The sequence below is a fragment of the Diabrotica undecimpunctata genome, chromosome 2 (genome assembly GCF_040954645.1).
Source record: "Diabrotica undecimpunctata isolate CICGRU chromosome 2, icDiaUnde3, whole genome shotgun sequence".
Taxonomy (NCBI): Eukaryota; Metazoa; Arthropoda; class Insecta; order Coleoptera; family Chrysomelidae; genus Diabrotica; species Diabrotica undecimpunctata.
The window spans coordinates 67,558,516-67,764,714 of record NC_092804.1 but is presented as its reverse complement, the minus strand read 5'-3'; the positions used below and the strand labels follow the sequence as shown (position 1 = coordinate 67,764,714).

General features: G+C 33.7%; 2 protein-coding genes across 2 annotated transcripts; one reads left to right on the top strand and one right to left on the bottom strand.

Moving 5' to 3' along the window:
- Positions 1-5,610: 5,610 nt before the first annotated feature.
- Positions 5,611-36,187, top strand: Brf (Brf RNA polymerase III subunit). The gene is made up of 4 exons (XM_072523062.1): positions 5,611-6,668; positions 20,498-21,090; positions 25,660-26,166; positions 28,156-36,187. Exons 1-4 carry the CDS (start codon positions 6,100-6,102, stop codon positions 28,410-28,412), a joined length of 1,926 nt encoding a protein of 641 aa, XP_072379163.1. The 5' UTR covers positions 5,611-6,099; the 3' UTR covers positions 28,413-36,187.
- Positions 36,188-41,243: 5,056 nt separating this feature from the next.
- On the bottom strand, positions 41,244-188,676 carry LOC140434647 (uncharacterized). Its single transcript, XM_072523060.1, has 4 exons — positions 188,507-188,676; positions 96,968-97,309; positions 74,076-74,202; positions 41,244-47,486 (listed from the first exon to the last, which is right to left on the bottom strand). The coding sequence occupies exons 1-4, from the start codon at positions 188,568-188,570 to the stop codon at positions 47,294-47,296; spliced, it is 726 nt and encodes a 241-aa protein (XP_072379161.1). The 5' UTR covers positions 188,571-188,676; the 3' UTR covers positions 41,244-47,293.
- Between the last annotated feature and the right edge of the window lie 17,523 nt (positions 188,677-206,199).

The window sequence follows — 206,199 nt, the reverse complement described above, 5'->3', positions numbered from 1 at the left end:
TCTCGTTTCCTACCCATTAGTCGCCTCTTACGACAGGCAGGGCCTTCTTGCCTCAGCCGTATTCTTATCTACGCGAACCGAACGAAGACCGTGACGTGACAGACGGAAGGATCGTTTAATTAAAGTTGGTAGTATTTCCTATACTGTTGTTATTATTTACAACCCGGTCCGAGACTTTTTATTTGGCGACGAGGATGGGATCCGTGTGTGTACCAGTTTAATTGCATTATTCGTCCCGGTGATAAATAAAGCAAATTGTGTACAAGATGGCGGCACTCGGAAACATCGAACAGTTTAACGTGGGTGACTCCAAAGGTTGGGAAACATTCATCGAGCGTATGGATTTTTTCTTCACGGCAATTAACATTATGGGTCCTGATAAGAAAAAGCTACATTTTTAAGTTTGTGCGATCCAAATACATACGAGATTATTAGATCTTTGGTCGCGTCGTCCAAAGTATCTGATAAAATTTATGACCAAATCACAGTTGAGTTAAAAAAGCATTTTTCTCCAAAAACATCGGAAATTGTGTGCAGGTTGAAGTTCTATCGTCGAAATCAACAGACTGGTGAAACAATATCTGTGTATCTGAAAGAATTACGAAAATTGGCAGAACCCTGTGGTTTTGGAACTAGCCTTGACATAATGCTACGAGACCGACTCGTTTGTGGTATTACTGACGAATCGCTACAGCAAAAATTGCTAGCCACAGATAAGTTAAAACTTAAGAACGCGCAAGACATGTGCCTTGTACACGAGTTGGCCGTGGAAAGTTTGGCGGTGCTACGAGAAAGGGAGTCGAGCGCAGATGTAAACGCGGTAAGTTTTCGTAAAAATCAACTAACTGGGCCAGTTCAAACAACAATTAGCTAATCGCGAAAGGAAGAAATGTTTTCGGTGCGAAAGGGGACATTCTCCTGAAACTTGTGAACACATTAAATCAACCTGTATATATTGCAGGAAAGTTGGACACATCGAAATAGCTTGATTTGCTAAAAAGAAGAACCAAAATCACAAACGCAAAGTACATCAGACTACCGTGGAATCTACGTCCAATACCGAGACGGTTTCGGGGAACACTCATAGTGTTTTTTTATCAAAGTAGTGACTATGAATTTTCGTTAAATAACGTGACGTCTGATAACATTACCGGTAAATATTTAGTAGATGTGCTACTTAATTACCAAAAAGTGAAAATGGAGGTTGACTCGGGCGCGAGTTATTCGGTGATAAGCAAATCAACCCACCATAAAATATTTAGTGAAAATCTACCTAAAATAAATAAATCCAGTGTTATTTTACGGGACTATCAAAACACACTGATACCCACACTGAGTAAGTGTCAAGTGGAGGTGAAGAGAAGTCAAAGATCAGCGACACTTCCTCTCATAGTCACGGAAGGCAATCGCGCCAGTCTACTCGGCAGAAACTGGTTTGATAGTTTAGGTTTAACCATAGCTGGGGTAAGTCAAATTTTATCAATGATCAATAATTATTCAGAAGAATACCCAGATGTATTTAATACAGATTTGGGATCTTACCGGGGTCCCCCAGTTAGTTTTTCGTTGGACAAAAATGTAAAGCCGGTTATGCGTAAAGCTCGTAAAGTTCCATTTGCGCTAAAAGACAAAATCGAAGTTGAACTGGATATGCTTATTGCGCAAGGGGTTTTAGAGCAGATTACGCACCCAAAATGGTGCACCCCAATTGTGACTGTTTGCAAAGAAAACGGGGACGTTAAGATTTGTGGTGACTATAAATCCACATTGAATTTAGCTTTAAATCCGGAACCTTATTCAGTGCCATCGGTACAGGGTATCTTATCCACAATTGTGGGCGGTAAAGTTTTTGTGAAACTGGACATGGCGCAAGCTTATCTGCAGTTAAATGTCAAAAGCGAGGTGCTGAAGCACAAACAATAATTACGCATAAAGGAGCTTTTAAATGTAATCGTTTACAGTTCGGTATATCAGTGGCTCCAGAATTTTTTCAAAAAATTCATAGACACTAGATTAACTGGTATTTCTGGTGTACTACCTTATTACGATGACATTTTAATAGTCGGTAGCTCAGAAATAGACTTGGATTCAAAAGTGCGCGCGGTATTATCGCGTTTCCAGAAGCATTTGCACAAAGAAAAGTGCGTTTTTCGAACAAAAACTATAGAGTTTCTTGGTTTTCAAATTAAAGAAGACGGTTTACGCCCCACTAAAGACAAAATCGCGGCTATAACTGATGCGCCTGCGCCAACCAATAAAAACGAGTTGCAAGCTTTTCTTGGACTTTTAAATTTTTATTATGTTTTTCTAAAGGACAAGGCAACAATTGCGAATCCGTTACATGCACTGCTCCGAAAGGATGTTCCCTGGAGTGGTGTTTCATAGAACAAAAAGCTTTCGATTTATTAAAAGAAATTTTAGCGAAAGAACCTGTGTACAAGTACAGTGTATAAGTACTGTGTACAGTGAACAAAAAGATTTATTTTTGACGTGTGATGCCAGCCCTTACGGGGTAGGTTGTGTACTTAGTCAACGTGATGATGAGGGACGTGAATATCCAGTGGCGTACCATAGCCATACTCTATCATCGACTGAACGAAATTTCTCCCAAATCGACAAAGAAGCACTGGCCATAATATCGGGCATTAAAAAATTCCATGAATTTGTATATGGCAGGAAAATAGGCAGAAGAACGGACCATAAACCATTGTTGGGTATTTTTAATCCGAAAAAAGGTGTTCCAGAGATACTGTCACCCAGAATGCTTAGATGGGCTTTTATGTTATCTGCTTATGATTACGAATTATGTCACGTACCAGGTTCAAAAATTCAGAATGCAGATGCTCTTAGCAGATTGCCACAAAAGGTACATGCGCCAGAACCACCAAGCTCAGATGACGTTTTGATGCTTGAGAATATCCCAGAAAAACTAATCTGTGCCAAAGACATTGCCAATGAGACTAAGGAAGACCCAGTGTTATCTAAAGTTTTGCAGTAGGCTTGGAAAGGTTGGCCCGATAAGAAAATTAAATTTTCAGACGAATATACTCCTTATCTACTACGTAATAACGAAATTAGCTATTATCAAGACTGCCTGTTATGGGGTGAAAGGGTAATAGTTCCACTTGGAGGGAGGAAAACAATACTGAATTTGCTACACTCAGCACACCCCGGAATCGTAAAAATGAAGTCACTGGCACGCTCATATGTTTGGTGGCCAAATCTCGACAAACAAATCGAATACCTATAAAAATACATGCAGCGAGTGCCAAGAGTCTAGAAACATGCTAAAAACGCTCCAATCCATCCGTGGGAGTAGGCCAGAGCTCCATGGACAAGAATACACCTCGATTTTGCCGGTCCATTTAAAGGAAAAATGTTTTTGATTATCATAGACTCGTACTCGAAGTGATTGGAGGTTAAAATCGTTCCAAATACCTCTAGTGTTGTGACTATAGATGTATTACGGGGTATATTTGCCACTCATGGAATCCCAGATATCGTCGTATCAGATAACGGAACTTGTTTTACATCAGCTGAGTTCCAAGATTTTTTAAAGAAAAACCTTATTAGACAAGCATTGGTTGCACCGTACCATCCAAGTAGTAATATGCAAGCGGAACGCATTACACCCACATTAAACCCCATTGTACAACAGGGAGATGCCCATCAGAAATATTAATGGGGCGAAAATTGGGTTCATGTTTTGATTGTTTACGTGACTTTAGAAAATAGATGTTATCTAAGCAAGATATGAAATCTTCTTACAAAACAGTACCCAGATATTTTCAAAAAAAAACCAGACTGTGTTTGCAAGGTCATTTGCTCCAGATGGTCAAAAGTGGCTTCCCTCCAAAATAATTAAAACCACTGGACTGTTAAGCTACAAAGTTCAAACCCCTGATGATAAAATTTTACGTAGTCATTCTGACCAAATCAGAACCCGTGTGTGTGACCAAGAAACAACAGACGAAGTGACACCGTCAACCTCGATGGAAACTAAATTACTCGTAACTCCGCAACCGCTGTTTCTGTATCCAAGCGAATTTGTAGACCCAGAACCAGAAATTGTAGAGCAGGCCGCTGAAGTTAAAAAGCCACCTGCTCGAATAAGAAAACCTCCAAGGTATTTGGAGGACTATGATGAGTAGATTTATCCAGGAGAGAGGAGTGTGATATATTGGCAACCATGCAGGGCGGTTACGTCACAATCAGCTAGGAAGAATACACGGGACGTGACGGACGGGAGGATCGTTTAATTAAAGTCGGTAGTATCTCCTATACTGTTGTTAGCTATTATTTACAACCCGGTCCGAGACTTATTACTTTTAAATGATCTATTGTAAAACGGTTTAGAATTAATCTTAAGCAATTTATGATTCTTCAAAGGGTTCTACTTTTGACGATTTCTGCTAAGTTGTACTAAATTTCTCTTCTTGTAAAAAATGCTTTTTGTGTAGAATAAACCAGTCTCTGAGAAACAACGCTTGAAGCGACCAGCGATTTTGAATGCCAATTCAATTCGGCGCGCGTGAAATCAATTTTTTAATAATAAAACTTGTATCAACTCAACGGTAAAAATTCGATAGTTTTTAAATAGCGTGTCTTATCGACAAAAAATGAAATGTGTTTTAAAGTGCAGAGTTTCGTAGGCAATTTTTACATTTTGTCGTAAATAGCAAAAATCGTTAAAAAGTAGAAAATTTTGAAAAACCATATCTTGCTTAAAATTAGTCCTAGAGCCTTCTATTGTAGATCATTTTAAAGGTAATTAAGTATTTTTTCTATCTTGGTAATGTCCACTTGCATATTCTTACGTAAAAGTGCGTAGAAAAAACTTATAGAAGAATGTTGGCGAAAAATAGAAAAAATGACACAAAAATGCTGTGAGTGACAAATTTTGAAAAATCGTATCTCGGATAGTGTGAATCCTAAAGACTTCTACCAAACTTCATTTTGAAGAAGAAGGATAGAAGGACAAAAAACAATGTTTTCGTGTTTTTTTGCTTCGTTTTTTGAAAATATGTATTTGTCAAAAAAAATTATTTTGACAAAACAATAAAACCCCTTTAACGTTGTAGTTCCTGTTTAAAGTACATAATTAATAGCCTATATGTATATCAATTATTCTTCGGCAATCTGAAAAGCATTAAAATTACTTTAGCTCAAAAGAAGTGTTCCTAAAACATCAATGCAGCTTATAAATTTATAAATAATCACTTCTTTAGGTGTGATATTTTGTGAGATATTTTAAACTTAAACAGTTAATTCCTAAAAAATCGCTACCTATGATTACACCTAATGTGTCTATATTCTTTGGTTTTACTAAAAAACTCTCCTCAATTGAAATATATTCCTCGGGGCAATACGGCAATCCGTTGCCATACATAGGTACTGTTTTTTGCCTATGCCCTATGTAACTTTATATTATATATCACAATCACAATAAACTTCGTCGTTTGTCGTTTAGCAGTTCCATTTTTAAACGATATTAGCAATTTATAGTATATATTTTACAAAATTTGCTTAAAATAAAAATAATAGTCGAAATATAATCAAAGAATATAGACGCTATAGAAGCGTCTATATTCTTTGATATAATATTCAATATGTCAAAACAATTTGAATTTTAGGTTAGATTTCTACCATTTCGTGTGATTAGCACGTTTAAGACTTTAAAACTGTGAATTAAAATTATGTATTCACTCTGGATATGGACCACGAGTTTAAAGTTTGAAGATGTATTCTAAATATGATTTTATCTGAGTAAGATTTAAATGTTCAGCAGCCAATTAATTACTTTATTAAATTAAAGTTAACCAAGATTACACCAAATTACACATTGCCAATTAGTAAAAGAAAATAATTTAGATACTCTGTACAATGTTAAGCAATTAACTCAGAATACCGATATAAAATAGCAATCTTAATCCTTATCGAATATGATTTCTTTAAATCGCTGACACCAATTATTATTATGTAAAAGGTCAAAAAGGTATTAACATGTTTTATTCTGCAAATACATTTCAAAGTGTAATAATTGTCTGATCTCTACTGCTCCTAAAGTAACTAATTAAACGATAATTCAACACAGTTAAAATGTCATCTGGACGAAAATGTAAAAATTGTGGGGGCTCTGATATAGAAGTAGACCCAGCAAGAGGGGATGCTGTGTGTACAACATGTGGATCAGTCCTTGAAGATAGTATTATAGTTGCAGAAATCCAATTTGAAGAAGGTGCACATGGTTCTACAAGTGCTATTGGACAATTTGTTGCTGCTGATTCTAAGGGAGGTGCTACAAAATTTGGAGCTTCTTTTCATGTTGGAGACAGTGTTGAATCTAGGGAAATTACCCTAAAGAAAGCAAGAAATGGCATCACACATTTATGTAACCAATTAAGACTGAATCAACATTGTATAGATACTGCTTGCAGTTTTTTTAAAATGGCTCTATCTAGAAATTTAACAAGAGGTAGAAGAAATACACATGTACATGCTGCTTGTGTTTACTTGACTTGCAGAACTGAAGGAACAGCACATTTACTCATAGATATCAGTGATGTTCTACAAATTTGTTGTTATGAGCTTGGAAGAACATACCTTAGACTTTCTCAAGCATTGTGTATTAATATACCATCTGTAGACCCTTGCCTGTATATTTTAAGGTAAATATTTTTTTATATTGCTTCAGGCATTTAGTAATGTATTAGATATGTTTTGTCTAAAAAGTGTAACATTTTTGGTATATATGGTACCTATAGTATAGTTTTACCCAAGAATATAGACGCTAAGCGTCTATATTCTTTGGTTTTACCCTATAGTTGACAAATTTATCTAAAAAATTTCTTTGGATAAATATGATTATTTACTCTTATCACCCTTTTTTACGTTTTCTGCTTAGCCTGATAATTTGAAATCATTGATCTTTAAATATGATTATTGGCTCCTTAGCTTTGCAGTCTTTTATACACTATATACCCACTTATTTTAAATATCTGAGTTTCTAATTATGTCATTTTATGCAATATTAAATCAAGTACATTATAAAAATAATATGCATTATCTCTAGTTTTTCTGAATATTTTGAATAGCAAACCAAACAAATGCATATGTAAAAGTGAATAAGTACACACATTGAATTTGCTTGATCTTTCACAGTTCCATTATTATATAGAAAATAATTTATGTCATTGATATATTATTTATTTATATTCTTCAATTGGCCAATAATCATGCATTTCAATTTTTGTAAATCCAGCAGCAGACCAGATCAGCCTCTTTCCATCACAGTTTGCACAACTATTAAAATCATAGTTTTTTTTGTTACTATAAAAAATTATATGTACTAGATGCTTTTGTTGGTTCTCAAGTTAATTAACATGAAACTTTTAATAATATTCAATAGAAAAAGCAATTTAATTGGTTATTTTTGTAAAATTTGGTAATAATATCAAAAACTCAACAAAACTACGTTTCCTCTCATAGATTAAGCTAATGTAATTTTGTTATTGGGATTGTGCTAGTACAGCAGATGGTTTTGAAAAATCAGATCAAAACAATTGTCAATTACTGTCAGATACATTTAGAGAACATAGGTACAGAGCAAAGATTTTAGATTTTTTTTGTCCATTTGACTTAGGAAGGTATTCTACAGGAAGATATGGCAAAACACAAGGCAGCAGCAAGATAAAATAAACTACAATAGAGTCACAAGGTATCTAAAAAATACAATAGTATTGCACAAAAACTCCTCCGTTGAAAATTATCTGCTAAATTTAACACCAACAGCAGATACCAATTATTCAGTTTGAAATTTACTTGAATTTATCTAAATCACAACATATCTTTTTACAAAATGTCGCAAAATATCGCCTAGTATAGAAATAAATAACAAAGCAATTCCACAAGCTGAAAGCGTTAAATACCTTGGAATGTACCTGGACAAAACTTTGACATGAAGTACCCATGTATAGAAAAAGTGCCAGCAATGAAACGTAAAATTTCAGTAACATTATTGGATATTGGCAGAACATTGAAGATATCCATTTGTAACAAACTGTTGGTATACAATACACTACTCAAACCGGTCTGGACCTATGGGTTCCAGCTGTGGGGTAAAGCAGCAAAATCCAACTTATCCATAATGGAAAGACTTCAATCCAAAGTGTTATGCTCTATAGCACACTCCCCATGGTTCTTGTTTAAATCGTTAAACTTCCCAGTTTGGTTTTCGCGAGAATTAATTGAGCTTGTCGTACAGAAAAAAATAGCTCACAGGGCATCAGGCAACTCATATGAGGAATTTTCGGTGTTAAAGGAAAGATGTAAATCATTACAAGCAGTGTGTTATAAGAACTATTTAGAGAATATTCAAGCAAATTGTTCAAGTAATCCCCGCTCTTTTTGGAGGCATGTTAGTGCTACACGTGGGTCTAGTGCTTATCCTAATGTAATGTCTAATAAAGGTAGTTACGTAATAGCTCAGAATGGCGATGCAATAGTCAATCTATTTGCTAGTTATTTTTCAGGTACATATAATGATAGTGAGTATAATGTACCTAATTTTGAATTGGACTATAATGTGGATTTCCAGATTCTGAAATTTAGTCTGACTGATGTTTTCGAGGGGATTATGAATTTAAAACTACATATTCTTCAGGGCCTGATGGTATACCTGCAGCACTTGATAAGAACTGTATTTTTTCCCTTTGTAAACCTTTACAACAAATTTTCAATTTATCATTGTCATCATCTGTATTTCCACAATATTGGAAAAATAGTTTTCTTACACCTATCTATAAATCTGGCAATCGTGAGTGTGTTTACTGGCAAACAATTATAGAGGTATAACTATTCAATTAGCAATCCCACAACTTCTTGATAAATTGGTATTGATAAATCTCACTTGGGCTTGCAGAAACATAATTATTGATGAACAACATGGATTTTCTAACGGGAAGTCAACAGTAACAAACCTTGTCAATTACAAACAATACTTGTTGCATGATACAAGGATACATTGTATTTGTATCATGTACTTGTTGGGTGCATTTGAGAATAAAATTCAAAACCTTTTGGTCCACAAACTTCATGCATCTGGCTTTGGTGACCCCATTGTTAATTGGATTAAAAGTTTTCTGATGGGATGTACACAGCAAGTTCGTATTAACAATTATATTTCAAAAGAATTCCATTGTTGTTACGGTGTCCCACAAGGGTCTCATTGTGGTTCCTTGTTTTTAACTTGTTCATTAACGATATTGGTAAGGCTATCAAAAACTCACACTGTCTGCTATTTGCTGATGATCTTAAGTTATTTCGTTGTATACATAATAAATTGGATAGAGATCTCTTGCAAGATGATGTAAATAATATATGTTTATGGTCAAACCAAAATGGTTTAAGCTTAAATCCAACTAAATGTTCTTGTATTTCATTTGGTCGTATAAATAATCTTATAGCTAATAGATATGTTTTTAATGATGTATTCTTGGATTCAGTTACTGAAATTAGAGATTTGGGTGTATTATTGGATTGTGCATTGATATTTAGAAGCCATTTTCTTAAAATTAAAGAAACAGGATTTCGTAATCTTGGTTTTATTTATCGTAACAGTCATGATCTCTCACCTATTGTATTCAAATTATTGTATTGCTCTCTGGTACGCTCAAGTGTTGAATACTGCTCTGTTGTTTGGTTCTCATTTATTTAAGGTTACATTGATGGAGTGGAGAGCGTTCAGCGGAAGGTTCTAAGATCTTTAGCTTTTAAAGCACATACTAATGTCATTTATGATGTTATAACAAAGATAAATGAGGGTTATGAAAACAAAAATATATCCATGGGCATATTTTTAGATTTATCAAAGGCATTTGATACTTTAAATCACAAAATACTAATGGAAAAGCTTTACAGATATGACATTAGAGGGCCAGGTTATAATTGGATAAAATCTTACCTATCAAACAGAAAACAGAAAGTAAAATTTGAGTATGAGGGAAGAAATTGCTTCTCTGATGAAGGACTCATTTTGGTGGGAATTCCTCAGGGAAGTATTATGGGTCCTCTGCTCTTTGTTTTTTATGTAAATGATTTAGGTTTCGACATTACAGACAACAATCAGAATACTCTTATTGTGAAATTTGCAGATGACACTAACATTTTAACTATAGGGTCATCCTTGAATAATTTATTGAATATCGCTAATAATAGATTAGATAAAGCACAGAGATGGCTCAATATGAATAAACTCATACTGAACAGAGAAAAAACAAATTATATCTGTTTCGTAACTAAAACAAATAATAGTACCTTACCAGAAACTGTCTCAATTCAATTGTAAATGGTTACTCTAAACCAAAGCACAAAATTTCTGGGGGTACATATTGACCAAAATTTAGATTTTGGAGTGCATATAAATGATATGTAACAGGTTAGCATCTATCTGCTACTCTTTCAGAATAACTGCAAATTATTTGGACAAAAAATGTAAACGAGTTGTATATTTTTCAAATTTTCATTCTGTAATGCGATTTGGAATAGTTTTCTGGGGGGGAAGTGGTAACGCTGAACAGGTTTTTATATTACAAAAAAGAGCAATCAGAACTCTACTTAACTTGAAATACAGGGATTCATGTAGAGGTAATTTCAAAAAACTAAACATACTAACAATGGCTGGAACATACATATATGAATGCTTATTTTTCATTTTTTAAAATAGACATAAATTCTTGAAACACATAACAAACCATAATACTAATACACGAAACAATCTCATAAATTATAATATACCAATACACAGACTAACAGCATCTGAGAAAACCACAGAATATGCCTGTATTAAATTCTTTAATAAACTGCCTGATAGCATCAAAATAGAAACTGACATAAATAAATATAGAAAGTCTGTTCAACAGTTGCTCATACACCTTGAACCATACAAAGTGGAAGAATACCTTCAAGCTGACCTGCAGGGAGTCTGAGGGCTCTTATCTGAATCTAAATGTCACTGTTATTATCCTTATATTTTAATATTACTTTTATGTTAAGTGTAGGTTGTTACAGCAACCATTACAAATTATAATTGACACCATTCTCTCTATTGACAATTTATATTTGTGTGTAACTTGCGAATCCTGAGAATAAAGCTTTTTTCTATTCTATTCTATTCTAATGTAAGAAATACTAAAAATTATTTCATAGATTATTCTGTAATATTTGTCTCAATTTAACATTGCTACACTGAAGAACCGCAGGTTGAGAACTGATATGTTATTTTTGTTTAAAATTCTAAACAATGTTATTAATTGTCCCCCGTTATTAGCCAATTTGTACTTAAACACAATACATAGAATCGACACACTGCACTCTTTTATATTCCTTTTCATTTATTGTGCTCGTCATTTTCCCTTGTCGAGAATACTCAGCTCTTGCAATGACCTCCTATTGAATCCATTCTGTCCAAAAATTAATGTTTGTGATTTGATATACTGTTTTAATGTACAAATTTTTACTGTTTAATTGTTTCTTTGTTATTGTTTTGATGTTTATTGTACATGATCTTTACTTTTTACTATTCGTTGTATTTTATTGTAAATAGTTCTACCGTTGAAATAAATAAATAAATAATAGATTGCTGAATATATGTTAAAAAAATCTTAAAATCTTCGACCATATAATTTAAGTATGTTTCTGTTTCTTTAGCTATATAATAGTTTAGAAAAGGACCAAACCTATTTGATATTTTTTTATGAATCCTTTACCAACTAGGATCCTCAAGTTTTGCTTGTCTCGCAGAGAAAAGATAAAGTGACATCCTTTTTAGTTATTTCAATTTTTTAAAATCTACTTCACTTTCATGTAGTATAATTCTCTTTTTTTTTACTTTCTTTGTGACTTGGTTTTAAATAAACTGTTTCAGTATCCTCAATCTAGATATGTTGACCCACTTTTCAATTCTCCCCCTTGTGTTGTTCAAAACACCTGAGAGCCAGTAGCATTGTGGACGTTTTTAAGCCTGGGTTTCTGCCTTTAATTTAAATTCAAAGACGGAACATCATTCAAAAACAATTTTAGTCAATTATAGGGTATCAGCACCATTTTTGGCCATCTTAAGGAATTTCTTGGCCTTAATAAATCATTAAAAATCAAAAATTAGAGCTGCGGACTTGTAATTGAGCAAACGTATGACGTTAACTTTGTTTGATTTAATAGCCACTTACGTTTGAAGTTAAATTATAAGGACATTTTGTTAGGTATTTTTAATTCAGAAAGCATATAAAAACTAACTTTGTACCATTTGTGACCACTTTGCTCCTAATGTGGTTTATTCAGAAACCATTTGTGGCCATTTGTTTAATTCTACATAGATAAGGATGATAGTTTCTAGTATTTTTAGTTACCTAACACATTTTTTTACTAAAGGTAGAAAAATTATATTTAATTACTAGAAATGTTAATAAAATTACATGAAAAGGATAGTAGTTTTAATAAAAAAAAATTGTTATTACAACAGTTTTAATCAACACGAATTACTAAAATTTATAATATTTATTGATCTCTTCAACAAAAAAGTAACCTCTTGAATTTTTTTTAAAGGTGGTTGAATTTCTTCCATTACCTCATCCTTTTCATACCAAATTTCATCCTTTTTTTGTGGCCACTTCCAATCATTCCCATAGTTTTTCATTGTGCTGATTAAAACCTTGCCATTTTTTTCGTCAGTAATTATTCCTGGGAAAAACTTACTTTCGTACTGTACAATTACGTATGTAGATACTTTGTCCGCAGTACATATTATGTCAAGAGGGTTCTCTTCAACTACATTCTGTATATTTTTGGCCTCCTCACAGACAGGTTCCTCCCCTGATTCTTGTGTGAGATTGGTCTTTTCTAACCCGTTTCCAATTACTTGTTTTACATCTTCAGGGGCCTTTACATTACTCACGGAAACTGTTTTGTTTATTAGTTCGGTTTTTTTTAGTCTCTTTAGATTTTATCTTAGTTCCATTTTTCCTAGAAGTTTTTTTTAGATTCTCTTCTTTACAGGCTCTTTTCGCCTCTTTGTCTTGCTTCTTTTTTTCTTTTTTTTCCATTTCAAGTTCTTTTTCTTTTTCTTTAGCCACCGCCAGCCATGTATTACATGTTAGCACAGAAGGTAAGATTTCACGCTTTCTGGTTTTCTTGGAAATGTTTTCGTCACTGGGATAAATTAGAATGTTACTTAATAGGTCTACAGGCCTTCTTTTAGGAGTATAGACAATGGTAGTACCAACAGATGAAGTCATTAAGTCAACATTTGAAGGTATATGCGAGTTCGTCAATTTATTAATAACACTGCTATTTTCCAATAGATCCATCGATTCATTGTCCATCTATTGGTAGTACCAACAGATGAAGTCATTAAGTCAACATTTGAAGGTATATGCGAGTTCGTCAATTTATTAATAACACTGCTATTTTCCAATAGATCCATCGATTCATTGTCCATCTATTGGTAGTACCAACAGATGAAGTCATTAAGTCAACATTTGAAGGTATATGCGAGTTCGTCAATTTATTAATAACACTGCTATTTTCCAATAGATCCATCGATTCATTGTCCATCTATTGGTAGTACCAACAGATGAAGTCATTAAGTCAACATTTGAAGGTATATGCGAGTCCGTCAATTTATTAATAACACTGCTATTTTCCAATAGATCCATCGATTCATTGTCCATCTATTGGTAGTACCAACAGATGAAGTCATTAAGTCAACATTTGAAGGTATATGCGAGTTCGTCAATTTATTAATAACACTGCTATTTTCCAATAGATCCATCGATTCATTGTCCATCTATTGGTAGTACCAACAGATGAAGTCATTAAGTCAACATTTGAAGGTATAGGCGAGTTCGTCAATTTATTAATAACACTGCTATTTTCCAATAGATCCATCGATTCATTGTCCATAACCACATCAGAATTTTTTGCTAACTCTTTATCTATTAACATTTCTGTAGCATTGTCTATGAAACTGCTTTCTTTAAAGGAAGGATTATTATACTCTGGAAAGTCAAATTCTACAATATTAGAGACTGTTGGAGTTGATGTTAGTACATTATTATCTTCCACTTCAATTACAATGGAATTGTCTACCATATAATGGTTAGGAATTTCCTCAGCCTACAAATTTGCTGACACTCTCAATAGGGTCATGTAATAAATCCTCTTCGTTTTTAAACTGTACCCATATATTGTACAATGATTCATCAAAAGCATCGTATTTGGACTGTTTGAATTGTTTTAAAACGTCGGGATGAATTTTAGACTCCAAATATTTTAAATGTGTCAGACAAGTTTTCGTTTTGCTAGAGACTACTATGGGTTCTTTCTTTAATGTGATTTTAGAATAATCTACTTTATTAGCAGAAAACGGAAAAAGTCCACATGTTTTAAACCCATTTTGTAGAGATTTAGTAAAATCAGTTTCATCCATAATTTTTTGAAGGAGTTGTGGAATGTCATGTTTTTTGACATCTCTGCCGTTGTGAAATCTGTACATTTTTACTTCAGTTTTCCACTTACTTTTTAACGGAAAAAAGAAACTGACATCCAACGGCTGAAGGATGTGTCGTATTTGGATGTAAACACACAACTATAATTTTATTCTCAATGCACAATCGACTTAAAGGCAAACTTAAATGCGAGGAATGTCCGTCCAAAAAAACTATAATCGGCAACGCAATATTACTTTCGTGAATAAAAGGAATAAACACATTTGAAAAGTATTCGTAAAAACACTTTGATGTCATCCATCCTTTGGGTGATTTTCCAACTCCCCAGTCTCTTGGAATATTTTTGCAGATCTCAGGAAGCCGATCATATTTAAAAAGTGTAAGGGGTGGTGCCATTTTCCCTAAAGCATTTGCTGTTATTAATTAAAGTGGTTATATTTTCTTTGTTCGAGGAGGATGAAGTATTGTAAACTGGAAGACCTTTCTCCGCTAAAATTAAACCGCCTTTTGGACATAAATAGAAATACGTCTCATCCATATTCCAGATTCTTGCCGGATCATCCAAAACATGCTTATCATCTCCAAGTAAATCCAAAGTTTCTTTGAACCAGTTTCGGATTTTTTCTTCAGTAATTAATGATCTGGCTCTATTTATGTATTCAGACTGCTTTAATGAGAGTTCTGGAAATCTACGCATAAATAGATGAAACCACTTCCTCCCAGGAGTATTTGCTTTAAAAGGGGTTTTTAGTTGACTGTCTTCTACCAATTTTTTTATTGAAAAATAAAGGCCTTCTCGACAAATAGGAAAACCCATTTTAGCTGTAGTTTTGATCCAGTGTACCAGTCGATCTTCTATGATCTTCCCTAAAACTGGACTTCTTCCGACTTTGCCTGATGTTTCTGGAGCTCTTCCACTTAACTTATTGCGTATTGTGGAACGGGGTACTTCATACAAATTACATGCTGTACTTACTTTCATTCCACCTCGAATAGCTTCCAATGCATTCTTTACTTGCTGAGGTTCGTATTGAAAAAATGTTCGTTTTGGTCGTTGTCGTACATTATTATTTTTTTTCTTGATTTCAATTTTCTTTTTACTCTGTGTCATTATCTGTAATAGTAACAAACATTTATAAATAAATTATTAGTTATATTTTTATGTACATGATGTTTTACCGGTAACGGTATGGTTTCTTATTTGTTTTAAATAAATGTCAATGTATAGTAAATGCATACTCCAGGGTTCTCCATAAAAAAATTATATTTTTGTTTTACAACCCCATTTTGGGATACCTTGATTATTACAAAATATTCTTAAATCATTTTGTTAACGAACGGTCCGTTGCTAGTAAAACACCCTGTAGAGTATAACTGGCTACTATGGGAACACGCGTGTTTTTAAAGTAGTCAGTAAATTATGTCATATGACCAAAATTGGATTTAACTGTTCCATTAGTAGCCACTATTAAACAGTTGCTGTGGCCACAAATAGGTCAGAAGTGTTCTAATAGTAGCCAGCAAATGGCCATTAATGGTGTGAATACAAAAATAAGTGTTCCATTTGTGGCCACCCAATTTAATAATGTATCGAGATAAAATAAGGAGTTTAAAAACAGATGAAATCGTAAAGAAATCATACCCAAAACTTAAAATCATACGTTGATCACAAAATTTTAATATTTGGCTTAAATACAGCTTAAATAAACTTACCTGTTTTCTTACGTATATCGTTAACAGAAGGTCTAATACACAGTGTCACCTACTTCAAGAATAAGTAGAAACTAACCTGTAAATCAGAATAAGTCGCAAATTGTAGAGCCATCGTGTTAGAACGAATGTAGTCGAAATTCTTCCGATTTCCGTAGAGGCGGTAAACTCGGACCTTATTATATTAGATTATTGGTTTAGGTGGCCACTAACGGTGAAGTGGCCAAAAATGGTGCTGCTACCCTACACATTAAAGATATAAACAAACTTATACACATAAGAGATATAAAACTACAAGTTCAATTGCCACAGAGCCTCGCAATGTCAGAAAAAAGGAAAATTACTGATACCAATAGAAGAGTATAAATTATTTTGAGTTAAGTGTTCTGCAGAGTGATGCTGTTGGAAGACGAATTGCCAGCTCCACGTGTCACAGAGAGGCTCACAAGTTGGGATATAGTAAATAATTGTAGTACATATATTAAGAGGAATCAAATACTTGCATGTACTTACACCAGAATTTTGCAATGTCTTAGTGTAAAAACTATGCCTCAAATAATTTTGAGATCATAAAGAATAGAGTTACCAAATGGTAAACTATATTTTTTTGCATTTTTCCTGTTTGACTTTTGTAGTTGTTGTAGTTGTTAGTTTTACTGACTTAAGAGGTATCATTTTCGGCTCATACTTAGTCAACTCTTGGCCTTTTTATTATATAATTGTCTTATTATGTGATTCATCTTAGGTGAGATCATTTTAATAGTATCATCATTAAATTTCAAGTTTGTATTTTTGCTTTTTCTTACCGCTTTTCATTCATTTAAAGAAATAGCAATACAATGAAAAAAGTGTATAAAAAGAAAAGTGAAGGTATGTGTGTGAAAGGGAAGAATCACTTGTTGAATAGATTACCTTCACACAGTCTTCATGTTATGATTCATAATCGCCATAAAATAATAAATAAAAGCATTAATATGGAAGTTCCTGAAATATTAACAAGACACAAAGACAGAAAACTATTTGAAAGAAAGTTTCCTGGGACAAACTAAAGTTTAAATCTTTCTATATCCAGAATGTGTGAATTGGGGCAAATGCAAAAAATTTAGATAGTGATTTCTTGAATACTATAAGTTAAGAGAAGACTTGTGGTTGGGTGAAATTTATAAAATTTACATTATTCATATTTTCATCAATTTTAATATAATAATTTTACATTAGTGTTAATTAGTAAATTGGATTATTTATAAACTCAATTTTGTAAATGTAAATTGAGAAGTCCATTAATAAAGGATTATTATTATATTACAAAAACTAAAGTGATTTATTAGTCATATATAATTGTTGCTACATCCAAGTACTTATGCTGTTTTGGTGAAACAAAACAAAGCAGAAAGACACAATAATAGCATTAATCATTGCATAAAGTTCATTAACTCTTTCGCAATGCAAGTGCAATGACATCATACATCACAGCCCCAAGGATAATGCTAGACCTTTCTCGACTACATATATACAGGTAAGGGGATCACCCTGGAAAGTCGTAACATAGACTAAACAACACAATCTATGGAGATGCCCATAGACCTTATGGCTGCAAAATATGCTATTAACTCTCACAAAATAAATGGTTGTGAGTGAACACAAAACGAAATAACTCAAATCACAAGTGTTGCTCGTACTTATTATACTGATAAATCAAAAACACATGGGGGAGTAGTAATAGGAGTTAATGATCCCAACACCAGATATAGGTATAGATATATGGAAATAGGGCAGCAATGGCCTAACACACTGACACCTTTGCATATCTCTTATACTTCCCATTATCATTAAAGTTCCTCACCTAGTTTAGCATTCTTGATGGGATTCTACGGCCTGCAGTATAAAACCTGCTAATAGCCTGATGCTACTGTTTTTTGGAACTGAGAACATATAGCCTTATTAAACCTGACTTCTGAACTGGTTGAGCGGTCTTCTATTTGTGCTATTGTAATTTGAAAAGGTTGGCTAAAGTTATATTACAGGACCATTAGGCTCACTGGACTTCCTAAAATGGAATCTGTCTTTATTGCTTCGACATTGTTTTAGCAAAACATCCTTTGACCGTGAATATCGGATTGTCTGCATATCCAAGCCAGTAGAAACCTTTCCTCAACAGTCTTGTTAATTGATCAGCCATCGGTATAGCTCACAGCAGAATATATAATACTCTCCCTGTGAGCCACCACCTCCTGCCGTCGCTCTAATGGTTGCTTCAGCTAACGGGGATACAATAATCCTATTCGTTAGATCCAATTTCGTCGATTGACAGATGAAGTAAGCGACCCCACTGCTTCTAATCGCTTCAGTTATGGAGTCTAAGAAGATGTTTTTAAAGTCGGTCTAGGTGTTTAATCTGTTTGTTTTCCAAACGACTTTGATAGCAGTCTGTTAAAATCATCCAACAATAAGTCGATTTTCTTGACTGGTATGCATCCTGACGATCCCTTTTGTACCTATCCAATTATCTTTCCAGCATTTTTGTTAGAATGGAAGAATGGCAAGTTAGCCTTTATAACTTTGGTGTTTAATCTGTTATCAAACCGACCTTTAGTATTTAAGTAATCCTCATCTTTTGTCATACCATAGGATTATATCTCTACGCCATACTTGCTTTGAAGATTTTACTTAAATGCAGTATAAGCACATCCTGTCCCTACTGTAGGAGTGCTAGGAAATTTTCATTGATCCTAGGGTACTTATATGACTGAAATTTGTTAATAGCCATGTAACCTTCTGAGGCCTCGTGATTTCCTCAGTCAGTTGCCAGTCTGCCAGAGAAAACCTTCTGAACAGAACAAGCTGTACATAATATTTGCCAATATTGATTGATTTGCCTGGGAAATGCGTCAAGTCCTTGTGGATCTTAGAACATACGGTTCGGCTTTTTTTTTCTTTGCCGATTTTTTTTATTGTATTGTGTCAGTTTTCTCCGTAAATATTCGACTCTTCGTTAGATTTGGCCTTATGGAATAGCTTTTTTACAATTGCCTTAAGATTTTGTAGGTATTCATTCTACCAATGTTTATTTCTTTTTTGTTTTCTTGATCTATATGGGCAGTTTTCTTGATGAGCGGACTTGGCAGTGCACCTGTTTTGGGTATATGAACATTGTTGTCATCAGAGGTCGAACCGAATTTGTATATGATCAGAGCACTAAGATTCTTTTGACACATGCCAGTTTTGTATGATGTCAGATGTTTTTCCACTGCAAAATCTAAAATTCCATATTTCTTTGTAAGTGACTGACAAAAATAGGTTTATTTTCTATATTAGTAATTTGTAGACCCATACTTAAAATGAATTGTATTAAAGACTTACTTCTCTGCTATTAATGTTGATTTACTATTTTAATGGGAATAGGCCACAATTAAAGGTTAAAGTACGTTTATTGACGTTTCAATTTCCACTTCGGAAATCGTTCTCAAAATACAAACATTAGTAAATTAAACAAATTTTGTTTTTCTTCAAGAAAATAGCTTCAGAACAATATTGATGTTGACGCTTCCCAATATCAGATTGTGGACATTGACAACACATTCCCATATTAGACTAAGGTTTTCGCTACCACAAGGTTACAATGAGGCATCCTGTATTGAACATAGTTTTTGACAATTTTATTTGTGGGATTTCTTGGCCTTCTTTGCCAATATTATTTAGTGCCCTATTTTTATATTTTAAAATCACCTTCTTCTTAGAGTCATCCGACAATTTGGCCTGTACGAGATCTTCGTCAGTCATTCAGTCTACCTCTTCATCGGAGGAAACTCTGACGGTAACATCAATTCACGGGACGGTAACAGCCGTGCCCTTAAAGCCTTCTGTAGATGTGTATCAGTCCTGGTGTTATTTTTTTATTTTTTTTAAGAGGCTCACTCATTTAACTCCCATGGACAGCAAGCGAAATAACTGGTCTACTTGAGCAGAGCCCTGCATGCTCGCGTAGGGCTGAACCACAACAGGATGTTGCCTAATTTTTGGAAGTTTCTGTTTATTTTTACCTGTTACATGTACAAATATTGTATTCATAGCTACTTCATTGGTTTGTTTACTACTTTTTACAAGTTCGTCGTTCTTGTGCTTTGTTTTTCAATCTGTTATTTTTAATGTATTTAAATCTTCTTTTACACTCTAGATCCATTTTCGCGAGGAAATATTCTACTATTATACCCATTAAGTATTTATTAATGTAATATAAAAGAAAATTATCTAAAATTTAACTTATATATTTGATATTATGATTGCAGGTTTGCATCAAAAATGCAATTTGGATCCAAAACCCAACAAGTAGCCAATACAGCCCTAAGGTTAGTCCAAAGGATGAAAAGAGATTCAATCCATTCCGGTAGACGACCTTCAGGTTTGTGTGGAGCAGCTTTGTTAATGGCAGGTAGACTTCATGAATTTAACAGATCTCCTGGTGATATAGTTAAAATAGTAAAGGTACATGAATCTACACTTAGAAAAAGGTTGATGGAGTTTCGAGAAACACCAAGTAGTGCACTAACGTTGGAAGAATTTATGACCGTAGACCTAGAGGAAGAACAAGATCCACCATCGTTTAAAACAGCTAGAAGAAAAGATAAAGAGCGACTGCTGAAACTTTCAGAGGAGGATGTAGAACACTTTACTGATCTACAGAAAGAAATAGAGTTACAATTGGAAAATAAAAGGAAAAGTTTGTTGCTTCCAACAAAGCCCAGGCCCAAAGTAGATGAAGAACTAGAAACAAATATGTTTATTAACGAGTCAACATTGGGTACTATAGAGAACATAATACATCAAGTTTCAGATACAACTGAACCAGAGAAGGGATTAGGTCCAGATATCTCTAGCATAGGTAAATAAATTTTTATTGTTATTTTGGATTATTTTGTATTAAATCTTGGTACGGTTGATCTTCTTAAGATGTCTATTAAAATAATTTACTTCAGTCTTTGTGACGTTTATCTTGTATTTGTTTTTATTTATTATTAAAGTAGTGGATGTTTTATGTTAGCTTTAATACGCCACTTTTTTTCTTGTTACTTTTAATGTGATAGTTCGTCTAATTTGTATTCTTTTTTTCAAAATTTATTCCGGAATGTAGAGGTGTATCTAAGTTCACGTTAGTTACTGAGTTTACTAGCTAAGGTAGGTGGTCTACTATTTTCCAGTATTTCGAAACTAAATTCCTGGAGTAATTGCTCTAGTAAGGCTAAATTTCAATATATTGGACACTTTATTTTTGACAGTAGACTAGTAAGTGGGTTTTCCTGTTGAACAATACTTTATAATATATTACCCATTATTGCCCTTTATAATAATTTTGGTATAATCAGACGTGATCCCCAGTGAGTGTTTCTAAAAATGTCTCAATCTTCTTTTTTGATTATTTTGGTGTTGATTATACGACCGAGATTGTCAGCGATCCTTGGCAGTCTTAAACAGTGATACTAGTTGCGTATATTTTTTTATTTTGATAACCATTTAGTTCATAATGTTTCAAATTTTATTTGTTATTATGATCGCTTTTTCGCCGTGGCGATATATTAGGATTGTTAGTATAATGCATGGTATATCTTGATATCCGAAAATAATTCTTTCTCGAAAGGAGGTATCTTCGGATTCGGAGTTACCTTCCAGTTCCACAGACCCTTAATTTCAAATGGGAATATACCATGTGTGGCACATCATTAGACAGGCGTTTCGCTGGAGAATTCAGGCATCCATGATTTTTCTTTTCATATTAACTCTGTTCTTGTAATAAAGTATCAATTAATCTTAAAAACAAAACGTAACGCCCATGTTTTGCTAGTGGTAAAGACAAATTTTTTCCATCACGTCAAAACCTAGGTAACGTTCATTCGCTCAACTCGGGCATATTTTGACAGATTCATAGCTGGAAACCTATAACACAAAAGTTCCTAACGCACAGTATTAACAGCTTAAATAAACTTGTATTACAGACTTCTTTCATTGAAAAAAGAAGAATTATTATAAATAGTGGAAGTTTATACTAAACCCATAAAATTTTGGGTAGGTACCATCCTGAGGTCTGGTACAGCAAAATTAAATGATGCCAATACAAGGAGTATTCTTAAATGTATGTAGAACCATACTTAAAGCTCCGTTATGGCTAGCTGGAACCTGGTAATCATCGGCTTTACTGCACGATTGACAAATATTGGGACAGTTCTTAAGGAGAAGAGTAATGTTAACAACCAAGATTAGAAATGGAAAGTATTGATGTAATTGTTTGCCGAAAAATACTTGTGATGTTATATTATTAAGAGTTATTTATATTTATTGAAGAGATATATTTTTAAATGTGTGTTATTTATTTAAATTATTAATCGTATTTAGAGCAGACAGCACTGTAGTAAGGTAGAATAAGTGGAAAGTTTTGATTTTAAGAGCTAACGCGCACTAGTGTTAGCTCTTATAATCAAAACTTTCGTCCGGCGACGACCACTGGTCCAACCTTGGCCGCATCGAGTCTGACCTATCATGTGACCAGCAACATGCTGCTTCTACGTTGGCCGCGTCTCCGGCCAGGCTTTCTAGATTCATTATTCTTCTCTTCAATTACGAGGTAGATGTGACGGAGGTAGTCGTTGCTCAGCGTTGCCACATTTTATTCAGGAAATCAACTGCATGTTTAGCAAAAATCTACTTAATCAAAAACTAAAATCTACTAAATAAAAAACTAAAATATACTAAAACTTTATTAACATATTTGTATATAATTTAGGTTTTTTATAACAGCTAATTCAACTTAGAAATTAATATAATGTGATGACAGTAATCGATTATTTATTTGGGTGAACTTAAAATTTATTTAGGTACTTTAAGAGCGTAGGCGCAAAATTTTGGGCCAATGCTTTTTAAATGCATTCATTTTTTTCGAATCCTAAAAAAACTAATAAGTATTTTTGAAAAATTTAAACGCAGAATGAAAGAATACAATATTACTGAGGGCCGAAAGTCCCTGAAAACTTCTATAATGTTTATTTTAATAAGTTACAGGGGTGAAAAAAAAAGAGAAAATTTAGTGTGATTTTTAATTTAAAATATCTCATTCAAAAAAACTTTTTGTTTATTCTTTCTCTAGGGGACTTTCGGCCCTCGGTAATAATGTAATCTTTCATTCTGCGTTTAATTTTTCAAAAATATTTGTTAGTTTTCTCAGGATTCGAAAAAAATGATTACATTTAAAAAGCATTGGCCCAAAATTTTGCGCCTACGCTCTTAATTATTAAAAATATTGTACAAAATTTACGTTGTTGTTAATTAAATTTATGTAAAATGTGAAATTCTGTAGTATAATAGTGGTCGGTCAGTCGTGATATGAAAATTATATCTAATCTACATTGGAATCACACTGCCAAGGTAAGAGTTGACAACCAGAACACCCGAGATATCAAAATACAGAGAGGAGTTCGCCAGAATTGCGTGCTGTCACCACTACTCTTCAATGTCTACAGTGAAGCGGTATTTAAAGAAACGCTCTCAGATTCAATAGAAGGTATATCTATCAATGGAGAAGATGACCATATCGTTCGATGGTTTGTAGAGTAACTGGATGAGTAGGAAATAATAACCGACCAGAGCTCGAATGTGGCGCACACTACCAATCGGATACACCCTGTACAATTAGCAATCACTATTCGTCGAATCACAGTACTTGCTCTAAAAAGTGCTAGTATTTCTGATCCAACGAATATGGATTCCCAGCTCTACCAACGAGGAGGTTTATACTAGGATGATTTTATCTGGTAAGGATGAAACACGACGTTCTACCAAACGCAAATAAAACTGAAGGCCGCTTACGAGAGGTTTGGATAACTCCGGTTGCACACACTTCAATCAATTACGTCTGGCAAACGACGTGCCAAGCAAAACCACAATTGCAGAGTGATATGAAAATTATATCTAATTTACATTGAAATCAAACTGCCAAGGTAAGAGTTGACAACCAGAACACCCGAGATATCAAAATACAGAGAGGAGTCCGCTAGGATTGCGTGCTGTCACCACTACTCTTCAATGTCTACAGTGAAGCGGTATTTAAAGAAGCGCTCTCAGATTCTATAAAAGATATATCTATCAATGGAGAAGTTTTGAATAACTTGCGTTTTGCAGACGATACAGTAATAATGATGGATAACAACAATGATTTATAGAACGTAATGCAACGACTTAATGAATGCCGTCATGAATACGGACTAAGGATGAATGTGAAAAAAACTAAATGCATGATCATGACTAAATCAGCAGATGCAAACATCCAATTGATTGTTGAGGATACTGTAATTGAGAGTGTGGATACTTACAAATACTTAGGAACATGAATAACATCAAATGTAGCCAAACCAAAGAAATTAAGACACGTATTGAAATAGCACGTGGATCATTCGTTAGAACTTAAAAAGTTTCTTTGTTGTCGGGATGTAAGGTTAGGACGACGCCTAAGAATGATTCGGTGTTACGTATTCACTACTCTCATTTTGGCTCGGAAGCATGGACATTAAAACAAGTGCATCTAAATAAATTTGAATGGCCGCCTTTGAATTTTGGTGTTACAGAAGAATCCTACGAATATCAGGGACTCAAAGAATGTCAAACGCAGAAGTTACTAGAAGACTAGGAAATTAAGCTGAAATAATATTGACTATCAAAAGAAGAAAACTTAGGCCATGTTATGAGAGGGCAAAGATATTGTTTATGCAAGGCAAAATTCGAGGAACGCGAAATGTGGGAAGACGAAGAATATCGTGGCTTTAGAACTTGAGGGAATGGTTTGAATTCAGTAGTGCAGAACTATTTAGAGCGGCAGTCAACAGGGTCCCCATAGCCATGATGATTTCCAACCTTCGATAGAAGATGAGACTTAAAGAAGAAGATTGAGTGATAATATAACAAAAGTATTTTTATTCAATGAGTAACTAACAAAAAATATAAGCCATAACAATACGCAATGAATGTACCAATAAATGTGATGTTATGGAAATATCATATTCCCTTAATGAAATACAAGATTCCTAAAACTCCTACAAGATAATATGTTTTGTATAATAATATAACAAGATTATTTGTATTCAATAAATAAAACAGAAAGCAAAACAATATATAATTGATGTAACAATTTTTAGATTGTTATATCAACAGTATTCTAAGCCAGGAATTTTTAATAAAACATTCTTAACTGCCGATTGTGACGCGCAGTTATTAATAAGTAAAACGCCATTTGTTCTTATTAAACCGTAAACGGTAGGCTTTGAAAATGACAGTTTTCATATTATTACCTTTTTAATCGGTCTGTGTGGCTTATCTTTATTGTTAAAAATGATTTTTTCTGTAGAGTTAACAAATATGATCTGGGTATTAGGAGAAAGTTGTCGATATAATTCTTCTTTTTTTGTTACAGGTTTACCAAATTCTTTAGAGGATACATCTAATGCTTACCAGCCTCCAGAACAATTACAATTAGATATGAATTTTGACGATTTAGATGACGACGAGCTAGACACATATATAATGACTGACAATGAAGTACACAATAAGAAAACAATGTGGTATAGGCGGAATGCTACTTACTTAGAAGAACAAAAAATAAAAGCAGAAAAGATCCAAAAGGAACGGGAAGAGGGCAAACCCGAAAAAAAGAGAAAACGAGCTACCAGAAAAAAGACTGTAGGGCCAGCAAATTCAGCGGGGGAAGCCATAGAAAAGATTCTACAAGAAAAGAAAGTATCAACGAAGATCAATTATGATGTTCTTAAAAGTCTAAATGTTGCAACTATTCAGAATGAAGCTGTTATTGTAGATGAAGAAGATTCGGCTGCTACGTCAGAGTCTATAAAGCGTAGAAGATTATCTTCAGTTTCTAATTATATTGAGCAAGCTCCGGAGAAGACATCTAAGCGGAAGACAGGTACGTATTTTTATGAAAAATTGCATGCCTGATAGGTACATTAGTTTGTAGCCGATATAACACATCAGGAGAACTATAAAAAATATATTTAAAAAATGTCAGGTAAAAGATTGTTCATAGTTATGTATACAAGTAAAATGATAAATGAAAAGATATGGGAGCTTGTCATTGTTTCATTTTAAAAGAATTATTTCTAATAATCAAAAACTTATGTCTTCTAGTGTACATAATATTCTCTATGAGTATTTAATATATAGGTATAATGCATTTAAAAAAGATGGGAAGATATCAAGTAGTCCACGTCCACTTAACGTTACTACTACAAAGAATTTTTCTCTCCATAAGTTCTTACCGTATTTTTTCTCTCAACTATATATCTTTATGCTTTTAAAACCCTTGATAATTTTCACGTGATTCATTGCATAGCTCGATTATACTATATCTTCTCCATAGATATCTACTGGTTCTTTCATTGTGTTTTCTTCCGCTTGTTCCTTTTATTTAATTGGACTGTCTTTTATTTTACTGTATACGAACAGTAAAAGGATGTGTCATCTGTATATTTATAAATGAAATTTGCCAATTTTCAATATTTTTTCCAATTATTTCTTTTTAAATGTAATTCCGACTCCAACTTTACCCTTTCTTATCTACACCACTGCAGCAGTGAATAACTTTCGCTTTTATCTTGGTGCCGTATCCTTTCTTTTTCGTCTCGGTTTGTTACTATTATGTTCTCCTGTCTTATACGTTCTATGTACTGATTAAAAGTTTTCCTTGGCTTTTATTTCTTGTTTTACGGTTGACCTTCAGAGCTAGGCTTTTCAAGTCTAAGCAGAACTGTTCCATATATCTGACAGAAATCCCACTGATTATTTCTCTTAGCCTCTTATTCATTTTTTTTCATTCTACTCTTTGTTTTTTCGGCCTCTAGGTTTTACTTGTTCAGCTGATAACGGCTAGTTCAGACGCTATTAGTAGCCGTCCACTCTGGATCTTTATCCAAGCAACTCAAAATCAATATGTGACTGTCACCTGTACTTATCTGAATCACAACTGGAATATGTTTCAATAATTTTGGATCAGTAATGACAGCAGTGAAACTAAAATGGAATTGAGCAGGCCATGTAGTGAGAATGGATGACTCACGATGGACGAGCAACATTACACATTGGAGGTCAAGAGCAGACAAACGTAGTAGAGGAAGACCACCTACACCTTGGGCTGACGACATCAGGCGTATCACCAAAAATTGGCAACAAAGAGCACAAAATCGCAAAGAATGGAGGAGTTTAAGGGAGGCCTATGTCCAGCAGTGGACGTGATAAATGAAGGCTGGATGATGATGATAATGAATGACAGCAGCTGCCCTCTGTTCTCAGTTAAGAATATAACGATGAAGTTGTACCCTTGAATTGATATCAAATTCTGATCTTTTTGTGCTTGTTGTAGTTAATTATAAATAATGTGTCCCTGAGCTGCTATTAATTTGTTAGTGTTGGTATATTCTTATTGCTTTCGTCCTCTTTCAGTATTGGTACCCACACCGTGGCCCTTATGATTTGTCATCTATGTAAGATAATTACATGGTGTAATAAATGTACATTTTACATTATGTAAAAAAATTTAAATCGGTATGATATATCATCCAAGTATAACGGGTTGCCGACTTTGATGTTGTTGTTGTTTTTTTTAATGATAACAGCGCTTTTTATATGAAAAACATATAGTTAAGTTTCAGCCTTCTATGTGTTTGTTTTAATAAGATTTGTTACTAGTTCTTTTCTTTTATTCAATCAATGATTAATGTTCTTATTTTAATAAATAATTATTGTATTTCATTAGTCCAAGATACCAATTTGTTTGGATCTACATTTAATACTCAGTATTCAGGTTTTTTACCTAATTTTCTCAAATATGGATCAGATGTGACAAACTGTAGTTAATTTTTATTTATTTTTAATCTAAAATACAAATTTACTTTTTTAGGTACTACTGTTGGTCTTCCAGTATTCGAAGAGACGAATACAAAAACAGTAAACTCTGCCAAAAATGTAGTTCCAGCAGAATCGGCCAAAAAGGAAGATATGTCTGAAGAAGAGGAAGAATATTACGATGAAGAGCAAGTCGAAGGAGGTGAAGAAGCTAACAATGAAATGGGAGTTCTTCAAATGCTTCGGCAACATAGAGAAGATGAAGACGAAGCCGATTACGGATATAATTATTTTGAAGAAGCTGACTATTAGTATTATTCCAGGCAAAATGCAGTGCATTTAGAATGATACTCAAAACTGAAGTATGGTGTAAAAAATCGTACCTATATTTATTTATAAATATTTTGGAACTAGTAAAGTAAAACAAAAATCTGCCAGAAATTGAACGCTTTAAATTACTCTGAAACTGATTTCTTATTACGGATATTAGTTCCGTAGTCATTCACGTAAAAACTCTCGAACTTTTTTTGAATATATTTTGATTATTTGGTATTTGCAAAAAGGATTTACCAGATTTCATTCATATTTTTCGAAACATGCTTATTTTATGGAGTATCAGATAACCATAATATTTAAGTAATAATACAATTTGTTTTGATCTCTGATACCTTACAGTCTATTTAGTGAATACTGATTAATTCATATTAATTTTTCTGGCCTTTTTTTCCATTTATTTATGGATCTTAAAATGTTTATTTGAAATTTTTACTATACTGTTAAAAAAAGGGGAGAATGTTGAGTAGAAAATACATTACTTTTATTAGCGTTATTGATATTTTATTGCAGTCATTAGAAATTTGCTTTATGTATTGTATGTATGTACTGAAAATTGTACAATTTTATGGACAAAGCTTACAAAAAGTCAGCAAATAGCAATTACAATTTACTGAAATTACATAAATCGTCAATATCACAAAATAAAAGATAATAAAATCAACAATCAATTGCAAAATTTACGAAATTTTTACGAACTAATAGGTTGAAGTTGCTGCATATGATACCCAAATATAGATAAAAATACTTCAGTTACTTGAACATAAAGGTACTGTAATTTCTTAGTTATTCGTTAAGAAACTCTTTTACTGAATAATATGGTCGTTCACATAGATAGGCTTTTGTCATTTTCTGGAACTTGGGAAAAGATGTTGCAGATTTAAGTTGTAAAGGAAGATGGTTGTATAGTTTTTTTGCAGAATGTAATATAAATTTCTGTACTGAGTGGACGGGATCGGTAAATAGAATTGAATTTCCGGTGGAATAGTCATAGGTCTTGCTGGAAAAATCCCGTGATTTTTGAAGTAGCTTTTGCAATGTGTTGATCTTCTGAGGCCAAACAGATACCGTATTACTCTTTTTTGAAATTTAAAAATAACATAAGATAAACAGATCTTATTGGATAGCAGTTTCTTAGTTAACAAATCAATATGAAGAGGCCATTTAAAGTTTCTTCTTCTTCAGCCTTAAGTAATTCAACTTTGGACATAGGCCTCCCCCAAATCAATCCAGTGTTTTCTATTTTGCGCCACTTGCTTCCAGTTGTGTCCTCCGATCTTCTTAATGTCATCAGCCCATCTCATTTGTGGTCTTCCTCTGCTTCTCTTTCCTAACCATGGTCTCCATTGTTGTATTTCGTGGTTCCATATTTTATCCTTCAGTCGGACATTTTGTCCTGCAAAGCTCCATTTTAATTTGGCAGCATGTTATCCTGCGTCTTTTACTTTGGTTTTGCTTCTAATCCATTGTTTGTTTTTCTTGTCTATAAGTCTCACCCCGAGCATTGATCTTTCCTTCGCTCTTTGTGCCTTTACTATTTTATCCATATTAGACTTGGTGAGTGTCCACGTCTGTGAACCATACGTGAGTATAGAGAGGATACACTGATCGTAAATTCTGGTTTTCAAATATTGTTCCATTTTAGTGCTTTTCAAGACCTAACTCAGTTTTCCAAATCCTGCCCACGCTAACCTTATTCTTCTGGTAATTTCGGCAGTTTTATTTTCTTTGTTAACTTTCATTATCTGTCCCAGGTAGATGTATTAGCTTACTGTTTCTAAATTTATGTCGTTAAACTTTATTTCTCTAATGTTCGGTGTATTTGTCATTATTTTTGTTTTTCCAAGTTCATCTTAAGAACTATTTTTCCGAAGTTTGAAATAGTTGTCTCATCATGGTCTAGTTCTTCGAAACTTGTAGCGAATATTACAATGTCATCAGTGTATCTCAAATGACTCAGTTTTCTTCCATTAACATTTATTCCTGTATCTGCCCAGTTAATGTCTTTGAACACGTCTTCCAGTCCAAGCGTGAATAGCTTTGGTGAGATAACATCTCAATCCCGAACTCCTCTGTTCATTTGTATAGCTTTGGTTTTCGCATCTATTTGCATTTTCATTGTAGCATTCTTATAAATATTATGTATGAACATTCTGTATCGGGAGTCTATCCTGCAGTTGTTCATATGCTATCCAATGTATAAGTTCAAGTGATATTCATTGGCTTTCTCTATTAGCATTCTGACTGTAAGAAGATGATCCGCTGTACTGTAACCCTTTCGGAATCCTGCCTTCTCTACCGGTTGATAGCTATCGAGCTTCGACGTTAACCTGGTAACTCTCATGAACAGTTTGTACATTTGGGACAGCAGGGAGATTGGCCTATAGTTCTTTAGATCTCCCCTGTCTCCTTTTTTGAAGAGAAGTATTGTCAAACTTTCATTCCAATCATCTGGGACTTTTTTCCCAAAAAATTTTCAATTTGAGAATAATTTCACTCCCCTCCTACAACATTTCTACAAGTGGGCCCGGAGCCTTATTGTTCTTTAGTTGTGCCATAGGTTGTTTTATTTCGAAGGATTCTAGGTTAAGGAGGATTTCTTAGTTGACATTCGTTATCTTTCTCTTAAGATCTTCCTTTGCAGTGTTATCTGATTTCTTGTTTGAGGAATATAAATCACGGTAAAATGTTTGAGTAACTTTTAGGATTTCGTTATTTCCTCTTATTTCTTTTCCATCTTTATCCTTCAAAGAGATTATTATCTGTCTATAAAAATACCCAGAAATTTTTACAGAATCAACGACACTGATCTGATTTTATTGGCTGTTATTAAGAAGCAAGGGTTGAAGAGCTTTATAGGATAATGTTACTGTCTTATCCATGTTAAAAGAGAGTAAATTAGAGTTGGATTAGGTTTTTATTGCAAGTAGATCAGAAGTTATAGTTGCATGAAGAGTTGCAATATTAGAGTTCCTCCAGGTGATACTGGTATCATCAGCAAAAAGAAATTTTTCCATCGATTTTTAAGTTGGTGATGTCATTTCTAAAGACAAGGAAAAGTAGAGGACCCAATATTGAACCTTGTGGTACTCCTCTTTCAATGATTTTGTGACTAGAGTCAGTATTATTTGGTCTAACCGGTTATTTCGTATTCCCAAAGTAAAATTGGCACCGATTTAAATAAATACCTCGAATTCAGTAAAAATTGAGGTTTTTTATCAAAATATGGTTTTCACAATCAAAAGCTTTAACACAGTCATAAAAAGCAGTGGCAGTGTAAAGATTATTGTTGAGTGCTTGGTAAACCTCATGTAGTACAGAAAACATAGCATCACTGGTACATTTATTAGATAAAAAACTGAACTGATTTTATGATCAGATTCAAGCAATATTAGAAGAGGATTCTCATTTAGAGGAAACAGATGAAATATATGCGGTGTATATACCTCCTTCAGTTGATACGCTAACTGATGAAGAAAACCTGGACGATAATCTTATGCATGCGGAAGGAATTGCGACCAACTTTACCGGAACGTTTGAGATTCACATAAAGTCCGGAGATCAAACTGAAAGCTCAACGGAAGTAGTCGCCGAATCATCTACTAGTCGCGGTAAGAGAAGAAAAGTATCATCATCAAAATTTAACACTTCCTGGTCGAAAGTTTCACATAAATATTCCTCTTCGCCAACGGAAAATACATTTTCTAAAAAGGAGCAACTTCAACTAAATGTTAGTGGGAAACACCTTTTGAAGTGTTTTCTTTATTTTTTGATAACCTATAATGCATAAAATAGTAAAGTATAGCCTGAAATATGCTCAAGATAAAAATCAACTAAATTTCAAATTTTCTGTTTCTCAACTGCAAAAGTTTATAGGAATTTTAATACTTAGTGAGTATCATACACTTCCAGCTTGCGATATGTATTGGTCTGAGGACCTAGATGTAAAACTGGTGAGAAATGATATGAATCGCTTTATATTCCGGAATATAAAAAAATGTCATGTCTCAGACAATATTGAACTGGACAAAAATAATAATTCCAAGTTATGTCCATTATTTTCACATATGAATGAACGAAATTTACAATTTGGAATTTTTGCTGACGATTTATCAGTAGACGAACAAATTTTTCCTGATTTTGGACGACACTACAAAGATGTTCATGAAGAAAAAACCAGTGCGGTTTGGTTTTAAAATATGGTGTTTGCATACTTTTGAGGGATATCTTTTTCAATTCATACCATATGGTGGCGCCAAACCTGAGGGACAGAAAAATGAATTTACCCTAGGTACACAAGTAATTATATATCGACTCTCTGTAGTGCCTAGACTTTCAGAATATCGGGTGTTTTTTGATAATTTCTTCTCCACTTTTGCTCTGTTTCACATTCTTAAAGAAAAAGGCGTTTTCTTTACTTGCACTGTACGTGCAATCGTATATCAGAATGCCCATTAGAGAGCAGTAAGGTAATTGAGAAGAAAAATAAGGGTGAGTTCGATCATGCGTTTGACAATGAGACGGAGAAAACAATAGTAAGATGGAATGACAATTCCGTGGTTACTGTAGCAAGTAATCATGCCAGAATCCAACCAGTAGTAAATGTGAAAAGATACAATCGAAAACATCGCAAGGAAGATTCAATACCTGAACCCAATATGATAAATGATTATAACCGACATATGGGAGGCGTCGATGTACTTGATAATTCAGTAGCGAACTACAGAATACGAGTAAGAGGTAAGAAGTATTGGTGGCCCCTTTTTATCAATCTAATTGACTGTACTATTGTAAATTCATGACGAATTTACAATATCGCTAATGAAAGCTGAATGTCTCACATACAATTCCGTTCCTCACTGCAGAATGAAAACAGATTGGCAGTACAAAATTCTAAAGTAGAAGAAATCATATTCAACACCATCAACTGCTGCATTGGGTCGTCCTTCTAAAGGAAATTTACCATCTAATTTAAGATAAGACCAGATTGGCCATAATATTGAACGAGAACATGGTGGTTGAAGACGTAGATGCAGAGTATGTAAAACCAACTCGGTTTATCAGTGCGTCAAATGTAAAGTACTCTTGAATGCTGGCTGTTTTGGTGAATTTCATAAAAAATAATTTAGGTGTACCATAATTAGGTGTCAGTTTTTATAAATCAACGTTTTCTTTATTACTATATATATATAATAACGGATTTATTACGGCTGTCGCCGCTTCTCCGCCCCCAATTTCCATCTTTTTCTGTCATATGCAGTTGCCTCTTCTAAGTCTCTTGCCGCCATTGCTTCATCAATATCGTTGCGCCAACTTCTCCGTGGTCGTCCTCTCTTTCTTCTTTCAGGAGGGATCCATTCCAGTACTCTCCTAGGCCATCTGTACTCTGGCATTCTTTTAACATGTCCGAACCAGATTAATTGTTTTCTTTCTATGTCATCATTGATATTTCTCTCCATTTTATTTCGTTTCTTATTTGTTCGTTTCTAACTCTCTCCAGTTTCGATCTACCGCAGCTTCGTCTCAGATAATCCATTTCTGTCGTCAAAAGTTTGTTTCTATTAGCTTTGGTGACGTCCCATACTTCCGAACCGTAAAGTGTAATACTTTGGACTATACTACCGTAAATGTGTTTTTTGGTTTCTCGTCGAATTGTTTTTTGCCAGAGAAGAGAGTTTAAGGCACGGGTCGCTGCTCTGCCCTTGTTTATTCTTTCCCTGATTTCATCTGCGCTATTTCCCTTCTTGTTGAAAATGACCCCCAAATATTTGCAGGATTGCACGCCTTTGATTTTGTCGTCTTCCAAGACTAGGTCACATATTTCATCTGTTCCCACTGAGAGATATTCACATTTTGTCATATTCATGTTTAGACCTGCCACCTCATATTCTTCTTGCAGTTTTCTTACCATATAGCTAAGATCGTAGCTGTCTTCGGCAATTACTACCTGGTCATCCGCAAAGAAAAGTGTATATAGCTTGTTTTCTTCCACCGTTATTCCCATGTTTCTACATTTTTTTACCCATTTCACTAAGGATCTGTCCAAATAGATTTTAAATAAGGTGGGTGACAGACAGCAGCCTTGTCTTAGTCCTTTTGTTGTTTGAAAAGGAGAGGTGATTTCTTGTCCCATTTTAATTCTTGCAAAGTTTTGTTCGTAATATTTTTGAGTGGCGTTAATAAGAATTGGGTTTATTTTCAAGTTACCCATTTCTATCCATAGTTGGGAGATCGGTACACTGTCATATGCTTTTTCCAAATCTATTAAAGCTATATGAGTTTCTTTATTACTAACTACAACAAAATAATATTTATTTTATTTAAAATAAACTAAACAGGTTAGACAGCAAAAATTTTAAACTTTACTGATAAGTACTCATGACCGCTAAAGTTTTGTTAACGACACATTAATTTTAGGTATGTTGGTATTATTATAATAATTATTTTTGTGTAAGATAATATTCTTAGACCTATTTTTAATAAATATCTGAACTTTATTTGCATAATTTCCAATTATTTCAATGGTTGGCAATTAATGTGTTAACTTGCCTTAAAATTCGATTAAACGATGATGAATGCCTTTTCGTATAAGTTTTATTACATTACTGACAAAGAAATTACCCGAATATGTTACAAAAATAATCAAAAGGACTTAAGCATATTTTAGGCTCTTATTCTTTTTTTTTTTAATTTGTGTTTTAAAGAAAGCAGAAAATTGTAACTAAGTTATTCTTTTTTGGGATAAATTTATTTATAAAATGTTATACATTTCGATATTTATAACATCACGTGTAAGAAAATGTTCTAATTTGAATGCAAAACATCTCTAATAAAGAACTGCTTCCCAACTAAAACGCTTATCTTACCAAAACGGTAGGTTGTATATATATGTTACCGCGACTATACCTTCTGTTGTTAGTTTTCGAATTTCTCCTAAATATCACCTGTGTTAACTTGCCTTAAAATTCGATTAAACGGTGGTGAATGCCTTTTCGTATGAGTTTTATTACATTACTGACAAAGAAATCACCAGAATCAGTTACAAAAATAATCAAAATAACTTGAGCATATTTTAGGCTCTTATTCTTTTTTTTTAATTTGCCTTTTAAAGAAAGCAGAAAATTGTAACTAAGTTATTCTTGTTTGGGATAAATTTATTTATAAAATGTTATACATTTCGATATTTATAACATCATGTTTAACAAAATGTTCTAATCTGAATGCGAAACAACTCTAATAATTTAATTTATTAATTAAATTATTAATTAATTAAACTTTTTAATTTATTTTGAAAATAAAATGAATGCACTTTTTTTTTAATTGTTTGTTTTACAATATTATCATTTTCTTCGGTTTTCTTCCTTTTGGCGATTTGTTCCGAACAGTACTAGTTGGGTATTCATGTACAAGAACGGCAAGTGTTTAATTTAAATTGCTTTTAAATATTTATTTGGCAAATCAGGTAGTTTGTAATTAACTTGAAGTATTTTATAACTCTTACCTTTCATTGTTATATCACTTTTTATCATTCATTACTTTATTTATATATATTTGTTGCTAATTATAATAAACTTAAGTTACTCCAGAAAGTCTCTCGATCGGTTTTGGGTATTTTAGTAAAAATAAACATATAAGATGTTTAGTGTATAAATGAATATATTTTTCAGATATAGTAACTTATTAATCTATTATTATTATTGTTTTCTTTGATTTGTTTCTCTGTAAATTGTTATCAAATAAATTATTAATGATTTTTTCTGTTATTTGCTTATTTTACACTCGAAAGGCCTTTATTGGTGAAAGTTTCTTAAATACACTGAGATTTTCTATTTGATCATGTACATAAACAAGTTCAAGTATATTCTATATACCTCCATTGTCTATATATAGTAAGTGTAGTTTTACTAGTTGACGTAATACGTTAAAACGTGAGAAGCGTTACAAGAAAGAATCGAAGGAACCGACAGAATTCTTAATGTAAAGGTGGTAAAGGCTACTAGCTACGCTGTCCTTGACAAGAATTTGCCAAATATCAGTAGTGTATACGCAGATGACATGCTACTTATAGTTGCCGCCCGCAGTCGGTATACTAGAGCTTGTGGAATATCTAAACAGCTATGAAGTTGAAAATATCTGCGCGTTCGTTCGTCCAAAAATTACTAAAAAAAAAACGAAAACGTCTTAACTTATTCTTTTATTGAACTCCAATAGTCCAGTCAAAGTTTACACTGGTCAGGTTAACTATTTTTCTAGTAAAAACTATTAAATAAGCATGTATATTAAATACTATCCTATTTAGTCAGTAATAACATTGGTTTGTTTCTTTTCAATAAAAACCTTGATTTTTCGCAACAATAACAAGTTTTTTCAAAAAAAAAATAAATATTTTTTTGAAATACATGGTGATTCCATATACGTTTGGTTGTGTGTATTATATATATATATATATATATATATATATATATATATATATATATATATATATATATATATATATATATATATATATATGTATGTATGTATATAATCTTTGCAGATAAGTTAATTAGTAAACTCTTAAATATTGGGGAAATCTGCAAGAAAGACTCTAATGAGTATCAATAATTGTTTCGCCGAACGTTTTCGCCAAAGATGGCTTCTTCGGGGCTGCAAGAGAAGAAATTTTTTTTGTTACTATGTGAAAAAAGTTATCGTTGGAAATGTATGGTAGCTATGAACTTGAAACGCAAAGGTGTACCCAAGGCTGACCGAAAAAACTAATGCAACAACATTTAAAAGAAAAGACTTAATTCTTTGAGTTGTCGGCAATAAATAAATTTCTGATTGTTGAAAAGTTCACATGTGAAATTCTGTTTTACTAGAATGCATGCGCTGACATGTAAAAGTAGTTCTTATGATTCCTTATAATGTCATTAAGGTTCATTGGTGTAACAAAATGAAGTTAAATCCCAGTTTGGGATACTATTATTATTTATTAAGAAAATAATAAATAATTAAGAAAAATCTTAAATGGGTGACCTTGCGTTATTAGCATTAACACAACGTAAGGCTGTTACATTATGCTCGCCCAGAACGGTTTCAATATAGCTTTCAGTATTAAGAATACTCTGGATCACTGCAAAATCTGATCTACTATCTAACCGGTCCAGACACAGACCGTCATAGTTTCACTAGCAACTCAGCCGAGTATCTGATGGTAATAGGTAGATCTCATTCATCTTAGCATGTATAGACCATACATGCAGAGACGACCATTACAATGGTTTAGACGAAACCTAGAGTCATTCGTAAAGAGTACAGGTTGGTTCTTTTGTGATCTTTACACGAAACTTTCAAGTCTCTGAAAGTCTTCTTCGTATCGTTTAATCGCCTCCCATCATTTGCATTAGTATCATTCAACAGAACTCTAGCGGTAAATGTGCGTTCTGTTGCTATATTTACTTGCTCCCCGTGTGTATCACCAGCCTGCATAAAGCTTGTTCACAACCTGTGTCGTACTACAGTAGAGCTGGAAGATCTACACCATAAAAAGCTACATGTGCTTTTTCAAATCACAAAATGGATTTTGAAAATTTAAAAACTATCACCTTCATACTACTATTAATGATTTCCATAGTTTTTACTATATTCTGTCCGCCAACCGTTCTATCCTCACAATGTCCATGTTGTGAGTCTCTTTGCTTTTTCCCAATGATTAATGGTTTTCTTATAGTTTTTTCTGTTTTCGATTGCATTTTCTACCAGTCTGTCATAGTACTTCCCTATGTCTTCCTTAATACTTTTCTTCATTGTCTTACAAAGTTATATGTATTGTATTCTCTGTATGTTGTTACACACAACCAAACTTATGTGGAATCATCTGATATTTCTTATTATTTTAATCGAATTAAAAAAACAATCCTACGAACGTCAAAGAATATTTATTTTAAAGCAATTTAATCACTAATACATAAAAATTAAAGAAACCCATAAATTCTTAAATAATAAAATTGAAATTATTTGTTTTAAAGTCAACAGCATACAAAATTTCAATGTGCAAGGAATGATATTTAAATTGTTTTTATTTATTTATGTTTTTTTAGTAGTCGGTTACTAACCCTAGGCCCTATGCAAGCACCAATTCGCGTGGGCATGCTGCTAAACAAATTTTTCAAGATTTTATTGTGGTAGGTTGTTTCCTTTCTTGTTAGATCTTACTGATCCCAAGGATCTACTTCAACATTGGAGAACCTACACACAGCAACGATACTCAAACAACACTAGAAGAAACTCTGAAAGTGAATATAAAAGTGAACCCTCCCCCAAAATATTGAAGTCAGAAGTTGTAAGGCCAACCAAACAGAACAAATGGGGAAAAGCACCAGGCCTAGACGACATAATTCGAGGTTCTAACAATGTTGAGTGAAGACAATATAGACGCCTTGGTAGATCTTTTTAATGACTTTTATGGGTCCGGTCAAATACCACAGGATTGGCTTCAATCAACCTTTATACCAATCCCAAAAAAGCCAAACGCTAATAGTTGCGACCAATTCCGAATGATCAGCTTATTGAGCCAGGTCCTAAAACTCTTCTTAAAGATAATTCACACAAGAATATACAACAGATGTGAGACATTAGCCCCACACAGTTCGGTTTCAGACAAGGATTTGGCACAAGAGAAGCACTTTATAGCTTAACTGTCCTACTTCAGAAATGCAGAGATCGGCAAAAAGATGTCTTCCTATGCTTTATAGATTACCAGAAAGCGTTCGATTGTGTTAATCATTCAGAATTAGTAAGATTGCTCCAGAAACGTTCGATAGATGAGAATGACCTCAGACCTTAAAATCATAAAGAACCTTTATATGAATCAAATGGCATCTGTGTTCTGTCACCCCTCCTTTTTAATCTTTACTCTGAAACGATTTTCGCTAGAGCCTTAAGTGTCGTAATAATTAATACAGTCATAATAGCCGATAGCCAAGAAGCGCTACAACGACTAATAGATAGAATAAACACTGAAGGAGAACGACTGGGCTTGAAGATTAATATACACAAGACGAAGGTAATGGTGGTTAGCAGAACACGAAATATGCAATTAAATATAAGAGTAAACAATAAGAACATCCAAAAGGTCCCCAAGTTCAGATATCTCGGTAGTTGGATAACTGAAGATCTAGATCCAGACGTAGAGATACGTAGCAGGATTGAGCAAGCCCTAACAGCATTTACTAATATGACAACCTTGCTAAGCAACAGCAGCCTTAACTTAACGCTTCGATATCGCTTTGTAAAATGTTACATTTACTCCATACTACTATATGGTGTAGAAACCTGGACCATAAAGGCCAATGTGATGAACCGATTGGAGGCGTTTGAAATGTGGGTATTTAGAAGACTACTTAAAATTCCCTGGACAGATCACACAACAAATGTCGAAGTATTAAATCGAATGGGCAGAGAACAAGAATTGCTGCCAATAATAAAAAGCCAGAGTTGTCGCCAACATCCACCGTAAGAAGAAGAGCAAGCAGGCCACTACAGAATAGGAAATCTTCTGCTTCAAGGAAGTCTGTAGTGGTTCTGCTGGTATCTGGAGGTGCATTATCATGCATGAAAATTAAATTTTTTTCCACTGCACTTTTTCAGAGTCTAACTACAGGTTCTAGAACCATATCAACATACCTGCGAGCTACTAAAGTTAGTTGAATGGAAATTAAAGGAGTTTTTCACCGACCATATTACTTCCCCAGAACATAATTTCCAATGTTTCAGTTCTGTTGCTGCAATACTGCTGTATAGTCTTTGGGCATTAAGTCTTCTTCTTATCGTTTCAACTGAAATACTTATACCTGTACCTTCCAAAAGCTGCTTTTGGAGTTGCAGGTGAGAAAGTGTTAAGTCTGATCTAGCTGCTTGGACAATTAAATGATCGTGGCAAGCAGTTGTTACTTTTTGGGGACTTTATCTTTGTATATTCTTTAGCGTTCCTAACTCCTGATACCTAGCATAGGTTTTTAACACAACGACCTATGTTACGCCTACCACTGCAGTTATTGTCCCTTTGAGATATTCCTTGCTCCACAAGTCCAATATTCTTTCCCCTTTCCACACCCGTTAACCCCACATAAATCATGTTTTCGGTTTTGAAAGCGAAAGTTTTTCATTCAATTTACAACTAAAACAAATAATCTATATCCTACCGGGCTGTGTTATCTGATTGGTTTTATTGGTTTGTTTCTTTTCAATAAAAACCTTTATTTTTCGCAACAATAAGTTTAAAAAAAAAGAAAAAAATTAATATTGGTTTGAAATACATGGTGATTCCATATAAGTTTGGTTGTGTGTATTATATATTATAATTACGAATTTGTACTGGAACCAAGTAAGCTCGGGTCGAAGGCAACTTGAGCGACCAGGTGAAGATCGTGTGAGGAATGAGGCAGGACTGTGTGCTTTCGCTGACTCTTTTCAATATATACTCTGAAGCCCTCATGAACCTAGAGATGATAATCCGAATTAATTGAGAATATATCAGCAATCTCCTCTACGCCGGCGAAACTGTGCTACTAGCAACCAAGCTAAATGATTTACTGACCGTACTAGAACGCGACCAAATTTATGTTTATCAGCCATGCAAATTTAGATCCCAGGAATATCAATCCCCTTTAACGACATGTCCTGCCTAAGTGTCTCCTCCAGGTCTTCCTCTCATACTCCTTTCAATAACGTGCATCAGCAATTCTTCGTATTGGGTGATTAACGTCTCGACGTTGAACAAGCCATATTTACAAAATATCTAGTTTAAAAAATTACACACAATATTAATACGGGCATAAATACTTTATTAAATATCCGTATACATACATAGACACAAATGTAATATGTGAAATAACAAAAATATATACAATTCAGTACCCTTATATAAAAATACATAATGAATTCAAAATTTTGCTCTGTTATAAAGTAAGATACCACTAAAACCAATTTTTTTAGCTCATAAAAGGCAGCAGAAGTAGCACTACTACGTTATTGTTGATCTTTTTTATACCTGTTGATCTTGATATGAAAATTTTAAATAATTGTAATACCCGTAGCTAAATAAAAAAAATTACGTGCATTTTAAACGGGTAGGTAACATTAAGATACTTATACATACTATCTTAAGTTATGCTGGCTAACAAGTTTAAATTAATTTAGTAAGTACATTAAAATTCTGCATAAAAAAACCAAACATATTGAAGAACATATAACAAATTAAATTTATACATTTCTTGAGACATATTTCAGGATATGGAGTCTTCATAAAAATAGTTTATATTTTTTGTAAAAATAAAAGTTAAAATTCATTCTATTTAATATTAAGATTGGGGTAACTTATTAAACTAATCCTTCAGTATTCACATATCCCAAACTATGTATGTTTATGTGAACTACATACCTGCTTATATAGTAAAAAATCCCTGAGATCGTAATTGTTACTAAAAACAGGAATATGTTTCAATTTAGGTGAAATACTAAAATCTACATAAAATTTGGCAATAACTGGAAGGGGATTAATGCGAGAAAAATATTTAAATATAATGTGCAGAGTAGAAAAATTGGACTCAATTTCGAACTTGGTTAGAGCTTTGATGCTTTACATTAATATTAAATGATTGCTAATAATATATAGAGATAATTTAAACTTTTCCCAATAAAAACTTTAAATACATAATCTACATTTTATTTTTGACTTTTATTTTCACTCGCATACAACGCCAGTGCTCTAAAGTTCATTCGTTTACCAAATTCCCATCAGTAAACATGAGCACGTGTTGATATTCGCTGTCTCATTCGTCAAGAGGCTATTAAATATAATTTATTACCATAAGCGAGACAGATTCTCATGTTACAGATCCCGACTTGTCAACATTTTAAATTCAAATATATATTGTGTTATATTTATGTTATAGTTATTGTTAAGTTATTTACTGGTCGTGTTATTTTTTAGAGTTTAGTTTAATTGTGATATAATGATTAAATTTCAAGAAATTCTTACACTAACAATTTCAAAAGTAAATATTTTTAAAAATCATATGATACATAGGTCGTACATCAGTACGACCCTGTTTGGCTTACACGTGGTTCTATTGACAATTGGGAATTTGTAAAATGAATAGGGTTTACTATAAGAACTGGACATTATGAATCCTAGACTGTGCGGTGCGTGATGTTCCGAAAAACAGAACATTTTTATCAATAACTAAAAAACTTGTTTTGATACATCTGAAATCTTGCATGAATACAGTGTTATGTATAATATACAATTTAAATAGTCACTTATACAACAAATCCTATACATAATGGGACATTTGTTATATAAATATCTTTATAATTATTCAATATAAAATTAAAATAAAACATAATCCTAAACACTAAGGTAATCGTGACTAGATCGAGACATCAAGAAATATTGTGATAATTGAAGTGTAATTTACAAGATTACGGTAATCGCCCTAGGATAGTCCTATGGCTATAAAGATTATAATAGACATTGGTATTAAGTAAAAATTGTGTTTCTAAACGCTAATATATCCGCGAACGTAAGTATAGTATAACCTAGGGTCTTCTTAATGTAAGGCATAATTTTTAAAATACCTTCACTCTTTAAATATTACATAATAAAATATTATATTTAGCACTTTCTAACCCTTTTAGAAATTATGGAAGAACTTCTGGAGATCCAAATTAAAGAAGTAAGTAGGGATTGGGAGAAATTCTATTAATGGTGATTGAAGTAAGCGCTTGCAAGATTCTGAACCAGATCCTATTTTCCCAGAAAAGGTTTTTAAAAAGAAATGGTCTTCCAAAAATCAAAGAAGTATTATTTGTGGATTATGATCCTTAATACTAACTTTGAACTGCAGAATATCTACAAGCATACGTTTGGTGGTAAAGATATTACCACTATAATTAAGCGAAACCGCCTGCAGTGGGCAGGACATGTAGCCCGGGCCCCTGAGTCAAACATGATAAAAAAGATTCTAACAGCGCAACCCGTAGGAATGAGAAGACGGGGTAGACCAAAGCTAAGGTGGATGGACGGGGTAACACAAGATGCCGAGAAGATCGGAGTCGGCAACTGGAAAATGCAAGCGAGGGACAGAATAGAATGGCGTAGAAAGCTTGAGAAGGTCGAGGCCCTCTAAGGGCTGTAGCACCAAGATGATGATGATGATGATCCTTAATACACTAAAGATCTTCGTGTGGACAAAATTATGTGTTATTTCTGGTCGCAAGAATTGTTTAGTTGGATCCGATCAAAGTCACGACAATCAGGTTCCGACTAACGAAACGCACTTTATCTAGTGCGCGAGGATCTAGTATATGTAATATATAAAAAATTGCTCATCTTTTATCATACTACTTACGCTATAACATTCCAACAAATCAAGAGAATCATAATTTATACAAATTATTTGTAAGTGTTTAGAAGTGAAGATTAATGTTTACACGACACAGAACATTTTAACTATCATTACAATAATTACTATGCAGTAAAATATATTTTTATCACAGTTTATGCAATGAGAGGCACATTATTTGACAAATTGTTGATTATTGGCACATTAGACATGTCTTCCAGTTGTAATGACTAAATGTTATTAATATTGTCAGAAAAAGTTATTCAGGCTTAGTATTTTAAAAGTCAATGTTTCTCCTACGATTGTATCACATAATTTCGACTTATATCTGGCCAATTTTCTACTGGATTGTTTGTTTCTTCTTAATTACATTATTACTCATATAAATTATTTCTTTTATCTCGCGTATATACTTAATTTCCTTATATTCTGCTTTATCTCAGAATTTCATTTATTTATTTCTCATTATCTTCTTTCGGAGATGTTCAGTTGGTACTTTATATTAGTAATTTTTTGCATTTGCAGGAATTACTTATATGTACCGGTTTCAAATGTTTTTACAACTTCCGATAAGCATCAATTAATGAGTTTCATCGAGACGTGAAGCCGTATCTCCCACCGAGTTAGCGGTGTTGCTAATGCGAGTTAATGGTAAAATAAATGTAAAGGGTATCGGCATAGCTCGCAACAAAGGATACAGTATAATACATATGTGTATAAGATGGAAGGAAACCGTATATACGTATTTCTGATTATTAGTCGTCTTCAGTACTGTGCAGCCAAGTTAGAAAAGGAACATGTTAACTTGGGAAAGGATCACTACAGGAGCAATGCTACCAATTTTTGGTAACAGTGTTGAAGACTTCCGAGGTTTCCAGAGCAATTGTTGCTATGGAAACCTCGTGTAGTTAGAAGTGTTTGACACTACGTTTACTTCACCACGTCTACCCAAAGCCTTCCTCCGATATGCCTTTCTTAATAGTTTCCTGTGTGCGAGTGATATAGGCAGAGGACAGTTTAGCATATACTTCTTTCTTCTTGTATGGTTGTTACATCATTTATCCAATAAGCTCATTGCGCGTGAGTTGAAATCTGATCGAAATATTTTGCGAAATTTTTTGTTATTTTTTTTCAATATTAGTTACAAAATATGTTACTCTGTAGACTGTTTTTACAACAAGTTTCTCACGAACTTGTGCTTCATCAACGAACAACTATAAAGAAAACTCAAAATATTTCATCAACAGTTAAAAACAAAAGATGAGCCCAAATGGTACCAAAAAAAGCAATAAGTGAAACATGCACTTTTGACACTAGTATAAGGAGACTATCCAACTATGTACACAAAAATTATTATAATGTTATCTGTCTCTCACTAACTGTTTTCATGTGTGTTGTGTGTAACAGTGTAGAAGAAGGTCACATATCTAATGAATGAATTATAGAAAACATGTTGCTAGCAAATTTAACTTCTAAATGTTAAAGTAATAATTTTTATAATCTATAATCTTTTCTATTAAAAAATATGCTGCCGATATCACGAAAAATTAATAAAAGCGAATTAAGAGTGGCTCCTTCTTTCGATCATTGCGTCCGAACGTGTTTTGAACCAATATTACACCCGAGTGCTAAATCACATGGTATCCATGTACATTTTTTTATTCGGTATGTTCTGTGTTGTATTAACAATAATTTACATATGCGTTAAATTTTTTTTACTATTAATAATAAAACCATTGTAATTAAAAATAAATGCTCACAAATCAATTAAAAATATCTGCAGATAAATTGGTAAATAATCCAAATATACTTTATTTACAACACAATAGAATTATGCGTCAGCACACATTGCAAAATATAGTACATGTTATTTGATATTTACAATATCTAACACCCATGCAAAATTTAGCCTTGTAGCTAGAGTGGGATTAATCAAATATACTTTTACCTAATAAATAAATGTGTATGCAGTAATTAAAATGGATTAAGCTTGATGTAATATATACATTTAAATTTAATACCAATTAATATATTACAAGAAAATTATATCATTTTTTATTGATTTACACCATTTAACAATTAAATGATCAGATGTGTCAGATATGACACAAGATTTTAAGGCAAAGATCTTTTTATAATGTCCTTATTGTGACCACCCTCAAAATGTGTAGTAGCCACTATGGGCTGTTGGCCTACAAGATCTAGGCCAAGCATATCAACTTTGAAATGTCATAACCAATAACAAAATCTTTGATTATACACATTTTAACATAATTTGTACAAAAAATCCTTTTTTGAGAACGATTTCCGGAGTGGAAATCGAGATGTCAAATATTAGTTAGTTAAAAATGTGATTTTCATTACAATCGCAACCAATAATTGTGGCTTAATCCCATAAAAACATAATATTTAATTCCTTAAAAACATAATATTTAATTTGAGTTTTTGTTTCCAACTTTATTTCGTCGATTTAGTAGAGTTTTCGAGCCCTAATTTTATATTATTTAAGTTAAACGTATAAGTACCTATTAATATTTGAAGTATATGATTATATGAAAGATAAAATATTATGAGAGAAACTTTTTTAACCACACACACCGGTATATTTAAAGGAACAGAGTTAAATTTTATGAAATGATTGGAATCCCTTTTATTACCTGACTCTGTTGGGTAAATCAAGACTGCCATGAAATTCTACTATTATTGTTTAATTTACGTTTTAATTTGTTTTTCTTATTGTTACATAAAATAGTCAATAATGGGCGATTATTAGCATTAAATGAGATTGGTCTAGCCTACAGTGATGTTGCCTTGTTTGTTAAATCAAAACCGACGATCCATCGCAATGTTATAAGTTGTAGAGGAACTGTAGAATATGTCAGAGTAAGATAAAAAAAGGCAGAAAATGGGCCAAAAAATATAAAATATATATAAATATCTGTGTTCCTTTAAATTTGCATGTATGTTTATTATGTAAAGCATAACAATGCTTCATATTTTGTATTAGAGATTCAATATTTTTGTTTATTTTCAGCATACTCCATTTTTTTTAGCATTATTTAATATCTCAGTATTACCAGAAAAACTATAGAATTACTCAGCCTTTGTTTGCACTGTCTATTGAGAGTGAATCGTTAAAAAACCGGCCAATGAATTTGTTACGAAGACTGATACTTTTGGCACTTATAAACATGTTCGACATATTATATTAAATAAAGGTCATTGGAATGTGCTAAGATAAATGAAATTGGGGATATCTTTTGCAATTGATTTGGTAGCAAATATTTGCCACGGAAACATTTGTGAACATTATTCAGTTTACAATAACCATAGCAAATTATCAAACGTCACAATTACTAAAATTCGTTAAAATAGACCGTTACAAATTATTATATAATGTTTATGTAGTTTTCGTACCATAGATCAACAAAAAAAATTTTGATAGCAGAGTTTCTAATTAAAAAACTTAAGTTATTTACGACTAAATATGTACGATACGAGTATTGAAACAGTCAGTAACAATGAGTTGAGGTAGAAAGCACAGCCTGAGCAGGGTTTACTAGCGTAGCTAAAGAAGTCTTCGTTGAGTTTTTTGTAGCCACCATCTGCTGGGCAGTTCAGTGCCAAGGCTTCGGCGAAACATTTTTTGACTACTCCATAATCACTAAAACAAAAAAATAAATTGTAGAATTAAAACAACATATTTCACTTGTGTTACAAAACTAAAATACAACAATATAGATGCTTTAGAAATATATCCAATTTTGGAATAATTTCACTATATTTGGTTAGTGACAAAAACTTCCGCACTTCTGCACTCCCTAGAAACATTATGTACAAACAATAATTATTGTATTTGATATTTTATATTCACAAATTTCTGACTTCTGCCCTCTCTAGAAAAATGATGTGCAACCAATTATTGCATTTGATATTTTATATTCACACCTTTGTGTTAAAACTTCTATTAAAATATATTTACCTAACCGAAATAAATTTTAAAATAATTAAATTTTTTTAAGCGTCCGCACTCTATTCTGAGCTGATTTCATAATGCCTGATAGAGGCATATGGTTACCATGTACCGACATGTGGTAACAAAAAACAGTTTGGGCCTATAGGGCCTTCAAAAAGTTTACCATTTGATTGTTTGAGTATTATACGTAGATAATTTCTTCTTCTTCTTCCTTCTTGTGTGTATGCTTTAAGCCTGTTTTTTCTTCAATATTAGCCTCCTAAATTGTTTAAATTATCGCACCATCTTTTTCTTGGTCTGCCAATACTTCTTCGTTCATTTGGTGACTTATCTCGTGCTATTCGTACTATCCTATCCTCTGCCATTCTACTAATGTGTTCGTTCCACTCCTGTTTCCGTTTTGTCACCCATTCGTTTATGTCTTCTATATTGCTTGCTCTTCTTATGTTTTCGCTTCTCTCCCTATCCAACAGACTTTTCCCTGATATTCGTCGAAGTATTTTCATCTCTGTTGTTTCTAGTAGTCGTCTCGTTTTAGATGTGTCAGGTCTTGTGTCCGTCGTGTATGTTAATATAGGTCTAATTGCTGCTTTCTAGATTATTATTTTTGTGTCTTGTCTTAGGTGTTTGTTATTCCATTAAGAGATCCCGCCGCTTTACCTGCTTTTAAGCTTTGTTGTCGTACTTCTTCTTCAACATCTCCGTAACTAGTTATATCTGTTCCCAGATATCTAAACCCTGCTTCCTGCTTTATTATTCGATAGTAGATATTTAGATATTGTCATACATTTGTTTTCCTGTTGATACTATCATATTGTATTATTGGCTTGTTCTTGGCTGTTGTATTGAAGATGTGTGTTAATATTTGGAGATCGTCTTGTGTCTCGGCGATTAATGCGATTAATTATACTGCTTGTATTATTTCGTCCATTATTATATTAAAGAGAAGTGGGCTTAACGAGTCACCCTGTCTGACTCAGCTTTGTACTGGTATACACTGTGTTAGTTTTCCATGTATCTTTGCCTGTATTCGATTAATGAAGTAGATTTTTTCGATGGTTTGTATAATATTGATTGGTATGTTTCTTTTATACAGTAGATGTAAGACGTCTTCGACTTGGATGTGATCGAAAGCCTTTGTCAGGTCTATAAAACATAGATATGCTGGTTTATTGTACTCGATGGCCTTTTCTGTGATTTGTCTTAGTACAAATACGGCGTCTACGTAGTATCTTCCGGATCTGAATCCTTGTCTGATAAAGTTGTTAGTTTATTGATTTTGTTGGTTAGGACTTTTGTGGTAAGCTTAAGCGCGGTGTTCAGAAGATTTATACCTCTATAATTGTTGGTGTCTTCTTTATCTCCTTTCTTGAACATTGGTATCATTATGCTGTTTCTACATGCGTCTGGTATCTTGCAGTGCAATATTAGTTTTTGTATAAGTTTTGTCATCGCTAGGGTTATACGTTCTCCTCCATGTTTTAGAAGCTCGTTGGTTATTCCGTCTGGTCCTGGCGACTTTCTATTTTTGAGTGAATTTATGGCTATCTCTACTTCCTGAAAACTGATTTCTATTTCGTGTCTTAATTCAGGTACGTTATTGTGTTGATTATTATTTTCCTTTATTTTAAACAGTTCCGTCAGGTATCTTTCTCATTCGTTTGGTAGTATGTTATTGTATTCCTTCAATTCTGCCATTTCTTTCTGTTGGTTTCTTATGAATCTCCATATTTGTTTTTGTGTATCGTAGAAGTCGCTTTCCATCCTTCTTGTAAACTGTTCCCAGTGTTCATTTTTTGTTCTTCTTATCAACTGCTTTGTTTTATTTCGTATTCTTCTATAGGTGTCTCGGGATTCTGGAGTATTTGATGTTTTGTACTTCATGTAGACCTCTCGTTTATCTTTACATTTCTCTTTTATTTCTTTTCTGAACCATGGTGTATTGTTGTCTTTTTTTTCAGTATGACTTTGCGTCTTTCTAGAGCTTCTGTTGCTGCTTCTTCAATGTTGTTTTTAATTTTCTCCCTGCTCGCGTTTATATCTTCGATGTCGTCTATTTGATTCAGCTGTATCTTCTGTGCTAGCCTCCTTTGGCACATTTCTCTTGTAGAGTCGTTCCACAGTGATTCTACATTGAATTTTTCCTAGGTGATTTCCTGTAGAAAATGTTTTGGTGTTATTTTCATTATTATTTTTGCTAGTACTAGTTTGTGTTCACTCCCTGCGTCTGTTGAGTTTAAAGTTCGGATATCTAGAATCTGCTTTGGATGGATTTTTCTATTAGTGACTATAAAATCAATCATCGATTTGTGCCCCCTGGAGTATTCAAATGTATATTTATACTAGAGCTTGAAGGTGGAAAAATGTATTATTGGTTCTAAGTTCGTTAAAAGCACAGAGATTAGTCATGAGTTCTCCATTTGTGTTGACATGGTTTTCATTACTGGAACTCTTTGTTTTACTCCTGGAACTATTTTTCATTTCCGATTCGTGCATTAAAGACATCGATAAGAATTAAGGGTTCTTCATAAGGTATTTCCTTCAGGATGGTTCATAGAAAATATTGGTTATAATCTCTTCGGCCTTTACCTTTCTTCTTGGTTTCTTGGATTGCACAAATGTGTATGTTTTTATTTATCAGTTTTTCTATTATCTTTTGGTCTTTGTTGTTGAAAGAAGTAATGTTACATGTTGCTAATCTGATTGTGGGCTTAGACACGTAGATATGTACTATATAATTGTTTTTTTTGTAGAAAAAGTTAAGGTTAAGAAAAATTGCCACTTCAAGGAAAAGGTAATGAAAAGTTCATTTCCAATAAAAACTTGATTTGATTGAGTTTCATTTTAAGAAATAGGCTTTTGGTAATTATCTATTTATCTATCTATTTATTTTTTTTATTCTCGAATCAGCGCCGCCTAAACAAAATTATCACCTGCTGCCACGGCTGATATATGATTGAACAGTAAAAACTATTAATAACTTGCACATTTGTAAAAAAAACTACACACGTATAGAACGATCTGAAACCTGTAAAAAACGTTAAATGCGGTTATATTTGTTATATTTGTCTTTTTTCATCAAGTTTTCATGATGTTTTTCTACTTTCTATAGTTTTTGCGACAATTATTTCTTAAATAATATTCTGCAGAAGTTGATATTTTATCCTCCATCATGATATCTGCAAGATATTGCAGATGATGGATGACATCTGATGGGTAATAATAGTCCTCTCTATTTTTCATTCTACGATTCTCTTAGTATCATTCTGTAAATCAACATAAAAGCAGAAAGTAGAGTCGAATATCTTATCATAAACACTGACGGTAGCAGAAACGCAAAAGTTTTTTGAAGCAAAGCTTCTATACTAGAGTTGTATTTTACTTTTGTATCTATTGTGAAATACTGAGGCAAGCGTCACGGAACTAGCGCCACAAGACGCAGTCGTTACGAGTAGCGTCATAGAATAGCAAAATATATAAAGTTTGTTTATATATGTGTCACATATGGGTATTTCCTCGGTATTCTTTGAACGAAGCCGCTTTAGGATATTTTGCGTTCCCGTTTAAGTGTTTTGTTTATACCAAGTTGGGCGAATGAATTTTAAAGATAATTACATCACTTTCGCTGAGGCCTTTGAAAGTTCATGTGAAGTTTAAGTGGGAATTGTAATATTTAAAATTGTAGATCTTAGGGTGTGGCTTAGCTGTCATTTTAATTGTTCTCCGTTTTAAGATTTAATATTGACATGTGACAGCTTTTGACATTTGGTAAATATCTAATCATATTTGAGATTTTGTTTTGTTTTTAAAAAAAGCCTCTATGCATAGTTTCACTTAACAATATAATTTTTTATTTGTAATAATTTATTTCTACTACAAATTATCGCCCAGTAACAATTGTAAGTTTTATAGTATCTCCAACTTCTAGAGTTTGTAAACTGATAGGACTTGGTAAGCCTGTTTTTGATATTTTGTATTTTATTGTTATTATCTATATTTGTAACTGTCTGTGGTGAAACAACAATAAATGTGTAATTTTTTTTCCTAAACCATTTTGTTTATTTATTTTAAAAAAGTTTCTAACCTCTTTTATTTCATCTTTGTAGTTGCCCCAATCCAATCCCCTTGCCATTCACTTATCCACTACCCAGCTCTCCAAATGAACCCTGAGTGCCGTTCGCAACAGTTTCGTTTATTTGACTTGCCCTATCTCTACCCCAATAATTTCTGTCCCTAATTATTTTCAACCCCCCATAATAATACCCTATGTGGTAGGCAAAATATTCGTTACAATTTTAGGTCTGTATTAACAGATCAACAGTGTGTTAATAATGGAAGCTGTAGGTACAATCTCAACAATCCATAAAAAGGCAGCAGAAATTATTGCAATAACTATCATGGAATTTCGGTTACCAGCATCATTAGAAGATTGTATATAAAGATGCTTAAAAATCGAATTGAAGAGTAGCATAAAAATATGGAAGTATAGACAAGATAGCCTTTTATCAAAAAGTTGATTAGCTCTCTGTGGACTTAAAAAGGTATAAGAAAGACAGTGTGACACACTAAAAGCAGTGAAAAGCATTGGAAGAAATAAGTATCAACATCAAAACAATTAAAGCAATCAAAAACTTACATCCCCCTTTTTTTCAAGATATGCCCTTAGTAAGGCAGTATCTACGGGATTCGGTATAATCATGGCCAACCTTTAGTAATCTGACTCTTAATTTTAATCCTTTTCCTTTACACATTGTTCTGTCAATTCCGAAAGTTGACATAATTATCTCGAAATATAAATTTTTCAGTTGTGTATATCCTATTGCAACAATAATTTCCAAAAAATGCATTAATGATGAAACGATCTACTCGTATATTTACACCTTACGATATAATTATAGATTAGAAACTTCGATTGGAATGAGAACATATTTTACACACTTTTAAAAATAAACTAGAAACCGGGCGTAGTGTATTCTCAAAAAGTTGAGAGGAACATTCGATGAATCGTCGTTCCTTATCGTGAAATATGACAATTAAAAAATTCTATATAAACGTTTTAAAGTCAATTATATTAGATTATTATATCATATGTTAATAGGTGGTAACAATGACAAAAGACATTTACCAAATCAAATATTTCGAAACACTGATTCTTGAAAAAACAAAAAAAAATCAAAATGACTAGTATTAAAGATAAGCAAAAACTTGCTGTGAACGGTACTGTTTTTATATTACGTACATTAGTATTAATTAATAGAATTGAAATCTCACTAATCACTAACGGACTAAAGACTAAACTAATGTTTGTAGACTTACAGAAAGCTTACCAGAATGAGCCAATAAACAAAATGTTTGACGTGCTCCAAAATTCTGGTTTGAATTACTTAAAACATAAACATAAAAGTTCTTGATAATATATGTATATAAAATCGATAGGCACTATGAAGATGGCAGACAAACTATCACGATATTTTTAAACATCTGAAAGTTAAAAAAAAAAAAAAAGGTTTTGTTGTCTTTCTCCTATCCTATTTAAATTTTAGACCCCAAAAACTTTAAGGTGCTCCTACCCTATCCTCATTTCCAGCTCTTAAAATCATACCTGGAAAATAGACAACTCCTGGTGAAACAAAGAACCGATTATATTGAGATATATCCTATCTGCTCAGGTGTCCCGCAAAGCAGCTTCCTTTGCCCAATATTACACACAACCAAAGTTATATGGAATCATCTGGTATTTCCTACTATTTCAAGCGAATTTAAAAAAAAAAACAATATACAAAGTCAAAGAATATTTATTTTAAAGCAATTTAATCCCCAATAAATAAAAAGGTAAAATCTTGAAATAATAAATTGAAACTACTTGTTTTAAGGTTTAATAACATAAAATTTTTTAATTAGAAACGACTAATCTCTAAATTGTTTTTATTTATTTGTGTTTTTTTTTTAGTAGTCAGTGTAACCACTCCTAACCCTTATGTAAGCTGCAATTTGCGTCGGCATGCTCCTAGCAGATTGTCAATATTTTGTTGTGGCAGGTTGTTCCATTCTTCATGAGCAGCTTGTACTAGCTGTGCAGTGTTTTGTGAATTTTCCCGGTCAGCTCTAATTCTTCTTTTAATCATATTCGACAATTGCTCTATATGGTTAAGGTCGGGTGAGCAAGCAGGTTACTCTAGAACAGTGATAGCTTCTACTCCAAGAAAGTCTATAACCACTCTGCTGGTAGGTGAAGGTGCAATACCATGCACGAACACTAAATTTTCTCCCATTGCCCCTCTCCAGAGCCTACCTACAGGTTCTAGAACTAAATCAACACACATGAGAGCTGTTAAAGTTGGTAGGATAAAAATTAAAGAAGTTTTTTTTACTAATCATAATGCCTCCTCAGAACATGACACTTCCTCCTTTATATCTGTGAACAGATCTGTTAATTTCCGTGTTTGCTTGTTTTCTTCGCTCTCTAAGTACACGAATTCGTCGATCATCTAATTTTCACAAATCATGGTTTCGACTGAAAATAGCACATTTTGCCAATTTCTAACATTCCAGTTTTGGTGTTAAAGATACCAATTTAAGCGATCAATATTGAGCTGACTGGATAACTCGAGAACCCGTAACTGTCTACTACTGCATAGTTCTTGGCTACGAAGTCTTTTTCTTATCATTTCAACTGAAACACTTACACCTCTAACTTCCAAAAGTTGCCTTTGGAGCTATGAGTGAGAAATTTTTGGTCTCTTCTAGCTAAATGGCTAATGAAACGATCGTGGCGAGCCATTGTTACTTTTTGCCCACTTTGTCTTAGTTCTTTGTTAAGCGTTACTAATTCCTGAAGATACATTTTTAATACAACGCCCTGTGTTACGCCAACCTCTGCCGGTATGTCTCTCTGAGACATTCCTTTTTCCACGAGACCAATAATCTTTCCCTTTGCACCTGCGTTAAATCCACATAAGACATATTTTCGGTTTTGGTCGCAAAAATAAGTATATTTATTTTCGTTTAATGTACAACTAAAGCATCTATTTATAACGTACAGAGCTGTGTTATCTGATTGATTTATTGTTTTGTTAATTTTCTATAAAAACCTTTATTCTTCGCAACAATAACAAGTTTTTTCAAAACAAATAAATATTGGTTTGAAATACATGGTGATTCCATATAAGTTTGGTTGTGTGTATATTTCAAAGTACAAGAAACAACTACAGTAAACTCGGTTCGCTATTCCCAGTCCGAACTGTCTAGTGAATTTAGTAATTATTTTTTTGCGAAGTTAGTTACTTTTTGACAGACTAAAAGTGGCTGGAAATTACTATACAACCAAGCACACGTACTCATAGCCAATATTAATAGTAAACAAACTAAATAGTAAATAAAATAGAACTTTGCGAATTACCGTTATTTTTATTAATATCGTTTAATTATGTTAAATTATAACAACTAAAATATATTTTTTAAATATATACTACCCAAAATTTGATGGGTTTAGTATACACTTCCACTATTTAGAATAATTCTTCTTTTTTTAAAGAAAGAAGTCTGCAATAGTAGGATACTTGAGCTATTAATACTGAAAAGTAGGAATTGTTGTGTTGTAGGTTTCCGACAATGAATCTGTCAAAATATGCCCGAGCTAAGCGAATGGAGTTTAGCAACGTATGCAAACAATACTGCTATTTAAGCATCCCACACAGATCCAACATCAGCCTCAAGAAATCTCCAATCAAACCTAAATATACAGGGTTACGCAATTAAACTGTTACCTATTCAAACGACCATAATTTTTTTTGTGAAATTATTTTTTATTGATTCCAATGACAAAAATGTGTGAAAATAATCAAAATTTCAGAATCCACTCACTTTAGCTCGATGTGGCCACCTTTTACCTTGACTATGGCCTTCAAACGATCAAAAAACGAGTTGCATGCTGCACGAATGTGATCTTCCGGTATTTTGGCCCATTCACGTTTAATTGCTTTCTTCAGCGCATCCATACCGGCATATTTTTTAGTCCTCACCTTGCTCTCCAAAATGGACCAGATGGAATAGTCCATCGGATTTGCGTCTGGCGAATAATTCGAAAGCCATTGTGTGGATCAAATGAAGTGTGGAACATAGTTTTTTAACCATTCTTGGTTCACACTAGCTTTATGAGACGGTGCCGAGTGTTGTTGTAACGTCCATGGTCTACAAGAAAAATGTTTGCGTGCCCATGGCTCTAAAGCAGCTTCTAAAACATTTTCCCGATAATAAATTGCATTAACTTTGACACCAGATTCAATAAAAACGATTGGAGAGTCCATCGGCGGTTACAGCTGCCCATACCATTACTTGAGATGGGAAATTACTTCGGGTGGCCGTTCGTAAGCTCAAACTTTCGTAGATGCGTTTGGTCAAGTAAACACGATCATTTTGAGAGTTTATGAACTGCTCAATAGTGAAATTTTTTTCATCAGAGAAATTACTTCAAATTAATTAAAAACTTATAAGGCTTGACCTTGAGCTCCTTTTTCAATATTTGTTGTATGCTTCGCTGGGATATTTTCAGTTCTTTGGCCATTAAATTAAACGCAAACAGATTGGACTTAAATTAAGTAATATGTATTAACTCATTGGCCGCAAATGATATGAATGAATATGAATAAATTGTCCTTGGATAACAAGGTTTTAACAAGACAATTAAACATGCTCGACGTTTCCGAAGTGCGTGGACTGAAACGATTACTGCTGTCCCACCTACCTTCAGGCCCCAATCAAACTTTGTGAAGTGCATTCAGACTAATAAAATTTTAATTTTAAGATATTTTTAAGGAGGTTACTCCTGGAGTAACCCTATAGTGTCATTATGTCAGTATATTTAACAAAATAAGACGAAGATAAGATAACAAATAAGTGCAGATTGCTGTAATCATGGAGTTAAATAAAAAAAATCTTATAGAACATTGATAAATCCAGCCAGGTCATAGAGGCCTTCACAGGCTCCTACATCCTAGACTCTGAAGTTGATGGCTGTTTTGTAGTACAAATTGTGTTTTATTTTGTTTTATTTTTAATGCAAGAATAGAAAGTCTTTCTCATTACTATCTATATTTAGACGCTGCTACGTAGTTTACAAAGGCTTTAAAAATAGGTATTCATGCCGCCTTTTCAGCGGGCTCTACGCAGTTCAAGGACACATAATATGCCTAGATATATTTTTGAAAATATTCAGATGTTTTTTCGGGCACAATGTATCGAACACAGATAACCCAATAACTAAGAGAATAGCTACTGTAAAAATTAGTTAAATGTCTCTCCTTGGCCACAAACGTCATTGAGAAATATCATTTATTTTTTCTTGTTTAATTCAAACAGAAACACATGTTAACACAACACTTGTAGGGTTATGTTCAACTTCATATTTAATTTTATATTTATGACATTCTGGGATTGTTGGATAGCCCAAAATTGACGAATTGCCTCTGAAGATGCTCTAGTGAGCGAAAGTACTTGGGCAAGATTTAATTAATAAAACTGTGCTCGATATCTGCCTTTATTTTATCAAAGTTCATTTATTCGAGCATTCAACCTTATATTAATACTATATAATTATTTATATGGTAGTTTAATCATTATGATTACGCAATATTCATAAAGATATAAAATAATTTAATCAATCTAACAACCACTTCTTTTTCCTTCTTTTTACCACCATTGATATTGAGATGGGTTTTTTTCAATAATTAGTTTTTCCTTTTAGTGTCAAAATAATGTTTGTTTATCACCTAAGAAGACCACAGATAATGCAACTAATTATGGAAATTACATTTTGGTCAAGATTCAAATTAACAAGTACACTATAAAATATGAACAAAAAAATACGTAAATGGTATTTATATATTTTTTTATTTAATTATTCTTGGAAAAAGAAAAAGTTTTCTTTTTAAACACAAAAAATAATACATTTTTTTTTGTTATCCAGACGAACCACCGATTCTGATCCAAGTTAGATGAATAGGTGAACTAGATCTAACAAAAACCCACGAAAGAGATACTTGGCCGTATTATTTTATAATTAAATATAAGTACTTGGAAATTGCAATATATTGGGAGGAACCGAAAGAGGCGAAATACTCTTAAATTTCCTATTGGAAAATAATTTATATATAATGAATAGCTTATTCTATAAGAAGATCAATAGAAGATGGACTTGGAGGAGCCCCGATGGTAAGACTAAAAACGAGATCGACTTTATCATCACGGAAAAACTTTAAAAAGACATAGAATGGCCCGAGCAAATGTAGAAATCAATATTAAGCAAGAAAAGGTAAAAAAAATAAACCTTGTATACGCCCAAGAAATAAATCACCGCATGCCTTTGCACGATGTTTCTTTGGTATTGTGACAAATGTCGACTTATTGCCGTTTGTATGCCCATGTAATCTCACTTTCTGTTATAGCAATCGGTACATAGACTTCTACCCTTTCATCTTAAAATAATTCAGAAATGTAGTTTTTCCATTCTTTTAACTGTTCATTGATATCTAATATTCTGTGTCCGTTTTTGTCTTCTAAACTTTGGGATAGTTGTTTCCGTTTGATTCCGGCGATCTCTTTTAATTTCTTGTGCAGATAAAATGTATCGTGTTTCTTTTCCTATTCTTCAATTTCATTACATTCTTTTAATAAATTGTGTTTTCGCATGTCTTATCTAATGCCTGATTATTGCGTGGATCCTCTTGTATTCGTTTTTATCTTTATTTTTGATTTCTTTTCTTTGGCCCATGAGTCTCAGCATTTTTTTTGTTATCCACCCTTGTTTTCTTCTTGTTTTTACTGCACTTAATTTTGTTCCTTGAACTGTCTTTAATATATCTTTAATTCTCGTCCAGTTTTTCTCAGCACTTTCATCTTTGCTTAATGTCAACTTTATTTTTTGTTCTAATACACTGGTAATTTCTTGTTTTACTCACTCATTCACTCACCTCAATCACTCATTTTCTCACTCACCTCATTCACTCACGTAACTCGCTCATCTCACTCACTCACTCCTAAATGCCTACAACTCCATCAATTTTGTTCTGATAACTCCGACAACAAAAAAATACCCTACCTCCCCTCTTAACTTTGAAAAATATATCAGCAGTACTTTACTCAGGAACACAAGGGTTGTAAACAACCTAAACGAAGTAGATACAATAACACAAGCACAAGAAAAGTTCGACCCACACATGAAAAAGCAAAAAAATTAGTAAAGAAACGAAAGTGGGGGAAATGTTGACACACAAGAAATACTCACCGTAAATAAAGTAATATCTAAAGCTAATAGACGAAACGTTAGGAAATATAAGAACTAGAAAATTATAAAAACTAGAAGAAAACAAAAGTATGGAGGTATTGAGAAAAATCTAAAATAGCAAAAAGGAAATCTTCCAACTTAAAGATAAAAATGGAAATATAGTCTCAGATATGCCAGGCATAATTACTGTTATGACAGTTTCTTGAGATTTATTCCATATAGAAAAAGTCCCTTCACGAGATGTCATCGAAAAATCCCGAAATATCTCGTAATGTCTGGAATGTCAGAAAATCTATATAAACACAAGAAGTTGACAGTTTAAGGTATTTAGTTTTCGAAGTTTATAGTTGTCACTGTGTTAAACTAATTTATAGATTTGAAAGAAGTGTAATATTACATGACTAGACGAACTAGAAAAAGAAAAACGGTATTTGAAAACAAAAGACGAATAGCTGATAAACTGTGTAGAAAAAAAACGAGAAAATACATGAACAAAAAATAAACACATTATCAAACAAATAAAATAATCTGTGCAGGAATATAAACTACCAAATAACCAGCAATACTACAGAAATTAAAGAAACTTGGAAAACATATTTTGAAAAACTACTGACAGAAAACTCTCACAATGATAATGTAGAATACATAGAACACGAACTATTGGAAGAGACAGAAAATGAAGAAAATGAAATAATAAAACAGTCAACGATAGAAGAGGTTGAAAGGGCAATCAAACTCCAGAAAAATAACAAGGCCTCTGGACGTGATCGGCCCCATAGATATCTATAATATTTTCGTCGACTTTAAACAGGCATATGACTCAATAAACAGAGCACCGTTATACAAAATATTAAGTGAATTTGAAATATCGTCTAAATTAGTTAGGCATATCCGAATGAGGATGTCGGATACAGTGGCTCAGGTACAGATAAAACATGAGATGACAGACCCATTTCAAATAACACAAGGATTAAAACAGTATGATGGGCTGGCACCAACATTGTTTAATTTAGCACTAAAATACGTAGTAAGAAAAACATCAGAAGGTAAAAACAACACAGTTATCAATCAATCAGTCCAACTGGCAGCATATGCAGATGACATAAACATCATGAGCAGAACCAAAGCAACAGGTGAGAATACGTATCATCATCATCATCCAGCCTTCATTTATCTCGTCCACTGCTGGATATGGGCCTCCCTCAAACTCCTTAATTCTTTGCGATTTTGTGCTCTTTGTTGCCAATTTTTGATGATACGTCTAATGTCGTCAGCCCAAGGTGTAGGTGGTCTTCCTCTACTACGTTTGTCTGATCTTGGCCTCCAATGTGTAATTTTGCTCGTCCATCGTGAGTCATGCATTCTCGCTACATGGCTTGCCCAATTCCATTTTAGTTCCGCTATGCGTTCCACAACATCAGCAATACTCGTCCTTCTTCGCAGATCTTCGTTTCTTATTCGGTCCCGCAACGTCACTTCCAGCATAGACTGTTCTATTCGTCTCTGTGCCACTTTCAATTTCGAAGCTATAGTCTGGGTTAAAGTTATAGTTTCCGCCCCATAGGTCATGACCGGTAATACGTATTGGTCAAATACTTTTCTTTTGAGTCTAATTGGTATGTTGGCCCTAAGTGTGTGTCGCAGTTTTCCAAAGGTTGCCCACGCTAAAGTAATTCGTCTTTGAATTTTTTTCGTCATAGTGGCATTTTTGTAAATATTGTAAATAAGTTCACTATACCTATGGTCAATCCTGCTGTCATTCATTGCTTCTATAAGGCTGTCTATTTCGATCGTGTCGAACGCTTTATGAAAATTTATGAACGTGAGGACAAGTGGTTTGTTGTATTCTATAGATTTTTCAATGAGCGTCTTTACTGTATGGAGGTGATTATTGGTACCATAATTTGATCGGAATCCTTCCTGCTCTCTCGGTTGATAGAAATCTAATTTTTTCTCCAATCTTGATGTCACAAACCTAGTGAAGAGCTTGTATATGTGGTTCAACAGGCTAATAATTTTCTAGGTCGGTTCTGTCTCCTTTTTTATGCAAAATGATGGTTATAGCATTGTTCCATTCTTTGGACACCTCTCTTTGCTGCAAACATGGATTAAACAGTTTCCTTAATTGATTTAATAGCATATCTCCTCCATTTACGATAGCTTCTATTACAATTCCATCCTCTCCTGGGGCTTTGTTATTTTTCATTTTTCTTAACGCTTGTCGAATCTCATGTACCTTTATTTCTGGCATTAGTTCAGAACCTTGATTCATGACTTTCTTTGAAATACGTATACGGAAGTTAAATCACCTACAAAACAAATAGGTCTGTCAATAAAGGAAAAAAAAAGACTAAAATCCTAGGACAAAGTCGATCGGAGAGGGCAACACGACCCTACCTGACAGTTGACAACTTAGAAACACTAGATAGCTTTATCTATTTAGGAGTCAACATCACAAATGACAACATTGACGATGCAGAGCTTAGTAGAAGAATCATCCTAACCAATTAGGCAATATGGTATACTTTGCTATGAGCCAGATATTCAAATAACGAGACGTACATAAAAAAACTAAGAATACGAATCTACAAGACCTTAATCCGACCGATAGTGAGCTATGGATGTGAAACTCGGGTGTTGACGCAAAAATCTGTAAATCGCACAGACATCTTTGAAAGAAAGGTACTGAGACGAATACTAGGCCCTATAAATGAGAACAACATATGGCGAATGAGATAAATTATGAAATATATAAAGAACCGCCTTTTTCTCAGTATGTCCGGCTACAGCGTCTTAAATGGACAGGCCATGTATTTAGGATGGAAGAAAACAGGCTTCCAAAAAAACTGTTGAATGATAGAACGCAGAGGAAGAGACCTATTGGAAGACCGAGAAAGCGATGGGAGGATGATGTGGATGAGGGCGCCAGAAATCTCCTTGGCAGTCGATCGTGGAGAGGATGGAGAGGTTTGATGAGGGAGGCCAGGGTTCGAATTGGGCTGTAGAGCTATAGGATGGATTCCTGGATATTCCAGAGCACATCGAACAGCCAATGCGAAAGGTAAATAATGTAGGATCCGACAATAGATATATCACGGAAGGAAATTCAACATGCTCTCAAAAATATGAAAAATAATACGATCTCCGGAAAAAATTGTGTAGTAATTTAGGCAATTACACTAGGGTTTAAGGATATACTATTGGAAAACAAAAATGATGAAAAATCTCGTCCCTAATGAGCTAAGAGAAATATGTGTATTTGGTCTTCGAAATAAGATTACTACTCAGAAGAGTAAGTTAAAGTTGGGCTGAATTCGGAGAGAAAAATGGGATACGTGTTTAAAACAAATTTCCCAATCAATTTGGGAAATAAAAAGGAAAGCTTTTAAGCAGTGTGTTCTACCAGTCCTCACATACGTACAGAAACCTTAAATCTCACAAAAACATCAGCGGAAAATTGAGAAGGACACAACGTACAATGTCAATGCTTTGACAAATAGACTAATAGACTTTAGACTCCAAATTTGACATCATTTATTTACTTTTTAATGGAACTATATCATCTCTTGCTTTGGTTTATCTGTAGCTTTGGTGACCTGTAACCTATTGAATCCAACTTCAACAGGATTTTCCCGGTAACACTCCCGTGAAAAATACGTGCATATATGTGTGTCTTGAGACTCTGTGACTTTTACTTCATACAAACAAATTAACGGACTGACAACGACTAGATTTCAAAACGGATTTACCAGGTGCTTACCAGTTTACAGTTAGGAAGTATTAGCTTAAGACACTTCTTTTAAAAAATCACTACCTTATTGTAGGATCAATTTTTGCGTGACAGTTTATATGTAAAAAAAAACAATTGGTATATATTTTCCCCAGTTTTCACTTTATCTTCCACACGTTTTGACCTAGTTAGATAGAAAAATCGACTTTTCTATTTTGGAATTCTACAAAACAAAACGCATAAAAAAATAACGAAACTACTAGTGCCACTCCCGTTTTAATCACATTATGTAGTGAATTTGTCATTCTAAATTTGTCGCTGTCAAGGACTGATCAAATAATAAAGCTGCGTTTCACTGAATTAAATACCATACCAGGGGATTGCAAAAAATGGTTTTATAAACCAATAAACATACTCCCGATGATTACACCAACCTATTCAAGAAGCCATATGCTAAGAGGCTTAATAATAGTAGATTATTTTAAGCTTCTTAAATATTAATATTAAGAACAAAAAGTAATTATTTTTTCCTAACATTAATAATAAAAAAAATTTCATATGGATCCAACTGATAATAGTAATTTATTAGGTTACGAGCCTTGTTCAATGCTATTTAAAATTTGGACTTGGATGGCTTCGTATCTTGAATAAAAACGCATATACAGATAATTTTGTTTTTGTACAACACAACAACCCATAAATTAAATTATTAACATTTCAAGAATCAAGAGTTACGTTGGCGCACATCGATGTAAAAAACTAAATAACTGCATTTTCAAAGTAAATAATTTATAATATATATGTGTATATATATATGTATATGTATATATATATATATATATATATATATATATATATATATATCACATAATGACGGTATTAGATTTTTATTTTGATACAGGGCAGCGACAACCGCTTATACGTATTTCGACCTCTTTAGGTCTCGTCAGAACGGTATAGCCACTGTTCTGAACCAAAACAAAAATCTCTCCCGTCCTAGATAATAGTTATCAAAATAACTATATACGGACGTAACTATGCCATCTAAAAACAAAAAGAGAAATCAAACGATTTCTACCTAGCGAAACCGAATTCAAATTTTTACCACTGTGTTTCCTAAAACTCGCGAAACAAACAGCTGGATAAATTACTCGGCAAGGGAATCTAAAATTGCATTCCACATGCCGTTCATCCTGGTCAAAATTCGTAGTGAATTCAGTTTCTGGTACTCCAAGCGAAATTCGGTTTCGCTAGGTAGAAATCGTTTGATTTCTCTTTTTGTTTTTAGATGGCGTAGTTACGTCCGTATATAGTTATTTTGATAACTATTGTCTAGGACGGGAGAGATTTTTGTTTTGGTTCAGAACAGTGGCTATACAGTTCTGACGAGACCTAAAGAGGTCGAAATACGCATAAGCGGTTGTCGCTGCCCTGTATCAAAACAAAAATTTAATACCGTCATTATGTTTTATTACTTACTTCGTTTGGAGTACCAGAAACTGAATTCACTACGAATTTTGACCAGGATTAACGGCATGTGGAATGCAATTTTAGATTCCCTTGCCGAGTAATTTATCCAGCTGTTTGTTTCGCAAGTTTTAGGAAACACAGTGGTAAAAATTTGAATTCGGTTTCGCTAGGTAGAAATCGTTTGATTTCTCTTTATATATATATATATATATATATATATATATATATATATATATATATATATATATATATATATATACACAGTATATCTCAGTAAATTGGAACCATATAAAAAACTTTTTATAATGGTATATCTTTTAATCTTGATAAATAGTTTTGTCTGGTCTAAGATCTAAGTTTATCAAAAAAGGCTCGGGTCATGTCGTGTGGCCCAAATTTTGTAAACACATATTTTCGCAAAAAAAAATATAATTATTTTGAAATTATTCAATTAAACATCCTGCAGTCATTATGTAGTCATCACTGTAGCAAAGTAATATAGCACCGTGGAGATTTTATTTGAAGATTGTATTCCTAAAGAGGAAGTCTTCATTACCTTATGATAAATTTTTTAGGTGCTTTACTACTCTACTGCAGTAGTTTAATCGAATTTAACAATAAATTGTATCTTTTACTTCAGTCACGTAAATCAATAAGGTCCTATTTTATACAGATTAAATGAAGCCTATTTGAATCGACCGTGGCTACATATAGGTACTAATGACACTAACAACTTTTTGCATTTCATATTAATCATATTTGTTCTTTAATGTCGTTTTCATTTTTGGCATGTCAAATCATTGTAGATTTTTATTTCTTTAAATATTCCTAATATGAAGTAGGTATTTACAGTTGGGTCCATGGTCTTTACTCATGCGTCATTAATACCTGGCGAGATACATTCTTATCTATCTTACACGCATGAAACTAAAGACAAACCAGCTTACCGCCTGCTGGAGGCGTTTTCAGATAATTGTGACGTTTCTGGTTTGTTTACTTGTGACTGTCACTTTGTTGAATTTTTGCTATTTTTTGTCCTATTTTTGCATTTAGAGGTTATTTATATTACACAAACAGTTATTTTCACAACTAATTTTATATTGGAGTTTGAAATTTTATGGTAAGTGTTTTTTATTTTGCCATTAATTTACATACAAAGTTAACCTCATTCACACAGATACGGAATAGTTTTCATTAAGTGTTCGCAAAAGTGAAAGAAATGACAAAAAGAAAATATTTTATTAAATTTTTTTAGATTATGCCTGGAAAAACTCTTCCCTCACAAGCACAAGAACTCGTTTGAAATTTAATCGAGTACTTTGAATTAGAAAAAAAAAGGAATGGGGGACCGTTGGAACCGTTGTCATCTGTTCAAGAGGTACAAAAAAAAACAATTTTCACATGTGTACTATTATAAACCTTTAATGATGACAAGCGTATATATTATTAATATTATTTATTTGCCAACTTTATTACATAACAAAATATTTATAATTAGGAACTTTTTATTTTTGTTTTTTTTTCTATTATTTAATATATTTTTAAAAAAATTAATACTATTTTAACTTTGTTTTAAAGGGGAGAAGCTGCACTTAAATTGGCGAGAAAAACAGTATACAATATACGAAAAAGAAAAGAAAAAAATTCTGTTTTATCTTCTCCTTAAAAAAAGCCGACCTCGTTTAAAACCGAAAACTACTGATTTACCATAGGGCAATAAAATGGCAATTCGAAATACAATCTATAATATGTACCAGGATAGTTAGTAACTTTTTAGAGAAACATGTAACCCGTGAAACGTTGATCAATGGGCTGCAGACTAAAGAAATCGTTTCTACAAGTAAAACATCCTTGAGTAGAATATTAAAATATTTGAGCTTTATATTTAAAAAAGATGATCATCGAAGAGCTTTAATTGAAAGAACTCATATCGCAGCACAACGAGCGTGTTTCTTACGTAAATACATGGAAAACAGAAATAGTACATATCCACGAGAAGTTGTATTTTTAGACGAAACGCGGATATTTTATTATGGGAAATAAAATGATGTAGTAAGTATGACAACAGCAGAAGTGTGCGTAAACCAGGTGGTTATGATGGAAAAATATTTATTGTGTTTCATGCCGGTTCAGCAAAATGTTTTATTTCAGACGCCAGTTTGTTATTTTGTTCCAAATCAATGACTGCAGATTATCACGGTGAAATGAATAGTACAATATTTACTAAATAAATAAGTACACAATTACTTCCTAATTTAGAACCCCCATATTTGATTGTCATAGACAACGCACATATATTGTAGATGAATTGAAACGTATACATGGAAACGAAGTGCTTAGATTGCCACCGTATCGCCCAGATTTTAATGCTATCGAATTAGTATCGGCAGATTGCAAGACTTACTATAATACATATATTGGAAGAGATGGATATAGAGATAGAACATGTTTTAAGTATGTGGAAGGAAGCAATTTAAAAGTGTAACGATGTCGCCTGGTCAAAGTGTGTAGAACATACTAAAAAATTAATTGAACAGCGGTTTATTCGAGAAGAAAAATGTGTAATACTTAACCTGCATTAATTAACATTGGAGATAACAGTTCAGATTTTAAAAGGTGATGAAAATGAAATATGAGAAACAATAAACATAAAAGACATACATTTAAAATTTTGCAACAATATTATTTGAGCTAAATAATCTTTAAATAAATTTACTGTTAGCTATAACATCAACACATTGTAAATATTATTGTATATTTAATTACATATTTTTTTATAAATTTTTTAATTATTTATTGATAACTAATGCTATTAAAAGAGTTTTTTAAGCTACTTCAAAGGTAGCTGTAATTCTATACCAAAATTTTAAAGCAAAACCAACATTTAACATTCTAGTTATTTGATAACGTCAAATTTTCTAATATAATTCGTGATTGGAGCAGTAGACACTTTTTGTCACTTGCTGTTGCGTGGAGTAAATTTCCGAATTATTTCGTATGCTTTAAATGATGACGCACTGGTAAAGAATTATGGACTCAACTGTATATTATTACTATTCCAGCTAATATATACAGTCTGTCCCAAACGTGATCTGTGTCCCAAACCCTTCTTTCAGTGCGTCACTAATTTTGACGTCATATAGGATTTTCTTCTTCTTCTTCTTCTTCTTTTTTTGGGCTATGTTCTAGACAATTTACCCAGTTTACTTCGAGGGTAGACACTTTTTGTCTTGCTTCAGCAATCAGTGTCTACCTACACTTATATTCTTCCTTTGTTTGTTTAAGGTTATTCTACATGTATACTTGTGCTGGTTTTTTTTTTCTTCACAGGCTAAAATATTAGTAATATAACACAACAAAGGTATAAACTTTTCTCGCTCGGGGGTAGCGTCCAAGCTTTGAACACACCAGAAATGCTACTTTATAATTTAATATTAAAGGTAGAAATAAAGTTGCATAAGGTGTTGATTGTATTTTCATTAATATTTGTGAGAATTGTATAAATATTTATGGGGGTGGGAAGTTTAGTTTTAGCTAATTCGGCATACAAGTCAAAGTGTGGGTTTTGATTTAAGTGACATTCTAATAAAATATGGTTTAAGCCTCCCACTTGGCCACATTCGCAATAAGGATCATCTTTGACTCCAATTCTGAATAGATGAAGAGGGGATGAGCAATGGCCCGTTCTCATACGGATGATTGTAGTTAAATGTCTCCTACTGATATATGCGAATTTATTGAACCATGGTAGTGTGTGGATTCGTTTATTAATTTTGGCATAGAATGAATTGCTTGTGCCATATCCTTCGTACCATTCAGCTGCCCAATTAAACCAAATCTCTCTTTTCAAGTAGGGTGTGAAATTTGAAAACTCTAGCTTGATATTCATGGGAATATTCAGGGAACGACCTATATTGGCAAGTTGGTCGGCCTTGTAGTTTCCAGTGATACCAGTGTGTCCTGGGATCCATGCTAGTAAGATTTTGATATTATTGTTCCTTGCTAGGATAATTCCTCTTTTCGTTAAATACGATATATGTTCTGTATCTTTAGAAAACCCTGTTTTTTTAATTTTTTGTAGTGCACTTTTGGAGTCAGAAAAGATAATGGCTTCTGTGATATTTTGTTCCCGTATAATTTGGACTGCATGATTGATCGCAGTAACCTCTGCTGTACATATTTGGGTATGATTGGGTAGTTTAGATGAAAATGAATAGTTTATATCTGGGGAAAAAACACCAAATCCCGCATTTCCCATTGTGTCCGTTGAGCCATCTGTAAAGATTTTTTTGTATGAATGGAATTTTTTAACTAAGTTCACAAAATTCATAAGATTGAATTCATTTTTTGTAATATTTTCATTCAGAATTCCTAATGGTTGAAGTTGTAGTTCCAAGTCATATTCATGGCAAGGAAGAAGTTTACTGGAATATAGGTTCTGCAAATAAGGTTGGATTTTTCTGATAGTTGCTATCAATATGGGTTTTTCCTTATTTCTCCAGTATTTATTGTCCATATTACAAAGTGCTTCTAATTCAATGATTGATTGAATGACAGGGTTGTTTTTAATGCTTAGGTTTTTTAGCAAAAATTTTGTGGTGAGCCATTCTCTTCTGTATTTTAATGGCAGTTCTCCAGACTCTGATAACAAGGCTTGGATTGGAGTTGACTTCATGCATCCTGTGATAATCCGAATACTTTGGTAGTGCATCTGATCTAGTTTCTTCAATATATATTTAGGGCACGTAGATAGGAATTGACCCCCATAGTTTAAATGACTTAGGATAAGTGCTTCATGGATCAGTTTTAATATTTTTGGGTCACTGCCCCACCATGTTCCACACAAGGCACGCATTACATTCAGTGCTTTACCTATTTTGACTTCCAGCTGGTTAATGTGTGCTTTCCATTTAAGGTTCTTCTGTAAAACCATTCCTAGGTATTTAATTTTATCTACCCACTCTATATGCTGACTCTTATAACTGATATTTCCAGGCATTATTTTGGTATTACCCCTTGTAAACAAGATAGCTTTAGATTTGCCCACAGAGATGTTCAAATTATGATTGTCCAGCCAGGCTTCAAGATTGACTAAATATTTGTTTAATTTTGATATCATATTCTTAACATTCACTCCCTTGATTAGAATTACAAAATCGTCAGCATACTGTATGACTTTAGCATTTTTGGGGAACACTTCGTGTATTGAGTAGGTATATATGTTAAATAGCATTGGACTTAATGGTGATCCTTGTGTGAGTCCAGTGCTAGTGGTATTTGGGCCATGTACTAACCCAGAGTTATCTTTGACAAACAGTTCTCTGCATTTTAAAAAGTCATATATGAGGTTAGCTAAATCATGTGGTATATCCAAATGTATTAATGTAGAGTACAGTTTGTCAATATTAACATTATCATATGCTGAATGGATATCCAAGAATATTCCTATTGTACATTCATTATTACTAAATGATTTTTGGATTTCAGATGTCAAAAAGGATAGACATTCTAAACATCCTTTACCCCTTCTAAAACCTAGCTGCAATGGTCTGAGGATTCCCTTATTTTCTATACGCCATTCCAACCTATTTTTGATCATTGATTCTAAAACTTTACCTACACAAGAGGTGAGGGCAATAGGCCTATAGTTAGTTGCAATGAGTTTATCTTTCATAGGTTTTAGGATTGGAATTATTAATGACTGTTTCCATTCAATCGGAATGGTCCCTGTACTTAAGCATTTGTTAAAAATTTGTAATAATAGTAATGATCCTGAATGAGGTAGATTTCTAATCATAGAGTATGAAATTAAGTCAAGTCCCGTAGCAGATTCCTTTTTAGAATTGATTATGAATTTGTATTCATTAAAGGTAAAAGGGGAACTTGTATTGCTAGTTTGTATACTTTGTTGATGTAAATGTATACTGGGAGGAGCCAAGGAATTCAGTATCTCTTGTGCCATATTAGGATCAGGAAGGGAGTTAATTGGGCTATTACCATATCCAGCTATTTTCCTAACTTTATCCCATATTGTCTTGATTGGCGAGTTTCTATTAAGACCTTCTGCAAATTTCCTAAAATTATTCTTTCTTTTTTCTTTAAGGAATCTTCTAGCTATAGCACATTTGTTTTTTACTATTAAATAATTTTGTAAGTTGGGTGTTGATTGGAATTGCTTTGTTGCCTTAATTCTGTCTTTAATGACTTCAGCGCAAGATTCGTCCCACCATGGGATATGATACTGTTTATTAACATTTGATTTGTACAATGGGATGGACAACTGTGCAGCTTCATTTATTAGATCTGCAAATGATCGGTAGTTCTCCCCTGGAAATGATGTAAATGATGACTCTAATACTGAGGTATATTGGTTCCAATTAGCTTTTTTGAAGTTTCTGTTATTCCTTGGTGGCATGTGGATGGTAATGTTTTGGACACCAATTTTGCACATTGTGGGTAGGTGATCACTAAATCCTAGGTCAGGAATTATTTGCCATGATGATCTGGTAGCAATATTCTTAGATGTTATTGTTAGATCCACAGCTGATGATCTTTTTGGAGGTGGTGCTATTCTGGTATATGAACCATCATTTAAAAAAACTAGTTCCAGCTCATCTAATGTTTGGAAGATGTTTCTCCCATTGGAATTATTACAAGGGCTACCCCAAGCCTCATGCTTGGCGTTCAGGTCTCCCATTATTATTACTGGTTTGTTGATTTCCTGGATCAGTTTTATCCATTTTTGTTTAGATATGGTATTTGCATTAGGGAAATAGGCATTAAGTAGGTTAATTTGGAATTTAGGTAGGAAGATTGCTTGCAGTTGAGAGTTGTTATTAAATTTATTACATACAGATATTTCATAAAATTCTACTTCATTCCTAATAAGGATGGCTATACCACCATATGAATCATCTCTATCATCTCTAATTACTTGATAGCCCTTGCATCTGATTATATGGTTATTATTTAACCATGTTTCATTTAGCAATAATATGTCAGGATTGTATTCTTTGATAATTATTTTTAAGTTATCCACATTAGCATTATATGATCTCATATTCCATTGTATTATAGTCAAAGGAGTGAAAGCTTTATTTTTTATTTTTATTTTGGGCTTAGTATTCTGAAGCATCAGATACTGTCCCATCTTCCATTAACTCATAGGTTATGTTATTTGTTGAGCTGCTTTTAATTGTTTTATATTGTGATACATTAGATGAGTTAGGGTATAAGTTTCTTAGCAAGTTGTTTACAAAAGATAGTACCATCTCTTTATGTTGTGGTGGTAGTAATGACATTGCATGGGAGATTCCATGTTCAGTTTCCTTATTTGCACTGTATCCTTTTGATGTTGATGGCATTGATTGAGAATTTGTTGCCCAGTTCAATCTTCCCTCCGGATTAATTAATTGAGCACTATGTTGTTTTTTGTCATATCCTGTCATGTTTGGTTTCCTTCTTTTGGTGGGTTGAGATTTGACGATTTGGTTATATTTTGGTATACTTGTGTCATTCTTTATGGCTTCTATTCTTCTTTCTGTGATATCTATTATATTATTAGGCTTGGATTCTGTATGCAAGACAGGAAAATTCTCTTTGTTCAAAGAGTATTCCCTGTTTTCATTTTTCGGTATTTGCATGTTTGCTTCATAATATGAGATGTTAGAGAAAGACATTAGGGCTTTTATTTCTTTTTGCCTTTGGAATTCTTTACATTTTTTATCTTTAGAGATATGATCATGATTTTTACAGTGTATGCAGTATGTTTCACAATTCGAGGCTTCCCCGTGTTGGTTTTTCCCACAGTTCTGGCACTTTGGGTTCCCTCTACATTGATTATTACTGTGACCATATAACAGGCAGTTTCCACACATTAGGACTGGGCTGACATATGGAATAACCCTCATGGGTAATCCATACACAAGCACCTCCCTGGGCAGTGCTTTTCCTGTAAATGTTACGCATATGGTGGTTGTTGGTACATAGTTTTGTTCTTTTCCCTCTTCGATAATTCTCCTATTTAGTCTTTTTATGTCAATTACTTTACAGGATACTAATTTTGTTTCGATTGCATTTTTAATTTCTACTTCAGATATTTCTTTACATATGTTCCTTATTATACCCTTACATGTGACATTGTGATTTGGGATAAAGACATCATATTGTAAACTTTCCCATCTCTTATCATTCACAAATAGATTTGCCGATTTAAAATCTTTAAAAACAACACCTAACCGGTTTTTCCCTTTACGGTTAAATTTAATAATTTGCTGTAGGTTTAGGTTAAATATTGTTTTAGCAATACTTAAGATGTGAAAATTCCCTATATTTTTGTCTTTTCCCTGTACATATACTTCGAAAGGACCGGAATCATATATATTATATTGGTTATTAATTTTTTTTCCACTTAAATCAGGCGGGGGGTCAGGAGGTTTATCAGGATCGAGGTTAGTGTTAGTGGTCTCCATTTTCGGCTGGAGGAACCGTGTCGTGTATTTTATTACTATTAAGTATGTATGCTGTATGCGGTAGGATCGGGTTACAAACAAAGGATTATTAGTAATAGCCTTATTATCTATATATATCAAAGGAGAAACTTTGAAATGCGTCTATACACTTTGACAGTTGTTTGACGTTTTCATATAGGATTTTAAGAATGTCGAGAATTATTGCATGACATTTTAGTCAAATCTGACAGTTGCAGGATCGTAATCGGTTAAATGTGAAAAGGTTATTTTGTTTAAATATAAAATAAAAACTAACAATTCAAAATTGTTTTTTAATATTAAAGGTAAAATTTTTAATTTACATATTAAAAATTTCGTCCTGTATAAATTTTTATTGCGCATTATATCGGAACGGCAGTTTGTCATAATTCCTATTCTATAAATTTTAATATTAGTCTTTGTTCCTTCTCGGTATATCTCGGCATATTTAAAATATTTTCATGACAATAAATGCAAAATTAAATTTTTACTGTAAAATGTCTGAAAATACTAACCTGGAATGACAGTTATCATTTTATCAGTTGACATTATGAAAGTACTGTCAAGATCGAGACCTTCTGCATCAAATTATATTTATGCGCATCATTGATTGGATATCTATTTAGCGGATTATAAACTCCAACCAATTATACATCCGCAAGTCGAATTCGCATTAATACACAAATACCCGTAAACGATACATAATTTTCTAAGTTCTATGTAGAATAATCACAGACTCACGTTTTTTTCTGTCACTTTTAGCTTAATGCGTTAGAGAGAATTCGATCAACTATGACCATCGAGCAAAAAAACAAAAGAGGGAATGTAAAGGTAGTGGGGGCAAAAATATTGTTAGACAGGAAGTGCCATCTTGAGAGGCCAAATTAAACAAGGAAAGAGAGTCTTTCCTTGTTTAAGACATCAAATTTAGTTGGGTTATGTTATTATTTGTCCCAACTGTCACATGAAATCTTATTTATATTGAAGTTTTTTAACAATTGTTTCACATTTTAGATTGTTATCGTTAATATTTAATTAAAATTTTCTCGTCTAAGACACATTCTGAAAACTATTTTATAGCTACTGTTAATAAGTGTCGGAAAATTTAAATTTGGCGCATTCGCATTTCCGGATATGTCCGCCATCAGAGGCCACTTTTTTGGTCGCCTTTTCATAACGATTAGATTCCCTCTTTTGCCTTTTTGCTCGATGACTATGACGCACTGAAAGAAGGGACGAACTATATGACCATATCATGTATAATATATTATAAAAAACGTATAAAAAATTATTTTAAATAAACTTACGCGCATAAATCTTTCTTAGTAAGGCCTGATGCAGGTCTGAATATTCCAGAGAAACAATTTCCTAAATTTGGATTTTCTGTGTTGAACAGTCTGTTTCGACATTCACTGGATCTGGCCGAAAAGAAAGCTGAAACAAGTAACTGGTTAATATACATTTTTAAATAATGAACTACAAAGACTATATTTTCAATTGGATAGTGTTTGCCATTTTGAATTATATTTGACAATGATATACATTCTAATGTATGCATATTAACTTTTACAACAGTTTATGGATCGAAATAAAGACCTCGCTGAATAAAGAGCTACACAATAAGCATTCTTATTGTGCAGCTTTATGCTGATATCTTATTATATTTAATAACTAAACAATATTACTAATCATTTAGACGCATGTTTTGACGAGATACATCCTGAGTACCTACTGCAATGCGGCTAAAGGGCAAGAATATTGTTGGCTGCTTTTTACTCATGCATATTTCTTCTTCTTCTTAGCCTTTTGTCGTCCATGTTTGGACATAGGCCTCTCCCAACTCCTTCCATCGGTCTCTATCCTGAGAAACATATTTCCAATTTGTTCCGGCTATTCTTTTAATATATCATCAACCCATCTCATCTGTGGTCTTCCTCTTGGTCGTTTACTTTCGTAAGGTCTCCAATGTTGTATTGTAGTATTCCAACGTTGGTCTTTTTGTCTAGCAGTGTGGCCCGCGAAGCTCCATTTAAGTTTGGCAATTTTTGTTGCTATGTCCTCGACTTTTGTTTTGGATCTTACCCAGTCGTTCCTCTTTTTATCTGACAGTCGTATACCTAACATTGCTCTTTCATATTAACTCATGCATATAAACAACTGGAAACCTTCCCAAATAATCTCAACAAATCATATGAATATTTCACAGAATAGCGTCTGATACAAAACTAAATCTCTCCCTTTCAAAATTTCTTTAAATAAAACTGAGATAAGTTGTTTGCATCTTAATATCCAAAAGGCTAACGAAGAATTGGAGGTCAAAATGAACAACGTAGCAAAAACAATACCAACGCTACCCGAAATATCTAGGGGTTACCATAGACAGGACTCTGTTGTTTAAAATCATTTAGAAATAACTGCACAAAACATAAGTAAGAACTAGAAACAACCTTATCCAGAATGTCTGTGGTACTAGATAGGGATCCTCTGCGGACACTGCTAAGATCTGTGCTAAGTTTGGTCTACTCTGCGGCAGAGTACTGTGAATTGGTCTGGCCAAATAGCATCCATCTGATGATAGTAGATGCGCATCTCAAAATATTAACGAGAATGATTACTGGCTGCATCAAGACTACTCCACTACATTGGGTACCCACCCTCCTGTAATGTTTTTTATTTTGAGTACGATTTCCGAAGTGGGAATCGAAATAAACTAATAAACTTTTAAAGTAAAATTGTGGATTATTTCCAATAAAAACATTAAATTGTATGTTATTTGTGCATTGCTTATATCTAAGATTTATTTAAATCCGCCTATATATTGCTAATAATTTAATTTCTTTTTGACATTTATATCGATCTTTTATTAAGTCTTTCCTTTGTATCATGGGCATCCCATTTCTATTTTTTGGGATTAAGATATCTAAAAAAAGTGATGTCTATTTTTTGTCAATTATTGGTCTTGTCTTTCCTTTTTTTGTGTATATATTTAGCGTATTTCTCACCCCTATAAACGATCACGCCCATAGTCTACCAGTACCGAGCAACGGTACCTTCGAGTCAAGGGTATCCAGTGTTCTAAGCCTACTACTTCTTAGTAGTTTAGTTGAAACAATGATATAGTTAGACGATTAAAAGATAAAGCAAGTCCAAAAACTTAAGCCAAACTTAAGACCGAGGCTGGGGCTCTGTGCCTAGTGTATGGGCGACCAGTCTGCAAAGTCATTTTGTTCAGATAAGTCCAACGTTGAATGTAAAAGAAAAATAAAGTAAAATGAATGAAATATGAAATTACTATTTTACCAAAAACCAAACTATGTATTGTTGTCGATCAAGTTTTTCATTGGTAAAAAATGTGTTCAAATTTATTTACACAAGGGGATCGTTATGTAGATAAAATTATTTTGTAGGCAGAGTAGTTCATTTTACAATGTATGTTGTTATTACGTCACTTGATCGTTCCGCGATATAATTTTTTATTGCGAATATGATTTAATATTAATTTTTAATACCGCAAAAACAATAGGAGTGGTGTAGATCTTTCTAATATCCTAATGTCAATATAAAAATCCCATTCTTATCGAGAAGAGTGTATCTTTTTATTTTTAGGAATCTCATAGATCTCTCGAAGAAAATTGTTTTGATGTGTATTTTTAATTAAATATTCGTTAAACGTACGTTGTAATTTATTTAAAGGATTGCATTACATTCCTTGTCCATTAACAGAGCAACAAATTTGTTTAAAACCTTTATTGTCTAAAATGCTCTGTATATTTACTTAAAACTTTTAGAAACTAATTTTCTCTCTTTTTAAACACAAAGTATGTAAATAAGAAACATGTTTTGTTTAACACTCATTCTGTATACTACAAAAAAAATTAATGTCACTTTTGTATTAAGACCTGTTCAAACAATCCGATCCATTAACTACAGCCTTGGTATTTTGGGGAAATAGGTCAGAATTCCAGTGTCCTATTTTTCAGGCGCCACGTGTCTGGAATTTCAGGGCTGTTAACAAATCCTTGACTAAGGCAGGGCGGAACTTTTAGGCACTAAAAACTTAATTGACGTGTCGAGATAAATAACAGCAGAAAATAGTAAAAGGTCACGAAATACTGTCTTGTAATTATTGAAAATTGAAATAAACCCACACGAATCTTGAATACGAGGGGTGTCAGTTAATATCTCTATTTGTAATACAACTATGTGGTATTGAGAATTCATTACTGCTTATAAAGGACCCGTCAGGACCTTCTTGAAATAGTGTGCCGTTATATGTCTGCCTGTGCGATAATTCTTGGAAAAAAAATCCTATAAATTGTTTCATAATTTTGAAGCTTGTTACATAGGTTCCTGTTGTCCAAGGAAAGCACTTTGTTGGGTCCTTTGCTAATACAAAGTATCTTAAGGTATCAAAATATATCAAAAATTCATGTCAATTGCGGCCGATAAGGTTAAATAAAATAGCAAAGTAGACAAATCAAAAGGAAATACCATTTAAGGACCAAAACATTTTTATATGAACGGTATTAATAAAATGCTAAAAAGAAATATAATTGTCATCACAATTAATAAAAAAAACCATCGGGAACTAGTAAGACAATAAAAAGATATGTCGGTAGAGTAACTATATTACAAACTACAAACGCTTAAAAAAAGAAGCTAAATACCAAGTTATATAAACTGGATTACGAGTTATCCTTCGATATTTTTGGTATACTTTTTCAATCACTTTTCTTGTTGGTTACCATTAGGCAACACTAAATCTAGGATATATCTATAAGCCATATATCCACTATCAAATATTCAAATATCATCTTAACTAAAGGACAGAAGGAATAAAATGAAAAGAACTACGTATAAAAAACAAAGAATTATGGATAATTCCCGTTCTCTATGAGGACAATATCCAAAAATTTGCTGTTGCACTGACTGGGGAGTTATTAGTGCGCATTTTTTCAAAAACCTGGACTATATTTTGTAATTGTTTATTACGAATATGTTTTAAAACGATACAAGATAATTTGAAAATATTTTTGATCCCATAAAAACAATAAATTGAAATATTGTTTTTTATTTATTATAATATATGATTAATCATGTCTTAATTAAGCGAAACAAATTTGTTTTGAACAATATCGGAAATTGGAAGTTGTTAACATTTCAACGTATATACATATATATATATATATATATATATATATATATATATATATATTATATATATATATATATATATATATATATATATATATATATATATATATATATATATATATATTGTTGTGAATTTATTAATTGTTATGTCTTTAATTTATAATGTCTTTACTAATTTATTATCTTGTTCCTACTTTAATTTATTAAAAGGCACGATAATTAATATAAGTTTATTTATCACTACATACACAATAATTTATTAGTAGGCGAGCGTAACAATAATATCACGAGCGCGAATCTTCTTTATTAACTGTCCCTTCCAAATAAAGTTCCGTTATTATATACCAGTGCCGTTATCTCGAATAGTCTAAAACCTTCGATGGCGAAACGGTAAAGGCAACTGGATTTCCCTCGCATCGGTTCTGGAAGGTCGCTCAGGTAAATCGAGGCCTCTCGTAAACTCTACAACATATTAGATTAAAAACATGTTTTAAAGGTTAAAACTATGACTCATATTTTTACGTAACATTGCCCCCCTCTCAAAAGATGGTTCCTCCTGGAACCTTGTTGGGACTAGAACTGGAACGGTATGCTGGTATCGGCAACTGGACCCTCTTTTACAACTTCCAGTTGTATAAAAATGACAAGGGACGGTTTTCTCTCCGCACCAGTAACTATGCGGATTGCAACAGACTAACACCTGGACTTCGGTGTCTTTAAAGATCTCCTCCACCATATTTCGGATAACCCTCCAATCTAATTGGCGGCACTCCAACTTTGGCATGGCTAACTTTTGCACGTCGGACTCTAGTACGTGCCCTCTCAATTGAAGTAAGGCTTCCCATACATCTCGGTAGGTAGGTTGGTCACGGGCAGTGTCTTTTGTTACCAGGTAGAAAAGGTAACGTGATGCATCTTGGAGTTTCAAGGTTTTACCGGGAGCTGGCACTTGGCATTGAAGTTCTGCAACTCGACCAAACTTCCTTCGAAAGACGGATGCCAACCCTGGTGCGTCTTTGATACTGGCCGGGATGGTAAGGGCCAGCGAGTAGTCATCGGGGAGCTCGAGTAGATCTTGCTTTTCTTCAGTGGTAACACCATGTCTCGCTTTACCGGTACCTCCATAGGCACCCATGAATTCCTCAAACGTGAGGTCAAACACATCTTGGACTTGGTTTACTTCCACTTCTTCATCTACGTCGTGGTCACCTTCGAAAGATGCCAACCGGTTATGGTGTACTATCATCGGCTTTCCCCTCGGAATCTTGCTTATTCGGTAGATGACATCGTTGATCTTCTCCATGATGAGGTATGGACCTTCCCAAAACTGCTGCAATTTGGGAGAACAACCTTTTCGCTTCTTGGGATTATACAGCCATACTTTGTCGTTCTTCTTAAAGCAACCCTTTTCGGCTTGTGTATCGTACCGTTTCTTCATTCGGTCGCTAGCGATCTGAAGGTGGGAACGGACCAACTCATGTACATCGTCCATTCTTCTTCGTAATTCGATCACATAATCTTCACCTGCTACATCTTCTCCAGGTCGACACCCAAATTCTAGATCACAAGGTAGTCGCATTTCGCGTCCGAATAGGACTCTGGCTGGTGTCTGGCCCGTGGATTCGTTAACAGCAGATCTGTAGGCCATTGTGAAGAACGGAAGGTATTGGTCCCAGTCTCGCTGATGATCGGACACCATCTTTGTCAAATACTTGCCAACTGTCCTATTCATTCGTTCTACCATACCATCCGATTGCGGATGATACGCGGTAGTTCTTGTTTTCTTCATGCCTAGTCTATCACATATTCCTTGGAATAGATCACTTTCGAAGTTCCTGCCTTGGTCACTATGGATCTCCAAAGGCACTCCAAATCGGCTGATATATTCTTGGATCAACTTATCTGCAACGGTGGCGGCCTTCTGGTCTGGAAGTGCGTAAATCTCGACCCACTTAGTGAAGTAATCCATTACTACCAACATGTACTTGCCCCCATTTTCACTTTCTGGAAATGGCCCTGCAATGTCCAAAGCTATTCTTTCAAACGGGCTTCCAACATTATATTGTCTCATAGGAGCTCTCCTTTTCCGGTGAGGCCCGTTACTCGTAGCACAAATAGTACATTTCTTACACCAGTCTTTTACGTCGTCGGAACTGTTCATCCAATAAAACCGTTCCCGAATTCGCTGAAGGGTTTTCCTTACACCAAAATGCCCTCCCGATGGACTGTCGTGTAACTGACGAAGTACTTCGGCTATTCTGCTCTTTGGGATCACCAACTGTCTTCTCTTCTCTGAACCGTCATCATTTTCCAGGACTCGTTTAAGCAAGCCATCTTCGATGATAAATGAGTCCCACTGGGCCCAATACGTCTTAACTACTGAGCATAGGTTTGATATTTCCTGCCAAGGTGGTCGACGGTTTTCCTCTTTCCATTTTCGGATTTTCTGTATAACTGGATCTCTCTCTTGTTCTTCCCTTATCTTAGTAGGCGTCCAGTCGTCGTTGACAATCGTCGTTCTTAGCACTGCTGCTTCCTTGGATTCCGTTTTGTTGCAGTGGGGACACTCTGCTGGGCATGGCCGTCTGGAAAGAGAATCAGCGTTTCTGTGGCTAACTCCGGCTCGGTGCTCAATCTTAAAATCGTATTCTTGGAGTCGTTCGATCCACCTGGCTATCTGACCCTCTGGATTCTTAAACTGCATCAACCACTTAAGGGCGGCATGGTCGGTTCGGATTAAAAACTTCCTTCCATAGAGGTATTGATAGAAGTGCTCTACTGATTTCACTACTGCCAGAAGTTCTCTTCTCGTGACGCAATAATTCCGCTCAGGTTTTGAAAGAACTTTACTAAAATATCCGAGGACTCGTTCCTGTCCTCCTTGAATCTGAGACAGCACTCCTCCAATTCCCACATTACTTGCATCTGTATCTAAGATGAACTCTCCTTCTGGCAGTGGATACCCTAAAATTGGTGCTGTTATTAAATGCTTTTTCAAGGTCTCAAAGGCATTTTGGCAGTCTGTATCCCAGCGGTAATCTCTTGCTTCCTCCGTAAGTCGCGTTAATGGCTTAGCGATATCTGCAAACTTCTTAATAAACCTCCGGTAGTAAGTACATAGTCCAAGAAAACTTCTCACTTGATGTTTGTCAGTTGGTTTTGGCCATTCCTTAATGGAATCGATTTTTCCCTTATCCACGGCCACTCCTTCTTTACTGACTATATGACCCAGATAATTGACTTTACCTTGAAATAGCTGGCACTTCTTGGGGTTTAACATCAATTGGGCAGCTTTAAGTCGATTAAAAACGTTTTCTAAATTCCTCAAATGGTCTTCGAATGTCTCCCCCAAGACGATTATGTCATCTAAATAAACCAGGCATGTTTTCCAAGATAACCCTCTCAACACATTTTCCATAAGCCTCTCAAATGTCGCAGGAGCATTACAAAGTCCAAATGGCATAACGTTGAATTGCCACAATCCAGATCCTGTGGTGAAGGCTGTCTTTTCTTTATCGACTGGGTCCATTTCTACCTGCCAGTATCCAGACTTCAAATCCAAAGTAGAAAACAATTTACTTCCAGCCAATGTGTCCAATGTGTCATCGATCCGAGGCAGAGGATAACTATCTTTCTTGGTAACGTTGTTCAGCAAACGGTAATCCACACAGAACCTCGTCGTTCCGTCTTTCTTCTTAACCAGGACCACCGGAGAGACCCATGGGCTCGTAGAAGGTTCTATCACCCCGTCTTTCTTCATTTCCTGAACAATCGTTTCAGCTTCCTCTCTTTTCGCCTGTGGTAATCGTCGAGCTGTTTGACGAATTGGCTTAGCATTACCAGTATCAATTTTATGCTTAACAACGGTAGTTCTTCCCGTCTTCCCTCCTTTCGGTACGAAAATATCACGATACTGCCGAAGAAATTCCCTTAATTTCCTTTTCTCCATCTGATTTAGAGACTGTCCTGCAACTGCAACCATTTGGTCGAATTTGTCGTTGGAATTATCAGATGTTGTCGCCTGACGGATTATGGATGTCACAGGTACACAAGTTCCTACTTTTGTCTCTTTCTTTATGGTCACTGGGTAGTCGTTGACATTGATAAGTCTCACAGGAATTTCTTTAGCCGAAGTCACCAATTCCTTTCCAATTATGATTCCACGGCCAACCTCATCGTCGTGGTTCCAAGGCTCCATCATAACAGGTCTCCCTTCGTCTACAATTCCCTGTAGTCGCGCTACTATGATCGTTTCGCTTCTCGCAGGCACGACTGTATCTTCTGTAATGGCTGCTTGCACAGTGTTGTCATTATGTGGATGGAGAAATACCTCCTCGTTGCCAACTTTGATTACCTTATTCTTAAAATCCAATTGGAATCCATGCATATTCATTACGTCCATTCCTAATATAACATCCTCTTCGATGTCAGCAACTATAACAGTATGGACAAACTTTTCTGCCCCAATTCCCAATTGTACCTGGATTTCTCCATGAATGTTGGCATTTTCACCTGTAGCGGTCCGAAGTCGTAACCTCGTTGGTAACAGTTTCTTTCGGCTGTTTATAACTGTCGGGCGTATAATGGTTCTGGTCGCTCCGGTATCCACCAACAACGTATGCTTTTTACCATTTATGTCTCCATCTACATATACACTATCTTCACGACATTTCAAAGAAGCTATTAGTATGAGAGGGTCTTTGGAAAAGTTCTGGGTCGAAGCTGCCCCCCTAAGGCTGACCCGTTCTAGTTTTCCTGATGGTGAGTTTCTTGATTTGCGTCGTACCTAGGGTGCTTACAGGAGCTTCGTACGTGTCCTATTTCGCCACAATTCCAGCATCTGATGGTCTTCGTTTTCTTGTATGTCATGCTTTTTATCATATTAACGAGCTGGTCAAGTTTATCTTCATCTTCTTCCTCTTTTACAGTCCTAACTTTACTGTACCCGCCAGAGGCCTGCGTAGCTGACTCGTATTCGAGGGCGGCGGATAGGACATCAACCAGCGTCTTGTGACGAGCTAATCGCAGTGTTCTCTGCATTTCATGATCACGAAGACCATCAATAAATGTTTGCACGGCCAATTTTTCCATCATGTCTTCGGGAGCTGTTGGATAAGCATATCGTACTAATCTGGCAATATCTACCTCATATTCTTGAAGAGCCTCATCTTTCTTCTGTCTACGATTTTTAAGCTGTGACTGATATACATGCTCCAAATGTTCGTGGCCATATCGCATATTTAACCTCTTCTTCAGTTGTTCGAAATCATCGGTCTCCTCTACGGCTATGGTCTGAAGCACATCTAAGGCATCTCCTCGAAGAGCGATAGTCAGGTTTACCGCCTTTTCTTTTTCAGACCATCCATTTGCTCTTGCGGCTGATTCGAACTGTTTCATGTAGTTGTTCCATGATGATTTTCCGTCGAAAGTTGGGACTTTAACATGAATAGAACCTCCACTTCCTTCAAAATTCGGCCGTGTCTCCAACTTACATTCCGTCTCGTCTTCTTTTATCTCCACTGTAATCGGATTGTTACCTCTCTCTGCTGTCCCTGTTTCCTCCATCTTCCTTTCCATTTCTTTCATCTTTTCTTCGAAGGCCAACATATCGGCAGCAACTTGATTTTTTAACGAAGATATTCTATCGTCGAGGGCAGACATCTCAGAAGTGACTTTAGAGATTTCCGAAGAGATGTTAGCAGAGACTTTGCTTTCCAGCGAAGAAATCTCGTTAGAAACTTTGTCTTCCAACGAAGCGATATCGCCGGAAACTTTGGCTACATCACCAGAAACTTTGGCTACATCAGAAGAAACTTTCGAAATCGACGAGAGGACAGCATCTTCAAATATATAAGTCTCTGGATCTAGTCCTTCTTCTAGCAAAGCGTTCTTTAGTCGTTGGACTAACTCAGCCTTTTTTCCGGTAGAAGCTAATTCTCTGTCTTCAAGATGTCTTCTTAAATTAGTCACTGTCAGCTCATAAATCGTAGCCATTTTCACAATTTATTTTATATTCACTTGTATTATTATTATAAGTCTAATTTATGTTCGATCTCACTCTGACACCATTTGTTGTGAATTTATTAATTGTTATGTCTTTAATTTATAATGTCTTTACTAATTTATTATCTTGTTCCTACTTTAATTTATTAAAAGGCACGATAATTAATATAAGTTTATTTATCACTACATACACAATAATTTATTAGTAGGCGAGCGTAACAATAATATCACGAGCGCGAATCTTCTTTATTAACTGTCCCTTCCAAATAAAGTTCCGTTATTATATACCAGTGCCGTTATCTCGAATAGTCTAAAACCTTCGATGGCGAAACGGTAAAGGCAACTGGATTTCCCTCGCATCGGTTCTGGAAGGTCGCTCAGGTAAATCGAGGCCTCTCGTAAACTCTACAACATATTAGATTAAAAACATGTTTTAAAGGTTAAAACTATGACTCATATTTTTACGTAACAATATATATATATATATATATATATATATATATATATATATATATATATATATATATATATATATATATTAAAGTGTAGAATCTACTGTTTCTTTTTATACATTTACTTAAGGACCACCCTGTATATATATATATATATATATATATATATATATATATATATATATATATATATATATATATATTTTAAAGTGTAGAATCTTCTGTTTGTTTTTGTACATTTACTTAAGTAGAAGTACAGAAGTATTTGCTGACAACGTAAGGAAGTAAACGTTAAATAGTGGGTTTGCAGCAATTGCAATTGCTGTGCAAATATATATATATATATATATATATATATATATATATATATATATATATATATATATATATATATATATATATATATGGTGGTCCTTAAGTAAATGTACAAAAAGAAACAGTAGATTCTACACTTTAAAATATTACGATTTAAGCCAAATTGCTTTAATAAAATATTGATATTAGGAAAGATAGAAGGTGTTAAAGTGCAAATTTAAAATTTTATTTTTCGATATAACTTTCATGTTTGTAAACATTTATGCATAAAAATTTACAACTGGGTACTTTTAAGTATGAGAAATTATAATTTGATGCATACTATATTGTAGCTATCCCCATCTTGTACCGCAGAGATTCTGGATAAGGTTGTTTCAAGTACTTACTTATGTTTTATGCAGTTATTTCTAAATGTTTTTTAAACACCAGAGTCCTGAATAAGGTAACCTTAGATATTTTGGGTAGCATTGGTACTGTTTTTGCTATGTTGTTCATTTTCTATTCGGCATTCTATCAATTGCTTTTAACATTATCTACTGGCTTATGGTATCGAATTCTTTCTCGGAGTCCACGTATATCAGTGCCAATGGTTTGTTATATTCTGCGACTTCTCTATCAGATTCTTTATGACTAGTAAGTGGTCGTTAGTGCTGTATCTCGATCTAAATCCAGCTTGTTCTCTAGAGTGATAGAAGTTTAACATAGTGTCCAGTCTTTTTTGATAATTTTTGTGAAATATTTATATATGTGAGAGCAAACTGATAGGACGTAGTAGTGTAGTTAGTAGGTAGTTTTTTAGATCTGTTATGTCTCCTTGCTTGGGTAATAAAACAATGACTGCATTGTTCCATTGAGAAGGGGTTTTCCTTGGTAGAAGCTGTTATAATTGTGTACCAGACTGTGTGGATTTGACGCCACAATAAGTAATAGACTGTTAGTACTGTGATATTGGATGGATGGTTTTGTAATTTAAAATGACAATGAAATTCTTACCTATGTTAAGTGCAATGAAACAAGAAAACGGAGCTGACAATGACGAATGTTTAACAAAGGCAACAAGTGGCGTGTTTTGTGTAATTTCTGGAACAACATTTAATTTGTATCAGACCAGTTTTGCCGTGACACTCAAATATAGCAGCAGTATTGAAATATTTTTATAATTTTAACACCCTATATGTCAATAAGATGCTTTTCCAGAAAATAGTACCGATTCTTTAGGTTTATGATATACCGAATTTCGCTAATATAATATATCCACAATTTCAATTAAGTCTTATTATTTGTAATGAAACGTGTGTAGTATTATGGCTAATCTTGTGGGACTAAATGTAAAATATAATCTTTGAAATGTCCTTGTTCCCTCACCACACGACTAATTTTATCTGAGCAATTAATTTCTAAATTACATATTCTGTTTACTGTACTCCGGTGTATTCAAGCTTCAACATAAACAACCTCCTGATTATAACCCATTATAATATAAAAACAAAATTAATACTTTTGTAACATGTTAATGTTAGACAAAGCGAAAAGCTCGAGTTCGTTCGGGAAAATACTCCTATGAGATTTTTCCATGCTTTGAAACACTTTCATGAGATACCCCAAAACAAGGTTCAAGCGGTCGCCCAGCCGAAAAGTTGTTCAACGTTTTTTGTACAATTTTTTTTAAAACACATTGTAACCTATTTTATTTTAAAGAATAGCTTTTTAATCGTTAATGAAGCGCTTATGACACAACGGGCACTCCGACTACGGCGTGTATAAAAGGGAAAACCAAGATCTAGGGCACACATTTTTGCTAGTTTAGATTCTCAATCTCAAAATAGATCTCGAAAAAGCAAAAACCATCGCACCCATCCGCTCCTTAAATTCGGGAATCATTCGTGAAGCCATCGAAAATCAAAATTGAAAAACGGCCTAACATGGCGACCGCTGCTGCAGCGACACCCCGTCCCAACCCATCCCTCCTTGACCTTTTCGGCACCTACCGTACCTGCGCCTACTAGTATAAAGTTGCGCTCTAGTATAAAAGCAGCTACATAGAACATAGAGTAAGGCCCCTATCGCGCATCAGAGTGCTATAGGGGGGAAAGGGATGGTCTAGAGCATTGGAGCGCGGTGGGGTGACTCCTGTATTCACACGAGTTAACACACCTCGCTCCAATGAATTGTTACACCCGAACGTAATTCTTAGGGGTGAACATTTCTCATAGGCTGGGTTTAATCAAATTGCTTGCTTGCTAATAGAGTAAGGCCGGTTGTCACTCGACACTCAGGAGTAGGCAGATTGAGATCTCAGTGCCGTTTGACGGTTCTTGTATTTCTACAGAACAAAATATTGGTACGTCACAAGTGAGGGGAGGAGATTGAGGGCGATTCTTCTCGAGAACTTAGTAATTTTCATATATATATATATATATATATATATATATATATATATATATATATATATATATACTGTCACTATTTTTCCGGGTTTGACTCCGCGTTGTAAAATGCTGGTTTTCTTGAAAACCATTGTTTTGGCGACGTTTCCTCAAACCTCCCAAAACCTTAAAACAAACAAACATATATATATATATATATATATATATATATATATATATATATATATATATATAGTGAAATTCGGTATATTATAAACCTAAAGAATCGGTACTATTTTCTGGGAAATCATTGCTTTAAAACTGGGAGGTCTAACAAAAGCATCTTATTGACATATAGGGTGTTAAAATTATAAAAGTATTTCAATACTGCTGCTATTAATACTTTCTTCTTTCATTGCTATTGTGCAGACATATTTAAATCGGACTTACCCATACGCCTCAAAAGGAAAATCTTTGACCAATGTGGGTTATCTGTACCTATTTATGGAGCGGAAACATTAACACTTACAAAAAAGGTAGTAAATAAGATTCGCGTGACTCAGAGGGCTAGCCAGATGTTGGGTGTCTGTCTGAGAGACCGACTCCTAAACGAAGAAATACGTCGTTGAACAAAAACACCAGGCGCTATCGAAAAAATCACGTTGCTAAAGTAAAATTGGGCAGGACACGTCGCCAGATTATCAGACAACCGATGGACAAAACGTCGAGTAGAGACCAAGACAAGAAACACTACGGAGCAGAGGACGACTACAAACCATATGGACTGACGACCTGAAGCGTGTTAGTGGTAACTGGATGCAAGTCGCACAAGACAGAGACAAATGAAAAGATCTGAGGGAGACCGATGTCAAGCAGTGGACGCATATAGGTTGATGATTATGATAATGATGATGATATCAATCCAAACGAATAAGCTAGGATTACTTATCACAGTGTCTGTATTGATTAATGATTTTAGAGTAAAAAATATAAAATAAAGATTTGATTTGGGAGTCACACGATACAGTTCTTGATTTTATATTTTTACATTTTTATCATTTTAAATTTTCCTTTATTTACATTATTTATGGTATGATTAGGCATAGTTAAATGACCATGTTTGGATAAAATTAAAGAACTGATCAATGAAGTTGATAATACAAGCTTATGTTAAATATACGATTATAATCACATAATACTACGATAATAAAATATGAGTGCTAATAAAGCGACAATATCGTTGTTGCTGATTGCATTTCATTTCCGTGACAACAAATACAAATGATTGTTTTGTAAATATTCAGTTTGATCAACGATTTATATTCGTTGGTTTGATGTAATAGTTGTATAATATAAATATAAGACGAAATACTGACTCACTCAACACGATTAAAGTATTGCTATACATTGCTAATATTGATATGCTTAGGTATTCTTCTTAAGGTGCTTTCTCTATTACTGAAGGTTGTCTATAACTACAAAATTGCTCTCTATCTTGAGCTGTTCTTAGTATCCAATTTGTGTCCATGCCTGTCCAGTCTCTTACGTTCTTCAACCAGGAGCATTTTCTTCTTTCTGGACCTCTTCTTCCTTCCATTTTTCCTTCCATTATAAGTCGAAGGAAGTTGTATTTTTCTCCTCTGTAAATATGTCCTAGATAACTCGTTTTTCTGTTTTTTACAATATTTAGGAGTTCTCCCTCAGTACCCATTCTTCTTAGCACCTCGTTGTTGGTCACGTGCTCTGTCCAAGAGATCTTTAGCATCCTTCGAAAAACCCACATCTCAAAGTCTTCTATACGCCTCATACTTGTATTTCCAAGAGTCCATGTTTCCACTTCGTATAGCAATATGGAATAAATAAACATTTTTATAAATTGGTATAGGATATCCAACGATAACGTAGAGTTTACTAGGAATTTTTTTATTCGTTGAAATGCTAACCTAGCATATTCTATACGAGCACGTATTTCGACCTCGTGGTCAAGATCGTTTGTTATCCAGCAACCAAGATACTGGAATCTTTGTACTGGTTCTATATGTTTGTTATAGATACAAATATTAATGTCGACATTTGGTGCACGTGTAACAGCCATTACTTTTGTTTTATTTGTCTTTATATTTAGTCCCAAGCTATCTCCCTCTCTGAATACAAAAAAAAAACATAATTCTGACTCAATGTGGATTAATATTATCAGAAGCACAACAACATTACGATACAACACAACAAGAATTAAAAAATATTTTTATTTGCAATTTCAATTTACGCCTTACGAATACCTGAAATGCGTACGACTATGATTACTCGACAGGTTACCTTTCATGGGAGAAATGTGCGGACCTAAAATGAATGCCTAGAGAGAAAGGAATTTTAAACTATAGTATGGACATTAGAAAGTATGTACTGATAAAATTTGCTTTCGTTCAAAAGTTCTACAAAAGTGGTGTAATATTCTACTTCTGTTCTGAAGCTATTTTCTTGTGGCATCTTAAAGTAATTACTATTTTAATGGGAATAAGCTCCAATTGAAAGTTTAAAATCAGTTTATTGACGTTTCAATTTCCACTTCGGAAATCGTTCTCAAAATACATTCCGAAGTGGAAATTGAAACGTCAATACACTTATTTTAAAGTTTAATTGTGGCTTATTTCCATTAAAATAATAATCTACTTCTATTTTTCGTTTCCTCAACATGTCTTCTTCTTTTGTGCCTCCAGTAAGTTGTCGTTCCATCGTTCTCGTGGTCTTCCTACTGATCGTCGTCCTATTAGAGAACCGTCTGTTGCCGTCTTTACTACACTATTTGTTATCATTCGGCTTATATGATCGTTTCATTCTACTCTTCTATTTCTTACCCAGTTCTTGATGTTCTCCACCTTGCATCTACTTCGAATATATATACTTCTAGCTCTGTCCCATAGTGTCTTGCCATCAATTTCTAAATGTTTTCATCTCTGCTGCTTCTAACATCTTTTTTGTCCTCTCTGTGTCAGGTCACGTTTCTGCCTCGTATGTCATTATTGGTATGATGAATGTTTTGTAAATTTTGCCTTTAATTTCTTTTCCGATATTTTTATTTCTCCATATTGTTTCATTCAGGCAGCCTGTGGCTCTGTTTACTCTATTCACTTGATCTTCCACTTAAGTTTCGAGCTTTCCGTAGCTAGATAATGTGATGCCTAGATATTTAAACTCCATCACTTGTTCTATTATCTGACCTTCCAGCTCCAATTTACATCTTAGTAAATTTGCTATTGTAACCATGGATTCTGTCTTTTTTGGGGAAATTAACATGTTAAATTTTCGGCAGTTTTATTAAATTGGTGCAGCATACGTTGTAAATCGTCTTCACTTTGAAAGAGCAGTGTTGCATCGTCTGCATAGCAGATTAATTAAGTTGTTTTTCTCCCATTTGCGATCCTTGTCTAGTTCTTACTTTTTTTATTATTTCATCCACAATCAGGTTGAACAATAGAGGACTCAGGGAATCTCCTTGTCTTATCCCATTGCCAGCTTCAATAGGGTCGGTTAGTTCTTCTTCCACTTTTACTGTTATTGTGTTGTTTTGATAAATATTTTAGATCGTTTTGATTATTTCTAGAACAGCAGTAAGGCCGCGGAAATGAAATGAGACTATGCTGAAACGTTTGGAAGCCTTTGAGGTGTGCGTATACAGGCGACTATTAAAATTATCCTGGATATACAGAGTCAGAAATGAGGTGCTTAGACGGATGTACCAAATAAAATAACTGATTAAGTACCGAAAAATATGAGTATTGATCATACAGGGAAAGAAGCAATGTAAACGTGGTGTTATCAGAAGAAGAACATCATGGAAAACTAGAGACAATGGTACGAAAAATCGACTCATTATTCAGTATAACGAATATGTTGGACTGCATGACATCTAAATATCGATAACAGTCATAAAACTAGAAAGTTGCAAGGGCATAAAATTGATTGTTGATCAATCCCGTTCAATAAAATATGTTCGGAAGACTTAACAGTGCAGAAAGTATAAGACCATAAGCCTTTTATCTACTAAATAAAAATATGGGAGAAGATATGTGGATAACCAGAAATGTTCCATAACCATTTTGGATTAATGAAAAGCATAATAAAGCTAATGAGAAAATGCGAGAGACGAATTGTTATTTAGCTATTTTTTCATTTTGAGAAAGCATTATATCATACATCAAAATATCCAATAAAATAGTAGAATCGATAACTAAAAACGCTATATAGATTTTAAATTATTTTCTAACCGTTTCCTGATAAATAGTTTGTATATTTTATGTTTCTTGTTTCCTAATACTTATACATCATCCATCATCTTTAGTATACATTTATATATTTAATTTCCAAATAACTTATTGTGTTTGATGTTGTGCTGGTTAACTAAAATACTTGATTGTTTTCTACAATAAGAATCACTTCTAGTTGTCGACCTTGAATAAATATAAATGTTTTATAAAAAACAAACATTCGTAGCCATGCAATTCTTTGAACGATTCTAACATTGTAATAATATCAATTATGTGGGATTCTGTATAGTTAAGACTACACACGACTATCAGAAACCAGAATTTTCCAAAACGTAGGACTTCATAACATCAGAATTAAATTTTTTCAATTAACATACCACTGTTCTTAAAAGGGTTCAACATATTTTAAACAGAAAAGTCTTGAACAGAGTAGGTCAAGGTGAAGGCGACTTAATAAAGATGATAAAAAAGAGAAAACTCGAATATCTGGAGCATAAATGAGAGGAAGCAGATACAGGATAATGCAGTTGATACTCAACGGAAAGATCGACGGAAAAAGAGGAATTGGTAGGAAGATATACCAATGGCTCCGAAACCTTCGTCAATGGACTGGCTTATCAGCAGATGAATTATTACATGCCGCGCAAGATTGAGAACGATATCGACAAATCGTCATGGAAGCTACCCACGCCTAAAACTTGGGCATGGTACTCAAAGAAGTTTTTAAAAAACAGACAAATAAAGTGATAGGCAATAATATCCATTTGGTCACTTGGGCTATAGCATATTATAGATACCGTTACTTACGTGAGAGTTCACATATCAGCAGGGTAGATAAGATATATCACCATTATAGGAGTAAGATTATTAACCACGAATATTTTAGTACTATTTTCCATAATATAGGTTAAAAGAGCAAGCAACAAACTAAGTAGAATCTGTTGGAGGACACATTTTACAGTTTTTATTTTATTTTGAAATTATTGTTTATTATTTCAGCTAATTCGTGTTAGCAGAGATTAATGGCTAGAGTAAGGTACTAATTTATTTCCTCTATTCAAAATATACACACTTTTAAAATTTTGGTGCTCCTAGATATGTTCAAAAATAATCAAATTAATATTTAAACTGTGGTGGATATTATTACGAGGCTTGTTCAATTGAAATCAATCTTTGGTTCATAAAAAATATTGCCAAGTATATCTACAAATTTATAACCAAAGAATAGATGGAGTGAGAAGGAGAGGCAGACCCAGAGCACGATTTAGGGATCAGGTGGAGGAAGACTTGAGAATGTTGGGAGTACGAAACTGGAAAGCCAAAGCGAAGAATAGGAGAAGATGGAGACTTATCCTTGAGCAGGCCAAGACCCACCATGGGTTGTGGAGCCAATGATGATGATGATATCTACAAATAATTACCACTATAATTAAGGCACACCCATTGTTTTACCAACGGATGTTTCCCCTGCTTAAATAATGCTTGTGGCTGTTGTTCGTAGAATTCTTCTACGGCATTTTCTACCTCTTCTTCCGAATGAGAACGATTACCTTTTAACGCTTTTTTCAGTGGCCCAAATATGAGAAAATCGCAAGGCTATTGGGACTATAGGGTTAATGCTCAATTATCCTCCATTTTTTTCATTGTAGATTTTCTTTCACTACTTTGGCAACATGAGGCCGAGCATTGTTGTGCAAAAGGATGATATCACGTGAGAGCTTCCCTGATCGTTCGTCTTACTGCTTGATTGAGCTTCTTCAAAGTTTCATTATACTCGTACAGGTTTGCGATGGCATGTACTCTAGTTCTGTAAACTCTATGAGCAATGGTCCTTCATGGCCGAAAAAAAATGGTAACGTGACCTTATCTGCAGAATTTTGAACTTTGAACTTCTTTGGTGGCGAAGAATTTGCGTGTTTCAATAGCATCGATGACAGCTTACTTAATGGGTCAAAATAATGACTCCGAGATTCGTCGCCTGCTATTATTGGCGAAAGAAAATCATTACAGTTTTGCCTGATTCCGTGAGATGCTGCAAAGATAAACCCATTCGCAAGCTTTTTTGGTCCTCTGACAAAAGATGAAGAACCCATTGTGCACAAACTTTGCAGTAACGCAGTTTGTTTACGATACTATGGACAGACCCTAAATTCACGCTTTCTAAAATTGCTCTGATTGAAATTCGATATTCTCTAATCAAGCCTTTCACACACGCCACATTCCTGTCTGTTGATGCAGTACATAATGCACCTGGCCGCAGCTTATCACTTGCCTCCTCACTTCCACTCTCAAATTTTCCACACAATTCCTTGACAGTTGGATACAAAAAACGTCCTCCCTGAATGAATCTGGTCAATTGTTGATTTTTCTGGAGTAAATCTGGTCTGGTATTTTCCAACTATGCCCACTGTATAAAGTTGTAGCCTTTAGTAGAGAATATTTGCTAGTATTTTGTAAGCAGTTGTTATCATTTAATCAGCCTATGACTTCATCAATGAATAAAAAAATCTAAGAAATTGTTTTGTATCCTTATTTTCTCTGTTAAATTTTCACAAAATTCTAATTGTTGATAAAATTCATCTTCAGATATTTCTTGATTAGTTTCAATTTTGTAAGGATGAAAAATATCTCTATGTAAAATGCATTGTACCTACTGCCTTTCTGTAAATACCATAATGCCTTGCCAGTTCCAGTTGTAATAGTTTAGAATTTTCCTGAAGGTTTAATAGGACCTTTAATGATTTGTCATCAATAGTTGCAGTTTTCGGCCTACCAGATTTTGAACGATACTGCAAATCAACTGGTTTCATTAATTTTTTTAATATTCTCGACAGTGTGGATCTACTTATAGGAGGGAGCTGGGGATTTAATTCGTTGAAAAGAATGACAGTTAATATTGATACTTGTATTCGTTCTTTTTCTGGTAAGTTTGCTTACTAGATTATACTTAACTACTTTTTAAAGCACGTGCATCATTCATTAAACTTAAAAAGTTTCTTTGTTGTCGGTATATAAGGTTAGAACTATGCCTGAGAATGCTTCGATGTTACGTGTTCTCTACTCTTCTTTATGGCTTGGAAGCGTGGACACTAAAACAAGTCCATCTGAATAAGTTGGCCGCCTTTAAATTTTGGTGATACAGAAGAATCCTACGAATATGATGGATTCAAAGAAAGTCAAACGTGGAAGTAACTAGAAGGATAGAAAATGAGGCGGAAATAATATTAACTATCAAAAGACGAAAACTTGAGTACTTAGGACATGTGATAAGAGAGCAACAATACGCATTATTACAACTTATTATGCAAGGCAAAATCCGAGGAAAGCGAAATGTGGGAAGACGAAGAATATCCTGGCTTAAGAACTTAAGGGAATGGTTTGAATGCAGTAGTGCAGAACTTTTTAGAGCGGCAGTCAACAGAGCCCGCATAGCCATGATGATTTCCAACCTTCAATAGAAGATGGAACTTAAAGAAGAAGAAGAAGACTTTTTAAAGTATGTAGGAATCTAATTTCAAATATGTATGACTTTTGACAGTTTGTACCTATGGTGCTATTTCCTATTTTAACCCTAAAAGGACCAAGTGTGGGTTAAAAAGTATTCACAGCATTGCATTACATCCGATTGTATAATTCCTTTTTTCATAAAAATCCCAAATTTACTCCGGAAATACTGAAAAATATTGTGCGGCATACCAATAAAGAAGCTAAGCGTACCAACGTGTCATAAACAGATGATAACGAGATTTTAGCTATACTTGGTATTTTCATTTTGATTGGAGCTAATGAGTACACCAAATTAGATTATCACGATTTGTGGTCTCAAAAATTCAGCAGATCATCTTATATTGCCCCGATTGGTCGAAACAGATTCCGAGAAGTGACAAAAATTTTAAGATATAACCACAAAAGCTGAGAGGAAACAGGTAGACAAATTTGCACCCTTGCACGTAAAATGTTTAATTTGCTGAACGGTACATTTTTGAGATATTTTACACCAGGTATGAACGTCGTAACAGACGAAATGTTATCTTTATTTCGAGGCAGATGCCCGTTCAAAGTTTTCATGAAAAAAAAAGCCTGGTAAATATGGCGTTCTCATACAAATACTTGCAGATTGTTTAACTCGTTACTGTTTTGTGTATGGAGCTTTATGCAGAAAATATGAAGGCAGCACACTAGCATCTATGGGTCCACGGGAAATAGTAAAAAGATGGCTGTCTCCGGTTCGAAACTCTGGACGTAACACACTACACTTCTGTGGAGGTTGCAGATCTCCACAAAGACTTTGGTTTGACTTTATTTGGCAATCTCCAACAAAATCGCAGACGTATACCAGAAAACGAAAGGAAAGTAGTTGTATATAATTATGTTTGCATTTTCAGATCCAAGTCTGGAAACCCACCAGTTACTCTTCGTACTTATGCAACACGTCAGAAGCCTACAAAGATGCTTCTCTTTCTATCAACCCAGCATTCTGATGATGTAAGCGGTGAATACAAAAATAAATCAGATATCAATATTTTTTATAATGAGACTAAAGGAGGTGTTTATACTCTAGACCAGATGGCGAGAAAATATACGTCGAAGCGATCGACGCGAAGATGGCCACTCTCATTTTTTTTTCACTCGGATATATCAATGCGTACTCCCTATTTATTCTCAATTTTTCAATAGTAATTTCAATAGTAATACAATTTGTAATAGTAAAAGTAATCGTCGTCATTTGTTTCAGTCAGAATTAGGACTTGTCATGGAAAATATACTCGAATGCAAATAAGTTGACAAAAACAACCATAGTTTTCTAACAAAAGGTTGGTACCGTAAGGGTTAATGCCTACTACTAAAATGCATTTGTTTAACATTGCACTTTGAATAAATTCTCTTCAATTATTTAATGAATTATTCATTATTCTATATCATGACTATGTCACGTATATAGCATTTTTTAAAAGTAGAAGAAAAAATCTTTTCGGTGTTATATCAGTCAACTTACTTTGCCATTAAAAAACGGGATGGCGACGATACAATATTATTATGTTTATTGAAATATGTATAGTTTTTTTTTTAATTTGGCTGCTCCATTTAATCTAATAATCTAGTATTATTTTTTAATACATTATGTTTATTGTGAGAGAGAGAAAACTGACGCAAAGCAGTCCCTGCATCTCTTTGAAATTTGCCAGGCTTATCGACCACGTGACCTAAATGACTAATGAAAAGGTCACGTATTCAATAAGCCCGGTAAATTAGATGGATATGCAGGGACTGCTTTGCGTCAGTTTTGTCTGTCGCACTGGGGAAACGCGACTGTTTTGCAGCAGTCACTCTATCTTGATTATATGTCAAGATTTTTGGTAACGCCACTGATTCGTTAGGTTAGGCATTACTCTTCGAAGAAATTCGCGCTACTGCATTTGAAACCTGCAATAAGTCCAATAATGTCCGATCTATATAAAACACACTGTATATGGCAAACACTATTTTATCGACTGAATATATTTAAGCCCATAGCATTAACACGGGAGCTTAACTACAAAAAGGTGTGCAAAAAAATTCATGTAAAGTGACCGCACTTCTTTTATTTGCTTCTTAATCGATAATAATTGACTAGTTTAACCTACCATAAAATGTCTTTACTTACCATCGATGTGTTCTCCGTTATTATGACACAAAAAGTGCAAGATTTCATTGAAGCTGTCATATATAAATTGTTCAAAAAACTTTTCCTTTTGAGGCAGACAAGGTCTCATGTCTTTCGCTAGTTCCTTCATCCTGGTTTTTAGAATGTCACGTTCTCTATCACAAAATATTTTCTTCTCTCCTGGGATAAACTTGAAGGTGTATTTCAAGTACCTCTTGAATTCGACGCTATTCGAATAAAGTTTGTCGAAGGCCAGAGTTTGTTTTGTTTCGTTGTTACATTTATTGAACCAATGATCAGCTAATTTGTTGTAAGGGTCCGTTACTTGGGCAGTACTTAAGGCTGTAACAAAAATGAAGTATTAAAAATTAATACCATAAAATATAATTTATAAATAATTAAGATTAAACATTTTTTGTATATATCTATTGGACATAGATTTTTCTATAAAAAGTTGCTCTCATTCTAAACAATTAAATATACTGTTCCCATGTCTACTTTTCATTAAGTCTTAAATTCAATGTAAACAACTACATACGAGGATTGTATATTTATTTGATAACTATGTGGTCTAACACGGTGTAACAGAGGACGCAATTTTTCCAACGAAGCAAGATATTGGTGAGACACAAAGTCATGGTTTTGTTTATTCAAAAACCAGAAATATATTAGTTTTAAGATTAAGAACTGAACTGAACAACTTGAGTCAAAACTACTGACCAGATATGATTAAAAAAAGCTCACATCGTAGTGGATGATAGATAGCAGACGTAATCGGTATATCAATTAACAATGTGCACATAGGTACTTTTGATTAAAGAGCGATGGGTGCCGAGACTGGAAACACCGGGATAAACACCGCTTTGACAGAGCGCAGAGCAAAGAAAGATCAAGAAAAAATATAATAAGGTGTACAAGTAGTGTCGTAAACCATACTGGTTATCATAGAAATTCTGCGAGCTTGACTGGCTCATTACACATTACCTATGTTTCTCACCCAGGCTATCTTTCTTGTTTCATTATTAGAAAGCTAATAAACGGATGTAGAATTCGTTGCGAGAGCTACGGACCGGAGTCGAAATTGTAAATAGAACCGATGCTTTCCATATGAGGTAATAGACGAGCGGCTCATTACGAGTCTGACACTTGTTTAGTACCTCATATTGTAACGATCCAAAGTACCTATTTTTTTAAATTCTATTTAATTCAGAACGCAATACTTTTTATGCGTCCCTATATAACTGAATTGCGTTTTACATCAGGTAAACATTAATTTTTTTTGCTAAATCGTCTATTCTTGAGAGATGACGCAATCGACGATTGTCGACATAGATAAGCTTGCTTCGTAAAAAACAACGCGCCATTCCATTTCTTACCACACAGTGAATTACGTGTTGTTCTTCCCGAAAATGTCCGTGAGGTAAGCGTTATAATTTTTGTATAAGCTATTGTTACAAACATGCTCTCGGCATGGCCCAGGTAACGGTTGCATTGCATCTCTAATACCCTTCCAGAAGCTTCTCCGTGTATCGTGTGCGAGAGAGAATAACCGGTCACGTAGGCGAACTAGAGGTGGGACAACGCCAGAATATTCTCGAACGTAGTAACTATAGTATATATATAGGTAACAATGTTAGAAGTAAGTTAGTTGTTAAGATACTACCGAACTGTAAAGTTATAAATAAATATGTTTATATAAATTCGAACCGCTCGTTTTATTTAATCTCGCTACAGTTGGTGTCCGGTGTGAGATTTGCAAATAAATTCAGCAGTGATTTTTGAAAAAGACTTTTGAACTTTTGAAAAGTATTGTTCGTCGGGAAAATTCGCGTAGTTCGGTAGTGACCTTTGTACGAAAGAACATTTAAAAAAGTACGTGTGTGCCTGACCAAAGATGCTGCTAGTAGAACTTTCGGTAAAACAGTTGCGTGAGCAACTGGAAGAACGCGATGAAGACTGCAGCGGGTCCAAGAAGATACTCCAAGAACGACTGAAGACTGTTCTCAACAAGAATGGAGAAGACCCAGAGACATTCCAGTTCCAGTCAGCAGACGAAGCCGTTTTAACTAAAATAATTGATGGAAAATTCGAGAATGTTTCCAAAAGATTCGATGAAACGTCGCAAATGATAGAAGAAACTTCTAAAAAAACTGATGATAAATTCGAGACTGTTTCCAAAAGATTCGATGAAACGTCTCAAATGATAGAAGAAACTTCTAAAAAAATTGAAGAAACTTCTAAAAAAAATGATGATAAATTAGAGAACGTTTCCAAAAGATTCGATGAGAAATTCGAAAATGTATCTCGAAGATTCGACGAGAAATTTGAAAATGTTTCTCAAATGATGGAAGAAACTTCTAAAAAGAACAATGAAAAATTTGAAGAAGTTTCTAAAACATTTGATAAAATACAGAAAAATGTAAACGACAAGATAGAAGACGTAGAAGAGAAGATCAAGCAATTAGAGACCATGATAACTAACACAAAAGTACTACCACCAGTTAATACAATAGCCTTAGATCCGGTAGTGAAAGAAGGATTATCCAGAGACGAAACGACACATAATATGAGATTCAAATTGCCACCATTTGATGGAAAGTCTTCTTGGTCCATATACCTTAGACAATTTGAAGCTATTGCGACAGCCAATCATTGGACAGAACAAGAAAAAGCTGTTTCCTTGACTGCTGCTTTACGAGGTGATGCTGCAGATATCCTAAGATCGATTCCTAAGGGTCAAGAAAAATGTTACCAGACCTTGTTCACTCGACTAGACAAACGTTACGGAGATGCCCATCTACAACAAGTCTACAAGGCGCAACTAAGAAGTAGAATTCAACGAGCAAGTGAAAATTTGCAAGAGTTTGAAGCAGATGTTGCTCGTATAGTGCGGTTGGCTTATCCGGAGGTACCAGACAACATTTTAGAAGAAATTGCTGTAGATACCTTCGTCAATGGGTTAAAAGAAAGTGAATTACAGAAAGCTTTACGACTAGCAAGACCAAAAGTTCTAGATGAAGCGCTCGCTATTGCCTTGGAACATGAAACAGCCAGTCAAACTTCACGGAGTCATCGAGTAAGAACCATTGAAGAAGGCGACGAACCAAACGATGAACGTCTGGAAGAAATGGTACGAAAAGTAGTTCGTAACACGATGCCGAAGAGACGCGAGCCCAGATGTTGGAATTGCGGTGACGTAGGTCATATTCGCCGTAATTGCAAGAAAATGATACAACAGTCGGAAAACTAGAACGGGTCGACAACAAGGGGCAACTGCCGACCTCGAGAAACACAGCCCCCATAGTAACTGTGAACATTACGTCCTCAGGTGGAATTCATAGCTTGTACATAGAGGGTCGTATCAATAATAAATGTAGATCGTTTTTGGTAGATACAGGTGCAACGAGAACTATTGCACGGCCAGAAGTAGTACGAGGCCATCTTAAATTATTGCCTGCAACAGTAAAGCTTAGAACAGCAACTGGTGAGATAATTAATACATATGGCGAGGCTAATATGTCAGTATCCATTGGCCAGACCACAGTGAAACATACAGTATTAATTGCAGAGATCTCCGATGAGTTCATATTGGGGATGGATTTACTAAGGAAAGTTGGGGCTGTATTGAATGTCAAAGATGGAGTTCTCGAGATCAGTGGTGAAGAGTTGCCGTTTCATGAAGACAAAGAAGACGTTATCAGCTTAATAACTACTTGTGACGTAACAATACCCGGTAATAGTGAGAAAATTTTGATGACCAGACCTGATGGTAACTGCCGAGAGGGAAGTTTAAGGATGGTCGAAGATGTGAATAATGCCGAGTTCCTAACGGCAAAAGCTTTGGTGAGAATTCGAGATGTCGTCCCTGTAAGAGTTATGAATTTAAAGGGAAATGCTATTAAGTTAAGTAAAAGAACTTTGATCGGACAGTGTGTTCCCGTGGCTTCGATTTGTTCCATGAATACTAATGAGAAACCGTCGAAATCTAAGTATCCAAAGGAGCTTGTTGAGACGATGATTAAAACGTGCCAAGACCTTGATGATGAACGAACAAAAAAAGTGAAGTCTATGCTGATAGAATTTCAAGATGTTTTTGCCATGGATAAGAAGGATAATGGCAAAACAAGCATAGTAAAGCATAAAATTAATACCGGAGACGCTCAGCCAATCAGACAACAACCTAGACGACTTCCATTTGCGAAAAGAGATGAAGCCGAAGACATCATCAAAGATATGAACAAACAAGGGGTAATTGAACCATCAAATAGTCCATGGACATCACCAGTAGTGCTAGTAAAGAAGAAAGATGGTTCAACACGTTTTTGTATTGACTACCGACAGCTCAATGCAGTAACTAAAAAAGATAGTTATCCTTTGCCCCGAATAGACGATACTTTGGATACACTTTCTGGTTCTCGTTGGTTCTCCACACTCGATCTGAAAAGTGGATATTGGCAAGTAGACATGGAGCCAGCTGATCGTGAAAAAACCGCATTCTCGATAGGATCAGGGCTTTGGCAGTTTACAGTTATGCCCTTTGGTTTATGTAATGCCCCGGCCACATTTGAAAGATTAATGGAGGCAGTTTTAAGAGGTCTAACATGGAAAACATGCCTGGTTTATTTGGATGATGTAATTGTGGTTGGAAGATCCTTCGATGAACATGCCAATAATCTGACAGAAGTCTTTCAACGATTGAGGGCAGCGAATTTAAAGTTAAGTCCAAAGAAATGTCACTTGTTTCGACGAGAAGTGAAGTACTTGGGACATATTGTAGCAAGTAATGGTGTAACAGCTGATCCTGAAAAACTTTCAGCAATTAAGGATTGGCCTGTACCAAGAGATAAACACGAAATTAGAAGTTTTCTTGGCCTATGTACATATTACCGACGTTTTGTTAAAGGATTTGCCAACATCTCCAAGCCATTAACAAAGTTGACAGAAGAAGGCAAAGAATATACATGGAGCGAAGAGTGTCAAAGAGCTTTCGAAAACTTACAAATGGCTCTAACCAGCGCACCGATTTTAAGCTACCCTAGACAGGCAGGAAAATTTGTGTTGGACACCGATGCAAGCAACAGTGCAATAGGAGCTGTTCTCTCACAAATCCAAGATGGACAGGAGAAAGTCATCGCTTACTTTAGCAAAGTCTTGTCAAAACCAGAAAGAAACTATTGCGTTACTAGGAGAGAATTGCTAGGCGTAGTAAAGGCTTGCGAGCATTTCCATAAATACTTGTATGGCAGAAAGTTTCTTCTTCGCACGGATCACGCTGCTCTAAAATGGCTTCTACAATTCCGTAATCCAGAGGGCCAGATGGCAAGATGGTTAGAACGATTGCAAGAATATGATTACGAGATCGAACACAGGGCTGGCAGAGTTCATTCAAATGCTGATGCCCTTTCGAGACGGCCGTGCAGTGCAAACTGTAATCACTGTCTTAAATTAGAAGAACGACTTTGCCCCGTGAGACGAACCACCGTCATTAATGATCAATGGCAGCCTCAACAGCTACAAGACGCTCAAGCAGATGATCCATGTATAAAAAGAGTATTGGATTGGATGCGTCGAAGTGAAAGACCTTCTTGGCAAGACATTAGTGCATGTAGTCCAGAAGTCAAGTGTTACTGGAGCCAATGGAATTGTCTAGTGCTGAAAGATGATCTTCTGTATAGAACCTTTGAGAACGATGATGGTACAGAAACTAAGCTTCAGTTGATTGTACCTAAAAGTAAAGTGTCAGAAGTATTGCGTCAGTTGCATGACGGTGCATCAGGTGGACACTTTGGTATCACGAAGACTCTGCAAAAGGTTCGAGAACGGTTCTATTGGGTGAACTGTAAAGATGATGTAAGAAGATGGTGCCGGAAATGTGAACTGTGTGCAACCAGTAATGGGCCAGCTGGTAAAAAGAGGGCACCCATGAGACAGTACAATGTTGGTAGTCCTATGGAAAGAGTAGCAATCGACATTGCAGGTCCACTTCCAGAGACAAATGATGGAAATAAATATATCCTGGTAGCCATGGATTATTTTACGAAATGGACTGAGGCCTATGCGATACCAAATCAAGAAGCTGCTACCGTTGCAGAGGTACTTGTTAAAGAATTCTTTAGCCGATTTGGTGTTCCTTTGGAGATCCACTCCGACCAAGGGCGAAACTTTGAGTCAACCCTATTCCAAAACGTTTGTAAATTGATTGGTGTCAATAAGACCAGAACGACACCCCTGCATCCTCAATCAGATGGAATGGTCGAGAGAATGAACCGAACAATGGGTAAACACCTGTCCAAAGTTGTATCAGAACATCAAAGAGATTGGGACCAGCACATTCATTTATTCCTAATGGCCTACCGCTCGGCCGTGAATGAAACTACAGGCCAGACTCCAACCTGTCTGATGTTAGGTCGTGAAGTTCGTTTACCCTGCGACCTAGAGTTTGGCTGCAGACCTTCCGAAGAACATGTTGCAAGCGAAGATTATGTCGACCGCCTGAAGTTAAGAATGAACAACATTCATGAACTTGCCCGACAACACATCCAGATAGCCAGTGACAGAATGAAAGATCAATATGATTCTCGATGCAAGAGTAAAAGCTATGAAGTAGGTGATCTTGTTTGGCTTTATAATCCACAACGTCGTCGAGGCTTGTCTCCCAAACTGCAAAGACAATGGGAAGGTCCATATGAAATTAAAAAGAAAATAAATGACGTAATATACCGAATTAAGAAGTTGCCGAAAGGTAAACCAAAAGTAGTTCACATAAATCGTCTTGCACCATATGCTGGCTCAAATGAAACAGAAGAAGCACGAACCCTTCAACATGAGAGCAAAGATGACCGGCGACCAAGCTTTAATGAATTTATGTCAAATTACGCAGAGAGAAAGAGTGCTAGATTCGGCGTGACCACAGAAGTTCAGCAGGATCTTTTTAGTGTTCCGCATAACGTCTCTCTAGCCCACTGTGTTGCCCAAGATCTTGAGATGACTAAAGGAATCTCATCCGTATTTTATAAGAAATTCGGTCGTTTGGACGAGTTAAAAAACCAGCAGCCTAAAGTTGGAAGAGTACTGAGATTAGAAGATGGTTCTCGATCTTTGTTGTATATGGTGACTAGGAGGTCGTATACAGACAGGGCAAGCTACGAGGATATATGGCGTGCTCTAACTAATTTGAAGAAAATTGTGTGCAATTACGACATCAAGAATTTGGCCTTACCCAAGATAGGCCATGCACTAGATAATCTGGATTGGAAGATTGTCAGAAGCATGCTTGAAGTAATCTTCCGAGAAACCGGCGTACGAATTACTGTGTGTTGCATTAACCCGATGAGATCGTATCCTTCAAAGTCAGTAGACTGTTATTTCTTTCTAAAGGGTTCATGCAGAGCTGGAGAGTCCTGTAGATTCCGCCATCCTGTGCCTACATATAGAGTTGCTGATCGGGACGATCAGATTTAAGAGGGGAGCAGTGTTACAAACATGCTCTCGGCATGGCCCAGGTAACGGTTGCATTGCATCTCTAATACCCTTCCAGAAGCTTCTCCGTGTATCGAGTGCGAGAGAGAATAACCGGTCACGTAGGCGAACTAGAGGTGGGACAACGCCAGAATATTCTCGAACGTAGTAACTGTAGTATATATATAGGTAACAATGTTAGAAGTAAGTTAGTTGTTAAGATACTACCGAACTGTAAAGTTATAAATAAATATGTTTATATAAATTCGAACCGCTCGTTTTATTTAATCTCGCTACACTATGTTCTACCGGTGTTACTATTAACAGCTTCTTCTCTTACTTTTTTATAGAAGAAAAAAGAATAGTAATTTTTTTTCTGTCTTGGAATAAAAATAAGCAGTTGCTACTACCAGTTGCTACCTAAAGGCCCTTATAGAGGCCACGCCCAGGACCAGCAGGGCCAGTTTGGAAGTTTTACGTTTCCATGAAGTGAATTCTGTTTTTAATTATAAAAACAGTATGTAAAGGGTCTTTACCCATGTATTTACTGGTTTCACACATGTATATCTAGTAAGGGAACTGATGAATATCCATTCTGAAAACGTTCTGCGATGTAGCTTAAAAGGGTTATTTTAAATAAATATACCTTTTATAGAGAATTTACAATTAAAATTTTTGTGATTTATGGTAATCCACCAACTACAGGGTGGAAGGGGGGGGGGGTAATTTTATTGGAATCTATTAACGCTAAAGCAACAGCAACAGATATACCAACTTCCATCATCAAATTGATTCAATCCATGCTCAGTACTGGGAATATAATTACCCACCTTTTCTACCTAACTTTCAGAAATTAACAATTCAACCTGCGACTATGAATGAAACAACACTAGCAGTCTCGGAAGAGGCTAAGTATTTTAAGTTATCGTTGATAGAAAAATTACATAAAATGAGCACCTCGACAATATTCTCACTAAAGCAACAAGGGATCTATGGCTGTGTCGTAGGCTTTGTGGTGAACATGTGGACTGAAACCTAAAATGATCTAATTGTCATATATATCCGTCGTTAGACCTATAATTACTTTTATTGCGCTGGTTTAACATCAAAACACTGCAACAAAAGGCAATATCATAGTTGCAAAAAGTGCACGGATTCGCATGTTTAAAGTGCAATGAGATCGTGTCCCACTATAGCTTTAAAGCAAATGCTTGAGCTTAACCCACTACAGACATGTATGCGGATAGCTCTAATACGGACTTGGCATCTAAAAACTGGCAATCTGACCATATACCTAGAGATTTAAAGAACAGCACAATACAAGAATATTATCTTATATGGCATTAAACCAACATTGATTGTAACGAAAATTACATTTTATATTTATTTTGTCCAATAATAATGACAACAATGTCAAGAAGAAAAGTGCTTGCCAATAAGTGCTATTATGGCTTGAGGAAACAGATGGCCCCAAAACTACCCAGAAAAATTAAAGTTACCATATATAAAACACTAATAAGACCAGTGTTAACATACGGGTCAGAAACGTGGTCACTTACACAGAACGACCAAGAATTGCTTAAACGTTTCGAGAGAAAAATTCTAAGGAAAATATATGGAGGGAGGAGTCCAAGATCAGGGTTTGTGGCGTAGGCGCTACAACTTTGAGTTATACAGAAGTTTTGGGGAACCTGACGTTGTAAAATGTATTAAATTAATACGCCTTCCATGGATCTTCTTCTTCTTAAAGTGCCTATCCGTTCCGGATGTTGGCGATCATCACGGCTATCTTTACTTTATTTATTGCAGCGCAGAACAGTTCAGTGGTAGTCGTGTTATACCACTTTCGTAAATTTTGAAGCCAGGAAATGCGTCTTCTTCCCGGTCCTCTCCATGGATATGACATGTAATTAGGCGAGATGAAGATGCAACGATCAGAAAAATTTTCGACCGAAGAAGACCAGTGGGAAAACCAGCCAGAGGAAGACCAAAACTTAGGTATCAAGATAACATATAGGATGATCTAAAATCCATCGGAGTTAAAGCTTTGGCTCATAACGAGCTGTAATGCCACTGATGATGATGATATTATTATCATAATAAACATTTATGTGAGTGTTAGTTAACATAAAACCAACTCGCACAAATTATAAAAGGTGTCCTCAAGTATTATACTGATGTCATAAACACAGGAGGGAGCAGGAATATGGGTTACTTACTAGCCCTAATATGAAACTGCCAATAGCTCTCAGAAATACTGCTATATTTCAAACAAAACTCAAGATTGCTTGGAAAAACGCATTAAAAGCCAAAATATTGATTGCCTCAGATAGCCAAACTGCACTAAAGACACTAAAGTGTCTTTAGTGCTCTTATGAGCTCGTCCGCACAGTCCATTAAGCAACTGACGAAGCACAAGAAAATAACTTTGTTATGGGTGCCACAGCATAAAGGAATTATTGGTAATGTAATTTCTGGTAGTCTTGTTAAAGAAGGATTTAATCCTCGTTTAAACGAACTAGAGCCATTCTGCGATATACCAAAAAGTCGTATGGTGAAGTCGTTTACTAGTGGTAATGGTCGTTATAAACTTCTTCTCACTACGCAAAAATACTCAGAACCTTAAACAACAACTCCAGAGCAATCACAGGTGATTTAATTTAACTCTGTTATCATCTCTATAAAATGCAGACTCTTCGACAATGTAGTCGAAACGGCCGAACATATTGTCTGTGAGAGTAAGGAAATTGTTCCCAACGACTTGGATCTTGGAAATTTACAAATGTTCGTTTGAACATCCTGATTTTTAAAAGTTTAAAATCATATATTGAAACTTTCTTTCGACCAATCCATCCCTGTCCCTTAACTTTTCCTTGCATTATAAGGCGAAGTAAATGCTATTTGGGTCCTCTAATTATATGGCCGAAGTATTTGGTTTTTCCCCTTTTTACGATGTTTATGAACAGACGTTCTGAATTCATCATTTTAAGAACATCTTCATTGGAAGTGTGCGAAACCCATGATATTTTTAGGATCCGTCAATAGCACCGCAATTTAAATGCTTCTAATTTGTTAAGCATTGTGGTTTTCTAATTTGTTAAGCATTGAGAGAGATGTTCGATAATAATGATTCAACGGATCAGTTTGATTTGCTCATTATTGACATATTTAATGCGTGTATAATTCATCTACATATCATGAGTTTTAATTATTTGATAAAATTTAATTTAATATGTCTATTTTTTGTAATAAATATTAATCGTTGTATATAGGATAAATAATGTATTTGCGGTTACACGTAATTTAATAAAACAATGATCAAGTATAATAGTTGTGTATTCATTGAAGTCTCAATACTAAATTCTGCAACATATAAATTGCAACATAAAGTGGTCGGGAATCCGGTGAATCGTGAACACCGACGAGACAATTTAGTGACGTCACTGACGTCAGACGAAATCTATTCCTTCTCTCTCTCTCTCTCTTGTTGCGAATTTCGAAATGATTCACAAAGCCCCAAAAAGTAACAAACAACTCAAGAACCTAATCGATTTTCGTATTTTGGATGATTCACAAGCTTTGAAGGAAAATAGACAACATCATTCGCGTTATCTAACCTTTTATAAACATAGATAAGGACAATACTAACAAACATGTATAAATGTTGTTTTTTTGTCCTTGAAAATAAGTTTTATTAATTGATTGTTAAGCGCTATATAAGTTGACCTTAACCTTACATTGATTCTATGTATGTATGTTTGCACAAATTACACAAATTTGAACTAAATTCTTACACAATATAACAGTTAAGATGACTTTTTCCTCTGGTTTTTCTAGATATTTTGGACGAATTTATGCATAACATAATTTATAGTTAATAGTAATTTATAGTAATATTATAGTTCGTCAAGTAATATCAAACTTTTTCTATCATTAATTAACTGCCCAAACCAAATTTATTATGTTGGTTTTGTTTTTTAGAGTAGTTTCTAGTACTTAGTTCACCCTGAATAGATCAATTGATATTGGGACGCAAAATATTGTAAAATATAAAGTTTGTTACTTAGTAACAAAACAAAATTTATTTTTGAATTATCGACGACATAATCTTCATTTAAACTTTTCCCAAATTCTGACTAGGATTTTTGTTTAGCATCTTTTACTGCCTTTGGCAATTTTGTATTATTGTTATCCAGTTCGTTGACTCTTGGATCCTTTGTTTGTATCGTTTCGATGTTTCTTTTTTTATCAGTGATAGCCACTTTTACTGGGTCTGTCCACCATTTGTTTCGTTTTTGGTTTTTCTTTATGCTCGTTTTTAATTCCACGGGAATCTTTTGCTGATTCGTATATTACTTCGTTTAATGTTTTCCATTTTTCATCTAGTGAGCCCTCTTATTAATCTTTTCGTATTTCTGTAATGTCTTATTTATTTTATTTTGGTAGATTCTTATTTTGTTTATATTTAGTTTCCTTGTGTTTATTCTGTTATGCTGTATAGCTTTTAACTCGATATCTGGTATTTATTTTATTTCTACTAGTCTATATTGTATGTTTAGTTTGGACGTGCTAACTCCGGGATTAAAATTACCAATTTGGTTAATCTTCTACCTGAAGAATACATCAATTCGTGAACGTGTACGAACTCATCACTATATAGCCCCCCATAAAATTATTAGACCCTCGGAGATATAGTAAACTGATAACCGGCATCCTTTGGAGATTGGTAAACTCATCACCGCAGATAGGTAAACTCACCACCGGGATTTTTGCCTGGTTTCTAATGCGAAAGATTGCCTCTTACACTTTTCGTTTATGTGGTAATTTAATAAATTCAGAAATTATTTTAAGCAAGTTGCTTTAAAATTTAACTGAGATATTGATATGTCTCACAGTGTGGCCTATTAGGCATATCTGCCAATCTAAATGCTTTTGAGAAAATTTAGTTGCATAGGATTTCGATAGTGAACTTTAAAATGCAAATATTTGTCAACATGTGCTATTTTTGTTTATATCGGAAGTAGTCCCCAACTTCGTTATTTGATTTTCATTGCATTTCTATATTCCTCATCGAATTCTCGAGATAATTTGTTGAGCATACATTCGGTCTAAGTCTTACCGTTTTGGTGTTATTTGACTTTCTTGAAAATAATAGGCGATTTTGGACAGTTAGTAAATATAAAATATTTAAAAAATAGGAAAAGCTAAAACCTTGAGTGTGCTATTAGTGCATAGAAGTCGAAGGAAACTTAATTTTCTACACTTAATTACGCTGATTTTTTTCTGTTTGATCAGGATGATGCGCGAAAACCAGTGCGAAACAACTAAACAAAAACGGTATAAAATTTCTACTCACCAGTTTTATGACATTTAGCCTTACACCCTTTCGTCGCACAAGTCCACAAAAGCAATTCGATTTTTTTAGAATCTTTCGCAATTGAAATTTGAAATTATTGATAATCATCATTGTTTGTCCGCGTTGGCTCAGAACGTAATCAATTAGCAGTTCACTATTCATGTTGAAGGAACAAGGGCAAATGAAGAGAAATTTTTCTTTTCGCGTGATTTTAGGTGGCTATCAATAGAATTTTGTGGATTTCCCAAATAAAAACCAATAAATTGCAGTTGCATTTGAAACATCTGAATTTGGATTATTCTGTGAAATTACAAAAAACTAGCCATTTGCAAGGATTTTATGGTCTATACCTGATCCGGGGTACAGGTAGGCCAGTGAGCAGTTTACCAATCTCTTAGGGTCTATTTTGAAAACCCTACTTTTATGGCGGTGATGAGTTTGTACTATGTACGAGGGTATTTATGGTAATTGGTGATGAGTTTACAATTCGTTCTCTAGAATAGCAGGTAAATAAAAATAGATTCATGAACTCGCCCTCGTAAAATTAGGAATAAGTATTAAAGTATCATGTCACCATTATGATTTTAATATAAAAATAAAATTAAAATATTGTTTCTCGTATGTGGTATTGCCACGAGTTCTATTTTACGAATTCATCAATATTTTACAAAACCAAGTACACTCATCAATTCTATGTTGAAAAGTATACAGAAAATAATCAACAGTATACAAAAAATATTAACTATATTATTAATAATATACCTATATACACAACGGGTATTTTAACCTTTTTAAAAATATGCTATACATTTTACAAAATCAAATCTTGAAATAGATATATTTTTATATTCGTCTATTTTTTTAACTATAATATACTGCTTACGTCTTTGCTTTGTTGGTTAACTAGTATTATTGAATTTTTATACAAAAACATTTGCATTTTGATATAGTGTCTGTTTGAAATTGTCTTGAAACTTCAAGAAAATGAAAAATTCACGGATGTGCCGAACAGCAATTGGCATTAAATTTAGCATTCTAAAGAAAGACAAGATCCACATGCATTTATGCTTCTTTCTATACTATTGCTGAGTTCAGCCCATAAACAAGGCGGAAATACGGCATCTTCAGAAATAAATGTCCACCAAATAGTCAGCAAACAATAATTGTAGACGTTCGTTTTCGGGTTGTATTTCCGAAAAATCGAAAGCAAAACAGTCACCTACTTCCGATGCATTCAAGAATGGGAAACCAAATATATATAGTAGCCATTTTCCAATTTCACTGTTTTCGTGCCTGTAATCAGGAACGAGGACCAGATTTTGAATTCTGCGGAACCATATTTGTGCCAAATAAAATCTACAGCCACCTATTTACTGCAATCGTCAGAGACGAAAATGCCACTGCTGAACCTCTAAAAATCGTACGAACATGATGATTGTGATGCCTCTTATGTAGGTAGAACCATTAGAAAATTATCTACTAAAACTTTTAGAATTTCACAACATTTACGTCCACTTCAGTTGCTTTCAAACTAACACCCCAATTATTATAGACAGGTTTAAGTGTGAGATCTGGATTATGCAATCTAGTTAAAATACTCTATATGTCATATTTCATCAGTTGATTTCCTAGAGTAGTGTCAGTGGGACCTTTGGTCAATGCTTAGTTACATATAATTTTGAAATGTGCAGATCACACCTACATGATTGTGACTGCCCATCCAGCTGTCATATGTCACATGTCACCTAAACATTTCCGTTAATACTGGGAGCCATTCTTCTCCTGATGCTGATCAGAATGTAGATTCGACTTTTTAAATAATTTTAAACTGTTTGTCCTTGTTTAGTGTAGTGTTATGTTTAACTTTATGTTATGTGTATGACATTCTGCAATTGTTGGATAGCCCAAAATTGACGAAGTAAGTCTAAAACGTTAGTCACAAAAATTTTTTTATCATCCATTAACATCGAATTTTTATCGAGGTTAATCAATTTCTTCATTAAAAAAAAAACGTTTTTTGGCTTATTTCAGATGCCCCTGAAGATGCTCTAGGGAGCGAAAGTTGGCAAGATTTAATTAATAAAACTGTGCTCGATATCTGCGTTTATTTATCAAAGTTCATTTATTCGATCAGTCAACCTTATATCAATACAATATATCCCTTTCATTGACTGGACACTATGAAGTTTCAATTACTATAACCTTATTTTAGAACCTAACCTTCCAAATCAATAGCATAAAATTCTAGTTTTGAGTTTTGGCAACAAATAGTTTTCTAGCTCTTGGGAATGTTATGTAATCTATGATGCTTCTTGCTCCTCTTTTCTCGGCTCTGAAGGTAAATCGTTAATTTATTTCTTGTTCCACAGACTGTTTCCGATTTTCATATTATTGACAAAACAGAATTGAATCATTCTATGTTTCTATGTCTATCTCCGTTTCTATGTCTTTCCATTTCTCCGTAGTCTTCCATGCCTCCCTATCCTCCGTCTATATCATTTCGTATTCTAGAATTCCAGTCTCCGGTTATTAATACTCTTTGATTTTTTTCTCTAATTGTATCTAGTGTGTTTTGTAATTGTAATAAACTCTAAACTCAAATGCTGCAAAATATTTGGATATATTGTTAAAGTAAAGCGAGCTCAAGTCAAAAAGAAAAACAGAAGAACTGGGGTTAAATTGCAGAAAAATGTATTACTTAATTGCACGAGATTCCACTCAGTCTCTAAAAAACAAGCTGTTACTGTTTGGGCATGGTCTATTGGATTGTCAAACTGAGTCATAAAGATGTAATAATTAAGTGCAAAACAAAGCATTGAGGTTTTTACAAATAGGTTGGTATTCAGTATTTATAGTCATTACATGTTGTTTGATCAAAACATAATAATGACATTGTGTTCGAAACCGCAGTGTTTATTTCAATCAAATAGAAAATCTAAGTGTCTACAATTTTTGAAAATATGTTTTTGACAGTATTTACTATCAAATAAAACAGGCTGAACACAAAAATTTAGCACCCTATACATTTTTTTGTTTAATTTATTAATAATGACGAATAACGACTAGCAAACACGCAACAACTCTAAAAACACCTTCATTCTTGTGACGTTGGTTGACGTCACGCTTGCTTTCCCTACTCAAATGTTAATTTTTATGATTCATTACAGTAATTCTGCATGACACAGGTTTTAAGATTGTGAAATCGGTCATTACCATTACTACGGAATGACCATTGCTCGAATTATATTTTTATTTAATTATATATTGATTAACGAAGACTTACGATAATTGCTGATATACCTATTCTCCGTTCACAAATTGTTGATAGCACGAAATGTGCCTCAAACTCATAAAACGGTCATAAATCATAGGCGTTCCTAAGGTGTTTATTCAATAAATAATAATATAATGTTTGAATACTGTTATATATAATATTAATAATATTTTAATACTAATATATTTAGCAAAAAAACAATTAAAACTTTCACGGCCAATGTTGGTTATTATATTATATTAATAAAAATAAGAATTTAACCATTAACAATTTTGTAAATAAGAATACCTTATCTCTTTGGATATTTCAATACTAATCTTCGCGTTTAATCACTTTACTAGAAAACCTGGAATTCATATCCGAAGGTACTATTCGTTAAGATAATTAGGATGGAATTCCCCAGATTTTTAATAATATAATGGGTATAAAGATGCCGGTTTTGGCCACGTGCCTCGTCTGTTCAGTTTATATTCGAAACTTAACTTGAAAGGGTGAAGTTATTACGAACGAAAACAATTTTTTTGTTTAGTACGTTTTTGATCGCATGTAATTTATGGCTCGTCGGTGTTTCCGCGACTACGGTAGTAATTAGCGTCTCGAATATTTCTTTTGCGAATTATATACAGTGCGTGGATGATTTTTTATTCCATATACCTACGAACATATACGTACCTTTCGCTCGTGCTCGTTTTGTTGGATTGTTTGTGATGGCTTCATCATCAACATCATCAAGTTTTACACCGGTACTGTTGCGTACAGTAAGTAAGTCTGTCTATTCACCAAGAGAGAAGACTATTGTCCTGAATGTTCACGATGCTCTGGTTTCTCAGAATCCCACAAACACTGTTCGCAACATAGTCAAAAGTTGTGCCAACATGACTGTCGTAGGAGAGTCAACTATATATAGGTTCCTATCAGAAAGAAAAAAACGTGGTATAGCTAACCCAAACACAAACGAACACTTAAAGAGAGGGAAAAAGCCTATTGAAATTGATGAATTTGCCAAAAATGGTATTCGAAGAAAAATTCATGGATTTTTTTTCAAAAAATAAATACCAAACCTAAATAAAATTTTACAAGAAGTTAGAGACGACCCGGATTTGCCTCATATCGGACGAACTAAATTGTGGCAAGTTTTATTAAAAGAATTAAATTTCCGGTGGGAGAAATCAGATCGAAAATCACTCTTGATTGACCGGGAGGAGATAATATGTTGGAGAAGAAATTATCTAAGATCCATACGAAAATTCCGGGTTGAAGGAAGGCCAATCTTCTACCAGGACGAAACGTGGGTAAACTCAGGTCATACTCTAAAAAAAATTTGGTCAGATAAAAATATATTAAGCTCCAGGCAAGCCTTTATGGAAGGTTGGTCTACTGGTATCTCCCCACCTTCTGGTAAAGGCAGTAGATTAATAATTTCTCACATTGGCAGTGAAAAAGGATTTGTTAAGCATGGTTTGTTGGAATTTCAGTCCAAAAGCACAAAAGACTATCACGAGGAGATGACAGCTGATGTTTTCGAAGAGTATTTTGAGCAGATGATTGAACACATACCACCAAATTCAATTATAGTATTAGATAATGCACCTTATCATTCACGACTAGTAGAAAGACTTCCAACGACTGCGTGGAAGAAACAGGATATTCTTGACTGGCTGCGGAATAAGTATCTGCCTTACGAAGATAGAATGGTAAAAGCAGAACTTTTAAAAATTGCCCGGCAACACAAATCTAAGTTCAAGAAATACGGAAAGGCGAAACATGCCAATCCTTAGACTTCCACCCTACCACTGCGAAATAAATCCAATTGAACTCATTTGGACACAAATGAAAAGTTATGTGGCTAGAAAAATTACGTCATATAAAATACAAGCTGTACGTGAATTGTTATATGAGTCTTTACAACATATTACAGAACAAAACTGGAAAGATGCAGTAAGACTTGTAATAGAAGAAGAACAAAAAATGTGGGATCTTGATAACATAATTGATGCGACCGTAGAGACACAACCGCTAATTATTAACCCTCAAGACGACTCGGATTCCGAAGTTGATCCTATTTATTTTGAATTTGAATAGTTTTCTAATCGTAATTATATACGGTAAGTAATAGTGGTTGTAATCGTAAGGTATTAAAGAAGAAAGGCGCAAAATGTCGCCTGTCAAAATGTTTAATGTGTTTTAAATGTATCCATTTTTTTTCAAATCCTGAGAAAACTAAAAAGCATTTTTGAAAAATTTAAAGGCAGAATGAAATATTTATTAGAATAAATAAAAAGTTTCTTTTGCTTGCATTGTAGAAGTTTTCAGGGAGTTTGTGCCCTCAGTAATAATGTAATCTTTCATTCTGCGTTTAAATTTTTCAAAAATATTTATTAGTTTTCTCCGGATTCGAAAATAATGGATACATCTAAAACACATTGGAAATTTTGCCAGGCGACATTTGGCGCCTTTCCCCTTAATTAAATAAATGTATCTTTTACAAATGGCAAGAAACTTTTTATTTTTGAATAAAATAAATAAGTTTTATTAAAACATACAATTTACATAAGTACAATTTAAAAAATATATTTATTTAGTTCAAATAAATGTTTCAATCATATACTCTACGACACTGGTCGGTCATCTCTAACCATTCAAAATACCCTCGTAATAGGATTATAAGGTATTGTATTCCTTCAGATACAAGGTGGGTTAGTCGAAAACATCTTAAACCGTCAGTTTCAGGTTGGTTTTTACTATTATATCGTATTACCTATCCTCTGTGTATTTCAGTTCTCTAATTAGGGTTAAATTTGTAGTGAGCTATCGACAAATTGTGAACCGATTATAAGTGTTGAATTTCTTGGAAAATTATGAAGGATTGTTGTGATACGTGCGAGGTAAGGAGGGTAAGAAAATTTTCATAAAAAAATAAAATAGTCTCTATGATAAGAAATGGGAATATTTTTTCTGAGAAAAGACATTTGATATAAAAAATATTTAGAAGGAAAATTGGAACATGACTTATTCAAATTTTAACTTTTAAAAATTTTAAAAAGAAATTGAAGAACATTTAGAGGAATCTTCTGTAATCTGTTTCTGTCTTCGAAAAGTTTGTCCCAAAAGGAAAAATTGAGTAAGACATAATATATATAAATTAGAGGACTTTGTGCTGGTATCTTTACCTTGAGATTATTACTTATTAAAAAAAGAACTGCAAGTAATTTAAAGAAATATTGATATTGTAAAAATACACACAAAGTTACATGTGGCGGATAGTGAACGAATCATATATGAAGGTTAACATTAAATAAGCATAACCTAAATCAGCTTAATCAAAATTGGACTATACAGCAAAATAAATGACAATGGAACGGTATAATCTAAATGGCAGACGAAAAGAAAAAAATTACCCACACTCCGGGGCACGCCTTAAATGGGGTGAGGTTGCGAAGAATATCCCGTTCACGCTTGCGGTTTGCCTACCATTGAGAATTTAGGTAAAATGCAGATATATGACAAGACAAAACGCATTACAACCTGGATGGCATGCAGCTTATGCATTCCAGGAAAATCAGCAAACACGGAAACTGAGATAACCAGAATGAAGAGAGATATACTGGGGCTGAGCTAAATAGCCCAGGAAAACAAAACCCAAAGAAGCTTGCATTTCATACTTCGGAGTAAAAAAAAGTAATAACTAAAAAAGGATACCAAATGGGAGAAAAACAATCTGCTATGAGGACGACATAAAACTGATCACTTAAAGTGAAGCAGGTTTACAACGTATACTGCACCAGTTTAATATAACCGCCAGAAAATTTAACATGTTAAATTAGAGCTGAAAGGTCAGATAAGAGAACAAGTGATGGAGTTTAAATATCTAGCTATCACACTACCTAGCTAAGGAAAGCACGAAACAGATGTGGAAGATCAAGTGAATATAGCAAACAGAGCCCTAGGTTGCCCAAATGAAACAATATGGGAAATAGAAATATTGAGAAAGAAATAAAAGGCAACATTTACAAAACAGTCATCAGACTAATAATGAGATACGCAGCAGAAACACGGTATGACACGGAGAGGACAAAAAGAATGCTAGAAACAGCAGAGATGAAGATGATGGTAAGAAAAAGTGATGGTAAGGTACTATAAGACGTAGCTAGAAGTACGTATGAATACGATGGAGAAGGTGGAGAACATCAGGGACTGGTCAAGAAATAAAAGAGTCAAATGGAATGATCATATAAGCCGAATGACAAAAAATATAGTAGAGACGGTTCCCCAACAGGAAGACGATCAGTGGGAAGACCACGAAAACGATGGAACGACAACTTAAAGAAGGCATATTGACAAGGATCTGACCCTGGGACAGCAAAATGGAACAACACGAAAGCATACAATAAACCCAACCAAATACAAGAAGTTCAATATAATCATTAGAAAAAGTACAGAGGAGCTAAAGAAAATTGGAAATCAATTATAGGAAATATACGACGTTCAAAAGAAAATAAAATAAATGACAGCAGATACAGAAAGAGACAACAAACAATATTGAGAAATATAAGATCGAAATATTTATAAGAACAGAGGACAAACTTACGAGATGGAAAGAATACATTGTGAATGACACAAAACATACCAGGACCCGAAGAAGACGAAATAAATTGAGAACATTTTAAAAGAAAAGCGGGAAATAGACCAGAGTTAAGAAAAATTTTGAACAGACCAACACCGAAAAAGAGAGTCAAGTTAATGATTAAAATGAAACTATCGATCCCACTAAGGCAGTCAGTCGTAAGGCTCTATTATTCAATTTCCTCTCACACATTAAATTTCTTGGTCCGAGCTGGTTTTACAATCCAAGGTTCAAGGTGTTTGGACTGGTTTTTATAGGATTACATAAAATTCAAAGGTTTTTTTAATACAAGAAGATATATTGATGATCTAAAGCAGCACGTAGGAACATAAATACGATGTTGTTCTAGTTTGATTTATAATAAAACTATTCTTTTAGGTAGCACAGAATCATATAAAAATTTAGGAATTTACAAATACCTTATTATTTTGGACACATTATCAGACGAATGGAAGGCATGGAGAGGTTGGTGGTTGAAGGCAAGGTAGATAGTAAAAGAACTCGAGGAAGATCGCCACTCCGATGGTCAGACCAAATAAAGTGCGCTACCGGTTACTCTCTGTCTGAGGCAGCACACCGTGCCCAGGAGAGAGAAAAATGGATAGCAACCATTCGTCAAATACCATAACGTCACCACATCCTTACGAAGGATAAAGTATAGAGGAGGAGGACAAATACCTTTCAAAGAGTGAAATGGAAGCTCTCAAATAATGTATCACATGCCATATATCTACTGTCATTCAAGAAATATATAGGTGATCATATTCTTAGCAGATGTAACTAAAAAAACAAATGAATTAATATCGTAATATAGAAAAAAAAAAAAAAACAATTAATTATCGCATTCATGTTTTCTTCACACCTTACCATTACTTATATTGAATTTTTACCTAATGTTCAAACAGTTTTAAATTAACCTAACTAATACAGTCAATAAAGTCATGATAAAAGGAACTCTTTCAAATCCATTTAACGTCAACAGCAGATTAGAACAGGGAGATCATTTGTCAACAGACTTATTCAACCTAGTACTAGGAAAAATAATTAGAGGAGCCAAGATCCAGACAAGCGGCACGATTCTTAACAAAAGACAACAATGTCTACGTTTCGCAGACGACTTGGTATTTCTGACACGTACAAGAATAGAACCCCGAAAATGTTTCCAAAATTTAAAGAAAAAGCTGTAACCGTTTCAAAAGATTTAAAAGAAACTCATTATATATTTCGATTATATTTTTTTTAATAAAACTAATAGCCCCATCTATCTGTCAAGTACCTACCTGTAGCCGACTCAAGGATTCTTCTGTAATTCCCAAATATATCCGGTAGATGAGCATATTTTTCAACTTGTCACTCACGCCCAATTTCCAGATTCAGGCGCCATGATAGCGCTTCGCTCTTTTCTGTTAAGACCGTCCAACCGTTAAGACGTGTTTCCAAAGTGGGTCTCAATTCAGAGGTGAGCTAATACATCCTTTTCTTGTCCATATTTCAGATAGATATTTATTTTTTTTAGACCCTTATTGGAGAGGCTATAATGCTGATATTATATTTCTAATACTCGTCGCAAGATAGTATTGCTATGGAATTATTCCAGATCATGGCCCAGTAGCAGTATCTTTTTATGGAATCCCTAACCCCTCTTATCTAGGATGGTGGTGATTTGATATAGTACGTAGCTGAATCAATTTGGTGACTGATTAAATAAGAAGAGAAACAGAGCAGATTAAGGTTGTACTAATTTTTATTATACCTACTTTCAAGACAACAGAAATGATTATGAACTCAAAAAAAATGAAAATATAGTGAAGTGTTCTAATTTAATTTAAAGGTTTATTTTCTTCATTGTTCCTAGTTGATAAATAACTATATTATTTTCAATGTAAACAAATTTCGAAATTTGGGGTTAATATATATATACATTCATTTTCTTTATAACCAATTCTTAATTTAATACGATACAAAGATTTTTTGTTTATGATAATGTTAACATAAAATAATATTTTGCAATCCCTTTGGGATAACGTAACTTTTAATGTTTTCTTTTTGTTCAATACTAAGAAATAGTAAAGAATAGTTTTCTTGTAAACTTTCAATAAATCTTAATTTTTTTTGCTCTTCCCCTTCGAGGATAAACCAGGGGTGGCGTCCAATAATAAATAATAATTTCATATTATCTAATTGTGCTTGAATTTAAAATACGATATAGTTTCTATAACCCCGCCCTATTCTCTTCGACAACGAGCGATTCTGGCCTTGTAATATTATTGTAGCACGGCAAGCGTTACAAAATGGCGCCCTCCGACGTGGGGCATGTATTAGATTTGCTCCATTTGTACCTTCGTTACAAAATGTCGCCCAGCGTGTGGGGCTTTTGAATATTCCTGTATCTTCAGAGTTTTTTTTCAATATTATTAGTTGTTTTGTACCCCCCTGTATATGTGGTTAATTAAGTCTGTATGTTTTGAACCATTTTTTTGTTTAAATTGTGTATTTGTTTTATCCAATTTTTCATTAAATCAACACTGCTACTATTTTAGAATTTTTTGCAAACTATTTATATGTATTCCTTTTCAATCTTCGTAAAATTGCGTAGAAATATTCTCGTCGTATTTTTAATTTTGTGAAATACTTAAAACGTATTTGGAATGATGTAATCTTTCACTGCTTACAAGCGAAGTTCTTTTTGTCGGTATTCTTAATGCGGTGTATTTCCAGACTCGTATAAAATAAACATTCCATGTTAGAGAAATTTTGTTTATGTCCATAAATTAATTCGTATCTAAACGATGGCTTTCTTTGCAGTTCAGTCTTATTTGTTGATAGAACCATAATAATTATATTCCTCAATGTGTTTATTTTAAATAAACGAAATGGCTTTTAGCGTTCGTTATTTGAAAAATCAATTAAGTGAATTTTATTTCTTGACCTTGATTCATGGTTTTTATTCGCAGCTGGGAATTATATCTATATACAGGCTGTCCCGACCTACCTAATTTTAAAATATGTTATCTGGATTCGTGTAGAATACTTACGCGAAATATTTTTTTTGCGAGGATTTGAAGTTGAGTTCTTTGATCTTGGATGTTTTTAATGTTTAATCTGTTATCTGTTAAATTTTCTTTTTAATTTGTCTTTCGTTTATTTTAAAAATTTATTTTTTCATAGTTTAACTTTTTCATACTTTGAAAAGAAAACTTTATTTCCTGAAAAGGAAAATGCTTTCTATATTTTGCAGTCCATTGTTCTTTTGTTTTGAATGTATAAGGAAGTAATGATATGACTTCGTTTCTCTCTGCCTAAGGCGTCTTTGTTGAGAATATAGAGCGGAAATATTGTTATTCTCCTTCTGTTATGTTAATTTTATTTCTTTGTGTGGTCAGATGTAGTAGAAGTATGTTTTTGGTACTGGAATTTATTGTTATTTGTGGTTTTACCTTTTTTTTCTCGAGATGTCCTGTAGGACGTACAGGCACGTGACCTGTATTATTGTATCTTGAGTTATTTGTGTGATGTCAGACTACTGGTATATCCAGCAGCTTTCTTTTTTTTGTCGTTGACTTTTTGCGGTGTTCTAATAGTTTATTAGACCACATATACCTTTTTGCTTTGAGACTTTTGGCTAAGGCTCAAAAGCTTTCATTTATTATCTTGTGTTCACGATATGGTACAAGTGAGGTTGAAGTAGTTTGCTGTTGTCTATTGTGACTCTTTGTATATACAGAGGTGAAACAACCCGCTGCCGCCTATTGTGAATTTATCTTTTATCTTTATGTCGACGTTAAGACCACGTTTGTTTAACAATTGAAATAGTTCTGGTGCTACCGTAAATGACCCACTGAGAATTAAAAGTTTATATTATTTTGACTCTATTGGAGTTCTGCTAAAGAATGGTAAACATTTCTTTGTGATTTGTATGACGACCATATTGGATTCAATTAGGTGTCAAAAATGTTTTACTGTTCAACCTTTTTTTATTGTTGTGGTGTGTTACATCCAACATCATGATTTTTTCATTATTGACGATGGACTGTAATATTTTTCTATTTCTTTGGAAGATTGTAATAATTCTTCCGTTCCTTTTAAGTCTTATCGTAAGTTTTTGTTTCGTGAAAGACTCTTACGATTCTTTTTTTGTTTCTTTTGGAAACATCAGTCTTAGACTGAACTGTTTGTGTAGCGATTGTGGCTTGTATGCCATATACCCATTTTTCTTTCTTCTTCTCCAAGATTGTGTATTAACGGTTTGGATTTATTTTCTTCTTTTGTCCTTTTGGGAGTCTCCTTGTTGGAAATTTTTCGCTGTGATCAATCCCAGAGGATATTCTTATGGAACTATTGGCCATCCTGTCTTTCTTCTTTTGCGTTAGTTCAATTTTCAACCAGTTGTTGGAAATTCATTCATTGCTTGACTGTCATAGTCAACTTTATTATTGTTTGATGCTATTTAGGTTGTCTACCTAGTGGATAACCATAGCGAATTTTGCTAAAGCTACTTAGTTGGCCACCCGCCTTTGTTGAGCTGGAAGCATCCCTCTTTTCGCTCCCAGAAACTTTAACACTGGTCTGTTCCACACTTTTAGTTAGGCTAGAGCCGTGTTTATAGAAATCTGCCATTGGTCGTTGTGCCTAATAGCCAACGAACTGTACCTGATGTCGATTCATCAAATCGAGCACCCAGTTTGATTTTGCATGTTAATATGTCATGATTTTTGTTTATTTTTTTGTTTTATTCAGACCTAGAAGCTTATCAACCTGTCAGTATTTCGTCGGATAATTCAGATTTGTCTGAAACCGAATAAATCGGTTTTCTTAAAATTTTAATACCTTTCTTCTTAAATGTTCAGTCCATTCTTAATTTTTAATTTTTTAGTTGATTCCCTTTACGCCTTTGCGTACTTAATCTTTGCTACCTTCTCCAGCGACTATTCAACCCCTCCGTGGCCCGTGTACAGGAAGAGTTGCGCTAACGCGAACTTTATCCTGGAGAGGATTCGTTTCCTTTCCAATTTTTTTTTGGCGTGGGGTCAGTACAGCACTGATACCCTAGTACTTAGTACATTGAATACCACTTTGCTTCGGCAAATCTGTCCCTTAGTGCTTCTTTCCCTTCAGGAAGTTGACACGTTTCAATTTTTTTTTGAGCTGTCTCGACAACCCGTGTTTTATGTCGGTGGTGTTGACTATTAGTCAGGGAGCATCCTGCTATAGTCAAGTGGATTAGTGGACCTATCTCTATTCCAATTAATAATTTTGTGTATCTCAGATGTTGTCGCAAAGAGACGAGCCTCTGGAAGTAGTGTAGGAGACTCCGCACGTCGATCTCCAGAGCAACTCAGTTTGGCTCGCACCCCAGTTCGTTGAACTGTTTTACTTTTTATTATTATAATATTGATCATTTATTGTGTTCAATATGTCTATATATATATGTATATATGTCGTATTTCTTTTCGACATAAATTTTATTTTTATCTTATCTTATTCTACTTCGGTATTATTCTCTCTCTAGTTTGTATTGATCGAGATCTTGAGTTTGTGCTACCCCGACCAAGAACCTATATTGATTTTAAGGGTGTTTGCAAAATTTAATCTCATTTTATTTTTAGAATGCCTTGGTAGAATGTGATATTTTTATGCTTATGTTAGTTTATATTACAATAAATTGTACATACCTTTAGTTGTCTTCAAGTGGATACAAAATTCAATTTATCTTATTTTACGGATTTATAAATCCAAGTAATTTTTTTGGTATCTATACCAAAGATATCAAGATTCCTCTGTCTAGTTACCAATGATAGTTCATTATAGTATCTGTTCATTTGCCTAAGTTTTACTCTTAGTGTGAAGACCTTCGAATTTCGACTCTCTATTCGAAACCCCCCAAAATAATGTTTGAAAAGATTATTGCTGTCTAACATCCTTTATTCTGAATGGCCAGACACTGAGGAAGGCTAGGGATGAAGTAAGCGGATTCCCGCTAGTTGACTCGTCGGAATGATAAGCCATTCATAATTGTATTTCAGTAATAAATCTAGAATAACAGCCTACCGCGTCAGGAAACTTTTTTAGTTCTCCAATACCTGTTTAGTTATGTAATCTAGAATTATTTAGACCCTACCCGAAGTTGACCCTACCCGAAGTTGACCTACCAATGTTGTCCCTATTATAGGCGGATGATACACGTTAGTTATCACAAATTCTAGTTGTCATACTAATAACTAAATATCAGCTTTTTTTGTTTCTAAATATAGATGTGTCTTACAGAAATTCTGATGTCTACCTTTCCCAGTAAACTTATTAAGGCTTGTCTTTGTAGAACTTTAATGTACCCAATTTTGAACTATTAGTAACTCTTTCCTTTTATTTGTGTATTTCTAAATGTGTCTATAATGACGCGCTGCGTTATTACCTTATGTTATTCGTGGATTAAGTCATAGATGAAAGACTCTATGCTTCCGAACAAACGATGACACATTTGTATTTTGTATCTTATGGCGTTAATGATACGATTGTATTATTATTCTTATGTTATTCGTGGATTAAGTCATAGATGAAAGACTCTACGCTTCCGAACAAACGATAACATTATTTTTTTTTGTGTTTTATTGTGTTAGGTCTCATAACGACTACGCAGTAAATTATCTGTTTTGTATCTTGGTGACAACACTAGTATGTTTTGCTTTATATTACTTATGAAATTTCAAATAATAATATCTTAATTATATTGTTTCGATTGAATGCGAGCATTTGGTCTCAAATAATGATTTGTAGATATGTTTTGTTTTATTCCGCTTTGTTCATGATATTGGTTATAGGTGAAATACCCTATGCATTTTGAGAGTGAGAATGCAATTTTTTTTTGTTTACATTTTTATAGTTGAGTCATTTCTATGCGTTCTGTTTCGCTTTGTTCTGAAATCTTTGAGTTGTTCCCACGTGAGTTGTGAAAGAAGGATTCTGTGAGTCCAGATTGTAGCTATATTTGTCCATTCTGTTTGTCTTACCTCTCCGTATATCTATTCCCACTTTTGAAAAGGTTAGTATGGTGTGCCACCATGCCTAGTCCGATTCCACGCTGGTACCCAGTTGAAATCGTGGGGAGGGCTGTGTAACCGTTTCAAAAGATTTAAAAGAAACTCATTATATATTTCGATTATATTTTTTTTAATAAAACTAATAGCCCCATCTATCTGTCAAGTACCTACCTGTAGCCGACTCAAGGATTCTTCTGTAATTCCCAAATATATCCGGTAGATGAGCATATTTTTCAACTTGTCACTCACGCCCAATTTCCAGATTCAGGCGCCATGATAGCGCTTCGCTCTTTTCTGTTAAGACCGTCCAACCGTTAAGACGTGTTTCCAAAGTGGGTCTCAATTCAGAGGTGAGCTAATACATCCTTTTCTTGTCCATATTTCAGATAGATATTTATTTTTTTTAGACCCTTATTGGAGAGGCTATAATGCTGATATTATATTTCTAATACTCGTCGCAAGATAGTATTGCTATGGAATTATTCCAGATCATGGCCCAGTAGCAGTATCTTTTTATGGAATCCCTAACCCCTCTTATCTAGGATGGTGGTGATTTGATATAGTACGTAGCTGAATCAATTTGGTGACTGATTAAATAAGAAGAGAAACAGAGCAGATTAAGGTTGTACTAATTTTTATTATACCTACTTTCAAGACAACAGAAATGATTATGAACTCAAAAAAAATGAAAATATAGTGAAATGTTCTAATTTAATTTAAAGGTTTATTTTCTTCATTGTTCCTAGTTGATAAATAACTATATTATTTTCAATGTAAACAAATTTCGAAATTTGGGGTTAATATATATATACATTCATTTTCTTTATAACCAATTCTTAATTTAATACGATACAAAGATTTTTTGTTTATGATAATGTTAACATAAAATAATATTTTGCAATCCCTTTGGGATAACGTAACTTTTAATGTTTTCTTTTTGTTCAATACTAAGAAATAGTAAAGAATAGTTTTCTTGTAAACTTTCAATAAATCTTAATTTTTTTTGCTCTTCCCCTTCGAGGATAAACCAGGGGTGGCGTCCAATAATAAATAATAATTTCATATTATCTAATTGTGCTTGAATTTAAAATACGATATAGTTTCTATAACCCCGCCCTATTCTCTTCGACAACGAGCGATTCTGGCCTTGTAATATTATTGTAGCACGGCAAGCGTTACAAAGCTAGAAAATATGGCCTGACTATAGATCAAGAAACCAAGTATATGGAAATGAGAGAGGAAAATGTAGAAAAATAAATAGATCACTCAGAACAGTACAGAAATTGACTATGGACTTGGAGTAACAGTTACAAATAGAGGAGGTGAAGAGAGAGAAATAAATAAGATAATAGACATCCAAAATAACGCAGAAAATCAGGGCACAAACAGAGGGTTGGGACATGTTTTACGAATGCCAAAAGAAAGAAACGTTCATACGTTATTTTTTCAGGCCTTACCATTTAGTTATGCTGAATTTTTTCCTAATGTTACAACTTTTATACGTCATTGCGGCAGTCTATTTTCAAATACGTAGTAGAGTTTAAGTTACTAGTACAGATAAGAAAGCTAAAAAAATGCATATGTTCAAAAAAAAATTCTCAGCTCCTTATTAGATACGAACATGAAAAATTAGAATCGAACATGATTTTTAAATATTATTTTATCTATGAATTAAACAAAAAACTATTTTTTTGTAGTTTCCATGTACTAAAAAGAACGCGCTAGAGGGTTTTCTAGATGGCGTTTCAGTTAAAATCTCAAAAAAATGTATCCAATGGCGGACAGTAATTCACAGGATTGGCACATCTGAAACAAAAAATTCCAACAGAATTACTTAAAAAAAAGAGCTCATACAAAAGACAATTAACCATTTTTTAGAAAAAAAGCCGAAAAATTAATTATGAGATGCAAAAATTAGTAAAAAAAATCGATTTTTTTCTACTTTCTCTTCAAATGTCCGCAATTTTGATTTTTGGTTTTAATTTTTAATTAAAAGTGGATTGTTTTGCAACGGCGCTTTCTTTAAGTAATACCGTTGGAATTTTTTGTTTAAGATGTACCGATCCTGAGAATTAGTGTCCGCCATCGGACACCTTTTTTTGAGATGTTAACTTAGGCGCCCTCTAGAAAACGGGCTATTCATGGGAACTAAAAACATTTTTTTTGTTTAACTTAAAGATAATATTAAAAAAAATTCATGTACGTATCTAATAAAAGAGCTGAGAATTTTTTTTTGAAAATATGCATTTTTTAGCATTCTGACTGTATTAGTCAGCAAACGTTTTAAAACACTGATACACTAATACACGATAATGGTGTTCGCAAGGTATAATCCAGTATGTTTTTAATTACAAATAAAATAGTAATAAAAAAACGTAATCAAACGAATTATGTGACCGCCTAAATTTGACAAGGTCATATTCATTAGTTTGGCTTCCAAAACTTAATCATTGACGGATGATTCGCTCACAATTGTACAGACCCACCCATTTAACAGTTTACATAATGAAATTTTGAAGGATATTATTTAGAACGTACATCAGTGGTTTTAATATTAAATCCTACATACTTTTGTTAAAGTAATGTCTAAACTTGAAATGCCCCAATATAGGGGGCAGCGCATTACGCATTTAGAAGGATTACAAGCCCTCTTATGACTGTCTAAAATTTTATACTCCGATCTTATCAGATAGTAAAAAAAAGAAGAAAAGAATCTAAAGCAAAGTGGCAGGCATTTCACATATATACCCCACTACATACCAGGATATGTTTTCATGGATAGGAAATATGGGCGAGAAGTCTGTATTTCTGTTTTTTAGTTTGTCTACGACCTCCCACTACTGGATGGGTTCTAAACATGTCGTAGTGTGGCCGGAGCACAAACTTTTAGAGAAAAAAAAAAACAGGGGATTGGTGTCTTCTACAGCCGTATTATACGCAGCGATTTATTATAATCTCTAAACTTCACTTAAATCTATTTCCAATATGTAATTCAATTTTCACATTCTCAGGTTTCATAGTGATATCTGACGTCAAAACGAATTAATAAATTATTTGTATTTGTCAATTACAAATAGTACGTATTAATAAGTAAATTACTATTTATTAGTTCTACTATTTGTAATAACAGTAAAAAAAAGGTTAACGATTTAACAATAGTTCCACTTTATTAAACGATTGTGGAAAAACATGTACATTGTTGCTATTACTCTGAAGCAATCATTTGTTACCATTCGCTCTAATTATATAATTAACTATTTTATCAAGTCATTAACTATGAGTATATATGCCAGTCTGTAATTGTGCGGGGAAAGAAGCTCTATATGATAGGACTGAGTGGAGACGTTCTCATTATCGATACGGAATATCGCAATGGCTAATACTAAATGTCCCAATGGCTAATACGGAACGTCCCATGGATATATAGAATAATGAATAATAGGACAGCTGTTAATAAGGCATAAATAGATAAATACTTGCGGATAAACTGAGAACATGATATAAGTAGGCTGTAAATTTGTTGATTTAATATGACATACATACTCACACATACAAACAACGCACACACACACCCACACACACACACACACACACACACACACACACACACACACACAAAGGTTTTGAGTTTACAAAGGGTACCAGTGCAGGGACAACCACGTTCGCAGACTATGAATCTAACCCAAATCGGGATCCTACAGGCAAACCTTCAGCCCAGTGAGACATCTTTAGCAGAACTTACTGATACTATGAGAATGTTTGATGTCACATAAAAGGTCTATCGAATATTAACAGAGAGAAAATAAATAGCAGATTTATTACAAAGTACAAAGTTCAAGGTACAAAGTTCAAGGTACAAAGTATTACAAGGTACAAAGTTCCTTCAAGTTCCTCCAAATTGCCAAAGGTAATTAACGGAAAATGTAGAATAAGCTATTTCGCTGAAATACGGCTGTAGAACAGGATGGTTTACAGAGAAAACAAACCAAGGAGACACTTTCTGACAAATTAACATATCATACACTATATCAAAGTTGAAATGTTGAAACGCTGAGTAGCATAACTAATAGGAATAGATTCGTTAACGTCAATACTAAATGTACATTTAGGAAATGAATCTTGCTGATTACCAACCTTATAAGAGTCTTAAAGTGGTGATATCCACGTTAAAACCAGTCGATAGGCAAGTCGATGACCAATCAGAAACAGTGATAAATGTAGTTCAGTTCATTTTATTAACACCTACCATCAATTATAGCATATTAGCCACCCTTAGGTGTGTTCATTCGTTACTGTTGTTGGTTGTTTTTTTTGCATCTATTCCTGCAGAGCAAAGTTTTAGACCACAAGTGCTCCTGATGGGAAGTGAATACTTCCAAACACGTTTAGAGCAATGATGGAACTTGAATTGAACAGAAATACATGTATACATCTGCACACTCATAATATATATATATATATATATATATATATATATATATATATATATATATATATATATATATATATATTTCAAATTATTTTTTTCGACCGTACTGTTTTAAATATTGATTTATAGTATCAGCAATCGGTCAGGAAATAAAACTCTATTTGTTCAGTCTCAATATTTCGTCACGATTTTGTGACTTCTTCAGGAGAAAACTGTAAATTTATTAGAATAATTAATGATTATATGTAAACAAAATGAATATTTTAATACTTACAACTATAAGAATGAAAATTTAAATTTTTTTGGCATATCTAAATAAATGACATATTTGTTTGATTTTATTTAGGAGTTATGGTAACCGCAATATTTTATAGAGTGAATTCCCGTTGTACAATTTTCAGCGAGTAGGTTAAAATAAACAATTACTATGACAGTATTATTCATTTTATAAAGTGGAAAGATGGAATTAATAGAATTGAGAAAGAATCAGAAACAGACACCAATCATTTAAGTAATATCTACTGCAACATACTAAACAATATATAATATGATAGATCTTAACCTTTAAACACAAACTTAGTAATTCTCTAGTAACTGTACCTATAATTTTATTACATTCCTAAATATCAGTATTGCAGTAACTGACTACATACCATCAATTACATTTTATAGATCAATTTATCGTGTTCCTGATTCTTTCTCAATTCTATTAATTCCATCTTTCCACTTTATAAAATGAATAATACTGTCATAGTAATTGTTTATTTTAACCTACTCGCTGAAAATTGTACAACGGGAATTCACTCTATAAAATATTGCGGTTACCCACAGATCACCTAACCAATAATTTAGTTAACTAATAATTAAGGTTATTAGTGGTCTGTGCGGTTACCATAACTCCTAAATAATATCAAACAAATATGTCATTTATTTAGATATTCCAAAAAAATTTAAATTTTCATTCTTATAGTTGTAAGTATTAAAATATTCATTTTGTATACATATAATCATTAATTATTCTAATAAATTTACAGTTTTCTCCTGAAGAAGTCACAAAATCGTGACGAAATATTGAGACTGAACAAATAGAGTTTTATTTCCTGACCGATTGCTGATACTATAAATCAATATATATATATATATATATATATATATATATATATATATATATATATATATATATATATATATATATATATATATATATATATATATATATAAAGGGTGGTCCTTAAGTAATTGTACAAACAGAAACCGTAGATTCTGCAATTCTGCACTTTAAAATATTACGATTTAAGCCAACTTGCTTTAATGAAATGTTGATATTAAGAAAGATACAGGGTGTTGAAGTGAAAATTTAAAATTTTATTTTTCGCTATAACTTTTACGTTTGTAAATATTTTTGGACAAAAATCTACAATTAAATGCTATTGAGTAACTTTTGCTCAATAAATAAATAAATTTGCGCTTAACTTTTTGCTTAGCTCTATTTGTGTTAAAAAATATTAAAGATACATTATTTTTACAAAGAAAAGGTATACTTGTTAGTAACCTCAAAATTCAACCGTTTTCGAGATAATCGCATTTTATAAGTCAGCTGTATAATAATTCTTAGTTTGATATTTGTGCAGTAAAGCACTGAATGCCTCTAGATAAGCATAATTTTCATAGTTTATTCGTATTAAAACAACTCAAAGATGATAATGTAACATCACAAAATGCTTTGTTATACATCTTCTTCTTTAGTGCCGTGACCGTATTCAGACGTTGGCCGTCATCATGTTTACAATTTCCCTTTTCTATCGCTTCTTTCTTAAGTTTCTATACTGGCGTTGTATTACTTTTTCTCTGATGCTGAAAACCCAAAATATGTGGTTTATGCAAAATGGTACACCACCACATTCTAGGGAGAAGGCAATTAGAACATACTTAAATACAACTTTTCTGAACGTTGGATTGGTCGTGGTAGTCGTAAATTGTTTACCCATTTTTATTAGGACAAATAGAAACTAGAGCACAGGTATTGAATAACACACATGTCTCTTGTTTCATAATACTTTTGCTACAAATCTAACCTTAAAGACTCTTTTTACAAAAACATCATCGTTGGCTTAATAACCGATATTGTTATAAATATAATAAACACACAGGCAATTTAGTTCAGCATAATATTAGTTCGTTAGTAAATCATAATAGTCCATTTGTTCGAGATGTAATTATAGTTACTTGTAAGCTGTAAAATCATATAAATAAGTAATGTCATCGATAGGTTATTCCGTGTGTATATAAGTAACCAATGGACGAGATACATCAGAGTTTAATACATTATTTAACCTCTGCGACAAATAAGATGTAGTTCCACAATATTCCATAAGATTTGGATATGTATCCAAAAAAATATATTCATCCATTATACATTATAGCCACCAAGTAGCCCAGAATTTAATCCGCTTGATTTTGGTGTATGGGGCGCATTAAAACAACGTGTCTATAAGAATCCCATAAATATTCGCAACCAACTATGGGAAGAAATAAATACTGCAGTAGTTTCTTTAGAACCAATGATGCTATTTAATATCAGACGATCTTTTATGGAATATATCGACAAATGAATTAAATAAAATGGTGGACATTTTATTTAATTCGAAATAGTATTTTATTCGAAATAGAACACTTATTTTGACAAAAAGTTGTTATTTAGTTTAACTATTTCTTAGTTTGGTTTGTAAACAAAATGTTTTGATTAAGACTTTAATTTAACATAAAACGTAAAATGTTTGATGTAAAATCCTATTAGTCTGTTATTTTGTCAAATCCTATTATTAATTGTCCTGCTGATATATTTATTTTATTTAATAATAAAAAAAATATTTCGTTAACTATTAACTTTAGTTAAAGGTATTTTATACCAATATTAGTATTAATGTTTTTGTCTATTTTTCCTTCGTTGCCTGGAGTAATTGCCTTAAATCAGAATTATTTCGCTGATTTCTGCGATTATATCGAAAACTGTTGAGTTTTGAAGTTATTAACAGGTATACCTTTTTTTTGTTAAAATATTGTATCTTTAATATTTTTTATTCTAAATTTCACATGTGGCATATGTGGCGCCCTCTATCAGTTACATTAAACGATATATAAAATTATAATTTATCCTACTTAAAAACATCCAATTATAAATTTTTGTCCAAAAATATTTACAAACGTGAAAGTTATAGCGAAAAATAAAATTTTAAATTTCCACTTTAACACCCTGTATCTTTTTTAATATTAACATTTTATTAAAGCAAGTTGGCTTAAATCGTAATATTTTAAAGTGTCGAATCTACTGTTTCTTTTTGGACAATTACTTAAGGACCACCCTGTATATATACACAATTTAATTTATGAAAATAATCAAGAATTTCCCACTACCAGAGGCGTCCGACAAGGAATCCTCTTCAAGGCGAGGTTGCTCTTCACTGCAACTCTAGAAAATAGTTTAAGCAAAATGAACCGGCAGAACAAAGCCTATCCATTGATGGGGAATACCTCAATTTATAATATTTTTTTCTGCTGGGAGGATGAAGTGGCAGCGGGCGCGCAAAATTGGCTAGACGTGAGAACCTGGAGAAGATCGGAGCGGAACCGGCAAGGTTGGAGGCATAGTTTAGACAGATCGAAAAAGAATATAATGGATCAGACAGAAAACCAAAGTAACTGATGTAATCCAAGTAATTAAATTTTTAAAATGGCAATGGGCGGGGCATTTAGCAGGAATAGATGGTCCACTAGAATTACACTGTGGCATCCAAGAAGCGTCAAGAGACCAAGAAGACGTCCAAATTTAAGATGAGAAAGACATATTAAGGAAACAAGCCGGTACAAAATGGCATAGAAAAGCGAATATTAGACAATCGTGGGCACAAATGAAAAACGCCTATGTACGGGAGGTTGCACCATAATCGGTAGAATACGCTGAGAATGATGAACATATTTGGGCAACTTTTATTACTTTTTTAAGCGAATACTGAAGCGAGATAGTGAAAATTTATTTACACGCGCGGTTTACGCGCATTCTAGCATTCGCTGGGAGCTGACCGTGAGCCTCAGAGCGTGTTCTTAAGAGTTACATATCTTGGTCAAAAATGAACATAGACATATTTACCAAAGCTTAAAATGTTTGTTTTGAGTTTTTCGATAACTTCCATTAGCCATATTTTCAAAGTTTATAGCTTAATTTTGTTTAAATATGTTATAAACAAATTAGTTCGCAACTCATTAGTGACATTTTTAATATTGTTCTGAAGCTATTTTCTTGTGGCATTTTAAATTAATTACTATTTAAATGGGAATAAGGCACAATTAAAGGTTAAAATACGTTTATTGACGTTTCAATTTCCACTTCGGAAATCGTTCTCAAAATACAAACATTAGTAAATTAAACAAATTTTGTTTAATTTACTAATGTTTGTATTTTGAGAACGATTTCCGAAGTGGAAATTGAAACGTCAATAAACGTATTTTAACCTTTAATTGTGGCTTATTCCCATTTAAATAGTAATTGACATTTTTAATGTTTAATGATTTTAACTTTTTTATTAACCAAGATGAAGTAATTTTTCAGTCTTTTTAAAGCTGAAGCAAGTACCTTTAAAATGAAGGGGGTTTTGAAAGTTAATCGCATGTATTTTTTCAAAAGGAACAATTTTCATTTTGGTAAAAGTTAATATCTCTAATAGTTAGGAGATAATATATAATCATTTAAACAATTTAAATGATAATAACAAATTATCTGACGAGTTTTCAGTCTGGTACCATCCTTATTTAAGAAAGTAGAGGGCAACTATCAGGAGAATGATCAATCGTCACTAATGTTAATTTAAACTTTTATGTTTCCCACAATAAACATATTCATAAATCTTACAATTATGACACTAGTCCGTTGTTATTCTCTATGTCATGGTTAATTAAATTTTCCAACGTAAACAAAACGCTTATAAACAGCGAATAATATAAACGCCCGCTCAACGATCAATGTCAATTTTCATGCATAAAATACCGGTTTCACAAAAAATTTACTTCTCCCATGACGAGAAGCGTGTCCCATTTTTTGTCCTTTGTTGATAGTTTTAATTATAAACAGTATTTTTAGTTTTGAGTATCGACTAGCTGTACTGGCTGAACTACTCATAGACCAGTAAAAAACAGCTGAAAAAAATTGTGCTAAATCTCAGCTAGATCGACCAAATAGTTATTCAATTTGTTTATCCCAGAGAGCGATTATTTAAACAACTATATTTGCACAGTAACTCTGGAGGTATTTAGCAGATCGCACTCGATGCTTTGATCTTCAATTTTAAGATAGATATATTAAAAAAATGTTTGATTGGTTACAAAATTGCTAAAAAAAAAACAAAGCAAAATCAGTAGTACGTCTTCACGGATTTGTCATACCCCCCATATACCTTTAAGAACTTTCAAATAGCTGTATAAGATTTTTACGTACAATCGATGATTTTTTTACAGATAAACTTAATTATAATGTGAATATCAATATATTCTAGTAATTTAATAGTTCTGGGAGGTACAAAACATGTTACCACAAATTAGTTTTGAGGTTCTTTTTATTTTTATTATCTCACACATATCTTAAACAAGTGGGAATAACCGGAAACAAGCACTTAAATGACAACCGACATGGATTAAGATAATAGTAAATTAAAAATTCCAAAGTCAAGCAGAACATGCTCGAGTATACGACGGAAATGATATATTGCAACCACTATTTTTTTAGTATAACCACTATTTAGTAATTGGAATAATTCAAATACTGAGTCGATGGAAGAAGAACGCAGTATCACTCAAAAGATGCATTTATATTTAAATCATTTTGAACAACAATCTACGAAACGAGATCCAAATGATTAATTGGAGAACTTAAGAACAAGTAGAACATCGTGCTTAAAAAGCAACTTAGTGAACTTAGACAATAAAAAATAAGAAGTAGAAAAGCAGTACGGTAAGGAGTAGTGGGCGCTCTTGCTTTTCTTAGCCAAAAGTGAAATATAGCTGATTGGCTGGAACGGCGCATCCTCTTCAGTTTTATTATTTCGAATTTTCCTCTACAAGTCTTTTCCCTTTCTCTCTATTTCTCACTCTCTGTTTGACCTTTCTGAGGCCAATTCTTTCATGATCTCTTGTTACAGTTCTTCTTCAGCTATTATCCGGGCTTCCTCTTCTTCTTCCGTCTGGTTGGTATTGAATGCCTGCCTGGTTATATTTTTTTGGTCTTTCTTTCCATTTCCTTCTTTTAATCGTGACTTTTTTTTTCTCTTATTTCTCCATAGTTCTGAGTTTGTTATTTTATCAGGCCAGTGTATTTTTAGGATTTTTCTCAACGATTTATTTATATTTTGTAATTGTTTGTAATTTTTTAGTAGTTGTTTCTTCCTGTCTCCAAGATTCGGCGCCATGCAATAATATAGTCTTAATACAGCTGGTAAATATTTTGATTTTGGTTAATTCTGATATATCGCGTGTGTTCCAGAGTTATACGCATGTTGTGCCTTTAATATTCTTTTTTCTACATCTGATCTACTACCGCCCTTTTTCCATGACTGATACCAGATAGAGATAGATAGGTGGACACATACTGAGAAATGATAAATATAGTCTTCTACAGGTCATCATGCAAGGTCGAGTCGATGGCAAAAAGGGAATAGGTAGAAAGAGGAAGTCATGGCTGCGAAATATTCGAGATTGGACAAACATGACTGTAGACGAATTATTCTACGTTGCAAAAGACAGAGAAAATTTTAGAAATGTGGTTGCTGTTTAAATTGGAATATGGTTGTATAAATTAATCAATACATTTGTCCTCCCTGTATTCCTACGATCCCTATAAGTACCGCCATCGGGCTCGTGGAATGCGTCCCTTTAAGACAGAAGAGCACGAGTCGTTGAGAAGAAAAGACGCAACCCGGCACGGGAACCCATGCACGCATATTAAATTGATTTCGTTCGTTGTTTTGTAGTGCAAACCCTGGTAATTAGACCCAGCGGTAAGTTTTTACCTAGTTTTACCTAAACCTATAAATTGTTTTTGATTGTTTATTGCAACCATTTAAATTTTAATAATTATTTGCACCAATGAGGAAAAGTCCATTTTCTCGCCAGAGTTACCGAAGGAATAGTTCTGTTAATTAAGTACTATTAATTTGTAATAGTACATTTGTTTGTTAATACCCCACATTGGCCTATCTAGCCGGATTTGAACTCATTTATTGAAAAAATATTTATTGTTATATTTAAATTTGAATGGTTGGTTTCGTCTCGTCGTATTTTTTATCGTTTTGAGGGTTCTTATCTTAAGTTTGCGTCTCTTGTCGTGGCTCGAGAATAATTTATGACCTTTTTGTAAAGTCGACCATATGGGACTTTTTAGAAGGGAATTATCGTCGTTTTAATAAAGTATCGAATTACAAATCGGTAATTTCGGGGTTTTAGACCACATTTTTGTACACTTTCGTTTGTGTAATATTATTGGAACTTGTTAAAAATTTAAAATGGAAAAACTTGAAGAAAAGAATAGGAAGCTCAAATTTTTAAGAAAAACTGCTTTAAATGATATTCAGTTAATTTTCGATTTAGGTTTTAAGTCCCTTTCAGACGTTTCTATTCGCCCTTTATTTAAAATTAGACTAGAGGATTTAGATTCGATTCGCGAAGAGTTCTTAAAACATCACACTAATATTATTAGTAATATTCTTTCTGTACCAGACGTGGATACGAGGGTTGAAGAAAATGTTCGGGAATTATTTTTGGAACAATTTTATAAAATAAAACTATTTAGTGCGGAATTATTTGAGCCACAATTTGAAACTCCAGAACCGTTTAGATCAGTAGTAGTTCCACAATCAAATATTCGCTTGCCTAAAATAGAGCTGCCTAAATTTAAGGGTGATTTTAAGGAGTTTAGTTCGTTTTTAGACTTATATAATTCGGTTGTACATAATAACGCAGGCCTAGCAGACGTAGAAAAGTTTAAGTATTTGAAAGGATGTTTAGAAGGGACTCCACTTAGTTTGATTCGTAATTTGTCAATAAATAGCGATAATTATCAAATTGCTTACGATCTAATTGTTAAACGCTACACAAATGTTCGTCGTTGTGCGACCGCGCATTGGGATGCGATCTTGGGCGTACAGAAAATATCGGTAGTTAATTCGAAAAATCTGGCTAAATTAGTAGATACGTTTTTAGAAAATTTAGCCGCATTGAAAACATTAGGTCTTCCGACAGAACATTGGGATTTTATTATGTTTAATTTACTTTTGTCGAAATTAGACGCGGATTCAGTAAAGTTATTTGAGTTAGAAAATAAATCGAATAAAATCCCGTCATTTCAAAAATTGGTAGAGTTTATTGAAACTCAGTACATTGCTTACGATAATTTGAATAGTAGCTTAAGTGAATCTAAGAAATCGTCGAGGGCTCCAACCTATACGGAGCCAAAGTGTAATTATAAACATTCCAATGAGTCAAGGCATAATAGTAGTTCATCCTTTGTTACAAATTCGTCGTCAATATGTTGTGCTTTATGTAAACAAAGTCATTTTCTTAACCATTGCTCGTTGTTTTTGAAAAAATCTCCAAAAGAAAGATACCAATTTTGTAAAGAATCTTCCTCGTGTTTTAGGTGTCTTAATCAGGCTAATCATTCTGTCAAGTCGTGTCCAAAGGCCTTTAAATGTAGTAAATGTAATAGTCACCTTCATAATAGTTTATTGCACTTTGATAGAAATCGTTCCAATAGTCAGTCGTCCATAGAAAATACTAATAATCCAGGGGCATCGGGAGTCGAACAAAATTCGCCTGAAATATCACATTGTGCTGCTAGTTTTGTAGGGAAGAAAAACAAGACAAAAAAGGAAATCTTGCTCGGTACTGTTTTAGTTCACGCGATTGATAGTAAGGGGTGTAAACAGCTCTTGAGATGTCTTCTAGATTCAGGTTCAATGAGTTCGTTCATTAGTCGCAAAGCTGCCAGTAGATTAGGCTGGCCTAAAACTCCTTGTTCATTTGAAGTTAACGGACTCAATTCGATGCAAACGAAACTGAATCAAGGTCAAATAAGTTTTTCTATCCAACCTCGTCATCAGGAGTCACCGGTGTTTCACTTGGAGGCTATTATTACAGATCGGGTTTGCTCGGATTTGCCGAGCACCAAAATTGACATATCGACGTGGAATTATATTAAAAATTTGAAGTTAGCCGATCCCGAATTTAACTGTAGTCAATCTATAGATTTGTTAATTGGTTGTAGCATATTTTCGAAGGTGTTGTTAGAAGGTAAAATTGAAGGTAAAGCGGGACAACCAGATGCCCTAAATACCGTTTTTGGTTATATTTTGTTAGGACCTACTAGCACACCTAACCTTTCGTCGACTTCGCTTGTTTGTCTTTCAAATATTGAAGACCCACTAAATTCTTCGTTAACGAAATTTTGGGAACTGGAAAACGTACCGGAAAAGCCAGTTTCAGAACCAGAAGACGTTCTGTGTGAGAACATTTATCTGGAAACGCATAATCGGGACGTCTCGGGTAAATATGTTGTATCTTTGCCTTTTCGTGAATCGCCGCCTTGTTTGCAAGATAGCTATGATATTGCTTTAAATAGATTGCTATCATTAGAACGACGCTTATCTCGTCAACCAAGTTTGAAAAAAGAATATTCTTTTCATATGCAGGAGTATCTTGATTTAGGTCATATGCAGTTAGTCTCTAATGCCGAAAAGAAAAGGGGAAAGTATTATATTCCACATCATTGCGTTGTGAAACCAGATAGTGTTTCAAGTAAAATTCGAGTTGTATATAATGCGTCTCAGAAAAGTCCCAGTCGCGGTAAATCTTTAAACGACTATTTACTGGTCGGTCCTAAGCTGCAACAGAACATAGTCTCGCTGTTGTTGAATTTTAGACTTAATCGTTTTGCGCTGTGTGCGGACATTCGTCAGATGTATCGTAATATTTTAGTCGCTCCTGAACACACGGATTATCAACGCGTGTTATGGAGATTTTCTAGCGCTGAGGAAATTCAGGAATATCGTTTATTAACCGTTACTTTTGGAATAGTATCTTCGCCGTATCTCGCTTTAAGAACTCTCCAACAATTAGCATTAGACGAAGGCTCTCGTTTTCCTAAAGCCGTCTCGCTTATTCGTCATGCTTCGTATATTGATGATTTTGTTTTTGGTGCTTCGACTCTCGAAGAAGCACAAACTTTAGTTGACGAATTAGTCGCTTTGTTAAAGTTAGGAGGCTTTGAGTTACGGAAATGGTGTTCGAATGAACCCAAATTGTTGTCGCAGTTTCCTGAATCCCATATTAATCCTCACTCCATTAATTTTGATCCAGAAGCAAATGGTCCTTCATTAAAAATCCTTGGTTTGAAGTGGATTGCACAGTCCGACGTCTTTCAATTTTCAGTCAAATTGCAAGACGTCCCTTGTACCAAAAGATCGTTTTTGTCCGAATTAGCTCGAATTTATGATCCTTGTGGTTACTTAACACCTATTACCTTTTTTATTAAACATTTAATCCAACAACTTTGGGCAACCGGTCTTAAATGGGATGATCGCCCTCCTTCGGAAATAATTCGTGTATGGGAGCAATATAAGAGCGAACTATCTCTTATTTCACAGTTCAAAATTCCTCGTTTTTTGAATATTTCCTTATGTCCGATCTTAGAGCTTCATGGATTTGCCGATGCTAGTGAAAAGGGATATGCTTGTGTCGTTTATATTCGTAGTATTGATACTCGTAACCTAGTTCAAGTTAATTTACTGTGTGCCAAATCGAAAGTAGCTCCTATAAAACAGATTACTATACCTCGATTAGAATTGTTAGCTGCTGTTCATTTGGTAAAACTTATGTCGTTTGTGTTAGAGTCGTGGAAGCATATAATATTTCAAAATGTGTATGCTTGGTTAGATTCTCAAATCGTATTGCACTGGATTAAAAGCTCCCACTCGAGATTCAAAACTTTCGTCGCAAATCGCATTTCGTATATCCAGTCCCATAGTCAAAATTATTCTTGGCATTATATCGAATCTCGAAATAATGCAGCCGATGCGCCTTCGCGAGGCATGCTACCGGCCGCTTTTCTATCAAAATTAGACTGGTTAACAGGTCCTTCGTTTTTGTATAATATTCCATTAATTTTTCCAGAGGTTCCTCCCTCATTGCAGGAAAAATCCTCTTTGGAAGAGATAAAGAAAGCTTTAGTGTTTGTTTCCACTCGTGAGGAACATTTTCTGTCTTGTTTGCTGAAAAATAAATCGTCTTTTACCTCGATCCAAAGAATTTTGGCTTTTATGTTGCGATTCGCGCACAACTCTCGTTATAAAAGGTCGAAACGGTCAGGTCCCTTGACTTTCGTAGAATTAGAAGACTCGTTGATTATTCTTGTCAGATTTACACAAGAAAAGTATTTTGAAGAACATCTTCAATCAAATTCTTTTCCAAAACCATTTCGTAAGTTGGGAGTATTTTTAGATGATAGTACTCAGTGTTTTTAGATGATAGTACTCAGTGTTTAAGAGTAGGTGGTCGTCTATCTCAGTCTTCGTTATCGTATGAAGCAAAACACCCGTTTTTGTTACCAAAAAAATCTCGTCTTACTACTCTTCTAGTTCGTCATTATCATGAGAAGTATTTACATGCTGGATTTAAGAGTACTCAGTTTTTGGTTAGTCAAAGGTTTTGGATAATGTCTTCTAAACAAGCCGTTAATTTGGTATTGTCCAAATGTATTAGATGTTGGAAACAATCTCCTACAAACTTACAACCCCCTATGGGTAATTTGCCTAGATTTCGTCTCGGTGCCATTAAACCCTTTTCGATTTGTGGGTTAGATTATGGTGGACCGTTTTCGATAACCATGTCTCGTTACAGGGGAGTTAGAACTCAAAAGGCCTATTCGTGTCTATTTGTATGTGGCGCTACAAAGGCTTTAAATCTTGAATTAGCTAGAGATTTGACCGCGGAAGCTTTTTTGGCCGCTTTATAACGTTTTTATTGATTTTGTTTTGTTCGACTTTTGTCAATATAACCGCGACGAAACCACCATTTTAATTTTAATTTTTTTATTGTAGTTTAAGTTTTGAATATTTGTGTAAGATTTGTATAGGAATTGTTTGTATTAATTATCGTTTTAGTTGTTTAAGTAATTATAGTATTTGGAATTCGTTTTGTTTTTTAAAGACCTTATGGCCTTTAAAGGGGGGAGAATGTTTAAATTGGAATATGGTTGTATAAATTAATCAATACATTTGTCCTCCCTGTATTCCTACGATCCCTATAAGTACCGCCATCGGGCTCGTGGAATGCGTCCCTTTAAGACAGAAGAGCACGAGTCGTTGAGAAGAAAAGACGCAACCCGGCACGGGAACCCATGCACGCATATTAAATTGATTTCGTTCGTTGTTTTGTAGTGCAAACCCTGGTAATTAGACCCAGCGGTAAGTTTTTACCTAGTTTTACCTAAACCTATAAATTGTTTTTGATTGTTTATTGCAACCATTTAAATTTTAATAATTATTTGCACCAATGAGGAAAAGTCCATTTTCTCGCCAGAGTTACCGAAGGAATAGTTCTGTTAATTAAGTACTATTAATTTGTAATAGTACATTTGTTTGTTAATACCCCACAGTTGCCAACCTCCGTTAATGGAGACGGCATAGGAAGAAGAAGAAGATACCAGATATGTAAAGTTATCTAGTTTGTCTATTTGTGTTCCATTTATTTTAATTTTAGTTTACTGGCTGTTGTTTTTTAAGAGTTTCGTTTTTTCTGTATTTATCTTGAGACCCATTACATTGGAGTATTTTGCAAGCTTGTCGATCATCTTCTGCATATAGTTGCTATGTTTGGTTAGGAAACAAATGTCATCTGGAAATTCCAAGTCCTCCAACTGGTTGTGCAAGTTCCACCTATAACTGTTTTTTTATCGCTTACTTTCTCCATGATCCAATCCAATATGATTAGGAATAGTGTCGGGGACAGTACGCATCCTTGTTTAACTCCGCTCTGTATAGCTATACCTTGTACCATTTCTCCCGCATGTTCCAGTCTGGCTCTGTATCCCTTGTAGAATAATCTGATCATGTTAATGTATCTCATCGGTAGTAAATATAGTTTCAGAATCTTAAAGGTCTTGTCGATGTCAATAAACTTTATATTTATATTTCTTTGCAATTTGCTAGCTTGTTAGTGGTGCGATTTGTACGAAAGCCTGCTTGGTTGTTTCTTATTTTCTTGTCTAGCTCTGGCTTCAGTCTGTTCAATAGGATCTTGGACAGTATTTTAGATGTACCGTGCAGCAGTGTTTTTGCTCGCCAATTCTCCCATCTACTTACATCGCTCTTTTTTTGGTATCTTAATGATTATACCCTCGTTCCAGTTCTTTGGTAGTTCCTCGTCGGCCCATATCTTCTTAAATAATTTGTGTAACACTTCTCCTGATTATTTTGCGACGGCCTATATTAAATCTATCGGTAGGTTGTCACTTCCAGCGGCTTTGCTATTTTTTAGTTGTTGTTCATCTGTGCTAACGTTTAGCTTCTGTATTTTGTTTTCTTCGCGAATATCTGGTGTTGCCTCGTGTTTGGGGTATATTTCTTCGAAGTATCCTTTCCATCTTTATATTATCTATTTCATGTTCTGCTTGAATGATATTTCCTTGTTTATCTTTTATTTGTTTACTACTTTTTAGTGTTTTCCCTGTCAAACTTCGTACTATCGTGTATTGTATTCTCAGGTTTTCCTGCGTAGCTCTTTTAGACATTTTCAGCATATTAATGACGTAATTCCTTTTATCTTCTTTCGCTTGCTTTTTAACTGCTATATTTTCTCCTTTGATTTTCGTTCTTTCTTCTATTGGTTGTAATGTGTCTAGCCTTATCCATTTTCTCTTTTTTTATTTCAATCGTTTCGTTTGAAATTTTGATATTATGTTCTTAAAGTTCTTCCACATTTCCTCCATTGCTACATCATTGTGGGGCGCTGATATTCGGTTTATTTTCAGTCTTTTTGTGAATTCGATTCTTGTTTTTTCTTGTTTAAGAGCTTCGATATTGTATCTTCTTCTTTTTACCTTCCGGTTTTTGTCTCTGGCTAATTTCATCTTTATTTTGGCCCTGACCAGCATGTGGTCTGATCACATATCTGCTTCTTGTAGGCTCCTAACATCTTGTAGCCAACTTTTCCATTTTGACTGGATCAGTACATGGTCGATTTGATTTATGTATCTTCCTCCTGGAGAACCCCACGTTTCCTTGTTAATTTTTTTGTGCTTAAACATACTTCCACCTATTATAATCTCGTTTTGTTAACAAAACTGTATCAGTCGACTTCCATTATCATTTCTTTCTCCTAATATTTCCTATAATCATTCTCTACCTTGGCGTTCATGTCTCCAATTACTATTTTAATATCACTTTTGTATTTACTATTCACATTATCGTATGTTACTTGGAGTTGCTGATAGAATTCTTTCTCCTCTTCATTACTTTCGATTGAGGGGGCGTAAACGTTAATTACTAATATGTTGAAGTATTTTGCCTTGAATCTAGCTCATATAATTATTTCAGATGTTGCATTATCTGTATAATGTAATAGAGCATTTTTCCTTTTTCTGGCATCATTATTCCAACACCTTTTTCATGTTTATCGTTTTCAATTATATTTCCTAAGTCTATGATTGTTTACCGACCGACCACGTTACAAACCAGGACATTTTATTAAGAATGCAAAAAAGAAAAGAGTTGTTAACCACAATAAAAAACAGCCAAAATTTAATACCTCGGTCACATCATGAGGAACAGCGAAATATATGGGTTGTTACAATAAATTCTACAAGGAAAAGTAGAAGGAAGACAAGGACCAGGAAGGCAAAGTATTTCCTGGCTGAAAAATCTACGTACAACAAAACAACCACAAATCTTTTCGCCAACATCCGAAACGGATAGGCACTACAAGGAGATAATTGCCTGTCGATGCCCTACTCGGATTTCTCCGCTGACAAAAGCAATCAACAACTGAAAATTGAAGTACATACATAATTGAATATAAATAGACATACCTATAACAAAAACTGACTGCAAAGTGAGACGGAGGAAATCAAAAAATACACAGGAAAGCTCAGAATGAAGCCAAAAGAGTTTCAAGGCAAATACATCAGCAATCATGGGGAAAGTTTATTAGTCAAATTGAAAACGAATTAGATGGAAGACAAATTTATACAAAATTATAAATACAAATTAATTAACAGAAAAGATACCTCCTACGTAGAAGTCATTAACGAACAACAGTGAGTACAATAGTAGGAGAATCCGTGATATATAAACTCTAGTAGCTGTATAGAAAAATACTTAGAAGAACAAACTTTACATGGAATTGACCATACAATAATACAAGAACTTCTGGAGACGATTATAACATCAAAGAATAAAAAAGCAACAGAAGCAAACCAAAGAAACATGGTTACAGTATAGTATGTATGTATGTACAGCGTTAACAGGCCTTTTAGGCCCATTGCTGGATGGATAATTTCCATCGTTTTCTATTCTTAGCTAACAGCTTCCAATCTCTGATTCCCATCTCTCTGACATCTTCCATTACTGCATCTCTCCATTTCTTTCTTGGTCTTCCTCTCTTTTTTTGCCCTCAGGTACAGGTTACAGTATAGTATTGCTTTTTTATCTTGATTATTTCTGTGTTGTAGTGTCATATTATATTATCTTGTCGTTATTTCAGACCTTTATTATTTTGATTTCGTTGAAAAACTATTTCCACACTTTATATTAATACAAACAATTTAAAAATATAATTCCAACATAAAGAAACAATTTAAAATAATAGATAATGAGATAATAAATAATAAGTTGTGTATCTAAGTATGTCAACAAATACCGTTTTAAACAGTATTCATTAATGCAGAATTCAGTTAAAACGAATTTAGTTTCCCCATATATTAATAATGATTTCCGGGATATTGGCACTAACATGATGGTTGTTAAACTCGAAACCAGTAGAAACGCTTCGTATTTAGTGGCAGGAAGTTGCAAATTATTTTTGTTTATATCCTTAACACAAATATTGTATAACACTAAACAATGCAGGATGAAATGTTCACGTTATAATCAACACGAAAACAATGGCTAATAAGTACAAGGTTTTCAACTTTAAGAGTCATTTAGACGAGTTATATTTAACGATATTATTATTAAAGGTATGACTAATTTTATTTCGGTTAGGAAGTGACAGTAAGAAGTGAAGGAAATAATCCTCATAAAAATTAAGAGATAGATGATTATAGATGAAATGTTTGTATGTACATACGCATATGCGCCCAACATCAAACAATCCAATAATTTAATTTTATTTAACAATAAAGAAGTCCGAATATTAATTCATAAATTCAATGACCTCATCTTTTTTTTCCGGAAAAAACCTCATACAAGGCCTCATACAAGGCTGTGACAAGATTCTGATCGGAAAGGATATGATGCATGGTAAAAAGAATGCCCCAAATGTGCTCAGGCACAATTCCAAATAATCGTTGGATGTTGCACAGCTCTGAGGCGTATTGAAACTGCTGGATTATTATGGACAATGGCATTTACACAACTGATATTGCTCAAATAAAGAAAAATTAAAATATATGCAAATTTTAATATGGTACTGCTATTCTGAGCTTGTGATTGGAGCCTTGGAAAATTGTCTAACATTACTAACACTTGTAGTCAGAATGATAATATAATGTTTTGTTCTGACCTAGATTGTACTATTATGTAAAGATTCCGAAAAATTCATATTCATCACTACATCTGTTTCTGTGTTTAAATGTTTATGATAAATAATGGGAAGCCCAAACTGAACAACAATTACGACGTTAGACATCACAAGATTTTAATTTAGGTATACGCAATACTTTGTAGAAAAAAAAAGAACTTCTATCCTTCCTCTTCAAAATGACGTTTGGTGGAAGTCTTTAGGATTCACAGTGTCCGAGATACGATTTTTCAATAACTTTAGTTCTGTAGGTACTTTAAAACAGTCTATTGTAAAATATTCTAGGCTTAACGGTAACCAAGATATGTTCGTCAAATTGTCATGCTTACAACGATTTGTATATATGTACCTAAATGTAAAGAAAGAATACTAAATGTTGCTGAAAATTTTTGGGTCCCCAAAAAAGATGCAAAAAACTTTGCTACCCCTGGGCTTCTCCCTAAAACCCACTCTCGTAGGGAAAGGGGGAAACTGAAAACATCGATTTACGAAAAATCTATACGAAGTAGAAAAAAATGTTTCAAACAAGAAATGTAACAGAAATAACTTTGAACAAAAATGTTAATCAACACTTTTAGAAATATCTCAGAAACAACGCTTCAAGCTTTAATCAAAGTTTTAAACGTTGTTTTTGAGAGAAACCCCATACGAGAGGGGGTTTTAGGGAGAATCCCGTGGGCGGCTTTTTTGGGGTCCCAAAATTTACATTTTAGCAAAATTCAGCTTGTTCGTATGATTTTTAGAGGTCATATCTCTGCTGAAGACTGAACTAGAAACTAGAAATTATGACTATAAATTAAAAAATTATTCGTAGAACTTAGTAAAAATCGTTGCAAGCATCACAATTTGACAAAGCATATCTTGGTTACCGTTACTCCTAGAATATTTGACAATATACTATTTTAGAGTGCAGAAAATAAGCTTTCTTTTTTATTTAGTCCATAAAACCAAATATAAAAGAAACAAGCCCAAACAACAAAAAATAGCCCTAAAATTTGGCCAAAATCTTTAAAAGTAGGAAACTTTGAAAAACCGTATCTTGTTTAAAATTACTCCTAGAGCTTTATACAGCAGACCATTATAAAGTTAAAAAATTTATTAAAATCCTTTGTAAAAGGTATATATTTAAAAACCCAAACGGGCTATGTTAGACAAAACGTTTTCGGAATCATCAGTGTCTAGAAGTACATGAATGTAGCACTAAATATATGGGTAAAAACCCGTTAAAAATAATTAGTTACATTTGGTTTACAGTATTTCTTATAAAATATTAAGATGTTAAAGTTACCGTTGGATTAGGTAACATGGCGACATATGACTCCACGTGAAGTTGCTAGTCCTGAGACAGTGTGTAGTCGTAGACACACTTTTACAAAGGATTTTAATAAATTTTTTAATATATGGTATACAGCCAACTACAGAAACGTAGATTCCTTGTGCATTATAAAGTTAATTTTTTTTCTTTCTATTTAATGTACCATTGCATATACCTAAAGTTGCGTAGAAAAGAGTTATAGAACAACTTTTGCGAAAAAATAGGGAAAATGGCCAAAAAATGGTGAGTGATGAACTTCGAAAACTCGTATCTCGGATACTCATAGAAGTTTTTTTTCTGTAAAGCAATGCCTATACCTATAACCCCGTGGAAAAAAGTTATATAACAAAAAAGACATCATTTGTGACTTTAAAAGGTGACATTTCGATAGGAAATTTAATTTTGAGTTTATAGAATTCACCCAAATGAACCTTAGTGCATAGGGACTAATTCACCCCATTCTTAAAGTACATAATCAATAGCCTATCACTAGTACTTAAGTATGAATTATTTGATGCTAAACCTTAAGTAGCCTAATAAATTTTTGATATCTATATCGATTTACAATTTTAAAACAACCTCCAACAGTATTATCTAATAGAAATTAGGTTAAATAACGATGGTGCTCAGAAAAATTGCGAATTGAAATTTTAATGATCTTAGATTGGAGGGTTTTCAAATGTGTATCTACCTGAAAATCCTCAAGATTTCATGGACATCGCATACTTCAAACGAAGAAGGACTGCAGAGAATTGGTAAGGAACGAGAACTTTCCAACACAGTGACAGTTAGAAAAACATCATAGCTAAGCCATATACTGAGAAATAATAAGTACCAATATGCTCAACTAATAGTGAAAGGAAATATCGAGGGAAAGAGAGGACTAGGAAGGAAAAGACTATCGTGGCTAAGAAACACCCGACAATGGACAAGGTTAAATTTTGAACAGCTGAAGACAGAGAAGAGTTTGCAACTGTTGTAGCCATCCTTCATTGAGGAGAGGGCACTTTAGGAAGAAGATTATGGAGATCGTAAAAGAAGTATGGCGGAAGTATGCCACATTAATAATGAACAATTTCCTTATCAAGAACCAATAAAGTAATCGACAGCAAGCAAAATATTGCATAAATTTAATGAGATTGGGATTGGATGTTATGGAGAATTCTAAGAGTTGCAAGACCTACTTTAGTCGATGGCACCTGACGAAATGTAATGCTTGATATTATGAAGAACTTTAGGGATAAACGGATGCATAATAGATATGCAAAACATTTATATAGATTCCTCCAATCGTAACGAATTGTTGTGTTTAACGCATGTTAGTTATTGCGTGCAATTGTCAAGGATTGTATTAGTCAAATGTGCACTTTTTATGAAATTAATTGCCATCCCTTGCCTATGATTCCCTAAATTAATTGCCTACGACCACTGTGGCGAATTAAAAAAACTATGTACTATTACGAATTAATAGTAATTAAATTAACGGAACTATTCCTTCGATAGCTCTGGCAAGATAAATGAACTTTTACTCATAGGTGCAAATAATTATCAAAATTTAAATGGTTGCAATAAACAATCAAAAAACAATTTAAAGGTTGAGGTAAAACTAGGTGAAGAACTTAACGCTAATAACCATGATTTGCACTACTTTACGAAACAACGAACAAAACGAATTCAACATGAATGCCTCGGTCACTAGCGGGTTGCGTCTTTTCTTCTCAACGACTTACGCTCTTCTGTTTTAGCGGGGTGCATTCCTCGAGCCCGAGGGGTATTTATAGGGACCGTAGGAATACAGGGAGGACAAATGTATTGATTAGTTCACACAACCATATTTGAATTTAAATAACCACTAATTAAAGTGGTATTTTATTGCAATTCGAATTAAAAAACAAACCTTGTGTTATTTACTTAATTTTGTGTATAGCTATTGTAAAGTGGTTGTTGGGAAAGGAATATCAATCTTTCCAATTCTTCTTACAGAAGAAATACCAACAAAAACGTTACAGCTTATATAGGATATAATATAATAGAATTTGTTGTAGAAACGTTCACAACAAATCAAAAATTAACATTTACGAGCTCGTAAGATAATGGAGCGTTTCTACACTTTATGCAAACATTGTACGTCGCATATTTCCCTACATAAGAATATGCTTATTTTGTTTTATCAAGAATGTTCCATATTAATAAATTATACTTTTACTTGACGTCTCAATTAGTTGAATATTTTGAAGCAAACTATTTGGCCCGCATATTAGATATGTGCGAGCCAAAGTGATTTTACTGTTATTCGATTATTCTGTAAGCATATAAAATTTCTACTGCACCTTGATCACGTTTAACTCCAATGTCAACGAGCATGATTAATTTATTGTAAGATACAACTTATTTATCTACATTATATGTATATATATATATATATATATATATATATATATATATATATATATATATATATATATTTATATATATATTTATATAATTAATATTATTTACGATATTCGTTTAGAGTACATTCGTTAAACAGTTCAAGCAGAATAGAAACTGGCCTAATTATTGGGTAAAGAAAATTTCTCACTAGAAAAGATCTTATCATGTCGCATGCTGACCAAACCCAATACCATTGTTTTTAGTTGTTAGCATATTACCTTATATATTTAGGTTAAGACATGCCTCAAAATGCGAAAGGAAAAGTACGTATATATAAATCGTGTATGAGACCGACAATGACTTACGCCATAGAATATAGAAACAAGAGCCAACACAGCCGAAACGAAGAGAATATTGAGATATGGGATAACTGAGATAACTGAGATATGGAATACCGAACAACCGAATAAGACCTCTCTGTAACATACAAGACCTAGTACGTTGGGAAAGACAGAGATGGCGAGAATGGAACTAGCACGCGACGAGAATGGGCGGAGAGAGAATAGTCCTATTAGCAAGAGATTCAAAACCAACAGGCAAGAGACCATTAGGAAGACCCTTTAAAAGAGCGGGATAGAAAAACAGGCCAAAGGGCCTAATATAAGAAAAAGAAGAGTATTTCTTGAAGTGTATTGATATATTGTTAGATATGCTCACATGTTATTAAAAAATTAAATTTCAGTTACTAATCTATCGAACACGTAAAGATAAAATGTTCACTGGTTTTTATTAACACATTATTTCATATCGAATCATAACAACGTCATTCTCATGTTAGTAATATGAACGTATATTATGTGGAAAATTTGAAAAAAATTCCTCACGTTACTTGATACACGGTAGTGATCAACGAAAGCAAAACAAAATATAATATTCTTAACTACAATTTAAAATTAAATATTGTGTTTATACGGGATTAATCCACAATTGATTAAATAAAAATTACAATAAAAAAGGGATCAGTAGGCGGCGGTACTGTAGACTAGCGTGAAGCTTTATATCAATAAAAAAATTTGCTGTTTTTACTATTCTCTTTACAATTTCATAATAGTTTCAAATTTTTATTCAGCAGCAGTTTTTGTAAGTGTATCTTTTTTGTGACTGTATAAAATATGAAAATGTTTTACTAATAATAGTACAAGATCCCACTGCAGGATCACTAGGTTCATAACGTAGTTCATCAAACTCACATTTTTACGTACATTTTAAATTAGCTAAATATATTGATAAATAGGTTGCAAAAAGTGGCTGCTTTTAAAAATTAAAATTAATTATAAAACTAGAATTAAAAAAATATTTTTAATTCAATTAATAGTAATTAGTTTTTGACAAATATTTTATTTTGTTCATTGAAAATTAGAGTTACCAGAAGTTAAAACGGAGAGGTATCAAAGATAAAGTAAAATAGAGTTAGGGCGTAACGACACTGGTTTGACACCATTTTTTTCTCATGAAAACGTATATCATCATATTAAGAAAAAAATTAGCTTTAATTTTATATAAAAAAACATGCATATACGTCATGAGCAGCGTATTTTAGTTAAAAAATAAATGAACAAAATAAAATTTTTGTCAAAAATTAATTACTATTAATATATATATATATATATATATATATATATATATATATATATAATAAATATCATTTGATAAATTTAATTGCCATCTGTTAACCTATTAACAAAGCAGATGTTGTTTATGTATGACAAACCTGTCAAATTCAAGCCAAATATTAATTATAAAATATAAATATCATTTAATAGTTAATTTAATTATATAATAATAATTTATTGTATATACGAGGTGTTTCAAAAAGGTATGTCATAAATTAAATCACGCATTTCGGGGACAAAAATAAATTGATTGAATCCAACTTACCTTAGTACAAAAGTGTACACAAAAAAGTTACAGCCCTTTGAAGTTACAAAATAAAAATTGTTTTTTTGCATTATCTCCTAAACTACTTGACATTTTGTAATAAAAATGGACACGTTACTTTCTTGTTCTGAAAGCCCCCCAACTTTTGAATACATTCAAATCAAATGAATTTTGTGCCATCATTAGTTTAACACATTATTTTTAAATTTTTTTTGCCTCGATTACTTCTTTCAAAAAACAGTTTTTACTGTGTTATGGCCCCTTTCATTAGCCTTTACAAGTACAAAAAATGTCTATAACCTCTATAAATATGATATTACAATAAATGTTCAAAATCACCCCCATTTTCTTCAATACACATTCGGTATCGTTTTAATAAGGAAAACCGAATGCGCTGAAAAATCATATTTTTCTGACGTAATTGATTTGCAGGTTCACTTATTCTAACCTTCAATTGTTGTTCGTCCTCTATTGTTACAGAATACACTTTCTCTTTCATAAACCCTCAAAAGCAAAAGTCCATATGGTTAAGACCTAGACTTCTGGGTGGCCAAGAAATAGGTGCGTCACGACACCTTACAATCCACCGACCAGGATACTACCTGCAAAGGTATTCCCGGACTTCATTACTGTAATGCGTTGGAGCCATATCTTGTAGAAACTACATATTTTGCCCTATTGCAATATTCACTTCTTCCAAATATTCTTGTAAATCGTTTGCCAAGAAATGCAAATAATTATCACCATTTAAATTGTTGAGAAGAAATACTGGGCCTATTAGATTGTTATCCACAATTCCTGTCCAAACATTAACTTTGAAAGTCCGTTGGTGAGGAGTCGTTTTTTTGGCGTAAGGTTTTTGGTTGGCACAAATGTGCTCGTTATGATGGTTTGTTATTACATTTCTATTGAAGGTAGTCTCGTCGGTAATTAAAATATTTCTAATCAAATTAACATTTCGAGTGTTTTCCATTAACAACCAATCGCAAAATCTAATCCTTCTAGGATAATCTTCAATTAATAACTCTTGAACCGTTGTTAAGTGATAGGGTTTAAGCAGCTGATCCTTCAAACGTCTCCAAATCCTTACGAGACGAACACTTACTTGAGCAGCTATTACCCTTGTACTTGTTCCAGGAACTTCTTCAATGAATTCTAAAATGTCTTCATCAGTTGCATTCATTATTGGACGACCACTATTGCTAGCAACTTGCGGTTGGAATGTACCCGTTTCCCGTAAACGACGATCAATGGTCAGAAATAATCGTCTATCGGGTGTTTTTCGATTGGGGTATTTTACTGCATAACGTCTTGCGGCTGCTGCACTATTTCCTTGACATTCACTTACGATATTCCCGATAGTTTATTGAAATCATAATTTAATCTGATCCAACATACACAAAGTTAAATGCATGTCTGCCATTTCCTGAAATGTGTAGGCCGTTGTAATATCAAAATTTTTAATATTAATCTTATTCACACAATAAATGATAGCTTCAAATTATTGACTATTATTGATGGAACTGGTGTAATTATTGTATCCGTAGAAACTAATTGTATGGTCAACTAGGAAAAAACTAGTTTTTCGAAAAAGTGATAAGAGGCAACAAAGTTTTAAAAAGAATGTGTTAAACTAATAATGCCACAAAATTCATTTGATTTGAATGTATTCAAAAGTTTGGGGGGATTTAGGGCTGCACACCTCCCTTAAAATTTTTCTGTGCGCTTAGATTTTGTTGTTTCTTTTGTATGAAAAATGCTTTCAGAACAAGAAAGTAACGTGTCCATTTTTATTACAAAATGTCAAGTAGTTTAGGAGATAATGCAAAAAAACAATTTTTATTTTGTAACTTCAAAGGGCTGTAACTTTTTTTGTGTACACTTTGTACTAAGGTAAGTTGGATTCAATCAATTTATTTTTGTCCGCGGAATGCGTGATTTAATTTATGACATCCATTTTTGAAACACCCTGTATATGAAATTATTTTAAAACGAGAATTATTATTAATTAGTTGTATTGAATTTTAACAATCGTTACGAATACGAATCGAATCTTTTTAGTGACAGATATGCTTTTAATTTTTTACTTCTCATTTATTGTCTATATTTTGTTAGATATTTTTCACGCAGTTTTTAATTTAAACTTGCTTATATAAAACATATTGTTACGATAAATTCTAACCCAAAACGGTAAACATGTTTATTACTAATATGCTTATTCATTCGAGTATTTTCTAGGTAATGCCTACCTGACACACGATGGGTCCCCCTTTGTTATAAAAACAACAATTCGAACCTTCTGGAGACGAGCCGATGTGAAAATACCAGTTTGCCGTTACCATTTCGCCGCTCTGTCTAGTCGAGAGGGCCGTCGACGTTTCTAGTTTAACGGTACTGGCGTATATAACAGGACATTTTATTTGGAAGAGGGACAGTTAATTTTGAAGACTCGCGCTCGCGATTTAATTGTCACGTTCGTATAGATAAATTATTTATTATTAGTCAAATAAATTGTTGTACAGTGGTTTAATAAATTGATATAAATTATCGTGTTTTTCTAATAAATTAAAATAAGAACAATATAATAAATTATAAATTAATAAAGACATAACAATATGATGACTAGAAACGAATTTATCGAGAGTAGTGAATCGATGTCAAGAATCGCTATTCTATGACGCTACCCTTGACGATGCCAGTTTGTGGCGCTAGTTCCGTGACGTTCGCCTTAGTATTTTACTGTAGAGAAAAAAAAAAGTAATACAAGGCCAGTATAGAAGTTTAGCTTCAAAAATATTTTTCGAAAAACATTATTTAAGAATTGTGTGAAAAGAGTATAACCGTCAAAGTTGTTAAGGGGTAGTCTTTTCAAAATTGACGGTTGACTTGAGAGGAAACAGTCATGTTTTAATTGAAAAAATCTGAGAATGGATTTTGTGCTCTCGGGACATCAAATTCTGATTATTTTGTATGTTTCTGCATTATTTACATGTGCTTTATGCGTTTTTGTATGTGTGTTTGTGTATTATGTTTGTGTATTGTGTGTTGCATATGTAATGTGTATGATTGGAGACGGTGCCTCAGATTTTCTTAATCCGTTACCTATTGTTGCTATATTCTTGTTGAATTCTTATATATTGGCAAAATACAATCGATTCAATTCCAATCGATTCAATGCGATTCCATTCGATATGATTCCAATTGATTTGATTAGATTAGATTCCAATCGATTCTATTCAATTTTATTTTATTTTAGTAGTGAACACGCATGGGACTGCGTTTAAATCCACTAGTGTGTTGTAGCGATATGTCGTTACAGTGGCTACTGTCGATAGATTCGCTTTCACACCTCTGTGTGATTCACCGCTCCGTCCATAGCCCGAGATAAGAAATCTATGCTTCCAAAAACTTAAGCGAGGCCTAAATTAAAGGTCCCAAAAAGAGGCTGTTTTTACGTATATCAAACCGTAATATTTTATAGCTCAAAAACAATCAATCATATTCAGTAAGTTTAAATATTTAATAATATAGTACCTATATAAATATAATCTACGTAATCACGATTAATCAGGTTAATAATAGGATCTGGTTACCCATATTAAAAGAAAAAGTTAATAAAAGGAAAATACCACTATTAGTAAGTCAGTAACATATCGAGGATACATCGTTTATGTTTTTTAAATAACATACATATAAAATCAGAGTTTGGTGTTTATTGAGAGTAAACTAAATGTAAGACCAAATACTTACCACGACGGGATAGTATTATGAGGTCTTTTTCCTGGTTTTTCCTCATGATTTACTATGGAATCACTAACAGAAGAATTTTACTCTCATCATGGCCTATGGTTGTCTTTTTGGAGACGAATCGCATGCTTTAATTTTTCTGACGGATATTCTCAAGTTAAAGTTGATTGCATGTCATCAAATGAACTATCTTAAAATAAAGTCGTCCCAGGAACACAACTCAACTATAATTGGCAATATCATTTTAAAGTCGTGTACTTTAAAATGTATAATAAATGTTTGAACTGTCAATATAAATGAGTCAGATTAAATTAAATTATGAGAAGAATTTTTCACCAAGTAACAAAACACATTTGTTTAATTTATTAATGTTTGTATTTTGAGAACGACAGCCGAAGTGGAAATTAAAACGTCAATAAACTTATTTTAAACTTCAGTTGTGGCTTATTCCCATTAAAATTGTAATTGCTTTAATCAGGCATCAGTACACATAAAACATAAACATTAAAAAAATTTAATAAACCAAGGTCAAGGTTTTAATCTTACAAAAGCTAACAATCGTGTTTATTCTGATAGTAGTAATTGTTTACTTACCGATGGTTAATATACAAAACTAACAACTGGCAACAGCTACTGTAATGAACGCTATTTTTTCCAAAAAAGCATACATACCAGGATTATAAAAAATTCTTGGTTTTAAAGGAATAAAACTTATAAATGGTATAAAGGAATTTTGGGAACTCTTATGAAAACGACATTTCTAAAAGTCATCTAGTGTACTTATTAGTTATGAATAAATTGTATTGCTTCTGATAACTGCACCAGCGACATATAAGAGAATTCATCATCATCACTGGCTCGATAACCCTTTTTGGGTATTGGCCTATTCAGGGATTCTTCTCCATTCTGATCTATTTCATCCTTTTTTATTCAGGGTTTTTATTTTTAAGGTTGTTGATTTATTTTCTATTTGTTCTATGTATATCTCAGCTTCGGTCTTCCTCCGGTTCTTTTTCCTACTGGAACTTGCTATCCATTGGATATCCCATCCAACGCAGCAGTTCTATTTTACTTGTAATGGACGTTATAATATCCAGATCCTGGTATATTTTGTATAGTTCAAAGTTATTTTCTTCGCCAAATTCTATTTTCATTGTTTTCTTTGTCGTGAATGTTCCTTTGCTCCAACATTCGATGTTGAGGAAATATTGTAGACTGCGAGTTAATTATTTTTATTTCATTCGAGCACAGTTAATTTTACAAACATATTTAGTTTACAACTTGTCTAGAAAATAACTGAGTTTAAATGATCACTTTGCTATGTCGAGTATGTACGTTTAATACGTAGAGCGAGTGAGATGTGCACTAAGGCGAGATATGGTTCTATTAATGGAAAACTTGGATATATATTGCGTATAGAGCGTCGAGATAAGTGTCCTACTAAGGACGAGATATTGTGTGTGGGAGCGTCGTGATGAGTTTTTCCTACTAAGGACGAGATAAGGTGTAATAAAGCAACGAATTACTTCTCCGACTGCAGACTTTAGCTTGTCTTTTTACAGACAAAGAACAGGCTTTTTATAGGGTTTTTAAAAGAGGAGAGATGTTTTACCAGCTTTTTTATGGTTTTGTAGTTTTGTAAATCAAAGGAAATAAAAGATTTTACGACCCGCTATTAAAACTTTTTGGTGAAAATTTTAAAGGCCATAAAACGAATTTTGACCTAGATTACTGACGTCTAAGTTTAGCTTTTCGGGTGTTACGTAAATAATCTATACAAAAAGGGTATGATTTATATAATATGATGGTGTGTAAAAATTGTTTGTTTTATACCGATAATGTTGCGTCGGATTACCCTCAGATATTATGTAAATAATCATTTTAAAATATATTTGAAAGGGTCTGTGATTTATCAGATAAAAACTTAAAAACACATTTAACGAAAACTCGACCTTTTTTGCGGCAAATATATCTACAAATAAATATAGTACAGAGGCTTATATAATAAAGATATATGTTAGGGACGTATTCCGACATGTTGCAGGCTGAAACACTTAAATAGGCACTACAGGCTGTAAATTTGAACGTCAAAACAGTCTAGCCAGTCTAAATAAGTATGTAAACTCAAAAATATTTTGTAAAAGTTGCAGTAATATCATTGTTTTCTTTATCCAGATCTTTTATTTGACATAAGTTCTTGTTTTTAGGGTTTACTAAAATAACCTGGGCAATTTTTATTTTAACCACCTTTAGCATAGGGCAAGGTAGCGTAAAAAAAGGAAAACATTATGGCGCCGAAATCTCCGAGAGTGATATCAAGAAACATCAGGTAATCTATTTCGAGGTGCCGTAAACAAAGTTATAATTGCCAAAATTCGATAATCGGACAGGCTACTGAAAGAAAAACAAGAAGCACATTTTTTGTATTTTTTAATCATTTTTATGACATATATTACATAAGTTGGACCATTATCTAATTATATATATATATATATATATATATATATATATATATATATATATATATATATATATATATTAGATACAAACCTAAGGAAATTAATTTCATACGACATAAGACAGAATAACATAACTTAAAAAAAGCTAAGTCAAAATAGGCATAATATCCAACGCTTGCTAGGAAAGGAAACAGAGAAGAAAAGCACGAGTTCTGATATTTGTAAATTCTTACTTACTATTTGTATCAATATTTACATTTAATATCAATGTATGTAATAAAATGTACTATTTTACTGGGAATAAGCCACAATTTTACTTCAAAGTAAGTTTATTTTAACGTTTCCATTTCCACTTCTTTGGTAAAAAAATTTTTCTAATACTTTAATTTTATGTGACTCATTCATATTGACAATTCAGACACATAGTATTATACATTTGAAAGTATATGACTATAAAATTATATTGTTAATATTTTAGGTTGCGTTTTTGGGGTGACTTTATTGGAAGATGGTTAATTTGATTACATAAAATCAACTTTAACTTAAGAATACCAGTCAGAAAATTCATAGCGTAGCATTTAAAAATACAACCACATGCAATGATTACAGTAAAATTCCCGTTAGTGATCCCATCGTAAATCATGAGGAAAAATTAGGAAAGAACTCATAATACTATTTCGAATTGGTAAGTATTTGGCCTTATATTTAATTTACTCTCAATATTAATATCAAACTCTTACTTTATACGTATGCCTTTTAAAACATAAATGACGTATTCTCGATATGTTATTGATTTACTAATACTGGTATTTTCTTTTTATTTATTTCATATTTCAATATTGGTAACCATATCCTACTGCATTCAGCCAAGGAATTTGCGACGCAATTGGTTTCTTAACATATTAAAGACATTATCTTTGATTTTTACTATTACTACTTTTATTATTACTTTCGTTTAGGACTATACATTAATCTTTCCATTGAACTCTATGTTCATTTTGCCATGCGTGTTTACATATTATTTCAGATCTATCTAATTCTCTATTTTTGATATAAGCTTGATGTTTACTTATTCTAACATTTAATGGTCTTGGTGTTTCACCTATAAATGTTCACAAAAGCATTCACAAGGTATTTTATAAATACAATTGTTTCTTCTTTCTTGTTTGTTGTTAGGTTTCATTTTTGGATAACCTTGATCTCAAATATGTTTATTGTTTTGAATGTTGTTGAAATGTTGAATTTTTATTCTTGTAAGTTTTCCTGATAATTTTTTTACGTGTGGTAGGGTTACTTTCGTCGTATCGTGTCTTGTTAATGTTATATATATTATAATTGATATACCAACAATAAAATACATACAAATACAATGAGAATACATTAATTATATTATCAATATAATATTAGGAATGTTTTATATTTATTTACGTAATAAATATAAAAACTCTAATAAAAAGTTCTAAATAAAATTAATACATGATATAAAAAAATATAAATTAAAAATGTTGATACTCAATATTACTCAAGGCCAAGGTGAAGATTGCGGCATAAAACAGTTATTATAGATATTACTGGCACAGAAACCAGAAAAAAATGAATGCCAAAACTATTTTTAAGTTTGCTAATACTTAGAGCTATTTCAATTACAGATGGTGCACAGCAGCCCAATGCTTTAATAGATTCCGATTCATTTTCAAGATCAATAAAAAATAAACATAATATTTTAAAAAAGTGTTAAAAGAAAACGGGTTATTGCGTGGATATATATAGATATACGCATGCTTATCAATTTGGCTAGTCATATAATATAAATCAGTATTGCATATCTTGTAAACATTAAAATTAAATATACCTAGCGACAAAAATAAAATAATACATTTCATAAAAAATAAAATTTTTTTTAAGGTTTGGGATTTTCATATACGAGAACAATACACTATTCGGAAAGGTGTCCCAACTGTCTATCTTCCAATTATTTGTCTTCACTCTACCGGAGAACACAGTAAGCCCCAAATAGAGTAACAGTGTCATGGTATGGCCGAAGCACTAACTTTTACATATACCTAAAAGGCATTTTCTAGACGAAAAATAAATTAGAATGGATGTGGAATAAAATAGGATACCGTTGAAGATTTGGAAATGGATAAACACAAAGAAATGAGCAGATAGGCTAAGAAAGAAATGAGTTTCAAATATACACGTACGAATGGGAAGAGGACTTCGTTACGAAGACTGAAGGAGATGGCGTATGAGACGCGACAAAATCAAGTTAACAAATCTCACTATAAGTTATAGTTAATTATAAATCTGAAATGATAAATAGCGGAAAATATCATAATTATATTCATATAACTAAAAGATAAATATACTGCGAGGCATAAATTAGTGATATTGCCAATATAATGGTAATGGTACTTCATTCTGTTCTTATAAAGATAATCTGAGCAAAAAAAAAAAACATTTTGAGGGAGCCTTGTAACTGGCTACCTACATAAGAGGGTTGGAAATCTTTGAATTCCAAGCCTTACTTCAAAGGACTTGTGAATGGATGTATCTCCATAGGTTTAGTTCTTCAGTGACCGTTGAAGGATAAGGATTCTTAATATGAGCAAATATAGCTCCAGAGAAATAAAAGCCCTTTTGAGTTTATCGATTTATAATTAAATCTTTTAAGAGTAGAGAGGCCCAACACGGCCGTAGCTTACTATACAATATCAAAAATTCTTTCTTTATAACACGTAAAAGAAAACCGGTATGAGAAAATGCCCGATTTCGGCGGAGAGAAGTATTTAATACGTGAATTGAGAGTTTTTAAATATTCGATGCCTCGATTGCGATGTGTGAACTTGAATTGATAAATCACTACTTCATGCGTGAACGTGAAGATTACTCCTATTTTATTTAGTTAGATGTGAAAAAATATTTAAGAGGGTCAGACGCCAGTCAGTCGGGTGTCGCGAACAAACTTGATGAAGTGACTATTCTAGTTATTCTACACTAAGAAAAGTCTAAAGAATTACATTTTTATTTTATATTTTAAAACAATATGTTCATTTCTGGAACAGTATTGATAAAGCACCTGCACGGCCATTTGATCCCTTTGTTCTCTCAAATTAGATAAACAAATATAATTGTTTAAAAACTATTTAACCAATTGTGCCCATATTTCGTAAATGTAGTAACTACATAAAAACTCATATTATGAAATGTGTTTTAAATGTTTTTATTGTTTATTTTAATAATTTTAAATAATTGAAAACATGTTTACTTTCGGGTTTAATCTGCAATAACTTTTTTGTTTATGAACATTTATTTATTTAGAAAATCTTATTTTGAAAGACAAAGTATTCTCAAGAAAGTCGTCTGTTGAACGTTTTTATCTAGAACGTTTTTTCACAATATTGAAATGAATGAAAAAAGTTGCTTTTTTTGCTGAAATGTCATAACGCAGTAAGTTTCGATAACCACGAGATAATACGGCCTTTCTATCGACATCCTCCAGATATTCCAATTAAAAAATAGCACCCAGAAATTTTTCGATTTTTCCAGTGATTATTCGTATAAAGTTAATTTAAATTAATTATTTATTTCTTTGAATAAAAAATAAAAAAAAATAGTGTTAATTGTTGATGTAGATAAGATAGACTTAGTTGATTTATACAGTTGTATAATTGTTTATTTAATATTTAGCTATATCCCTAATTATGCTTCGCAGTTTATATATAATTATCGTCTATAAGTAAAGGTGTTATCTAAAGCACAAAATATGTAATTTTTAGATAACACTGTTTGCCATAAGCAAATAACTGTCGGCTTTGGTGATTTTTCGTTAGGGATCTAAAAATCGTTTGTTTGTTGGACTAAATATAGATGTAGGGTTGACACAAAATATCTTACAGGTCACAAAGTGTGGAAAGGTCTACGAGGCCACTCCTTTAAAATCTACAAATTCACTCTAGATTTTTCTCTATAAAGAACATTACTTTTTTTCAGGATTTTATTGTTTGGATCAGAGAACCAATTCGTTTTAAATATCTTTCAGGCATTTATAAAATGGGAGTTCACAGCGTAAGACTCAAATTAAACAAACATTTGATGCATAGATCTTATCCTGTTACTTTGAATTCCATTTTTACTAATTCTATTCTATCTTTATTTTATCTTAATTTACCTATAATAAACTTTTTAAAATAAATTTTAAATCAGCTAGGCCTTAAAATGAAAAGTGTTTTTTGAGTTGCATCTCTGGGGGAGATGTATCCAAATGTTAAACAAATTAATGTTAAATTATGGTTTGTTTTTTAACCAGGAGGAGTAAACTAAAAAGACAGATTCACACCCAAAAAAGTTTCTAGAAAAGTCACCAAATACATCTTCTTTTTTGGTTGATTATCTTGGTCGATTCCAGCCTAACTTTGTTTGTTTATGTTTGAATATTTTTTTCCAATTCACTTCCAATATATATTTTTTTTGTTTTTCTAATTACAATAAAAAAATGTTGGATTGTTATGAAGAAGTTATTCAAATAGTTGAATGTCGCAACACCTAAAATTAGCACATTACTTTAGTAAGTCTTGATTTTAACAATAACTATTTTGCAAAACTAACCTGTTGCCTGTTTTATTTTTGCCACATGGCTGTTATTTTCATTCCAGGATTATCAATTTTTATTTGTTTGTACATGTTTTTCATTTGATGATAAATGACCCAAATCTACTTGGCGGTTTTTAGTTGGAGAACGAGAATTACCACTAATACTTGGCAATGAATCCACATTGTTATCTTAATAACACTAATACGTCGCTAAATAGTTCTGAAAAGAACTGTTTTTTATATAATGTAAACGAAAAATCTAAAAATTAAAGGAATAACGCAGAAAATACAAAAAATCGTCGATATAAAGTTTAAATTTTAAAATTTCATAAATCAAGTCAGTGTCAAAATGCTACAATTTAGTGGAGTAAACTTGCCTGCGGTTGGACCAATTACAAATAAGCATTACGGCGCGGTAAATTTGAATTACTCCTCCTGGTTAAAAAACAAACCATAGTAACATAAAATGAACATAACATATTACCACTATAATCAAGCGAAACCATCTGCAGTGGCTAGGACATGTAGTCCGTGCCTCGGAATCGAACATGACAAAACATATTCTAACTGTGCAACTGGTTGAAATGAGAAGACGTGATAGAACCAAGCTGAGGTGGATAGACGGGGTAACACCAGAGTGCTGAGAAGATCGGTGTTGTTAACTGGAAAATCCACGCAAGGGACAGAACAGAATGGCGCGGAAAGCTTGAGAAGGTCGAGACCCTTTAAGAGCTGAAGCATCGTTCATAACTTCGCGCCAAACTATTCCAGCACCCTCTGTGGATATAGTTCTTACGACTAATAGCATGCTTTTCTTTTCTGTTAAAAAAACGCTGCTAAGACTAATCAAATAATGCGAGACCACTGTGCAGATTAATGTATGAGTAAAACATGAGAATTATTATTGGGAACTTTAGAGTGACCTACGTCAGGTGGGCCAAATTCATTAAAAAAATGCCAGAACAAGATTCGATTAGACATAGAATAAGATTTGCTTAGAAATCGCTCTGGACACCGTGAAAATGATGTCTAATGATGAAAATATGCTACATTACCGATGACAAATCGATTTCCGGTTATGCTACTGTTGTGAATTTATTAAAAGGTTCAATATTTATAACACTTACGGATTTAATTTATTTCTTTATTTATTTTAACTTATCTGACAATAATTTATTATATTCGTACGTAACAAATTCGCGAGCGCGGGTGTTGAGAATTAACTGCCCTCCATATAAAAATGTTGTATTTATATACGAAATCCTGATATACTAGAACAGCATCGAAAGATCGAGAAGCTTGGCCGGCTCATTCACCATAATTTTGGTTCTAGACTTCCACCGAAATTTCTACAATAAAACAGAATAATTAGTCATAAAAGTTAGGCCAGTATATTTATCGTAACATTGCCCCCCTCTTAAAAGATGGTTCCTCCTGGAACCTTGTCGGGACTGGAACCGGAACTGTATGCTGGTATCGGCAACTGGACCCTCTTTTACAACTTCCAGTTGTATAAAAATGACAAGGGACGGTTTTCTCTCCGCACCAGTAACTATGCGGATTGCAACAGACTAACACCTGGACTTCGGTGTCTTTAAAGATCTCCTCCACCATATTTCGGATAACCCTCCAATCTAATTGGCGGCACTCCAACTTTGGCATGGCTAACTTTTGCACGTCGGACTCTAGTACGTGCCCTCTCAATTGAAGTAAGGCTTCCCATACATCTCGGTAGGTAGGTTGGTCACGGGCAGTGTCTTTTGTTACCAGGTAGAAAAGGTAACGTGATGCATCTTGGAGTTTCAAGGTTTTACCGGACGCTGGCACTTGGCATTGAAGTTCTGCAACTCGACCAAACTTCCTTCGAAAGACGGATGCCAACCCTGGTGCGTCTTTGATACTGGCCGGGATGGTAAGGGCCAGCGAGTAGTCATCGGGGAGCGCGAGTAGATCTTGCTTTTCTTCAGTGGTAACACCATGTCTCGCTTTACCGGTACCTCCATAGGCACCCATGAATTCCTCAAACGTGAGGTCAGACACATCTTGGACTTGGTTTACTTCCACTTCTTCATCTACGTCGTGGTCACCTTCGAAAGATGCCAACCGGTTATGGTGTACTATCATCGGCTTTCCCCTCGGAATCTTGCTTATTCGGTAGATGACATCGTTGATCTTCTCCATGATGAGGTATGGACCTTCCCAAAACTGCTGCAATTTGGGAGAACAACCTTTTCGCTTCTTGGGATTATACAGCCATACTTTGTCGTTCTTCTTAAAGCAACCCTTTTCGGCTTGTGTATCGTACCGTTTCTTCATTCGGTCGCTAGCGATCTGAAGGTGGGAACGGACCAACTCATGTACATCGTCCATTCTTCTTCGTAATTCGATCACATAATCTTCACCTGCTACATCTTCTCCAGGTCGACACCCAAACTCTAGATCACAAGGTAGTCGCATTTCGCGTCCGAATAGGACTTTCGCTGGTGTCTGGCCTGTTGATTCGTTAACAGCAGATCTGTAGGCCATTGTGAAGAACGGAAGGTATTGGTCCCAGTCTCGCTGATGATCGGACACCATCTTTGTCAAATATTTGCCAACTGTCCTATTCATCCGTTCTACCATACCATCAGATTGCGGATGATATGCTGTAGTTCTTGTTTTCTTCATGCCTAGTCTATCACATATTCCTTGGAATAGATCGCTTTCGAAGTTCCTGCCTTGGTCACTATGGATCTCCAAAGGCACTCCAAATCGGCTGATATATTCTTGGATCAACTTATCTGCAACGGTGGCGGCCTTCTGGTCTGGAAGTGCGTAAATCTCGACCCACTTACTGAAGTAATCCATTACTACCAGCATGTACTTGCCTCCATTTTCACTTTCTGGAAATGGCCCAGCGATGTCCAAAGCTATTCTTTCAAACGGGCTTCCAACATTATATTGTCTCATAGGAGCTCTCCTTTTTCGGTAAGGCCCGTTACTCGTGGCACAAATAGTACATTTCTTACACCAGTCTTTTACATCGTCGGAACTGTTCATCCAATAAAACCGTTCCCGAATTCGCTGAAGGGTTTTCCTTACACCAAAATGCCCTCCCGATGGACTGTCGTGTAACTGACGAAGTACTTCGGCTATTCTGCTCTTTGGGATCACCAACTGTCTTCTCTTCTCTGAACCGTCATCATTTTCCAGCACTCGTTTAAGCAAGCCATCTTCGATGATAAATGAGTCCCACTGGGCCCAATACGTCTTAACTACTGAGCATAGGTTTGATATTTCCTGCCAAGGTGGTCGACGGTTTTCCTCTTTCCATTTTCGGATTTTCTGTATAACTGGATCTCTCTCTTGTTCTTCCCTGATCTTAGTAGGCGTCCAGTCGTCGTTGACAATCGTCGTTCTTAGCACTGCTGCTTCCTTGGATTCCGTTTTGTTGCAGTGGGAACACTCTGCTGAGCATGGCCTTCTGGAAAGAGAATCAGCGTTTCTGTGGCTAACTCCGGCCCGGTGCTCAATCTTAAAATCGTATTCTTGGAGTCGTTCGATCCACCTGGCTATCTGACCCTCTGGATTCTTAAACTGCATCAACCACTTAAGGGCGGCATGGTCGGTTCGGATTAGAAACTTTCTTCCATAGAGGTATTGATAGAAGTGCTCTACTGATTTCACTACTGCCAGAAGTTCTCTTCTCGTGACGCAATAATTCCGCTCAGGTTTTGAAAGAACTTTACTAAAATATCCGAGGACTCGTTCCTGTCCTCCTTGAATCTGAGACAGCACTCCTCCAATTCCCACATTACTTGCATCTGTATCTAAGATGAACTCTCCTTCTGGCAGTGGATACCCTAAAATTGGTGCTGTTATTAAATGCTTTTTCAAGGTCTCAAAGGCATTTTGGCAGTCTATATCCCAGCGGTATTCTCTTGCTTCCTCTGTAAGTCGCGTTAATGGCTTAGCGATATCTGCAAACTTCTTAATAAACCTCCGGTAGTAAGTACATAGTCCAAGAAAACTTCTCACTTGATGTTTGTCAGTTGGTTTTGGCCATTCCTTAATGGAATCGATTTTTCCCTTATCCACGGCCACTCCTTCTTTACTGACTATATGACCCAGATAATTGACTTTACCTTGAAATAGCTGGCACTTCTTGGGGTTTAGCATCAATTGGGCAGCTTTAAGTCGATTAAAAACGTTTTCTAAATTCCTCAAATGATCTTCGAATGTCTCCCCCAAGACGATTATGTCATCTAAATAAACCAGGCATGTTTTCCAAGATAACCCTCTCAACACATTTTCCATAAGCCTCTCAAATGTCGCAGGAGCATTACAAAGTCCAAATGGCATAACGTTGAATTGCCACAATCCAGATCCTGTGGTGAAGGCTGTCTTTTCTTTATCGACTGGGTCCATTTCTACCTGCCAGTATCCAGACTTCAAATCTAAAGTAGAAAACAATTTACTTCCAGCCAATGTGTCCAATGTGTCATCGATCCGAGGCAGAGGATAACTATCTTTCTTGGTAACGTTGTTCAGCAAACGGTAATCCACACAGAACCTCGTCGTTCCGTCTTTCTTCTTAACCAGGACCACCGGAGAGACCCATGGGCTCGTAGAAGGTTCTATCACCCCGTCTTTCTTCATTTCCTGAACAATCGTTTCAGCTTCCTCTCTTTTTGCCTGTGGTAATCGTCGAGCTGTTTGACGAATTGGCTTAGCATTACCAGTATCAATTTTATGCTTAACAACGGTAGTTCTTCCCGTTTTTCCTCCTTTCGGTACGAAAATATCACGATACTGCCGAAGAAATTCCCTTAATTTCCTTTTCTCCATCTGGTTTAGAGACTGTCCTGCAACTGCAACCATTTGGTCGAATTTGTCGTTGGAATTATCAGATGTTGTCGCCTGACGAATTATGGATGTCACAGGTACACAAGTTCCTACTTTTGTCTCTTTCTTTATGGTCACTGGGTAGTCGTTGACATTGATAAGTCTCACAGGAATTTCTTTAGCCGAAGTCACCAATTCCTTTCCAATTATGATTCCACGGCCAACCTCATCGTCGTGGTTCCAAGGCTCCATCATAACAGGTCTCCCTTCGTCTACAATTCCCTGTAGTCGTGCTACTATGATCGTTTCGCTTCTCGCAGGCACGACTGTATCTTCTGTAATGGCTGCTTGCACAGTGTTGTCATTATGTGGATGGAGAAATACCTCCTCGTTGCCAACTTTGATTACCTTATTCTTAAAATCCAATTGGAATCCATGCATATTCATTACGTCCATTCCTAATATAACATCCTCTTCGATGTCAGCAACTATAACAGTATGGACAAACTTTTCTGCCCCAATTCCCAATTGTACCTGGATTTCTCCATGAATGTTGGCATTTTCACCTGTAGCGGTCCGAAGTCGTAACCTCGTTGGTAACAGTTTCTTTCGGCTGTTTATAACTGTCGGGCGTATAATGGTTCTGGTCGCTCCGGTATCCACCAACAACGTATGCTTTTTACCATTTATGTCTCCATCTACATATACACTATCTTCACGACATTTCAAAGAAGCTATTAGTATAAGAGGGTCTTTGGAAGAGTTCCGGGTCGAAGCTGCCCCCCTAAGGTTGACTCGTTCTGGTTTTCCTGATGGTGAGTTTCTTGATTTTATGGTCTTCTTTTTCTTGCATGTCATGCTTTTCATCAAATTAAAGAGCTGGTCAAGTTTATCTTCATCTCCTTCCTCTTTTACAGTCCTAACTTTACTGTAACCGCCAGAGGCCTGCGTAGCTGACTCGTATTCGAGGGCGGCGGATAAAACATCAACCAGCGTCTTGTGACGAGCTAATCGTAGTGTTCTCTGCATTTCATGATCACGAAGACCATCAATAAACGTTTGAACGGCCAATTTTTCCATCATGTCTTCGGGAGCTGTTGGATAAGCATATCGTACTAATCTGGCAATATCTACCTCATATTCTTGAAGAGCCTCATCTTTCTTCTGTCTACGATTTTTAAGCTGCGACTGATATACATGCTCCAAATGTTCGTGGCCATATCGCATATTTAACCTCTTCTTCAGTTGTTCGAAATCATCGGTCTCCTCTACGGCTATGGTCTGAAGCACATCTAAGGCATCTCCTCGAAGAGCGATAGTCAGGTTTACAGCCTTTTCTTTTTCAGACCATCCATTTGCTCTTGCGGCTGATTCGAACTGTTTCATGTAGTTGTTCCATGATGATTTTCCGTCGAAAGTTGGGACTTTAACATGAATAGAACCTCCACTTCCTTCAAATTTCGGCCGTGTCTCCAACTTAAATTTCGTCTCGTCTTCTTTTATCTCCACTGTAATCGGATTGTTACCTCTCTCTGCTGTCCCTGTTTCTTCCATCTTCCTTTCCATCTCTTTAATCTTTTCTTCGAAGGCCAACTTATCGGCAGCAACTTGGTTTTTTAACGAAGATATTCTATCGTCCAGGGCAGACATCTCAGAAGTGACTTTAGAGATTTCTGAAGAGATGTTAGCAGAAACTTTGCTTTCCAGGGAAGAAATCTCGTTAGAAACTTTGCTTTCTAAAGAAGCGATGTCGCCGGAAACTTTCGAAATATCGCCAGAAACTTTGTTCTCTAATGATGCGATATCACCGGAAACTTTGGCTACATCAGAAGAAACTTTCGAAATATCGTCAGAAACTTTGTTCTCCAATTTCGAAATCGACGAGATGACAGCATCTTCAAATATATAAGTCTCTGGATCTAGACCTTCTTCTAGCAAAGCGTTCTTTAGTCGTTGGACTAACTCAGCCTTTTTTCCGGTAGAAGCTAATTCTCTGTCTTCGAGATGTCTTCTTAAATTCGTCACTGTGAGCTCATAAATCGTAGCCATTTTCACAATTTATTTTACGTATTCACTTGTATTATTATTATAAGTCTAATTTATGTTCGATCTCACTCTGACACCATTTGTTGTGAATTTATTAAAAGGTTCAATATTTATAACACTTACGGATTTAATTTATTTCTTTATTTATTTTAACTTATCTGACAATAATTTATTATATTCGTACGTAACAAATTCGCGAGCGCGGGTGTTGAGAATTAACTGCCCTCCATATAAAAATGTTGTATTTATATACGAAATCCTGATATACTAGAACAGCATCGAAAGATCGAGAAGCTTGGCCGGCTCATTCACCATAATTTTGGTTCTAGACTTCCACCGAAATTTCTACAATAAAACAGAATAATTAGTCATAAAAGTTAGGCCAGTATATTTATCGTAACACTACCTAAACAAAACAACAGTCTTCACAAAAGGAGTTTTCATTCATTGTGCACCATGAATATGGCCCAAGAGGTTAAAGAACACACAAAGAATTTCAAGTTAAGTTCTAAAATGATTGCGTGATGTAGGAAAAAGAAAACGAATCAATTTTTGGACAAGCAGTGACTGATTTCTTCTGCACGATAATGCGCTAGCATATGAATCGAACCTTGCCCGTGAGTTTTTCACACAACGCAACTCACAGACGTAAGTCTAATAGTCTTTGTAAAGGTCAAACATAGCATCCTGCGACGTTTTTGTTTTTTTCAAAACTGATCTGACCGCTTAAAGGTCAACGACATTTAAAACTGTAACGCTCCAATTGAAGCGTATTAATTCGAATTGGGATTACTTTTGGCACAGACTGGGTATAATATAGCGGATGATCGGCCTTACTAATGCCCAACACTGTTATAAGTGAGAAAAACTAGGAACAAGCTTATTCCCAAAATTGAATTATAATCTGCCGAAAGAATTGCAATTTGTTCTTTTGGTAAAATAAAAGCAGCGTCCTTAATTTGACTGTCCCAAGTATTTATGACCTATTGTATATCCATTGTTTCATATCTGTACGTTAATTTTTATATTCTCATGTTCACGTATTATAATATTTAGTGAACTCAATTTCGTTCAAATAAAATTGTTCACTTTCACATGATCTTTTATAAATATAATTTAATTTTTAAGGTTAGTCACACTTAATTGATAAAATGAAAGTTTATGTATACATTTTTGTATTAATTTTTATTTTTTATTAACTTCTCTTATTATGTGCTTAGGTTGTTGTTTGTAAATGGGAATATTCAACAAAAATAGACATCGTGCCCTTTAAGAATGAATTAAAAGGGCAAGAAAAAGGTTAATCGGCACACGAAAGGGTTCAGAATTGAAAGTTCCCTTATCTACAAATGATATCGCAACGTCAACAACCTACTAATTGTGTACTAAAAGGAATTTTACAGATAATTAAGTTTTATTAGTTTGCCGTACTATGTGTTTTTTGTACTGCATTATAATTTCCATCTGTTGCTATATTTATATGAAATCAAACATAAGTTATAGCAATACCAATCGCTCAGCTCAGCAATACACGTTCAGCTCTTCTAATAAAATACTTTAACTACTCGTATAAATGGGTCAACCCAACAAAAATTTGGAATTAATTAAAAGGGCAAAGAAAAGGTTAACCGTCACACGAAAGGGTTCATGTTTGAAAGTTTCCTTATCTATAAATAATATCCCAATGTCAACAACCTAATTGTGTACTAAAAGGAAAATAGTATTGTATGTTACATGAAAATGGTGAAAATGTAAACGTTTTCCTGAAATAAAATATAAAGTGTTTGGGAAAGTATTTAGTATTTATTTACATATTTTACATTAAATATTTAATTGTACATTCTAACTACTTATTACTACAGTATATTATTTTTTCTTCTATCCAGTAAAATCTCATTGTCAAACACATGTAATCTGTTTCTAAGTTCAAAGAAATTGACTTTTCTTTGTTATTTGGAAACTACATCGTAAAGCACAGAAAACGCTGTAAAATATCAAATTTCTGTGACCATTTAGTTGAATTATCGCCATTCAAAAGCGCCATACAATAGAGTTGATTTATGGGATGCACTTGCCCCACGAACCGTTGACCACCCCTTAGAATTTGTAGGTGCAGATTTTTATCCTAACAAATGCGAACAATACACTTTTCATCGAGACAGCGTACCGAAAGCATCTCCAGTTTATCGGTTACGTCCTTTTTTGTGCCTCGGCCTTGGAGTCGCGACGCGCAGATACAACTCTAATATTCTACCCCGCTTGCTAGAATTAATACACCACATTTCAAAGATAAGTGCTTGTTTCCTTGAACAGATAACAGCAATGAGTTAAGCCAGCTATTTTTCGGGATATTTAAATTAACTGCTAATTTATTGACAATCAAAATATTGCATTCTCTCTTCATTATTATTCTAATTCATTTATCCAGCGACCTGGTTATTATCAAATAACAAATTATAAAATGTAATTTCCATTACAGTCAATTGTGGCTTAATCCAATATAAACATAAACTTAACTTGCCACATGCCACAAGAAAACAATTTTAGAACCTTTTCAATATAATATGTAAGTCGAACGACATAATGGTATCGTCTGTGGGCCCGATACGTCGTATCTTTTGCCTCTAGATGCATGACCAAATTCCACAAAAAGATGCATCGTATAAACGCAGCATAGGATACATTATCAAATGGAGGAACACAACACAGATTTATAGTTAATATTTTTATGTGACCAAGAGTTAAATTTCATTTTGACTATATTGTTTACGTAACGAAAATGTTCATTTAATATTTAGTATTAAATGTTTAGAATTCATTCTTCTTGGGAATACATTAAAATAAAAAGTCATTAGTGATTTCCCACACGTCACGTAATTAACTTATTTTATCAGTCTATAAACCAGTTAGAAGGTATTTACCATCACGACGTTACTAACGTGAATTATAAATGTGAATTAAAGAAAAATATTTAATTCTGTAGTTTTCTTCATGTAGCAGTTGAAATAGAGATCAAATCTATGATATATATTTAAAAGTTTAATTACAAACTTAGTTTCACGAACACGTATAAGTTTTTTTTAGGAAATATCGTACTTTATCCTGTATCCTTGAACTTATGAAAAATTGTTTGTAATTATAAATAGTATAGATTACTGTTTTTCTTGTGTATTTTTCAATTTTGCATTATTCGTATAAATTTCATATTATTTTCTTATAACTAGTTTTTATCAACACATTTTACAAACAGATCTTCTAGACCTGTGTGCTTCTAGCACAGAGGTCAGTCGTTCATGTTTTTCGTTATTGAATTAACCATTCGAAGGTATTTTAACTCGTCAGTATAAATAATGAGTTATGTTGTGGAATATCGTTAAACACTCAGCAAGTACCTCTCTCTGTCTGCTATGCTCAATATCTATTCGATGATAACATACTCCGTCGCATGAAATTTTTAGTGACCTACAGAGGATTTTATATCTCGAATGTTTCAATGAGTTTTAACGTTCGTTATTCATTCGTTATTAATAACATTCGTTATTAACAATTTAATTGTTTAAAACCTCCTAAACTATTAGATATATTTTCATTTTATCCAGATGGAAATTGTTCCTTCTGAAAAAATTAACAAAATTGCGTTTGGTTAACTTTGATCCGATTGTTAGAACCAGAGTTATAACAAATTTCGTGAAAAACAACTGCAAAATAGGCATTCGATGGGGCTTTTCCAAGTATACCTCAGTTTTCATACGTGCGATTAACTTTCAAAACCCCCTCATGTTAAAGGTAATTGCTTCAGCTTTAAAAAAGCTTTGCAAAATTACTTTATCTTAATTAATAAAAAAGTTATACCAATTAAACATTAAAAATTTGTTGTAAAAATTAAGCTATAAACTTAACTCTGGCTAACGAAAGTAGCCATTCTTTTAGCAATGACTGTTTTAGCAATGTGTTAGCAATTTTTGTTTCTATGTTAATTTTTGACCAAGATATGGAACTTTTAATACCACGCTCTGAGGCGCATGGACAGCTCGCAGCGAATAAAGACCAATAGATACCTAAAATCCATGGAGATTCAAAGATGCATATTAATTTATCATTATATAAAACAGCAGTTTATAGTTAAAATGGTCGTTAAAAAGTCGTGAATTAATTTATTTATATGAGTTTTAAACAAAATTGAGCCATATACATTGGCAATTTGGTTAATGTACGTTATAGAACAATTCAAAACGAACATTTTAAGCCTTAGTAAATGTTTCTCTGTTAATTTTTTGCCAAGATATTGAAAATTGATTCAGGTGAGCGATTTACGCGCGCCCGCATTCGCTGCAAGCTAACCGTCCGCCTCAGCGCACTAAAAGTTCCACATCTTCCTAAAGTACCTTTTGCCTTAATCGCAAGTAAAAAAGACGAGTTTTACTTGGAAAAACCCCATTCAATTCTTTTTGATGATAAAAAGTAGAAACTCTTTTTAGGAAATCAAAAGTTCCATATCCAGATGGTTATTCCCTTTCGCCTCTGGATTCCACTGTACATTTAAGATGATCTATAATATAAAAATAAATCTCAAAATGTGTTGGTAAGCGCATAACTCAACAACGCATGGAACAATCTTAACAATTATTTTTTTAAAATGTTCCTTGAAGTATAAGGATTGTTTTATCAAACATTTATTTGATTATATTCAAACTCTCAATGATGCTGTAATATCATCACAAGCTCATCAAATACGAACATTGTTTTCTATAATCATTAGTCCAGGGGCAATCATTAGGTGTTTGTGGTATTAATCTAAAAAACCCATGTCTCACATAGTCAATTGTATGTTGCTTTTTCCTGTGTTGCAAAACCACCAGATTTGTTTGTATATTCACCAGGTAATCAAACAAAAAACATTGTATAATATCATAAAGCACTGCAATAAAAATAAAACAGACTTTTGTTAATAATTATGATTCACTTGATTTACAATAAAGCGATTACTGAAAATACTTATATACGTTTTATTTCATTATTCTTTATTACATCGGTTATTAACCCTATATTAATAATAATAATAATAATAAATAATTAATTATCTCTGTTTTGTCATTGAAGCACCCACTTTATAAATATTTGTCACCTTTAGGTTCCCACTATCCCTTTAGATTATTTTTCAATCATGTTTGAACCTTAAGTTCCCCTCTTAGTTTGAAGCCCTCTGGCAGACATCCCAGTCGGGGTTTTTAGTGGGTCCAAAAGAGTGGCCAAAGTTCTTGGAAACGAAGATACTTAGGTCACCCGAGCTGACATTCACACACCACCCTATCATCATGGTGACGGTTCTGTTCAGAAGAATTAAACAAATACACTGCCAAATCTATTTGATAGAACAAAGTCTGTCGGGTCCGCTAGTTTCTAATAAAATCATCCTCTTCATCTATACTGATCCTTCGCAGTCTTTGTCATTCGTGCAAATTTTGAACCAAGAGTTTCATTTAATAAAACTTAATTGTGTCACAATGTCTTCATATCTTCTAGTTATCCTGAAGTGAATTACAAAGAAATGTTTTCCGAAGATGGTGCACTCAACTAATAAGCCTGAGATTACTGCATTTTTTGGATGTCTTTGGAATCGTAACAAACGTTGATTTTAGTCCGTTTTCTGGTATTTGACCTTAATGATATATAGACTACAAGCCGATGTAACATTTTTAGTGGATCATTTGACACAATATGAATCACATATAAATCAAACAATATATATGTAATAACAACTTTAGCAACTTCGCCGCCAATTCTTATTGGTACCAAAAGCATGGGCCAACAACAGAATGACGGGCCATAACTGTGCTACATTGGTGAGAACAGATAATCGGAAAAAACACGTCCAACGAAAGGGAACATAACTTGTTAAAAGGAAAGGGAATCGGCTACAAAATTCTTCGCTCCAGAGTCGACCTTGGAAGTACCAAAAAGCATTGCCTGCGATAAAATGAGATCCTGCACATGGCAAAATGTATGTACTTTTTGGAGACTACCAAGCGACTTCAAAAAACATTTGGTACCCATCCACTAGAACTGTACAAGCTAGTAAAGGTTCCGGAATTCTGTAATGGGTATCTAGTATGAATAAATGGAGGAACAATTTATAAATGGAGGGACAGATACAAACTATATGGTATTATACTTACAGCTAAAATTAATATAATTTTATATTATCGTCAATCAAGGTCAAGGTATGTATCTAGTGAAAGTATGTATGGCTTAATCCCTTAGGGTTTGTTCGTCCGCATTTTATGATGTATTGTATTTGACGTTTGTCGGGGTGGTCATATTAAAGTCGAGTGAAAATTCAGATAAGAAAGTATCAATTATTACGTTTTTTATGCATAGACCAACCCTGTATTTAGACCTTAGCTATAAAATTTGTGCTATTAATCAGTTTCAAATGTACTATAAATATGAAACCACCGGACAACCTTTTTTGCACTATTTGTCTATAAAATTTGTTGAAACGGATTTAAACAAATGTTGTCTAAGTAATTCTCGTAATAAGACGAACAATAACGAGTAAGAATTATTATTTATTTATTTGGAATTTGATATTGGTTGCTACTGGTGCTTGCATTGCCTAGGTATTCTAACAAAGTAAAGGTAAAAGATACGTTAAGGTTTAACAAAAACGCATTTAAAAAATTAATAATAAACTCTAATAGTAGGCAAAATATGGAAGTAGAAGTATATTTCTACTTAAAAAGGTAAGCATCAAAAGCACGCATGTGGCAACGAATTTCCAACATAGATAAACGAAAAAAATATCATACAAAGGGTAGACAGATTTGTATACTTGAGCTCCCTGATAACCAATAATGGCAATTGCTCTCCAGAAATCAAGCGTAGACTAACAATGGCCCGAACCGCAACAGCTAAATTAATTAAAATATGGAAATACCGAATAATAACAAGTAATAATACTAATAGGCTAATCCATGTTGGTCAATGCCCTTATTTTCCCATTGCTACATACGCAGCTGAAACAATCGAAGCTTTTGAAATGTGGGTCTATAGAAGAATTCTACGAGTGTTCTGGACAGAACATCGAACCAACCTTTCAATTGTGGAAGAGCTTCATATAAAAGACAGGCTATTAAAAAAAGTAAGCCGAGCATATCTAAATAACTTCGACCACATAGCTAAGACTAAGACGAAGATACGAAGATCTCCCAACAAGACGGGCAGACCAAATTGTCCCAGACTCTGGTGGGAAAAACCCTACATGACGCCATCTACCTGAGGTACAGGATCGCAGCCAATGGAGACAGCAAGCTTTATTGCTGGTAATATTTAGAGTGTAACCCCGCCCTGACTAGGGCCGAAGGAATAAGGAGGAGGATATAATACTACTTACGTCAACCACACCAATATATTAAATAGTCAACTAATTGAAAGGGACCGAAGCATAATAGAGATGTAAGACCGCTAAGATGCAATGGAACGAATACTGTAAGAAAATGAGACTTAAAATAATGCAACATAATTTCGAAGATATGTATAACAAACAACGTCCAAACAGTGGAATGTGACGAATAAAACCACCAAAGCACAACAAAAAGAGTGTACAAACAAATAATACCCAGACAATATCCATGCACAGCAATGTTGAATAAATAGACAAAATGGATAAAAAATAAGAACAACATTAATGAGTACAAAATCTATCTATCTATCTATACAGCCCTTGCTGTCCAATTTTGGACATGGGCCTCCTCTTCCTTCTTCCACGTCTCTCTATTGTAGGCAGTTTGTATCCACTTCGGGCCTGCATGTTTCTTCAAGTCATCTGACCATCTCATTTATGGCCATCCTCTTTTTCGTTTGTCTATATGTTCTCCAGTGTATAATCATCTTATTCCATCTGTCGTCTTTCTGTCTTATGGTATGTCCAGCGAACTTCCACTTAAGTTTTGCTATCTGAGTTAATACATCGGTCACTTTTGTTTTGTTGAGGATCCAAGTATTTCTTTTCTTGTCTGATAGCATGATAGCATTTGCCTTTCCATGGCTCTTTGCTATTATTTCCATGTTTTCTTTTGTAAACTTCCAAGTTTGAGAACCGTAGGTGAGAACAGGAGGTATACATTGGTTGAAGACACTTGTTTTAAAATATTGGGGGTATTTTCTATTTTTTAGTATATAGGAAAGTTTTCCGAAGAATACCCAAGCCGACCGAATCTTTCTCTTTATTTCTCCGGTCTGATTTTCTTTATATAATTTAACTAGTTGTCTAAAATATATATATTCTTTTACTTGTTCTATAGTTGTTTGTGCAATTGTAATTATTAATTCTTCTGGTTGGTTGGTCATAATTTTCGTTTTATTATAATTCATTTGTCAACCTATTTTTGTTGATTCGCTATTTAATTCATCCATCATATTTTGTAATTCTTCCCTTTTATCTGTTATTAATACAATGTCGTCTGCATATCTCAAGTGATTCAAGTATTGGCCATTTATGTTAATACCCCGTTTTTCCCATTGTAATTTCCTCATAACGTCTTCCAAAGCTTGATTGAATATTTGGGTGATATAGTATCACCCTGTCTGACTCCTCGCCGTATCTTAATGGGCTCCGTTTGTTCAACTATTTTGATGGATGTTGTTACTTGATCATATATATTGGAAATTAAATCCGTATATCTATAGTCTATTCTCCCATTTTGTAAAGACTTCTTTACTGCCCAATGTTCTACCTTATCGAATGCTTTTTCAAAGTCTACAAATGCCATATACATTGGGATTTGATATTCGTTGGCCTTTTTAATTAATATTTTTATCATAAGTAGATGGTCGCTTGTACTGAATCCTTTTCTAAAACCCGCTTGCTCTCTTGACTGGTAATTTATCTAACTTCGTTGTTAATCTGTTTGTTAGTAGTTTAGTTAACAGTTTCTACATTACATTCAGTAGCGTTATGGGCCTATAGTTTTTCAGATGATCTTTTCTATCCCCTTTCTTAAATAGTAATAGTGTTATTGACTCGTTGTATGTGGTGGGTATTTGTTTTGTGTTCATTTATTCATTAGTACATAAAGGACTTCCACTGTAGTCCCCCCCCCCTATTTTTTAGCATTTTCACAGTTATTCTATCTTTCCCAGGAGATTTGTTATTCATCATTTCTTTGAGTGCCTTTTTTATTTCATTTTTACTGATTTCTGGTTGTAGGTCAGAGTTAACGTTCTTTATTTTCAGTTGTAACTGATTACGGATTTCTTGGATTGGTTTTTGTTCTGTTTCATAGAGATTTATATAATATTCGTATGTTATCTGTAAAATTTCTTTTATATTGTTGGTCTCCACTCCTTCTCTGTTCTTTAGGCTATTAATTTGTATGTTTCCCAGGTTCTGCTGTAAGCACTTCATGTTTCTACTTTTTTCAATTGTTTTCTCTATCTTTTCTTCCTGTACTCTCCGTTTACACTCCTTGATATTTTTTCTAACAGTTTTGTTTATTTCTTTGTATTCCATTTTATTTCTGCCCCCTTGTTCTAGTAATGTTCTTCTTGTGTTCATAAGAATCTTTGTTTCCGGGGATATGAAACTTTCTTTTTTTGTTGTTGTCTGTGCTATTTCTTTACCCACTTTCATTAGAATTTCAGTACATATCATGTTTATTTCATCGATATGTTTGTGTTCTATATCTTCATTGGTCGGCAATATTTCCTTTATTCTCTCTTCGTACGTCTGTTTTTCTTGTTTTAGTTTTTCCATGTCTAATTTCTGATTATTTTCCATTTTCTTTCTTGTTTCAAATCTCAGTACGGAGTACAAAATAACACCGCGAAATAAAATATTATTTATTATAAACTATAAAATAGATAACTATTTTATCACAGACATGATAATAGTTATCAAGCTGCGGAAATTAATGCATGATTTGCTCTTGAAATTCCACAACACTGATAAACAGTGTTATAAGTTATACCTCACTGCTTATATAATATTTCTTTCGTCTTAGTTCACTTTATAGCCATATTTTGTGTTTACTGTACAACTATTTTTTTGTCAATTAATTGTCAGTTGTTTTCAAATATTCTTGTTTATCTGTATATACAAGGCGAAAAGTTCCTCCGTTCGGAAAAATATTCCCATGAGATTTTTTGCATAATCACTTTCATGAGATACCCCATAATAAAGTTCATGAGGTCGCCCAGGCGAAAAGTTGTTCAAATTTTTTTAAACAAATTTTAACATTTAATTTTTTCGAAATGGACAGTTTTTTTAAATTTTTTGAATTATGCTGAACAAAATAGATCTGTTGTAGTTTTTCTTTAAACTTGATCGTTTTCGAGTTATAAATAATTTAAAACTAAGAAAAACGCAAAATTACGATTTTTAACGCTCAAAAACACATGTAAAAAATAATATTTTTGAATTCACCAAGGACCTAAATTCAAGTTCAAACTTTGTTCTACCATTTCTTTATTTCTTTTACGTATTTTGGGCCTATTTCATTTTGAATTATTTTTTAATCGTTAATGAAGCGCTTATGGCATGACGGTGTATAAGAGAGATAAACAAAATTTGGACATACATTTCTGCTGGTTTAAATTCTCATTGTACAAATGAGCGCCCACCCTGTCATACGCGCTTTATTATCAATTAAAAAACAATGGTTTAATAGTTATTTATTCACACAGGGTGTTATTAAGATGATTACGCTTGGAGAGCAACCTACTCCAGCGAGGGAGCTTCTAGCCCGATGGATGGATGATGCTCGATCGGCATAATCATTTGATAAACCGGTGGTAAGTATATGCAAAATATGCATATACAGTGCTAGTCAAAAGTCATTTCCCTCTCGTATCTTTTGAACGGTTATTGTTATAATAGTGAAATTTAGAGGGAGGTAATAAACAGACGTACAGAGCCACTGTGACAGATACTTTTAAATAGGACCTTATAGCAAGTGATACCTCGTTTAAAAAGTATTGAAAATATCTATTCAGTCATAATAATTTTGTTTGAGTTTAACTCATTTTGATGAATAAATTAAATAAATACTAAAATTGTACCTTCTCATTTAATTATTAAATATTTAACAACCAGCTCTTATAGTAAGTGTTCAAAATGTGCTCTATCTACTTCCTGATAGTAATGCATCCTATTTCTAAACTCTTGCCGTACTCGTTCGAATGTGTCGGGGGAAATCGCCCTAGACTCTTCAACAATTCGTTGTTTCAAAATGTCAATATTGTCGGGTGCTGTAGCGTAAACTTTGGATTTCAAGTATCCCCACAGAAAAAAATCTAATGGTGTGCGGTGACCGAGCTGGCCATTCTATCGTACCTCATCGTCCAATCCATCTACTACGATATTCCTCATCTAGGTAACGTCTTACTGCACCATAATGGTGTGTAGGAGCACCATCTTGTTGAAACGTTATTTCCAAGTTGCCAAATTCATCTGGAATATCCTCCAGAATTTCAAGTAGTAACGGTTCAATTGCATTTTTTATCATCTCCAGATACACTTCACCGGTTAAGTTGGTATTGAGAGAAACAGGCCCAACTATATAGTTTCCCAAAATACCAAACAAAATACAAACATTAGTATTTAGAACGATTTCCGAAGTGGAAATTGAAACGTGAATAAACTTACTTTAACCTTTAATTGTGGCTTATTCCCATTTAAATAGTAATTACTTTAACATGCCCCAAGAAAATAGCTTCAGAACAATATTAAAAGACTTAAAAAATTATGACCGGAAAGTTTGGCAAAATGACTAACAATTAGTGAAATCGTATATCAATCGACGCAAAGTTACACGAAGAGTTCAAATATCGACTTCTGGTTCTACTTCCCTGGGATGGATGGAAACCTGGGACTTACGAAGTCTAATAGCTAGTACAATAATGTGCTATCATACGATATTTTACTGTATTTATTACTATGCCTTAGGTTTAGTAGCTCCTTCATGTTATGTATAGGATAAGCTCAGTACGTAGTATATTCATTCGTCCTTGATACTTAAAAATTACGAATCCACAAATAATACGCGATTATATAGTATGAATATTAGAAATACAAGAAATTCCTATTAATTTCCAAGATTTCTTTCAAATAATATTTATTTAATTGGTTTGATATTGAAGAAGTTAGTAGAAGTAAATATTTGCATGTTTTGAAATATTTTTAGCCTTAATTCAAGGGTTTTGCGTTTAAACTAGCACCGGTTTATTTATTATTTGATAAAAGGAAAACACTTTTAGAGAGGTGAATAAGTAATACAAAACAAATACACAATATCAACAGAGTTTATTAAAAGTTACGATAAACCATGAAAGATAAACATCTCTCTAAAGAAGCGATCTCACAAAACGTGGAGTAGCGTTCTTCATCGGCGAACAGAAATAGAAAATCCGTAATACAAAAAGACAAAATATAAAAATTTAAACCAACACAATGTGAAACACCGTTTTTTTTTTCTCAATATTTTTGGTTTACGATACTTGAGATAGGGCAGAACTGTCTATTTATCACCGGCGCGTGTTATTCCGTTGTTTGTCGGAAAATCAACTCGGTTCAAAATAAAAAAAAATCGGACTCTGTTGGCCTTCGGACGCGGCTAGGGAGGTACGGTCAGTGTCGTAGTAATTTTACTATGGAGTGGTCTAACGACGTTATGTTGGAATTTCTATCATTGTATAAACTACCCAACTCCTAAAATTTTTGCCGCTAACACTGATGGCGTACGACAGACTTAACCCTCAATACTCACCATCGGAATGGTCCGACGACATTTTGGGGTAGGTCGAGTGCATTTATCAAAAAGCAAACATTTACTAATTTTACAGTAACCTGGGATGCCAATCGTTGTCTCTTTTCTGATCGTTAATATCGATTTTCTGTTTCTCTTTGCTGATGTAAACCAGCGAAAAACACCATTCCACGAGCTGTCTGATTCCGGCTTAACACAGACGAACTCTTAAAAAAGGGGATCGGCAAGAGGGCCATCAATGTATCTTACGAAATTCCTAACCATATTTCTAATAAACCGAAAAAGTCTATAAGACACATTACTTTTATTTTATCCTTATATTGCATATATTTTTTATGCAAAAATCCGTTTTTTTTTCGAGAATCTTTCCTATCTATTTTAAGCTGTTAATATTTCTTTCAAGTTATATTTGCTGCCAAATTTTAATAGGTCTATTACAATTTCTTTGCAGTTTTGAAAGGAATAATTGCTGGCAACTATTCGAGAAACACGCATAAATCATCAACTAAGTAAAGTGTTTTAAATAAACATTCATTACTTTAAACAAAAATCATCCACTTTGGTGAAATATTTTGTAACCCATAACTGTCCATTACTACAGTTGTAAAATGATGTAATTGATTAAATATGTCTAAACAGCCTAAAAATTTAACGATATGGTAGAAATCCCGCCATTTTCAATAAATAAACTTAAGTAAAAATATTAAATCAGTTCCCAAGAAAGTATTTAAGATGATTCTGAAGCTATTTTATTGTGGCATGTTGTCCCGACTAGAAGTCGAAACGTGAAAACTGCAATTTTAATTAAAATTATTGTGGTTTATTCTAATTATCAAAAACTATAGACTCCAGCACTTCATGAGTCGACAAATCCATAAGGAGGTGGTTTTCCACTAAACGGACAGTTGAGTTTATGTTTTGTTTGTATTTTCTATTATAGAACCTGAAAACAATAACAAAACTAGAACAAACTCAAAACTCTTGCTTCCATCAAGCATGCTACATTTTGTTCGAGTTTTGTTTTTTGTTCAATCCTTTTCCACTGGTTGTCACGAGGAAGTCAAAGCACAGTTTTTCTTTAATAAAAAATCAACATGTTTACAGAAGAATTTTTATTCTTAATTGGGTTAATACCGAAGTCCTTGTAAAAAGGATTTATTTTTGTCACGCTTATAACCAAACCACTTGGGTGTTCTTTCCTTTCTTCTCGTCGATATTACGAAATTGGGTTTTTAATTTTTCATTCAATTTCTATCTAGTTGGTGTCAAAAAATTGGGCATTTTTTTAGGTTATAAATATTTTCAGTAGTCCACTGTTTTTTGGAAACTTTACCACCTCCAGACAAGATCCGTTAAGTTCCGAGCGGGACCAAAAAAACAAAACTCCAACTGTCGCAAAACACTGCAATAAAAGTTGCAGTTTTGTTTTATTTATAATCCATAACCAAAATCACAACAACTGATATTTTTTATATTAACATTTTTATTGTCTACCAAGTAATCTGCGAATATGACTGTATTAGGCACCCTATCCACATGATCGCTCTGTACATTTGTTCTGAAGATATTTTCTTGTTTCCACTTCGGAAAAGTCAAAATAAACGAATTTTAAACTGAAATAGTGGTTAATATATATATATATATATATATATATATATATATATATATATATATATATATATATATAACGTTTTATAACGGTATATAACGTTAACAAACAAATTCCAATTTATAATTAGTACATGTAGGTAGGACAATAAGTCCTACTTAAACAATAAGGGTATTGTTAAGTAATAATATGATAAGAAAACGAGGTATTATTTTATCACAGCAAGGCACAAATAAGAATTTACTTATTTATTAATTAGTGTCAAGCTATTTAAATATTAATAGATTCAAAACATATGTGAATAATTTAAAACGCCAACACTGCATGCTTCTTGGTATATGTCTTTCACAGATGATTCCGATAGAGGAAAAAAAAGACTTCCTTATGTTTGGCAATCTGGCCAGAAGTTTATTAAACATTGGTAAAGTATAGTGATTTATAAAAAGATTTTCTTATCTTATTCATAAGTCATTCAAAAAATAATAAAAGGTTATACTTAAGGTTATTTAGAAAAAGATATTACCGCGCAACTTGGTTCAAAACTAAATTCATTTATTTTTAATTCATTAATTTATAAATTTTTTTTAAGTAATAGTAGGTTAATTTTTTATTAAAACATCCAAATTACTCCAGTCGTCAGAGAAGAAAATGCCACTGAACCTCTAAAAATCATACGAACAAGCTGAATTTTGCCGAGAATATTAATTTTGGGACCCCAAAGAGATGCAAAAAAGTTTACTACTTTTCCCCTCGGGCTTCCTCCTAAGCCCCCGCCAAGCCCCCTTGAAGGGGGTAAAAACGCAAAAAAAAATCGATTTACCAAGAATCTGTACAGAAAAAAATGTTTCAAATCAAAAATGTAGCTCAGATAATTTTAACACTGTTTATAAGCATTTAATGTGTAGAATGAACTGTTTTCTTAGAAACAACGTTTGAAGCGACCGTCGATTTTGCATGTGTCATGCACAATGTTCAATAAAATTTGTATCAGCTTAAAAATTCGATCTTTTGATTCAAGTGATCTATCGACAAAAATCAAGATGCGTTTTAAAGGTAAATAGTTGTATGCAGTAATAAACATGGCGCGATTTTTGCCATTTTTTTATGATTCTCACGAGATCAATATAATCTGTCCCTTTTATCGACTGGCCACTATCAGGTTTCAATTAGTAGAATCTAACCTTTAAAACCTATATAGCATGAAATTTTAGTTTTGAGTTTTGGCAACAAATGTGAGGCATTTGAAATATGATTAAAAAACGCTGGATTTAAACTTTCACACAACAAACGATCTAAAACATTTAAAACTTTTCTTTTTCAATTACATTAGTACGTTTTTCAAAAGAACAAAATTTCGGCAATAAACTACACCCACAAACGTCTTCTTAAATGCATTTCCCGTGACGTGTGATCGTTTGTAATGAAAAACCACAACTCAAAATTGAAATTTCATGTCATAGGTTTTAAGATTAATCTCTAAAAATGGAAATTTTACTACGACTGGTCAATGAAAGTGATCAATTTTATTGATCTCACGAGAATCGTAAAAAATGACAAAAATCGCGCCACGTTATTTTTTTTAGGACCTTTATAAAAACTGAGTTTATTCTCGGCAAAATACAAAAACTTCATACGAAAGCTGCACTCTTTGCTTTTAAAACGCATCTCGATTTTTGTCGATAGGACATTTGGATAAAAAAATATCGAATTTTTACCGTCGAGCTGATACAAATTTTATTGAACATTGATTTCGCGCGCGGAACTGACATGCAAAATGGACGGTCGCTTCAAGCTTTGTTTCTAAGAGAACGGTTTATTCTGCACAAAAAGTGTTTATAAACATTGTTGTTTAAAATTATCTCGGCTACATTTTTTATTTGAAACATTTTCTTCTACAGTGTACAGATTCTTGGTAAATCATACAGTAAATGTTAGGAACTGCACATTTACCAGTGCGATTTGTATCGCACTGACGTAAAATGTGCTCTCCTATTTCCTCTAGGTGACAAAATCTGCATAGATCATCATCTACCAATCCCATCAGCTTCAACTGTCTATTCAACTTACAGCACCCTGTTAGCATACCTAATATGGCTTTGATTGTTGTACTGTCTTTGTTTATTAGGTGTGCTGTAAATTGTGGCGAATGTTATATAAAGAACAGTTTCGCCTGCCTTTTTCCTAGTGAATTCCTCCACCATTCCAGAGATTTTTTACCCACTTTCTTGTAGCTGTTCTTGTTACTACCTTTGCAACACTGCAGAAGGGCTCCAGCCCAATGAATGGCATTAATGAACCTTGTTTCAATGTTTAAAGAATACAATATATTTATACATAATAGATAAATCAGATAAAACAATAATTTGAAATAGACTGCTGAAAAACTGTATTTTTAATGTAACTTCATATTGCTAGACATGCATTGCCACAAGTTCATCTATGATCACGGGGTTCATTGACAATCGCTAAATGTTTGTCTCTGAAAAATTTTGTTTAGGCTTTGCCCACTATCAGTTACTCAACTCAAATCACTCAAAAACACTGCTAAGATGATTTGGCGCAGATACTCAGAAGGAACTATTTCTTTGCGACTTGCATCTTAAATACCAGACAATCATTATATACTTCATCATATCATAATTGGATCAATTAGATTAAAATTGGACAATCCTTTGTAGATCTTGGGTTGCCAATCCATCTTCTATGCAGTAGTCCTCCACATCTTCTGCTCTCTGGGTTTAAGAATGTCAATCTCTTTATATACTCATTATCTGATATCCTACCAATGTGTCCAGCCCATCTTAGCCTTTGCACTTTAATAAATTTCGCAATATATGGAACTGTGTATAGCTGGTATAATTCAAAGTAAAAATGTCTTAATCCAATTTCCCCACACACAGCCCATTTTAATTTACGATCCCAAAAATCTTTTGGGGCATTAAGCATCCTGCCAAAGACATCAAGTAGTCTCTCTTCCTTTTTTTGGAAAAAATCCATGTTTCATCCTCATGTATAAAAAACAGGTCTTGTTTTTTTGACCAGAATAAATAATCAACACTATTACAAATTATGTATTTTATTGTGTGAAGATATATTTACAAAAGGCAAAATATGACAGTACAAATCAGTAGCACAACTAGAATTTTCCTATGGGAGGGGGGTTTTAGTTGGACACTGAAGTTTTTTTATGCTATTTTATGCATTTTGGGTCCTTAAAATTTGTGAGTAACAGTATCGGAATAGTGCTTGGGGGTGGGGTTTAACCCCCAAACGCCCCACCCTGGGAGCATCACTGTTACAAATACCCATTAAGAATATCTCCCATTCAAAATGAGATGAAGAAAGAATTGCAGAATTCTTCCTTCCAGTGGCGCACATAGAATTTTCCTGTGGGAGGGTTTTAGTTGGGCACTGAATTTTTTTATGCTACCTCTTTGAGTCCTTAAAATTTGTGAGTAGCAGTGTCAGAATAGTGCCTGGGAATAATGCCCCAAAGCCTCCCCTGGGTGCGCAACTGTTTCCTTCCAATCTATACATCTATATAATGTTGTGTTGCTTCCAGGGATTGTACTGCTCTTTTTACATTATCACTTAATCTATCCTTATTTTGGAAGATACTTACTGCATTAGACCAATTAGTTCTGCTGAATTGTAGCATTGACCACTTAAAAATGTATAAATTAAATTGAAATGCAAATAATATGCTATTATTGAATATAAAAAAGAGATCAGAATAGTGAGGAATTAAATTAAATATACCAATATTCATAACTGGTTGGGGAACTATCAAAATACACCTTATTTTATGAAACACAACATGAATTGATATAACTAAACTGTGAATGGACACAACGCAGTTAAAATAGGAATAAATCAATAACATTTATGAACAAGATAATAAACCCAGGTCAGATATGACAATAGAATGACAAGCAACATAACATATCTTGATGTGTTCTGGATGAAAATTAAATGTTAGCCTAAGGAATGAACTTAATTGTTTACTCCCTGATATATAAGTTGATAAAAAAGAAATATTTATCATACAGACATTATTATTAAACTAGTGGTAAGAGAAGAACTAGTGGTAATAGAAGATATTACAGAAAGTTTGTTGATAAGTAAGTTCTTTATCCTATTTTTAGTGAATATTGAATTTAAACTTTCTTTTCAAGAAATACATTTCTTTGGTTCTCTATGATCTAAGTACAGGTTCAAAAAAGAAATATCAATATATAGATAATTTTATTATAAAAGTAGGTAGCAGCTCAACACAAGATATACATGTGAAAAGTATTGTAGATAAATCAGTTTCTTTTTTCCAAATATTTTCTTCAAGCCATTTTAAGTATTTCGGAGGAATGGGGAATGTTGGTTTATAAAAATATGTTTGCAATATAAAATCTTCATCAAAAATACATTATATTTAACATTATATGAATTACTTAAGCATCTATTTTTCCAAAATTACCTACTTAGATGTAAATCTAAAAATTCCATTATTTCACATTAGTTCTATTACCACAAGATTTTTAATGTATTTTTTGTTGGGTTAATAATTTCTTGGAGCAGTGTATGCGGGAAACTAATCACTGATTTACAAAATATATAAATAACACTTCAAAAGATTATGATGTCCTTACACACTTAATATGAAAAAACAATAAACCTAGATTAACAGAATAACTGTTACAACTTTTGAAAAAATATTAAGGTTATATTTTTTTATTATATAACACGTGACAAAAAAGAATAAACAAAAAATGGAAAGATTGTGCAATAATTGTACAGCTCTTCCCTCTAAACTTTGTAACTAACGTCAAAAACCTGTTGCAGAACGGTTAAAGTTTAAAAACTTACCAACTGTTGTAGCAATATACAAAACTAGGCCAAACACCCACATATTATTGTTTTTAACAGACATATTTATTTATTTTCAGGTACACACTAAACCTTGTAAACAATTTTTTTACTCTTTCCCGTCTAAACACCGACTACTAAAAATGTCAAAAGCACAAGAATGAAAGTTTATAGTAGTAGTGGCGGCCTTGTGAACCTGCTTTTGCGCAGAAATAGATTATCTCGCCAAATATCTTTTAGAAAGAAGCTAAAGATGAGACTATAAAATCTAATGTAACCTGTTATTTATGATAATGTTTTAGATACCTACGGCTTTTAATCCTTTACGTTTTTTAAGAAAACGTTCTTTTTAATATTTTTGCATCTACAAACTAGACAATGACAACGGGGTGTTTTTTCTTGTTAATATTAATGTATATGGCAAGATTAATCAATGCCGAGTGCGGTAAATGTAAAGCAGATTTTCAAGAGAAAAAAATTAACAGCCACCAGTCAGAAAGTGACCGAGTTCTGTAATTCCAACGAGTTGTGTACTTTATTTTTGCTACCAATTATTTTTAGCACAACTTGTACCTTTTGATTATGAGGTAGATACATTAATATTAATTTGTGTAACTAGCGGGGTGTTTTGAACATAACAATTACATTCTTAATATACCTAAGAAGATAGTAGAGAGGGCGAGGTGAAAATTACTACAAATAATATTGAAGAAGCAGAACTTTCGTCCTTCCATGATCCATACAAAACATAATAAATGCAAAGCACAGAAAATTTGCAAGTTCTAGAGAAAGTTTGTGTAAAATCGTAAGTATACTACCATGGGTTAACGATGACACTAGTGTGGCCAGGATTTTTTTGTGGATGTTAAGACCAAAAATTGTGCCTTCTGGATAAACATAGGCCACCCCTAACCACCAACAGATAGTATTGGATGTTAGTAAAGTAAAATAGTTACCGTTAAAATGCTAATGCGATTTTTTTTTTTAAAGAATATATATAGTTTGATTGCAATACATAATCTTACAGTTGAAATTCAGGACAGAGTATACTTTTTTGTAATATTTGTTTCAAAAAAAAAAAAATACAAAAACGAATACCAGATTTCGTCGCCCCTTCAGATTATTTGGAGGTACCGCAACGCAAAATGAAAACTAAACCAAAATTACTTACGGTGGGATATGATATACCTAACATTAGAGAATTAATAAATTATTATTGAAGGTAAATAAAATAGTTGACCATGCTGATAGTTGACCAATTATTTATGTGGGCGAAAGGTATATCCATTCTCCCATTCTCATTAAAAAGCTTGATCTTATAGCAGTAGCAAAAGGTTATGAAAATCAGTAGCGAAAGGTCAACGATTAGTCAGTTCATGCTAGAAAATGGTTGTTTAATTTCAAAATGGTATCCAAATGCTTCACTTATTTTTAAGTTTAAAACGAAGTCAGGTGATTTTGATGATGATATAAAAGTCATTTACAAGAAATGGTTTCACATCAAACTAATACCTAATTTAGCACCACGTAGAGTTGTTATTGATATCGCACCATACCACAATGTACAATCTGAAAAATCTCTTACGTACATATCTCAAAAAAAAATCTAACAGTGTTTACAAAGAAAAAACATTATTTTCAGATGATATTTTAAAAATTACTTCGTACAACATTATAACTGAGGAACTATTATAATCCTTGAACAACATGGTCATAATATATTGAGTTGACCACCTTATCACTAGGATTTTAATCCAAATATTCAAATTCATTGTAATAATAGAATAAAACTGATCAATTTAAACAATTCTTTTATTTGAAAAGTGCATAACCTCTTATTTATATTAAATAAAGTATACAGGGTGAGTCATGAGGAACTTTACATACTTCTACCATATGTAGAGTCCCTCAGGGAGCATATCATGTGGCCACTAAAAAATGTCAACTCCTCTTCTTTATTAATTAACAGGGTGATTTGTGTAATTGACCATTTATTTCATTTTACTGTAGTGTTTATACGGCTCATTTGATTTTTTAATTTTTGCATGATACAGTACACTACTATCAAGCATTCGACTGGTATTAGCTAAACTAAAAAATTCCAGGACTGGCTTTGGAGAAATTAATTTAGGGATTCGTATTAAATATTACACCCTGTATATATATATTTTTTAAAATGCAATAAGTGATTTTCAAACTACATAAATAGCCAATGAAAACGACATATGCGACAATGTTGTCGCACTTTTATTAAATTTTTAGTGAACGATCAAATCTTACCAAAAATAGAACAACCATAATGAAGTATCAAATTATAAGGTAATTAATTTAAACAAATGTTATAAATTTCAAACATTTTAATTGAAATGATAAACTGAGTCACTGCACAACAAAAAACAGTAACTACTAATAATAACCAAGAACAATTTAAAAAAAAACTAAAAATATGTACATAGTTATGATAAACCCATAAATTAGAACTGGAAAAGATACAATAATGCTAACAAAATAAAAATAATTCAAAATAGATTTTCGAAATGGAACCCTGCAGCCTGTACATATTTTTGTTGCCGAATTGTTAATTGATGTATTAAATTACGGATACTCTGGGGATCGTTTCTAATAGTATTACAACAATGTATAATTCTATCAATTAATTGTTGTCGGTAATTATTATTCACTTCGTAAACTAGTTGCTTCAATCGTCCCCAAATATGGTAATCAACGGGATTGAAATCAGGGGATCTTGAAGGCCACGAAATAGGACCTGCACGTCCTATCCACCTGTTGCCATAAACATTATTGAGATGTTGTCTCACTGCCAGCAAAAAGTGTGGGGGTGCCCCATCATGCTGAAAATACATCCCTCGGATAGCAACGTTCGCGTTGGCAAGCAAATTCGGCAAAATATTTTGTAGAAAGTTCAAATAGACCTGCCCTGTTAAAGGACCATCAAAAAAGTGAGGACCTACTAATTGGTTATTTATGACACCAATCCACACGTTAACCGAAAACCTTAACTGAGAACGACGTTCTCGAATAGCATGGGGATTTTCTTCTGCCCACACATGTGAATTTCGTGAATTATTTATCCCGTCTCTGGTAAATTGGGCTTCATCTGTAAATAGTGTCCTGTATAGCGTTGGTCGATTATTGTTAATCCATCTACAAAATTCCAACCTATCGATCTCATCTCCAGCATGTAGTCGCTGAACCATTTGAATGTGATATGGGTATAGATTATTTTTTTGTAAGACTCTACTTACTTTTGATTGAGTAACATTGAGTTCTCGACTTACTTGTCTAGTGCTTATTGTAGGGTTCATAGTAACGGCGTCCATAATGTCATCTTCCTGTGCTTCATCTACATGTCGCTCTGTTGTTCCACTAGGAAAAGTGCCATTTTCTCGCAAATAATTAAAAACTGACCCAAATGTTGGATGACTGGGAGTTCGAGGATTAGGAAATCTCCTGCGATATTCTCTACTAGCAGCCCTACCATTCCCATTACAGAATCCATAAACAAATATTATGTCTGCATATTCTGTGGTCCAAAACTGATGTGGCATTTTGAACGAAAGTAACAAAAGCTCTACCAAAACTAACACAATGTACTTAACGTAGATATGACAGAAGAAATATGTATTCTTGTACACATAAATAACAATTGATAATGACAATAATGACAATGGGTATAAAATATCAAGAAACGTCAAACGGTCAACGCCAACCTTCATTTTAAACTTTTTTAGATTTATTTTTATTTAGTACAGTTGATGCAATGTATTATTATTTGACATAAAATTTTAATCATTTACAATCAACAAAAACTAACACACACAAGAGGTTTGACTTTTTAATCAATTTAATTTATTATTTATCGAAAATAATGCCCCAATACGATCTATGAGTAAAAATTTAAAATTGAAAAACAATTGATTCTATCGTAGAGATAATACAAAGTGACAGTGAAGATGTTAATTTTATACGTATTAGATTATGTTGTAGGAACTCATTTTAATTAAAATGTTTGAAATTTATAACATTTGTTTAAATTAATACCTTATAATTTGATACTTCATTATGGTTGTTCTATTTTTGGTAAGATTTGATCGTTCACTAAAAATTTAATAAAAGTGCGACAACATTGTCGCATATGTCGTTTTCATTGGCTATTTATGTAGTTTGAAAATCAATTATTGCATTTAAAAAAAAATTTATAAAGGGTGTAATATTTAATACGAATCCCTAAATTAATTTTTCCAAAGCCAGTCCTGGAATTTTTTAGTTTAGCTAATACCAGTCGAATGCTTGATATTAGTGTACTGTATCATGCAAAAATTAAAAAAAATCAAATGAGCCGTATAAACACTACAGTAAAATGAAATAAATGGTCAATTACACAAATCACCCTGTTAATTAATAAAGAAGAGGAGTTGACATTTTTTAGTGGCCACATGATATGCTCCCTGAGGGACTCTACATATGGTAGAAGTATGTAAAGTTCCTCATGACTCACCCTGTATTATCAAAGAGCTGTAAAATGAGTAAAACTCTTTTTTTGCTTTATTTTACTTGTTTACTTAGAGACTACTATTAAATTCAAGAAATGAACAGGTTGAATATTTATGAATTGGGCATCGGTGAAGCCAAGTGGCCCAATTCAAGTTGTTTCTTGACAGATGAAGCTGCCATATATTATTTCGGTAGCGAGGATAACCAACACAGACACGGCGTGGCAATATCTATTAGTTAATAAAAAATCTAATAGTAGTGGAAAGATTTTTCCCCCTCTCAGAAAGAGTAACGATATTAAAGTTAGTGACATCTCACGCCAAACTAAATTTTATCCAAGTATAAGTTCCTACCGCGAATGCAGACGAACTAAAAGTATTTTACCAGCATATCAAAGAGGCACTGAACATAGCAAAAACTAGAGAAATGACGATAGTCCTAGGGGATCTCAATGCAAAAATTAAAAAGGGGCAAAATGGAAAGTGTGTAGGAAACTATTATCTGAGAGGAGGAAGGAGAGAGGAGAAAGGAGAACTGGATCCATAATGAAGTACTCAATATGATGGAACAACGACGACAATGTAAGAACACAAATGACAATAAATAATGGGAGACTAACGCGAGCGAGATCAAAAGATGATAAAGCAGACAAAAGAAAAACAAAATAAAAATGCAAAGAAATCGAGGATCTTCAAAACAGATATGATCTCTTTAATTTACAAAAGCAAGTTAAAGAAATTTCAGTACTAAGAAAACAAAACACCACTGGTACACTTCTGAATGAACACGGGATTACTATAACACAGACGGATGAGAAAGTACAAGTTGAGTAGAATACGGTACCTGGAACACATAAAACTTACTGCAGAAGAAATAGGTCCGAACATTAAAAAATAAGAAATATTACACGGATTAAAATCAACGAAGAGTGGGAAAAGCCCTGAAACTAACATGATCCTAATCGAACTACTAAAAATTATAGATGAGAAGCACTTTTAACCAAATTTATAGTTCAGGCGTATTACCCAAAAACTGGTTGACTTCGATATTAATTTGTCTTCTCAAAAAGAAAATCGTGAGATAATGCAGCTATTAACAACAACAATTAACGACTGAAATAAAAGAAGATAAGCTGTAATGATCTCAGGATCATATCTAATTTATACTATAAGTAGCGAGCAAAATTATGCGACATTGAACAGCTATCACAGGAAATTGAAAGTAGACGTACGGTGAGACGGGGATGAGGATTATCGCAATCCTTTTTAATGCCTACTCGGAAGAGATACTGAAAAAAGCCCTTGAGGGTGATACAGCTGGAATAAAGGTGAATGGAGTTCCCATTAACATCATTAGATTTGCGAATGACACTGTCATCATAACGGAAAATAAAGATTTAAAGACTGGGTCTAGAATAGCGGAATATTGATAAGAATACGGTTTAAGAATGAACGCCAAAAAGGCCAAATTTATTAGAATATCGAAAACTCAAAGAAACAACGAGAATCTTGTAATAAACGGACCCAATGTCGAATGAGTTTAAAAATATGGATACCTGGGAACAATGATTCACTCAACACATGATTACTTCCAGGGAATTAAAATTAGGACAGAAAAGGCTAGGGCAAAATTCAAGATTTCTGAAAATATCGTGCCATTCTACAAATAAAGAGATTCTAAGAAGGATAAATAGGTATACAGAAATGGACATTTTAAATACAATCACAACAATAAAATTGAAATACCTCAGAAACATTACACGTGGAAAGAGATGCACCTTGCTCCAATTATTATGCAAGGAAAGATCCAAGGAAAGAGAAGCGTAGGTAGACGTAGAATATTATGGCCGCGCAACCTGAGAGACTGGTACATATGTACATCAAATTGAACTTTTCAGAGCAGCCGTCCATAAAGCTGGAATACCTATGATGATTGTCTACCTCTGTCGCTGAGATGGCACTTAAAGAACAAGAAGAAAATTGAATGATTATTTATTATTATAATACTTAGTATAAAATTTGTAACTGTTCCTGTTTGTGTCCATTCCCACCTCTAAATAATTATTATGTTTTATAATTAGGAAATACTCAACAAAAAATTAAAGTTTAGTCTTGTAGCGCCATCTCTATAAATAATTGTAAACTGTAAGACAGATCTCTATATTCTAGTAAAAAAGAAAACTGCTATTTACTACCTATACTATACCTTTAATAAACTCTGATGTCCAAAAGAGGACCACTAATGTTAACAAATTTTGAAATTTACTTTGTTTTTTTTTTATGGCAAAATTTTAATAATTTTGTGAACAAATAATTACGTATTCTCTGCATGTGTTTTAATATTGACAATAATTATGGAACAATTATTAAACGATAACGTAAAGAGCGAAATGTTAATATGAAAACAATAAATTAATAAATTATTGCACTTATTTGAGACATTCCACGAATTGATATTCCAGTGACTATACTCCTAGGACATAATGTTATACATGTCATTACTCAACATATGTTCATTTTTGTGCTTATGTGCTTTTTGACGACTTGGTTGTAATATTCAATGTAATATTTTTCAAGAGGTTCTGAAACTATTTTCTTGTAGCGTATCTAAGTTAAATATTATGTGGGATTAAGCCATAATTGGTTGTAGATAAAATTTTATTTTTTATATTTGTTCTGTTTTTTTAATTGTTCACCTATTGAAGGTAGTTCTCTTCCTCTTCCTGTTAAATACCATGGTAATTATTCACTCATCCCAGATACCTACGGTATCAAAAGGATTGAGCTCTGGTGGGGCTCTTTCCGTGTTATGGAGCCCTAGATGACTTGTTACGTTAAAGCCTCCCAAAAATTTTCGTGCTCATCTGACCGTCGAGAGTAGCACAGCTTTCTGCATGATCTTAAACAGGTGTTCACTGAGACCCAGCTGTTTTATGTTTTCTTTGAGGTTTTTCAGAATAACACCAGTAAAAGATAGAATAATAGGTACTGTCTGGGTACTTTCCGTTCTCCACTGTCTACTTATTTGTATTTCTAGATCCCTATATTGGGCGATGTTTTTGTTGTATTTTACCCGCAGATTAATGATGTTAGGTATCGCCACATCTATTGTTGTTTGCCTAGTAAGTTTATTAACTAGTATGGGATCCGATCTATTATGTGCCACTGGTTGGTTTGTAATCACAGTGCGGTCCAAGTATAGCTTGTAGTCATTTTTAAGCATTCTGTCAGGGACGTATTGATAATAAGGGAGATGGTCGGTTTGGAGAAGTTCCAGTTTATTGGCTAATTCCTGGTGAATAATATTTCCTACTGAGTCATGGCGTTCTTTATAATCAGTATTAACAAACGCCTGATAGCCCCCGGTAAGATGTTGGATGGTTTCTTGGGCTTGACATCATATCGGTATTTGTCGTTTTGGACTTGAGGATTTTTGGCAATATATTTTAGCTAATTTTCAGTTCGAATAACCTGATCCTGAATGACAAACAGGAAACTCTCTGTCTCGGGAAACATCTTTCCTGATGTCAACCGATAGTTCGACGTTGTATTATTGATATATTCGTGACTGATCTCGTAATGCTGTTTTCTCTACAGCACTGCGTGAATGATTTGTTTGTGCCTTTGTGAGAAGTGTCCTCACATTCTGCTGAAGACTTTCTATTTATAGAATATGGCACTTGTCTAATCTCAAGTGCATACTGATATCGAAGTTCATAATATACACTTCGAGAAAATGTCGACAGGATTTATCATCTGATATAGGTACTTTCGGGTGTAAGCCATTAATTTCAAATCATCCATATACAACAAATAAAGCACATGGTCGTACTCAGGGGTATGTGACATAACAATATTTTTCCATGCTCTGAACAATACAGTTTATAGTACCTTAGTTGAAATGGATCCTAGGCCGCCAATTCGCTTGTGTCGATTTAATAATTATTCAATCTTGGAGGGTCTTTTCCCCGGGTCCTTTGGTAGAGCCATCTGTATTGGTTTCACTTTTACCTGTGTCTTTAGGAGGTAATTAGGCCCTTAAAGAGGTTTTCAGTCGCCCCTCCTTTTGCTTTCGCGATTACTGGCCTTGTGAGGATGATGATGTTTCCCCTTTCTCTTTAAACTGGTCCGTTGGTCTGCTTAAACTTTACGGAGAGTTCGACCGTTCCCCCTCGCTTCCTTTTTGTGAGCCTTGATTGTTCAAAAGAAGAAGATAACTCCCATTTTTCTCCTGGCAACCTTTGGTCTAATGATGATGTCACCAAAGTCGAAGAAGGACCTGAATTTTTCCAAAGTTTTCGTAGATGGATCGTCTATTGAGAAAGTCCAGGTATTTCCTGGACCAGATTTTTGATGATGAGAGTAAACATTTACTATTATTTTTATGTCTCGTCGTTTTTATAAATTTAGTTTTCTTAGTATTTCAAAGTTTTTTGTGATGGGTGGTGTCGATTTCTTGTCATGTATAAAACACATGAACATATCTACAGACACATCCCGACATCTTTGTACTAAAACTTGCATGCTTAACGAAGCATTACGTGTATCCATTTCATTTCCTAAATTGAACTGAATATTGCTCAATTTTTCTTCACATTTGCCCATTCGCCCATATCTATTTTTTGACATTTTGAAACAAATTTCTGTAATTAATTTTATAGAGGGCGGCATATCATTCACTAAAACGTATGAATGTCTTTCTTTTCTATCTAAAAGCATGTCTTAGTTCATATACGACATGACATGTTTTGTCTTTGTTGAGAACTCGTCAAGTAGAGCTATAAAACAGGTTAAACTAAGAGAAAAAAGGCATACATGTAAGCAAACTTGACATTTTTCAAAATGGTTGAAAATACCTCCAACTTCTAGAAACAAATTTTTGTAATTGATTTTATGTACTTTTAAATTTGATGTTTTGTCCAGTATACTCTTATTATTTTACTACACATCTACATTTTGAACGCTTTACTCTTTTTCTTCTGCCGTCTTCTAACGAAGGTTAGCGATCTTTAAACGCTTCCCTATCTTTTGCAACATGAAATATCTTTGCTATACTGAGGTTAGTCCAATGTCTGATATTACTCAGCCAAGATTTCCTTTTTCTTCCTTGTATGATTGCTATTGAAGTCTTCTCTTCAATCTATTCTTCCTTGTATGATTGCTTATAAGAGAGAGTATTTTTCATTTCGAAGTACGAGGTATGATGTTTTTCTTATTTCAACTGTCTTCAGAAGTTTTCCAATGACCAAACATAATTTCTTATTTATGAAAATCTCCTCATCTAGGTCTAATTGGGAGTTTATGATTTCTTCTAAGTATTTATACTTGTTCTTCTAAGTATGTATACTCTAAGTATTATACTAGGAAAAATATTTGGAAAACGAGGTCCAGGAAGAAGAAGAACATCTTGGTTAAAGAACCTCAGAATCTGGTTCAATACAACATCTGTGCAGCTTTTTTGCGCTGCTGCAGATAAGATAACGATTGCCATGATGATCGCCAACATTCGTAACGGATAGGCACATCAAGAAGAATTTATACTTGTCAACCCTTTCTAGCTGTTTAACTTCCAGTGTTAGTTGTACATTGTCGATAGGGGTTTTTGAGATCACTATATATTTGATTTTATTTATGTTCATCGTCAGTCTCATTTTTTTGCTTTCATAATTGCGATATTAGTCTGCAAATCTTATGTTAATGATGTTCCTTCATATTCTTATACCTTCAGTTCTTTCCCATACCGCTTATTAAAATATTAGTTGCGAATATACATTAAACAATTGTGGTGATAGCACACGTCCCTGCCTGACCCCTCTTTGAATTCCTATTTGTTTTGTAGGGGAGACCACCCAATCAATCCTTCGTTCTCTGTTCATTCATATTGCCTTCTATTCGCGTGCCTCATACTCATATTTTTCATTTCTTAGTATGTTACCAAAGTAGCTCATTTTTCTTAGTTAACACTATAAAGGAAATACTTATTTCTTTCTTATCTTTCCTAATGTTTCTGTGTTTGTTACGTATTGTATCCATAATATTTTCCACATTCTTCGATAACACCACATCTAAAAGCTGGCAAGTCTTTTTTCGGTTGCGTTAGTATTCTTAATTGTCCAGCCGTCAGCTCCACATAAAAGGACAGAGGATACGTAGCTTCTCAATACTCTAGTTCTAATTTCTATTCCCAGTTTTCCATTGTATAATACCAATAGTATTTTATTATACCAAGAAAAGATAAAAAACGCACCTCAGTCCGGGGCAGGTTTTAAATCACCAGAGGATGCAAAATTTCGATAGAGACGTACGAACTCTAAACAGCTGGAAAACTGGATAATGCCCTAACGGAAATGAATTCTGGATATTGATATTTTAGGAATCAGTGAAACGAGATGGCATACAAAAGGAATATATCAACAAAAAAATACAACGCTCTACTATTCGGAATCTACAAACAACAATCGTCAAACAACAGCACAAGCACGGCGTAAAATTGTAAAAAAAATAAAGAAATCAGTAATAAACTTAATACCTCTCTCGGAGCGAATCATGGTAATGCAACTGGAGGGTAAATAATTTAACAGATATATGCAACCCACAGCAGACAAAGCCGATTAAGATGTTGAAAAAAAAGGTTTGGTCTAGGTCAAAGGAATGAACGGGGAGAATGGTTGATACAGTTTTGTGTGGAAGATCTAACCATTAAGAATACCTATTACGATTTCATTGTCCATCGTAGTTACATCCAAGACGTCTTTGGATATGGAAATCTTCCCATAAAACCTCCCAAAATATAGTGAAAAATCAAATAGTTTATTTTATAATCAATAGACGCTTTCAATATAATGTGACACAACTCGCCGCATATCCTGGAACGCACATCGGCTCAGACCGAAATCCTCTAATAAGATACTTAAAATACGAACATTGATATTTATATATAAAAGATACTTAAATTTTGAGTATAGAAGAGTATAGAAGAGAGAGAGTATAGAAGAGAGTATAGAAGAACTACAAACTTTACTAGATGCAATAAATAGTGAATGCATTCAAATGGGACTTGACATCAACACAGATAAGACCAAATTTATGATAGTATCAAGGAGTCCAATAAATAATGAACAACTAACTCTTGGTGGACAGCAAATAGAGAGAGTGACCAAATATAAATATCTGGGAGCTTACATCAACACAGAATTAGATCCAGACCAAGAGATCCGGGTACGAATAGAAATGGCAAGGGCAGCGTTCTTAAAATTCAAGCAATTGTTCTGTGACAAAAATCTGAATACTGCGCTGAGACTGAGGTTTGTTGAATGTTACGTCTGGTCGCAACTATTGTACGGGGTAGAAACATGGACACTAAAAGCGCAAATAGTTAAGAAGATTGAAGTCTTTGAACTTTGGATATACCGGAGAATGTTGAGAATTCCATGGACTGCCAGGGTCACCAATGAGGAAGTGCTGAGAAGGATGGGTCGAGACAAAAAATTGTTGAGAACTGGATATCTTGGACACATACTGAGAAATAATAAATATAGTCTTCTGCAGGTCATCATGCAGGGTAGAGTCGATGGCAAAAAGGGAATAGGTAGAAAGAGGAAGTCATGGCTGCGAAATATTCGAGACTGGACAAACATGTCTGTAGACGAATTATTCCACGTTGCAAAAGACAGAGAAGCTTTTAAAAATGTGGTCGCCAACCTCCGTTAATGGGGAAGGCATAGGAAGAAGAAGACTTAAATTTTAGAAGAAAACTAATGCGATCCCAGAAAGAAAGATATTACATCATTTGAGGTAAAGAACATGAAAGAAGAATTTAAAATAAATTAAAATAGTGAAAAACTTCGAAACACATAAGCCAACGAAGAAAAAAACTGTAGAAAAATATTAGAAAAATATAAAGATGAACAGGAAACAAGCAACAGAAAAAGTTAACCGGTCCAGTAAGCGAGAAGTAAAGAAGTTTTGGATGACCAACAAATGAAGAGGAAATGCTTAATAAGATGAATAGCTAAACTAAAAAATAACACAGTCCGTTAAAAACAGGCAATAACGAAATAAGATAAGACAAGCGGAGAAGTAAAGAAATTTTGGAAAACAAACGAATGAAGAGGAGATCCTTAATAGAATGGAAGACCGGTGTATGGCTGAACTAAAAAATAGCACAGTTCAGTATACCATTAAAACCAGGGATAAACGAAATAAGATAAGACAAGCAAAAGGAACGTGGCTAGAAGAACTATGTCAAGAAGCAATTGAATGAGCAATATAATTCATTTATTTTACATAAGAAAATTAAACAGATTACAGGATGTTTCAGGAATAAACACATTACCCCGATTAGACAGCACAACAAAATATTTTTCTTCACTTCTTCTTCTTTTTTTATGTAGACATGACATCAATTCTTGTAAGTGTTTTCATCTCTGCTGTTTCTAAAATTCTTTTTGTCGTCTCTGTGTCAGGTCGTGTTTGTACCGCGTATGTCATTATTGGTCTGATGACTGTTTTGTAAATTCTGCTTTTCATTTCTTTCTCGATATTTTTATTTCTCCATATTGTTTCATTCAGGCACCATGTGGCTCCGTTTGATCTATTGACTTGATCTTCCATTTCTGTTTCGAGCGTTCCGTAGCTAGATAATGTGATATAATGTGATGCCTAGATATTTAAATTACTTGTTCTATTATCTGACCTTCCAGCTCCAATTTACATCTTAGTAAATTTGGTGTTATAACCATGCATTTTGTCGTTTTTTGGGAAATTAACCTGGTAAATTTTTTAAGCCTGAGGTTACATTGGATGCGTTAACGTGCGATTTTTTATACGTGCGCTCACGGACGATATCGCAAATGAAAACCAAGAACTTGATTTAAGCGTATTTGGTTACATTGCAGTAATTTTAGTCTGACATTCTGCGTCGTCGTACGTGTAAGGAACGAAAACAAACTGGTTTGTTTTTTGATGCTTTGTCGTGTGATACTTGCAAATATTCTGACAGATAATTTATAAAAATGGACACCGAAAAATTAATTTTATGTGTAGAATCAAAAATGCCTTTATGGGATCAAAAGTGTAAGGATTACCACAATACGTCCATAGTAAAAAAGCTTTGGGGAGAAGTAGAAAAGGAAATCGGAGTTACAGGTAAGGTACAATTTTGTATTTGTAATATTTATAATATACATTCTGCAAAATTCAAATGGCATACTATTTAGTAAAATAGAGTAAGATAATAATATTAAAATTATATTATTCTAATATTTCTTATTTGGAATCGAACACAACCGGCTGGACTATTAAAATAGCTCTTAAATATTTCGTACATTACAAGCAGCTATAGTTGAACGATTATTTCCCCTTAAAGTGGTTCCAGGAATATTCTGCCGAGGTTGCAGTATCTGTGACTTCATACTCAAATTATTTTCGGTGAATCTTTCCTTCCTTCCTGAATCAATGACGATATTGTGGAGAAGACATACACATTTAACAATTATATCTGCTTTCTTTTTTAGAATTCTCCATTTGGAACACAGTATTCCAAAAGCACATTCAACTAACCTTCTTGCACGAGATAGTCGATAATTATAAATTTCTTGTTGTAAAGTAATACCCTGGCCAGAATAGGGTCTCATCAAATATGTCTTTAAAGGATATGCTTCATCGCCTAAGAAAACGTATGGTGCATTAATATTTGTACGTGGAATGGCCTTTTCCTTTGGTATGCAAAACATTTTATTTTCTAAGCACTGTTTTAAAGTGCTGGCAGCAAATATCCCTCCATCACTTTGTTTACCATATGATTTGACATATATGTAAAGAAATCTACAATTGGTTGAAAACCAATTGAATAATATTGCTTATAATTCCAATACAGTGAGCCAGACATTGATGGACCGTATGTGCTTTCCATCAATGCAGATAATACAATTTGGAAAATTCCACTTTACAAAAAAATCCTCAGCAACTACTTCTTGTGTTTTAGTTGTCAGCAATGGCATATGTTGTGTGTTAAGTTCATCCCATATCGCTTCACAGACTTCATAAATAATATTTCACATTGTTGAATGAGCCATTCTAAATGAAAATGCCAGAGATCTGAATGACAGTCCTGTTGACAAAAACCTGAAAAAAATTAATCTGTTAAATATTGAAAATATAATATAAATAAAAAGAATCAATGAATTTGAAAAATCCGTTTTTATTTTCAGATGCAGCGGTAAAAGCCAAGTGGCGAAATTTGTGCCATCATTTTCGCAGGGAATTATCAAAAGTACAGAACAGTCGATCAGCAGACGCTGGAGGAATTTCAAAAAAACCTAAATGGGTCTACTTTGAAATGATGCTTTTCCTAAAAGATACTTTAGCTGCACGACCATCGAGTCGTAATATAACGATTAGAGAAAAACATGAGGAAACAAATACTGGACATAATGATGACTCTAATGACATCATACAGGATGATACTCAGGCTGACAAAGATGAGACCGCTGTAGAAGAGTTTGAAACAGTAAATGAGACAGACAATTTCCGAACTCCTAGCAGACAAAAAATAGTAAATGAGCACAGAAATCGATTAGTACCAACTAAGAAACAAAAATCTGATAATATATACGAACAACTTTTGCATATTGAGCAACAAAAGGCTAGAAATATATTCGGCGCGGTCGTCACTTGCTGCTGATAGTGATTACCACTTTTTAATGAGTCTTTTACCACGGTTGAAACAACTTACACCCGTGAGCAATTTGCAAATGCGTGTGAATATTCAGCAACTGTTTTTAAACGAACAAATTAATATGCAGTCTGGTTTTGGTCAAATCTCAAATCCACATCAAGCTACCGTTCCTACTCCGCAGATTTCACCATGTGCTACGTTTACTTTGGGGTTTACTTAATCCGTTCCAATAAACTCTAATAGTACAGAGTACCCCGAATTGTTGAATGCTTCATCCAACAGCGAACAGGAGGGAAATGCAGCTCGATATTTTCATACTTTTACATAAGACTATGTTGGTATTAGAAAAATGTAAATAAATATTTAAGGAGTATTACTACGTATCTATACTTACCTAAGGGTTACCATTAATTTTTGTTCAGGTTCGATACATTTACGAAAATTCGAGTATTTCTCCAGTCTGCTATGAAGCTTTTCGAGTAAATATTCAAATGTTAATGGCGACATTCTAAAGTATTCAAAAAACTTTGTTGGTTGCTTCTTTAATTGTTCGAAAAGGGTCGCATATTCACCTTCTTCATCTCTTTTCATATATATATATATATATATATATATATATATATATATATATATATATATATATATATATATATATATATATATATATATATATATCATTAACCCAATATTGCTTTTTCTTTTTCAAAAGCATATATTTTAAACAACTGTTTTCCAATAAATAAAAATCATCTCCTTCTTCGTCTATTTTGAATCAGACTATTGCACGAGACGTTCCCAATGTAAACATATTATCTGACGACACCTTGACGTACGTGAGCGCACGTGTAAAAAATCGCATGTTTACGCATCCAATGTAACCTTAGCCTAAGGGTTATGTTGGTGCAGCATACGTTGTAAATCATCTTCACTTTCAGAGAGTAGTATTCGTCGTCTGCATAGCAGATTATTTTAAGTTGTTTTTCTCCCATTAGCTATCCATTTTTCGTCCTTACTTTTTTTATTATTTCATCCATAATTAGGTTGAACAATAGAGAACTCAGGGAATCTCCCTGTGTTATCCTATTGCCAGCTTCAATAAGGTCAGTTAGTTCTTTTACGTTTACTTTTATTGTGCTGTTTTGGTAGATATTCTCGATTGTTTTGATAATTTCTAAAGGTATCTCTCTTGCTTTCAATTAGTGGGTAAAATCCTTTAATTTGACCCGGTCAAATGCCTTTTTAAGGTCTACGAAACATAGATATGCCGGTTTGTGGTATTCTAATGATTTCTCTTGCACTTTACTCATTATAAATATAGCATCGGTGCTTGAAAACCTTGTTGTTCTTCTGTTATAATTTCATTTAGTTTATTTGTTATCACTTTGATTTTTAATTTTAGTGTTGTTTTTAATAAATTAATTCCTCTGTAATTTTCTGGGTCCAATTTGTCTCTCTTTTTAAAGAGAGGTATTAGGATGCTTAACCTCCATTCTTGAGGAATTCTGTTTTGTTCTATTTTTTTTATTAGTTTTAGAACTTGTTTGGTCAGATCTGGTCCTCCGTACTTTAGGAGTTCGTTCGGTATTCTGTCCTCTCCTGTTGATTTTCTGTTTTTGAATTTACTTAATGCTTCCTTTACTTTTTCCTCCTCAATATTTATTTCTTCTACTTTACAAAAAGGGCCATAATTATTAAAATTAAAATTTTGACCAAAGTTAATACAAAAATATGGTTAATACTAACAGGATGTACCTACATGGTTTGAGCCACTAAATACTTGAGTAAAAACTCTTTATATGTTGTTAAATTAAATTTGAGTTACATTATTGGATCTTATATGCTATGGTGTTTAAGTTACAATTGGAATTGATAACATGGCAACTTAATACTCCACTGGAAGTTGCTGGTCCTGAGACAAAGTGTCTACGAGGACTTGTTGATAGCAACTGATTGAAATGACAATAATGACATGTTAGGACGGAAGTCGGTTGAATATATTAACATTATAATAATAATAATAACAGTAGCAACCATCAATATGTTGTAGTTAAAAGTATGAATTTATCCTAAGATTTTTATAAAAGGCCTTTTAAATGGCAGATAAGTTTTCAAAAATTTTCAAGACGATTTTCAAGAAATTTTGAATGATGTCAACAGGATAGGAAACATATTCGGACTAGGAATCAATATTAATATAACAATTTATGATCATTAGCAGACAACAACCTAATCTGGCCCAAATATAAGTAGATAGTAAAAACCTTTGGAAAGAGTTGACCAGTTTAAATACATTAGTTGCACATAAATTAAAAAATAAATATAATGTAGAAATTAAAATACGAACATCGATGGGAAGATCGTATAGAAGTATTCGAAATGTGGACAGTGCGTAAACTACTGCGTATCTGATAAGTTAATCATGTGTAAAAGAGGAACTGAACGTGAACTATTTCTTATTTGGGACTTATAAGGAGAGGTGATAATGAGATATTAATATTTTG

Coding starts and splice junctions, on each gene's coding strand:
- Brf (XM_072523062.1), top strand. CDS start 6,100: ATGTCATCTGGACGAAAATGTAAAAATTGTGGGGGCTCTGATATAGAA. Junction 6,669..20,497: donor CCTTGCCTGTATATTTTAAG/GTAAATATTTTT, acceptor TTATGATTGCAG/GTTTGCATCAAAAATGCAAT. Junction 26,167..28,155: donor GACATCTAAGCGGAAGACAG/GTACGTATTTTT, acceptor TTACTTTTTTAG/GTACTACTGTTGGTCTTCCA.
- LOC140434647 (XM_072523060.1), bottom strand. CDS start 188,570: ATGTCTGTTAAAAACAATAATATGTGGGTGTTTGGCCTAGTTTTGTAT. Junction 97,310..188,506: donor GTATATTGCTACAACAGTTG/GTAAGTTTTTAA, acceptor TTTTTGTTACAG/CCTTAAGTACTGCCCAAGTA. Junction 74,203..96,967: donor TAACGGAGAACACATCGATG/GTAAGTAAAGAC, acceptor TACTTGTTTCAG/CTTTCTTTTCGGCCAGATCC.